Here is a 248,139-nt window from a genome sequence, read left to right as displayed (position 1 = left end):
TTTATAAAAAAATTTAATTGTTTCGAGATTAGTTTCTACTGTATTAAGTTCGAGTTTTTTTCGGCGTTTTTTATTTGGTCTCAAGCCCTGAGCCGTTCGTTGCCATGTCAGACGGCTTGTTCTGTCCGAAGATTGGCTTAAGTACGTGTAATAAAAGTAAAAACAACAAATAACAACATAACCGAATTTCATGAATGGACAACAATGTTTTGACTGAAGTTCACTTTCACTTGCTGCGCGTTGTTGTTTAAATGTTTTTTAATTTGCAGTTTTATAACATTTATGCTTATGTTTGGGCGCAAACGCTGACTTAAAACACTAACAAAAAAATAAAGAGAAAAAACAACACTGAATGCTTCACCTTTGCTACAAGTTGTAGTTCGTTTTTTGGGGCGTTTGTTTGTAGCTAATATCTTGTTATTGTTGCTATGACTGTTGTGTTTGCGGTTGTTGTTGGCAAAAACACTTGCACTTTTTCAGCAGCCTGAGACTGTCAAGCGACGCGGTTTGATTAACGTCATTGACGCAAGCGAAGCGGCTTTTATACCACTTGATCAACAGCCAGTCTGCCAGGAGTGCAGATCCAACTGCAACTGCAGCTGGAGCTGGAGCAGAAGAGAGTGTGGAAATGAAGTTGGAGAGAGAGACAGCAATTTTCCTCAATTGCCATTAAAAGCGGTTAAACCAAAGCATGCCACAAGTTGCAGGCAATGCTGTTAGCTACTTACTTACGACTCTTCAACAATGCGCCAAGCTTTGCGTGTCTTTCTTCTGTCGATGGTGTGGAAATCAAAACATTTGCAACGTTGCACATTCTGTGCACATTGTTGCATGTGCATCATTATTAATATTGGACATGTTTCAAGTTCAAGTTTACAGCGACAATCACGCAGCTACCTGGCCATTATCTTGACATTTCAATACCCTATCTTGTAATTGTACCATCAATAAAAAATGACAAGCCTAAATTCATTCATTTGTTATTTGTGTTAAATTGTTACCATGTCGCATTTTTGATAGGGTATCACTTGGCTTATACTCCCCAAATGTTTATTATCATGTTGTTGGTTTTTTGGTTCCGTCTTCCGAATAGACGGTGAGGTAGCACCGCCACGGCCAACAATTAGGCGCTTGCAACGGATGTCTTCCGCATTGCCACACGGCCATGATACTGTTGAACGGGTTTCTTTGTGCCTGCTTTGGCAGTTGGCTAAAAGCATCACAACAACAAATATGCTTTCCCAAGTTGAATCATTTGCTGTTTGTTGCAAAAATAAATTAAATCATATCGGCAAATTGTAATTCTTATCTTGATTAAATATTCTGGAAAAAATAAAAATCCATTTAAATATTTTAACACATGTATTTCGAAGATTGTGCTTGAAAATCAGGAAAGATATTAATTTTATTCATTAAAGATATCTAGATTTTATAGAGATACAAAAAAATCATTTTGGGTGTTCACTTCACAGTCGCAGCATGGCAGCGGGCATTACTGAAATCGTGAGCATACCTTTACATTTCAGTCCTCCCCAGGAATTTTTATTTCAGTGTTATTATTTGGTTTGAAAATGTTTTACAAAAGTTGCCGATTCAAATCTGGAATCTCTCTTAATGATTTCTATTTTTTTTTTCGATGCGTCATTAAGAATTTATATATTTATAAAATATGAAAATGTTTGTGGTTTCGACTTGCAAAAAATCTTTCGGATTGCATTGTATAATTTTCCTACAATCAAACAAATGCTTCTGTGCCGTGACGTCACTAAACAAGTTTTGTCAAAACTGTTACACTAAAATATGTCAAAAATTCTAACTTTCGATTGAAACTATTGACTTTTAATCGTGTCTTTTATCATCTTTACATGGGCATATGTACCTGACTTTTCGTAGTCAAGGATCTGGGTCTAGCACCCTGGCAGGAAATTTTTCAATACAAGTTGTTGTCTGCCACATGTGCTCACTGCCATGCTGTCAAGTGAAAACCCTAATTGCACTTTGACCTTGCTTTACTTTTCAAACTATTAATATATAATTAGGCCAGCTGTGTAAATATTTCACTTAGGAATTCTCAATTCGAAGATTAATTACAATCTTAGTTAAAGAGACTTTGTACAAAATATAAGTTTTTTGATATCAAAAAGAGCATTATAAATATACTGCCATGTTGTCTAGTTTTTATTGCATCTAGAAACACAGTCATTTTAACATTTTGGAACACGTTTTTCTTTAGAAGCGTTAATCTTCAAAATAACATGCAGTCGAACCTGATTTTAAATTTTCTGATAACTAAATCAGCTTTGTAACTTTAATTAGTTAACTTCGCCATGAACCGATGAACAAAAATGTAAAAAATTTAAAAATTAAATATATTTGAGGCTCAGTTTATTAAAAATTATTACATTATTACAATTTGTCCAAATGGTATTCCATCACGAAGCGAATGCACTGCCATACGTGTACATATTTGTTTTGAAGACAAAATTTGAATAAGTAACCAAAAGAGATGACGAATTAAACTAAGGAAATGTTGTATGGCCTCTCTCTTAGATTTTGCTCCAGTGTGCAATGGTTGATTGATTGAAAAGATGTTTGTTAAATTTGCAGCAATATCCGGGACGTTTTCCAGTTGTCCAGTTGTCATCCAGTGTCCAGTGTCCAGTCTTCAGTCTGCTGCCCTCAGCTAGTAAAGCTCACTTGACTTTCCTCGAGCCGTGGGGAGTTACTGTTCTGTAGCTCCTCCGATCCGAAAGCCAATTGGCAAATATTTTGTCTTACTGAACGTGTGACATTTTGCTGCCAACTGATAAAGCTAAGTTGCAATTTACTTGGCAATGCGGTGGCCCAAAGTGTGAACCAGAGCAGACAGCAGCCAATAATGCTGGTGGTTATACCCAACATCCAATACTCCCAGGAAGCAAAGGTGCGAGCGTCGGTGACCAGATGCTGCAGTATTCCAACGATGGCACAGTGACACAACGACTCGATGCGACACCACAACTTGGTCAGCATCAGATCCAGCGTTATGCAGCAAACAGCCATCTCCATTGTCAGGCGGAACAATGCCGAACAGTTGCGGCACCACTGCGGAAATACGTGCACCGCCTGCAACACGGCCCCGATGCAGGCAACGAACAGCCAACTGCCCAATAAAGGGGCCGGTGAGCAACGGGCCAACAGAAAGTAGTAGGAGACACCCATCACCGAGTGAAACAATATGGCCATGCCCAGAGCTGAGATCGATAGGCGTTCCATCTTCCTTGTATTTCGCCCCTGTTTCTGTCTCTCTATTTCCCTGCGTATGTTTGGAGTCTGCTGGATTTGGTTAGCTGTGCATTTCAGTTTGAATTTTGATCGAATTTTGGAGTATGTTAAAAAAAACACGAATGTGGCATTTATAAAATGTATTAGTTTTACTGGCTTTAAATTCAAGGCTAAGTTGATTGCACTGTTTTCCCCATTTTTCTCGTAGTGAACATGGATGTGACCCGATCACTTTAATAACTCGCCGGTTCACTTTCATTTTTTATTGCAAAAGCTTTTCAATCTGCAGCTTTCAACGAATCAAAAGCTGTCTGTAAAGCTTAATACAGCATCTAGTTATTGCATACATTGTGGCGCAACGTTTTTTTAAAAAGCATAACAATTATACACCCAGTCCCGGTATTCAAAGGGTATAACGTAAAAGATTGCATTGCTACAAATAACACTAGGCAACACTTTTTTCTTCTGAACCGATCCATACACACTTTTTTTTATACATTTCGGTCCACATATGACGAAAAACATATTTGTTTTATTTTTCTTAGCTGTTTTTAGAGCTGCGCATATATTTGTAATATTTTTTTTAAAAGCTTTACATTTTCTTAAGGCTTATGAATTTATCTACAATTCATTTATATTTAGTATTAAATTTCAAACAGAAGTATTAGAGCAATCAGTTTTTAAATTAAGAAATTTATGAGCGTGCTCGACTGTAGCCGCAACTCACCGCGAGCGAAGCGATCAATGGGCGGAGCCCCTTGTTCAAACTGAATCTTCATGAAGAACCTTTAGATTCATCAAATTTATAGAGATACAGACTTCATCTTAAAAAAGTATTCAAAACAAATCTTACCTTAACCCTTTTCTAAGTCTTTTACCTTTGACAATAACTCACAGACTATATTCTGTTGCACCTGGCAGGAAGCCAGTCATAAATCCGCTTCAGCAACATAATATTGTTGGTCAAATTAAATTTCCCTCCAGCCGTTTTGAGTGCAACTCGGCAGCTGCCAAGTAATTCGTCAAGATGATTTGTACTCATCTCCACGTGCTTTTGCCATCCAGTTTACTGAGTGTCTGTCTGTCTGTTGGTCTGCCTGTCTGTCAGTTTTTCTGGGCTGGAGCTTTTATTGGCGTGGGAGTTGGTTTCAGATCTTTGGGCGCCTTTTATGTCAACTGCATTCTTCGCTGATGTTGCTTGTAGTGCGCGTCTTTTTTTCTTTCTTTGGCTTAAACCACTTAATGGGGTTTTTTCTTTAGGGATTTGGCGGATTTCGGAGGTGAGATGGGTGAGGGGCAAGACGCTCTTTACGCACAGTTTTCCTGCAGTTTCCATTCACAACGACTTGCAATTCATCAAATCTCGTTAGCCTCGGCTTTTATAGAAAATCTGCAGTTGCTTTTGCTTTTATTTTCGGTCTTTTCCTTTTTGGCTTGCACTTCATTCGAGTGAAAAGGTGCCACGCCCAGTTAGAACTCACACTGGGGGCGGTGTCAGTTGCACATGAATGCCTTTTAAAGCTTAAGAGAGTCTTTTAAGGTCTTCCTTTTCACAACACGCACACATACACGTACATACATGTTTATGTATGTACATATATTTGAGAAATGCATCTGAAGCTTTTTAAGTGCAACTTGCAACAGGCTGTATGAGCAGGTAAATTGCAACAACTAAATTGGCGCTCAACTTTTCACAACAATGCCGCTTTAGAACTTATTCTTAGCAAATCCCTTTATGAATAATGAATGCCAGGACCAATGCAAGTAGACAGATGACTCGTATTCCCACATATGCATAGTGGTCAATTCTGCTTATCTGGCACGCAATAATTGCAAAATTAAAAATTGAAATTTTGTTGGTATTTATTATTTTTGTGCAAGCTAACACCCCACCAATATTTATTCCAGTGCTCAAATATTTTTCCGATCGATAGTTAAGCAGTCGTGAGCGTGCAAAACTTACGATAGTTTTTTGCCCATACTTGAATTTATTTTCGATCATTTATAGCCTAATGTAGTCAAAATGTGTAAGACAACAGCAAATTAATTTCCTGTGAACTTGGTAAGGATATCTAAAAAAAATACAACAAATTTTCATACTAAAGGTCATGCCGCTTTACAAGGAAGTCATAAAAATCAAGAAAAACATGCATAGATATAAAATTTTATTATTTCTCCATAGATTTTTGCGGATTTGCGAGCAAAGCGAGCAGGGGCGGAGCCCCCTAGTTAGTTATATATAGGTTGCCAGATTGACAGAATCGACCACTGTGAAAGGGAATATTTGTATTCCCTGCAGTGACTTACACTGCCCTATAGTACGGCAGACCGACGCTGTATCAACGTTTCGTCGACGTTATTGAGACTGTCGCCGACGCATGCTTATTTTCCTCACAATGTGTTCAAATGACGTATTTTGCAAGGTGATGTCCGCTCAATTCGTTACCGAACTTCCAGGCACGATAGGTCGCCGGAATGCCATGCAGGGAAGGGACATAAGCGACGTATGTTCGCCCCATTGCCAAGCACAGAGCGATCTTATTGACGCTGCACAGTGGGACAATCTCTGATTTTGCTGTACAAAAATCATATCTTTTGAACCAAAAAAGATATTTTAAAAATTTAAAAAGCATTTAATAAAGAAGAGCTTTAATATGAGAGTTTTTACTGCGTAATAGGCCCACTGGTTGATTCAGGGCTTTCGGTCAAAGTTGAAAAATATTTTTAGTGTATATTTTACATGTTAAATTAAAAAAAAAATTATTTATTTTTTGTTCGAAATATAAATTTCAATCATTTTAATTCTTTAAACAGCACTGTTTAATAAATAAAAAAGTTTTATTACGCTTATTTAAAAAAAAATTTTTTTGTTTTTTTGATAAATCTTGTATGATGCCTGGCATAGCGAAAACGTATGAAATTGCACTGCGCTCTTCTTCTTCCATCACAATTTTTATGCGAGGTTGCGTCAGTTTTTGCACTTAAAAATAAAAGGCGCAAATCGGCGCAAACAAAACTGGAAAATATAGTTAGAGAATTGATTTCCAAAGCGTCCTGAAGTAGTGGGATGGCGTCCAAAAGTGTCCAATTTTTTTTATCTTCCATCATGCGTCGCGACGCATCACCGTACAAGTGACAACGCTGGGTTGACGAAAATACATTGACTGCACCAGCTTTCCTAAGGGTGACACCAGGCACTTTACAATACATAAACATGAAACTTGATGCCCAATGATTTCTTTGAATTAGATATGAATGCATTTGGAAATCGATAGATAATAAAATCTATTGAAAGAAAAACGAGTATCATTTGAACAACTTTGAATTATTTATCGACAAAATTATTAAACTGGGTCAATAAGTATTTAGTATATAATGTGCTAACAATTTTCAATGTGCCGTCAACTAAATGTCGACCGTGTTTAATGTCTACACGTCGACAATGCTTAAAATCATTAAGTGATAGAAATGAATATATTTGAATGTAAAATCAATTACAGCTTTTGGAATTTATATTTATTAACAAAATGGCTTAAAGTTTGTTTTTAAAGCAAATATTTTATTTTTTATTCAAAATCATCACAATGATAGGTGTTCCAGAAATGTATACATTTTATAATACGAAACTAATGTTAAACAAAGTTTTATCAAAATACTTTTGCTACACATTAAATTGATATATCTTTTGCTTTAATTAACATCAGTACGAAATAAAAAAAATAATATTATGGCAAATCTTTTGATTTTAATTATAACAATATGTTTCCTGGGCTCTGCGAAATAAGGCCCCAAATTAGTATACAGGAAACAACAATAACGATTTTTAATAAATTTGGGGTGTTATATCCTTGGTCGGGGCCTTATTTCCTAATGAATGTTGGAATCTTATTACATTCAGAAGAAAAAATATCAAAAGACGCCAAATCAAATATTTGGGGCCTTTTTTCACTTTTATTAGAAAATAGAATATAATAAAAAATGTTTAAAGGACATAACTTTTAACACAAAATAGTATAAAATCGCCTTATCAAGTTTAATTTTTCTTAATGTTTTAGATAGTTTATTTTACTAAAAATCCAAAAAAAAAAATCTTTATAGCATGAAACTTGTTAAAAGTTCCATGCAAGTCTTCTTTTCATTCGAATTTCATAACGATATAACATCGCAAATTGGGGGCCTTATTCCATTTTATCGTATTGGGCCTTACTTTATTTTTTCCTTCGGGGCCTTATTTCCTGATGCTGTCATTTTCGAAACTATTTCTACTATCAGGAATATGTAAAAGAAATAGTATATTATGCCGACTAATAAATTAACAGTTGTATTTATTTGTTTATTAAGTGACAACTAAGAACAGTTGGCTTAAGTCAAACTAAAATAAAAAAAAATACAACATTATTAAAAAATTATAATTTTAAAAATAAAACTTAAACTATAAAGTTTAATTTAATATATATATGAAATAGGTGCACTCGTATACGGGTGTGTTAATTTTGTGTACTGATTTCAACCGTTACCAGTTTCCAACATCTAGTCAGCAGATGAACAGCTCATTTCAGTAAAAGGCAAGCATTGCGCTCCCCGAAAATGCATTCAATTAACAATTTTCCTGACTGCGAGTGGTAGAAAAGTTTTCCGCACTGCGTGTATGGTGTTTTGCAGCAGGCTTTTAATCAAAAACTTGCACCCAAGTGGCAGACAAGTTTTTGGCCAAGTTTGCCAGCCAACACTGCCTAGCAAGCTGGGCTAACTTCCAAATTTGTGACGTCGACAAAAGTCAAATCGTGCTGGAGCTCTTTCATGCTGGCAGCAATCAGTCTCAAGTCCAAATAGAGGAAGAACTCACTTTTCATATTTTTCCTAACGAACTGTCATCGCTCTTACAATCTATCTCTCGCTCTGTCTTTCTCTCTCATTTTCTAAGTTACAGACTCAAGGACCCATCATAATTAAATCAAAATCTTAAGCTAGATTTTTTAGCAAACCTATTTTTTTATTAAAAAATTTAAGAAGGTATTTAACATGTTGTTTCAACATCATTTTTTATAAAAACTTCAACTGCTATTAAAATAAGTTGAAGGGTGGCATTTTTAATAATGAAAGATCTTAAAACTTTAAAGGTCGATATGGAAACAGCATAGAAAAATCATGTTTAAAAGAATACGATTTTGCGTTATATATTTATGTATATAAGTTTTGTTATAGAATAAAAAATAGTTGCCTGTCTTTCTAATTTCTGCGAGGACTCTGAAACCTTCGTGGCAAAAGTGTATAAAGAGAAAGAAGCCTAAGCCAATGCTATGAAGTGAATGCAGTAAATTGCCATGCTGCAAATTCAAAGCATGCCACAAGCCCAACCTCTTGCTACCTTTTACGCCCGCATGCAGCAAAGTTGGCCCTTAAACTCAGCTAGACAACCAGAAGGATGTAGGCAAGTAAGAGGATGGCAGAGAATAAAGAGTGCAGCGTTTCTCCTCACTCACTGTTTACCTAACGCAGTCGACGGCAACGTCCGTGCCATTTAGCAAAAGTAATTAAGCGTCGATGCGTTTCATTTGTGTTACTTTTCTGGGCAATTAAGGCAAAAAGTTTGCAGTTTTACAGTGCGGCGTAAAATTTTCATAGTTAATTGTAGCCCCTACTGTTGCCCATAAGCTCCGACAGACGACAGACGACTGAGAACTGAGAACTGAGTCTTGGGCGTGGCAATGGGCCACGTCAATCGTCTGGCACAAAAAAAGTTTATCTACTCTCTGGCAACTTGAAATTGTAGTTATTGTTGTTGTTGCTGTTGCGTGCACTTTGCATGAGTCTAAAATCGATTGTGGCTGTTGCTAATGGGAAGCTGCTGCTCATCAGCAGCAACAAGTGTACCCTTTCCCTATCACTGTGCCTCCTGGTGCTTACGGTCTTGCAACTTATCTAAAACACCGACTGCCAAAGTTTACAATCCTACTAAACATCTCATTGGCTTGAAGAAATTAATTATATAACTTTTATTTATTTATTTTCTAATCGTTGATACAAGTAAGTTTATAATTAAATTGTACTATTTTTTAAAAGATAATAAATTAAAGTTGTCGCCTCATAATTGAGATAGTATGTTGCTGATTCATTACAAACCTCAAATTGTCGAAACGAAGAGCTAAAAGATGTACTAGCCGGCATAACAAGATCAATTTTTACAAATATCTTAAGATATTTATTGTATACCCTGTGCCCATTAAAAAGGGGTAAATAAGGGTATAATGTGTTTGGCAAAATGTATGTAACAGGCAGAAGTAGGCGTGGCGGACCCCAAAATGTGTATATATTTTAGATCAGGATCAACAGCCGAGTCGATTTGTCCATGTCCGTCTGTTTGAAAGCGTCGTTCTCAGAGATTATTACACTGAAAAAAAGACCTAGTTCTAAAATCAAGAGCATTCATCTTAAATATTTTGTTCTTAAAGTAAGATTATTTTAAGACCAAATTACTAAAACTAAGATTATTAATGAAAAAATCTTAAAATCTTAATAGAAGATTAAAAATCTTAAATTGTTAGGAAATATAAATAGGTACTATTTCGAATCAATCAAATGATGGCGCCGTGGCGCTCTGGTTAGAGAGGCCGCTTCAGTTGTGAAGCAGTAGGCACCGGCTCGAAACCCACTAGTAACAAGTTAAAATAACATTTTAAAAATTACTACTGCAAAATAAAATGTAAATAAATCAAAATTAAAAAATAAAACAAATTATAAATTAAAAAAATTATTTATATTATTTTTTAATTTTAATTTTAAGAACATTTATTCTTAAAATAAGAACTTTGTATTTTTTAAAATGTTCTTAAAATCAAGATGTGTTCTCTTAATCTAAGAATTTTATGTTCTCGACGCATTTTTTAGACCAAAAATCTTAGTTTTGAGACCAAAATCTTGATATTAGAACATGTTTTTTATCAGTGTAGAGCTAGAGACTTAAAGCTTGGTAAGTATGTTCCTGGATTCCTTTAGATCGGACCTCTATATCATATAGCTGTCATAGAACGATAGAAATATGTATTTATTCACTTAACAGGTAATACCTTCCAAACCCCTCAACCAAAAATAATGTTTCATATACAAAAAAACGCGAAATTGTACGTATTACAACATATTAACAACATTTAACAAAAATCGTTAGAGCCGTTTTGTCAGAAATCACCAAAATGTAAGCTAAAAAACTTTATTTCACCTGTAAAATGTTACCTGAGTACTTTAGAAATAAAGTCTAAAGGTACGCATAAGAGCCCTCAATCACACCTTTTCAATGATATATAGAACATATCGGTAGCTTTTACGGTTTGAAATCTGTTGAGGTTTCAATTTTAGCGGGACTTAGCGTTTTCCCGCTAAACTAGCGGTTTTTTCAAAAAGTCGTAGAGCAAACATTTCTAAATTTTCGAAAAGGAATAAATCCCCATCATTACATTTTAGCTTCTTTAGCGCTTTGATGCAAACAGACAAACAGACAAACAAAGAAACTAACTTTTCATTTCATTTTGAGAAGTCCACTAAAATTTTCAAATTTATTTATCTTTTGAACCAGTTATCGGATTTGGGTGATTGAGGTATCAATCGACGCGTATTTTTAAGTAGAATTTTTAAAAAATAAAAAATTTTACCAAAAAGCCCCAACGGCCCCATAAGCTGCAATTATCAAAATTTTTCCCCTCCCACTTACACCCCCGTATCTCATGACCCAGGTTGGTTAGAAAAAGTTTTAGTCATTTTGTAAGTTAGAACTAAACCTGTCGATCGGTATATAACTCGATCTGATCGGACAGTCGTAGCAAATTTTCCTTAGCTGTATATATAGTTAGTCGCCTTTTGCACCCTTCGTGCTGCTTTCGTCACTAACGCGAACTGCCGTCCGCAGTGATAGCTGTCATAGGACCGATCGGTCAAAAATCAACTTTTAGTATGAAAAGGTTTTTTGTTTTCGAAATATCTTAACCAAACTGTTAGAATACGCCTTTAAGTATGTTTTGTACATTTTGACCAAATTTGGTTTAATTCGGTTCCATATATCATATAGCTGCCATTGGAACAATTGGTCGAAAATCAAGCTCAGTACAGAGTACCTGGGCGCAGGGTATCCTGCTGTCGACCGTGCTCAACTGTAGCCGCACCAAACCGCGAGCGAAGCAATCATGGGGCGGAGCCCCCTTATTTTTCTTTAAAGCTGCACGAATTTCGCGTTCGCGATTCTGGATTCAGTCCATACACGAAATGTTTTTATATAATATAGCTGATAAGTATAACTTTGGAAGAATTATGTAACTCCTTTTATTAATATGAAACCAATCGTATACAAAGAGTTATGATCTCTTAGTGACATTTTGAGTTTCTAATTAATATAAGATTTTGAACAAGTATTGACAAAAACTCGATCGAGGCCGCTCCTAGTGTATCCTGATAGCTAGGCCAGAATTACCAGTGGTCGTTTTCAAGCGCTAGCAATGAGAAATGAAAGAATTACCGTAAGTCGGGTTCAGTTCAAGACTCGTTTCTTTATTGACTCACATCTGCCTATATAGCCGAAATGAGAATCATATTATTTTGTGACAACATTTACAATACTAAAGTTGTCCTTTTTTATATTAATGCTAAACAATGTTTCTTATTCTAGTGCAATATTATCCTCAGTTTTTGATTGAAAATATTTGGGTTTTTTACAGTATGTTTTGGGCTAGCAACTAGACGATCCCACCAATCGTATGTGTTGGCGTAGGACTCGCATATCCTTTTACTTTTGTGGCTGACTTTTTTCTATATTTAGCTCATGTGTTATATGACCACATGCAAAGAATATTCTACTCATTTCTTAGCGGAGGTTGTTCTTAATATTCTGAGATTACTCGCAAGATAAATTATATGTTGATTTTTAAACGTTTTGCGGCGGGGAGTATTATTGATTCTAAGGCCGCACGAATTTATAAGTTTATGTTTATTTATAAACAGATATATTGTCAGAAAATTGTCACAAAAAAAGAGAAAACTTAAAAATTTCAAATTTGAATTATCATTTATAATTCGATTTAATGATTGGTTGATAGCAAGAGCAAACAGCTGAGAAGGTATTTTTTGTTTGTACATATACACATATATAAAAATAGGCTGCTCTTCAGATTACGACCATATCAAAAAATAATTAAATATGATGAGCGATTACCACTGAAATGACACTTGAAATACGAGTACTCATATCTGCAGCTATTATCATTTATCATCCGAAGGTCAGTGGTCTCGCTGGACTTGAGAGACTTTTCAGACCTCAACAACCAAGCATATAATAAAGAGTTCTGTTCTGGATTTCACTTTCGATTTTATATCAACAAAGAATATATATAAATATAATTAATTTTTGTAGTATAAATAACGATAAATTACTTTTCTTTTGATGATCCAAAGAGTATGATATAAATATCAGGGACTGTAATCATTTTAAGTTTTATTATTAAACTCAAGATATAATCATTATTGATCATATTTGAGCAAAAAAAATAAAAACTATTAGATAATAATTATTTCCAGAGTATTATTTTTTTGATCAAAAATAAAACTTGAGTTGATAATTAAACTATTTATAAGGAATATGGATTAAATGTAAATAATCCTAGTCAAAAAAAACTCAATAAACAATGATTATTTTCTTAGTTTTGTTTGTTTGCTCAAAAATAATAAATATTTTACGAGTAAAATTATAAAATTATAAGTTAAAATTTTGTTATATTTTTCTTTTGAAGTTACTAGAAGTGAATGATAGTTTCAATTCAAAAAAAAAAAAACAAAATAATTGTCATTTACTGTCTCTGATAAATATGATTGTGGTTTTTACTTTAAAGTGATATTATGAACAGGTTACTGATACTGTTATAATACGATACAGTTACTAAGATATATAGCTTAATATGTTGAAAAAGAAGTATATGAGCACTCAAGCCATTACCGCACCATGAAGTGATTTTTGCGTCTTTGCTTCACCTCACTTAACTTGACCATAGCTGGACCATGTCAGCCGGTGGCGACAACATCATCATCCTTAGCTGCAACAACGGTGGAAGCTACAACAATCTACCAACACGCATTTTCGACCCTCGGACTCTCCGTAGTCCTGTAACTGGCAGCGCAATGTGCAAAAAATGTTTCTCATTAAAAAGTTGTTTCACAATTTTATTATCCTCTCGTTGGCATCCTTTGCACCGCCCTCAGCTCCGTGGTTGTCCTGCAGGTGTGCAGACTCATTGTCACAAGCTTTGGTGACAATGTCAATAAAGCAAACTTCGGACCAGCAAAACACTCAAGCCCCAAGCCAGAATCCAAAACCCAACGCGCACTCAAGCTAATGCCCCAGCCAACCCAACAGCAGCAACAACATCAAATTATTTTTAAATTACTTGCAGAAATAGGGCAGCGCAAAGTTATAATAATATAAAATACAACAGTCTAAAGAGTACGTCATATTAAGGTAGATAAGGTAAACGAATCGGAAATACCCTGTACGCAAACTAAAGCTTTTAGTTCTCTCACTTTTACTTTCATATCGAATCAATTATATATTTAATATAATATTTTCAGACACTCATTATGACCTCAATAAATGTCTCTAATAAGTTAACTATACTATATTAATGACTGCATTTTATCAGTGATATAGCTGCGAGCATATTATTATAAGTATGTTTACCGGGTACTACTCTGATTCGGGCTGATTAAACCAAATGGAACTTTTATAGTTTTAGGACGCAATTTTTACAGAGATTAGGTTTTAAAATTCTGCTTTGTTGGCACGGGTGAGTCAAAACAAAGGGTAAAGTTTAAATATAAAGACTGGGTGCTAAAAAAGGTGTTAGAAATGGCAGAGTAAAAGTGATGAAGAGAGATACAGAAAATTAGTGGAAAGTGGTACAATCTTATCTATAGATTGTATAGACATTTACTAAATATTTAAGCTTATCAATCGGCTTTATCGTTGCTAAAGTTTCAGTTTATTAGAGTAAATGATTTGAATTATTACTTTTTAATTGATGGCAATAAATCAAGCACTATAGTTGGTATAACATGTTCGCTTTTCACTTGCACCAAAAGGTTGTAATAACAATTCTAACAAAGAACACTTCAAAGCTCCAAAGCTCAACTGCAAGCTATTAATAGTAGCGTAAACAACAATACTTGTTTCACATAAATTTTAAAAGCAATGGCATGTCCAGAGTGCTCTGACCATGCCCACAGTACTCATACATAACTTATCTATTAATTAGAACAAAAAACAATTAGCCATTTCTCAGGCTACTTATTAAAAATGGGGTAGCTGCATTTCCACAGCTAGCTCAGATTATACATAAATGTTTCGACACCTTATTTCAAATATTTATTTATTTTATTTTTTATTTATTTATTTATTTATTTATGCACGACTAAAAGCAGTCGGCAAACAAAAAATTACCAAGTATAAAAATTAAGTTAAAGATTAAAAATACAAATATAATTAAAAATAAATTATGAACTGTAACGAGAAAAAAATATAGTTATATCTGGGGTAAGGAAAATTATAAATGATCCAACATTTGTTGCTAGGATTGGGGAAAACCCAGAAAAACCCAATCAGATCAATTAAGATTAGTATTGTTAATAGTATAGAAATATGGTTTCAATACTCTATTTTGATTGATTATCTCTATATTTTATGACAGACTTTTATAGAAACTCTTGATCATATTGACATATTATTGTATGGAAAATATACAAATGATTGATTATGTATCTTTTTAATAAATGTAGGGAATACAATATAAATATGCTGTATTTAGCAGGGAAAAAATTATTATAATCGATCGATTTGATAAAAGTCTTTCTACAATTCATTACATGTTGTGAAACGCTGGGCTGTAATAGATAACAAAATTTCCCGGTACACGTGCTTATTGTTTTACCCCGACTTTCAACTTAGCGAATAATTTTTATATTTAAATGGCATATTTTTTGGTATATGTAACTATAAATTTGATAAGCATAATATAAGACAAGCAACGCGAAATTTTTATTTTGTTTAAATGATCGTTTAAGTGATAATGCCAATGATTAAAACGAAACTTAATCAAAAAAAAATTTACTTTATATACCATACACATGTGACGAGTGTAACAAATTGAATCTGACGCCCGTTTTAACGAAGATATGAAGGTATTCTGATTGGAATATGCGCTGCCGACTACACTTAGAAAAACTGGGGTACATAAGAACCTAATAAAATATATAACTCTTTTATTACATTATCAAACTAAAGAACATTTTTTCAATTTCTAAATAAAGTCATACATAGCTATGGTTCTCAAAAGATTATGTCTTAGTCACAGTACATCATAACCTTTCACGTCACCTGGAAACGGTACAAATTGGGCAATATATAGACAAAACAACTGTCCACAAAATTAGACATTTTCTTTAAGCAATCCATTGACATATAGCTTTATGTAAGAAGAAGTTCCCCTTATCGATAATCTATCACATAGCGTTATTAAATTATTGTAGGAAGTAAATCTTCTTTATCTGATAGTTTATCTAGCTCATTGGATTTATTGGCCCCATTAATAAGTCGTTCATAAAAAGATAAGAAAACTTGAGCTCATTGATATTGATTCGAATGTATGCTTATTATTGTCAAAGCTCTGAACGTTTTTATTCTGAAAAAAGATAATTATAATTGTAGTTTTAATGATAAATCTATATAAATAAAAGATAAATCCTTAGTACTTTTTATCAAATATGTCTTAAATTTGTTCAAATGAAAGTATTTAGTTTTTGAACTTAAAATATAATAAAATAAAGCAATTAATTATATAAAAAAAACAACTTGTAATAAAATTTTTTTAAGAAAGATCTGGGTAGATCACTGAGTTGACCTATTAAACTATTCGTAACAAATCTACAACGATACAACGACATGTGAATACCTCAAAATGTGTTATTATGATATTGAATTATGCATATGATATTGTGCAATTGTATTTTTCTTTAAATTTTTCATTTCGAAATTTTAACTTAATTTAAAAAAATTTCCTTAATACTATGTTATAAACCTTAGTACATATAAAAATTTATCCGTGGATTTTATGGTCAAAAATGCCAAAAGGATCTTCACAATTCTATATTGTTCTCTACACACATTGATCCTTTTGCAATATTTGTTTTTTTGAGTGTAAATGATTTCTGGGCGAACAGTCTAATTAGCCAACTAATGAACGACAACATCAATACAGCTGATAAAAGTTCGGGCCACATACGTATGTGGTACGAGTAGACGGTGCGGCGAGGGCAAAGCTTTGTGCCACCATTGATATATACACTCACATAAATATATGTATGCACGTATGTTCATACATGTGTGCGTAGATAAGACATACGAATCCCAGCTCGTCGGTTCCTAGCAGCATGATTGGAGCGATTAGTTCGGTCGCAATGTCAACGAGAGGTAGAGGTAACTTCGTCAAGCTAACGTTACTGGCATTGCTAGTGACGTTTGCGTTCTTGTTGCTGTTCAGTTCTTTGCACAGTTCGGACTTGGAACTCCAAGAGTTGAACTTAAAGGATGCAAGGCAGCGGCAGATGGAGGAACAGGAGTTGGAACAACCGAGGACTGAAAATGACACACCAACACAGGTGGGGAAGGCGACACCGCCACCAGTGCGAACAGTGGAGGAGCCAGTTGATGAGGAGCTGGTGATGCAGTTAGAAAACGAACTACCCGAGGTGGATTATGGCTTTTGGTATCGTTATGCTAAGCCAGGAAAGTATGCCATGAACAACAATTGTGCTCGATATCCCGATCCATTGGACCTGCAACTTCACAATATTTACTGGCAGACGTTCAACAATGCCAACGTTACATTTCGACTGTATTCCGCCTACGTGGATATGCGTACGGGCATCAAGTCGAGGGGCGTGGTGCGTATTCTGGCCACAGCCAATCAAATTGGCGTGGCATTTCCGGTCACCCACTGTCACTTGTGGTATGCGGGTCATAACAAGCCAATTACGGTACAGATTAGCAACTTTGTGAGTGTATGGATCAAAAGCTGGGGCTACAAGCCACTGCTGAGCTATCCCCACTTATTGAGTTGCCCTGTACCCGATGCTCTGCCTCCAAATGTCATCCTGAAAACACCGAGCACCATCTCTCTGGTGAGCAGCCCTTGTGAGCATGCCACAAATTCACTGCGCATTCACTACGAACAGCCCAATAACACGATCAGTACAAGCTCCCAACTCCACGCTTTGAATGCAACGTCGAGACGTCAGCTTAGCTTTGGTGTTTGCGTTAAGGGATTCGATTTCCCTTACATTGATCTATCGGCACGCCTTATCGAGTGGTTCGAGCTGCAGCGTCTGCTAGGCGCATCGCGCATTTATGCCTACATGTACGATGTGCATCCGGCGGTGCAGCGTGTTCTGGATTATTATCAGCGCACTGGTTACCTGGAATTGCGCCCCTTGACCATGGCCAATGGCATGCCCAGGCTACGACAGTATCAGCACATGCTGATCCAGCAAAGGCGACTGATTAAGCGACTCAACGAGCTGATACCCTATAATGATTGCTTCTATCGAAACATGTATCGGCATGACTATCTCCTTAATGCGGACATCGATGAGGTGATAATGCCACTCGGCGCTTTACGCACCTGGCAGGAAATCCTTGACACAGATCAGGCGTTGACCTTGAAGAATTGTCCCAATGGATTCGTCTCACTGTGCTTTATAAACACCTACTTCACCAAGGTGGTGCCAGAGGCCCTCAACCACGAGCAGCTGGAGGCAGATGAGCTTTATGTCCTGCAGCACACGATGCGGCATCAGAACTACTCGCTGCCCAATCGTGCAACAAAGTGTTTTCACAACACTCGCTACTCGGAGACGCTGCATAACCACTTCACTTTAAAGTGGCTAAAAGGTGGCTGCCAACCCCGCACCATAGACGTCAAGTTCGCCCAAATGCAACACTATCGCGAGCCGGATAACAAATATAATCATTCCGAGTTGGTTGAGGATCGCAACGCCTGGAAGTATGCCCCAGAGTTGCGAGCGGCTGTGGAGCAGGTTTGGATGCATCTCGATGATGTGCAGGGCCAAAATGTGGATACAGAGGATCAGGGAATGCTTGAGGAGTTGCAGGATCACGAGTCAGATCTGGAACAAGCACAGGAGCAACTACAAATGCTGCAGCAGGCGCAGGTGTCAAAAACGTAGAAATAATTAGTAAATAAATCACCTTTTTTTTTTGTTATTGTACAAACATTATTTATTTATATGGTAAGTATTTGTAAGAAATATTAGTAAAATTAATATTTAAATTAATTATTATTAATTTTTATATTTAGAAATAGGACTTATCTTTATCCTTGATAAACTCAAACAACTAATAACGACATACAAATATAGTTTTTTTTTTGCATAGCTTATATATAAATGAGCCCCAGTGCATTTTAATCATATGTTTGGAAAATATACCTTACAGTGAGTCCTATCACTGCTGAAGGTAGTGTGCGCTAGTGACGAAAGCAGCACGAAGGGTGCGAAAGGCGACTAGCAATATATACAGCCAATATAATAATAATTGGTAAATTTATTTATTATTTTTAAAAATTCTAATCGAAAATTCGCGTCGATTAATACCTCGATCACCCGAATCCGACAACTAGTTCAAAAGATAATTAAATTTGAAATTTTAAGTCGACTCAAAATGAAATGATCAGGGGTGCCACAGAATACGAAACCAACCGAAAATCTCCCAAATTTCCATAAATTTTTGGAAGATTTTCGGTTAGTTTCGTTCTCTGTGGATAAGTCGGTTTGTTTGTTATTTTGTTTGTTTAATTGGATAAAATCGCTAAAAAAAAAAAAAAGCTTAGATTGATGATGGGGATTTATTTCACTTCGAAATTCTAGAAAAGTTTGTTCTACGACTTTTTGAAAAAAGCCGCTAGCTTAGCGGAGCACGCTAACCATATGAGCTACAGATATGTCCAATTTATCTTTGGAAAGCTAAGACTGAGGGCTTTATGCGTACCCAAAGTGCTCTGGTAAAATTTTACAGGTGAAAAAAGGTTTTTGTTCTCGCATTTTGGCGATATTAGAAATATTGACATTTAACATCTTTATCAAACTTTAATATGTTAAAGTCAGTGAAATTCCGCGTTTTTTGATATATCACACATATCTGTAAAAATTCGCATTCTCAAAATATTAACAAATAAGTGTATATATACATACAGTTGACAGCAGCAATAACGTGACATAGCAGCAAGCCTATGTAGCAGACAGGTTTTGCGCTGCAAAAATAACCAGTGCTGCCAGACAGTTTAATTTTGATTTTTTTATAAATTCGCGCTTAAACTAGTTTAAATGAATTAAATTAGTTGTGCCATTCGGCAACGCTTATTAAATTTATGTGTTCTTTTATTATTAAAGAAACAAATTTTTATTAAATGTAAAAGAAATTCAACAAATAAATTTACGTATTTTACTAACTGTCTGCATTAATGATAAAGTTACAATGTCAAAAGCAATTGCAATAATTTCTAACATCCCAGAAAAAAAAAAGTTATATTAAACTTTATTTTGATCGTCACAAAATTTGATATCTGAAATTTTGGGGTTGGAATATGCTTTCGTCACTAGACTTTTACCTCGTGTACAAGTTTTTTTTTTGTGCGATACACTATACTATATATAATTACAGAATGGTGGGAATGGTCATTTCGATAATGTGTGAGACCGTGCATTTTGATAACATTATTTAGCCACATCTGGTGTTTGCTTACATTTTGTGGTGATTTTAATATGGAGAATGTTAAAACTTTCTAGCATTTCAAGAGTGGATAATTTAATAACTATATTTTTAATGCAGAATAATTAGAAAGGGCTGTGATAATTAAAGTTAATGCACGAAAATAGTTTAAAAACAAGCAGATAATAAAGGAGCTGTTAATGTGTAAAATTGCTGCTTAAGCATTATAAACAAATAGTTTCACTCTAATTATACTATTCTGCAACCAAACTATTAATAAAAAGTCTAAGAAAATCTGTCTTCACACTTTCATTTGTCAATTTGTGTTTGCCCGTCATTCTTTTAAATTCTCGAAATCAAAATCAAATCAGTGTGCAAAAAGGGTCGTTCCTGAAACTGATTCAGATTTGATTTTGATTTGGTTTATGAAAATCAGAATTGAAATGAATTGAAATGTTTGCTTAAACTTGACATGAAGTTAAGTTTTTGTGTAATAATTAATTTGAATACACTTTACCAAATTACGGTATATCGCTAGTCAAATATTCTGCTACAAATTATTTTAAGTGCACAACTACCTATTATATATTTTTAAACGGCACTTCTGAAATAAATATTTGGCATTTAAACTGTCAATTTTGGAAGATAGAAGGCTGCTTTTGAAGAAAACCATTAACAATAATTGCATTAATTTATGTAAAAGTGAAATGTGTGATTTTAAATTGGCAAATTTGCATTTGAATACAAAAAGTATCAGGTTTCATGTCAAGGATACCTGCTGAATGCCCCCAATGCTAAAGCTTCCATTTTATCTTTACAGCTTTACATTTATCTTTATATCATATTTATCTTTAACCATATTTATAACATTAAAATTTGCGAATGGGATGCAAATTAGGAATGTTTTCAAAATTTTAATTTTTCTTTACTTATCGGATCTATTTATTTATTGCAGCAGAAAGACACAGATATAGCAATTCAGGGTAACAAACAACAACAAAAGCAGTTTTCATTTATCTGCTTCAACAAGTATTTTTGTGTTTTTCCATTGTTCTTTTCACTGATGACTTCATAAAAACATGCTACTAAATTCTACCTATACAAATTTCGTATCTGAGCAGTTTGATTACTGTATATATTGGGAATGAAATAGATACCCTGTAGTGACAGCATAATGCGACTGGGTATATTGCTGTGCAGATAATGTTAAATACATTTCTGTTCATAATATATAAAATACATTTTTGTCTCAAAATTCAATTTTCTAAAGCTTTTATGTGTACCTTATCAGGCGTGTTCCAGAAATCTCTTGAGATTTTGAATATAAATGTTTTTAAAAACAATAGTTTGAAATGTTGGTGTCCCTTAAATGTCAGAGATTTAATCTTTTCGAACATATTTTTTTGTATCTTAAATCAATTTTAAAGATATTTTAATTCAATTTAATTTTGTCAAATCTCTCAAATTTCTTTTGGACATTTGAAAACAATGGTTGTTTGATTTCAGGAACACCAACAATTGCTTTTAGGTTGCTTTGGCACTGTTAGAGATTTGTAGAACACACCTGTATGTATTTCAACAAGTTTTTGCAGCTGGAATTTGGTATTCAGCATAAAAGTATGCAATGATTTTGTATAAGTTATGACTCAATGGCCCATGTCTTATTACTGGGCCGCCTTATCTGTTGTCATTCACACATGTCGAACCCGACATACATAAATATAATATTGCTTCACACAAATAGACTGAATCATTGTCGGACCTCGCTGGGAATTTTGGACTTTCGTATTCAATAAAGAAGAAATTGGAGAAAACGAATGAGATAAGAAACAACTAAGCCAAGTGACTATACATATACGAGTATGGCGAATTTATAGAAATGTGACGTTTATGTGTTTTAGATCTCTGGACAAATAAAAAAAGTATGATTAAGTCTTCTATCACAGAATTAGCTTAATCAGCAGTAACAGTATTTGAGATATGGTGTCAGCTTGAAGAAAAACTTTTTAACACATTTGTATTGTAATCATTTGTTTATTATTAGCAATAAATAGAGTAGTCATTAAATTACAAAGTACCGCACATATTTCAACAAAAAAAAAAAAGTACACATACACACTTAACATATATATATGCAGGAAATGTTATCACTACTTCAGTTATCGCAGAAAAAAAAAATATATAAAATAAAAAAACCGAAAATTAAAATGGAAATACGTATGTAACATATAATGCAAGTAAGGAATACTTTAGACATTTCAATCATTGTAGCCAACGAATTTATGAGTATGATTTGCCTAATATTTTAGGATGTAGGCGCCCAGGGAGAGTGCCAAGGTGCCAGTGAGTGTTGTGACCAGTGTTGAGGCGCCACCGCGGGTGCTGTTACCCCTGTCGGCGAGCAGAATGGGACGCTCGTTGGCACGGGCATCCATCCAGGCCTGGCAGTCGGTCTCGTTCTTCACAAAGCGGAAGATCGACTGGACGATGTTGGCGGGCGTGACGTCAGAGCATTGCTCCAAATGGTGCACCACACAGCCCTCAAAGCTTTGCAGATCGACGCAGTGTGTGGGCGAGAAGAGGAATTCGGGGCGGCTCAAGAAATCAGAAAACTCGCCATCCTTGGGTAAATACTGATTGAATGATTTGTTGAAACAATGACTGATGCTCTCCCTGTTGGCCTTCAGGCACTCGGGTCCCTTTTCGGCAACAAAAAGCACCAGCTGATCTCCGCCACGGGAGCAGGCGAATCCAAGCAGCGAGGCAGCCAGGCGCATCATGGTGGCCTGTTGACGCTGCTCTTCAGCTGTCAGACAGGGCTTCACCTTGTTTTTAAATGCCTGCAAGCAATCCTCCGCCTCGGGAGCACGCTTGCAGTACTTGTGGAATACGATGTCGAGTTCATTATTGGCTCGAGCGACATCTATTTCAGCCTGCAAAGACGTCGTATTGGTAAATTCACTCAGACAGGAGCCCAACGTTACGGCAGCCTTCTCAATATCCTTGTATAGCGTTGAATTATCAGATCCCGTCACCTTCTTGCATTTCTCCCGATACACACGCTTAATATCATCTGTAAAACGGAGACCCAATCAGTATTTTATCGATGATTATGTCATAGCATGGTCCTTTCCAAAACTTACCCATGCTCACGTTTGTGTTGCGAAGCTCTGGGGGCAAAAACTGAGCCGAAGCACTGTCCAGCTGACTGGCGCTGAACTGGGGCGGACTGGCAGGGCTGGCACGCACTTCCAGCAGTAAGGCGGCCAGGGCTGCCAACAGGCATACAGCCAGCAAAGCGTATTTGTTCATTATGGCCTCTATGGAGAATCGAGACGAATCCAATCGAATCAAGTCGAGTCGAGTATGCGATCAGTTAAAATATTAATTCTTTATTTTTCTATCTATTTGCGGCTTCCGTGCCCGTTCAGCGCGCGTTGCTGCGATTGAATGAGCGAATGAGCAGCCAGCAAGTGCGACATGACAGTACAGCGCCGCACAGTGGTGCACATTATATGAAAACTGGATTCCAACTAGCAGATTGACAATGTTATCAGGTCATAGACGAATGCTGCTTATCAGAAAGGGAGCAGGCATTAATTTGATAATATTGTATATATGTAAATAGAAGCATGTATTTTTATTGTTTTAAAGTTAATTTGCTGATCGATTGTGTGCATAAAAATGTAATGTCAGTAAACTGTAAATCGAAAATAACACTAGGCAACAGCCAAAAAATTACAAGAACCAAGTAATTAAAAGCACACTTTCCTATTGAACAAATTTAATTTTTGTTTAATATAATAAAAAAAGTATTTTAATGCTTAACTTCACTTAACTTAATTTTTAATCGACTTAAATAGCTAACGTTTAGATTTTTGTGGAATTTGAAATTAATTATGTTTTTGTAGATAGTCAAACAAAGAAGAAGTGGAGATCAAAGTTGCACTATGATATTAAAGGTCTGACAATGTGAGATATATAAAATGTTTTTCTGAAATCAGATATTTTATAACTTAAATGTAAAGTTAAATTAAAAATATGTAGTTTATGATATATTTCAAATCTGATGATTACTTATACAATATTTTATGAAACATATTATACAAATTTAGAAATATATTGAATTTAAAAAATATATTTTATCAACCAAAAAAAAAAAGTTTGATTATTTAAATTAAACTTCTCATATTTATAATTCAGATTGTGTAAATAAATTTAACTTTTTAGTAAAGTATGTACTTGATTTGCAGATATGCCACAAAGTGGGTAACACTCGAGATAAAGTCGATGTTCAACCACTGTGCGTCATCGGTGGATCGGTGGATCGGTGGGGCAATCCGCACACCTTTATAGTCATTGGCGGTGTGGCTTCATTAACGTGGATCCCATATGGGTTGCAAGTGTGCAAAGGGCAGGAATTGTCTTGCTGCTTGGAAAATTAATGATTTACAGCAAGAACTCGATCAATTCAGTACCCGTATTTAAAATGTACTCATGTACGAGTAGAAAGATATTCGTACTCGTGCGATCGTTGCTGGATTTCGATAACGATATGAGTACGTGTACATAATGTACAAGTTATGCTATCCACATACATATACACGTACGTTCGTACATTGTTCGCCAATCTTATCTGAATGTGCCTTAAATGTTTATTTATACGCTTATTGCACTATCGATGTATTTGTCCGTCCGATTAGTAACAGTGTCACCAGAGTCGGAATGCTTTAAAACTGATAACAGCCAAAAGTATAAAATAAAAAAAAATGACAACAATAACAACAAAGACATGAGGAGGTACAACAAAAAACCTCGTCACCAACGGCCTCGATTCGATTGCAACGTTTGCGGAATTTGCATTTATGAGTATTTTCAAGAGCAACTCGGATCGCTTAACGGTAATGTGGATCACCTGCTCCACGGCTTCGTTATAACTTTTGTAAATGTTATTTTTATACACTGATAGAAAAAACTTAAAGTGAAAACCATTATAACCATATTTGATTTTATTATTTTAGATTTAACAACAAAACGTATTAAAATGAAATAAAATAAACTTTAATTTAACTCAAAACACAATAAAAAATTAAATACAAAAAATAAAAAAACAGTAAAAAACAAAGTTAAAATAAAAAATAAATTAAAAAACAAAAAAACTAAATAAAATAATATAAACAAAATAAATAAAGCAAATTATATTTTAAATTTTTTTATCACTACAAATGCTAAATTAGTTTAATAATGTCATGTTTGTTTTTTAAATATTATAATACTCAAATTAAATATGATATATATTTAAATTGAATATATTCATATTTATTTTGATTTAAAGTGCTTACACTTTAAATTTACTTAATCCGTATTTAACGCTAAATCAAAGAGCGAAATAGTTAAATGAATGTGGAAATATTAAAATTTCACAGCATTTTTCTATCAGTGTATATATTTTCATATGATATATCATATGAGCATAGCCCATGTAGCTTATAAACATATATGTGGATATATACAACATAAGTATTTTAAAGTACAACTTGTAATACAACCGTCAAGAGCTATAAAAAAAGCAAATGGGAGTACAAAGTGTAGTGTTGAATGATCACATGTTTGTATAAATTATGAATCATTTTACACTTTTTGCTGAAACATAATTTAAAACCTGTTAAGTCATAAATGATAAACACACGGTGGATCAAAATCGACTTAAGATGATTATTCAGTTTACAGCAACTATTATTCGACATGTTTATAATCATAATTAAGCAAGTTTGCTTCCTTCTTTTTTTATAATTAGTAATAAAAGATGAACTTTATTGATTACCAAAAATAACATAGTGAAATTGATAAGAAATTTGTTGTGTAATAAGTCGATAAATTAGTAATTGCGATTAAGAAGCGCAGAGACAATATCACCAGTTTAATACTAATAACAATTATGATCTATAATAATTATGATCTTTAAGATCAATATAAAGTGATGCATAATAAATTAACATTAACCCAATAACCAAGAGATAAATGTTAGGCACTTAGTCGCTTGAGCTTTAATTAGTCTAGCGTGTATTATTCTTTTAATTAAGCAGTCTCTTAGTACCTAATAAGCGACATGCATGATATTAAGGGGAACAAAGGCATAACACAGCTGAATTCAAAGCTCAAGTTTTTGTCATGAAACCAGTTGATAGCGACAAAACAAAAGCGAACGACATTCAGCATTTTATTTGGATTCAAAGTTCACATACAGCCGAAACGCTCGCTACGTAATGACTGCGATAAGCTTTTATTGCTCAATTGCTTTATATGAATGAAAAAAATTTATAACCGACAAACAGTAAGCTAGAGAGGCTACAGACAAAGTAATGCAGAAAATCTTTGCTCTACCTTAGTGAAATTGATATGTATGTGTGCATTGTAAATTCAAATAAAAAGTCATATAAAACAAATATAATTTTTTTTTAACTTTATGTTGAGAAATACATTTAAATATTTGAATTTTAACGCATATTTTCTGCTGTTTATTTTTTGTCATTAATTCTGCTCTTGCATATTACGCAGTAGAGTCCTTACTTACAAAATGGCATACTAAGACTTTTTCTAACTCACCTGGGTCATGAGATTAGGTGTAAGTGGGAGGGGCAAAATTTAAATGATTGCATCTAATAGGGACGTTGGGACCTTTTTTTGTAAATTTTTGTATTTTTTTTAATTTTTATTAAAAATACGCGTCGATTGATACCTCGACCACCCAAATCCAACAACTAGTTCAAAAGATAATAAAATTTGAAATTTTTAGTGGACTTCTCAAAATGCGATGAAAAGTCAGTTTGTTTGTTTGTCTGTTTGTATTAAAGCGCTAAAAAAAGCTTGGATCTAATAATGGGGATTTATTCCCCTTCAAAAATCTAGAAATGTTTGCTCCACGACTTTTTGAAACACCGCTAGTTTAGCGGGAAATCGCTAAATCCCGATAAAATTGACAACAGTTTCCAAATTATAGAAGCTACAGGTATGTTCTATATATCATTAGAAAGGTGTGTTTGAGGGCGTACCGGCTTACCTTTGAGTTTTTTTTTCTAAAGTATTTAGGTAACATTTTACAGGTGAAATAAGGTTTTTTGGCTTACATTTAGGCGATTTCTGACAAAACGGCTCACACAATTTTTATTAAATTTGAAATTGTGTAATAGAATGTTGTTTTACTAATAGAATGCATTAAAGTTAGACTTTGTTGTTGTTTGGCGTCAATCCAGCTTCAGCGGCTTTGCAATGAACAATCCACATCTTTCTATTTATCTGCTCCTGTACCAGGAGAGCAGCTGACTGGTTCTACTTGAAACCTAAAAGCACATAAGGGAGCTTGTGATACAACCGGTAATATGTTACATTGGCTAGTTATGAACTGTTTAAATAATCCCCAACTTGGATTTCTAGGTGGAAATACTTTATTATTAGTCATTAGAAATGCATAAAATCTCATTCTCCCACTCACCATCTATCGCCTTCTATGCCTCTGTATCTGTCTCTGTCTGTGGTTGCCTGCACACATAATAAACTCAAAGCATACTTTTAGGGGCAACTAAAACGGAAGCAAGCAGCAAACGGAAATGCCAGAAGCACATACTGTGTGTGTTATATGTGCGAATATATTGCGTATACGCCGCGTGCTGGTCCACTTAAGGGGCAACAACTGAGGCAAAACAAATGCAGCAAGTGAACTGCACACGAGTACTCATTTGTATGCTTTGGCTAATTGTGAGTCTGGCTCTGGCTCAGGTGTGCCAGCAGATGATTGTTGGATGTTATGTATATATATTTGTAAAATCTCATATCTGTTTGTACATCAAAGCAATGCGAAGCTCTCGTCAAAGCCTTAGCAACCTCATGAGCTTAGTCAACAACTTTAGTATGCCAATTAAGCTGGCAAATATATTTAACAAGTTAATGAATTATAAACATTCACAGTGAGGAGTGCAGTATTAAATCTACGAGTAATATATATTAAAGAAATATAATAATAATAATCATGATAGGGTAAATGGGGCAAGGACCAACGTGTGCTGTTTGCAATGCCTGTTTGTTGCGTGGGGCGTGGGGCGTGGCCATGGCTGTTGCTGCAACATGCTATGCTTTTAAATGAAATTAAGCTAATTTAGGAAACAGCCAACGTGTCGTCGTCCCCTTCCTTGTCGGAGACTTGTCGACGTACTCGTCCTGGCTGTAGTTTAATTCAATGCAGGGCCACCGCACACATCACGACCTCATATAAAACGATGTGTGCGCGTGTGTGTGTGTGTGTGTGAGTCCCTGTTAGCTATTTGGAGCACATGCTACCTGTCTGTGTCCGTGTCCGTGTCCGTGCGTTCGTTTATTCGATTTGTCCGGATGGCGGGCGAGTGTGTTGTCTGGTGTCCTGCTCCTGTGTATTGTAATTTATTATCCTGCATGGCAAAAGGGATTTTCATCAATTAATCATGCTGACGATTCTCTTGCAGTTGGACAACCAGAACAACACGCTGCTGGCCCACACTTAATCGGCCTTGCCACACACACACACATACACACACACACACGCACCGTCGCTGAGAGTGAAGCCCAGGATCAGCTCAAAATCAAGTTAAAGTTTAGCTTTGAGCTCATATTCTATAGAACTTGTATAGATGCTCCGATTTTCGAATTAGTCATACTAAAATATTTAACCCGGAGAACTGAACATAGCTGAATTTGCCGCATCAGTCGCCAGATTTTAAGGATTTATCTCTAGTAACTGTGACACGCTTGAGAAAAGAGTTGCAAGAGTTTATTTAAAAGATATCAATCATGGCTCGAAGTGAGCTCGAAATCAGTCCAGACATTCCGATATGGATTTTCAGCACCATCCAGGATCTCGTCGGGATTGGCAAAGTACCAACATAAGCGGCATCCTACGAACCGTTTCCTTCCTATGCCAATGCCCATTGGCCTTGGCCTTTGTGAGGTTACTCTGAGCAGTGGCCCCAACATCAAGTGCGGGTATTAAAGTGATTTATGGAGTGGCCGGTCCATTGCCAAAGAGACCTCGGCGCACAGCCATGTATGTAATTTGTGAGCAAAACTATTTGAAGTTGTTTTTGTTATTGCTGCTGACGGAGTCGGCTTTAAGTGCATTCAGTATATAGTATATACATATACATATATGGGCAATTTTCTGAGCGATTTCATCAATTATTTAAAGGCAAATTAGTTCTGGGTGCTCTAAGCTAATGACTGGCAAAAGCATCAAAACAAAAGTTAAGGAAATTTTTCGTTTAGTTTATTATGCAAAATTTAATTTGAATAAACAAGCAATCAATTCCTGCCATAACAGTGCACTTCGAGGAGAACACGAGCATGTTTATAATACTAGCTCGACATTAAATAGTAATAGTCTATGCCAGGATTAATTGACCTGACCCAAAGAGAAATTTGGTGAAACAAATTTTCAGCTTGCTTTTTGAATTCAGTCAAGCACTTTAATTTTACCAATTTTAATATATATAATCATTGAAAGAAAATGGTTTTTAATTAGTTAACTATCTATGATAGCCATAAGTCAGCAAATGCACATGTAGCCTTATTACCTAACAGCAAAGAACATTTCGCATCGTTATAAAAGTCAATTTAAGGCTTAACCCAAATAGCAATTTAATGAAAATCAATGTCAACATTTGGTATCTAAATAAATGCAGCTAAATAAAAGGAGTCAACTGCATTGACAAATCGATATCCAAATACAAATACTTGAATGCGTATAGAGCTTTGATTGACATTGTGCAAATAGATTGCAATGTCATAAAAAAAATATACAAAAGAATAAAGTGAATACTACACAACATTTTACCTAATCAACGCATACTCTTATCAAAAGAAGTCCAGAGTAAAGAGAATTAAAAAAAAATCATCAAATGAAAATCCAATTTTTTGTGACCTGCAGTCGGGGTCCAAGGAATATTTGTACTAAGGGAATACTTGTGTCAAAGGAAATATTTGTATTGAACGTATATTTAATATTGGGCATCACTCTTGCCATTTTCTGCAGTTCACTCTCGCACTAGATTTTACAAATAATTGACTTAGATTTGAAATGGAGATTGAAATATATCGAAAATAAATTAAACTTTCAGGCATACAGCTTTCAACTGCCCACATTTAACCCAATGAAGTACGAGTACATTTACTGAATATAATAACTTTTTTTTGAGATGTCAATTTCAAAAAAATAAATTTTCGGCCAATCTGCTAAAGACACAAATTAAGTAAGTTATCTTTCAACCCAATTTCCGTTCAAGAGGGTAGAAGAACAATAAAGGCTCCTGCAATTATTTTCCGACTTTTTTTGTCCAGCTTATGTTCCTATATCATTGATCTTATAAACTGAGTTTGAATACTTATCAGATAGGGTAAGCGGTAATAAAATATTGCACTGACATTTAATCCCCCATTTTATGCAGATTTCTTAATTCTAATGGTTTGTGCTGTGCTTTGTTTGATTATCAGTTAGTCAACCAGCTTAAAGAGTTATAATGAAGAGTCTAGATTCTAGACTCTAGAAGGAATCAACCGCTGGTGTTTTATGGAGTTGAATTGGTCTGCAGCTGCCTGGAGCACTTTAGATGAAGTTTGCCTGTAATACGATCCTAGGTAAATGTATAAATTGCGTTTAGCATTAGATAATCTTTAAATAAAAGTTTCCAAGTGGAGTTGTGGTTGCCGTCTTACAGGGTTTCTCTTCTGCATTTTAACCAGTTGCGTAGCTTATTTAAGCCATAAATTTGTACTTGCTACTTCATGATGCTCTTCTTGCCGACAATGTTGTTGCTATTTATACCCGTTACTTAAAAAAATAAGTAAAAGGGTATATTGTGTTCTTTGGAATGTATGTAACAGGGAGAAGTAGGCATCTCCGACCCTATAAAGTGTATATATTCTTGATCAGCATCAACGGCCGAGTCGATATAGCCATGTCCGTCTGTCCGTTTGTCTGTCTGTTCGTCTGTGTGAGATAGAGTAACCAAATTTGTGGCACACAGATTTTTAAAGACCCCACGCAGGTCAACCACCACAATCAACGGTTTTTAAGATAATACGATTTTATGGTAGCTATTAATATTATCTATTATCTCACTTAATCGCATAAAGATCGGACAGTTAGAACGGCAGTAATAGCTATCCAAGTTAATCAGGTGTGGTCCAGAAATCTCTAGAGATTTTTAAGAGAAATATTTTTGAAATCAACCGTTCGAAATGTTGGTTTTCCCAAAATGTCAGAGATTTAATATTTTCGAACAACATTTTTGGGATTTTCATTTAATTTAAAGATATTTTAATTCAATTTACTAAATGTTTAATTTTTTAAATCTCTCAAATTTTTTGTAGACATTTGAAAGCAATGGTTTATTTTTTTCAGGAACAGCAACAATTGCTTTTGGGTTGCTTTAGCTCTGTTTTAAATTTGAATAATAATTAATTTAATTCAATCACCCAAAAGTATGCAGTAGTTTTTATAAGTTAATAATTTTAATCAGGTGTGCACTATGGTCCGGATGCCAAATTTTTTGGAATAAAGTCATTATTTTAAGTTGTTCAAATTATCGACTTTTTGATGGCGATGCATTCAAAATACTTCCAACTCAAATGTTGCATATCCATATGCATATCCAGTTTTCACATTTTCAAACACTATTAAGCAAACAGCTGTGAAACAGAGTTGCTTTCAACAGAGAGCACATGAAACTATTATTTAAATTTTTAAGGTTACATTTAATTACTTTACAGCCCTAATTCAATAACTTTTGTAACAAAATTAATCGTGGATTATATTCATTGTGGCTTGTACTTTGTTATTATATATCCGCGTTGTTGAAAATCAACGTGCAATGTATTGTTTTTTGTAATTTAAAAACTTGCATCCTTAAAAAATTTCTTGATTAAATTTTATCTTTGGAAAGAGGTAACTACTTTTGCTAACATATGCTAGCCATGCGACTATATGCATTTTGTAGAGAAATCTATTCTGAATTTGTACTATTAAGCTGAAGTTGCGCATTTCTCTAAATTTCACTATATTGGCGAAAATTACAAAAACTTGTGTTTACGTATTGAATAAATGTTAAATCTTTACAATCGACAAAAAAATATAAATTTTCTTGTTACATACAAAAAGTCAGATCACGACCTATTTTTATAATTTGAACAATATGATATTATAAATGATAGTATTCCGATATTGATATATGTTAGCCAGAATGTGAGGAGCCTAATATCACATATATACGTTCAGTTTGGTCAGATAGTTCGGAAAAAGCATGGTTTTTGTACAAAAAGTGAATATTCTACCGATAATTCCTATTATTTCTATATGATATAGTTGTCCGATTTGGATCAAATTTTACCAACACGTTTTGGGTAGGCATAGTAACACGCCTAAGAAAAACAAAAAAATTTGCATATCGCAGGCGCTCTTGACTTATTAATTTATTCCAAAAAAATCGTCATCCGGACCATAGTGGTGTGCTCTACAAATTAATAACAGCACTAAAGCAACCCAAAATCAATTGTTGGTGTTCCTGGAAAAAAGAAACCATTGCTTTCAAATGTGTAATAAAAAAGTTGAGAGATTTGACAAAATTAAAAATTTATTAAATTGAATTAGAAGAACACCGACTTTTCGAACTGTTGCTTTCAAAAGCAATTCTCATCAAAAACTCTGGAGATTTCTGGAACACACCTGAATAACATTTCTTTTCAAATTTTCTAGAGATTTCTGGAACACACCTGTATAAATAACTTGTAAATATATAAAAAAAAAAAGAACGTACCGGGTATTCTATGGTCGGGATCTCGACTATAGCTTTTCCGACTTGTTTTGTTTGTTGTTGTGGCTTGTTACAACTAAGTATATAACTAGAGCTAGTCTGGGTTGTGATGTAATGTGACACCAGCTGCTTAATGTTTTGGTTAAAAGCATTTTAAGTAAAAATGCAACACATACACACACGCATCTGTAGAGAAGAAATAATGTAGCTGGGATGGAATGGAAACACCTCCGCGTTGCACGTTGCCATTTTGAAATAGCTGTTGTCGCTGCCTCCATTGCACGACGAGCACAATAACTCAGCGCCTTTTACTGGCCGCAAGTACAAGGCACTGGAGCACAGGCAGCAAACTCATCAGTACACAGCAACATATACTCGTACTAGCATACACACATACACTCACACACACATATACACATGTATATGCTGGCAATTTGCTTAAGCGAAAGGTTGCAACATATGAGCCAAAGAACGATGCAACAAGCAGCAACAGCAAAGGATGCGAGACTTGCCCAAAAAGCAGAAAACACAGCAACGAATCCCACAGTGGGATGAATTGCACATGTTAGCGCTCAAAAAATATCTTCAATTTGTAAGTTACATCAAAGAAGCAACAAATGAGAACTGTTGGATACGGATAAAGGATAAAGTTTCTTAATAATAATATGAAATAAAATAGAATATTACTTTTTCATCTTTTCATCTCGTCACATTTTTCACCTTTAAATAACACTAGGCAAGAGCCAAAAAATTACAAGAACCAAACCTACTTTATTGGATAGATTTGGGGTCCCAAACGACGAAAAACATTTTTTTTTATGGTGAGATTTTTTTTTATAATTTTTCAAAAATCTGGCTGTTTTGATTACTTTTTTTCAGAGGTGCATTTGTACATTTGTCATTATTACTTGAGAATGCCAAAATCGATTTATCAAAGCTTTACTTTTTCTGAAAGCTAATGAATATATCTATATTTCATTTATACACAGTCTTAGACTTAAACCAGTAGTTTAAGAGATATCAATTTTTGAATTGAGAAAATTATTAATTTTTTTAGCATTTTTTTTAAGCTTTTTTCACTTTAAAATTCGAGGAAAAGTCGAGTTATATTTTATTTACTATTTTATTTGCATAGCTGCATTAATAACGCGTCGTTTTAGATATAATTCATTAAAATCTATGGAGAGACGACGATATAATATTATTTTGTGTCCAGGCATGTTTTTGTCGATTTTTTTGACTTCCTTGTGGAGCTGCATGACATTTAGTATAAAATTTGTTTGTGTATTTTGAGATATCCTAACCAAACTCACACAATATCAATTTGTTGTTATTTTACACATTATAACCAAAGTTGGTTCAAATCGGTTAACTATATCATATAGATGCCATAGGAACGATCGGTCAAAAATTAAGTTTTAGTATGAAAATTTTTTTTGTTTTTTGAGATATTTTAACTAAACTGACAGAATATTCATTTAAGATGGTCTTTTGCATCCTTACCGAAATTGGTTCAAGTCGGTTCACTATATCATATAGCTGCCATAGGACGGATCGGTTCAACTTGTTCGACTTTTCCTCGAATTTCAAAGTGAAAAAAGCCAAAAAAAAAAAAAGCTTAGAAAAAATCATAATTTTCTTAATAAAAGAATTGATATCTCTTAAAATACTGGCTTAGATCTTAAACTTTTTATCAATGAATTGTAGATATATTTATAAGCTTTCAGAGAAAGTAAAGCGTTGGAAAGTTGGTTTTGGCATTCTCGAGTAATGATGACAAATGTGGGCGCACCTTTGAAAAAAATATTAAAAAAAAGCGAAATTTTAAAAAATTCTAAAAAAAAATCTCATTATAAAAAAAATGTTTTTCGTCGTTTGTGGCACAATATCTATAAAAAAAAAAAGTGGGTTTGGTTCTTGTAATAGCCAAAAAGCTACATTTTTGTTGGCTATTGTTATTTGCTAATATATTTGTAGTAGACGTTTGAATAGACAAACTAGTCTAAAACTTTAAAATAGTTGTACTCGTTAGTACACAGAAAAAAAAATCCGGTATTGCGGATTCTATAAAAATACAAAATACTTAAATCAAGCACAATTTTTCTCAACAATATTTTCATTTTCGAGGTTCTGTAAGATTTGTTTTAATTTAGGCTTTCTTGACTTTTTCAATGTTGACATTTAAATATCGTTGCCATTTTATCTACTTATAATCTTCATTTAACAATAATATCCTGAATACATACTTCAAAAAGAAGTGCTAAAATCAAGAAATTTAAACTTAATATTTAGAATAATTTTTTTTTCTGTGTAGGATCTCTTGAAGGAAAAGAATCTGATTATTGACCGGTAATGCGTAATTTTAAAATTGGCTAACAAGTAATGAGTAATATGATGTTAATCTACTTTGTCCCACTGTGCCTAGTAGGATTGGTGAAAGTCTGGGTGAGATGCAGCGACTGTATAACATCATCATTCATTTGCGCTCAGGTGCGTTTTTGTGCGCTCTTTTGGGGAACACATGCACAATCACACACAAAGATACCAAAGAATACGGCTTCTCTCCTATACCTCTAAGTTGAGTTTGCGTTTGGTTTCTGGTGTCTGTGGTTTTTTTTCTTTTTTTTCTAATTCCCCATCTCTAGCGACTTCCATGTGAGATGAATAAAAAGGCCTACCTCAAAAATATTTTGCAATACTTTTGACACTACATTTTGCTAGCGAAATAATATTTTGTTCGGCAATGTTAATAAATATTTCGAATTTAATACCAGTAATAGCGAAATCTATAGACTTTTAGAAATAAGTCAAGGATATGATATTATTTAAAAAAATAATTAAAATTTTATTATTGGTGAGGTAGTTATATCATATAATTTATTGGACGTTTGAGAAATATGTAAGTTCTTAATTAGGAACATATAATCATATACATTTAAAATAATCAGTTATTATTGACCGAGTTAACGATCTCAGCAACTACTGCAACATGTCTTTTCTATCATCTATGAGATAAGAATATCACATAGTTTATTAATATATGTTTTCTATTGAAAGACAACTAACTAAATTAAAAAAAAAAAGTACGAAAACTGCAATTCGATAATTGAAACATAAATGAAACGTAAGTGATACAAGAGCATAGTGTTTAGCCGATATTTTCGAATGGGATGAATAAGGATCTTTATCTCGTTTGTGCAGAAAGACCGACGGATATGATTATATGAATTCAGTTCAGCATTAATATAGTATATAATATCGCATAGCATTTTGAGGATGTGATACTTCAACACTTCGTGACACGTATGTAAAAAAAAAAAACTAAAAACTACTTAACTCTTGCTTCAAATGTCTTCAGATAGTTGAGTTAGACTAATTATTTGTAATGGATATAGCTTTGCGAAGTTGTTGCTCATCGTTATGAATGCGTCGCTCTTCGGCAGCCTCCACATCATGGATGTTGGGAAGAAAGCCAAGTTTCTTGTATTTACCGTAGACCCTTTGTTGAAGCTTGGGCTGGAAACGCCAGATGCTATCATCGATGATTGGATTTATCAGACGGGTCTTGTTGTCGGGTTCACGATAATGTTGCAGTTGGGCAAACTCAATTGGCACAGATTTGGCGGCACATTCGCCAGTCTCGGCACGATGAAGTGGAAAGTGATTATGCAGTCCGACTGCATATTTTGTGGAGTGCAAACACTTGGTGGCAGAATAGCGATCACAGTGTTCAGCCACACGTTCCACATGCTGCAACATGTAGTAGAAACTGGGCAGCTGCTTGTAGACCTTGGGTCGCTCTACGTAGCGGGGAAAGTAGACGTTCCTAAAGCAGAAGCTTACCCAGTCCTTGCATTTGGATGAGTCTCTCTCGTAGTCGGGTACACGATGGGCCAATTTGATCAGATCATTCCAGTTGGTGACATTTCCCAGCGGCATGATGACCTCGTCGATATCAAAGACTCCAATATAGTCGTATTTATACATATTACGATAATAGCAGTCATTATAGGGTATCATCTCATTCAATATGCGATTGAAGCCATCGGCATCCAATGCATAGTGATGAAAATGACGCGGTGAGTGCGGCTCTCCGCGACCCAAGGACATGGGACGCACCTCCACAAAGCCAGGACTGGAAATCTTATAATCATCCAGCACACGTGTCATATTTGCATGCATCTGAGCATCGTAGAAGACGACTTTGTCTACTCCAAGCAGTCGCAATAGCTCAAGCCATTCAATCAATCGCCAGGACATGTCAATGTAGGGAAAATCCATCGCTTTTAAACAGACCATAAAACGAAGAGGTTTTTCCTGCTTCGAGTCCTTCTTTGCCATTTTCGGCGATTGCTTTCCCGGCGGACTCTTGACCATTTCAGTAGTGCCTTTTGCTGTAGGGCTTTCCTCGTCTAATTCGTGGACGACTCGCAACAGATTCTTGGCCCGATCGCAACGATCTGCAACGAGAGAAACCATCTCGGGCACTTCCTGAGTACCATTTGATTTTGCCAATGGGCAGCTGATAAGCGTTGGGTAGTAACGTCTTGATGCACCGCCCCAGATCCAAACGATCTTGTGATCTGTGGCTTCAACAATTACAGGATCAGGACGATTCTTATACCACAGCTGGCAATACGTCACTGGATACTTGAGTTCATTTTCTTTCCCATAATGATTTGTCATGCTTAGCAATCGCACTAACGGAGTTTTGGGAACCGCCTTTCGGTCATCATAGTATGCGCCAAAGAAATAAAAGGTAAAGTTGACATTGTGGAGAACCTGCCAGTATTCATTGTGATACTCAATGTTCATAAAGTCGGGAGCCACGGCGCAATTTGTTTTTGTAAGATATCGGGGTCTTCGCAACAGCTCCTCAAGCGGAAACGATGGCATCTCTTCCCGTATTAGTTTTAGGCGCTCCTCCAAACTGGGAGCTAATGGGGGAGATGAATGAAAAAAGTGTCGGGATATATAAATATTAGAGCTATAAGTACCTTCGCGTCTATCGATCAGCAGATCATTTATAAGCACAGCACGACGACCGTGACTATGACTTCTCCATTGTATGTCAGACGTGTTGAGACAAAGAAGCACTAAAAGAATGAACACTTTCACGAAGATAATAACAAATAGTATCTTTGAGAGACGCGTGTGTTTTCCCAACATTTTTAAAATTGTACTTCAAGAATGATTGGTCCGGCTGCAACGATCAACGATCAACGCTCGATGTTTGACTTCTGACAACTAATTTTAAATTAAAGTCAACAGCTCCATTCTGCTCTCTGTTTACCATCCAATCCATAGCACAACTCCGAACCTCGACGTCGACGACGACGTCGACTTCGACGTCAACATAGGCAGAGACTTCTTAGCGCAATATTTGATAAAAATGTTTTTCAGTTGGGATAGTGTACTTACATTAACGAGGGTCGGCTGATAAGTCAATAATCTAAGTAGAAAAATTCTACTTTTTGGAATGAAAATAAATTTACTTTTGAACGTTATCTCCTTTTAGAGCTAAACACTTTATCCAATGGCCCTCCAACTTTCTTGTGCCATCCAAATAACAAGATTGGTCGAGGTCCTTAAAGTAGGCATTAGATTCACAAAAGTACCTTAAGTCTCTTACCGCCGAGTCATTTTATTTTCTTCATTTGCGGAACCAATTAGTATCCCAATACTTATAGTATGAATACTTTACAGTATCAGCAATTTCTTGCTAGTCGATCACCAATTTCCAATTTTTGGATTTTATCTAATTTTTCATCCAAAAAATATTCAAATGTATTTCATACTTGGTTTCGACATTACAAAATCGACATAATTATTATCCAATTAAATTTTTTGCTTATCTTATTATCTTATCTTATTATTTATGTTTCAAAAGTTAATATACAAAATTAGACACTTTTACGAACTTGCTAAAGATAAAAATCAAGCTGTCAAAACTGTTATTAAATTAACAGAGTGACGTTATCTTTTATAGACCAATAACTGATCAGCCCATCCTCGTATGATTATAGTTCCAGTTAACAAATGTCTCTGCGATCGTACATTAATAATTTCATTAAATTTGATAAAACGTCAGTTTGCACATAAAGCACAACAACAATTTAATTTTTTATCAATGAAGTTTTTAATGGTTTACTACAACAACACTAATAAAGATTTCACAACAGAAGTACATATCTAATTCAAAGGTAAAAATTAGGTAAGAAACTGTACACTGAAAAAAAAGACCAACTTCTAAAATCAAGAACATTCATCTTAAATATTTTGTTTTTAAAATAAGATGATTTTAAAACCAAATTACTAAATATAAGATTATTAATCTAAGAAATCTTAAAATCTTTATATAACAATAAAAATCTTAAATTTTTAATAGAGTATAAGTAGGTACTATTTCGTATCGAGCAATTGGTGGCCCCGTGGCGTTCTGGTTTGAGAGACCGCTTCAGATGTGAAGCAGTAGGCGGCGGTTCGAATCCCACTCGTAACAAATTAAAATAACATTTACAAAATTACTAAAACAGAACAAAATGCAAGCTAATAAAAATTTAAAAGTAAAAAGAATTATTTTAATTTTAAGAACACTTAATCCTCAAATAAGAACTTGGTCTTATTTAAAATGTTCTTAAAATCAAGATGTGTTCTCTTTATTTAAGAATTTTATGTTCTCGACGCATTTTTTAGACCAAAAATCTTAGTTCTGAGACCAAATCATGATTTTAGAACATTTTTTAGCAGTGTAGTAACAAAAATATTGACTTTTTTCATCAGCTTTGAAGGCCTTTAAAAAATGCACACTATTAATTATTCAAATCATATTACGTAGTCTTGGAAAGCTTTACAACTGGCTGGAAAAGAGTCAGAGATTGTTTAAAATATATTCAGGAACGTTTAATCACTAATTTTATGGCCACACATTTTACGGGCAAAGCTTAGATTTTGAGCATATATATCATATTTTTAAAACATTCACGAAAATAATTTACTAAACACCTTTGAATTTACAGATATGAATATAAGTATATAGATCTGTATGTACCTAAACCAATATTTTATAAAAACGGTTTCTGGCCTATTATATTGTCTATTATTTCTAAAACTTCAAAAACCCTATGTATCTCATTACTTATTATCTTTTCTCTGAGCCAAATTTTTTTTCATCAAACACTTGAATAAACAGAAAAACGAGTTATTACCACGTTACGGTATTAACAGTTGTCGAATTGTCTCTTTTAGCAACAGCAACAACAAGTATATATGTCAATACGCGGCGAGGTGGCTGATAGCTTATCAGACATTTTATATTGAGTTTATAAACGAAAACAGAAATCGGTTGCTTATTCTGCTTAGATGATAACCCACTTGACAACTTATCAGATTGCTTAAAGATGACTAACCTCATTAGCTGCTCAGATATAGTAAATTTAATAGAACTCGTTCAAACTTAAGATTCTACAAAAATGGGCTTAGTAAAATTTCTAAAATGTATTTGAAAATAAATTTAGATTTATGTATTTATTAATATTATTATACTTTTTTTATTATATCTTTTATTTTTGTAAGAATATGTATTTGGAAACAGCACACATGTTTTAAACTCACTCAATCCAAAGTATTTAATATACGTTTCATACGTACGCTAAAATAACAAAAATTGTTGCACTTCTAATTAATTGCATTGCATAAATAACAAAATCAACGCCCAAAATGGACTTATAACAATAAAAATAAGTCACAAAATGTTGAACTAGCCAAAAGCAAATACACGTTAAATAAGTTAGCGTGGTCCACATGCAATCAGCATTTACTATACTCTATACATAAAGCTACTTATAAAAAATATTTTATCTAATCATGTACACGTACATAGTATGTAAATATATAATGAAATAACTCTAGCATTTATATCAACAGAAGAACGAAGAACTCAATCGATGTTTATTCATATCTAAGCTTATTTCAAAGGACTCCTTTTAGCAGTTTTTTATTAAATTACAACTTAGTTAATAGCTGAGTATAATCATAGCATTTTATACCCATCCCATAATTACAGTGTATGAGATATCGGAGCCAACGAGCGAACTTCATTGGATATTACACTTGAGAGCACACGAGTGTATTTTAATTAAATGTTCAACTGTAATCCCATGGGGGGAACTATGGGAAAACTATGGAAAATATTTGTTCAGCAAGCGGCAGTTGCAAGTTGTACTCGTAGTTGGCACATCAAAAAGCAGATAAAAACAACAAAATAAAAACAGAACCAAAAAATTAGACAAGCTCAAACCGAACTGATGCAAAAATGGAAACGGAAACGAAAACGATACGCAGCGGCAAAACAACAACAATAACTGGAACAACAGACTGCGGCTGTCAGCAGAAACGTCTTAGCCATGGCCGATATTGAAATATTTGCAACCGTCGCGATGTCCTATGCCATGTCCCCTTTCCCTTCCAGATCTAGGTGATGAGTCTCTCTCTCTCTCTCTCGCGTTACAGTCCAATAAAATGGAACATCACAGAATAAAACACATAACAAAACACAACAAAACTAAATTACAGAATACAAAAACAAAACAACGCAACATGAGCTTGCCATGTTTTTTGTTAATTAAAATTGGCACAGCAGCCACATCATCAACAACAACAACAACAATAACAACAATAACATTTTCTGCATTTTCATCAACAACATAGATAAGGTGATTTGGGGGAAATGCTAAAAAATGTGAAACACATTTCAAAGTAGTTTGAAGACAGGTCAGGATTTAAATATTACAAGTACTTTTATGGGATTTAGCTTTGGATTTGAATTCGAATTTGAATATATTATTTCGGCAGTCCATTTGGATTACATGTCAACGATTTGTATTTAATAATGTTTTCAATAAACAAAAAATAAAATAGAATTTCCAACCAAATACTTACTATTACAAATAATTTCAAATAAATAAATGAACGAGTTTGCAGCATTTTAGAATCGATATTGATTTTATAACATGTAATATCATCATAACATATTAATACATTTATTTGCATATTTGTATAAGACATAGTGATGTAAGGGCACCAATTAGTCGGTTTTTGCACAAAAAATATACATATGTATATATCTTAATATACATTATTACACATCACTGGTATGTAGTGCAATTTATTGATAGTTATCGATAAAGTAATCTCGATGTAAATTCAAACAGCACATACATTTTAAAACCAAAGACGACACATCGGAAAACTTAACACCGAGTTAAAATCGCCCTTCCAAAAATCAATGCATCCCTCGTCCTTTATTTTTCATAGCGCTTTGAAGTATGCAACAGCAACAACATCAAAAGTCTACAGTATTTGTTGACAGAATCTGCAGCAGCGACAGTGTGAATTAGCAGCTGTAGGAAATATCGTAACAGAAACAACAGCAGTATCAGATGCAGCACCAACAGCAAGTTCAGCAATAGCAGCAAATACAGCAACAGTATCGTCAGTAAGTTCAGCGTTATCCATGTATAGTAGCAGCAACTGTAATAGCATTAACATTTACAGCGTTAAGGGCAACATATTGTATATGCGGCATTAGCACTCACAAAAGCAAAAGGAGCAGCAGCTACATCAGAATTAACAAGATTAAGAATTATCTGCAGTAACAACAGCAACAGCAACTGTTGTAAAAGTAAGTAGGAGCAACAGCAGCTCTAGTAGAAGCAATAACAGCATTATTAGTTGCAAGTAGCACCAGCAATATTTAATACATTAGTCCCAACAACAGCAACAGTGAAAGCAGTGGCAACAACAGCTAGTTCAGCCGGAGCAACAGTCTCAGCTTTAGCAGCAGCAACAACAATAGCTGCAACATCGACAGTAGCAGCAACTCCTCACAAGTATCAACAAACACAGCAATTGTAGACTGTTGGCGTTATGGCAATTTGCATGCCGGCAACAATAATGTCAATAATGACAATAAAAAACATTTACTTTGTAGTGGTAAAAAGTTCTAAATCACATTTAGACAGTATAGCTAATGACAACATTCCTTACTTTAAGACAGACTTACAAAAATTTGAGTTTTATCATGAGTTAACGTGGATCTTCAACCAAATACAAAAATAGTTATAATAATTAAGAGTTCTATGTTTATTTTTGGAATAAATTTAGCAACTATATGAATATGTGCTATTTATATGAACACGCGTCTTTCTCTGTATTTCAATTTTTGGTTTTACTTTTTAAGCTAAAAGACTTTTTTAGTATTTAAATGGCAGCAGGCAATCGAAATGGGAGTGGGAATGGCAATGGCAATGGCATCGTCCATTCAGAAAGCGATTTATGTGCTGCCAATAAATTTACTCAACACTTTGGCCCCAACTAATACAATATTTACATCAAATTGTTGTAGTACATGGCGTGGGCGGATGTCCAAATAAAAAATGGCGGTGCGTATATTATCCAGTTGAGTTTTGCCTTTACCCGAAACCAAAGAAAAGCAGCAGCATCCAGTCAAGCCAAGGGTACCCCGGCTGCTTTAGCTTTTTCAGGTCTTGCCGTTCCCCCTCACTTCCCTAAGACTGTCATTTAAGTTAAAAGCGCATTTGTAAGTGCGCTCTGACTGTGCAAAGTAAAGTGTGTATGTACGCTTGTATATATATGTGCGCTTAAAGCTGAATCTGTTGATGGGAATTGAGAATTGGGAATGGGATGCTCGGATAACGGGTGTGGGGCGGTGGCTTTGGCCTGGCAGCCAATTTCAATCCCAGCGCGTTTTTTAAAAGCAAATCTGGCACAAGCTGCGCACTTCTTTGAGCATTTTATGTCTGTTGTGCAATGTTTCAGCATTATTCTTGGCCCCTGGCACTTTATGATGGCGTTAAGTGTTAAACGTTGCCAGATCAGTTCGGACAGTCAAAAGTGATGACATTTATTATACAGCAAAGTATTCTAGCTAAACTTGTAAATAATACATGAAATTTGTCTAACTAGTTCGCACATGTAATCAACTATAAAAAATAATATCAAAAACATACTTTTAGGGGCGTATAATAAATTATTTGTACATATTTATAACAAAATGGAAAATCTCGGAAAATGCTTTTGAGGTTAACTTTTTTAATTTTGATACCAATAAAAAGATATTTGATTACCATTAGAAAATTCAAGAAAAAAACTATCAAAACGTTCTCTTTTATATAAATACAAAAATTAAAATAAAAATAAATTATTTTCATTGAAATAATTTTTTAATTTAGTATAAGAACAATTAAACCATCAGTGGTGTTCCAAAAATATAAACCATCCGATAACAAACCAAAAATTTATGGATTTTTCAACACACATATATAACCAGCATTGCGCTGATAAGTATACGATACAAATTACAATAAATTGATTTTTAAAATTAATTGACTTCAAGCTATTAAAAAAAACATACAGCATACTGACAGGAGCATTTGAAAATTAAATTTATTTGTTGAAGAAAATTTTATTTCTGTGCAGCACTCAAAAACATGCAACATCCACTTATTTGAAATTGGAAACCAAACTTTTTGAATGGTGAGAAGTACGCAACTTTCGATTCTAATCCTGATAAGAACTTGAACAAACAAGGTGTATTTCGCTTCATTCTCGGTAATGCCTTTTGGGCATGGCATTGGTTTAAGTTAATGCATGCACTCAGCTTGTGACTAATTGGAATCTCAATTTTGAATTTCGCAGCTCAGGATCTGGTTTCCATTTGGCCTTTGCACAAATATTTGCCAGCCATGTCTTACGATTTTGTTGGCATACTTTGGACTTGACATTTTTTATACATCCTTCTGTTGGCCGGCTTTCCATTTCCCCGCTGCGCCCAATAACCCCATTTAAACTTATGACAGCCTGAGCCAAATGAAAGTTTACTCTTTTGCTTTGGCTCAATAACACTCGACATAAGCAAACAAAAATGTTGCCATTAGTTAAAGTTGGCTTACTTTTTCCCATCCACTTCCACTTCTACTAACACTTCTATTTTCCCATTCTGTTGCTTCCACTTCCGTTTCGTCGAGCTCCTTTTTAGGGCCAACCGAAATGCCATAATAAGTTTGGAGCACAACTTTGCACAGTTTTTGAAGTGCAGCTAATAAGAAATGCGTGAAGTGTTGCTCCAGCGTGTCGGCCGAGTGTATTTCGAGTAGTGTGTGGGTGCTTTACGTTTGCAAGTGTGTGTGTTGTGTGTGTGTGTGTCGGGTTTGTGAGTAAGTAAATATTTATTTTAAAACTCGTCAAGTTTTTGCGTGCGATTGGAATTGAAAGTGGGCTTTGGGTATACGATTCCTGCAGGAGTCCAAATCTATATTCAACACTACACACAATTTACATCATAGGTCGGTGTGCAGGTTCAAACTGTTTATACCCCCCTAGAATTGCCTTGCTTAATTTTAAATCCAAGATATTTTGAATTCATATTTACATTGAATTCATATTAATATTTGAAAAAAAAAAACTATAGTTATTTCATAAATTGCAGGGTGTTTCGTAGTCTTGTACTCTCAACAACAGTCTTTCCACTTGTTAGACTTACTATTTTTCTTAGTAATTCTCAAAAGTCAATTGGAGAAGAAAATACTGTTTTTCACCTGCACACTTAAGTGTGTGTTCTTTTTTTCTCCTTCTCTCTTTCTCTCAATGGAAAGATATAATTAGTTGAACAAGTTTTAAATGAGTTGTACGTATCAATCAGTGTAAAAGATTGTTGCACTTTGTGAGCACTTTTAAAGGCAAAAAGCGTTCGATAAAAATGCAGTCAACTTTTTGCACATTTTATTTGATAACTGCTTCTTCTTTCGTATAGGTAATAAACAATGTTCTGCTTATATTTAATAGGTAAGAGTACCTCTCAAGAAAAAATGCACTTTAATTCAGGGATTCTGTTTTTTTTTTTTTTTTTGTGGAAATGAAAGTCATTTATACGAAAGTTATAGATAAACTTCTTCAAACTGCTGATATAAAATATGTGTACGTATTTCATTCAATCTAATCAGTTCCAAATAATCAAAAAAAAACAACTCAAGTAGTTTATTATTTGTGTTACACTTTGTCTAGTTTATGTTTAATGGAAATAAACTGTCACATTGTTTTCAAGAGGTACAATTAAGACAAACGAGGATACTTGTGAGTCTGGTGACCATCCTTCGATACGTACATAATATCGACATACTCTCGGACGATGTGCCCGCACATGTGAACAGGGCCGCTGCCTCTAATCAGGCTGAATGTCACATTTGATTCGTAGAACTCGAGATCGGGAATTGCCATGCGTTGCTCGCCAGCCTTAAGCACGGCAATTGGAATCTTCACTAAATCTCTTGAACTCATAACCTCGACCACATTGTACTCGTCGTTTTTTGCGTCGGCGTCCAGCAGAATCTGCTTGATGACGAGCTTATTACAGCGGAAGTCATCTTCCTTGATCAGGTCCCAGGTGGCGCAGGTATTGGTATCACTCAAAGTACAACCGAAAAATATTTGATCATTGGCTTCCATTATCAAAAAAAAATGTTCTTCCTCAATGTTTCGGAAACGTGCTTTTCTTAGGAACCCTTTAATGTATTTGTGTTAAGAGTGACCATATCGAGATATGGCCTTTCCATTTTTGCAGTACTTTTTTAAGTGCTGTAAAATGCATTTTAGCTTTCAACTCAACGAAAATTTTAGGGGCCACTTTCTCAGTGTTTCCTTAAATTTTATAAAATACATAGTTGACAAAAAATTTTATACATTATATGCCAAAATATCTGTGATAGATATTAAATGTTTATTAAAATATTGGTATCAGTTCTTCAATACGCTATGCTTTATTTTTGAATAAAAATGCATAAGCATTACATTCAAAAACATTCTTTTATATATATATGAACATTTTAGATTGTTTCATAATTTAATCGTATTGCGGAGCCTTATGTAAATTATTTGTTTATAAAATCAAACGAACAAAGTTAACGATATAGCTCATTCGTTCATTTTACTAACTCCATTACCTGAACTTATTCTGAGCGAAGCGACAGCTCTATTTTCAAGCGTTGCCATATAGATATTTAATTAAAGGTCGCAACTCTGCCATTAATTCGAAATCCCTGTTGCGACAACTGACAAATTCACAATTAAATATGATAGAATCAACACTTTTGTATAGGTGAAAGTAATGCATTTAGTGTGATTTTTTTATAATTTGACCTGGAAGATGGCGTTTGTTTGTTTATCAAGCATGCGTTGTCTAAAAATTCAGTCATATAGTTTGCTTTCTAGAACAGAAATAACATCGTTTGCATGTTGTGATAATCCTAAAATCAAAAGCAACAAATTTGTATTTGGAGCAAAGTACAGAGGAACACAAAAACGGCAATTGAGATCAAGTGAATCGCATGCAAAAAAGGCAAGTCAATTAGCTCCCTAAACATTTTCTACTGTCGATAATTATTGGTCCTTTGAAATTAGTTCAGCGTGAGAGTGCAATATGAACCCATCGAACTTTTACAAAATGAAGAATTTTGCCAATCCGAAGACCATGTTCAAGTCGTGCTCCAACAACGATGAATTCTCAACGACACCAGTGCAAAGCGGTTCGCCCACAAAGAAGTCCAATAAGACGGGCTCAAGTGGCATCCGCAGTGGCAGCAGTAGCAGTGGCAGCTATAAGAGTGTCATGAATGCACAATGTTGCAGCGGTGGCAGCTGCGTTTGTTCACCAATATCGACGCCACGTTCAGATTTAAGTGGTTGCACCACAGATGGGGCATATTTGACGCCAATGGTGGCTAGCGATAGTACGGCCTCGGATACGGTTAGCTGTGAGGTGAAAGGCAGTGAAATTGAGCAACAGATACCAACGGAGCCGCATCATCCATTAAACAGCGAATGGACACTTTGGTATTTAGAGACTGATCGCAGCAAGAGCTGGGAGGAGATGCTCCACGAGGTGGCCAGTTTCAATACGGTCGAAAACTTTTGGAGCCTTATCAATCACATTAAAACGCCATCGGAGATCAAAATGGGCAGCGATTATTGTCTGTTCAAGAAAGGCATACGACCCATGTGGGAGGATGAGGCAAATGTGAAAGGAGGTCGCTGGGTGATTACCCTCAATAAAAGCAACAAAAATGATTTGGATAATTTCTGGCTGGATACGATGTTAGTTCTCATCGGCGAGAGCTGCGATTATTCGCATGAATTGTGCGGCGCTGTTGTCAACATTCGCGTCAAGAACAATAAGATCTCAATATGGACAGCAAATGGGAGCAATGAGGCAGCCGCTCTTGAGATCGGTGGCAAGCTGCGTGATGGACTCCGTATGGAGAGCGCTTATGTTCTACAGTATCAATTACACAAGGATACCATGGCCAAGCAGGGGTCGTTGGTCAAGACCATCTACACGCGTTAAAAGTGCGACGAATAACCATCCACAATATCCAATAACACCTCCACAATAACACATTCCACCCACCAATAACACCTCTCACATTCCTAAAAAAAAAACACATAAAATTAAATTCAATTGAATTGAATCAAATTAATGATACACAACAAAACACACACACAATCCTCACACACACTCATACACTCGCGTATATCTATATGTATATCTATATATATGCATATGTATATATAATATATATGTATATATGTTTAGTCCGATTTTGGATATCAGTCCTGTCGCAAAACATGCACTATCAAGTAACATCATCAAAAGCAGCGAATGCAAATTTTTATCACACTGAAGTAAAAAGTAACACCGACAACCTCTGACGCAAAGGCTGATCCCATTGACGCCAAACAAATTCTTAGTCTAAAATTAGAAGCCGAGTAGTTCCGAGTTTTACATTCAAATTATTTAGTTCATATTCTATGGAATAAAACCAAAATTGTTAATTAACATATAAATTAATTGTCAGTCATAATAAATCTGTATTGTGAAGCCTCATTATGTACATACATAAATAGTGAATATATAGTGTCAATATAATCAATCATATAATACAATATGTTCAAAATACGCGACTTGAGTTTCTCCTAATATGTAGACAATTTTTCTCTGAGTTAAGAAAATACTAAAACATTTTTAAGGAAAAAATCTCTAAATTTGAAAATTTCATTTCGATCTGATAATAGACCCCAGAATTGTTGAGCAGAGGGAAACTTATGGAGGGAAGCTGGAATGTCTTTTATTATATTGTACAAACATCATATTGAATAGATAATAATCACAACAGTTTTCCATAACACTGAGTGTGTATAGGTTGTATTTATATATTTATAATTTAATTTAATAATTTTAATATTTATTTCTTATTTCTTCCTAGTACAACAAGGATTTTCTTAACTAAATGCAATAGTCTCTAATGGTGCTTCACGTATACAAAGTCTTAAAACTATATTTGTAATTTATAGTATTTATCTCTATTCGATTATTATTTTAATATTTAGTTTTTATAACTAGTTAAGTTTGCTTTATTTTATTTGGGTTTCTAAAATTTCATTTTAATCAATTTAATACTAATTTTGTAGTAGGACTTTTTAAAATGTTCTGCTCCAATAATGTATTAATGCTGAAACAATGAAATAGTGTTCCAACATAAAATTTAGCTGAGCTATATCGTCGAGAACAGCATACATGCAGGAGCAATCCGGACGTGATGTACGAGAACTGTTTTTAAGTGGTGAGTTGGCTAACTTCAGAACTAAGTAGATAAAGAAAACCAATCGAAGGATATAAGAGAAACTTTCGATTACAACAGTCCAGATTATAGGGTATCTCCAGGTATTTTTGTCAAATACATAAAATGTAGATTAGTGAACCGAGCTCATCTGACTCCTTGATTGGCATATACGAGCGTATTCAATGAAAAGAAGCCTGTTTTTGTTATTGTTGTTCTTATTGTTGCGTTGTTTGTTTTTGTTTTTATTTTTGCAGCTGCTTGTTTGAGGGCATTCAAAGTGCTCCATTGGCTATTGACTGTTTTTGGGGCCACAAACGTTGGTTCGACTTATTTGGCGCACAAAACTTGGCTCCGCTCAATCGTTTGATTTATTGACGTTTATTGGCAGTTGGCATTTTATTGTGACTATTTGTGCGGCTGACGCTGGACTCGATGCGAGAGAGGAAAGCCTTCAGATCAGGTGGTTTCCGTCGTATGGTTTCTTACGTTGACCCTCTCCTCCAATTACCACATTTCATTGTTGTCGCTGGAACAGACCACTGGTCACCCACAAGCCGTTGACCACTTTACCTCCATTTGATTGGGTTGTTTTTAATGTTTGTAATTTTTTTTTTTTGTTCTCTTAACTGAATGTCCATAATACATAATTCAAGCGTCATTGTCGTTAGCTTTGGGTCCTGTCACCTGTCCAATTCATTCAGCTACCTTGGACTTTATTCAACAGTTACAAAACTGTTTCCATACTCAAAAATACAAAAAATAACCATTATAAATTTGCAGCTGTTAAAAGCTTTTTAATGCGAGCAGTTTTAATAATCTAATCAAGCATTTGTGTTCTTTCAAAGTGTCTTCAGACACATTTTCTATCGACCTGTGGGCTTTCTCCAAAAAGCACATCATGGTCAAAGGTCAAGGCACAAATTTGTATGTGTGCACGTATGTGTGTCGCTACTTAGTTTGGGGCAGCTCCCAAAGTATGTGGCATTGATTTATGACATTTAATTTCATTTTATTGCATTCGCGGGGGGTGGCAGTAAATTAGTTGTAATTGCGTTCCCATCCATAAAGGAAAACCTGCCTGAGCATTGATTAAAACACTTTAATCGATTAGCCATTTTTATGGTCCCAAGGCCGATAAAACCAATTTTATTACGTATGCTCAGGTTTTCATAACTCACAAAAAAAGTTCGTATTACTCACTTTGACAGATTTATTTGTGTATAAAGTTTCGTGATTGGAATATTTAAATAAACTGAAGCTTATATGGAAAATTTCGTAATAAACGCATAATCAGCATGCCGGTTATTTCAAGAAACATTACTAAAACAATTTTTTTATGTTTTAGTGACTAATCATGTTATCTTTATATTATAAAATTTTTTAAATATATAACTGTGATATCATACCAGCATATTAGTTCCATACGCAAATATCAGTTTTTCAATTTCATTCATTATAAAATAGCTTTTTTCTAAAAATTGTATTATGACCGAAAAAGTCTTACAAGAATTACGCAATTTATATATAAGCTAGAATCATATTTTTTTCCAGTGTTCAATTAGAGTTGAAAATCCTACTCCTAATTTCAACTGCTTGAGAGAAACAAATATTTATTTGAGAAGTGTAATTTATCGCACTGAATATGTTTTTTTTTTTTTTTTCTAATATACGAGTATAGCTTCGCGTACAAAAATCTGCATACCTATGGGTACTCGTGTGTGAAACAGCGGCATCAACTGAAGCTCAAACGATGCCCATTTTAGCTTTGTGAAAAATCGGAAAATATGCAAAACAGTAGCACACACAGTAGGAGCACACTCAGTAGGAGAGCGAGATAGAGAGGGAAAAGAGTCGGGAGAGTGAAAAAAAAGATAAGCAAACCACGCATTTCAACAATTGACAGTAGCTACCGGCTCTACCTTCTTTAAAAATGGAGAAAAGCAAATTTACCCTTAAGCTGCCAACTACACCCCAGACATTGAGTGAACGGGTCAGAAACTGACGACGGGCCCCACAGGTGGCATTTGTGTTGTAAAACGTCGATTTACATGCGTGTTATATATGAGATGGGCGGACGAGGTGTGTGCTAAAGTGGGCTGGGTTCGCTTGCAAGTAAGGTGGCATGTATTTCAATTTATTTATTTTTATTTGCGTATGCAAAATAGTCGGCTTGATTTTGGTTCATACACATACGAGCGAGTAAGTCAGAAAGTGTGGAAAAGAGCGACAGACACGTGCGTGTTCATCTAACATTGAGGTCTAAAGTTTGAGATCTTAAGGTCTACAAGCGAGCATACTTCTTAAAGCCACAATAAAATACCAAAAGAACTATCTTTGAGATGTTAAATATAAGATATAAATTCGAAAATAAGTCTTATATTGAAACAGAAGAGAATAACTCACAATGGAAAAACTATTTTCAGGATATCTAATTTTTTTAATTTTAAATTTGATGATTTAACGTATAATAACAAAAATCAGGAAATAATACCGGAACCGTTAACCGAAACTAACCGTTACATTTTCAGTACCGGAACCGTACCCAAAACCGAAAAATTTTGACTTGTTAAGATGATAGGTCATAAGTTGGACCAACTTTCTTCGTAACATTGTTTAAACTGGATCGATTTTCAAACGAACCTTCATTTTGGTCTAGGTTGGCTTCTTAATTAATTCTGCATTCATATTTAAAAAATATGGTTAAAAAAATATCCCCTCTAGATCTAGGTTTCGATTTTAATGCAAAGACTCAGAGCTTCGAGAAATGTAAATCTCAAGTTTTCGCATTTAATCAATTCCTTATATCGTAATTAGTATAAAACAACACTTTAAATATGATTCTGAGCTTTTTCATTTAAATGTAATAAAATATGCCAGGTCAAGGGTTTAAACTTGCATAACTTTGTCAAAATTGAACAGATTTTTTTATTTTTTGATCCTGGGTTTACCTTTAAATTCATTCTGCATTCAAATTTATACAAAGGGAATTCCGTTGTTTTTTTCGACCATTAAAAATTTGTATCTAAAGTTAAACTTTTAATCAACTTTATATGCCATTATTAGTACAAAACAACACTACCAAAAAAAAAAAAACCGAAATAGAACCTTTACCGAAATAGTTGTTTCGGAACTGAAATCGGAAAAAATATTTGTTTCGGTTTGATTCCGTGATAAAATTAATACAAATATTATTGAGAATATTGATCATATCAATATCAATAATAAATAAAAAAATTTCTTGGTTAAATATAGCTTTTCAAAAGTTTTGTTTACCAAATCAATTGAGCGGCACAAACGTTGCACAATTCAATTTTCGTTCTCTCTCTCACTCATACACTTTATCTCTCACTCTCCCAGTGGGAATAAGTTTTCTTTCGAAAAGTGCATTTTGCATTTGTGTTCTGTGCTATTTTTCAATATTTGCATTTTGAACTCAATCAATTTCAATGCACAACGCACACGTTGCAGGTTGTAGGTTGCACGTACATAGGTAGCACGCTGCTTGTGGCACACATTGAACTCTGGGGACGGAACACGGTGCGAGTGTGAAGTGAATGAAAAGCAAAGCAACTCATTTAATTAATGCAGCGAGGAATTAGTTGAAACATTTTGCCAAACATTTATTGCCGCCTGTTTGCTCGCATTTCATGGAAATTCACAAAATTTGTGCACCAAATTGGACAACCGACCGTTGACCGACGCGTTGACCTCGTTTGCTGATTGACATATCGTGCCAATGGTCAAAGTGGTCAAAATTCAGCCCCCAGCTGGAGTCTTAACGCCACATTGCATATTGCACATAGCACATTGAACTTTGACTAGGCGAAGCGAACGGTCAATGCTCAACGGTTACAGGCCAGCAGTCATCGGGTCACCAATGGCCAAAAAGGTAATCACACCAACGCCAGATTGACAAGCATGTCATTACATATTTAAGATACTGGCTCCAACATGAGCGGCAACAAGCTTAGGCCTACTTCAATGGATGTCATAACAACAACCTGGTCCAATCTCCATGCATTAACAAGCTGTGTGTTTTGGGCAACACCGCATAATTAGGTGCACCGACCCTAGAACTGCAGCTATTTCAATATTGCATTTCATGTATGACATGTGTGGCAGCTGGTTACTAAGCTCAAGTGGTTGCTCTAAGGACTGACCTACTCCTTCCTTCACTGCACTCCAATCTTCTGTGTACGCATACTTTACAAAGGTGGTTTAGTAGTTTTGAGAAGCATTTCGACGCAGAACAGAAATTGGGGCCAATCAATAGGTTCCACATTTCATCGATAGCAGCATTAATTCTATCGATCGTTTTTTCAGTGAGGAAAATCACTTTTCACCTTTAACATGAACACAAAATTAAGGACCGCAAACAAGAGTTTTGAAAGCAAATTTTTCTTAAATAAATCAATGTAACGATAATACCAAAATTCCTATTTTAGTCTCGCAAAAACTTGCGTTTTCCATTTATATATAATAATATAAATATAATATTTAGCTCTTAATAAAAAAATTATAGTTAAAAAAAAGTAAGTGTTATTTTATGTTTTAAAATAAAAATCAAAAACAGCTCTTGCTTTTATTTTTATTGAAAAAAATAAGAAATAAGTGTTATTTCGTGTTGTTGAAATAAATATTATTCTTTGTCATTTTTAAATTAAAACTTATAAAATGAGCTCAACAAAACTAAAATTTATTGCAATCTTTATATATTTTTTCTGGTGTTTCTCTACAACAGATGGATCAATTTAAATTTCTAACAACCGTAGACATTTAGTATTTTTACTGTTTACTAGTGAGTCAAGTGAGCGACTAGATATGATATCAATGGGTTTTCAAGATACTTGGCTCCTTTCATTCTCAAATGGAACAGCCAACAATTCAATTACTGCTTTCCTTTCAACACACCTGTTTATAAAGCAATCAATAAGCTTTAATTCGTTTTTGAAGCCAGCATTATGCGTATTTTGTACAAAAGGACAACGTCAACTCAGAGGACTCTGGCTTAGGAAAATAGTCAAAGCAGCAATTGTGTACCTGAATTGAGAAGCAGCCCAGTTGACCAATTGGCTAGCCAGCTGCAGTTCTGTTTTCCGTATTACAGAGAGTTGGCTGGCATTGCTGATACGGCGATTACGTTATGCCAATAAACGTTGCTGCATGCCACAAAAGAGGCAGACCAAAAACCATTTTGCAAATTAACATCAACAGATCCTGGCTCATAGAGAGAGAGAGCGAGAGAGAGAAAGAGAGAGAGTGAGTTGGTCAATGAGTTGGCTGCCAAGCAACCGCAACATGAAAATCCGCTGCCAATTGAAAAGAGTTGGCCAATAAATCGAATGGCGTCAGTTTTGGATGACCCCAAAAAAAGTGCACTCGATACCGCCGCCTTCCAACTGCTGTTGGTTCCACACACAGACTTCATTAAGGGCAAATTAAATGGATTGTTTTGTTGTGATCAAGATAACTAAGCCGACGTGAGGCATTCACGTTTATTCCATGTCCATGTCCAAGTCCATGTCTAACTCTAGTTGATGCTGATGTCCTGCCCTGTACTTTTCTGTCCTTTCCTCTGCTATCAGCTTTTGCGTTTGCCTTCGCAAAGTGCACTGGCAAATGTTGACATTTATTGTTGTTGCTTTTGCTGCTGCTTTAATGCGCTTTCCCTTGTTCTTGGCCATCTTATACCCAATCTTATTCCGGAGTTCGTATGCTATGTCTTCGTTTTCGTATCGTCTTCGTCTTCGTCTTCCTCTGTGGCGCATTTGTGCTCTGGATTTTGTTTTTATTGTGATTATTTTAACTACCAAGGCAAAGGCAAATACACAGCACAAGGATCCCGCCGAAGGACGACAGAATAAGATGGGTTGGGGCAAGGATTGAGCAAAGTGTGGCAAGTGGCGCAGCATAAAATGCAATTTTCACATGCCTGACAGCGGCAACTGGCGAACGGGGAGGAAGACTTTTTTTTTTTTTGGATGGAGGGCAAATGAATTTGGCGTCGGGACAGCAAAAATAACAACAACGACACCAGCAGGAAGAACTGAAAGCCAGTAAAGTGAAATGCAATAAAACAAAAAAGGAGGAGAAAAAACTGGATTGGGAGGGGTAGTGGGTGTGGGGGGAGGGGGGTGGGGGACAACAACTGTGACTGCGACTGCGACTGCAACTGCGACAGTCTTGTCTTTTGGCTGCGATGCTGCGAGCTCTGAGCTGGAAACTGAAGCTGCAGCTGTGACAACGCCGTTGCCTGTCAAGCGTTTGCCTCGACCCAAGACCTTTGGACTACGCTGCTAGCACACGAGAGACAGAGCTAACGCCATTGCATTTACAGTGCAATGATTCAAATTGTCGCCTTGGATTATGGATTTATTACGCGTCTCGTTTTTAGTAAGCTCCAAGCGACTGCAATTGTGCATGCTGCTTGCAATTACTATCAATGTAGCAACCAGGCTGACGACGACATATCACCCCAACCCCAACCCCACCCCACCCACCTCCTTTTCACTTCTATCATCATCTCTTTTTAGCCCCCTAGACACAGCTCTAACAATGTGCTCGACTGACTCTCCCCGAGTAACCCATAAAAACATTTATATCGAATTCGAAAATGTGTCACTAATTCGCGTTGACAATTTTTTGGGTCTTTCTATGTGTGTGTGTGTGTGTGTGTGTGTGTGTGTGTGTGTGTGTGTGTGTGTGTGTGTGTGTGTGTGTGTGTGTGTGTTGTGTGTGTTTTATACTGTTGGCGTCTGCTTCTGTATGTGACATCTTGAATAGAAATGGAGCTACTCAAAGAACTTATGAATGCACTCAATGAAACTGGATAACTTTTAAAGCATTCAAGCATTCGAAATGCTTAAATGTCTATTAAATGGCAAAGTTTTAACTATTATAATAATAATTTTTGTATAATTGGTAACATTTAAGTAATACTTTTACGCTCCTTTGATTTAATTCAGTACGAGGCTCATTATCATTATCACTTTGAAGTTGCAAAAACAACGTAAAGAGTTCAGCGAGTTCTGTGAATGAAGTGTAATTGCTGAGTTTTAAGGGTTTAAAAAAGCCAATAAGCGGATCTTAAAAGCCTAAACAGGTAGATAGATTATTTCAAAAAACACCTTTAAACCAGAAAATAAAATTTCTGTTTGTTTTTACCCCCTAATTGTTATTGTTGTTATAATAACATTAAAATTTGTACAGGGTATCTAACACACAAAATTTACAATTTCGAAGAGTGTCAAAATAAGCAAGCCCAACTACAGTTAGCAAATACAGGGTATGAATGGCTTATTTTGTAAAATAGAAAAAAATTAAATGAATAATAAATGAAATATAAATATAAAAGTACAATAACAAACAAATTCTATTTACAGCGTATTACGGAATTCATATTTGTTAAATTCACAAATAAAATAGAGCCTACCCAGTCATATAAAGCACAATTACAGGGTAACGGCATCCGACTAGTTTTGTCTAAACCACATTGGCAAAACTCAATTTTTCATGGAAGCCTTGTCAAAGACCATTTGCCTATTTTGTTGTATTTTTAATGATTATTAATTTTTTTGTCAAAGAATCTAAAATAATAAAAACGAGCCTCAAAAATGCTGAGGGCCAGCGTTTAGTCAAGGTTTAAATAAAAAAATATACTCATATATGCACGTACATATATGTAATTATATAAATAGTTATACAATATATTTATTTATTTATAATAATACATAGTACTTGTAAGATTGTGCTTAGTCAGCGAGAATTGCGAAAGAGCTCATACAATAGTCGACCCTTCGCCTGGGCGGCGAGGGGGAAAGTGACAAGGTGGCTTTTTTTGTGGCGGTGGCAAAGGTTGCAAACAGCCAAGTGAGTGAGTAGTAGTTCATATTGGGCAAACTCATGGGCCATGCATCATGCCACATGCCGCATGCCGCATGTTTCGAACTCGTGCCAAGGCCCAACAACACAACAACACACAACACACAGCACACAATACAACACAACATAAAATGCCCAAATGCGGCGACGACGACGAAAACATTTAAACATAGCGCATTTGAAAGCTTTTCGTAATTATTATTATGTATTGTGCATTATTTTTGTACAAGTGTAATTGTTGTCAACGCAAAAAAAACAAAAGCACAAACATTGTGCAATAATCTGTATGTTGCAGCTTGCTGTTGTTGTTGTTGTTGCGTTTAAATTGCCGTTTACAACGCTGACATTTCAAATTTAGACGTCGCCTGACTGTTGACCGCACATTAAAAAGCGCTGTTTGTGTGCCACGGCAAGTAAGTGCCCCACCTCATCCCAACACCTCCTTTTCCCCTTTCCCATCCGTCTCAAGACATTTACCTCTCCCCTGTCATTCCAGTGGCAAATACCCCGCAGTCTGCAGCCCACAATTCACTCAATCTTTTTTTTTTTGCTACATTTTGTTTATTTTGTTAATTGTCATTGTGGTCGTGGTCGTCTTCCTCTCCCTCGCTCTCTCTATCTTTTTTTCTTATATCTCCATCTGTCTCAGTCTCTGCCATTTGTTGGCGCACATAAAATTATGTAAAAATATTAGAAGAATTTCCGTTTCGTAAAAACGTGTTAAAAATGTTTAGAGCCTTGCAACAACAACAACAACAAAAAGCAACACAGGCCAGTTGCCTGTCATCGGGGGCAAGCATCGGGGGCAAGGCTTGCCTGCAATTCGACCTGCACGAAGATGCAGCAGCCACAACAATCATGTTGGAGGCGTCACAGATTAATTAACGTCTCTGCGATAAAGCACGTTACAGTCAAAGCCGTTCGCTATCGCAGTCCCCGTCGTAGTCGGCTGCACCAACAACAACAGCAGCACCACCATCACCACCACCACCACCATCACCACCACCACCGCAGCCACAAGCTACTTCCATGGCCATGATAACCACTTTATTGCAGCTGGAACTGGCGCATTTTGTCTACCTCGAAAACTTAGGAAATACATTTTTCAGCGACCCCATGAACAGTGGCTCAGATTTGCAAATTGCCTTTCAATAATGGTAAACAAGCTCGTCTTGAAAAAACTTGGACAACTAGTCAACAAAATCAATTAGTAGGTGAGTTAAAATTCCATTTCATTACTCTTTAAAGCGCTAAGAGACAGATGATAGAGAAGTAAATTTCAACAGATTGTACAAGTCAGAATCTATAAACATTTTGCTAACAGACCTGATTTCCAATTATAAATAAACATACAAAAAATAAGGCATTAATTTCATACTTTACTATCTATTCTTTTTTGCAGTTTGACTTTGAAACAGCTGAAAGATTAAAATAAAATAATTATTTTATCTTAAATTCTTAAATATTTATTTAATGAACCGATTTTATGGGCTTAAAAAAGAAACTACTTGACAAACCTTACCTAACTAATACTATATATAGTTTAAAACACCCTTTTTCTAAAATAAGAGGTTTAAAGGCTTGTTTATAATCCCTCACTACATAATTTCAATAATATATAATGATAATAGTTTTACTTAATTAATAGTATATCGATAGCATAAATTAAATAATTACGAAATGAAATGCATGCAATAATCAGCCTCTTTGTTTTTGGGGTCAGTGGTCAGTCTAACTCCCCAACTCTCTTTTTCGCTCTCACTCCATTCTTTTCTCGCCCTTTCGTTGTCAGAGATGGACGGGTGATGATAAATGAAAGCAATATCCATGTCATGCTCAAATTTCTTAAGCTCGAAATTCATCCTCCTCGGTTAAATCGCAGCGCGTGCTGATTTATCTAACATATCGCAAACGGAGACAGGGACAAGGATATTGGCCAAGCAGGAGAGCGCTATGATTCTCGACTCTTGGCTGAGAAATGACGTCTAGACACTTTTCGTTTTCGACCCCAAAACAATGGGCGGCAAAGAGTTCGCATTAAAGTGGAGCCATTGCATGAGTTTTTTAAATGCTATGTCTGCCTTTACTCACTCACTTTACAGCTGTCCATTCTTCCTTTTGTTATTTAATTTTTCTTTTACTTTTTTGGGGATTTTTTTTAATGGTATTTCGCTTAATTTTCGTTGGTCTCTGCTCGTTTTCGCTGGCTCCTTGTGCGCTTTATTTTTCAGTCCAGCTAACTAAATACCTGTATAAATATTTTATTACGCAAATGAAACAAGCATTGTTTGCATTTTATTTATGTGTGTGTGTATCTGTGTGTGTGTGTGTGTGTATGTGTGTTTTGTGTACTAGAACTTCGCCACATCCTGCAGAAGGATGTCTTCTGCCAACGTCCAACTACATCCAAGTTTTGCTTCTGGCTCTGTTTCTGCTTCTGGCCAAATGAAATGGCCGCATTAAGGTGACGGCGCGCGGCGTTGCCAACTGCCATAGCAAAAAAAAAAAAACAGAAAAAAAGAAGTAGCCGATGGCAGCACGTGCCGTATCCTGAGCAACATTCATTTGCATGCTGCCTGCAAATGAATGTGAACCGGGAATGGGGTCGCCTTGACCACAGGACACAGAGCAGTCACAGGAAGCACAAGTAGAATATCAGAGGCGAACCGAGCACTCATCCCACAATGCACCAATTGAAGAGAAGCAGCTCTTGTTATACCCTTGCAAGGGGAATTGTAATTTTGTCAAGAAATGTGTAACTCATTAAAGGAGGTCCGTTAGACCCCCATAATATAACTCCATGTACAAATTTTTGAGATGCACTATTTTACTTCCTCAAGTGGTTTCCAATTTTTCTTTATATTCTTAGGTTTTTCAATGTCTAGTTAATGGGTGAAATGTATAGACTTTAATGTCAAATTTAAAAATATCTCTTTGTCAACATTTAAGGAGACATTGAAAAACCGGCCCTTAGACTATTAAATTATTTTATTAAAACGCTACAAACTATTAGATTCGTGATAAATTATGGTTCACAACTTTGAACACCTTTATCTCCGAGACTATAAGAGTTGTAGCAACCAAATTTGGTGACCTATATTAAATTTATTTGTAAATTTGGCCACGTCCGCCCACGTAAAAGATATGAAATCGAATGATAAGAGCAATTTTAAAGCTACAACCTTGTGCTGAAAATCGAAAACGATTAATAAACAGAGAAGATATTTGAGGAAATATGAGACATGGAGGGCATATAATCACTTGGATCTCAGAGACTGTAAGAGCTAGACTGCTATGTTGTGCACGCAGATCAAGTTTGGTTTAAATAAGCAATCAAGATAATGATTCAAAAAAGTATAAAATTTTTATCAGGGAGCATGTTTTCTGGTGAATGCGCCCATTACCGATCCTGGAGATTCGGACGTCATTCGTTCTCTGCCAGACAATTAAATGAGTACATTTTTCTTTTTGAAAACTACAATCAATTTTTAAATAAAAAAAAGCTTTGTATAAAAGACTTTTATAAAAAGTAAAAAAAAATTAAAAAAAAACATATGATAAGTTTTATTACAAAAATTACATCATAACCATTATTTTAAATTTTTATTATTTTACTTACAAAATTAAGTATTTTTGAGCAAAAAAATAACACTCAAGGAATAATTATTATTTTTAACAAAAAAAAAACTCAAAAAATAATGATTACTTCTTTAAACTTTTTTTTTATCAAAAATAAAACTGAAGTTGTAGTTTTGACTTCTCTAATATCAACTGGTTAAAGTTCCTGTAACGCAAGTCAGTGATTCAATATCGTAAATTTAAAGATCATGCTGAAATTGCATAGATTACCTTTAATGAAAAATATTGGTACATCGTGAAATATGTTTTAAAGTTACTAAAAGTGAATATTTTAAATTAAAAAAAAAAAAAAAAAAAAATCACAATTTACCCTCCCTTATTTAAAATATTTTTTTTAAGTAAACATAAGGGATATCCTTTTAAAAAGTTTTTCATTCTCGATTAATTTTTTAAGACGCAACGCCTAAATTTAACTGTATTTCCTTAGACGAAAACAAAAATAGTTTTTAAAGTAGTTATTTGTAAGTGAATGCACTCAAAGTGAATTCCCTGTGTTGTAAAGGAAACATGTAAATACCAAGCGGTAAGTGGAAAAATGAAAACGAATAAATAAAATTGCACTGAAAACTTATTCGCTGTCTTGCGATTGAATGGGAGCAGAATAAAATAAAATGTGTATATATTGAAAATAATGTATTATATCTTATATGAAAAGCAAATATTTTTTAAGTAATCTACCTGAAACAGAGTAGAACTCTATATTCCAGTTTTTGTCATAGAATGTAATTATCTTAATGTATTTAAGTATCCCACATGCGTTGTAAGTAAATGTTGAGTAAACATTTGAATATTAAATAAATTATTGCAAGTTTGCAAATCGTGATTCATTGCGGCTCTCAGATTAAACGAAGCAAGCACATGGATCAATTCACTTAATTTGGGTTGCGTCTACAGAAAGACAAATCGGTCCACTGTAATTACCTGAAGTGGCCATTGTCTAAATTAATGTGTTAATTGTTAAATGGCAGTACAAAGGGTAAAGTATGAACCGAAGATAGAGAGGAGTACGTGAAAGATAAAGAGAGAAACAGAGAATGCTAATGAAGATTACGTCAAGTTAGTTAAACCACAATCTATAAGTGATTGTGCCACATTTCAATATTCAATTTTAAGTCATTAACACAACAAATTTTGAGGTATTTGTTACAACATGGAAAAGAGTAAGTAATATTTTTTTTATCTTGAACAAATCAGTACTTGTGGCTAATTCGTTGCTTACAATATTAGAAGGACACTTTCATCTATTCGCAGCATTGTCTGAACGCGATGTCAGTGATTTCAATCAGTTGATGGAATGGATCAAGACATCCGCGACGAGTCCGCGCTACACTCGACTGCAGAATTTGGGCAATGGTGTGGTCTTTTGTCGTTTGATGGCCAAAATCTGTCCGGGCTCATTGGCCAGCGTTCTGATCATTAATCGGCCAGCAAACGATAACGATTCCTTACATAACTATATGCTATTGGAGGCAGCATTTGGCAAGGCCCACTTGCCCTGGACTTTTGATTCACGGAAACTGATAGCTAGCAACACTTTCGAGCTGCTTAAGTTGGCCAAAACCCTGACCCATTTTCGTGACGTTTGCAAAAATCGGTTGCAGTATCAGCAGAGGAAATTAACGCCGCGAGCAAATACTTATCGCCCTTCCCGTTGTCCAGCTGGGGAGTTGGATATGCCACAACATTTGACCGAGTCGCAACAGCCCTCCGTTGTGTCCATTAAGGAGCACTTGGAGGCAGTGCAGCAACAGCTTCTCACAAGCCAAGACAAGCCACAGTCAGCTGCTGGCCATGTGGAGTCGCAGCTGAAACAGCAAATTCAAGCACTTTTTAACAGTCAACAGGTCGCTGTGGCAGCTTTCATAGCCAAGAAGGAGCCTCTTGCCACTGCTCCTGCCACCAAGGAGGCAACCATCGTATTGTGTCTGTGCAGCAACTGTGTAAACAAAAGGAAGAACTTGGCCATCATAGACACCAATTGTAAGTTCAACCTCATCATGAAAGCTGAAATTTGATATGAATTGCAATTAATGAGACTATTCTCTTTTCAGAAATCAACAAAAACTAACGAAATAATCTAATTGAAACTAGAAATGAAATAAAATCAATATTTAGTCAGCTAAGGATTTAATATTTTTGTATCTTTATTAAGCAAATTGTATGTACTTATCTTTATAAACAAAAAAGTTGTACGTTAAAGCAATATTTAATCCACTTAGTAAACCAAATTGGACGGTTATAATTTTTTATTTACGTGTAGAAGAACTCCATGTAAGTAAAAAAAAATATTGGAAAGTATTTGATAAATGAAAATATCAACATTAGTTGTTTTTGTTGCTTTCTCTTGTGTGCAAGGAGAACTTAGGCAAAACGCAAACTATGTTCCCTTGAGATCGCATATCAATCAAGAGAACTTAAATAAATAGCATTCTGACAAGATTATTTATTTACTCGGTTAACATTACAAGTAGGCATTTTTTTTTTAATTAAAACATTTCAGAACCAAAAATGTTTTCAGCACTATTTTTGTATTATTTAAAAGTATGTAGATTCGGAATATTTGTATTCACTTCTACAAGATAGTCATTAGGCATAATTTAATTTATTAATTTATTTTTATTTTATAATTATTTATTTATTTTTGTTTATGATATCTTAATCAATTCACCAATCTTATATTACTTTTTATTCTTTTATTAGCCCGGATATCTGAAAATTTGCAGTATATACCAGAGCTCCACTCTGCTCTTGAATCTATACATCTTCCTAATTTGTATTTGCATTACAAATCTTAAACAGCAACAAAGTGTTGTAGATTTTCACAGCACAGACTCAAGACGAGAGTAGATTTTGGTCACTGGGTAATCTTGTTATGTCTAGTACCTGCAGCTTTAGAAGAGGAACAGCAAAAGCATTGCGATATCTGTGACAGAAGCATTTGAAAGCAATCAACGTACATAGAAATAGAACAGAGAAAAAACATTTACATAATATTGCGCATACGTCGCTTGTGACAGTTGACCATCCATTTTGAACGAATGTTCCTGTCAGTGTCGTTCTTTGCTCTTTGTTTGCTTAGCAAATAATGAAAAGCGTCCGAATCGAGTGGATGAGGGAACTTGAGCACGCTTGTGTGCGACTATGGTAATGCGAATGTTAAGCTGGCAGCTGAGAGCCGGACAGAAAGCGTTTTCTTTGGGCTTTGCACTCAGCTTTGGCTGGCTTAACAATCAAACAGCGAATTGCCATTGAAATTAGGCTAATGAAATGCTTGTTAACTGAAAGTGACAACTTGGATGTTGCCAAACCAAACATGCCAATTAAATTGGTCGACGACAATCTGAAACGACATCAAATAGAAAAATTCTTAGCTAAGGAACAAATAAATTGAATATAGATTACGTCGCAAGCAAGTCACAACTTTAATTAAACTCTGTCGAGTATTTTAGGCAAAATAATCATAGCAAAACCACATAACGATGCACCCATCTATTAAATATAGTGAACTGCATTTATACATTTTATTGAACTTTTTATAAGTTGTTATTAAAGGCAGCGAGAGGTGATGTTTGGATTCCCTGTTCCGTATATATTATCAACATCCTCTAGGACGAAATAGCCGTGAATGATTATGGGGCCGCTGCCTTCAATCAAAGTAATTGTCACCTCTGATTCTGAGAACTCCAGATGTAGGTTTTTGATGCGATTCTCGTCGGCTTTAAGAGCGGCAATTGGTAGCCCACCGTATTCCGCAGTTTCGAGCTCGACCACATTGTACTCATCGTCGTTTGCGCCAGCGCCCAAAACAATTTGCGTGATGACGAGCATACGACAGTCCCTCTCTTCAGATAAATTCCAGTAGGCGATGGTTCTCCCCGGTCTTCTTAAAGTTGTGCTGAAGAATATTTTATTTTCGTTGTCGGCCATTACAAATCAATTAATTAAAAATGTTAAAAAAAAAAAAATTAAATGGATATCACGCTTTCCGCTTTAATGTGTTAAGAGTGACCATATCAAGATCAAGTTATTCCACGTTTTGGTATTTATTTAGGTGTTGTAAAACGTGTTAAAGCTTTCAACTTAACGAAAGTTATTGGGAATCGGTAGTTTCAACCAGTGTGATATATGTTATTCCGATGTATGAAATTTGAAGATAATGAAAGGCTCACATTGGTCACAGAGTGTGTTCACAGCGATAACCAGCAGAAATTTCGGTGTCACAGAAATGAAAATACACCAGTGTCGTTTGGAGTCACATAATTTTTGTGGCAGAAGTAGTTTAAAAAACCGAGCATTATAACAAGTGCACTCTCTGCTGCTGATAAATATAAATATATTATATGATCTTATATTACCTGAAAAACGTATTTTGCTTTAAACAAAATTTTTACTCCTTATTTATTCTCAATAAGTGATTTATACATCACCAATTTGATAATTAGATACCGACTCAACGAAAAGTAAACAGGACTCGCTAGAACAAAGTGAACACAGAAGATTAAACAATTCATTTAAGGAATTTAAGGAAAATATTTTATTATTTAATGCCCTGAATGGAGTTCCATTTCATGTATTAACGAAATTCAAAAACAGCGCTGCCAGATCTGAATGACTTGTAAAATGTGGCAGCTCTGCTTTATTAAATTGATTTGTCGAATGTTCGGAACAAGAGCTTGGCTCGGAAGAAGCACACTATTGACAACAAAAGAGTCAGACTTGGAGATACTAGCCCAAGGTGTTATTAATTAAGGTGACGGTTTCGTTGACAGCGAGGTAGTTAAACTGTCAAAAGTGCTTTCTCGGCTCTCAGAGAGAGAGGCTCCGAAACGAAAATTTGCTTTCGAACTGTCAAAATAGGTACCTCAAATAGAGCAACTGTATCGAAGACGTCACCTTAAAAAAGTGCACCTTGTACTTAACTTGTGTAAGCATTGGGTGCGTTCACAAGGTACGTTTGCACCCTGATCATTTTTGTGATACCTCTGATACTTCTGGTGAACGGGACTAAAACACAATATTTGGTATCATGATACCTGAGCATGTATCGTAAAAAAAAGTCTGCTACTTGTGCTACTCATGATGAAACTATGGCCCAGACTAAAAGACTTTTACCGAATATATTATATGTAGTATTTATTATGTACATAGATATGTGTATGGTAGTTCTTTCAGTATTTCAATGTTTGTTATTTAAGTGTTTCATTGCGGTTAGCATAATTATTGTTTATTATTTGGCTTTTAATGTCGATGTGCTTGTTTATTTACTAATTTGACAGTCAAACTAAATGACTTTACAGTTTATTTATTTGTACTTGGCTTTTTATGTTTGTGCAATATGTATTTTTATTAATTTATTTTTACAATATTATTTAACGTTAATGATGGAACCCCTTGGGTCATGGAAACTTGCAAAGAAACTAACAAAAAAAAATAAGAAAAAAAAAACGGTTTTATGAGCTTAGGAGAAATAATGTGTTAATTGATGGGGACAACTCAAGTCGAGTGGCAACATTCATCAGCCTGAGGGGGCAGCATCATTGATATGCCACTACTCAAGGACGGTAAGGGGAGGGGAAGCCCAGCATATTTGGCCAGCCTTAATGACTGCCAACAACAACAACAACAACAACATCATCATCGACAATAACAACGACAACAGCTTATGCAGTGTGTGCAACTCTTGGCCATTAGCAGCATGCCCCAAGAGCCATGCAAGGCGAATGCATTTTCCAACTCATTTAATGCGTTTGATCGTCCTGACTGGTCGACTTGCCGACTTGGCATCATGACTTTCATGTTGTTGCTCCTTGCCAGACTATTTTGGCCATTTTGCTACTGCCATTGCCATTGCCATTGCCACTGCTATGACCATGGACATTGCCATTGCAATTTTCCAACAATTTAATTTTCATATTTTTCATTCTCTTTGCACGCTTTTCCGGTGTCCAAAATTTATGCGCGCTTTGCTTGATTTTTCATGAATTTTGATCACCTAGCGAAGAGTCTTAATGCTCCCAGTCGGCCACTGAACTGAACTGAACTCAATTGGATGGACGAACGGGGACGAAGTCGGAGACTGGAATCTCTCTCTATCTCTCTTTAAATGGATTCAACATATGTATGTGCATAAATTTCACACGTGGCACGCCTGCCGCGCCAGTCCTTCATGCATTTTACATGCACAAAAGGATTTCCAGCTCAGCCATGGAGCCAGACCAAGAATGCTCCAATACCCACCCAGTCTTTTCTTTTTTCTCCCATTTTCATTTGATCATTTTTTTTTTTGTTTTTGCATTGCATTGCAACAATTCTGTGGCCGAAGATGTCGAACTGCCTGACGGCAATTCGCAACTGGAAAACTGATGCAGCTTGTTTGTTAATACGACAACATTTAATTTTTAATCGCTGCATCCGACTCACAATTGCAGTAGACGTAGTTAAAGTTGAAATTGGGAATGGAAATGAAGATGATGTTGGGAATGGTTAGCGATGGTGGCATCGCAGATTGTAACTCAATGCGTTGCATATGTATGTATAGTATGTTTAATGAAGAGCGTTGCACGCACGACTTGCCACTGCCACTGCCACAGCCTGCTCAATCCAATTCTTCTCTTCACCGTCCTCCGGTGCAACTGCCACATCGACAGATAGTCTGAGAAGTTCAGCAACATGCAATTCATGTATTCACTGCAGCAAATTTGTGAAATAACAGTTTAGAATATCAAGAAATTTATATCATTTTATTACAGAAATTGGTTTCTTATTTATTTATATTAATATGATCTGCGTTTTCAGATTAAATTTTAATTATTGATTGTAGTTTAATAAGAAATTGAAAGTTTCTCAGAGAGTCAGTGCAATAAAAATGCAATAATTGTTTATTTCCAGCAAACTACAGCAGATCATAGTCATTTCTCGCAGTGTATATTGTTAAGCAGCCCTTGTCATTGCTTTGCACTGAATGAATCTCTCTGCAGGCTCGCTCGCATATGCATTTAAGGCTATAGGCGGTAACTGCTATAAATGTACTTGTGCTCATACATACATATCAAATCCATATGTATCTGCATATATGTTACATACTATATGTACCCTGCAGTACTAAATGTCCCTTTGCTTGATTGTCCCTAACGTTGTCCATGATGTTGTTGTCATTTCTTGACGTTTTCTTGTTAGTTTTGTAATAATTCTGATAATTCTTCTTTCGCACTTTAAAATTTAAGTCAATTGGTACATTATTGTTAGGCGAGAAATTTTAGGCCGAGTGGCATAATGGTTAGAGTCGCCGACTTGCCACAAGCAGACCTATTCAGTTTGGGTTTCCGGGTTCGAGTCCCGCCCGCTCTGAACAGTCTGAATAAAAAAAATTAAATAAATATACGCCCGTCGTCAAAGTATAATACATGTAGTTTCAAGTTCTAAAATACAAATCAAGAAAGCGAAATAAACAATATAAAAAAAGCAAAAAGTTTTAAATATTTTTTTTTACTTTAATGCTTAGGGATTTCTCGGCAGAGTTCCACGAGGAGTCCCTAAAGTTTTATGTGAGGAAAACCTTAGAGAAACCATAGGGAGGTTTCTCCTGTCCTCACAATGTTAAAGTCCACAACGTTTTCATACAATGTCCTCAAGGTTTCGCTATCGATTAGTGACAAATCCACACGGATTCCACAACTTTTCCTCGAAGCCTGGAACTGCTGGGTACTGTCAGATAGACGTGTCGGTGTGCATGTGTGTGCCGCTGAAGCTGCTCGACGCTTGTTTCTGACTCTGCGGCAAGTTATTATAACAGTTCATTGATTTTAAATTTTCAATGCATTTCATTGCGAGCATTTTCATTGTTTGCACTTTTCTTTTTTTGTTGCTGCTTCTGCATCCCCCCGTTGCAGAAACTTTCCATCTGAGTCGAAACGGTGAAAATTGTCCAGCTCTTTATGCCGCTGTCGAGTCGCGCAACTTGGCGGCAACTGCCACAAATTTCCACACTGCGAATTTACTCGTATGCATAAATTCATGGGTAGTTTATTTTGGGTAGAACAAAATTAAAAAGTACAAAAAAAAAATAATAAATAAATGAAAAACGAAACAAAAAAAATGGAAATTAAAAAAAAAAATGTTAAATGTACAAAAAAAAAAAAAAAACAAGGAACATATAAAATGTAAATGATTTCGTTTGTGCGTGGTATTTTCGGTTGGCAGTTTAAACTTTTCATTGGACAGGAAAAAGGCAGTCGGATTGTCCTTGCTGATTGACTGCGGCTTAATGTACTCCAACCAGAATTTACATATCTCTTAACTTAAGGCTAACCGGCTTAAAGTTCTACATAAATTTAGGAATATCTATATTATTTACTGTTTAAGAGCTGTTTAACATAATATACAAATTTGCAGTACTGCATGATGTTATGTCAAATGACTTCAAAAGTCCCCTTTCTTGCCCTTAGAGATCTCTAAAGTGTACAGTTTGATATTTAATTTAAAATTCCAATAAGAAAAATATGTAGAGTAAAAAAGGAAAAAATTGGGAAGAATTCAATAGTACTATATGTGTTATATTTTTGAAGTATTTCAGAAACTTAAGCAAAATATTAATCAGATATCTAATGACAAAATAAACTGAAATTTTTGTAAATCTAAAATCGAGCAATTTTTGTCTTTCCAATTTTTTATTTGTGAATCAAAATTTGCACTTCAGATAGAAGATATAAATTTTTCATTGGATTGTGTAACTGACAAATTCAGATCAAGATTCATAGATTCTATCTGTCTACTTTCAAATGATATATTTTGTCACATTGATATTCTTTGAGAGCGAAAGATAGTTTGTAAGCCATCAGTCACAACTAATAGACCAACAGTCTTCGGAATGTAATGTAGAGGTAACTTTCTGTAGCCACATGTCACCCACATTGCAACAATGTGTCGCAGGTTTGTTTGGCTAGACTTATGTCATGCGTATGGCAAAAGCGAATATCGAAATGCCACACGCCTATATCATTTATTATATATAGACAGCTTGTTATTTATTTAACATCAATTTGACTTCCGCTCCAAACGCGACAAGAGCAATAACAAAATGTCATCTCATTGTGACACATTTGGAGCGACACTTTTGTAAAGCGGCTTTTGTAAGTGGCCCTAGCTGCCTCTCTTTGTTAACCTCTTCTGCGGCTTGGCTAACGTCTTGTAATTGGTCATGGCTAATTAGTAGCACTTTCCCGGGAACTATCGCAATTGTGGTGGCCATGACTTTGTTTTCTATTTCTGGCCACTTTCAAATTGAGCCTCAACACAAAAGGCCAACAGCAAACTGTTGCCAGACAGCCAGCCAGACCACATTCAGTGTTACCAACTTTTTTCAAGAAAAAAAATCTGTTTTTGACGGGAAACAAGTCGAAAAAAAGCTGAAATTTCAAATGAAAAGGCGAGTACTCAGAAAATGTTTGTCTTCGCTAGCGAAAAACTCCCAATCATTTGCTGAGGCCTAGAGAAAAAAATTGGAATAGTAACTCTTTTGCGTCAGTTGCGCGCTTTGCTTAAATTAAAAAACACACAGCTGATAAGAACACATTGAGAAGGCATGGGGAATGAAAAATGTGGGATATTAAATGTTTAGTAACTCAATATATATATTTTGTAGATTTCTCTATTTAAAACAAAAATTTACATATTTAGGGTCCACAGATGGTTTCAGTTGTATCCTACATTGTAGCTTTTTTTATACATGTTGAATAGCTCCAAATATATTTGTTTATCTTTTTTAAATTAATTGCGGCTATTTTAGTCATAAGAAGATTGGAAATTTCATTATTCATCTTTTGGGCAGCCTAGTAAAAATCAGCTGTTTTATTAACAGTGCAAGCCCCTAGATCTGGCAACTCTGAACTTTATTTCTGAGGACTGCTCAGCTAAGCCGCTGCTGAATTTTCTACTATCTAATTCCGACACCGTTTTTTATGCCCTGAGCCCATTGAAAATGGTCAAAAAAGGGTATATTGTGTTTGGCAAAATGTGTGTAACAGGCAGAAGGGGGCGTGGCAGACCCCCCAAAGTATATATATTCTTGATCAGGATCAACAGTCGAGCGATTGAGCCATGTCCGTCTGTCTGTCCGGCCGTCTGTCTGTTTGATCGCGTCGATTTCATGGACCATAGGGGCTAGAGACTTAAAACTTGGTATGTAGGTTCCTGGATACCATAGGCAGATCAAGTTTGTTTTTTATGTGTGGATCGGACCACTATATCATATAGCCGCCATATGAACGATACATCGAAAATGAAGTTTGAGTATGAAAAAATTTATTGTTCGCTGAGATATTAGAACCAAACTGATAGAATATGTATCCTGACCAAATTTAGTTAAAATCTGTTAACTATATCCTATAGCTGCTATAGGAACGATGCATCGAAAATGAAGTTTGTTTCGTTCTCGTCTTTATGTTTAAAAGCGGGTAAATATCTAGGCCTCACCATCTGTCAGTCTAACTTAATGAATTGTAATACAAAATGTTAGAGTATTTATGAACTAGCCATTTCATAGTCCGCTACCTCGAGGATACGTTTTGTAATTTGTTGACTCTTTTCAAACTGCATTTTATTATGCTATTATATAACAAACATCTATACATTTTGGGAATTTATTTAATGGGTATTAAACTTGATTGCTCTGCACTCTCTTTGAGCAACACCTTCGACTTCGCAGCGCGTCAAAGGTAAAAGTCAATGAGATGGGTAGCTGATGGAACCAGTGAGCATTTGTTGTTGGAATTTTGCTCCTAATTTTTAATTATGTGCATTTTAAAGAACGTTTGTCCCTTCTGTCCTTTTGACCCTATTCAATGACTCCCGTTGAGGCGCTGAACCATTAAATAAGGTAAAGCGCCCCCTGAGGTAACAATATATTTACAACTAAGGGTTGTTTTCTGTCTTACTCGGCCACCATAAGGTGCGTCATTAATTAAGAGGACAGTGCAAGTTGCCAGTTGGTAATGCGCTTGCTACATCTGCCCCCACAGTATTGGTATTTTGCCCCATGATGTCATCAAATTAGAGCGTCTATCGCATCCATTTCAATTTGCAGCGCCATTCGATACGCTTCGCTGTTGCAGTTGCAACTGGTGCTGCAGTTGCAACAGTCTGTGCTTTTGCAATACAATTTTGGGGCATTGCCTGTGGGCTCTCCTTTGAAAAACGCGACAACCCTGCGCGCCATCCAATAACAAAGCAACAAAACGGCAAACCGACAATCAACATTTAAATGATGATACCATTTCGACCGGCGGGAAGCTTAACTTCACACAGAGGTGAGACTCACAGGCAAACTCGACCCCAGTCAACTCGACCTAAGGCTGAGTCTGGCGGCGGCGTCAATTACATTTTGGTTGCGTTGTGAAATGTTCGATTTGGTAACTAAATTGACGGCCTGGCCCCAGGTGTTGCCACCAGGAACTACCTTTTCACACAATGCCCAATACCAACATTGATTTAGTGATTACAACGCGCTTGTAACGCCAACGCCAACTAAAATTGCCGAGACAAATATTTGACTACTTACTTGAAAAAGGTTTGGCTTTAAGAAAACTATCTATATAATATTATTAAATAAATAAATATCTTAAAAATTGTAATATCTTTTATTAAATAGTTTACAGGCTGAAAAAATTAGTGTAAACTGAGTAAAATATATTTCCACGATCACTCACATTTGCCACATTTGCTCACATTTGAATGTGTCAGATTGATAAAAAATGTTCCATTCACCCGAAATCAATCAGCAGCTCGATTTCTGTGCAAAAATTATAAAAAGCTGAAAATAAGTATATTTTAATTTTTATTTTGCAATTATAATTCGCGCAAACTTATATTTATTGAACAAAACAGCTGGTTAAAGTGTTAATTGCTTTTTTTCCTCGATTTTATCGATAAACATCGCGTGTTCGATAAAAAATACTGATATTCGCCGGGGTGAGTGGCAAATAATATTAACATTCATTATGAATGAGCCAAAATTATCATTCGGATTTTGTACTGAAACGAAGTCCACATTCGGCCCGAATGATGAAAATGGAGTCGAATGTGCCAAATGTGCTGTCGTGGAAATAGGCTATAAGATAACAAAATATTTATTTATTTGATCAAAAAAAGCAGAAAGAACTAGAAGGGCAAACTATGAATCAAATGACACTCAGCTTAAAAATCGGTTCAGTTTCGACAAAGCTATTAATGCTTAAAGTTGGTCCTACCTTTTTCCAATTTGAATTTTAGAATTAAATTTAAAGCGTTGTTTTATACCAGGGACCATAACAGTTATAATTTTTAAAATAAAAATTATAAAATAACAATTATATAATATTAATTTCAATATTTATTTTAAAAATTAAAAAAAATTATAAATTTAAATTTTTAATTTAAAAATTAAAAAAATTTATTAATTAAAATTTTTATTATAAAAATCAAAAATAAAAATTGAATAAAAATGGAATGTAAATATCCTTTGAACCAACAGGTGTATTTCTAAAATCTAGCTATATTTATGATGTTTGGCTCAATACTTTTCATATGATACATTACACGACCCTAAAAAACGGATATTAAGGATGTTTAAGGTATTAATATTTACACTGGAATTCAATTCTTTAATTTTTATAATAGAAATTGACAAATAAATTTTATTTTTGATTTTTATGTTAAAAATTGAAATTAATAATTATTTTTAGATTAAAAATTTAAATTAATAATTATTTTTAATTTTGTATAATAAAAATTAAAAATAATATTTATCATTCAATTTGTTTATAAAAAGTTTTATGTTGTCAATTTTTTAAAATTCATAACTATTTTTTACAGTCCCTGTTTTATACTAAAAACCATAAACGGATTTGATTGAGTGAAAACTTGAGATTTACAACTTTTAATTTTTCAAATTTACATTAATATCCAAGCCTACGTCTCAAGGGTAAATATTTGCTTAAACAAATTAATTAAACATGAGCGCAGAATGAATTTGAAGGCCAAACTATGATCAAAATGACATTACGTCTGATCGGTTCAGTTTTGACAAAGCTATGAATGTTTTAAGTTGGTCCGACTTTTCACCTAGCTACTATAGCAATCAAAAGTTCAGGTATTGCTTTCGAAATTGTTTCCTGACTAAAATCAATGAATTTATTTTTCTGTATTAAACATACGATAAGAATCTCACACGTAATTTTTGATATAAATAAGTCACCAATTAAAAGCTTTTCCATTAATATACTTTAGCCCATCAACAAGTTTCCATCAGCAATAACCACAACAGCAACGACAGTTAGTCGCAACTTTAAGAGCTCCATACAACAATTTGTGGCACCTACTCGAACTCTGGTCGATGTGTAGCTGCTACAGCCACGATGCCAGTTGCCAGTTGCCAGTTGTTAGCTGCCTCGTTGTTGCCCTCTTTAGTGACGACCTTAAGCCACATAACTCCAACAGCTTGTTGTCTGCTTGTTGTTGGCAGCTTGCTCATCGTTTTTGCTTGGTCCTCATCTCATCGTCATCGTTGCCATTTCGTCCAAGAGCATTCATAATGCATGAGAAGTGCCGCTGCCTTCTACAGCTGTCCTTCCGCTTGCCTTCTGTATTCCTCACTACTCTCTCTTTCTCTCTCTCTCATTCTTTGTGGTTTTCATCCTCCTTTTGCTGCTACTGCTATTTGCTGCGATTCACAATAATTCAACTTTTGCCATCGACAAGTTCCATGCATAAAAAACTAAGCGTTCCATCATTTAAAAGCAACGTTCCCGCCACGCCTCCGCCTCCTCCTCCGCATAAGTTGCCTCCCAAAACTAGCAAAAGGTGCAACTTCAGTTGTTGTTGCTGTTGTTGTTGTTGTTGTTGACCGCTTTCACATTTTCCGCATTTCCACAGTGCCCACGCTTATCCAATGCCAACACGCCCACAGCAAAAAGAACGCCCCAATAATATTTTTTGAATGCAATTGTTGTTGTTGTTGTTGTTGCTGTTGCTGTTGTTGCTGTGGTTGCTGTTGTTGTAGTGTTAGCTACTTTTTCGGTTGTTGTCGGTACGAGGTACGCAAAAGTTGCTGCTGGCGTTTTTCAACCTACAACCTCACCGTCTCCTTCTCTGCCTTTTGACCCCTCTTGGCCATTGCTCCCCGCTCTCTGGCCCATAACTGCTGTCTAACGGAATCTGTGTGTATCAGTGCACAGGATTTATGTGTTTATATTGCGAGTTTGAAGTTAGTTTGGCAGTCCGCGCAATTCTAGGGCAGCAGTTGTTGATGTTGTAGTTGTCGACCGTTCAAGTCGAGGATGAGTGAGAGAGAGAGAGAGAGCTGGAGACAGAGAGGGAGCGTGTTCCTTATAGAATGGGTCTGCGGTTACACAACTGCCGGCCCAGCGCATAAATTGCAACCATGTTTATGTATCGCATTGCAAAAAGTGTTGCAACAACAACAACAACAACAATACACAACATAAAAAAGAAATACGAATTTGGTGGCACAGACAAGTTGCCAGCTTTTGGCTCAAAGAGAAAGAGAGGGAGAGAGATGGATCAAGGGGGAGAATGGGTTCAAGAAAAATTGGTATCCAAACGGGAGTGAATCTGATTGTTTGGGTTATTCTCATTTTTGCGTTTGCCATTGAATTGCTCAGATTGAATGCTGCGGGCTGTCTGTCCACCAGGATGAGCACTCGACCAGTTGCTCAGCTTTACAACAATCCCTCCCTTCGTGGTCTCCTCTCTCCCTTTGACAAGCATTCCGATTGTGCATGTAGGGTATTGATTTGTTGTTGATGGAGCGCGCATAGGGACATCAATTCTATGTAGTGCATCTGAATGCTTTGATTTGTTCGATTCCTTCAGCTGCAATCGGATGACAACTGCAAGTTGACCTCAACATACCTGTTAGCTTAGGTATTATACCGTATAATAGCTGATAAGTAACCGATTTATGTATAATAGTTAGTTTCAATTTAATAAGCATTCATTTTAATTACACCTTAAAGAGTAATAATATTTTTTTAAGCTAACTTTTATTTTAAAATTTAATATCGATCTTATCGAATTTAACAACTAATTTTTCTGTGTACCGATACCGATAATACCTGTATTCCGAAACCCAAACCAAAAACAGTTTCGAAAGTGATATTCAAAGATTTTGGATAGCCCATAACCAAACACTAATTGAAGCCGATATTTGCTTCAGTTTGATACCCTGATTTTAACAATTCCAGGCGTGTTGCCACTAAAATAATTTAACAAAGAATTAATTTTTTAAGTTCCCAGAAGTCGATCATTACACGAACCTTTATAATTGTCTACCTTTTGAACAAGTAAAAAAAGCAGGGACCGTATTTATTATAAGTTTTATTCTAAAAATCACGTTTTAATGATTACACTAGGCAACAAACTTTGACTTTTTTCTTCTGAATTGAACAAAACCGACTATTTTGGATAGAATTTTTTAATTTTTTTTTCGAGCCGATCAAAAGCGTTACTTTTCCTAAAAGCTAATGAATATATCTGTAATTTATCCACAAACAGTCTAAAATTTAAGCCAGTAGCTTAAGAGCTATTGATTTTTGAATTAAGAAAATGTTGTTTTTCTTAAGCTTTTTTACTTTAAAATTCAAGGAAAGCTCGAAAAAAATTCTGAGCTTCGGTTTAAATATTTGTTTGCAAAGCTGCATTAATTAAGCGTCGTTTTAGATATGATTTGAACTAAATTTGGTAGGAATTCATAACAAACTACCAGATATATAACCTGCGCGATTGGTTGATGTATCTTAAGAAGTAACACAACTTTTCATGTTCTATTAAAAAAAATGATTAAATTTCAAATAAGTTTTCTATCTTTAAGTTTAATTTAGCTCGAGTTTAGAAAATTAAACAATTTTTTTAATTATATAATTTATTATAATTATTTCTTTAGCATGGGCTTTTGCACCCCGTAATCTTCAATGCCAAACTTATTTCCTCCGTTTTTTGTCAGACTATTTCAATGCCAGAAGTTAGGCAGAACTCGAAGGGAGGGTCAACTAAGTCTATGAAAGACTTAAATTTCAATGGAATTTATATTTTAAGCATCTAGAAGTCTTGTTCTGACCTATTTTTAAGATGCTCTTAAAAGTTCTCTTCCTTGAATTTATGGTACAAATATTTTTTTAAAACGGTTTTCAAATTCATCAAATATAAATGCGGAAGTTACTTTGTAAATACAATAATTTAAATTAGTTAAAAGCACTTAATTGATATATTAATGGTTTCTTAAACAACAATAAAACAGATGTTTTTTAAAAAAGTCCATTGACTAGAACAAATGAAAATGTAAAATTGTATTTTAAAAGCAACAAAATCCCCATTCATTTAAGGGGCAAACAATCAGAGCAAGCAAAGTAATGCGCGATCACACATATTCACATAAATATATTATTGTATATATACTACCTATATACATGTTTGTGTGTATGTGTTTCATATATTATCGAACAAACATTTATGCATATGAAAAATTGCGTTGGAAAATTTTTAGCATATTGCATTGCTTCCAGCAGCGGCAGCTTATTCCGCTATAAAAACACATGGCACATAAATCTTGCAGCAGCATCTCGCTCCCCTTCATCATCTGCCCCACACTTGAGCCCCTCCATGTGTATATGCACAACCCTTGGCCACCTGGCAAGTGCCTCCACCTTGTCGAGACGAGGTGCTAATGTCAGCCATTGCCGCCGGAAGTGGCTGCGAAATGTGCGAGCTGCGAGATCCGTGTGCTGTTCAATTTTAAATGTAATTTCAACCACTTCAACTCCCTCGCCTCCCTCTCCATTTCCCACTATACTACATCATTCTCTGCTGCTGCAAAATAAAAATAAAAATAAAAAAATCCCCCATCGCAAACTCCTTTTTATTGGCACGATATTGAAAATTATGCGAACGCGCGTGTTTGGCTAAAGCGATTTATGCACTTCACTTGCCTTGCACTGCGAGCAACTATCTAGGCAGCTTCTGGCAGGAAAAGGGTGAAGAAGTGTTAGGTGGGGGTTCCCCCTTTTGTTGGGTAATCGTGCAACAAGAAATTCTGATTGCCATGTAAACCATCATCAAATTTCTGATTTCAACTTATGTAGTGCCACATTTGCTTCACATTTGCTACAACCACAAAAATTGCACACAAATTTAAAAAAAAATTACAAAAATAAACAGAAACTCAAAACAATGTTGCAGCACGTTTGAAGTTTGGTACTCATAAATTCAGTTGCCAACTCTTTTTGCCACTTATCGAACAATTTTGAATTCAAATTCAATTCAAATTTTTGCTTTCTAACTGTTTTAGGTGAATCGATGTCAAATTTCAATTATATATTTGAGAATTGTGTATGTTTTAAATTTTACATCTGTTTTTTATTTTTATTTTTTATAAAGGTTTCTAATAAGCTTGACTAGTAAGTTTATTATTCTATGCTAAACTATTACAAAAATTTTACTTACCTTTGCCCTAAATTGCAAATTGTAAAGATTGCAAAAGAATAAATAATAAGTTATTAATATTATTATTTATTTATTGGCTTGCCAGTGCTTTATGTATAGCGAGTGCTTCAAATTATAATAAAATGCGAATAAACCCCGTTCACTAAGTTTCTTATTTCTATATTCTAGTATCTATTTAATAATTTATTAATTAGTAAATAAATTTAACATTATTTTACTTTTGAATAATACTAAATTTAATCAATTATTTAGGTTGGTAAGCTTACCCGTTTAATGTGTTACACTTACTATTTTTTTTTTTTTAAATTGACTTCTACAGCCGAACTGCGTTTACATAAAAAAATTATTGATTAACAATGTGAGATTTACAAATGGTCGATTAAAACATCTAATGATTTTGTTTTAACACCGTAGCACCGAAAATATCATCACATCACAGTCGAAAAGTTAATACCGATCGTCTTTCGATCGATCAGCAAATAATCGCTGAAGCTTAACAATGTGTTGTTTACACTCTGGACCAATTATCGATCAGCTTGTCATGATCGCAAATCGATTGACTTCGTGCTTTATTCATTTGCCGTTGTGGATGATACCTTTGAGCTGCGGAGCAATACAGTGTTGCAGCAACGCCAATGTTGTGCCCCCATTATGTGTTGCAGTTGCAATTGGTGGCAACACTTTGGGCAAACGTGCTCGCAATTAAGCCAAATTCCTAGACAAAATGCCTCGAGTGCTTGAACGCGGCCGAAAAGGGCCAAAGCAACAACAGCTTGCAACACATCTGCCCCCGAAGTCGCAGCGGTTGACTTCAAGGTCTGCGTCTGTCATTACGAACTGGAGATCATCAAGCCCTCCACAAATGAATGTTTAACGAGTGGGACAAATGACAACACAACGAAACGAAACCAAACCAAACCAAACCAAAGCAGACCAGACAGTCTGTCTGACATCTAAGTCAGTTAGTCGGTCAAAAAGTCAACGCTGCAACCGAAAAGTGCATGAAAATTGAAGTTATTTAATAGTCCGACAATTGCAACAGCGCCTTGAGGCATCCACGATCATCAGTTGAAAGCAGGTTCATATGGGTACTCACATTTTGTTCAACTAATTGTCGGCACCTTGTTTCAACAGCTCCAACAGCTTTGGCCTGATTAATCCAACAACAATGCACCTTCAATTTGACAGATCATTGAGGAAGTAGTGCTCAATTATGATGCTTTATGTTGCTTCCATTTTTGAGTTTTTTATATTTTATAATTTTTTTGAACTGTAATGGCTTTTGTGAAGCACACATTTCCCAATGCATTCGACCATCAATAAAGCCGACGAACACTCGTTCAAGATTCAAGATTGGGAGAAAATGATTTAGTTAAAAACTGATTGAGCACAGCAAATTTATGATTGCCATTGTTTCAGGTTCACATTATTCTTAAGGTGAGCAATTGGAAAAATTTAGAACGCAACACAAAATTATTGGTTAAGTAAAAAGTTTTTAAATAAAGCAACTTTATTAGAATATCAATGTAATAATTCTATATTAAAACAAACTTAATCAAAATTGAGCGTTAAATTTTGAGCTTTATATTAGGAGTTAATTTTAAAAAACTTTATGAAAGTTTAAACTTGTTTCCTTTTTTTATAGAGTGCTCTAATATAAATTGGGTACTTCAAGCTGGAAGCCTCAGTAGCCATGGCTCTAAAACCCTCGTTGACTTGTATTTTGTAAAAGCAAGTCAACTTTCTCAAACAAATTGGGTACTTTAACGATATATTTTAGTCGTGTTTGTCCATTCTAATGCAGAGTCAATGTAACATAAATAGTTTTAATTTAACAAATATATCCTGAATACATTCTTTCAAAATACATGCCAAAATCAGGAAACTTTTACTGGAATATTAAAATGATTTAAGCACTGGAAAGTTAAGCTAATTCTATTCATACGTCCACAATTTGATTGAAATGGAAATTTTATAATCACAGGGCCAATATTTAAGACTTTTTGTAATACTGGAAAAAGAGAAATAAATTTAATGTTGACTTGTACTTTTTGCACTCGGCGACTTTTGTGTTAAAGTTTTCTTTTGATACTCTTCGGTTTAGTCTGTTATTTTTGGTTGTATTTTCTATTTTAGTGTTTTTGTATTTTTGTATTTTTTTTTTTTTTTTGGTTTACTTTTTCCTTGGCACTGTATCATTTTTTCTAGATTTCTGCACTGGAAGAAGAGAGTAAAAAAGTTTCTTTGGCAAAGTTTATGTGCCACTTGCAAAGATTTACTGGCTAAACTTTTGCATTTTGCATACATAGGACCGGCTATACATAGATATACAATCGTCTGTTTGTCTCACTGTGTGTCTGTTTGTCCTTTCGCCTTGTAATATTTCTCTCTTTTTCTTAGTCTCCTTCACACTTTATTTTTTCTTGGTTGTTGTTCGTGTTTCTTTCGTTTGCTGACACAAAATTCAAGTTGCGAGTAGTCTGCACATAGCTGTCACATAAGGTGCAAAACGAAGTTGAAGCTCGAGCTGCAAAACTTTTGCAGACAATTCAAATCATGCGTGTCCTGTTTCGGCAACAGACACAACGTTGCCTCGTGAATAATGCATGTGCGTCAAGTCCTTGGCACAGGAAGCAGCTAGCACTGATTTGGACACTTGATTAGGCAGGCGAGAAATTCACCGTCTGACTGTGAGGTAGGAGAATTAGACAGACAGACTGAGAGATAAAGAGAAAGAGCGAAAGAAACCAACTGACATTTAACAGGACAGCAGCAGTCCAGGGAAGCTTTTACGTGCTTTTAGTTGATATGTAGCTGGACTAATCGAATAGCAATCCAACTTAATTAACTTAAAGTTACAGAATCTGCGAATGCATATAATTTAAACATAAAAAAAATAAGAAAACTTGAGGAATTTCTGCGTTGATCAATTTATAAAGTTGCATTTAAGACAAGTGTAGAACTATTTTGTTTTTAGAGCTACTTTGTATTGGTTTTTTATTTTGATCATTGCTCATTGATAAGATTATTCTTCACGATCTTGACGGCTTATTTTTAACCCGAATAGCCCTGAGCAACTTTTTTTCGAGTTTCTTAATGAAACTTTTAGGACTGATAAATTTGAGGTCACTGAATCCGAAAAAAACATTATTTTTGTTCGTCCTTGTCAGGATAATAGACAGGACCATTTTTTTCGGTTGTTACCATATGGTAACGCTAGTACCAACAGGGTACTGGTGTTTTCAATACTACAAATTACAAATATTTGAGAAAAAGTCTAATGAACAAAGCTTTATCCAGCAGGGGGGCTTCTCCTTGGTATATCTGACCAAATTTGGTTCAAATCGGCGCACCATATCAGATAGCTGTCATAGGAACAATCGGGGTCAAATTTAACTTTAGTATAAAAAACTTTTTTGTTTTCTGAGATATGTATCTCAACCAAACTCAGAATATGCATATAAGTTGGTTCTGTACATCCTGACCAAATTTGGTTCAAATCGGTTTACTTTATCATATAGCTGACATAGGAACAATCATATTTTATGAACAAAACAGTACCAGAACGCGAGTAAAATGTGTGGTAAAAACCTGTACCCTGTCGGTACTAGCGTTGACATATGGTAACAGAAAAAAGAAAAACGTAAATTTACCAAGAAAAAGTGTTCTTTATCCCCAATTTTTTTCATAATTAAAAAGATAAATCTTTTTCCTTTCTAATGATGTGTGCATTGCATATAGTTCAGTACTAAAGCTAGTTAAACGTTTTAAATTTACTTGCGACGAATTGACAAATGCCGTTTTTTTGCACTGCAGAATATAGAGAGCAAGTTAATGCGCATTTTTCGATTAGCTAGCTTCAAGAGATTGTTTCAATCAACTTTTTATCAGTTAGAGACAACAATTTACTCTTAGAATATCATATTTAAGTTAATCTAATGTTAATAAGTTGTCTAACAACAAATTTTTAGTAAATGCGTATCGCTTGTTACCAATGGCGCTTGTTCAATATGGTGCCAAATTATTATTTTCAGATTTAGTTAACTAGCCATTACAACTCTAATTTAACCCGAATCGCTAGGGCTATTCGGGTGAAATTTTAAGTGGACTTCTTAAAATAAAATGAAAAGTCAGTTTGTTTGTTTGTTTCTCTGCATGTTTGCATCAAAGCGCTAAAAAACCTTTGATGTGATGGGGATTTATTCCTTTTCGAAAATCTAGAAATATATTTTTTTTCGACTTTTGGAAATAGCCGCTAGTTTAGCGGGAAAACGCTAAGTCCCGCCAAATTCTTTGGAAAGTCTAAAGTCTAAGCCTATCTAAAGTACTCAGGTTACATTTTACAGGTGAAGTAAGGTTTTTTATTTTACAATTTTAGCGATTTTTGAAAAATTTACAAATGACATCTTTACATGTATCATGACATCACACATATCTGTTAAACTTCGTTTCGGAAAGATATTACCCATTAAGTGTTTATATACATAAATATTACTAAGAGTTCAAAGATGACAGCAGCAATAAAGTGTCATATAAGCAAACCAACGTAGCAGATAGCTCTTGCTCTGCAAAAATAACCAGTGCTGCTAGAAAATTTTGTTTTGCGTTGCAGAAATAGTTAGTGTTGCCAGACAGTTTAGGTTTGCCGCTTTTTAAATTTGGACTTAAACTAGTTTACCAAAACTGATAAAATTACCGTTTAAACTGATAAAATATGCATTTATTTTGGTATTTTATATTTTGACCAAAGTTGGTTCAAATCGGACCCCTATACCATATAGCTGTCATAGAACCGATCGGGTGAAAGTCAAGTCTTAGTATGAAAAACTTTTTTGTTTTATGAGATATTAATACCAAACTTATAGAATATGCATTTAAGCTAGTCTTATACATCCTTAGCGAAGTTGGTTCAAATCGAACCACTATATCATGTAACTGTAACTGTAACTGTAATTGGTTTACTATATCATATAGATGCCATTGAAACAAGTAGTCTAAAATGTAATACAGCGCATTGCAAGCGCGTCAAGTGAGCAGAATATTTTTGAATTTTTAGCAGTTTTTGCTTTTTCCATAGTAAGTATGGGGTCTCCCACAGTCGAGCAGAGGGCGGAGCTCCCTAGTTCTCTTTATTATTAAAGTAAACAAATTTTTTTTTTAAATATGAAATAAATTCAACAAATAAATTTACATATTTTTCTATCGGTCTGCATTAATGATAAAGTAAAGATAATAAAAGCAATTGCAAAAATTTCTGATATCACACAAAAAAAAACCTCTACACGAGGTAAAAGTCTAGTGACGAAAGCATATTTCAGCCCCAAAATTTCTGATATCCAATTTTGTGACGAACAAAATAAAGTTCAATATAAAAATGTTAATAAAAATATAATTGAATACAAAATAAACACGAAAATTGGCATTCGGCACTGCGCAAAAAGAAATTTTTATGTTCGTGTTAGCTCACTGTTTTTGTGCACAGTGCAGAATGCCAGTTTTCGTGTATATTTTGTATGAATGAAAAACTTTTTTGTTTTATGAGATATCGTAGTAGTAGTCGAAACAGTAATTCAGCGCTCTGCAAGGGCGTTAAGTACGAAAAATATTTTTGAATTTTAAGCAGTCTTTGCTTTTTCCATAGTAAGTACGGGGTCTCCGACAGTCGAGTGTGCTCGCTGCAGCACTGCGAACTAAGCGAGCCGGGGGTTGGCGAGCGAACCGAACACGGGGCGGAGCCCCCTAGTTTTTACTATGCGATTTTTCTCCGGGTGTGAGAATACGGCTTTATCATCTTGAGCTTTATTGAATTTGTAAAATTTGGTTTAAAAGCTTTAGCTCAGTTGCGTTCTTGTGAAAGATAGACAAACTTGCTCCTCAGCTGACATATACAAATTTTAAAGCAGCATATTCTACAGCTTTGAAGCTTGAGCTCAGATCAATGAGAGCCCTATACAGAAGGCCTTAAGGCAAACGTTGCGAAATATGTTTTGCTTGCACTCGATTGCAGTTTGCCATAACATTTTCCCATGTAAACTGTAAATTGTGAAGAAAAAACAGTAGAAAAAAAAACAAGTAGAAGAAAAAATTGGGGATAAACTGAAAAACTGGCAACGAATGCGAAAACATTTTTGTCAACTAAAAAAAGCGAAGGCGACAAACAACAAACAAAACTTTTACTTCAACTGTTTGCCAGAGAGTTACATTCGCAATAACAACAACAAAGGCCAAATCAACAACAACAGCAACACCAAAGCAAAAAGTTCATTTACGTAAATGTGAGCACTTTTTATTTTTTGTGTTTTTCTCTGTGTTTTTTTTTTTTGGTATTGTTTTTTGTTTTTCGGGAAGCGCTTTCGTATTGTGAGAAATTAATCAGCAAATGGATTTTCAATTTCCCCATTAACACTTCACGAGCAGAAGCCCGTTGCGGCATCTTCAACTTAAACTGCAGACAGAGCGCTTCTTCCCTTAACTCACTTACCTCCTCCATTTTTCCCTGCATCAAGGCATCTCGGCGCCAAGTTAACAGATGCCGCTTTACCCAGCACTTTTATCTCTCTCCGACATATAAATAGTTGCAATGGGATGGTCCAAAAAAATATACATGCAAACATACATACATGTTCATACATGTACTTCTGTAAGCCCAGGCAGAGGGAGTAACGGGGAGAGGGGGATTCGTGACAGCTTGCAAATCTTCTTGTCGCTGAGCATAGGAGCACTTCAAATATCTATAATTAAGTAATACCATTTTGAAAGAGGAGACGCTGTCTGTCGCTGGGGCCTAAGTACTCACTTGGGTGAATACGAGTAAATGTGTTTTGGGCCATGCCGAAATCAGGAAACAGGTTGCATCAGAAAACAGTCGCCAAACAGTAGTAGTTGGAGTTGCCGCATCACAGCCACTCCATCTTCAAGCTCTCAGCTACTGCTTCTGGCTACTGGATTTTCGGTCTTGGGTTTGGGTCAAAGTGTTTGCCTGTTGTGCTCATTGTATTGGCCACAAGGTGTTTGTCTGCCTCTCGTTGAGTTTTATTTTTATTTTTTTTTTTTTTTCGTTTTTTGCTTGGGTGTTAGTTGTTGGTTATGCAACAAGCATTGCGGATCATGGATGCCTTGCAACAAAATTATTGCATAACACTCACTATACATTATCGGCCTGGTGGACAGACAGAATACTCACAGTTTTCCTCTGAGAAGCTTTATAATCAAGCTAAATGCCTTGAAATATCCTAACCCTCTGCACTCAGAAAATTTATTTTCTATATTCAAAAAAATCGCCATAAAATTAGAGCCGCCCTACAATTGAGAAACATTTTCTAATTGTGAGAAATATTTTTCTTCAAAATAGAAAGCACCACTCTAAAATAAATGTTTTGGGGTTAATTTTTCTAAAAATTAAAAGCTTTCTAAAATTTAGGAAAATTACCTTTGATGAGATGCTCAAAAGTTTTTCTGTATTTTACAGTAGTCGCCTTTAAAAACGCACCAAAATATAAAGACTTCGAGACATGCAGTACGCTATTCTATTTACAATGAAAAGGTTTCTAAGTTGTGTTGTGTAGATTGTCATAAGTCCCGTGGCTCTGTTGTTAGAGACGCTAACCTGCCACATTTTCAGTCCGGAAAACTGGGTTCGAATCTCTGTACCAGAAGTCAATATACTACAAACACCAAAACTTCTACATACATTAAGACCAAGGCTGCAAGCCTCCAAAATTTTGTTAAAGGTTCGGTTTGGCGGTTCGAACCATAGAGGAATACATCGGTTTGGATCGAGAATTGGTTTATAAGCCCCCTAAACCCAAGGTTTGGGTTCGAACCGTGGTTCAATTTCAGACAAGAAAATATTTTTATTGTTATACATTTTTCTCTACATTTTGAATTTTTTTTTAAAGAAATCAAATTTTGATGATAATTTAAATATATTTTATGATTTAAATATGACTTATTTTAACCCGAAGTCTCAAATAATTGCTTAATATTAGAAAGCCATAAAATTTATGTACATATTTATTTTTTATTTTTATTTTAAATAGCGGTTCAGTTTAGGTTCGGGCTCGCAAAGTAAATAATTTCAAGGGTTCGGTTCAGAACCGGCTTGCAGCCTTGATAAAGACTCTTTAATTATTTTGAGATCAGACCTCTAGAGAACTTGTTGTAGACTAAGGTCTATTTGTGTTTTCTTAGTAATTAGGAGGTTTGGGGCTGACTGCATTACCATTGCCATTGATCCCACATAGTTTTACTTCTATCTATGCTCAAAATTTTATTTCCAGTTCCTCACTTATTGCTAAAAGTGATAGCTTATTTCACTAATTAACCATCTTAAGCTATACTTTCAGTCGAAAAACTTGAAGATGTTGACTAAAGAATTACTAATCAGTCTAACATTTTCTTAAGGCTTATTATTTTTAATTTAAATTGGACACAAAATTCATTTGTTCACAACACGGCAAGTAAATCGAAAGCTAATGTAGAAACGTAAAACTTATCTAAAAATATAACATATATAGATTACGAATAAACGGAAAATGCTTATCTTATCAAATTTCTAAAGAAAGATTGGGATGATGCTGATAAAAGTCTTCACTCGTTTCTGGGAGACTATATAAAGAATAGTAATAAGTAGTAATAACTAGTAGTACTTCATTAGATATGCTTATCAAATACTTAACAATGCTCAGCACAGCCTTACGCATATTAAGAGGTGCTAATACATATTATTATAAGTTGAGAGTTGCTTCATTTATTATCTTTTATTGAACTCATAAATCCATGAGATAGTTGTATCTGAATGGAAATCGCACAAAGCTGAGGCGCGGCCAATTTCAAGTAGCTGATAATCATTTTGGGTAAAATCGTAAATTTCATCACATCGTAATGCATTCTACAAGTGTTTAAGAAGTGGGGAAGTGCAAAGAAATGAACGACCCAATTCCAAAAAACAGTTGTCGCAACAGATCAGTTAGTGCATATATCACGGATGTAGAACGACTCGACTTGCCGACTCGGGGCCTTGGCTATCAGTGACATATCTGACACATGTATCAAGCACGTGACGTCGTTGTCTCTTACGTTGTTGTTGTTGCTGTCTTTTGTTCATTTGCTTGTTCGTCGCATTGCTCATACGCCGCATTGTCCAGTGGACACGTTTTTTGTTATCGTCGCCGCCGTTTGGCGCTCATAAAGTGTCGTGATATTCATAAAGATAAACTTGCCTAGTTGCCGTTTAAGCCCAAAACGTGCGTGCGTGCGTCTGCCACATTCACGCTAAGCCATCTTCTCCCTATCTTGCCCTCGTTCTCTTTAGGCGTCGTCGAATTCTCGTGTGATTTTTATCGTCCTTTTGATGCCGTGCACGGCGGGGCAATTAAAATGTCCATTAGGCTCTATTAAAATGCCATTGGTTATTGGCCTCCTTGAAGATATTTGCTTTGTTCGTCTACTTCGCTTTCCTCACTTTGTGGCAGCCTGTGTGGCCTTACACTGGAGCACACTTGATGCAATTATATGCGACCAACTTGCAACAAGCCGTGCAACAAACAACTCAATTATCATCAGAGCAACCATAATTTCGTGGTTAGACACAAGGAAACCTAATTGTCTTCCTTAAATTAGCTAAATTATGCGGTCCCTAAGAATGCCTTTCAAAAGGCGTGAAAAGGAATTGGAATAAAAATAAGTTCAAATAACAACATTGATGATTAGGATAGCCAAATCGTACACTGATAAAATAAATGTTCTGGTCTAAAAAATGCTGTGAGAACATAAAATTCTTAAATTAAGAGAACATACTTGATTTTAAAAACATTTTAAATAAGACCAAGTTCTTATTCAAAGAATAAATGTTCTTAAAATTAAAATCAAAAAATAAAATAAATAAAAGTTATTTTTTATATTTAAAATTGTTTATATTTTTAAGTTTTAATTTATTTATACTTTATTCTGTTTTAGTAATTTTTAAATGTTATTTTAATTTGCTACGAGTGGGATTCGAGCCACCGAATTGAAGATTTTTATTTTTATATTATTGTTTTAAGGTTTTTAGATTAATAGCCTTAGTTTTAGTAATTTGGTCCTAAAATAATCTTATTTTAAGAACAAAATATTTAAGATAAATGTTCTTGATTTTGGAAGTTGGTCTTTTTTTCAGTTTATGTTCTTTAAGAACAGTAAAATAGTTGATTTTTGAGTTGCATTTTCAAAAATAAAAATAATAATATAACAACATTTAAAAGAGACACATAGTATTATCCTAATATTGCAATCCTATCTTTAATTTATAAAAGGTCCAGGAGAGGAAAAGTAATGAGAATCGTTTAAGCATCAACAATAATATTAACTGGAATTCAATATGGGAAAAATCCCAATATTTTTGCAGAAACTCTAAATGCAAAGCTAGAAACTTGAAATTTGGCATGGTCCTAAGTTAGACTAATGTAGAATTTAAATTTAATTTTTTTTTAAATTGGACCCTCCCAATCCGACTATGAAGAAATGCAAAAACATTAGTTAGACTTAAGTGGACTTTAATATTTTTTTTTTTTGTTTTTTACTTGGATCTTATCTTCATCCCCTTCCTCTTCGATCAATACAAAAATTTCAATAAAAAAACTAACTAAATGTAAAGCTAAACACTTACCATTTTGGATATTTGTTAGTAAAACTAAACTATTTTTTTATTTTTTTTTTACCTTGTCTTCAGCCCCCTTCCATGCAAATGTTTAAAAGAAAACCGATTTTTTATCATAAATGTACATCTGCAACATGTGTTTTTTCACAAAAAGGGGCATAAAACGGGCAAACGTTATAAATGACATTTGATTCTAGATGGTTTAGTTAACCACCTTTTAACAAAACTCTTGTGATGCATTGTGATGTACAAAAGTAATACTTCACAGAACATGAAAAAAATTATTAGTTTTGAGCTAAAAATACACGTGAACAACACATTGCAGAATTGCACAATTAAACACAAATATTAAAAATTTCTTTTAACAACTTATTTAAAATACCTTGATTAACATTTTTCATATTAACACTTTTTGCCTATGTCAATAAAACAAACACATTAAGGGTAGTCCCGAAAAACCTAAGAAACATATTTTTGTTCTATCCTGAGTATTCAGATTTAGAATATCAAAAAATTTTCAAGATTCTTCACCACAAAAAATTTGAATCAAAGGCTAAATATCGGACTCTTTTCCCATAGTGGAATTGTTATAATTTTATCATATACATATTTGAATATGTCATTTAATAAATTCTGCATTGTATTCAAAGATATTGCAAATAAATTATTTTTTGAGTTATTGAGTTATTAATATTGATTTTAAAAATATTTTACAATAAGAATTTGTTTTCAAAATTTGAAATAAATTCTTATAAATTTATTAAGTTTTAAATAAAAAATTTTATTTTTAATTTATCTGAATCAAAAATAATAATTGTGAATTACTATAAAAATATAATATATTTATTAAATAAAATTTGTAAATTATTAATTGTATGTCATTTAAATTAAATTTGTAAAATATTAATTGTTAATCATTGATTATAAATTAATTAATTGGTTGAACTATATAATTACAGTTTTTCTTTTTTAACTGAAATTAAATATTTACATTTGTAAATTAGACGATCAATGGGGTGTTCAAAATGAAAGTGCATGGATATTGTGTTTTTCATAAAATTCTAAAATTATTAATTGATAGCTTATATAAACTTATAATTGAAATATTCATTAAATATAGTCAAAAGTTGCAGGAAAAAACTTGTATACATTATTTTGAATTAATTTTTTTAAGGCACAGATCGAGAACTGATTAATTCAGTCTGCAGTTTTCGCACTTTCACCCTCCCTCTCAATTTCATTTTCACTCTTTCTTTTCGATCTCCTTTGTTCCTCCTCTGTTCTTCCTTCTTGGCTGCTGCTTTATTTGTTGGCCGCCTGGCGAAACTTTTTAGCCAACTGACGACTTTCTGACATTTGTCGTCATCGTCGTATGGAGGAAGCCAGGCAGCCAAGAAACATCCTCATTTTCAACAACATAAACGTGGCCTTATTAAAAGTGCAAAAAACTTTTATCTTTCGTGCAGATTGTTGTTGTGTATGCGTGTGTGCGTGTAGCTGTAGCTGTAGCTGTAGGTGTATGTGTGTGGTGTGGTGTGGGCGTGGGCGTGGCTTTTGCCTTCGCTTCGCACTGCAATACACAAGTTGGGAAGCCCAAAACTAACCAAGAAATTATTATCAATGTACGCATAATTCATTAAAACGTGCAACTTTTTCCACCCACGGTGGTGGGCGGCGTAGGCGTGGCAGTGACAGACCGCTTGAGTTTTTGGCTGGCTGCTGCTTACTTGATGACAGCGACGGCGACAAGCGCTGATGATGATAATGTCAAAGTGCACTTTGTCATTATATCAGGAGGCAGAGGCACACACACACACCATTGCACATACACATGTACACACATATACGTATGTCTACACACACACATGCGGGCCGCAAGCGGAAGGAAGAAACTAACTAACTTTGTTAAAAGTGTGCTCTGTTTATGCATGTCTCACACTCTGCCCTCTCTCTCTCTTTCCCTGTCTGTCTCTCTCTTTTTCTCTCTCTCGCTCTTTCTCCCTGTCTCTATCTTTGCTGCTCACAAACAGTGCATGTGTGTGTGTGTGTGTGTGTCACTTGGTGTGCACTGCAATGAACTTATCGTCCAAGTTTTAAGCGTGAACTTTCTGCCATGCCAGCAGCCACGCCTCCACTTGAAGCTTTCTTCTCGTCTTGTCCCTCGCTCCCCAAAAACCTGGTGCTGTTGCACAGGAACCGCAGCCATTGCATTGAAAATTGGCTGCTTTCCTTTTAGCTTCCCCAAGACAACCCGCTTCTCACCCCTGCTGGATGCTCATCAAAGGCCGCCTGCAACGGCATCATAATTCGCTATTAGAAGTCACTTAAAAACTTTTGCAAGTTTTCCATGCAGCTGCCAACATCGTTGTCAGACCGCCTATTGCCACGCCTATGCCCGCACCCAGAGTCTACCTTTCTGGCAACCCTTCCTTCACACACACAAACACACACACACAAACACACACATACATGCATAAGAAGCCAGCAGACCGAAAAACTTTTAGCTTCGCTTTCGTTGCTTGAAAATTATATTAATTGCGCGGCATGCACTTTTTAATTGAATAATTGTAGGCATAATGGTGGGCGTGGCATAGATCTCAACTGCCCACCTCCCTCCCTGTTACCATCTTAGTCGGGGAGGGAGACAACACATGGCTCCACAGTCGCTGCAACCAGAACCCACCGCAACTATCTTCACATTTACATCATTACTTTATGTTGCAAAACTCAATTGTAATTAATTCTATCACAAATAAGGAAGTGCTGCAGTCGAGCATACTCGACTGTCGTAGACTCTGTACCTACTATGGAAAAAGAAAACGCTGGTCAAAATTAAATAATATTTAGGAGAAGCCTAGATCTTAATATATAAATCCACACAACTAAAGCCGATGAACACTCGGCCGTCAAATAGCAGTCTTGTTAACAAACCCGCAATTCAAGTCCTGCTTTAATTTCTGATTACTGCCCATTACCATTAAAAACAAGACAAAAATATGTCGTGACTATTCTATTTAAATCGGTTAAAAGGTGCTCTTTTCAAGTGCTGTGCTATATTTTCCACAGTTTAAAAACGAATCTAAAAGTATTAGGATCATTAATAGTTGGACTTTTTTAAAAAATCAAAAACATTACGAGGACGGCATAAGTCTTAATTCAACCAATGTATCAGGAGCGAAGACAAAGATCAGTACAAAGGGGCTATTAACGTGCGATCGCTTAGGAAAAAAAATTAATTTTATCAATAAAATATCAATATCTACAGCGCAGGCTTCTGGGCATTTATCACCAGCTCTTAAATCGTACTTAATCCATTCCCTGATGAAGTTTCTATTTCAACTACAGCACCAGCTCAACCAAAAAATACAGCTGCAGAGTGTTGTGCGTGTTTGTTTAAAATCGCTTTCTGCTTTATTTCTTAACGCTGTTATTGGTCCCAAAGGGCTTTACTTGATTTTGTACTAAGTGTGAACACTTCGCTGCCCGTTCAGACTTTGAATTTAAGTCATCTGGAAAAAAATCTTTAGCCGATAGGAAATATATAATATTTTTAGCAAACACACAAAACACAAGTTGATATCAACAATTCATAAAAACACTTTTGTTCGATAAAATTTTTGTACGGGTGAGACATATTCCGATAAGTTAACGAAATAAATGTATGCATATTGAGAAAGTAAATAAGGAATAAAATTTCTTCTCAAAAGTAACTTGCTCAGAAGCTAAATATATGTTTATTTTGAAAAATCTTTAAATTTGCTAAACCCTTTTACAAAAATTCATATGTTATATTATATTATAACAATTTTTTTTGTCGCAAACTAAGTAAACCCTTGTACTTTTTTTTAAGTACGGGGTCGAAATGCATTTAATTCTTGTAGTTTGTTTACTTCTTAAGTTAAAGAGTCAGAGAACATTAAGTATTAGTTCTATGTATGTAAAATAAAATTAAATATAAGTAAAATAAAAATAAATAAATAAAATATTCTAAAATCAAGATTTTCGCGTCGAGAACATACAATTCTTAAAGTAAGAAAACACATTTTGGCTTTAAGAACAATTTGAGTAAGACCAAGTTCTTATTTTACGAATAAATTTTCTTATTATAGTAATAAATGCTATTAAAATTAAAGTAAAAAAAAAATAAAAATGATTTTCAAATTTATAAAATTTTATTGCTTTTTAATTTTGTGTTATTCACATTTTATTTTATCTTTGTAATTTGATAAATGTTATTTAATCTTGTTGCGAGTGGAACTCGAACCGTCGCCTGCTGTTTTCAACTGAAGCGGCGTCTCTAACCAGAGCGTAACGGGTCCACAAATGTCCAAACAGTTGTTAAAAATTTTTTTTAATTAGTGGGGGTTTCTAGGGGCCCGAAGCCCCTATGTGCCCATAACTGCTTGGTGTTCTTCTAAATGTTATAAATAATACCGCAGGAATTGCTTATTTATATAAGCTTCAAGCAATTGTTAAATAGTTTTATTAACGAATTAATTTGCTGAATTTCATGTATCAGACACACACTCACTCACACAGAGTCATAGCCTTGATATGGAATATTGCGCATACGCCGCGTGTGCCGATTAAATTCGATTTGCCATCGCATTTCAATTTAATTAATCTGCAGTAGAGGCTTCAGCGGCTTCTGTTGTCGCTTAACGTTTGCCACCGTTGCTGCTGCTTCTGCAGTGGCTCGATAAGTGAGCCGGCTCTCCAAAGTATGCAATGAGTATTATTAAATGCATATATAATTGCATTTTCAACGCGCACAAACAAAGGCCAACCCCAACGATGTCTCCAGCTTTGTACACAGCACGCCTCAGCTCAATTCTCTGCGGAGCTGAAATCATCATTAAAGTAATTATAGCTGTCAACGCGACTATGGAAATGGAAGGATGAAACATTTATCCAGGAGGCAGCATGTGCACGGACTCATAAAGGTAAAAACTGCCAGGTCCGGCTGGGGTTCATTGATTCATTCAGCTGCCAGGACACGCCCTCTGGCCAATCGCCAACATACAGTTTTGTCCTCCTTGTTATTCTTCCTCTTAACAAATCTTTAGAAAACTTATCGATTGCCCATCAACTTAGCAATTAAAGACTTATGAACAATTAAGTGGGCTACACTTAAAAGTATTGGACCAGCAGATAGCCTGTAAATTATAGGAAAGTTGCAGAACATTATTCAATTTAGTGATGTACATACATACTAGACGTTTACGCCGCCGCCGTCGATTTTTGCATTTTCTGACGCAGTGGCGGCGTCCGGCATGCAAAAAATTATTAACATTTTGAAATATATCACATATAGTGACCAAATAGCCATTTTAAATAATTGATCGTTGAGATTGTCTTATTCTTCCTAAGTCGCTTCTCTAGAACATTTAACTGCTATATTGTTGTTTACTAGACTTGTCCTGACATTGTTCACTGTGGTCAACATGTTCACTTGCTTTGTTGTTTTTTTTTTTTTTCTTTGTGTCAACTCACTCAGTTTGTTCACTTGTTCACTACAGCAAATTAAAAATTCTTTGAACAACAAGAAGGTACAAAAGTAAATTAAGTAATTTAATTTTATTTTTCTATTTCCGTAATTTCCCGTATTTTCTTTTTGTTGATATTGTAAATATGAAAATTAACAAGTGAACAAAAATGAGTAAGTGGCTAAGATATCTCATTTGATTTTTGACTAATCGTTCTTATGGCAGCTATATAATATAGTGAACCGATTTGAACAAAATTTGCACAGGGTTTATGCAACTAACTTAAATGCATTATCTGTCAGATTGGTTGTGATATCTCTAAACACATTAAAGTTTTTCGTACTAAAACGTGATTTTCGACCGATCGTTCCTATTGCCACTATATGATGTAGTGGGCCGATTTGAACCAACTTGGTCCAGGATGTATAAGACCAACTTAAATACAAAGTGTATCAGTTTGGTTAAGATATCTCAAAAAAAATGTTTCTTACTACTTGATTTTTAGCCGATTGTTCCAATGTGAGCTGTATGATATAGTGGTAAGATCCAATGAAAAAAAAACTTGATTTGCCTGCAATGTAGGGGAGCCTACATACCAAGCACTTTTTTTTCAAATAAACAAACTTAACTTAACTTAAGCGGGGTCTAAAAACGATTAGAAATAGAAATACCATCAGTAGTGGGTTAACACAAGTTTAACAACATGTTCTTGTAAGTAGTTAACCCATTGGTTTTTGCTTGTTTCTTGTTTTCTTTTCGCTGCTTTCTTTCATTTCCATACGCTGTTGGCAACGAAAGCAAAAGCTTAACTTCAATACAAGATTCAGGTGGAAATCAAAGTCGAACCTAATTTTAACACATCTTAACGAACCTTTCTCCCTCCTCCCCATACACTCTAACACTCTTTGCTGTGCTTCGCCTTGGCTTTCATGATCATTTCTCTCTCTCTCTCTCTTTCTCTCTGTGTCCTTGTGGTGCTTTGGCACTGCTTCGCCTTGCAGAACTTAAATAAAGTTGCAATCATCAGCGAGTTTGGCCCCAAAATCCTCAACTATAACCGACCTAGGTAACACCAATTCCTCTCTCTCTTTCTCTCTGTCCCTCTCTTGCTTCTCACACTGCTGTCGAGGAGGCATAAGAACTTGGCGCTCTGAATGATTAACGTGATTTGCTGATGAGTTTTGTTGCTGGCTCAAAGTTTCTTCTTTCCCCTGCGCTACTTCTGCTCCATCTGCTTCTTCTTGTTGTGCTTACTCTTCAACGCTTCTTTGGCCTGTCGACTTGTTGTTTGTTGTTGTTGCTGCTTTTAATAACTCTGGTAAGCGTAGCATGACGCACTGTGTCCCAGCGTTGTCGTTCTTGACTTTTAATTGAAACTTTTGCCGTTCCACAAGCGTTCCGCCAAAGCGGCGCGGCGGCATAAGCACGTGATAAAAGAGAGAGAGAGAGAGAGAGAGAGAGAGAAGGAAGAGAGTGAGACAGAGACAAAAGCAGAGACAGACAAATATAACTGCGTTTCCTCTCTCTATACATAGGTGTACCAAGAGTTGGGGGGAATGAATTTCTAGACTGCATCCAAATGCTTTTGATGTTAATGAGACGACAAACAGTGCGTCAAGAAATTGTTTTGACAACAACAACAATTTCAAATATTTTATTTTGAAAAAAAAAAAACAAGAAAAATTCTTTTGTTTAATAATTTTTTAAGATGGCAGTTCGCGCTAGTGACGAAAGCAGCACTAGCAATTTATACAGCTAATATGGAAAATTTGCTACGACTTTCCGAACAGACCGATTTATACACTGATCGAAAGGTTTAGTCCTAACTAACATAATAGCATACTAAAACGTTTGCTAACTCACCTGTTTCATAAGATAAGGGGATGTAAATGGGAGGAAAAAAATTTAAATGATCCCAGCTAATGGGGCTAATCATGATCACCCAAATCTGACAAGTAGTTCAAAAGATGCTTAAATTTGAAGTTTTTAGTGGACTTCTTAAAATGCAATGAAAAGTCAGTTTGTTTATCTGTTTGCTTGTGTGTTTGCATCAAGGCGCTAAAGAAGCTTAGATATAATGATGGGGATTTATTTCTTTTCGAAAATCTAGAAATTTTTGTTCTACGACTTTTTGAAAAAACCTAGTTTAGCAGGAAAACGCTAAATCCCAACTGTTTCCAAACCATAGAAGCTATTGGTATATATTTATATACAGATATGTTCCATATATTATTGGAAAGGTGTATTCGAGGGCTTTTAGGAGAGGACCTTTAAACTTTTTTTTTTACGTACTCAGGTTAGATTTTACAGGTGAAATAAGGTTTATTAGCTTACCTTTTGGCGATTTCTGACAAAACGGCTCTAAAGATTTTTAGTATGTTGTAGTATGTATAAGGGACTTGGAAGATATTACCTGTTGACTGAATATACACATTTTTCTATCGGTCGAAAATCACGTATTAGTACGAAAAACTTTTAAGTTTTATGAGATATCTCAGCCAAACTGATACAATAAGAAAAAATAGAAAATTGGCATTCGGCACTGCGCAAAAAGTAATTTTTATGTACAAGGAAGCTCACACTTTTTGCGCACAGTGTACAATGTCAATTTTCGTGTTTTTTTTTTATTATTAATTTATATTTTTATTTAAAACTTTTATATTAAACTGAATTTTGTTCGTCACAAAATTGGATATCAGAAATTTTGGGGCTAGAAATTTCTTTCGTCACTAGACTATTATCTCTTGTAGAGGTTTTTTTTGTGAGATAAGTTTTTCTTTTATCTTAGATTGATTTTGAAACATTAAACAAATAATAAAAATATTTACTATATACTTTTATTTTTTTTAAATATATTATGATTACCTAAGCTTCTCAAAAAAGTTAGGCATCTCTTAATAAATAATTTTATGGCATTAAAAAAATGGAGGAAAACTATGGGCCAAATAAGATAATTTATTTCTAAAAAATTGAGTAAATCCTGAAATGTCTACTAAACTTACTTACTAACTTTCTTACTTTCCTACATACGTGTGCAGATCAAGTTACAAAAAAAATTGTATTTTGTCATAACAATTACATGACTTACTGTGTGTCTCTGTATGCCTCTGTGTATGTGTATATGCATGGACAACATGTATCTGGGTGGAGTGGGGGGAAAATTTGCCAAATTGTGTTAGGCGAAAGCTTTGGTTAACTGTATTTAAAGCTTTGATGGATGAGTGTTGATTGACTGTTGAATTTGACAACGAATTGCACTTAAAATGTTGCGTTGCCTGCTGCGCCAATGATGGTCATATGTATTGCTGCATGTCAAATAAATGTCCAGGCAGACAAGTTGGTTCACTTTTTAGCGGAAACTAAAGCTCAAGTTCAATTTGAGTTGATAATAAAAATAAATAAATAAGTAAACAAATTGAAGCGCAAGTCAAATAACTAAAATGAAACCAACAAAATATAAACTAAAATTCGACATTGAATGTTGGGCCGTAGTCAAGGTCAGCAAATAGTAAATAGTAGTAGTACCAATAATAACAACAAAAACAATGGCAGTGGCAGCAGGTGCGTTGTCCGGCATATTTAAATGCATTAGACAGCACTATCAGCAGCAACAACAACAACAATAACAACGACAACTTCAACTATTAATTACACATTTTTAAGGCGACTCCCGCTGCTCGCTCCCCCTTCCCTCCTGCAAATGGCTATTCAAATGCTCAAAGTCAAGTGCAAAAAAAAATAGTTAAGCGACATCGACTCATTAAAATGCTGAGTAAACGCGCTTCGCACCGCTCAACGCGCCCCAAGCTGATCATTAATACACACGCACACACATACACACACAAACATTCAAGCATAAGATCGGTACTGACATCTTAGCTATTTTATAACTGAACCTAGCGTTTTCGTAAAAAGAGCTAAAAAGTCACAAGAAAAAATGATCGGGAATTTGAAAGTCTTATATATAGGAGATTTGAATCTAAGAACAGGATAAACTTTTATTTTAAATGTGTATCATAATCATGCATTTGATATCTTAAATGTGACTAAATTAAGTTTAAAATTTTATTTTTTTTAAATATCGAATTAAATAATATTAGAAAGTCTAATCTACCAAATATTAAAATAAGAATATAAATAAAAACAATGTGAATGGGCATACCAAAATATTAAGGAATAGGAAAAAAAACTATTCTAAAATACAATTAAACATTATAAAAATACTAATATACATTTTTGGTATACATCATATTTTAATTTTTAACTACAATTACATATATAATCAGCATTTTCTTAATATTATTCAAAGCTTTTAAGCAATTTCTAGCTTATTTAATCAAACTCAAGTTGGCTATTTTAGCCTCCGAATTAGTGACAACACTGCATAAGACCTTTCGACATATTGCCATCTCGCTTGCACACGGCTGAGACAAGCGCCGGCGCACCTGCGGCACTTTGCACTGCAATCATTATAAATATAGTTTGGTTCCAAAGTTTACCCAAAATTCATTAGTCTAGGCACAATATTTAATTTAGCATAAATTACTAAATTTATTAAGTTGTAATACCTACATATTTACCTTTGCATGCACACACGCATTCATACAAATTACACACACTATTTATAATACATACAAGTATGCAGTACACACAACATGCTTACATGGTTATGTTAAGCCAATGGCTGTAAACACCTGTTACTTTACAGGTCAAACATGTTTCATGTTCGACAAGAAGCATCGTCATGCGCGCATGCGTGATACAATGATTTAAGTATCGTACAGTGGTACACTACGCTACATTTGCTAGCTTCATTTTTACAACAGTCTTATAGCCTATTTCTACGACAGCACATTTGGCACATTCGAAGCCATTTTCATCATTCGGCCCGAATGTGGACTTCATTTCAGTTCAAAATTCGAACTATCATTTTGGCTCGCCCCGGCGAATTTCAGTATTTTTTTTTATCGATCACGCGATGCTTATCGATAAACTCTTGAAAAAAGCAAATAGATTAGCAAAAAATTTGAGCGAATTATAATTGCAAAATAAAAATGAAAATATACTTATTTTAAGCTTTTTATAATTTTTGCACAGAAATCGAACTGCTGATTTATATAGGGTGAATGGAATATGTTTTAACATTTAATCGTGGAAATCCAGAAATCTGACATATTCAAATGTGGCAAATGTGAGTGGTCGTAAAAATAGCCTATTATAAATCGTTACAGGTAGCAAGTACAATATCATGAAAATAACTGATGAAATAATATTGGCTTATCTAAATTTTTTGCACTCTGTATATTGGTATTTTCATATTTTATCATTACAATTTTAATTAACTTCCCAGTTACAAACGCTTTGCAACCTTATCCACTGTTTTGTTCACACAAATCATTAGTTCATGTGCACTTAAAGTCCACTGTACAAACGGCGCCAGCAACATGTTGCGACAACAGAGCTGTTATGTGCGTCTGTTAACTCAACAGCGCGTCGTTAACGTAGCGACTGTCTGTTAAACCGCGACGTTAGTCTTTTGCCGGCATTCAAATCGAACGCGCGTGTTTACGTCCGTCGCTGCCGTATTTAGGATTATTGTAAATGTTTCGCAGTTTGCGTAAATATAAACTTGGTTAGTTTTGCGCGCGTGATTTGATTCTTGGTGTGCATGTAAATAATAATTGTTGCTGTTAATTGCTGGTTATTCTGCATTCATTAAGAGCGTTATAATAAAGGCTTAACAATATTTGTCGTCCGACCAACAACAAAAACCAGGACAAAAAGCAACATAATCATTTTTTTTAATGTTTTTTCTCCCATTGTTTTTTTTTTTGGGCAATCAAATGTCAGTGCATTAAATATAATTCAAGTGCAATTGTTGCTGTTTTTTGCTACACGTGAAGTGCTACACACGCACATACATATATACAAAACTTACATATGCGTGTATGTAAAGTTGTAAATTGTGTGTAAAGGAAAACCCAAAGGCAAAGCAACGAGCAATAACAAAATTTTTGATATACAAGCAAAATAAGAAAACAAAAAAAATAAAAAGAAAAAATATACCAAGTTGAAAGAAATTTAAAACCGGATTCAATACAACAACAACAACAACAACAACAAAAACAACAGCAGCCAAAGAAACAACAAATTTCTCGCTGCGGCTACGCACACAGCAGCGACGCCGACGCCAACGTTAACATCTATCCTCAACGACAGCATCCCGCGGCAGCTGCTCAGCCGATTGTGTTATAGTTGTTGTTGCTATTGCTATTGCTGCTGCTGCTGTTAGACGGCAGCAGAGCAGAGCAGGCGCAACAGGAGCGATCGCTGTGCAAGTATAAGAAAAAGTGGAAGGAGAAGCAGAAGAAGAAGAAGCAAAAGCAATAGCAAGCAGACATCGCTAAAAGGTGAGTGCAAATGTTTTTGTTGTCTTGCTGTGGTTCTGGTTCTCCGTTAGTTTTTAGTGTGTGGGCAGCAGGAAACCAATCGATGTCAGCGCAAGCAGTAAAAGAGGATAAAATGGGAAATGGAAAACGTATTTGATTCTGTTGAATGAAAATAGAGGAGACGCTAACAATTGCCAATAGCAAATTGAGAATGTTTTATAATTTCTGCGATTCCCTTTGGCATGTAAACAGATCAGTGAGAGAGAACGGAGAAAAAAAACCAAATGTTTTATGCATCTTTCTATGTATGTATGCGTGTACATCTTAACATTTGTATGCTTGTATTTCTGTTGAGTTGTCGGCGAATTCGACGGCTTTTAGGAACAGTATTTTAGAAACAGTGATGCGAGCCTGTAAAATAGGAATTGTGCGATAAAAGAAAACAGTAGCAAGAATAATAAATTAAAATCAAATTGAAAATAAAGTGGATATTGTAATAAATGAATATGGGCAGTTCCCCAGAAATGTCAGCTGCAGCCAAAACCGTAAAATTGACCTTAAAGTCACATCTTGTGAAATTTTCTTGCAGAAAAATGTTCAAGTTACTTGTTTAAACATTTTACACATAAATAAGTTCATTAGTTTGAGCATACCGACTGCATCTGTGAATAAATTAAGTTATTCCATATTTTTGCCTGTTTTGCCAAAAGTTGACTTCCAAAATGGAGTTTTTGTATTATAATGATTTTTTGACGATATCTTTCATTTAAGAACAAAAAACTAATGAAAATGCAAAGAAAACACTTCAATTCTAGTTATGTAAATGTAATTCATACGAAGTAAACAAACAACATAAAAAACATGATGGAACAAAATGTCGCATGCGACATGCCGCGTGCGACAGTGATTCAAATTAAATTAAAAAAAAAAAACTACTTAATATTTTTAAATTAAACAAAAAACATTATTGAGAAATATCAATACATAACATTTGAAAATTAATTGCATCAAAATATTCGTTCACGTTTCGCTGAAATCAGTATTTGAACTGGTCGCCAAAAAAACAACTTCTGTTTCAGTCGCGTGCGATTGCCTTGGATTCAAAAAATTTTTTTAAAACGAACAATTGCCCCAAATCCACCTTAGCATCAATATTAGTGCTAATCAAGACCTATAAGTTTCGCCTTATGTCACAATAAAATAATGTTTTGGAATATGTTTTTTTCACCTTGACTGCGTACGAATGTCGCATTCGACATTAGAGAATTACCCATATATTAATTTTAATAGAGTCACCATAAGCTACAGTTAGTCAAGTATATCAGCTGTCAAAAGAATCACATATATATTTGTTTTTATTTTTAAAAATTGTTAAGGCCAATGCATTTATTTATATGTTTGAAACTTGTTCTTAAAACCGAAAGCAAGTACATATATGTACACATAAGATAAAATAAGATTAAAATGAACAACCAAAAATTTGTGATTTTTTGCTAAATGAAATATATGATTTTGGTATTTTGTTAATTGTTTTGATGTATTGAAATTTAAATAGCAATACTTTGTGAGACTTGAGTACAGTCAAAAAGTCTAGCATTTTATCCGTCAAATTCCATAACTTTTTTTTTTGTATTTTTTAGAAAGCAAAACTGTTTATCCTATGAAAATCTTTTGCGCAAAAAAAAAGTGTGAAACAGAAAAAGTGTGGCCCAGTATGCCACTGGCCTCACCTTTCATTCAAAATTGTAAATCAATGTAAATATCGGTCAACATGTTTATGGTCAAAGCATATTGACAGGTGTCTGACTGACCGGCGCCATAAAAACCGCTGACATAATGAGCTAAAAAGCTGAACAAACAGTGCAATATGCAAGAAGACACATGGAAATAACCATAGCTCTTAGAAATGTGCATAGATTTCATGTGTTGGCATTGCACTCGTTACACACTTTGTTACCTTTTTTTCCCCAATACCCTGTTGACACGAATTGCTTAAAATATGGCATATGTAAGACTTAACATGTTGAAAAAAATTTCTCAACCTTTTACGAACAAAGATATTACCTATATTTATTATCTTATTATTATTATCTTCGTTACAAGACGTTTTAAATAAAATAACATCTGTTCGCTCTTTATTGATTGATTGAAGTATAGTTGGTCTACAAAATGCATTTTTTTTTTTTAAATATATTTAATCTTAACTAACCAGTTATATTTTGTCACAAATGTATTTGTTGCATGAAAAACATTAACTTAATTATTATTAAAATATCTAGAGATTTTATGAAAATGCCTGATAGTATGTTATATAGTTTCTATAACTTAGAAAGAAAGGTATTACTCGAAATAAAATTAAATTAATATAATAATATATGCTATAGAAAGGGTAGTTAAAATTCAACACGCCAAAGCTGGCATTTCTTGCTTGACTTATTGCTTTGGTTTGGTTTTATTTAAGTGGATTTTTTTTTGCTTTGTGACGATATTATGAGTTAGGGGGTTAGGTCCACATTTATGAGTTGCTGTTATTATTGTTGGTGTTGGAATGTAACACTTAACGACTTTGCGTTAATTTCATCCGAAAAATATTGGATCACCGAAAAGCTAAACATTTTATTCATATGCTCCATATGATAGAGAAGAGAAGATGGTCTCAATGAGTTTAAAGAGAGTGTTGCGAAAATACGAAAAATTCGCCGGCGTGAGAGTATCTCATAGAAGCGCTAATTAAATTAGCACCCTGGAAAAGGGAAAGGGAGCTGAACAGCAGTCAACACTAAATTGGATTAATGCAGATATAAAGAGAGCAAAGACAAGAGGAACGTAAAGAGCGAGAGAGAGGGAGAACGAGAAAGAGAGAATTGAAAGACTGTAATAGCTTTTTGGTAGCACATTTGTGATACAAATGTCGAGCATTGTTAACAATAAATTCCAATAAATACTTATATACATTTAATTCTCGGTTAAGTGGTGCTATCCCCATCTCGCTTGCACTTGTGGCACCCTGTTGCAGAGGGAAGGAGGGAAGTAAGCGCCGGCGTCAGAGTGGACATTCCATAATCGAAATACAAATAATTGCTAACAAAGTTGTTTTCATTTCTTTTGCCGCATTTGTGTTTGTTATTGTTCATTTGTTTTGTCCCTTTTGCTTTGCTTGTCTTTTACGGGTCGCGTTATCAATATTGTGATTAGAACTTTTTACTTTCGCTCTTTGAAATGGAAATGTCTTAATTTTCGAATCGAATAAGATGAGAAAAAAAATAAAAACAATTGTGGAAAGTATTGGAAGTATTCTTTTTCCTTATGGGGAGCTTTAAAACTTGAGCTTAGTATCGAGTCTGAATGTTAAATATGATTTATAATATTCCAAAATACTATAAATTTATAGATGTTTGTCAGTATATTCTCATTAATTTTGTGGATAAATTACCAGAATGTGGAGTGATTAAGTTAATATGTTATTGGCTATAACATTGATTATCGAGTATTTATCGATACACATGCTAATCAAATTGATTGGACAAATGAATGTTTTAATTTTATTTGTTTTACGACCTGAAGGCTATCGACAATCAACATTGACGATGTTCTACGATAATGTTGATAATTTGTCGGTTTTTGTGCGCATTATTCACGAGTAACTCGTTTGCCAAGTCATCCGCTTAATTGTGTCCAAAATTTGATAATAAAAAAGATGGCAAGTAATGGTTACCACAAACTGCAGATTGTGTGATATAATTTCGCAAGTCGTACGATTAGAAGGTACGCGTCCATATCGGCGGGGACTTATATGCATGCTTCATTGAACTATTGTTTCGCTTTCAACACTCTTAATTTGATTTGCAAAAAGAAAGTGAAAATCTTACATTGCAAAATCATGCAAACCAAACCCCAACACAACAACAACAACAGCAACCACACAAGCATCATTAACAACATGGTTCACTCCCTCGCGCCATGTTAACTAATTAAAAAACTGGCAAAAAAAAAAAAGAAATGCGGTTGATGTGTTTTTGAGCATATTTCTGTCTAGCTGATTAATGTCTTTATGGTTAGCCAAGTTATTGGATTCGTTTATATACATATTATAATTGTCTTAGATTCGATAGTTTGGCAACAGCAGCAACAGCTGTCGATACGAGTATAATGAGTATTCATTTGCTTTATCTCTCTTGATATCCAATCCACATCACAAACACACACACACACTCACCCACTTCAATACGCCCTTTTAAAATGTTGAACAGTTCGTGATTTTTATTCAATTTGTTGCATTTCGACTAACGAATTGAAATCGAACCATATTCATATTCGTAAATGATATTACATTTTTTTTTTGGCTACAATTTCGCAAAGTTTTTTGTTTGTAATTGAAGGCGCTTCCATTTGAGACCCGGAAACAATAAAGAGACCTCATCGAATCATCGACTCTTTGTTTGCTTATTAATGCTTATTAATGAATCTTTCAGCTTTCTGAAAATTGAAACTGAACTACATTCAAAAATATTTCATAGGCTTCTCAAGACATTAATATGGATATTGAAACTATTTTTTTTGATTCATTCGTTATCGCATTCGAAGTTAATCAATAATGTTTGTTTAATTGATTAATTACAAGAACTAATAGATAAAGGATGTTCACGCAGATAACACAATTTATGAATGAGAACAGTACAATATACATTTATGTCAATTGGTCGAACCCCCTCTCTTAGGCCAGTCTTCTCAACTCTTTTGTAATCGTGTGAGCTTCACGCGCAGTTCTAATTCCCAGACCCAAAAAAAAAAAACCGAACCAAGAAGAAACGACTTGGCAACCGCAAAACCGAATTACAAGCAAGAATAAAAACTTAAAAAAAAAGACATTTTCGTTAGCTGATTTATTGTAAAATGTGCCTATTATCATTTTGGTTGTTTCATTTTCTTAGTGCATTTTCAATTGTCTGCCATTGCATGGTTTTTCCTTTAGTTTTTGGCTCGAATAATTTTATATTTAGCTGCTGGCTTCTTGGGGTCTTTTGGTCTTTTTGCTCGCGCTTCTCTCACGAAGCTCACGAAACGCATTCGCTGAAACACTATAAAAACTAAGAAAAAAAAAATATATAATAAAGAAAAACCGTTGAAATGAATGCATGGGGTTTCGTGTGGCACGATGTGAGAAGTGGAAGTGGAATGCAGAGCTGCGGGGCGCGTTTATATATAGAATTGGCGATTTTCTATCCATTCTCTTCAATTGCAAACAGTAAAGCAGCCAAAGATACCTCCTAGCGATATCTGTAAATAAACTAACATTCGAAACTTTTAAAACACTTAAAGATTTTTTTAAACACAATAGGATATAATAACTATCCAAAAGTTAATTATTTTTTTTCTCTTTAAAAAAAATTGGAAGATTCAAGTATAAATCTTAAAAAAATTTGACATGGTAATTGTAAAGTGTTACGATCTTCAGCTAAGCTCCGGATTTTTGTACAAATACGAATTTTTCTATACTTTTCCAAAGGGGATATTTTGAGAATTATATTTTTAAATCCTGTTGAGGATTGACCTTTTTATGCAACTTTTATATCGTGGTATAAAACGTTCATCTTAGACACAGAACATTAATAATATTAGGTGAGCAAATAAGTTCCCGCTGTTTTTATACCTATTATTGAAAAAAGAAGTAAGATTGTATATTGTGTTCGTTGGAATGTATGAAATTCAAATTGGAACTTAACAAATATTTCCAAACTTTTATTAAAAAGATACGAAATTTGATCCAATTGCTTTATTAACAAAATAAAAAAATATTCTTATTCCATGATTTAATGCCGAATTCTGTGCTTTTTGCTGAAGCCCAGAATAAGAATATTTAAAAATTTTTTTAATAAAGCAATTGGTTCAAAAGATATTCAACAAAACTTTTTTTTATTTTCATTTAAAAGTTATTAAATCTTATTTGTGACTTTTAAAATAAAAATAAAAAATAACTCTGATATTAAATGTTTATTGGAAAAATTAAGAATAAGTGTTATTTTTAAAATTTGAATAAAAAATTTTATTTAATTATTATTTTGCACTTTTTAAATAAAAATCAAAAATAAGAACTAAAAATGATTTTTTTTTATCGGAAATTTAAGTTTTTAGCTTATAACGACAAAAATAAGAAATTTCGGTGTATTGCATGTTATCCTAACATATTTCTATCATATTGATTTATTTTCGTCAAAATTTGCTACGGTCCCTGTTTTAAAGTACTTATATATATATTAAAATCATTAGCGGGTATCCTATTGTCGGGATCTCGACTATAACCTTTCCCACTTGTTGTTTTTACAAAAATGTAACTTTATTATAAAAAAAATGGTTAACAAGGATTCAATCAAAGTATTGCCCATGGCTACCCACAACTTTTTCCTATCTTTGTGGGAGAGCTCGTATACCTTGACGGTAAAAGTCTTCGTCCTTTGAGGCTATTCACGAATCAAGCCATTTTTGATGTCCTCATATGAATGAAACTGCTGAACACCCAGGCCATGTGCCATAGAACGGAACAAGTAATAATCGGACGGCGCAATATCTAGAGAATATGGCGGGTGGGGAAGGACTTTCCTTTTGAGCGTTCCCAAATAGGTTTTAACAGGCTTGGCAACGTGAGGCCGAGCATTGTCATGCAGTAAAAACACTTTATCGTGCCTCTGCTCGAATTGTAGCCGTTTTTCGCGCAGTGCTCGGCTCAACCGCATCAATTAAGTTCGATACCGTTCCCCAGTGATGGTTTCGCTTGGGTTCAACAGCTCTTAATAAATAACACCAAACTGGTCGCACCGTGAATATTCGGCCGAGCCGACGACGTAGAAGCATGACTGGGTAGTGCCCAAGATTCTTTTCTTTTCCTTTTAATGTATTCAGTTTTCTTCAGCCGTCACAATACGATGAAGAAAACCCTTCCTTTAGCTGCTGTTTTCTTCGAATAAAATAAAAAAATCAACGCTCCCCGCACGTTTGCTTGGTACAAAATTAGACATTTTCACACAACCAGAATAAAAGCAAAAATTAAAACACGTATGTGTCAAAGCGGTTTGTTTACCATATGTACAAGCTTGGTTCATGAACTTTAGAATATGTCAAAATCGATCAGCTGTTACTGCTAGAGCCGTTTATTGACAAACAGCGAGAACTTATTTGCGCACCTTATATATAATCTTAATTTTAATTGATAAATTACAATTGTTTCGGTATTTTGAATAAAGATAAAAAATTGTTTCAGAAAAAAATTATAAAAATACTGTTCAAATGCATTTTTACGCATATAGGAACTAAGAGCTGAATAAACTATTAAAAATAAATCACATTTATAAATAAAAAAATCTAAAGCCAATTTTCCGTTGAGGTACATTAACAGCTATCGATAAGTTATCGACAGTGCAACAGTGTTTATTGAAATGGCTGTCTGATGGGGAATGAGGGGAGGAGGGGTTTAAAAACAAGTTTCGAGTGCATCCTTCGAAATGCCTCCTTGCAGCATTTTGCAAAAGTTTTTCCCCACACATGTCGCCAACTCTTTCGATGCGTTTTCAACTTGTTGTTATATGTCTGCTGCTCTTCCCCTTTTTCGTTCCATATGTCAACCCTTTGCAGAGTTGGACAACATGTGTGTGTGTGTGTGTGTGCCGTACATTTGTCGTAGTCGCAGTCCGAGTTGCGAGTTGCAAGTGCGACTCGTTTTTTATTTGTGTAATTAAAATAATAATAATGCGGCGTCGTCGGCGGCTGTGGCAGCGTCTGCACGTGTGCGTCTCGAGTGGGCGTGGCAACCAAATAAGTGGAGTACGGAAGAGTGAGCGGAAGGGGGGCGGCGTAAGCAAAGTGGTAGGTGGTGGAGCTCTCTTGCTGTGGTTGGAGGTGTGAACAATTTGGTGGCACATGTGTGCCTGCAATTGTTGTTGTTCTTGTTGTTGTTTGCTGTTGTTGGGATTGTTTTTGCTTTGTTTGTTTGTTGCATTTGACTTTTCTTGTGCTGTTCTTTGGCGTTTGTTCTACTTGCCCGTTGTTTTTGTTGTTAACATTTGGGGTGCATACACAATGCGACTTTAAGGTGTGCAAGTGTGTTTGTATGTGTGTGTGTGTATGTGTGTTTTTGTATGTTTATTTTTTGTGTTGGTTCTTGATTTGGGGCTCGTCGTGCGCAGTTCGACAGTTAAATTGAAATTGTAATATTGAAATTCATTTGAAAACCTTAAAGACCTTTTATTTGGGTTCACAAAGCAAAAGAAAATGATCTTTTATTATGGGAATTAAGCAGTACAAAAAGTAGCATTAAATTATAAAAGTATTAAGCTACTGAAGAGCTGATTTTGAAAACTATTAGGAGTATCCCAGAACCACAATTTATTTATAAAATTTTGTTAAATTACAAACACATCAATATTGTCATAAAATCGGTTACAAAATAGTGCTGTTAACCTTTTTTATTACATTTTATTTAGGCATGTTCCACAAATCTCTAACAGTACAATTTTATAAACTGAATAATTATACATTAAATGATGTTATTTATTGTTAATTTATTTATTTGGCTTCCTAGCACTACAAGAAAAACTTATAAAAACTTATAAACTAAAAATTTAAATTTAAATGTACACATAATTTTAAATTTTGTAATTTGAATAAATTATTATTATTATAATTATGATTATAATTATATATTAATTTCTATAAAATATACCAATAATTATGAATTTTTATTAATAATATATAAATATATTTACTTCTTGTGACTTTGTTAATTATAATCTAAACTTTAATAGTCACTCTTTTATTAGTATATTAGAAACATTTTCAAGCTACGTTTTGAACCCATAGGGTATGTACTTGCTAATACTCGCTAGCTGTGATAAATTCGATAATCTCAAGCCTCTCTACAGAATGGGAGCATCCATTCTGCTAAAAAATCAAGAAAGTATTTGAACTTCTGCATGAATTTAGTCGCTTTCTTTGTGCCACAGATTTGCCCGTTAGACGAGGTGCAACAAGTGATTGGCACTTGAGATTTGACCAAAATGTTGCAGCAGCTGTTAACTAGCCCAAGAATCTGAGCGCATGACAAGTTGGGCACCTAGGAAAAGTGAATATGATGGATCGATGGCAAACCGGCAACCAAAGCTGCAACAAGCTGCTCAAGCCAAAAGCAGTTAAAGAAGCAACCAAGAAACAAAAAAAAAAAAAAAAAAAAATAAAGAAAAAAAAAATATGCAAAGACAACCGGTTTCTAGACGTTAGCTGTTGTTTGTTGTGCTTGTTGTTGTTTTTGTTGCTGCTGATGTTGTGTATGCCTTAAACAAATTCCTGCAGCAGCTAAACAGAAAATGAAGAAAGAAAAACCCAATTCGGGGCTAGACGAAGTTGCGAGGCGGGTGGCAAAGGCAACGGCAACGGGAGTGGGAACGGGAGCGGCATTTAACCAGCAAACATACAACGTGCAACAACAGCAACAACAAGAAGAGATAGCAGACAACGCATGTTTTGGCCCAAAGACAAACGCAACAACAACACCGTCATGTGATGTTGAACGAGTTATGTGCAGCCTGAGGCTTCATCATCATCAACATCATCATTATCATTGTCAGTCCTCCTTAGTGAATGTCTGTGTGTGTGTATATATATATATATATGTGTGATGTTAATGAGGAGCACTCTTGAATTAATTCAACCTTGTTGTTGCTGTTGTATAGCTGCCGGGCCATGTTGCATGTAGCACATGCAACGAATGCCACAAAGAGAGTATGAGAGCGTGCAAGTGAAATGGAGAGAGCTAGAGAGAGAGAGAGAGACAGCAGGGCAAAGAAAGCTTAAACAGCAACTGCTTGAAATAATAATGTTGATATAAGAGCTTGCTGCGTTCAAATTAAATTTTCCAAAACAATCGCAGCGGAAGGCTAAAAATCTTTTCTCTGACATTTTTCAGGGTCAACCAAGAAAATCTTGATGCATCACCAAAAATACGAAGAAAGCTAACCACAATTCTAGAGAAGCAAGAAAAATTGGTTATCTTCTTCGAAGATTTGATACTCTTGCAAAGCTCTGTAATCAATTTTCAACTATTAGTCCTATTTGGGTTTTCACAACGTAAAAGTCAATACAAAATATACAATTTGCAAATTTAGCTGACATATATTATGAAACAACAAAAATATTTTTAAAGAACCTTAACTTTTGACCGATCACTCCTATGACAGCATATGATCAAGTGCCAGAATTTCCACCAAATGTTTTAGATAGTACAAAATACAAAATCTGTAAAAATAATTGCCACATCTAAATGTACATCTGATGTACATACGTACATGACTATATCATCTCAATTGCACAATTCGGGGTAAAATAATAATAATACCCTCTGCAAGGGTATAAAATAAAAAGTATTAACAACAGTGGTAAGCCCCTCTCTTTATCCCTCTCTCTGCCTCATTGTCACTCAGTCAATCCATGGGAGTTGCAGCCACATGTTCTTTGTATCAAGAACAGCTTTGGTACAACAGACCCGTTTTGCAGTCTCGACTCCAGTCTCAGTCTTCTTCTCAGTCCATGCAACATCACTTGCCATTCCCCTTTGCTCCTTCTCTACTCGCTTGCGGTTCGTTCTGCCTGCGCATGAGTGGCCGACTGACTGCCTAGGGCGACCCAGGCGAGCTCGTTCCTCACACTCACTACATGTGTGCGAGTGTGTATATAAGTATATATACATATATGTAGAACAGGTACCCATCGAGTGTTGCATGTTTGCTGTTGTTGTGGTTGCGCATTGGCGGTTGGCGGGAGGATTTCCACTCTCAGTTGTTGTTCCTTTTCTGTTGTTGTCGGCGGTTTCTTTTCCTGTTTGGTTCCTGTCGTGATGCTACAGCCCCCTCTCGCTCTCGCTCTCTCTGTCTCTTTTTCTTTGCGCCTGTCTCTGTGTGTTGCATAGGTTTTGTGGTTGCATGTCAGAGCACTAAGAGCTGCCTGAAACAAAGTTCTGCAACAGCATTTATTTGCTGCATTGTTTCGAGATGCTGTCCATGTCAGCTAAATGGATTAACTGCAAATGAAACTGAATTTGGAAATGATCTAATCCTCACTTAAATAGATGTTTCTATAAATGTTAGAGGAAAACTTCGGCTAAAAGTACTCAAACTAATGGATATTTTGCAAGGGAAAAAATATTCCAAACTATAGTTATGTTACTTAGTTTAAATATAATAATTTTCTACTTTTTTTAGTATCTTTATTGTAGTTGGCTTTGACAGGTGTGCAAGTTTAAAATGTCGATTTTTTGTATGAAAAAGAATCGCTTATTCCAGAAAAACTATAGAAAATTTGTCCCATCGATAAGAACAAATGACGATCGGTAAGCGCCAGGTCTGGTGAATATAGCTGGTGAGGTAGGAGCTCCCAACCAAGCGATGAAATTGTTTCCTTGACCACTTTAGCAGTAGTCTTGTTCACAAGTCTTGACAGTTGAAAAAAGATCGCCGTAAGTCAACATAAGAATTCGATAACTTTTCAATGCTTTTTTCTTTTGTTATAAAAATTAAATCATAATTTCCCGCAAAAGCTCTTAATTTGGCTGAAAGTTTTTCCAATATTTTCTTGAATGGAAATGAATTTGAGTAGACTTGAACATTATTTTATTGGCTATAATATTCTATGAAATAAATTTCGATTCATTAGTTAAAAACTAGTCGTAAAAGCTATAGTCGAGATCCCGAGCATAGGAAACCTGTTACTTATTTCAATATGTATAAAAGTACTTTAATGAAATTACTTGTATTACATTGAAAACATTAATTCGCCATAACTGTCGTTCTACTTGTCCAATCTTGCAGCGATTTAGTGGGATAATAACATAGATTGATTGCCATAAAAACCGAATTATCTTAAAAACTGTGAGTGTGGTGGTTTTCCGCGATTTGCGGTGGCGGAGGGGAGCGTGTCAAGAATTTAAAACAAACTTGACCTGCTTTAACTCCATTGAGATCTGCGCGCCAAATGTGGTATCTCCATCTCTTATAGTCTCTGAGATCTAGGCGCTCACACAATATACCCTTTTACTTATTCTTTAAGCAACGGGTATAATGAAATTTATCTAGTTTTCTAAACTTGTTCTATTTCTATATTTACTCTGCGTGCAGTACTTTGATTGTAAAGTGTATCTATAGGATTTATTTGATTATTTCTTTTTGAAATTGAAAGCTTATTGACTGAATGCTTGACTGAAGCATTCAGTGCATCCATCGCTCCTATATACGGTAACGGAAACATTGTGTTGATCATTTTGTTATGTCGTCTTTCAATCCTTTAAAATGCTTTTGTGCCTTCTGGCTACACTTTAAAGCTGTTGCAATACTTCCATCTAGCCAAGCACTCATCTCAATGCTGGCCACGCCCCTGGGCAAAAAAAAAAACCAAAAAGAACAACACAAAAATAAAGGAACGAGACGAGGGAGAGTGGGGAAAAAACCGTTTTTAAAGGCAAATTGCCAAAAAGCTTTTTGCGACGCGCTTTTTTTGTTGTTGTTGCTGTTGCTAGAGTTGTTGCTGGTGCAGCAGTCGATTCAAGTGCAGCAGCAACAGCAGCAGCTTCATGCCTGTCAATGCGACACGTCTCTGCCGTGACCCCTCCCCCTCTCCACTTGAGCCACCCACCCGTTTATGCAAATGCACGTGAAAATATTCAAAATATTTCAATTTTTTTTTCTTTGCGCCTCGCTTCGTTGTTGCTTTCAATTTCATGCCACACTTTGTGGCGGGGGCGAAGAGACCAAAGTGAGACTCTGGAGAACGAGACAACAGCTTCCAGCTATGCGATGCCGCCTAACTGCGCGCTGCACCCCATCACTCCCCTCTCCACTGCACACCACTTCACACTACTCCACTCCCTTGACAATTCATCCCCCTCCAATTCATCGCTACCGACATATTTCGATTATTGCGCATACTTTCGCCACGTCGCTTATTTTGTGTTTTGTTTTGGGCTCAAAATTTGTCAACGCCTGAAAAATGCAGTCGGAGCACAAGAGGAGCGGCCGCCGTGGCTCCTACAATGGCACCTAGTGCCATCTTTCTCTACTATGCATCGCAAAAATATAATTGAAGAGAGAAAGATAACCTTCGATCAGCCGAAAATTTAATACACTAGCTACATACATACTACATACATATCATTCCTATGACAGAAATGTGATCAAGTTTAGTCGGGATATATATATTATATATATATATAAACAATTTGAGAGATTCGTAAAAATGAAATTTTCATACTAAAGGTTGACCTTTCGATCGATTGTTTTTATTGCAGCTATGTGATATCCTAATCTGATCCGTTTGGTACCGAAATATAAACTACCAGCAGCTTATTGAAGCACTTGCATCAATTATGATCCAGATAGTTTTAAAACTGATCAAGAATCTATATTCATTACAGATTTCGTGATAAAATTATAATACCCTTAACAAGCGTATACAAAATCTGAAAAAGAAAGAAGCAGATTATATTGACAACGTTAACGTCAACGGCAACGCCAACGCCGTCGTCAACGTCAACGTCAGCGTCAGCGTCGCCGCTCCTCGTCGTGGTTGCTGCGGGGTTTTGTTTATGGTTTGCCGTATGCATACGGCAAGAGTGGAGAAACTGAACAGAGGTGGGAAAGTGCAGGGAATGGAGGTTACTTCACTGGAAGACCGAGGCTCTGTCTGGGCGGCCTTTTGTGCAATGAAGCAAAACGGTTGACGCTTTTTGTTCGCCTCTTTGCGAGCTGCTTCGTTTGTTTCTTCTTTGAAACTGCAAATCCATGCGAATGCTCCCCCGCTCCCCCATATCCCCTCTAACTCCTCACGTGGGCGGCGGTTGCATAGTCACTGCACCCATGCGGTGCACAAAGTCGCTTCTTTCTCCCTCTCCCTCTCTGTCTCTTTCTCTTCCCTTCTTTTCTTTCTTACATTCGCTTACTGACTTCGCCTTTATGAAGTTTCATTCAGTTGACTTATTTACTCGTCTTTGGGCTTTGTTCACATCTTTTGTGTGAGTGAAAAATTCATAGCCATCGATTAATGGTTACAAAATGCAATGAGTTTTATGTTTCCTTTCAAAAAATTCAAGTGAAAACGTTTTCAGACACCAAGTGCTCAATAAATACTATACGTGCACTTTATAAAGCTGTGACATTCCTAAAGTTGAACTGCAATCGTCACATTACCAAAACATTACCTTTTGAGTTACACATACTAAATAAACTTTTTAATTTTGAAGCCTTTTAACGAAAGTAGATTTATATTATTTTTGATATTATAAAACGAAGTGCAGATCAGACAATCTTTAATCAGCGATCACATAATATTACTGTCAAAAGCTCTCACTTTGCGACATTGTTTAGCTAGGTCTACATATAACGAGTAAGTGGTGTGGAGAGGTGGGCCTCAATCTTAACCCCTCCAAAACAGTCATCGTTCCCTTCACTAGAAGATACAAGTTGCAGAAAATGAGGCAAATAAGGCTTTTAAATAGCATTATAGAAACAAGTAAGGAGGCTAAATACCTAGGAGTAATTTTTGACAATAAACTAAACTTCGGCTCACATGTTAAGAATGCGATTGCAAAGTGCACTAGAGCACTCTACACATGTTGCAGCACAGCCGGAAAATCATGGGGCACATCACCGAAGATAATTAGATGGCTATACCTTATGGTAGTCAGGCCAATGCTCACATACGGAGCAATATGTTGACTTAATTTCAGTACAAAATCCGAATGATAATTTTGGGTCATTCATAATGAATGTTAAGATTTTTTGCAATTCGCCCCGGCGAATTTCAGTATTTTTTGTTATCAAACATGCGATGTTTATCGATAAACTCGGAAAAAAAAAAGAAAATTTAACCTTAACCAGCTGTTTTGTTTAATTTATATATCAAAATAAATATTGAAATGTTGTTATTGTCAGCTTTTTATAATTTTTGCACAGAAACCGAACAGCTGATTTGTATTGCGTGAATGGCAAATGTCTTCAGTTTCACATTTGGTCGTGGAAAGCCAAAAATGTGCCACATTCAAATGTGAGAAAATGTGGCAAATGTGAGTGGTCGTGGAGATATCCTATTACACAGTCGCATTGGGCGGAGACCACGGGTCTCAGACAAGCCAAACACCTCCTAGGCAACTACAACCTAAGGATTTAAACAAGTAATCTCACTGGGGAAGAATAGACTCAGGATACTCACCGGTCGACTGACAGGGCATTGTAGACTGAGAAGTCACCTATCTAAACTAGAAATTGTAAGCAGTGGAATCTGCCGTTTCTGCGACTTCGAGGAGTAATCCTTAATGCATATTCTGGCAGAATGCACTGCTCTAGTTAGACGTACATGTAGTTCACTTGGGAAATATGTCCTACCAGCGGCGGACAGGGAATAGGGTTGATGGAAGAGCTATAGGCTCAGAAGGGGGCACAAGAGATCCAAGTGATCGCAAAGCAGGTATCCCCACCTTAATAGTAATAATAAGTGTGCCTCTAAAAGTAGTTTTTTTTTATGAAAGATCACTCAAAATTAGTTCCCGTATAGAGTTCCCTTATAGAGTAATTAAAATCTTATCTTTTCGATCTGCAACATAAATAAAATTACACTTGAGTGCATCTTAAAATATATAAGCTGTACGATCACTGCGGGCATTATCGCATTGCCCAACACAGACAAATTGGAGAGCATTCAAAATGTTAAATCAATCAGTAGATCAAGATTCATATCATGTCGCATTTCGTAGGAATTGACCTACAATTTACATACACAATTGCCCAATTACAGACACTGATATTGCACAAAAGTATTAGCCAAGCCACCCAAAATATGTAAGTTTTGTTATTGGGTTATTTTGTATTTTATTTTTTTGGATTAATTAACGCACGATCCAAGGCCTGAAGAGTCTGAATTTCATGTTTTTGAGCAACAGCCCAAAACGGAATAAAACAAATAGAAAACGTATCTGTAGCTAAAACGTTGTATCTTTATCTGTATCTATGTATATTTAACCAATTATAAGGCAAACGCACTCGTAAGTATATCACCGAAAGCGTTTTCATTGTCTTTTTTGGGTGCTTGCATCCAGCAGATACATGTTTGTCTGTATACGCAGAGATACATATTTACAAGTTGAGCATTGCACAAGCGGCTGCTTCTTCAACATGATCATCATGATGATGTTGCTGTTGCTGATGATGACGATCATGACTATCTAGTTCATTTTCTTCGACAATATTTCGCAGTCATAAAAGAAACTTTTACTTTTCGTTGCAAATAATGCAAAATAATTGGAGGAGCAGACAATGCAGAGTTGTGGCTATTGTTGTTGTTGTTGTTAACTGTTGTGTTACCATTGTTGTTGGCACGACCCAAAACGTTTAATTTGTGGGCAAAAATAACAACAACAAATACAACGATAGCCAACTGCAATTGCCAATTCGATTTTTGCAACCGCAACGATCCCCCGCCCAAATCCCTTCTCTATACCCTTAATCCCCCCCACCCCGCTATCCAGTCAAAAGCTACACAATCCTAAGAGCCGCTCATTGGCCTGGGCAGGCATTTAGACAACAATACCCCAACCCAACGAACTAGCAGATGAAGACGAAGCAACTCGTTGCATTTTGCTTGCAGCACGTTGCTCGTCTACCGTCTACTTGCGGCACTCCTCTTGCTTGGCTCTGACTCTGCCGCTCGTTTCGGGGGCCCAGGTTGCAACTTAACGCTCCTGCCGGCGAAATGTCAAAGTGACAAGCTTTTTATTTGCACAATAACTACACCACTAGGGGCCTGCGGTGGGGGTGGCTCAGTGCCACAGAGGTGGGCCACATAAATGGCAGGGCCACCACACAATCTTCGGCAATAGTTTGAGCTACTACGTAATTTGCAGAGGCGGCAACCTTGCCGATTCAGGAAACTAATCGAAAACAATTATCGATGTGTGGGAAAACAATGCAAATCGATCAACTTTTTAGTCCCAATTACCAGTTGTTGGGCTTTGACTACAGATGCCCCACAAACTTTGTCAATTATGCAGCTGCAAACTGAACACAAAAATTATCTTAAGTATTTGATATTGGATGCATGCCAAGTTAACGATGAGCTGTAATTAAATAGGTCTTGTTAAACTATATTTATAAACAAATATAAACTGTTTAAAATATATAACTCTTTAAATTGTTTATAATTAATTAATAGGTTGTACATTATTAGTCCTGTTATTGTAAGAAAATGTAACTTTTAATATTAATGGATTTCCATGCTTAGATTGAACTTAAGCATTAATATGATATAATTGTACACCATAATATGTATATGTGTATTTTTAAAAGTAGTGTTATTTATTTTTGGTTTCTAGATTAATGAAGATGAATGTTACAAAAAAACTACTTTCAAATTAAGCTTATTAATTTGTAATGTTAAACGCAATAAATCTCTCAAAACACTCGGCACCTTTTGCATACGCTTGCAGACAATAAATTTTTGTATTGGTAGATGTTTATAGAATAAGTATTTATATAATAGAAATGATCGTATGTAGCATATCAAATGGACTTGTTTTATAATCGATAACTTTTGGCTATTGGTTAACTTATATTAAATATATGGTTTTAAAAAAGTTGTACGCTTTAAGCTTCGATTAAATCTTGTGCTGCCGTTACGCCATTTCGTTGAGCTCAGCCGCCGCCCACTGCTTGGGGCACAAAACCGAAATATTTTTACTGCACAACAGCTAAGCGGCTTATCAGCAAAGGCGGCAGCAACAGAGGCAGCAACTGAGGCAACATAGAGCGTTTTCAACGGCGCGACGTTAAACGCAATTGCAGCCAAAAGGCAAACAAAGCGAGCCAAGCGAACAGACCAACTGACCAATGGCCAGCAAAAGAACGATATAACAACAATTACAAAAACAACAAAAAGAAGAAAAAACAAGTGGGAAAGGCTATAGTCGAGATCCCGACCATATGATACCCCTTACTTATTTCAATATATGTAAAAGTACTTTATACAAATTACTACCTAATAGATAATATTAATATATAACGTTATTTACCATAAGAACTGTGTTATCTTAAAAACTGTGGGTGTGGTGGTTTTTCGCGATTTTCGGGGGAAACAAACTGCGTGGGGTATATAGAAATCTGTGTGCCAAATTTGGTTACTCTACCTCCCATAGTCTCTAAAAACCTTTTGTTCATACTGACAGACAGACGGACATGGCTATATTGATTGATTGATTCTGATTCTATTGATTCTGATCAAGAATATTTATACTTTATAGGTCGGATATGCCTCCTGCTCCCTTTTACATACATTTCAACGAACACGATATACCCTTTTACTTATTTTTTAAGTAACGAGTAAAAAATGTAATTTCGGAAAACCGAGGACTTAATGCCCTTTTTTCGACTGATCATTCTAATGACAGCTGTATGATATAGTGTCTTGATTCTTACTAAATTGGTTCAAAATGTGAAAGAAAATAGTAAATACATATAGCATATAGCATGATATACGTGTATGTATCTCAATAAACAACAAAGGTTTTCATACAACGTTAACTTGTTACCGATCAATTTTATTTATAATTTATATATAGAACGATTTTAATCAAAATTATTCAGGATATACTTATAGAATCATACTAAATACACAGTTTACTTGTTTGATTGAGATATATTAAGAAACGACAAAGTTTTTCAAAGTAAATGTTATATTTTGACCGATCGTTCCTATGACAGATATGTGTTATAGTAATCCGATCCCGATAAAAAACTAAAAGACAAACAGACAAATCTAAAGCAGCTCAGCTACTAAATATATGTACTTAAGGGGGTCTACCCCGCCGTTTTTAATGCGTTACAGATTTTGTAACAAAATGATAATACCCCCTCCAAGGGTATCAAAAGTATAACAACAGGAACAAGTAGAATCAGCAATAAGAAGGAATAGACGGACTGAACAGAAAAAGGCGGGCTTTAACATTAATTTAACATTTTGTATATGGCAGCACACAAAGAGACCAGTGACAGTTTCTCTCCCTCTCTTTTTCTGCCTATGGCTCTCTCCTCTCCCTACCTAGCTGCTGCGTGTAGCTACAAGATGTTTGTTTGCCCTGCTTATGAATAATTTGCATAGGACGTTTGTCAACGGCAACGCAGCAAAGCTAAAGTCTTAAAAACTGAAACTGTAGCTGAGGCCCATTTCCCCATTTTCCATATTTTTATTTGCTGTCGCACTCCCTTCTCTCTCTCTCTCTCTCTCTCTCTCTCTCTCTCTATTTCTCTCTATTTCTCTTTCTCTAGGGCTACAATTATATTCAGCTGCGGCTGCGTTTTGTGGCTGAAAATGTAGCCTTTTTGTTGTGTGGAATTGGGATTGGGACTCGGATTTTGGTTTTGATAAATCGCTTTGAAATTTATTTTAGACCCGCTCCAAAGTTGACTGACTGACTATGAGAGAGTCAGAGTGTCAGAGCCGTTTTGCACCAGACAATGCAAAAACTGGACTAAACCGGACTGTGGACTACGGATTGTGCTGTGGGCTGAACGATTCTATCAAGTGTCTAGCTGGTCATTTGTCTGGCTAACAGTTCTAGGCCACGCCCAAAAGCTCGACAAATGTTGCCATGTCAACCGGTTCAAAATCAGGTTGAGCACACCTCTCCCTCCTCCTTCTTAAATCGCCTTATCCCGGGCAACTTTGACATGGTTAGCTTTTCACTTGGCTATGCTTTTCAGATTGGTTTTTTTATCTATTCATTTTTTTTTTTTTTTTGACAAGGGCAACAGGGTTGCCAAATAATTTGTTTACAATTATACACGTTGAGCGGGTAAAGGGATTATGGGATTTTTGAAGGCTTTTGCAATGGATTGCCGACCATTGAGCAGCCCATAAATAATTCGGCAGTCCGCAACGATGTCTTCAATAACAGTTACATAATGATTTAAACGGCAGAAACCCTAACGAGGGCCCCCCGTCTTATTGGCACATCAACTAAATCGCCTACGCATGCTGCATGACAACAGATACAATATCTCAAAGATATTATGCTTAGCCCCTATCAAAAAATACAAGAGAAACAGCAGAAGGAAAAAGGTCCAAGACAATTTATAACAATTCCTTTTCATTTACATGGACATAGACATGGCCACGCCCACTGTCTCCCTGCTCGTATAATGCTTCGATATTTGCCCTATTGAATACTTTATAAACGATTTTGACAATAATAAATGTAAAGGCGGTCAGTAGGGGCAATAACAAATTTACTAAATATGTATTACATACTCATATTATTATTTTTATTAAATATAATTTTATTATTGAAAATGTAAAAGTAAATAAAGAATACTTAAAACTGATTGCAACAAAAACAAAATCCCAACCCCAACACCATCCCCAACCTAAACTCAAACCCGAATCCCACACCCAAAACTCAAGGCCATCTATTGCCTTTTATGTGACCCTCATTCGATGTCCGATGGACCAGAAAGAGAAAAGAACGACTACGACTCTAGGAGTCAAGAAGATAAACAGCCTTTGATTGTGTTTTGCTCTCGCTTTTACCCATATTCCCTTGAAAATTGGTAAGAAGAGTTTGATATCTTTCTTAAAATCAGTGCGGACGGCAGTTTACGCTAGTGACGAAAGCAGCACAAAGGGTTCGAAAGGCGACTAGCAATATATGCAGCTAATTTGGAAAATTTGCTACGACTGTCCGATTAGATCAAGTTATATACCGATCGAAAGGTTTAGCCCTAACTAACAAAATGTTAAAACTTTTGCTAACTCACCTGGCTCATGTGATAAGGGGGTGTAAGTGGGAGGGGCAAAATTTAAATGATTGCAGCTAATGGGACCGTTAGACCTTTTAGTTATATATATATATTTTTTTAATTCTTATCAAAAATACGCGTTGGTTGATACTTCGATCATCAAAATCCGACAATAACTCGTGGGTTCTTCCAAAAGTCGTAAAACAAACATTTCTAGATTTTCGAAGAGGAATAAATCCTCATCGTAAAATCTAAGCTTTTTTTTTTAAGCGATTTGATACAAACAAACAAACAAGCAAACTGACTTTTCATTTCATTTTGAGAAGTTCACTAAAATTTTCAAAAAAAAATCGGTTAAAATCGGTTCACAATATCTTATAGCTGGCTTGGGAACGATCGGTCGAAAATCAAGATAAAGTACGACAAACTTTTTTATATTTTGATCAATCTCAAACTGACAGAATATGCATTAAACCCTATTAAGTATATATATTCTTGATCAGCATCAATAGCCGAGTCGATATAGCAATGTTCGTCTGTCCCTCTTTTTTTTGTCCGTCTGTATGAGCGCCTAGATCTAAGAGACTATAAGAGCTAGAAACACCAAACTTGGTATGTAGGTACCTCTATATTGCAAGCAGATCAAGTTTGTTTCAAAATTCGGCCAGGCCCCCTTTATCGCCCACAAATCGAAAAAAAATTCATATCCAAATTATAAGAACAATTTAAAAGCTAATGACACGAAATTTGTTATGTAGATTCCTCTATATTGCAGGCAGATCAAGTTTGTTCCTTTTTTGTTTCGGACCACTATATCATATAGCGCCCATAGGAACAATCGGTCGAAAATCAAGTTTTAGGATTAAAAACTGTTTTTTTTAATGAGATATCGTAACCAAACTGATACAATCAGCATATTATATATCCTGTTCAAAGTTGGTTCAAATCGGACCACTATATCATATAGCTGTCATAGGGCCGATCGGTCCAATATTAAGTCATAGTATGAAAATCTTTTTCCATTATTAGTTTTTGCCATAGTAAGTACGGGGTCTCCGACAGTCGAGTATGCTCGACTGTTGCACCGGCCAACTAGTTAAGTTTGGAGTAAGCATATTATTATTATTCTTTTTAAGTATCAAAATCAGAATCATATAAAATTCCAAAATATTTAATATATAAATTTAAAACAATGTATATGAACTAAAAAAACAAATTACATTCTGATTCTCGGAGTCTCGGGTGCTCTCACTTGTCGGATTGTTATGTCTTCGTTATCGTTGTTGCTTGTTAGGTCTAAGGGTATATTTTAAATGGGGTGAAAGGGAGTACCATTGGAATCACCCTTGTTGTTATGTAATTGCATAAGTGTAAGCGGTAAACAGAACTTGGTATTCCTCAGCTCACTTGCACGAGAGTGTAATGTTATAAGAATTGTGTTCGATAAATTTAAATTGGTCTTCTTTCAAAAGAAAAAACAAATCCAATGTAATTAATTAATGTTAATTGCAGCATTGATTCAATGCGGCTTTTTTTTGAGGGTATTGGCTATCTCAAATCTCTTGTCGAATACAATTGAAAGCATGTTCAAAATGCAATGAATTTTAATTTCTTAACTTACATACATATGTATATATAAAGTATATTTATTAAACCCATTATTCAACGGTAGTCATTAGTTGCATTTTATTATTGTTGTTGTTGTTTGCTTTTAGCGGTTTACATTTAAAAAGCTACTGCTTTTGTTGTGGTTGTGTTAGTCGTTCACAAAATGCCGCCTAATCAATTTGTAGCGCCATCTCTTCAACCTGATCCCATTAATATGCCTCGCTGCACTACATACAACTTTAGCTCTCCACTCCTTCCCTTATCAACCTCCCGCAGCGTTTATCATGCCCATGAAGCCCGACCGACGGACCGACCGACTGACCGACCGATTGCCTGGCTGCAGTTTTAATTAAGTGTTTAATTAATAATGATGGTTCTGGGTTCATCGACGTCGATTGTCGATTGCTGTGTGTCTGTCTGTCTGGCCAGGCCACGTGATGTGGGCACCCTGGACAGCCAAACAAAATGCCAATGAGTTTTGCATATGTGATTGCAATGCGATTAACATATGCTTTTCGGTATAACCAAATTTCAAAGGTGTCCATTTAATTGATAGAATCACTTAAAACTAGCTCCGAGAGCAACTTGATATTAAGCTATAAATGTGACAAAAGCTGATGCAGTGGCAACTGAGACGAAGAACTAAAGATAAAAGATGAAAATATGAGAAATATGTAGTAGAAATGCAAAAGAATCCCCGAAACTATCAGAGTGATATTGCAGCTACTGGGAACTTTTTGTTGTTTGGACGTTGAACATTCTAAACGAACGAATATCGCGAGCAGATTAATATTAAATAAAAACTAACATTCAAAACTTAAAAACAAACAGGCGCATACAGGCAGATATAGATAAACAGGGACACAAAATAGACAAACAAGCATACAGAATATATAGACAGAGATAGACACAATGGCAAGGACAGACCATGGCAGACACGGCAGGCATACAGGACAGATAGACAAAGGTAGACATGGACAAGAGCAGACGGTGACAGACAGTGAGACATAGTTGAACACGGACAGACAATACAACACAGAGACTGAAATGTTAAACAGGAAAGCATATAGAACAGGCAGGCGGAAATAGATATAGACGAGGACCAAACAAAGATTACGTATTCAAATATACACTCCTGCTCAAAATTATACGACACCTCGAAAATTTTAGTTTTGACCCTCGCAGAAGAAGGGGAAAGCATAGTTAAACAAAATAAACTATGGAGACTAATAGCAAAAAGACTTCTGCACAAAAGCTGCTGTTCTTATCTCTAATTGCATCTTTCGTTTTCAAGTAACGGTTAAAAAAGCACAAAAGGTCTATTTTAGGCTTGCTTGCAATTGTATCAAAATTATACGACACATTTCAATTTTCTTTATTTAGTTAGAGTTTTATTTATTATTTTATATTAATATTAATACATAACTAATAATTAATAATTAATAGAGCCGCCTTGAGCTTTTGCCACCTCAAAAAGTCTTTTAGGCATTGAATTAATTAAATTCTTTAGGATGTTATGGTCTAAAAGAGACCATTGCTTTAAAATTTCGTTTTCAGATTGTCAACGGTATCAAATTTTTATTTTTCTCATAGACTCGCCTGGCTAAGATGCCCCAAATGTTTTCTATTGGGTTTAAGTCCGGGGAGCAAGCGGCCAGTCAACACATTAACAGATTGCCTATTAAAAAAGCGCTGCGTCTCTTGGCTCCGATGTATAGGTGCATTATCTTGCATATAAACAAAATCTCTTTCTCCATTTTCTTCCAAAATGGTAGAAGACGATCTTCAATACCTTGATATAATCCTTGCTTTTCATTCTTGAGCTTATGAAGCAGAGGTCAAGCGCTCCAGACTTGTGGAATGCTCCCCAAACCATGGCGGATCCGCCTCCGAAATTGCGTTTGGAAAACATCAGAGGTTCCTTGCGCAGATCTCGCCAATAGTGACGAAAACCATCTGGGCCGTCCAGATTAAATTTTTTTTCATCAGAAAAAATTATCTAAACAAAAACTGTTGCCAAAGTCTTGTAATAAAAATGAAATTAAACTAACATACCGAGGCCCAGTTTCTCTCCAAGTTATTTTCTACAAATTGAAGACGAGCTATTTTATGGTAAGGTTTAAGGAACGGAGCCTTTTTTAAAACACCTCTAACAATAGTTTCGGAGGATTGCAGAGTCCGCCAAACCGTCATCCGTGACACACGCTTACTGCAACATGCAGTATGTGTAGAGCAAGACTCAAAAGAATTGCTTGCTCTCTTTATTATGCGACGTTTATCGCGGTCATCCAACTTTGGTTTTCTCCCAGAGCTTCGGTTGATACCATATTTTTTCGGATCTTTCAAAAAATTGGAAATTACACATCGGGTTCGACCTACTTTTCGGGATATTTGGCTTATATTAAACCCGGCTTCATTGTAGGCTCTTATTCGCCCCATTTCTTCATCGTTCAACAACGTTCCACGCGGCATTTTATTCAAAATGCATCTAATATTAAAAAGAAATATAAAAAAAATGTATCTGCACAAAACTTTTCTCTCTAGCCGCAATAATTGAAATGTGTCGTATAATTTTGATACAATTGCAAGCAAGCCTAAAATAGACCTTTTGTGCTTTTTTAACCGTTACTTGAAAACGAAAGATGCAATTAGAGATAAGAACAGCAGCTTTTGTGCAGAAGTCTTTTTGCTATTAGTCTCCATAGTTTATTTTGTTTAACTATGCTTTCCCCTTCTTCTGCGAGGGTCAAAACTAAAATTTTCGAGGTGTCGTATAATTTTGAGCAGGAGTGTATATTAAAATTACAAAAAATTGTCTATACATCTACAAGAACTATTGATAATGAATGAAAAGTTATTATAATTATCGCATAAGATGCGGAAAGAATTGTGGATAGCATAGTTAGTATGATGGGTTTGCAGAGAAAGAGGAAGAAAGTTTCAAGTAGTTCTGATCGGAACAACGAAACTAATCTGGCTTATCAATTCAGAAGAATCGATTTCGCCGTTAATAAGTTTGTGTAAGAATACTACACCGAGCATGATTCTACGATCAGAAAGAGGAGGCAGGTTAATCAGTTTAAGTCTATCACAATAAGGAGGAAGACGAGCGTTAGGATTCCAGCTAAAACCCCTGAGGGCATGGAGCAAAAATTGTGTTTGTACAGATTCTATTCAGTGCTGATGAATCTTGTATTGAGGACACCAAACACAAGACCCATACTCCAGAATAGGACGAACAAGTAAAGTATAGAGTATTTTGGAAATATAGGGATCGTCAAATTAAAACTACAAATCACATAGCTAGTTGAAATTCTTTAGATACTACTAATGTTTAAAAAAAATAACATTAGTGCCTTTAGAGTTTAACTTTATATTTTTAAAGACATTTTAAAAGCAAATAAATATTGGCTTAGGTTTAATTATGAAATAAAAAGTGATTAAAACTTGTAACTTGAAACCAAGATCTAGACTGAAAGCATTTTTTCAATAGAATGTATTAAATTTGAATGCAGAATGAATTTGGAGACCAACCCATGATCAAAATGACATTTCGCTTTAAAATCGGTTGATTTTTGATAATTTGAGACTATGGTCTGTCAAGAACAAAGTAGTATTGAGAAATATGGTTTCTTAATAATATCTTATATTATTCAATGTTGATAAAAGTCTTTATCTACTTATCAGATTTCTGACTACTTTTTATATAATTTTTATTAATATATTTTTATATATATTATTATATATATTATTATTAATATATTTTTTTTTCATCTAAAATTGCACTTAAACTTGAAATTGATCCTTCTTAAGCTATTGTTTAAACCTAATATTAGTAAACATTGTGGATAGATTGCAATGCTACTTTTAATATATAATGGGTAACACATTTTTCAAGTATTAGACTTTTTATTAAGTATAAGAACAATATAATAGAAATAATAATAGAATAGTCTATCCAGCGTAAGAAAATTGTAAATTAAATAAATAATAATAGAAAATTCTTATTTTACAACATTTCTTAATTAATTAATGGAAATTTTGTGGTGGTTTAGTGCGAATTTAAGCAGATTGTCGAGATAAAGCTAGACCGAAAATCTGTAAAACAGTGAATCACATTAAAGGGGCTCTTTCACCTCATTGCTTTTGTGCTGTTTGTAGCAGCTGCCACACAACCTTGCCACATATACTCGTATGCGACTTAATTTTGCAGCTGCATTAAAAACAAATGCAATTTTCACTTTTTATATGGCTCAGTGGCTCCATTGGCTGACTGACTGCCTGACAGACTGGGCCAGCTTTTAGTTATACGTGTGTGTGTGAGTGTGTGTTGTTTGTTTGTTTGTTTGCTTATCTGTTTGTTGGCGTTGTTTGCTTTCTGTGCGCGCACGCTCTGTTCGCAAACATTGCGCATACGCCGCGTTGGCAAAAGTAAAATTAAGAAGAAGTCTGCGTGCTTTGCGTGTGTTCGTGTGCTCGTGTGTGTGTAAAAATTGTGAAAAGCGTATTTGGAGCAGAAAATGTAATGTGTCTGTGCACCGCCAATGCACTCCTTTCTACCCACTTCCACTCCCATCCCCACTCCTCGCTTACTAATTTTTTTCTTTCGAGCCGCATTCGTTATTTATGTGCATGAAATTTCATTTCATTCGTTTGCTTCTTTTTTCTTTTATGTTCAAATACTTTTTGCAATTTGCAAAATCTTTCGCACATCTTCCACATGATGCATAGAAATACGTTTCACATTCCTTTCAAAACATGTAGGCCCTGTTCTAGTTCCTATTCTACAGTCCCTAGTCATCTGCGATCTCATCCCATCATTTAGGTTGATTAGATTGTTGCTACTCAAGTACTTGCCTTACGTTATGCAAATAGATAAGATTGTATATGTACAAAAAAAAAAGAGCCAAGGTCATTCGTTAGTACACACCTTTACGTGTTTTTGATGTTGATCACTGATTCTTTTTATCGGATGTACGAGTATTTTTACTTTTTTTTTTTAAACAAGATGTTTAAGATAAGATCGCCATAAATAACGGAACAACTTCTTGTGGAAAATAACCCAAGAAGATTAGCGACTCTTGTTATGCCATTAATCAGTATTACGATAGTAAAAAAAACTCGACAAATATGACTCAGAAACTGTTGATCATGTTACGTATTTAAGACGTAAAAGTACTGCTTGACCAGAAACTCGAATGATAAAAGGTTACTGTATAAAAACATTGACTAGAATTTTATATAAAAGTAAATCAACAGAATTGGCTGCTTTAGCTAGAATAAAAAATGCCTGACTATCTATTTGAAAGGTATTCAAACTATTGCTAGACTACTTCTATAACAATTTTGTCGGCTCGAGTAGTCGTTAGTCGATATTTTAGACTTTTTTTTCTCATTAAATAACAGGGTATGTATTAATTTAATGGATCGGTTTCTTAGAGTCTTAGAGTTAAGATTAATAATTCGGTTTATTCCTTGAACCCGCCAACTATAACATTCGAGTAAAATGAGTTTTATTGAGATATGCTAACCATTTGTTGGGGTTAGTCAGTGTTCGTCTGATTAGTATCTCATTGAAGGCTGACAATAATCGTAAAGCAAGCTCTCGCCATAAATATAATTATCGTTTGCTTTGTTTATTTATTTTTAAAAATGAGTTATTTACATATCTAACCGAAATAAAAAAATCATTTGTCTTTTGTTTTTTACAGATCGTTAAGCGAAATCTTGACAATATTTACGGAGTCATATATAACACAAGCACTAACAATAGCAATATTAGTAGCAACAATAACAACCAACAGCCAACAACAACAGCGACAGAAGTTAACGAGTTGCAGACGTGGCTAATTGCAAGTAAGTCGTCAAATGTAATTTCTTTATAAAAGTACATTGTTATATATGCATATATGAATATATAAATATGTATATCTGTATATCTGTGTCTGTGTGTGTGTATATACATATATATATAGATAGACAGCAACGGCCAGCAGGGAGTTTGGATTGGAAGAAAGACAGCAAAAGGAAAATGGGCAAGACCGAGTTGTGGAGCGGCAGCTGGGGGCGTCGTGAAAATTTTTGCCTTCGCCAACACTTCATGTAAATCGCATAACACGACAGCCAAGGCGATGGCGACAGCTTGCTTGACTAGCTCAAAGTCCAACAACAACAACAAGAGTAACTGCAACAGCAGCAGCAGCAAGTAGTCTAACTTGTCAGATCGCGTGCCAAGAAATAATAATGAAGAAAAATCGTGTTACTTAGGCCTGGGCCGAGCCAACAACACCAACGGCAACAGCCTCAGCACTTTATGCCTAATAATCATAACAATAACAACAGCGGCAACAACAAAAGCAACAACAATAGCAGCAACTACAGCAATTTCTGCGACAACTACAACCTCCTTTAACTTCTGTACATCCCATCCACCGCCTCCCCTCTTGGATTTTGATGTTATATGTTTTAATTTTTCAGTTTTTTTTGTGTCATGCGCCTGCGTGCCGTCTAATTGGCGTACACTGAGAAATTCACTTGAATCACCCACTTGAAGGCAGTTGCGACTACGACGATGACTTGAAATTACAGCGCTTGACATTGCTCAGTTTGCACTGCATCCGTTCATTCGTCATGCCAATGAACTGGCTAATTACTCGACGCTATTGACTATTGACTAAACGCTAGACCAAGGAATAATAAAATCTGGTTTGACGTTTGAATATACAGTTTGACGTATTCACATATACTCATCCAAAAAAGAAGGAGCGCATAAGATCAAGATTAAAAGAGACAAATCGAGAGCTTAATCGTTTTACTTTTACTATTTTTCGCTTGCTCTCTCGAGAGCTTTAGAATTGCAGCCGTAACGATTTACTGGCTGCGAGATATTAATATAAATTATAATAAGACTCTGTTTACCCTTTTACTTTTTCTTTCTTTTTCTGTTATATATTATATTAAGATGACCGCAAGTTTTTCTCTTTAAAGAATATAAATTTGGATTACTTTTTTGTATATTGCACTAAAGTTCAAGAACCACAAGGTTATGTAGAGTAATCAAAATTTGTGTAATAAAATTAGTTAATATCTAATGATAAGAAACCGCGTTTTAACTGGAACTTTCTTCACCAAAACCAAAATGTACATATATTTACTCGTAATAATTGCGTTTACCTTCATTTAAATGTGCGTGACTGCAATTGTGAGAATATGAAAAGCACGCGGTGCATTAATTAAGCATTACATTAATACGGATAAGTGATTCATTTTTTATATAAAGAATATATCAGGGGGTATAAAATAGATAAAGATATTGCTTTGAAAGTACGAGTACTTAATTGCATTTATTAAAAGCTTATTTAATTCTAGGGTCTAGATTGTAAATCAGTAATAATATGCGCTTAAATTTAAAGATAACAAATTGAAAAGGTTTATTTAAGTTTATTTAGCATCCTAAAGGTTAATATCTTACATAACTTTTTGTTTTTTTTTTTTATCAGTTTTTTTTTTTATATACGGCATCATACAAACATCATTATCTTATCTTTAATAATGCACAGAATAATTTGTTTCGTTCGACTTACAAAATATATATTCTATCTATTAATTCAAAATTCTTTTATGTTTACAGGGTAAATGAAATGATAATTTATTCCCAACTGATCTGCTTGACTTTGACTGTTAAAATACGTTTAATTTTTTGTAATTGACTTGTTTTTTTGCATTGTTAATTAGTTTGCCAATCCGATTTAAGCTAAAAATCAATGAAACACCTTTAACTATGTAGGTAAAATACTAAATATTATAGTCTTAGTATCTTAGACGGAAGACATAAAACATTGCAGACGCCACAAACAAATGATTGATATATACATGTATAATTCGACGTACGTTTTCGCGCATACAAATCCCAAACCGAATCCGAAACGTAACCGCAACAACGGTAACAGAGACACTAAGCTTAAGCCCCCCTTTCAGCTCTTGGAGCTCATCAGACATAGCGGGGAGACCGCATTTCCCCTATTTAGAAAACTATATACGAGTTCTTATTGCCACCTCATACTTGTGATACAACAACGGCGCAGCACCTGTGCTGCTTATTGAAGAGGGCTCACTTTACTCTCTGCCCTGCTTCGTTGCCAGTCAACCAAAAAGCCATTCACAAAACCCCAAAAACAACTTGCAACAAAACGAGGAGCTGCCGAGTCGCGTGTCCCGCAGACAACATGCTAATTAAAAGCTACTTTTGCCAGCCGCATTAATATACACAAACAAAACACCGCAAAATTCATGTGTTGTTGTCGTTGTTGTCGTTGTTGTTGTTGTTGGTGCTATTGTTGGTGTTGTGTCTGCATTGCCAGCGGATTAATGAACATTTACGAGGCGGCACAGGAGGACAAATGAGTGCTGTGCCTCTGGATTCAATCCAATCGACTCTGTTGTCCTTGCTGTTCTCGTTGACGTCGTTGAATGACAACGATTTGCATTTGTTTAATTTGAAATGTGTACAAATACACTGGTAGAAAACACTCTGAAATTATAGTTTAACATCCCTTCGCTTGCAAAGGGCATTTTTATTTCAAAGACCCCATAAATTATCGATATAGCCCTGTATTAATTGGCCTTGTCGGTGGAAAATAAAATGCTGTTTTTTTAGATATTTTTTAATATTTTATATTTAATTTAAGTAAAATATGTTAAACCATATTTTAATCAATCATGTCGTATTCGATTTACTAAAACCTGAGGTCACCGAACTTTTCACACCGATTGAGTTTGATTTTATTCGGGAAACCTGCAGTTTTTATACCCTGAGCCCATTGAAAATGGGCAAAAAAGGGTATAATGTGTTTGGCAGAATGTATGTAACAGGCAGAAGGAGGGGTGGCAGACCCCATAAAGTATATATATTCTTGATCAGGATCAACAGCCGAGTCGATCTAGCCCTGTCCGTCTGTCTGTCCGTCTGTCCGTCTGTCCGTCTGTCCGTCTGTCTGTCCGTCTGTTTGAACGCGTCGATCTCAGAGACTGTAAGTGCTAGAGACTTCAAATTTGGAATGCAGGTTTGTGAATACCATACGCAGGTCAAGTTTGTTTCCAATTTTTGATGCCACGCCCCCTTCGCCCACAAATTGAAAAAAAAACGATTTACAGGCGCAATTTTTGACATAGCACTCCCTAACTGAACAATCAGTTGAGAAGTATGCGTATTAAACGACCCTGAAAATTTCAAAGCGATTGACCCATAAATAAAGAAGTTATTTCGTAATTTAGATTTAGTTAAATAATTACATTTGGATGGCAAATCAAACGTGCGAGCGAGACAGCATGTTCACGTTTGTATGCAAGGCGCGCACAAACACAGTAAGAAATAGTACCAATTTTCTTTTGGGCTTCGATTTCAAGTACTATATGACCTAGAGACTTCAAATTTGTTATGTAGGTTCCTGGATACCATACGCAGGTCAAGTTTGTTTCCAATTTTAGGTGCCACGCCCCCTTCGCCCACAAATTGCACAAAACGATTTACAGGCGCAATTTTTGACAAAGCACTCCCTAATTGAACAATCAGTTGAGAAGTATGCGTATTAAACGACCCTGAAAATTTAAAAGCGATTGACCCATAAATAAAGAAGTTATTTCGGAATTTAGATTTAGTTGAATAATTACATTTGGATGGCAAATCAAACGTGCGAGCGAGACAGCATGTTCACGTTTGTATGCAAGGCGCGCACAAAGACAGAACGAATTAGTACCAATTTTTTTTTGGTACCAAATAAGAATTAAGCGATAAGCAAAAATATTATCGATATCATGTAATGAAAATGTTAATGTATAATTTATGTATATACAAATATACAATTTGATTAAAATATAATTGTGTTAATATATAAATATGTATTTTTGCATGGCAAAAATCAGCAGAAGCTGATAGCTATGTATGTATGAAATTGCATGAGAGAAATAGCGATCATTATGCAGCACTACTCTTGCATCTTTGCCGAGCACTGAAAGCTGCAAAATAATAATTTTAGTTATTAATATTTTCGATTCCTTACACATATATATAATAAGTATCTGCTTATTATCGTTGTAAAAAAAAACTTAGCATTATCCGCTTTAAGAATCTCATAAAATTAGATATTGCCTTTTATTTCAAATTTCGCGCGCACTGCAGCAGCCTTTGGCAGGCTTGAATTTGTTGCGTAAGAGGGAGAGAGTGAGAGAGGAAAATGGGTGCTGCCAGATTGCAGGCTGAGCAAAGTTGTAGTTTGTGGCTACTCTTGACACACGCTACATCGATTGCAAGCGATTACGATTACGACTTCGATTTACCAATTTATCAATTTCTAATTAATTTTAAACAAGTTTATTATATTAAAGTTTATTATATTAAACTTATTTAAAATTAATTAGAAATTGATAAATTGGTAAATCGCAAGTCGTAATCGTAATCGAGTGATGTATTAGTTCAGTGAGGCATTAATAACGTAGTCTGCAGTGATAAGCACAGTGACTTCAGAAAACCGAAAGTTGTTCATAGTTTCGCGTGTGTAATTTTGATACCCTGAGCCAATTGAAAATGGGCAACAATCAACTTTTATAAAAGAGTACATGGGCTCAGGGTATCCTACTGTCGAGCGTGCTCGACTGTAGCCGCACCTCACCGCGAGCGAAGCGAGCCGGGGGTAGGCGAGCGAAGCGAGCAGGGGGCGGAGCCCCCTTGTTTTTCTGTGTACTTAGGCATACAAACGTGTAGGTATGTATTAATGGTAGAGGAGGGAGAGTTGCAGAGTTGTAATTTCTGTCTGGGGCCCCTTAACCGCAAACAGCAGGAGAACTCGTGGTGCATGGGCGGGGGCGGAGCGGGGGTCTGGGCCCAACACAAGCCTGGCTGGGGCGTCATTAAAAATGTCTTGATAGGTTTGTGGCTTTGATTTCCATGTTGTTGTTGTTGTTTTTGTTGATGATGATGTTGTTGTCATCCAGACGTAACGGGGCATCGACAACTGCTTTGCCAAGGATAAAGCTGAGCATAAAGGACGGCTCTGTGTGTCTGTATTTGTGTGTGTGTGTGTGTCACTTTTTTCAATCATTTTCGAATTATAATATAGAAAATGGGAAAGCACAAAAAAAATTTTAAGTCCACATAAAACAGCTGTCAAGTTCTGATTTAATGCAGATCAGCAAGGACAACAATTTGGCACAGTGCATAAAGTGCTAAAGCCTAACATAGTTGCATATCCTTCTTTATCTTCGTCTCTCTCTTTCTTTCTCTCTTCATCTTCATCTCCATCTCATTCTTAACACTTGTGCAGTTGAAGTTTTTGACAGTCATAAATTTGCCTGCAACATGAATTCGACAGCAAAACTAAGAAGCAAAAGTGCCCTCAAAAAATTATAGTTTTCTGTTTTTATTCTTTTTTACTTTAGTTTATTTTATATTATTTTTGTGTTTTATTTTGCTTGTTTCGCGCATAACTTTTGCTCTCGATGTGACTATAACCTGAAGTTCAAAATCTGTTAAGCGGAATTGAAACTTACTGTGTGTGCACTTGCAACTTGCGTCACCGCTTCAATCGGTTCAGGACTTGCCTTTTCCACTTTCCCCATCCCTTTTCCTTCCTTATTTTTTCCTTCTTCGCAGTTCTTTAGTTTGTTGAATGGTTGCTTAGCTGGTCACTTTGTTGATTTAAAATGTAGTCAAAACATTGCAAAAGTTTTGTGTACGTTCAATAGAAGGTTAATTTATTAGCAGATTCTCTATACTTTTACCTAAAATAGCAGAAATTCAGATAACAAATGTATACAAGTAAGTTAGCATAACAACACAACATTTAGAAACAATTACAAATACATAAATGTTAATTTTATTGTAAAAGCCCGATTAGATAATATTACGACTACATATATAATAAAATGAATCCATAGTTTATCAATAAAGTTTTATTGTATTGTAAACAATTTTTTGGCGGAGACTTACAAAGGCTTTTATGACTAAATAGCACTCGACAATCATATTTAATTCAATGGCAACTAAATGTTGCTTACTTTTACCTGACTTCAGACGTAGTTGCTCTTTATGCACATGGTACGTATCATTTATTTAGGCGATGTTGCTGTTGGTTCGCTTCAAGTCGACTTTACTCTACTCGACTCCAACTCCTACTCCATCTTCAACTCCAACTCCAACTGCACTCTCGACAGTCGACTGTCGACTCCTTGGTGGGGCTTCCTTAATACGTTTAAAAATAAGTACACAAGGCGCTCCATGAATGGAAGGCTCAGTGATGTCGATGTCGACGACTTTGCTACTTCAGCGTACAATGTTCCCCAGCTAGTTCTTTTGGCTCCATTGTTGCTGTTGCTGCTGCAGCAATGGCATTGACTGCTTGAGTAATTGAAGCGCATCAGGATTGTCTGCACTGCGAGAAAGCAAGCAAGCAATGCAGACGATGTGCAGCAGAGCAGCAACAGTGTATTCTTATTTCCAGCAAGCAAACTTGAGGTTTCTGTAAATTAATGAGCTTGTTTTTGATTATTCCCATAGAGTCTGATTAAGTGGCAACATGTACTTTTAAATATCAAATTAATAACACACCGATGCGCATATGTGCGAGCTTTGAAAGCGCATTAGAGCTTTAGGTGTGACGAGCAACATAATGATATTGTGGCTCTTTTTCTGTCTGACTCTAACTTTTGTAAAAATACTTGATTATTCGAAAAGCTTTTATCCATTAGTGAGGACTTTATCAAGTTTGTTAGCTGTGCTTTAAAATGCGTAATACCCAATTATTGAAAATTCATTAAAACTTATAATTTAAATGCAAATTTCAGCTGATAACTTAACTAATTGACAAAGATAAGCGGCTAAGCATTCTTTCAACTTAATCAAGTGTGTTTGTAAAGCTCTAATGCACCTGCTCCAAATACAAAGAGAGAAAGAAATAAATATTCTCAATTTCATATCATCACTTAACTAACTGACTGACGGTTTCTTTTCCCCAATTTCCTCTCTTTCATAAGGTTGACCAAAAGTAGATGTTAAAGTTTACATCTATTGTCGCTGTTTATTCTTGGTACACATTCTTAGGTTAGTTTTCGATAGCTTTACTTAATTGAGTTCTTCGAAAATTACACCTGACAGACAAGAAAGCCCAACAATTCAGAATTGGACAGTCGGGCAACCCACATCGAATCAATATTTATTCATGCTTCAATGCAATAAAACTTTAGATACAAACGGTAAACAATAAATGCCACAGTGTGAAACACACAAATGCACGTGGCTGCCACTGCGGCTGTTGCTGTGGCTTGAACTCGACTCTCACTGGGACATTGGACGGACTGTGCACAACAACAATGGCACCGCAAAACGTTTAAATAATCAATGAGTGTTGTTTGTGAATGTGTGAGTAATGGTGTGACGTGTGTGTGCTTGTGTGTAAGGGGTATGAGGTGTTGTTGTTGTTGCCCAAAAACCGACACCGGCAACTGGACAGTTGAATCCTTCGTTGTCGGCTCGGTTGATTGGTCTCCACGTATAGGCGCTGTTCATTATTCATTTGTTATTATTTGCTTAGTGGCCAGTGTTGGCACATAAAGCTCCTCACTCACACACACACGCATACATATGTGAATACAAAACACATAGATCAACAACACACACACACACTCACACACACTCACACACACATAGAGGCACTCTTTGGTTTCATGACAAATCATCAAATTGACATTTAAAATGCTCATCAGCTCGACATTTCAACTTGCATTTGTAATGGATCCAAACTGAATCACAGTGAACTCAAACGAACTCAACCAAATTATTATATGTATGAAAAAATTTAAAAAAAAAAGGTAAAAAAAATTTTGTTTGATTTTTTTTTTTAACTTAAGAATATGATTTGATTATAATTTATTATTTTTTGATTTTTAATCAAGGTTGTGCAATATAAAAAGAGATGAAAATTAAAGCATCTATTTATTCCCAAATGGAAAAATACTTTAGTTTGAGGTGTAAAAAAATTTTAAGATATACATTGTATCAATGACTTTGTAATGTAGTGAAAGTGGGTTTCTGAAACTCAATTTGAGTACTTTTCCAGTTCGCATTGTTGTAGTAGCATTTGCAACTCACTTGCCCCATTCTTGGGGCAAACGTTATTCTTATTGTAACACTCTTTCTTTTAATGAGTATGTGAAAATTTTAAACTGCTAGACGATTTACGACGGCAAATCGAAAAAAATGTAATGTAATCTTTAAAGTTTAAACAACATTGTTGCAGTAATGCAGTTGCGCAAGAAAACAGTTTGCTTCATAATGTTGCACTCACGTATAGACCATCAAAATGCGTTGCCTACAATTCGGCGCAAAATTGAGAATTAAATATGGTTGCGACTGCAATCAAGGCTCAAAATGAAGGCCAAGGGCAATTGGTAGACCATCTTCCTCCTCTTGTTTGGTTGAAAGGTGTATAGTTGTCAGCTTTTGGATCGGTTTCAGTAGCTGCCACTGTGACTTGATTAAAATGATGATAAAATCTAATTGGAAAAGTTAAACTTAAGATGTCAACTTAATTTACATCCAACCCATCGCGGATATCTTTGGCATCTTGGTTATCGTCGTCATCTTCATCTGCTTTTGCTTGCGTCTTCTTCTTTTGTTTATGCTGTTGTTGTTATTGTCAGTTTCAGTTTCAGCTTTAGCTTCTGAATGTCTGTTGGCTGACAAACCCGTTCGACAGCCCGTTTGCCTTTTCACTTTCTTTTGCCTTCACGCAATGTTTTTTGCGCATTCTTTTGGCCTGTCTGTCTGTCAGTCTGTCTGTCCGTCCAACTGTCTGTCTGCCGGCGTCTGTCTTGCTGTCAGCACAAACATCCTAATTACCAAGTTTTTGCGCAAGTCTCAGCTCTCATCAGACCAAGACTGAGACTCAAACCCAGACCGAGATCCGATGGGGACGCCATTCATTGGGGGCATGGCTCGTTGGGTCAGTCGAGCGATATTCGCCCTACTTTACATGTTTTGATGTTATCGTCATCTTTGTTGTTGTTGTTGTTGTTGTTGTCGCTGTCGACTAATTACGTTTGTGCCCATGGACAAGCGTCACCTAATGACCCAAAGCTGCCAACAATGAGACAGAAAGCGACTGAAAGAGAGAGCCCAAGTTAGAAAAAGAAAACTTTTGCTCTACTGTGTTTTACGCACTTTTTGATGGCACCGTGCAACTTGCCCAAGTGCAAATGAGTTGTGCGTGCCCTGCCCCCCCCTACCCCCCGCCCTCCCATCTGCTGTTTGGCATGGTGGAAGGACGTATGAGTGTCATCATCCTGTCGCTGAAGAGGAGAATGCGAGGATTAAACCCAACCAAAGAGGTGGTAGGCAGGGTGGAGGGGGTGTTGCTCGCACGAACGCCTTTTGCTAAAGAAATTGTAACAAGGCCTGAAGTAGTTGGCTGACAACGTTACGATTCATCCTATAATAGTTGCTCTCATTGTTGTTATTTCTTTTTCTTAGTATTATTACTTTTTTTTTTGTTTTTTTTTTTTTTGTTTTTGCAGTTTCCGGCTAATAGCTTTGAAATGAGTTTCGCTTTTTGGACCCAGTTTGTTTGACTGTTGCTCAGTTGTCGTTGTCGTTTCTGTTGTTCTTGCTGTTGTCGTTGCCATCGTCTCATAATGCAAAGTTCATTAAAAAACTTGTGTGCCACAGACAACATTAGCGGTCACATAGTTTTAGTTTTTCTTCATTTTGATGGTCACATTGAGTCTATCTTTAAGTAGTATACTATATATCATTTACCGTGGGACAGTAGAGTTTTAGTTTCATTTCATTAGTTTCAAATGAGTTGAAACAAAAATTTGAGATGACCTCAAGTGTTTATTTCAAACATTATAGATTTAAATGTATTCAAACGAGGTGTTAAAAAATAAAAATATGTTAAGATTTAGAGCAAAAGGTCTAAATAAGTCTTAATCACCGTTCATTTTGAATAAACTCAATTGACAAACTTGTTACACGTAAAGCATCTGTTTGGTTGATTTTATTTTCTTAGCTTATACCTCTTTCCATAGTAAAACTATTTTATCGACTTCAAAGGAGATCGAACTTCCAGACTATTTACTTTTGAATGATCGCTCGGACAATAGCCTAATACGCGTAGATGGCCAATTTCCTGTCTGTCTTTATAGCCAATTTGTTGGAAGGATGAGTGAGTGATGCATTTCGATTTCTCTGGCCTGTGTGATCAGCTAACTAAATAAAACTAGAAAATGGGGAATGTAAAATGCAAATGTCGTTTACAGAGCACATTGCTCATACGCCATGTGAACGTCCAGCTGTGCTGTACTGTTCTGTTCTCTCTCGCCCGCTCTCCGACTCCCTCCTTGACTTTTTTTTGCTACGCTCTCATTCTTTATACTTTGCCCAGTCTTTGTTTTGCTGGACCTCCTGTTGTGCGGCTTTCTGGGTGCTGTTGGTTGCATCCTTTGGGCCAAGTCCATTTCCAAGCGTCGACCACTTTTCGTGGTCGTTTGAAGTTTTTATCCTTATTTATCTTCATAAAATATTCATGCACTCTGCTTTCGGCTGCTTTATATGCGACTATACGACTATATATGTATGTATTTGTGTGTATTTCTCTGTGTATGTGTAAAGCCACTTGATGTTCAGTACTCAGCACTCTCAGAGCACTTTCAGGTGCTCCGGTCAGTTGGGATTGGGTTCTTGGTTCTTCTGTCCGGGACACTCGACTGCTTTGCCAGCTTTTCAATTAAAAATTGTTTTTCACTACATTTGAGTTGATTGATTTTTAATTGATTGCAATTGAGTAAAAGCAGGTCGAGACAAAGAGTGCGAGCTCTTAAGCGTTGAACAGCTAAGAAAGCACACATACAATACACACAGAGAGCGAGAGAGACAGACTGAGAAACGGAAAACCTTTTAAGAGGAAACACAGCCAACGAATAAGTTTTTGCCGCAATGCTTATATATTATTGACGAAGCATCCATCTGGCAGGCAACGTGGCTCGCAATTCATCCCACTCCACCTCAACCTCCATCATCCGTTGCTATCTGCATTCCCCTTCTTTCGAGATCTCCCAATTTACATCGCATCTCCATATCTCTCCACTTATCTCAACAGAATGCAAATTGCATGGGTCACGTCTGCGGCTTTTGTGGCTCATAAATTCTTAACAAGGATTTTGGGCATTTAGGTAACAAAATAAAAAAAAAGTAAATAAATAAAAATAAAAATTTGAATAAAAAGAAACATTTTTAAATGAAAATTAAAACTAAAACGAAATGTTGTTAAGTGAATTTTAATTTGCCATAAACAAAGCCAGCATGTGTGTGTGTGTGTGTGTGTGTGATGGCGAGGGTGGAGTGTGAATGTGTTGAAGTTTTTAAAAGCTGAATGGGGCACCGGATGTGCACAAGGGTTGAAACAGCGACAAACTTGTTCAAAGTTCGTAAAAAAAAAAGACCAACTGAAAAACCAAAGCAACAGAAGCGGTAAGAGACTCAAAATAAGGGGCGCCAGTTTTTGTTTCTATCGAAAGGTGGAATTTAAAACCCTCTTTGCCCGTTTCGGTCGTGCAACCCTTTGTGATGAAATATTAGCAACAAGCTGGCGAAATTGAAGTTATACAAACAAAGTAATAACAGCCATCGGCTGCCGCAAAAGGCACAGCAGCTAAACATGGTTTAACCATGCGCTGACTGAACGGGCATCATCATTTACACAACGCCCGTTGCCTTAAGGGCTGCGACTTTGAGTCGGGAAGGTGTCAACTGCGTAAAAGCTACTTAACGAGCGCTCTCAACATTAGCTGGCATTGTAAATTTCAACATTAATAAGCTCGCATTCTCAAATGCACATTGTATCTATCACACAATATTGTGTCGCTTAACGTGGGTCATTGTCAGTTCAATGTCGATCAAAATCCAATTCAATTTCTTAAAGTGTATAAGTGTTATAACGATGCAAATTGCGTGAAGGGCTCAAAATGTTCTCCTTATGATTGAGAGCCGCTAGAAGCGCAGTAACATGAATAATGTCAGTCAACCAACTTAACCAAACCATCTTTATGATCTTTACAAAGTCATTTCAAAAGTCGAAATCTTGTTCATGAAACTATATGCTACTGTTATGCCAGAATTGCTATAAGCGTGATCTGTTGTGCTCTTAACTTCACACTTGACACTGTCCTTGCCTTTTTTTTCACCATTTTGCTTTTGGCATAAAACATTTGCATACATAATCGTAATCCCTTATCGTTTCTCTGACACATTTGCTTTGTCTCGGCCGTACTTCGTGTCGTATGAGTGATACGCAATATGAGTTCCACACTTGGCAACAACCTTAACGAACAGTGCGAGAAAAAAGCACCAACAACTACAACAAGTTGTGTGTGTGTGTGTGTGTGTGTGTTTTTGTCCTTGGCTATCCCTGTTACCTGAAATTTATGGTAAAGCTGTCAATATGTGTAAGTGTGAGTGAGTGCGTTGTGTGCGTATATTTCTGTGATTTTTTTTCCTTTTACAACTTGCTTGTCTGAATTATGAAAGTCGGGAGCAGCAGCTCCCCAGTGTGAGGGCTTTGGCAGATAAGTTAGGGGACACATGTTCCTGTCCCTGTTGCTGCTGTTCTCCTTGTTGCTGTTGTTGTTGTTGCTGTTAGAAAATTGTTTTTGAAATGGCTAACAAGCTATTAGCAAACAAACAAAGGGCTCTTCATGTTGATGACGATGAGTTTTTTGGGGTCTTGAGAGTGGCTCGGACTGGTGACTCGGTTACTCGTGTTCTACTGTATGCTGCCATTGACAGCTGTTGCATGCCACAATAACACCCTCCCCTTCCGCCTACACCTTCCATCATGCCGATAAACGACATTTAAGCGATGCAAAGGCTATGGAGGTGGAGCCTTCCATGAGCATCAATCAACTGCTATGAGAACAACAATTCATTATCAGCTTGACTGCTAGAAATCTTGTTGTTGCTTTTGTATTATTCTTAGTAGTATTGTTGTTTTAGTTACCGTGCCATGTCACACCTAGCCAATGATTTATGACTCAGCTGACGCTCGAGAAATCAAAAATGTGAGACGCCATTTAACTTGTTGTCTGCCTTCAGATTTATGTTGTAACCAACACCAACAACAAATGAAACGACAATCAAAAAAAAAAGAAAAAACTGTCAAAATATATCTAGCCACATGTTGCAACAAATTAAATTCATTTGCTCGAGAGCTGCCAGAAATCATAAATCATGATAAAAAGTCAATTCGTCCCTGCAGCTGTAAAGTAGGCAACGGTTATTACGTTTTACGTATACGCCGCGTTGTGTGACAGTTTAAAATATTGCGAATCGAATATCGTTGAAAAAAAATTGAATTTAAGTTGTAAAATTGAGCGAGTGGAAAAACAAAAGAAAAACCACACCAAAAAAAGAACGAAGCCGTAAGCACACATGGCAAACACGAAAATCAATTAATATTTTTAGCTGCTAATACAGACACGCACACATGCTGTTCTTATTTCTTTTACTCTCAAACAGCTCTCCTTTCTTCTATACTTGTCCTTTTTCCCCACTTTTACCCTCTCCGATTTTTCCCATTTTCTTCGACACAACAAAAATTTAATAAAAAGGCAAACAAGCATCGCATCAAGCGGCAAAAGCTAAGCTAAAACAATACACATAAGTTGTTCTAGTATGTGTGAAAAACACACATTTCTGTTTGTTCCTTTGTTATTCCTCTGTGTGTCCTCCCCCTACAAGAACCTCTCTGTTTTGCCCAAACCACTTACAGTTTATTAGCCAACTGCGTTTGCCTGCTTATTAAAAATCGCAAATGGTAAATGGCAAACTTCCCCTGGTCTGCTGCTGATTATGAGCTTATGAGTCAGAGTACAGAGCATTCAGCATCTCCACAGAGTCACACGCTCCCACACACCACACACATAAACATACACACACACACACACACACACACACATACCACACACACTGCTCGCTTATATGGCTTACCTTTCTGGGTGGCCGACAAAACAAATGACAACCCAAATTATTTTGACACCATTACCGAAAATGTTCTCACACACACACACACACACACACACACACTCAAGTGGCAAGCTAGACGCGAGGCGTGCCCAGAGGGAGGGCGGTGAAGGCGTGGCAGACATGGCAACATATTGTGCCATGTTCTATGCAACAAAAACAACAAAACAGACATAAATAGAGACAGCGGGACAGAGAGAGACAGAGAGAGAGAGAGAGGGAGATATACTGTGGAAAAGAGAGAAAAGACACTTGCAGACAAAACGGGAACTCGCACATGGAAATTGCTGGGGACGTTGGCGTTGCTTCTAAATATATCTGTCTGTCTCTCTGTGTTTGCCCGTCAGATTGTCCTTTTGTGGCTCCTGTGCGACCCAACCCACCCAGCCCCACCCCCTCCGTCCATTGTGCATCAGTCCACGTGAAAGTCTGGCCGTCTGGCCGTCTGTCCCTCCTTCCGTCCAGCTGTCTGGCCGACGTTGTACGTGCGTGGCGCGCGTTCTCCTGCAAATTGCCAGTTAAAATTTCTGACATGTCAGCAAACGGCGACGGAACAGGCAGCATCAATTCACCATGGGACCGAACCGACCAGCTGCAGGATTGTAGCAGGTTGTAGCTGAGGATTATGCATGAATACAGGCGGAATGACAAAATGGCATTCCAAATGCTTGAAAAATTCTGGAGAGCAGAAGTTAAATGTTATCGATCTTTGTTCATGAACTTTCCTTTAGTTGGCTATAAAATAATCGGCGATCGATGAAAAAATCGGCTCATAAACACATTCGATATGTATTGATCGCATTCGATATTTTTTCCTTCCCGCTTTGTACCCCACTAAAGTGGCGCAAATTCAATGGAGTAACTGTTCAGACCATTATAAAAGTGTACAAAATTGTAAATGTGGAAAACAGCAAGAAAAAGTGAATGATAATAAATAAATTTTTGTCAAAAGTCGATATAGGTAATTCTAAGCTTAGGCATTATTTTACAACGTGTAATTTTACGTAAAAAACGTAATTTCGCCATTAGGGGCAGTTCGCCAGCAGGAATAAATATAATTTAATAATATTAAGTTTAATCAATTATTTTAATTTTTCTTGTAATTATTTTATCACCGTTTCCTTTTTCTTTTAATCGGTCCACTATTAAAAACTATCGATGGCTCCGACTATCGATTTTTCTCCATCTCTATTCCCAATATGTGCACTAATTAAAAATATTATTGCAAAAAAGATAATCGATACTATATCCTAGATTATTTATGACTACACTACAAGTTCTTTCTGCAACTGATCTACTCCATTGTGCTATGTTTCGAATGATAGCTGCCTAGTTAAGTGGTATCTGGCAAGGGCTGCTGCAGTGACAGTGGCAGAGATAGAGAAAGCGACAGAGACAGTGGGTAATGCGGAGGCTGAGGTAGAGACTGAGGTAAAGGGCTGGCAGGAAATCAACAATGGCACGCTTTGTCATACGAAAAATGGGCGACATGCAGCTTGAGCAGCGGGAGGAAGACGACAATAGACAGAGAGAGAGAGAGAGAGAGAAAAAGAGAGAGGCGCAACATATTCAATAGATGTCCTTTGTAGGTCCTTTACCAAGCTACCTAGCTCTCCAACTGATGCCTGTTAACAGCGGCGGTGCAGGCATTGACAAGATTCTAATTGAAAGGCAGCTGACAGAGCTGCAACATTTTGTATAATATGCACATAGACCCGGATAAAGGTGTCGCCTGCACTCCGTCAATTCGTCGTCGTCGTTGTCGTTGTCGATGTCGATGTCGTTGACGTTGTCGTTCTCATCGTCGTCGCCGTTGTCGATGTCCTTGTTGTTGTCCTTGTTATCGTTGTGACAATGTTAGTTCAATATAACGTATAATTTTGACAAGTTCCCTCTCCTATAAACTCAGATTGCTCGTCATTGATGCCATTGTCGATGGGAGCTTGCAACGTTTGAATTGTCCAAGCAGTAACAACTTGCAAGTCAACTAATTGCACAGATGTGCTACCTTTAACACTGAAATATGTATTTGTATAAATTAAAACCTATAGTTATTAGTCAGAGGCAATACTTGTTATTTGACTGTCACTTTCAGTTCAGTTGTCTGTTTCGGATGTCATTGCTTAAGCAAGACGCGTTTTTCCTACATATTTTTATACCCTTTACTTATAAAATAAGTAAAAGGGTACACTGTGTTCGTGCAAATGTATGTATCAGGGAGAAGGAGGCATCTCCAACCCAATAAAGTATATATTTTCTTGATCAGCAACAACAGCCAAGTCAATATAGCTACGTTGGTGGTCCGACAAATAATGAGCCTTACAATGTTAAACAGTTTTACAATTTTTTATTTATTTTATTTTTCAACCTAGTCTTATTATAAGTCACCACACTTCTTCAAAAGACGCTCCCCTTCAAAAATAATTTGACGTCCCTAAAATAGTTGATTTCAAAGGCCATCACATTTAATGAGAATTTCTGTCCGTCAAGCGCAACTTTTAGTTTAGGATATAAAAAGAAGTCACTTGGGGTTAGGTCAAAAGAGTAAGGAGAGTTCCGAATCAGCTCGAAGCATTATTCATGAAATTTCGCCATTGCCTTTGTGATGGCTCATTTTCTTGGTGAAACAAAAATGTGAGCAAACGCGGCACTCATCTCGCCGACAGCTCTCTCAAGCCCAATATTGCGTGTAGGATATAACCCATGTCTAGCTAACTCGCGTACCATAAATCGGCAGTCTGATAATACGTGATCATAGCATTTTGTTACGATTTTGTCTGCTGTATCGGTTTGACGGACACTTGTAAGGTGTACGACAAAAACCGACGTACAACCACGTTTGAATTCATTAAACCAATTTTAGACAGTCGCAAACAAATTAGAAGAGTCACCGTATACAGCATCCAAACGCTCTTTGATTTAGCTGTGCGATTTCCTTTCAAAAACAAAAACGGATCACCGATCGATATTACTCTTTTTAAATTTTTTTTAAAATCCGCAAACATGTTTTCTTGCAAACGCTGTCAAAACCAAATTAAGAGTCCGAATCGGCTGAAATTTTGACAGTGCCCGTCTAAAAGAATAAACTACACGATAGTAAATGTCTCTTGCGATAATGGCGACCTTAGGGGAAAAGGTTCACTACTTGTCGGACTGCCCACGTATGTGTGTAATGGTTGCGGATACGGTATGTCCCAAAAATTTTATATACTCTATATAGATACAACAAATAAAGCAATAATTTCACACTATTATTTTTTTATTTTTGAGTTATTTTTTTTTAATTTGAGTTGCATTTTTTTCTCAGTTTAAGTAACGAGTATTTCTATGCGATTTGAGCTCTGCAACAACAACAGCAACTTTTAAATATTATCGATTGTAGACAATTACTTATGGTAATGTTGGGGTTCAATTCGATTTTGATTTGGTTTTGGTTCCGGCCTGGCCAAAAGGTAATTACATTTATAATTGTTGTCAACACGCCTGCGCACGACCTTCAGTTGGCTATAAATAATAATTGAAATTGAAAACTAAATGCTGTGCCATGTCATAAATTTGACTCTAAGCCGAAAACACACACAAGTGCGAAGATATGAGTGCGAGTCTGAGTACGAGTTCAAAATAGTCAATTCGTATTCGTAGCTGTACTACTTGTACTTGTATTCGTATTCAAGGGCACATTCGACAATACTTGAGGGTAAGAAAACGAAATTGGTAACGAAACTAAATGCGCTAAGGCCAAAACTGCATTCCAATGTGGGTAATTGTGAGGGTGAGGGTTAAATGCGAGGATGGCCATTGGATGACCCCTTTTCCGTCTTGTATAAATGTTGCTGCTACTCAAGTATGCAAAGCACAAAGCGCAACCAATAATAAAATAAAATAAATATAAACCAACGAATAAAAAACAAAAAAACGCGACTGAAAAATTGAATCGAAAAGTTGAAAAAAATCCAAATAACGCGATCAAATGTCATTGAATTGTCAGTCGGCCACGTTCAAGTGTGCTAGTTTATGTTGGGTTAGGCTCCATATACAATATGCACCTTCTTTGGTCAGGTCGGAATTTGAATTGAACTGGGATGTGGTGTGACCAAGAAATCATCTCTTAACTTTGCCGGGGCTACTTTCTGATAACTGACAACTGATATTCGATAAACGGCAATTGACAAGCGAACATTGAGAATCGGCAAATGGACGATTGAAGTGTCGTATATACAATATGAAGGCAGCTGTCAAATATTAGTCGAGATTGTGCGAGTGTGAGCAACCAGCTGTCACTTAAATCGGCTAGATAAGAGACAAGAGCCACTTGAACTGAAAGTGTATCCAATATAGAGAGATTGTATCTAATCCAAATGCTTCTTTCACTCGATATGCATATAAATAGGACAGATACAGATACATGCTGTCTATGCTAATTATTGTCATATTATGGTCATGTAAATACAATACATAACACAATATCAAGCATCAGCATGCGAAAGAGATGTTTATAGAGGGGGAAAAGCAAGAGTAAGAGGGAGAAGCCACCCTGATTATCCATAACAATTTCGCTGTCGCTTTGTTTTTATTGTTGGCTGTCACTGGGCGATTTGGCGCACATTGATAAATGATGCGCTAGAAAAGTCAACTAGACGCGTCTCAACTCGATTTGACTTGATTCAACACGACTAGACCCGACTCGTCCCGTCTCGCTTTGAGTCTCGTCCCTTACGCTAATTTTGTGTGACAAATATCTCCAGCTACATGTCAATTCTTATGGATTGTCCTGTGCTTCGAACTCCACTCAAGTGCCAGTACTTTGGGCCTGCTGCTGCTGTCTATTCAATTTGAGTGGCCCACTGGGGAGTCGCTGCCTTGATTGTGGCACTTACTGTGGCACGCACTTAATGTCAGCTTGACATGCAACTGTGGTATTTACTGGATTTACTTAGTTTTGCTACAGTCTCCTTCCCCCAATACTTGACAGCTTATGCAAATCTGTGGCAATCAACTCCCATACACATAAATACCTTAATCTACAAATATTTATATCGCGTATACATTTCATGATTAATGCTAATCTATTTTGTTTTTCGGTTTCTGTTTCCGTTTCTCTCCTTTGCAGGTCCCAATATTAATGGTAATTTCATGCTGTCATTGCGCAAAAATCAACACGGCACCAAAAGCGCCAGAAGAAAGCATAAAGGTAGGTAATTAAAAGTGTATTAGGTTTAGTTCTCGGCTCTAGTGATTCGAGTTACCACCAAAATTCTCATACTTGAAGTCTTAAAGAGGTGCGTGGGGATGTACAACGTACATACATAGCTGGAAATGAAGATGGGAATAAATGGCGTCTTCAGTGATGTTCTGTCCTTGGCGAAATGTTTGCCAATGAAAATAAATTGGCGAGACAAGTGAATAAAGCGAAGACGCAGGCAATTGAGAAGATGGTGGTGAAACTGGAGGGGAATAAAAGAAGGACAGCGACGGGGCGCCGTTGAGGCAGAACCAAAATTGAAAAGTTGTCTCCACCAAAAGAACCCAATCAGATCTTGAGCTAATGCTGTACTTTACACAAGATTTAATTGATATCCACTCTCATTTGCATACCAATGAGTTTTGCCAGCCTAAGCTAAGCCTGATTAAAAGGCTTTTCTTATAAAATAGAAAATAGCCTTAAAATTAATGTGAATCGCAGACACACACCCAAGGAATACATAACAAAGAGTTAATAACATTAAGGTTTAGTCTTAGTTGAAAAATTAAGTAATCAATTGAAACAGGGGCTATGAATTGTAATGTCAGAAATTATCAAATCTCTAGAGTATTCCTGAATTATAAATCACACAAAAAAAAAACCCTACACGAGGTAAAAGTCTAGTGTCGAAAGCATATTCCAAACCCAAAATTCTCATATCAAAATTTGTGACGAACAAAATAAAATCTATATATATATAAAATTCTTTGTCATGTATGTACATTCATGTATCACTGTACAGGCCAAACGGCTTAAGCTACAAGTTTGAAATTTTAAAAAACCACAGATATGACAAATTCATTGACGTTTAAGATGTCGTTTTTATAAATTCGCCCTGCAAGTGCGTGAAATTCGAGGTCAAAGTTCGCGTTTATTTTGATTTACATATAGCAGCGTTTGGTCAGCCAGCGAGCTTAGTACTTAGGTGGCGCAGAGGATTGTGTATAAGGTGTAAGGTTTTATTTTCATTTTTTAATTTCATTTTTTTAATATATTTTTTTATTAAAATTTTTTTTTTTTTAAATCAAAAATAAATTATTACAACATTTTGCATCTTTGTTGTTGTTTTTTTTGCTGCATTATCATTGTTATTCTTTTTGTTAATCTCGCACAAAATCTCAAAGGGCTGCACCATAAAATTTGTTTAACAGATGCCAAAGCTCGCAACGGAGCTCATCATCTATCGATACTATAAAAGTTTTAAGCTTTATAGCTTTCGCTGCGAAATTATATGATCCTAAATTTTATATCTTTCTTGGATCTTTCATTCAATTAGCTTGTTGAAGATCTTTCATATGATTAAAGAGCTTCTTTAGATAAACTTTTATTGAAATGCACCTTGATTTGGGAACCCGCTTTATGAGGTTAGCGGTTAGTTAGCTCGTGCTATTGCACACCTGCGTCTTATCTGATTTATCATGGAGTGAGTAGTGCCCATCGCCTGGCGCTAATTAATTAGCTTTATGCGCATAATTAAATGTTATTCGCAAAATAAAAATAAATAAATGTTTATTTGTTTTCGTCATGTTTGCACTTGCGTTTGCTTATCCCAAAGATACAAATATACTGCTGCCATTTTTTATACATTTTTGCCTGCCCATATAATAGCCAGCAATTACGTCTTCCATCCGGCTGCGTCTGCGTCTGCGTCTAGGTCTGGGTTTGGGTCTCTAAGTCTGACTTTGTTTGCTTGGGTGAGTTAGGCGGGCTGGCTGGCAAAGTCCACTTGCTTGTGAACATCATAATAACCACAAGCATCATCATCGTATTCATAATGATAATGATAGTTTGGATAAATGTAGTCATAGTTCGCAGTCGTCTGTCATCTGCCGGAAGTTTGGGGCATACGAAAAATATTTCAAGTAATTGATGCTCTGGCCCATTCAGCTTATTTTTGATTATTTGATTTTCATGGTAAGTTAGAGTTTTGTCGACTTTTTCATACTAAAGTAAAAAAAAAACTAGTCGGAATGGCTATAGTCGAGATCCCGACCATAATATACCCGTTACATATTTCAATATGTATAAAAATACTTGTACTATATTACCTTGAAATCATTAAATCGACATAACTGCCGTTCTACTTGTCCGATCTTGATGCGATTCAATGGGATAATATATAAAACTTATAGATAATTACCACAAAAATTATCTTAAAAACTGTAGGTGTGGTGGTTTTTCGCGCTTTGGGCGTGTCTTAAATTTGAAACAAACTTGATCTGCGTGGGGTATAGAGAAATCTGTGTGCCAAATTTGGTAACTCTACCTCTTTTAGTCTCTGAAATCCTTTTGTAAATTTGACCTGCTCCAATCTCTTATGGTCTCTGAGATCTAGGACTGACGGGCAGACACACATCGCTATATCGACTCGGCTGTTGATGCTGATCCAGAATATATATTCTTTATAGGGTCGAATTGCCCCCTTCTCCCTGTTACTATACATACATTCCAACGAACACAATGTACCCTTTTGCTTATTTTTTAAGTAACTGGTATGATTAGTAAAATTTCTAAGCAGTTGTTTTTTTTACCCATTGTCATAATATATTTTGTTTTCCGCAACTGTAGAAATTGTTTTAGCCCCATCATCGAATGGCCCACAAAAAGATTGATTATACTTTTGGTGGGATTACGCGATGTCAGCAGGAAATCAGGCAGAGTCTCTTGTCGTGGTCAGTTTTTATTTTAATTATCAACGAATCTTAAATATAATCGCATGATATCATCAATATTCGCATTAACATTACCATTACCATCATCACCGCCATCACAGTTATTATTATCATTCACCCAAAAAGATATAAATGAGAAAAAAAAAAAACAAACACACCATTGAGCATTTAACCAATCTATTAGCAGAATCAAAACTGAACCCACATCAATTATGCAGAGAGCCAATGACAGCGCATACACAAATACACACACACATACACACACACTCACACTCACACATTTCGAACGATTATTAACTTATTAATGTTTTTATTGTTTATTAAATACACAAATGAATAAATGACAACTTTAAATCTGTGCACGAGTGTGAGTTGTTATCTGTTTAATGCATAATTTTTATATACATATGTACAATGCACAAACATATAACTAGTGTTTTTTTTTACTTTTTTTTTTGCCATTTATTTATTTATATTCATTTATTTATGTTTTTTTTTATCATTGTATCGTTGATGGAGTTTATTTTTTCAATCGTTCGCTTTGTTAATTGCGTTAAGCCCAAGTCAATTATCAAATACACAAACCACAATGATGATCATTACCATCATCAGCATCGTAATGATTATAATGTTAAACAGTTGCCAGGTGGGTCGTACCACAGGAGGCGGAGAGGTCGTTGCCAGAGCCGACGGCTTGTTCAGATTTTTAATTATAATTTCATGACGTTAACGACTTGTGGGTTTTTTTTCTCTCTTTATAATAATTGTGCGATTGCTATTGTTTACTATTGTTGTCGTTGTTGTCGACGACGTTGACAAGGCGTCATTTTTTTCCAGTAGCTGACATCATAAGTTGACCAAAGAAAATTAATGTCTACATATGGACAGTTGCAAAACTTTTCATGCCAAGGAGATTCTGAGATTCTAAATGGAACGAATCAGCATATGATTAAGGTCGTCTAAGATATCATGAAAATATTATAAAGATGAGTCAAACGATAAATAAATCAAAGAGTCATAGAGTTTAGAATAGATCTGTGCAAATGAGTTTGAAAAACTAAATGGTTTCCCACAACTAATTTTTTCTCTTAGGCAGAATTGACAACACAAAAAGAAACTACTTTCAAAACTTGAACTACCCGGCTCTAACGTTGATTGAGCCCTGTATATAAAACAGATAGTGCGAGATAGATATAACTAGTGATGTAAGTCCAAACTTTAGATCGAGTTTTATATCGAAATGGCAAATCGCCAATAATAAGTATCGAGTTGTCGATATATCGGAAAATAGTAGATCGAGTTGCAAATATAGAGTTAAAAAAAAAAAAATTTGTAAATTTGAAAACGCAAATACATTCGTACTTTTATTAAAAATATTATTTTTCTTGTATCGTTTTAATGTTTTATTCATGCTTTGACAATTTGGTAGGTTATTTACTACGGAAGCTCAACAAAAATTGGACGACCAAACTCAACATTACAAATTAACTACGATGAACAATCCCAAGTGAGTTGTCGATTTTTAATGGAAATCGATTAAATCAACTCAATAGTCAAAAAAAATCGAGTTGAAGTACTTGATAATCGCTTCACTAAATATAACAGGGCAAATGCCTAATCTTGGTTAAGGACGCTAAGAAAATCAATCAAACAGCAAGTCAAGATAAAAATGAATGGAGAGAGGAGAAGAGAGAAACAGAGCCATATAGCTAAACATGATCATGGGCAACAACCTTAGCTTTAGTCACAAATCTTCGCCTCTAATTTTTTTTCGGTTAATTTTTATTTGTTGTGTGTTGAATTTGAAGTTTTTTGAACCCTAGAGAGACAAGCGGAAGTCAGAGCACTTATGACTCATTTGATGGATAGACAATCTCTAGATTAAGCAAGGCTGCCTTAGCTGCGGCTCCAAGAGTCACAAGCGTCTCCCAGCCTCACGAATAATGGATACAATTTACAAAAACCTCCAAAATTGTCTTGTGATGCTTTTTTCTTTCATTTTTTATACCCTGAGCCCATTGAAAATGGGCAAAAAAGGGTATAATGTGTTTGGCAGAATGTATGTAACAGGCAGAAGGAGGGGTGGCAGACCCCATAAAGTATATATATTCTTGATCAGGATCAACAGCCGAGTCGATCTAGCCCTGTCCGTCTGTCTGTCCGTCTGTCCGTCTGTCCGTCCGTCCGTCTGTCCGTCTGTCCGTCTGTTTGAACGCGTCGATCTCAGAGACTGTAAGTGCTAGAGACTTCAAATTTGGAATGCAGGTTTGTGAATACCATACGCAGGTCAAGTTTGTTTCCAATTTTTGATGCCACGCCCCCTTCGCCCACAAATTGAAAAAAAACGATTTACAGGCGCAATTTTTGACATAGCACTCCCTAACTGAACAATCAGTTGAGAAGTATGCGTATTAAACGACCCTGAAAATTTCAAATCGATTGACCCATAAATAAAGAAGTTATTTCGGAATTTAGATTTAGTTGAATAATTACATTTGGATGGCAAATCAAACGTGCGAGCGAGACAGCATGTTCACGTTTGTATGCAAGGCGCGCACAAAGACAGAACGAATTAGTACCAATTTTTTTTTGTTACCAAATAAGAATTAAGCGATAAGCAAAAATATTATCGATATCATGTAATGAAAATGTTAATGTATAATTTATGTATATACAAATATACAATTTGATTAAAATATAATTGTGTTAATATATAAATATGTATTTTTGCATGGCAAAAATCAGCAGAAGCTGATAGCTATGTATGTATGAAATTGCATGAGAGAAATAGCGATCATTTTGCAGCACTACTCTTGCATCTTTGCCGAGCACTGAAAGCTGCAAAATAATAATTTTAATTATTAATATTTTCGATTCCTTACACATATATATAATAAGTATCTGCTTATTATCGTTGTAAAAAAAAGCTTAGCATTTTCCGCTTTAAGAATCTCATAAAATTAGACATTGCCTTTTATTTCAAATTTCGCGCGCACTGCAGCAGCCTTTGGCAGGCTTGAATTTGTTGCGTAAGTGGGAGAGAGTGAGAGAGGAAAATGGGTGCTGCCAGATTGCAGGCTGAGCAAAGTTGTAGTTTGTGGCTACTCTTGACACACGCTACATCGATTGCAAGCGATTACGATTACGACTTGCGATTTACCAATTTATCAATTTCTAATTAATTTTAAACAAGTTTATTATATTAAAGTTTATTATATTAAACTTATTTAAAATTAATTATAAATTGATAAATTGGTAAATCGCAAGTCGTAATCGTAATCGAGTGATGTATTAGTTCAGTGAGGCATTAATAACGTAGTCTGCAGTGATAAGCACAGTGACTTCAGAAAACCGAAAGTTGTTCATAGTTTCGCGTGTGTAATTTTTGATACCCTGAGCCAATTGAAAATGGGCAACAATCAACTTTTATAAAAGAGTACATGGGCTCAGGGTATCCTACTGTCGAGCGTGCTCGACTGTAGCCGCACCTCACCGCGAGCGAAGCGAGCCGGGGGTAGGCGAGCGAAGCGAGCAGGGGGCGGAGCCCCCTTGTTTTTTTCTTTAATTTTTCATAATTTTTTTTCATTATAAGTTTTTATTATTTATCTTTTATCTGGTGTTTTTCAAGACAGACGACTTTAGAGATTTTTGTGTGCTTGCCCCTAGCTCATAATCAAAATATAGAAATACGTTTCAAAAGATGACAACACGAGTGTGTGTTTTTGTTGGAGAGGTGAGTGAGTTTCTGAGTGGTATATTTATATATATATTTATGTGTGTGTGTGTGTGTGTGTGTGGGCGTAATTTTCACCCACTTCAACACTTCATTTAATAAATGTTGTAAACACGCACGAATTGAATTATTTATGCTTAGTTGTCATAAATTCATTTGGCAGACAGACAGAGAGTCAAACAGACAGACCAATATCGACGTGAGGCCCACGCAATAGGGGCAACTGCTTAGGGTGCCACACGGGGCAGTGGTGTGGGTCGATGTGGAAGAACTGATCTGCCGCTTTCAACGTTCTAGACAGATGTGCGGCAATTAAGTGAGAGCCAAAGCGTTGACTGACAATCGCACTCCAATGTCAGAGGCGCCTATTTTTAAGTTAACATGATTTATGGCGGCAAGAAAAGTAAAGAAAGAGACAAAAAATTGCGTTGTAATTAGAAAAATGCATTGCATCTCTGCCACACAGTCAAAATGTTGGCAATTAAATTATGCCCTCTGCTTTTGCTGACCCATTTCCCAGGGGCAAATGCCCAAAATGGGCAGAAATGCTCAAGCAGACGTTAGGAAGACAATGATAAAGATGACGGAGAAGCAGGCAGAGTTGAAAAATTAGTGGAAGAAGTTGAAGAAGACAAACAGTGGCATTACTAAGGCACTAGGCTAAAAGGATGCCTCAAGAACACAAACAAAACGTCGCTGAAATTAAAATGAAAATGGAATTAAGCACACAAGTTTTTGCCTAAGTATGTAGTATACACATGCATAAGTATGTATGTATTCGTAGAACTTGTGGATATCTGTGTATGTATTTCTTTAGCTGGCACTGCCGCTGTGCTGCACTCGTAAGATACTTGCCACACATGCCCCAGACTAAGAGCGAAACGAAACGAAACAAAACGAAACGAAGCGCAAACAAAAAGTTCAAGTATCCTAACAGTGTCTTATGAGTGCTTTGTCTGATTGTGAGTGCATATGAGTGTGTGAATAAGTGTTTAAACAGTTACTCGACTTGCTTTTCTTGCAGTTGTTGCTGCTGTAGTTGTTGTTGTTAGTGTTAGTGTTAGTCTTGCTGCTGCCTATGTGAGACCGAATTCACTTGCATTCTCATTGAGCATTTGCCTGCCCATTCAGACAAAAGCACAAGTTAAGTCAACTCAACTAAACTGGGCCGTTTATCTACATAGAACAAACATAGATTGTTTTAATATATATATACATAAGAAAATCTCCTTAACGTGATTTGACTCCGTTTCTCCCTCGCATTTCCTCTATGCACTTCTGTTTTATTTAGTTGCTTAACTTAATTTGTTTACATTTTAAAATGGCCATCTTGGCATGAAAATATTTTCAGGAAACACAAGAAACTGTAGGAGATAGTATTGTAGTAGTATTTTTTATTGAAAAAAGAGAGTAAAAACTGTGAATAATTTTCAGCTGATCGTGCAGACAATTTGTAGTTATGTACATAATATAATAACTACAAATATAAATATAATAAGTTGTATATAATAAACTCTTTAAGCAAGTTAACTTAGAAATGAAAAGTTTTAGCAACAAAAAAAAAACTTTTTAATTTCTTTAGCGTTGGTTGGTCGATCCAAAGTACCTCCATTCTCTTTTCATTTTTTTCTCTCTTTATTTCTCATTTCTCGTATAAATTATATGTATGATTTAACAACATATTTATAATTTATCCAGCCTTATGTTAGATGTTTTAACACTGAGAGAAAAAACAAGAATTTTCGTACTTGAATCAAGAATTTCCGGTGTCAAAAGTCAGCTAAGCCCGAATATTCTAAATTTAAGAATTTCTAAAAAATCTTAATATCAAGAGCGTTCGGATGTTTCAGGATTGATTTAAGAATAGTATGGTCTCGATATAATCCCAAAATATTATACGTTTAAGAACATTTTGTACTTACTTTAAGCGCTTTTCAGACTTAAAACTTCAAAACGTACTAGACTTAAGTATATTTCATACTTAATTCAAGTCCTTTAAATTCTATACCTGACTGCAAAAACATCTTAAAATTTAACTACGAAAAAAGTATTATGAGCATTTTGCATCAAAATTAAATGATAAAATTATCCAAATCATAAATCATCATCAAAAGTATGTGCTTACTGAATACGGAAATTATCCTGTTATATAGCGTCCTCAACTACAGTCTTAATTTTTCAGTGACCGTCAAACAGCTCCTCATAGCAGTCAAGTGAAAAGTAAAGTAAGTACAGTCTGAAAGTACATACATACAAACAGTATACAATCATACACATTTTTAGTATGAAATGCTCTTTTTTTTCAGCATTATGATAAATATTCAGAATGACTCGCTCTCAAAATAAGTAAATTAATGACTTAATCGTTCTAAAAAATTTCTAGACCGAAACAGGATTTATTAAAGATATCTTATTTGTAGAATGAACCGAACTGCTTTTTTCTGAGTGTAAGAAACATAAAACATTCCTTAAGGCTAGCTTTTAGTCACTCTATCTGCTCTTTTTAGATCATAGTTTATAGTAAAAATATATATATATATATAATTATTGTTGTTCTCTTATTTTCTCTCACTCTCTGTCTTAATCTATCTTAAGTTAGATCACATATGTACATCCATTACAAGAAAAAACTAAAAACTTAAAATAGATTTACTCGAATTAATTTAAATTCATTATCAAAAATTTCAAATCGAAACTACATTTTTTCTTGAGTCGATTTCTCTCTCTCTCATAAGTAGACAGGCTGCTATAACAATTGGAGGGAGCTTTGAGCAATGACAGTGGCTTTGTTGCACCGCTAGAAAAGTCGAGACAAAGGCAATCAACAGGCAGACACTAGAAGCTGCCATTAGAAGCAGTAGCGAATTAATCTCTCAGTATGGCAACGTTTTGGGAATGAGGCCGCCGGAAAGCATATGGCATTGCTGCGTGCCGACAGGACTTTAATCATTGAAGGGGCGGCCAGACGAGCCGTCTTCGCACGTCACTCCGATCCACGGTCTCCGTTTGCTGCTCCCTTTTCCCCGTTCCGTTTTTTCCCAGATACCGCTTTTGTTACCGCTTCACATTTCGTCCGTCTGTCAGTCAACATGAATGTGTTTTGAATTATTGCGCTGTAAATTCAAAAAGGATGATGCGCCTGCCAGAAGAGAGCTCCTGGTAGTCGACTCAGCTCAACGTGGCCCTCGAAAAATGGCAAAACAAAAGGATATTGTGACAAGGATTTATTAGTATGTCCTCCGACAAGGCGCACATGGTGGTGTAGTCAGTCTCGTCCATTGTCTTGTCGCTGCCCGTTGTCACTTATGAATTTCAGGGTTGATTTGAGAACAAGCGTTTCTCTACATCTTTCTCTCTCTCTCTCTCTCTCTCTCTCGCTCTCTGTCTCTGTCTTTGTCCCGTTGTGGGGTCAGTCGAGTTGCCCACTCAAGTGTCAAAGCGCAGTTATTGCTCATTGCAACGCTCACAGCTTCCGGTACACGGACAACAGATCCTGCGTCCTTTCAACTTATCCCAACACAACTCGAGTCTCGTCTTGTTGCGCCTCAGCTGCGATTTATTGCGTTCAATCTGTTTTCGAAAATATGCTTAAATCTTTGTCCCCTTATTTACTCTTTGGTTCTTGCATTTTGGTTTAATTACATAGAAAATGTTCAAAAGAAATCCCTTGTGACAAATGTTTTGTTTCTGTTTTTATTTTTCTCTCTGTAATGGAAGACTAGTCCTGAAGGACTTTTGAGTTGAGTTCAGGTGGCAAGTGTAGCGCATCTAATTGTTGCTGGCAATTTTGCGATCAGCTTTAATGGATTCAGACAACTCTTTAGACAGAGAGGTTTAACCAACAAAAATGCCAGCTTCAAGAAGGCCAATTGAGGCACGCGAGCTGCGAGTTGCCCCCAACAAAAACATTTGACTAATTTATTTAATGGCCTGGTTATTACACGAACATGCCGCTGCCGCCTGGCATTGGGGATCCATCCCAAGCGAACCTGAAATCCAAGCCATTCGAAACCCAACCATACCAAGTTGAAAACCATCCCATCTTCACTTAGAAGCTGCCTGCATTTACCAGGCATTGAATAATGGCCAAATCTGCTGCAAAAGTTTTATTGCACTTGCCAAATTAATTTGCCACAAAGTAGAAGGCGCTAACCTTGTTCTTGTTGTTGTTATTTTTGTTGTTTGGCTGGCACTTCGCTAATGTGGACTACTTGGCAATGGCAATGGAAATGGAAATGAAAATGGCATGGCAAGGGAAATGGAAATGAGTATAAAGAGCAAAAATAACAACAACAACAACAAAACATGAAAATGGTAGATGAAATCTGTTTTTTAGGGTGTCGCAACTGTTGTTGGGATCTATGTGAACTTGAATGTAGAAAGTGAAAAGGGGGAAAGAAAGGAGACGAAGAAATGAATCTCCATCCGCTCTTAAATGTGCGTTCATTAATTTAATTTTCCATTATGCAGCGGCAAATGAAAAGTGTCATAAGACCATCGGGCCCCACAAAAGGAACCCATGATGACCATAAACAAAAGGCCACGAAAAAGGCGCTCAGAATACAGAAACAGAAAGCAGAAAACCCAAAACCAAAACGAAAATTAAAACGAAGACTGAAAGGCCTGAAAGGCAGCACCTTTTATTTTAATATTTGGTCATTAAAAACAGTTTCCACTCTCACTCAGCACAAGGCGATGAAAATGCCGAAAAAAGATCCGTATCTAAGCCCAATACCTCATACTACTTAAAATTAGAGCAGGTTAATAAGAGCATTCGTCTGTGAGTTACCCAGTTGGAAGGTATTAAGAATCTAAATGGATATTTCAATATTTAATATACATTTGAAATTAGGAAAAAAATAAAAAGGTTAATAATAGATCGATATATCAAATGCTGCTGTACTGATTTGAGTGTAATACTTAAAAGTATCGTAAATTGTTTTACTGCCCAAACGAGCACCAATATACCCATTTCAGTGCATTTATAGATAGGGGGTATAATGAATTTTTGATTTTGCCTTTGTACGAACACCTATTCGACGAGTTTTTGTTTTTATGATGACAGAGCAAAATGCTGAGAAAAATGCGTAAAGGAAAAACAAATCGTTGCACACGGCAGCACCAACAACAACAATAACAACAACTACAGTAATAACCTTTAACGCCCCAACAATTAAGGCTAAACGCTTTTATAACATCAATTTTGGGTCGGGGCAGTCGGAAACTTTGGTTTTGGTAGGGGGTAATCGACATGGGGCAGGGGGCTGATAGGGTGCAAGGAGGGATGGAAAGTCCTCAGATTAATGACACTGCGCGATTTTTACGATTGTTTCTGAAGCAGAGAGCTGCATTGGGTATGTTCGAGTATGATCGAACATGTGTGCAGAAAATTCAACCAAATCAACTCAACCACTCGGGCGCAGCGTGTTCGATCAGGTTCCGCGCGTCTCTGTTTACGATCGAGTATCGAGCGTGATTGTTTGTTTACGAACTACTCAACCGGATTGAGGTTCGTTTGTGACGAAACCCAAAGCCACGTTTTGGTTTGGGTATGCTTTGAACTTGGGTAGGTATGGGTATGGGTGTGAAAACATGTGTCGGTTTTGGGTATCTAAATGGGTATGGGTATGGGTATGCGAATGAGTGTCGGCGTTTGGGTATGCAATCAGGTATGGGTATGGGTATGAGCATGGGTATCGGTTTTGGGTATCTAAATGGGTATGGGTATGGGTATGAGCTTGAGTGCCTGTGCTTAACAAGAGTGCGACAGAGCGCGCAATAGCGAGCACGCGCGGCGTTTACTTTTACACTAAAATGTGTATGTGAAAGAAATAGTATGTATTGTACAGGTCTAAGAAAAGATAAAATTTTACTTTTGCTTGAATAAGTATAACTTTTAGGATTAGGTAAATAAAATTTACAACTATAGTTTCGTCAATAATTTTAAATAAACCTTAAAATTAACTTCTAGAAATAAGTTAATAATAATTAGTTTCCTTCGTTTAATTTACTTAAAAAATGCAGTCAGTAAAATACTTTAAGCATAAGTTCATTTTAAAAAAGCAAAAATAATATTTATTAATAATAACACGTTTTTTTTTTATTATTTTCAAAATAAAGCAATTCATATATTTTCAATTATTATTTCTTTGTCATAAATTTATTTTGCCATTCAATAATAATTTTTATACCAACTAACTAACAAGAGTACAAAAAAAAACATACGCGTATGTATTCGCTTGCAAGCCTGCATAACCAAACGCAGGCAACCATGCGCACGGCCATACTCATACCCATACCCATACCCATTTAGATACCCAAACCAATACCCATGCTCACACCCATACCCATACCTGATTGCATACCCAAAGCCGACACTCATTCGCATACCCATACCCATACCCATTTAGATACCCAAAACCGCTACCCTTGCTCATACCCATACCCAAACCTGATCGTTTGAACAAAATGAGTAAGCATCAAATCAAGTCAGCCTGCCGGTTCGGTCAATGCTCGTGGTTGAACAAAAACAAACAAACACAGACGGTCATGAACACAAACTGGCAATGTGTTCGAACTGAGCGAACGAACCGAGCGCTCAGTTCGAACGGTCCGCTCCTGTCGCTTAACCAAAGCAAAAAAATCATAACGGGTTCGAGTCAATGTTTGAGTATGATCGAACATTTCATACCCGTTGCAGTTCTCTGTTCTGAAGTTACAAAAGAAAAAAAGTTACGACGCAATTCTCTGTTTAATTTTTTTCCTTTTCTTTGGAGTTTTTTTTTTTGTTTTTTTGCTGGAAATTTATGAAATTTTACCTTTTGGCCAAGCAATTTGCTCCATTTACATTCTTTATTAGCCGATGCCAAGTTAGCGGGGCTAAAAAGTTTTTCTCTCTTTATTTTCTTTTGGTGTTTTGTTGCCCAAAGAATTTCATCATCGTATGCAAGCTACATAAAATCGCCATACAAAAGATTAAACCGACCAAAAGGTGGGGCATAACAAAGTTTTCATTCTTCTCAGGTAACTGGAGGGTGGGGGATGGAGGGGAGCATGGAGGGAGGGGTGTAGAGCGATGCTTGACTCAAGCTACAGTCAAAATGGAATATGGAAAATGGAAATGAAAACTTTGTCAATTTGTAGGTCATATAAATTCTGTAGCATACGGATAAGATCTGTCAATAGAGTCGCACCCGGGGACACAAAAGAATGAAAAGCGGAGTTGGGGCTGTTAAATTAATTTAGTATCTAGTGAAAGACAAAAGCTCTAACTTCAACTTGGTAAAAATTATGCTAATATGGGACAATAGAAATTTACAAATTAATTAAAGGAACAATAGAAAAGTAAATCTCCAATCCTTAAGTGTATTTAAAAGATTAAAGTTATTCAAAAACTTATTATTTGACTGATTATTCTCATGTTACCTTTATGAAATATAGATCCAATCTTATCTATAATATTATTGTAATTTGATTTTGAAACAGTTAACAAACTAGAATCTTATCATTATTTCAAGTAAGATACTGGAGAATAATTAGGAAAATAAAATATTCTTTTGTGGCATAAAATTTTACTAATTTTCGGAAGGAAACCGAAGCAAAAGAAAAGAATAACTGATTCTTTAGTTCTTGCCATTGAACCGAATCTTTTCCAAGACTGCTGATTGAAATGAAAAGAATTCTACAAATCTCCTGCAAAGGAAATCAGTTTTCCCTATTTTCTCTGCAATTTAATAAGAGAATATCTGATAATACTAGACTTTCGTTCTTATTCAGTACCGCATTTAACTTGTAGTCTCGCTGCCGCTTAAGGTATATATTGCTATTATGCTGGAAGATTTGCAGTGTCTGCCCTAACTCGAAACTGATTGCACTAGGGTTGCATTTTAAGCGGATACTAGAAATGCATATATATTTATTATGGCCAACACCAGGTCACATGCCCCGTTAGCAACATAGTCCCCCTCGACCCACCTTCCCATCAGCCCCTCGCACTCTCATTCTCGTTCCACCTACATGGAGAATTTAATAAATTCATCATCTTTCATTTACTTGCTGCATCCAAGTCAGTTACATTGCTGTCCCTTATAGAAAATAAAGATAGAGGAAGGAAAGAAGGCAAAATGGAGGAAAATTATATAAATGTATGTAGTATAAAGAAGGAAAATCATAAGAAGCAAAGAAATATCAAAAAAATAAGAAAAGAAAATCTCGCAGACAACGTGCACTAAAGATGCGAATACGAAGTCAAAAGTGTGGGGAATGGAGGAGGGGCTGTGTGGTTGTTGGGAGGCGTGGCAGCGATGTCGGCATCGGAGTTGCCCAAAAAAGCAAAAGCAAAATCGTGACTGTCATTTCAACGAAGCGAAGTTATTTTTCATGACAAAGCAGCCGAGGACTCTTCTCTCTTTTTCTCTCACTCTCTCTCTCTCTCTCTCTTCTACACTCTCGCACTGTCGACTCATTTTGCCAAACAGTCAGACAGTCAGACAGACAGACAGCCCAGAAAGCTAGCGGTAAAGAAGATAATGGCAACAGAGGACAGTAGCGGCGGGCACGATGTCGCGTGGGGTGGGGAAATAGGAAATGGGGGGTGGGAGTAATGCCAGGAGGAGAGTGATAGGTGCATACTGGCAAATGGCGGGTGAAAGAGTGCAAGAAAAAGATGGCAGGCTGAGGCATTCCAGCGCTAAAATACCTTTTACTGGCACATTACCAGCAACGCGTTACCCAATAGACCCACCAACTTCCCCTATCCCCTACCAAGCACCCTTAGACGAACCACTGAAAAAAAAACGAGAAGTTAACTCAACGAAACTGCAGCGCTGCTGACGTCGACGTCGCTGCGTTTTTCATGAAATTATTACGACTTTGGAAATGGGGTCGTACAAAATGTCGTTACGTTCCGTTCAGAGAGAGAGAGGGAGAACGAGAGCCAGAGAAAGCCTCCTGTTCTTCGTTCGTTTTAGTTTATTGTTGAAAATATCTTCATTGTATCTTCGAAAAATGTTTGGAAATTGGTTAAAGTTGAAGCCAAGCTCTTTCTCTCTCTTGCTGTCTCTCTCTCTATCTCTCACTCTCTCGCTCTCTCTCTGTGTGCGTGTGTGTTTGAGAGAGCTTTTAAATTCAAAAAGACATATCAATATGCAAGGCAATTTCCTGCTTAACTTATCCCAAACTGTCAACAGATCGGAGAGAGATACGAGACAGACTGATCGAGATGAATACTGAAGTAAGTGTGAGAGAGAGCGAAAGCGAGAGCGAGCTTGCAGAGTTAGCAACATTCTCAGGCATTTCTCAAATGTCTTAGTTCTGGAATTAAAGTAGAAGCTGACGTTGATGTTGGGACTGACCCACTAAAATTGAAACCAAAATTGAAAATAAAAATATTAAGAAAAAAACGTCACACGGACTGTCTGTCTAGTCACTGTCGAGATCTTTGTCACAAGCTCGTAAAGATCGCATTAAAATGCCATAAAAAGCGAGACATTACTTTTATTTTTAATAGTCTACCTGAGTATACCTATACTATGTACAGAAATATTTCCGTTTTATTTTTCACTTTTCGTTTGACTTTATTTGGTTTGTTTTTTTTCTTTTTGTCACTGTCTCGGCTTTCTCGCGTCTAGCTAATGAAGTTTTTGTCCATCATCAGCATCCAGCCGTATCGTCGTTATGACCATCATTATCATCAACATTGAGAATCTTATAAGCGTGAAATAATTGACATTTAAGCAAAGCGCACGCACATAGACAATGGAGAGACAAGGCAAGACCACAAACCGCTGGACAAGTCCATCCCATACCGACAATCATACACACACACACACATACACACTGCCCCCTCCCCCTCCCCATGCCACTGAAAACTGTTGAGCAGCTTCGCTTTGTGGGCCAACTTGGTCGCGATGGAGCCCAAGACCAAGACCAAGACGTAGACCAACGATAAGTCGAGAATCATGACAGATGACCGCACGTACTCACTACAGAGTAAATTTTACGTCTCACGAATGAAACGCAGTCGAAACTTGTATAAAAAATGTGGATATAAACTGAGCGATAGTGAGAGAGAAAGACAGGGGGAAGGGAAAAAGTCAGCAACTGAGATGGAGACAGACTGCGATTCTTTGTGGCTACGTTTCTGGGTCATGAACCAAAAATGTAAAATAATGAGTTGGTTTTATAAAAATGTCGTCGTGCCAGACCCATTCACTTCCTTCGCTTACCTATTTGTTGTTGTTGTTCTTGTTTGAATATATATTTTTTTGAGGTCTTGTCGATTTGCCAAACTGTTTTTTATTTATTTATTTTTTTTTTTGTTTTTTTTCTTGCTGGCATTCAAACTGCGAATGGCACCTGTGCGTGGGTGGATCGGGTGAATGGGGTAGATAGGCAACAGCATGGAGCATGAAACATCTGTCAATGCGACACGTGATGTGTTTGCAAAATTTTTGCACACCCGCAAATTGTCGTTTAAAGTGTGATAGTTGGGTGCCAAGGTAATCAGATTAGATGCACAAATGATAGAGCTGACTTTTACATAAAAAAAAAATTGGGGAATAAAATAAGAAATTACAGCTATTAGGCAACATTACTTATTTTCCAGATCATTTAAGATATGTGCATTCAAAGTTCTATTGGATTTTTTTCAAGTATTATGGGAAGAACATCACAACAGAAGTTGCGATGTGCAAATAATTTAAATAATAGGAGAAAACTGCTTAAAGACCCAGAGATCCAAGCAAACACCATTTTAAAAGACACTAAAAAAAAACAAAACATTTGAAGTGCAATGTTTTTAATTTATTTTCTATCCATCTACATATGTATATGATATATTATAATGCAAGTTTTCATAGACATATGCATATTTTGTTTCTCTAGCTATTTGCATAACAATTGCATTCTTTTGTAACTTACATACATGAATATGAATAAAGTATTATAATATCCCAAAGTCCTTTTCAAGTTCTTGAGCCTCATACATAACTCTCTTTTCTCTCTTCTCATTGCAGTCAACGACGCCATCAATGACCTCAACTAACTCGTAAATGGTAAGTGCGAAATTGTCTGTAAAATGCATTTTAAACTCACAATCAAAACCAGGGGGGATGGGCACACCACGCCTCCAAAATGTGTAGGTACGCACCCCCAGTAGCCCCTTTAGCTTCCGTAAAGAATAAACACCCTCATCGTGTGCTCGCCCTCGACCTTAACATCTATGGTACGAATGGTCACGCCCAACGCCTCGTAATGCGGCGCCAACTAAATTGCTTTGCAGCTCAATGTCGGGGCAGCTTTACCTATAAACCAAAATGAATGACTAAACGAGCTCCCATCCCATCCCTTCCCTTCCCTTCCCTTTCCTTCCCATCATCTCTCCGGTTGTGTGGGGAGAAGGCGGATAAGGGAGCAAGAGAGTGCAGTCAGCTTGCGACTGCAATATAAACGGCTGTGAATGCAAATAGATACGAAGCGATGCGATGAGAGAGCGTAGACAGATGTTACGATGCTGATGCTGAAGCTGATGCCGATGCGAGTATATGCAAAAATCTCATGCTGACTGCAACCTCGTCATCGTCATCAACAACACCAACACCAACAACACCAACAGCAGCAGCAACAGTCGCCGGAAAATGCAATCGCATCAGGCGGTCATATAATAGCAGGTCATATAATAGCAGGGTTAAGGGAAGGTCTCATAGCAGAACACAAGCCAGCAGACATCGCTGATGCTGCTGAAAAATGCTACATGGAACGCTGGCCATAGTCAACGTCATTATGATCATCATCAACATTATCATCATGATGTTCATGATCATAATCAACATGCGAAACTCTAAATGAAACATTTTGTTTTCCCCCATTAACTTTGACCAGGCGTTAAATCCTCACCCAAAGCACAGCGACAATCCCCCCCTGCTATTGGCCTGATTTTTTTTTATGAGAACTTTCTAACAGTGTTGCAACAGAGGCAGCGCCCTTTCGTGCTTATGTGATGAATCAATCCCTACCAATTGTAGCCTCATTTTGAGGTTTCCACTTCATTCAGCGTAACGGCGAGAGAGAAAGAGACAAAGCTGATTGGACATTGTAAGCAAAGTGCAACTGCTGTCACATTACGCCATCTGGCGGCAGCTAAATGAGTTAAACAGGCCCGATAACGGAAAGCATAGCAGCCAGTAGATGGTTGAGCAGTCAGAAGATTAACAAATTAACTCCACCCACTTTATATTGCGTGAAATAAAAGGTTGACACTAACACAATTATCAAAAGCCTAGATCAGCGCGAGGAACTCAGCTTTGTACTGTTTCAAATGAACTTTCAGCATGAGAAAAGCTCGTTAGCTTTAATTTTTATCATTTTTAAGTCAGTGTTAGTTGAGTCTGAAATAAAAACCTTTTAATCTTTAAAGCACTTTTTATACTGAAATTAAAATTACTTTGTATTGAAGTTTTTAATAGTTTTATGCATTTCACTTTTAATCTTAATGTCAGTTTTATTTTTAATTTTTTTTAAATTGATTTAAATTGTCAAAAGGTTAGTTTAAAAAAAAATAGTGCAAAGTTCCACTTATTTAAATTTTTTTGAAATATCTATTATTAAAAAGAAATTGAAATAAAGAAATTAGTGTCATATTGAAAAGAGTCTATCAGTTATATTTTAAGTGGACTATGAAAAAATAAGGCTTACAAAAATAGTTTAAAATTTTCTCTTATTAATCGTTTTCCTACAAAATATTATTTGTTTACAAGACACTTGGAGGTGAGCAATTAAATTCGGCATGCAGGCGTCAATTTTTCAAAATAAAAAACAATCTTCGAATTATTTTGAAGCAAGGGTGATTAAAAGAAATAGATAATATCATGTTTAAAGTAGCATTAATGAAACTGTATATTTGTTGACTACGGCCAAGTGTCTTCACAGTCGTCCTTCACTAACGTCTGCCGTGTACCGCTATTTCCCCAACCCGGACTGCAATTTGGTCACTGACGTTTTTGCTGTTGTTTTAGCCATATTTGCACAACACACATACCAGGGCCACGAACATCGAACGTCTACGTTTTTAATATGCAATAAGCTGTGTTGAATTTATTTACACAGCTTAACGAATTTCAATGATTTTTCATAACTTATTGGCGTACACATACATCCAGCCCCCAACTCCCAACCCCCAACCCCCAACTTCCCAATGACTTTCGACGCATTTTAAATCATGACATAAACAGTTTCGCACTTTGGCGCAAAAATAAAAACATCCCATGCAGCAGAGCGAGACATCCAAATAAGCCAAGTTACTAACCGAGCGATGCTATTGCCAACATGGCTCAAATGATTGTTTTGTGGTCAAGGCCATTCAAATGCAACCGAACGAACTCATTAAGAGATTCACATGAAATTCGACTAAATTTAATTTGATAACTCATATCTGACAACTGATATTTGATATCTGATACTTATGTATGGCAAGCAATTAACAATGCAGTCAAGCGACCACTTGAATCTAGAATAGATACAACCGAGTACAATTAAGCTTAAGGAAAAACAAAATTATCTAATCAGCTTTGCAGCACAAGTTTGGCCTTGCCCTCCCCGTTCCCCGTTCCCCTTCCCTTTTACCATCCCTATTCCCATCCCTAGATAAATATTGTCGCAAGCTGTCAACAACGAAGACGACAGCATTCATCGTTCACCGTTGGCCGTTTTATGTTCAAGTTATCAGAACGGTAGAAAGACACTTTGCTGTAAACCGAACTGTGCAATTATTTGCACAACTAATAATTCACTTTAGTGTTTCAGTCAGGGTAAATATTGGCAAAGCTCTGGGCACTGTCTCTCACTCTCTCTTTCTCCGTGCTCCTCTGTCTGTCTGTCTGTCTATTGGTAAGGATGGATGGCATCATGCAGCTGGCTGTCGCCAAAGCTTATCAGAGAGACAACAACGTAGCGTTCTGTAGTAAATAATTAGATGCACAACGTTCCCACTTTTTATACAATTTTTTTTTTTATGTGCATTTTAAATTGTCATTAACATGAGCTCGAAAAATTTAGCAATTCATAAAAAAAAAATCAAAATAGAAAAAAAAGTTTGGGAGTTGTGTCGAGGTTGAGATACTCTTTCGTTTTAAAAACTAAAACTAACAAAAAACACCCTTTTTTTTAAGACCTACATTTTTTATTGATAATTAAATGGGTTCGTCACTTTAATCAAAAATATATTCAAAATCTTTTATTTGTTACACAATTTGTAGTTAATTTTAGTACCCTCTGCAGGGTATAAAAACAATTTAAGATTCCCCCCTTGGGATGAAAATATCCAAACAATGCACAACATTTTTTTTTTCTGCCAGCTCACTGTTCACAGTTCACAGTACTCAGATCTCAGATCTTGGATCTTAGCATGCATGTCATGCATTGCATTTTGGTGAGTCTGAATGGTGGTAGCAGGGGGGTAGGGGAGGGGAGGTTGACGTCTTGGGTTGCCACTAAGACGTTTTTTATTGGGGTCTTCCCACATCTGCACGTGTCTTGCATATGCCGTCTAACACATTCTGTAGTTGTAAGTGTGTATGTTTGTGTATATGTTTCGGATTTAAAATGTCAACATCAATGCTGGCTAGAAGAACTCCATAAGCTGCTTATGTCTGTTCGCAGTTTGCCCATTTTGGAGCTGCGACGGCCTTGAGAAATTTTTTTGACTTGTTTATTGGTTTGGTTAAGCGTTCAATTTCTGACAATGAGCACAAATTGAACGAACACTGTATCCATTGATAGTAGGTTTCCCCTTGATGGTTTGCCGACATTTCAAGCTGACGTTGAGAACTGACTAAAAAATAAAATAATACATACTCAACAACTCGCTGCTTACTCATCATTCTGTTCAAAATAAGTTGTTCACAGCTCATTCATTTCAATTAAGCTTTGATTCATTTCAATTTCTACAATTTACTCATCCACAGAATGAACTAATTACTTAGCACTTCTATCAGTTTCAACAATAACCTGTATTAATTTTCTCATCCTGAGTTTAAAATAATTGCTAATCTATTTATTTCAATTAGTTCTTGTTTCAATTTCAATAAATATATTAAACTAACTAAAGTTCAGCTTAAGCATTTTAATCAGTTTTTGTTTCAATTTGCACAATCGTCTTTAATTCAATCTATTGATTTATTTGTCCTATCCTTCACATTTGTCGCAACGAAGCAGATCTTCAAAAGAAATCTGTGTTAACTGTTCCGCTTGATTGCCACTTTCAATCAGCGGTCTAAGACTCTTTCAATCAGTTTGAGAGCAGGCGTGGTTGCCGGTTTGCTCGTCATTCACCTTGGAAATCTTAAAATGCACATTGAAGCGGAAAAACCAGTAATTAAATGGCTTCACTTGCACGCTTTGTTTTTCTACTTCTTTTTTTCTCTCTCTCTCTCTCTCTCTCAATCTGTCTTTCTTACTTTTATTTTCGGCTAAGCACAAAAAACTGAAAATATGTATTAAAAAATAAAAATGCTGTTCGTTTTGTTGTTTTTTATGTCGCCAGACGATGGCCCCCAACACAACCAGACAATACTAACCCGTCCAATTTGTAATTGAAACTTTCATTTTCATTTTTTCCCACTTTTCGTTTTTGTTCACAATTTTTAAGCTGTAATGAAAAACCGGCGTCTACAGACTGAAGGACAGACAGACGGACAGACAGACGGACAACTGCTCAAGATCTGTGAATGTACATTTACTCGACTAGTTCAGTCAGTTAGCAGTTGACATTGTTAGCTGTGAACACGAAATTCCCCTCTCCGCTCTTAAAATCTATCGTCCAATGACGTTGAACAATTTTAAATACCCTGTTCGTATAATTAAGTGAAGGGAGTATAATTAGGCCAAGATACTCGTATCTTGGATAGATATTTGGTTTCCAGGCAAAGATATTTTTAGAAATTTTTAACATTTTCACAGATTAATTTCATTTTAATTTCAATTAAAAATTAATTTTTCCTTTAAGTATTTTACAAATTTCATAAGCTTGACACTTGAAATATAGAAGAAGAAATGAAATCCCTTGGAGTAGAGGATATTTGCTAGTCGTACAAGCCATCATTAATAATTTTACTTTTTTTTTTAGTTTTGCTACATTTTATTGACACGCGAATGTCAACAACGACAGGAGTAATAAAAGTAAAATGAACAAATTGCAATTATGTTGAAATTCAACAAAAGACAATGACTGCAATGGTAAAAGCTTTGTCACATCATCAAGTCTTTTTTGGAAATTGCAATTGTAATTGTAATTGCAATTGAAATTGAAACTGGTATTGAAGTGAAAATTGAGGATTGAAAAATGAAAATTTCCATGACATTTTTATGTAAAAAAAAAAACATAATTCGCATGTAAATTATACGTGAAGTGAATGTATGGAAATGATTTGCGATTTAAATAGAAAGCTGATGAATTAAGGATAAGAATTATAAATTGGCCAAACAAAAGCCAAAAGACAGAGATTGTGAAATTATAAATGCCTTTTATTTAAATAAATAAATTTCAAGTATTTCAATATCAAATTTCTGCATTTGATATTTGTTTGATATTGAAATAACAAATTGCTTGAAAGTTAATATTTTTGGCAATGCGATTAAATTGTGATTGCCCTCTACTTTTTTATGTAAGGAAATGAGTGTGGTATGAATTATGCTAAACTCAATGTCTCTTGCATGTTGTTGTTGTTGTTGCTGTTGTTTTTTCACCTGTTTTCTCTTTCCTATGTTTCTCTCACCTGCTGCCTCTTCCCTTGTGGCTCTTCAAGTGTCAAACGTTAAGACGAGTAAACAAATTGGCTTGAAATTTGATGAGTTTATGGCGCTTCCGTTGTGTTTCGCAAGGGTGCAAAACTTGTGGAACAACACAAAAGATTCCCTCCGTGAGGGAAGGGAGGAGAAGAGCTGCTGGTGGGGAAAGCGGTTGGGAACGGTGTCTAATGAATGACATGCCATCCTAATGAATGACAAGAGACAGCGTTGCCAGCTGCCAGTTGCCAGTTAGCGGCTGTTACCTGTGTGCAAATCAATGGCTCAACTTGAACAAATGATGAAATACGATATTTGGCCGCATGGCCAACACGGTAGTCGTTATTGTTGTTGCTGTTGTTGTTGTTGCTGTTAACGTTGTCGTTTTCGTTGGCTGTGGCAACGCAAATAGTCGAACCATAAAGTGCAGTTAGTGTAAATGAAACCCTCAGCTCCAAAACACAGCTAACGGGACCAATAGCAGCTCTTGGCCAGCAGGGAAACGGATTGAATTTACCATGGGAAGGAGGAGGAGGAGGAGGAGGAGGGGAGGAGTTAAAGGTCCGCTATACAGTGGACATGTCAACTTAAACTTGTCAGGTGACAGAAAGAAAATTAAGTACAATCAATAACGTATACGCCGCATAAGCCAACGAATGTCGAGCCATGGACAAGCTCAATGATAAAAAATTGCCCATAAATGAACAAAAAATAATTAAAAATGCATTTTTCATTAAGGCATTAAAATGCACAAACATACACAAACACAAGAGAAAGAGAGAGACAGAGAGATAGGGAGGGGAGGCAAACTCACACATACAAATTTATACGCAAACAATCAGACATTCACAGAGATACCGCCAGCCATTCATTTAATTCATTTATCTTGGGGGTTTGACCCCCGACCAGTTCATTGATTACGAGGACAACGCCTGCTGTCCAACACAGAGCGTATACATACAAAAGTATACAGGGTATACGGACAGGACATTATGCCCTGAAGCACTCTGGTCGCTTTTATGTCATTTGGAAATTATCATTAATGCCTGTTGTGCAGGGAGCAGGAAGAAAAGAAGGGCAGGCAAGAGCAGGGCACAGATATGACCACTTCATTTTGCAAACAAACAGCAACAACAATAACAACAACAAGCACAATAATAGCAGCTAGCAGCAAGTACCAACAACAACTGTTTGGACCGGTCGACTGTGCTAGACGCTTGCGGCGCGTGACGGTCATTGAAACAATGCGCGAATAAACGCGTGTAATTAAAACAATAAAAGGCACCAACAACTACAGCAACAACAACAACAATAACAAGCGAGAAAAATATAACAAAAAAAAAAAAACCAGTAAGATAGAGAGAGAAAAAACGGCAACAGCAAAATGTTCAGTTAAGTTTTAATTTTCACAAGTGTGAAAAATACTATTGAAAAGGCCGCACACAAAGCGCGCCTCGGCAACGAGCCATTTCCGCCCGGCAGCGATAAAAACAACTCTGAAAAACTATAAAAAAAAAAAAAACGAAAATGGAGAAACAACCCAGCGGCATGAAGAGAATTTTTCGCTCTTGTCGCGGACAGTTTGCCGAACTGATTGTGGACAGCATGTTAAATTATATGCTTGTCGACCCGTTCTTTTAATATGTACTTATATAGTAGACACATGACATATAGTAATGCGACTTTGAGGGGGCTTAAGAAATCTGACACAAATTCCTGCACACGATCAATTGCAGTTTCAATGCAGCAACACAACACAACACGACAAAGTTGTCAGCATCACCATCAGCGTGTTGAGAAAAGGAATTCAGGTAGAGTTTATAGCTGCAGTTTAACTAAAGGCAATACAATATGGAAGCTTTGGTACGTTTGAAGTTCTGTAATCTTAAAGCTGAAATGCAAATATAAACTACAATGGAATAGAAATTGAATAAGTAAACAAATTGTTTTAATTCTTTCTTTAAATTACAATTTTTGTTGTTGCATGTATTCAACAAAATAGAACAGATCTTTATAACTGACTGTTGACCTAATGAAATCCAATACGCAAAAAACAAATAAACCAATTTTGTGAAGTTTTGTTTTGCATTTAATTGGATTTCCCGAAAAATTTAAAAAAGCAGGAGCAGCTATTTTTATATTTAAATTAAATCTAGTATGATTTAACATAGCTGGTTTTCTTTTGATTTAACTTTGGTTCAATAAGTTATGCAAATTGTTAAAACACATGCTCGTAATTAACCAAATCGGAAATAAAACAAAACACAATAAAAAAAAAAAAAAGAAAAACAACTGTAAACTGTTAACATGACATCAATTAAATTAATAAAATAATAGTAAACGATCACTTCACATCAAATTGATGGCTAAATTAGTATAGCTTTGAGGAAAAACATTGCATTGAATTGAATTGAATTAAAGCCAAATAAAGCAAACATTACGTTAGCTGAAGCTGATTTACACTAATTTGAAATTGAATTGAATTGAATTGAATATATAGTACATTGAACATTGAATAACTTAACGAATACTAACCAAATAGTGGGGGTAAATTATATGATGCAGTTTGCGGCAAAACTCTATTGAGATTGGCAAAAGTGAATGGCTTGGCCAAATTCGCTGATTGTTTCTAAGCTACCAAATGAAAGTAAAATGAGAGCAAGCAACGCTTTTTTTTTTTTTTTTAATTTTATTATATTTTTGGCCATATTTGTTGGCGGATTTGCGAGTCATTTTAGCTGGCATCTTCGTGGTTCGCGTTCCGCATTGTTCCGCTTATGTAATAAGCTTCGATCCCAGTCCCAATCGCAATCCCGTGACAATGATGTGTCACATTTCGATTGTGACTCCGGTTGTGGCAGCGATTGTGGTATCCACTTCGACATTGTCTACGACTTTGTCGTAACTGTAACTGCAAATCGGAAATGAACAAACGGCAGAAATCAATTTTCATTTGCTTGACGAGCAGAAGCGATGACTGCAGTTGTTGTTGATGTTGTTGTTGTGGATGGTGTTGCTTGTGTTGTTTCTGATGTTGTTCAAGCAAAGTGAAGTAATCACAGTAAACAGTAAAGTAAATAAATAAACTGATGAGCGTCGCTCTTCTTGTTGTTGTTGTTGTTGATGAACGCAACAATAAAAATATACATTTATATAAAAAAAATTCAAGCTGAAGAAATGCCAATCATGCGCAATAATAACAACAACAACAAAAAGCAACAGAACCAAAGCAACAATAACAAAGCTGATGGCAGATGATGTTGATGATGATGATGATGACAGAAGGAGACGAGCAAAGATGAACGGAGATGAAACCAAAGATGTTCGAGGCAACATGTCGAAAATCAATTTAATGCAGTGCAATCAAAAGTTGAAATTGAACACTGTGCGGGCAGCTGAGTTGAAAATGCTGAGAATGCAACAACAACAAAAAAAAAAAAACAAATATGCAATAACAACAACAGTAACAGCATCTAGCAGTTTCTTTGATTAGTTGCAGAAATACAATGAAGACTGGGGCAGAAACAGCTGAGCAGAGCGGAACCGCAATTTTGATGACCCGACGTCAATATTGATTGTCAACGTACATAACTAATGAAATCACATTGTGATAATTAATAAATTTACCACTTTTTATTGCTTCCAATTAATGTATATTTCAATTTAAAAATTGATTCAATTAACACTATCAACATTAAAAAAAATTTGAGTTTCATTAAAATTCACATTTTGCATGGCATTCTCATGCATTTTATTCAGCGGCACAATTTCAATATTAATTGGTGATTTCAGCTCTTGGAATGTATTTAAATTGAATGTATGTGCTTCATTTAATCAAAGTAATGCTTTCAACTGATTTTTAAATTTAATCAGTTTCACGAGTTACATTTGGCAGTTGAATTCACAAATGTATATTGTTGACTTTGTACATTTCTTGGTAAAACTTTGAACAATTAGCAAGTGGTGTCAATCGATTCTTTTTGAAAGAAAAGTTCAACTTTTCAAAAAGTTACAAAATCCATGTTGTAGATTCATTATTTCTCTATTTAAAACAGTTGGTCTTAATGTGCACTTTTTTGAACTTTTTGAGAAAATTTATTTTTTTTGACACAACCTGAGCAGATTTTATGAAATTATTTAATAACTCGTAAGCTGCGCTTGATATTTTGATGCGGCTTTTTCTAGTGTTATGGATAACCCTAGAAGTATTTGGAAAAGTGGGTGTGGCACCAGTCCCGACCTAATTTTTAAATTTTTGATTATATTTTCTGTTGGTAACCGCATCAAAACATCATGCGTAATTTACGAATTTTTAATTAATGCCACAAAAACTGGTCAAACGCCTCATAGTGCAGTTGCCTTACAAACCCAAAATATTTTAACTTTAATCAAGTGCATAAAAATACAGTTTTGTTTGTTCGTTTTAATATGAGAGATATGCATATTGATTAACTTACAAGACATTACATTCTCCATTGGCCAAGCAAAATCTCTCATAGCTCTGGCGACCTTTCTTTCAGCCCAACGTCTGAGCCTGTGTGTGAGTGTGTGCCTGTTACAAATTTGCATAAGCACGCCATTATATGCGATTAACATAAGCATATATACGAGTCTCATACATGGTATATCCACATGGTTGACCGCACCAACGCCACCTTCACTTTCAACACACGTTGTTTTGTTTTTTTTCTTTTTTTTTTAAATGTGTCAACAATTTGTTGGCCGCGTTGCTGGACGTTGTTGGTTTAACAAACCGCAAAGAAAAAAAAATCTGAATATTTTCATCATTCAAGTGTGCATCTGAATTTCCGGCTATCTGAATGAATGCGATTCAAGTGGGAAGATTGGGAAATGCAAATGGCTGAGCGATTCCCACATTTTGCCACGCCTCAAGTGGCAGCTTATGCAATTTCTTCACTCATATGGCAACTAGTAAATCATATAAAACAAACAAAGAGACAAACAATTATATTCAATTAAATTAAATTGAATTGAGCTAAACTGAAACAGTTGAACAAGTTAAAGTCAATTGAACGTTGACTTTTGTGCGTGCGTCAAACTAATTACCAATAAAAACAACTATAGTAATAACTAAGTGACGAGGGCTTGGCTAGCTAATACCCTGTACTCCGATCAAAACTAAATTATATTGAAATGAAATGAATTTATGAAATTGCTACTTATAACAGCATTGTAAGTTCCCAAAACCTTTACGCCAACAGGGTATAAGCATAAAGCTTTCAGTTTTAGAATAGCATGATAAATGACATTAAAGTTACACGACCTTTTGGGGTCCATTGCGGCAGCTTCAGTTCCCGTTACATTTTATCCGATACAGCTTCGGTCTGGTTAACGTTGCGTATGAGTAATCGCTGAACGATTTCAGGAAATTGCCGTGCGGCATTTATTTATATTGTTGATGCAGATGCCGTTGTTGTTTTTGTTGTTGTTGTGTATTTTTGGTCAAATTAGCAATTAATCGAAATAAATTAACACATTTAAAGTTCGATCGGCTCAGTTCGAACCGTCAATGGAATGAGGACGGCGTTGATTACCCTCCCCGCTCCCTCACTCTCTGGCAACGGGGGCGAAATGTTAATAATATGCTAATGCCGCCCGCAGCTTCTGATGTATACAAACACCACGGTTTTCAAAAGTATCGCGAAATCATTTCGTCAACGAAAACAGGCTCGAAAACAAAACACAAAACAACAATCATCAAACGATATATGTAAATATAAAAGTTCCGAATTACTTGAACTGAAAAATGAGTCATGTGTCTGATGCTTGGATAGCTGTTAATCTGCTCAGGGAATTACGTATCGTTTTCATCATCATTAATCAGCCATAAGCGCGAGAAACTTATTTGTTCGATATTGATAGGCTGTTTGTTATTTAAATCGATATCAATACGCCATAAATCAAAAGGTATCACAGGATCTGATACAAAGGAAAGCAAAGAAACAATGCTTAAGAGTTCTGATATGATTCAAATTGATGAAAGTTCCAAAGATAAATATGTTTAAAATATTTGTATTAATAATTCACTGTCTAAAAATATTCTTTAATTAAAATAAAAGAAATCTAGCAGAAAACATTTAAAAACACGAATCTTAAATTTTAATCCTGAGTAACGACAATAATAAAAGCATAAATTAAGTGCAGTGTGATAATTATAATGTTGGTCATTATATAGAGAAAACAAATGTAAAGATTAATTATGTTGATACATTTGTTATAATATTATCCCAAATAAGAATCTTTAATCTTAATTGCATACAAGTCTGGAGAGAATATAGGTTTCAAAATCGAAGCTTTAATAAAAGTTTATTATAATCACAGTGCGTTAGCCAAATGAAATTATATTTTTAATAATAATAATAATATCTCGGTTCCGGTTGATAGCAGCATTGGAAGTATTCTGATTGTTTCGCAAAGTTAGTTGTTGCCTTGGTTCTATTTGGCATTTAAGCTGGTTGCATTTGCCGTTCGTTGCATTTGCCGTTTGTTGCATTTGCCGTTATTGGTTGAAGCAGTACAAGATTATTATTATATTGTCTACGTATTGGTGCATTGACCAACTGTACTCTGTTAATCTATGTGAGTAAGTGCTTCGTTGCCCCATTTAAGCATCTGTTTCAACGTCTTCAATCAATTGATTGATTGATTATGAAAGCACTGCACACAAAGCATAATAAATGATGATGAAGACCACGACGAAGGAGAGATGACGACAACGATAATGATCATTATGTTAATTATAATGTCTGATGATGATTATTATGATACTGACTGTTATGACTGTTACCATATTTATTTATTAATATTAAATAGCGGCAACTCTGACGGTCAAGCAAAACGCAAAAAACCCCAACAACAAATTGTTATTAATGTTTGCTTTAGTTTATTTATTTGCTCGATTCGCATGCTACAATATTTCTCTTCCTCTTGCTTTGCATTTGACTTTTTTTTGCATTGCACTCATCGGAAACGGCAATTTGAACTAGTGAATAATTTCAGCAGGTCACTGGGAATGAGAGTGTCTGTCTGTCTGTCTGTCTGTCTGTCTGTCTGTCTGTCTGTCTATCTGTTGGCCAAAACTGAGTTCGATATTGGAATTAAGTATTTAGTAATTAATTGTGCATGATATTCTACGGGATGCACGTGTCTGTTTACATCAAATATAACTATGTACAATGGAACCATAACAATTTCTGCTTGAATATCTGATAAATACGAGACGCCTTAGTTCCATCCCATTCTCAATGTAAACAATTGTATTTTGCACTAAAACTTACATGCGTATTTATTGTTCTATAGAATGTAAAGTATTCGTTCAATATTAGACATTATATCTTAGTATTTCAGTACAATTTTAAATTCTTTTCTATCTTCTATTATAGTCATATCGCGACTATTGGTGTCCCGATAGGCACGATATTAGCTGATCTTTATAAAAACTTAATAAACAATTACAAATTTTGAATTGCAAAGGTGAAACATATATTAGAAATTAATAATTATTTTTTTAATGAAAATACATTTCTGTATATTGCCTTGTGTTTATCTTTATCTTTATATTCTTTTCACGACACGCATTAGCTTCTATTTTATACTTAGATTTAATTTTATTAGATAGATATTCCCTGCTGTTCATTTCTAAATGTTTTTTGATCTAATTGCTTATTCTTAAAATCATTTTTTAGTTTAATTTTAATGTATGTTACTTAGTGTTTTTGCCGGCAGCTTTCAGTCGTGTATTAATAAACAAATAAATAAAATAAATAAATAAATTCAAATTAATTTTGTACTCTCTGTTCGTGTCACGACACGCGCACAGCACTATAATATCCATAAATCCAGTTGAGAGTATATTTGAACTGAATTAACTAAATGCAGTTTCACTAACAAAGTCGCCTTGTTATAGTTTCAATCTACATTTTTATAACGCTACATCAAGAGACCGGATTGAATCGTGCGTCGACGTCAAATATGCGCTGTTGACCGGCGTATCGGCCATGTGCCACTCGCTGGCTAACTCACTGTAAAACCGGCTTGACACGTTGCCAAAGTTGGTTGAGTTTTTTTCTTTCCATCTTTTTGTTTTTTGTTTTTTCAAATGCCAATGGCTGGCGCGTTTCGCAGGCGACTTTTACAGCGCGGCAATTGTTAAACTTGAACTTGCCAGGCGATGCGTAGCCACAGCTTCTGTAAATATATATGTGTGTGTGTGTGTGTGTGTGTGTTTGTGCGTGTGTATCAATTTGTGGTCAGGCCAAACAGTCAACGACAATCAGCTTCGGGGCGTGGACAAAAACCGGGATCATTTTGGTCTGCCCTGACCCATTGGCCAAATCTCTTGTATCTGCATATGTTGTAAGATTTGAGGTGGACAGGAAAATGGAGAGAGAGAGAGAGAGAGAGAGGAGGAGGATGCTGAAGTTGGAGTTGAAGCTGTTCTCAGGTGTCGTTTGCAGTTGCCAGTTTGCTAGTTGCTAGTTGCCAGTTACCAGTTGGTAACTCGTAGTTGGCCGGCTTGTGAAAGTTCAGTTGGAAAACTTTCAAGTGCAGCTGCAAAACTTGACATGCTCTGTGGATTTAAGCCAGGGCAGAAAGAAACTTCAAACAGATTCGTTAGATTTACTTGTCTGGCTTAGGGGTGCCGCCTTCATCTCATCTTTGTGGGAGAACAGGACAGAACAGCACAATTCAAGCAAATACTCGCACTCATACCATAAATGTTGACATTGAAGACATGGCATAGCTTCAAGGATAAGCTGCTCAGAAATTATTTGGTAATAAATGTCATCCACAGCAATTCAATTGACTTCCACGAATGGGAAGCCCTTATAATACTAAATCAAGTAACTTATTCTCAAAGAAAACTCTTTTATAGAACTAGTTAAACACGGCCTTTGACTGACGGTGGAATGAACTCGAACCTCTTTGGCCCCCTTGGAGAGAAGAGCGAAAGTTGATATACTCTTCATGCTTTTGTCAATTTTGTCAAAGCTGTCGCATAAATGTCAACGTTTTAGTGCCACGTAAATTTTTGCCATTTTTGGCATTTGCATGATCTCCACCACAAAATAAAAAAACCCGTTGACTAATAGACAAAAGATGGTTGCGACGTTGATCGATCCGCATGATGATCTTCACTTAGATGGCTAAAAGACTTTCTTCCCAGCAAAGCGTTGAATGACCGTACGATTGATACAATCAAACCGAACCGAACCAAACCAAACTAAATCGTACCAAAAGCTGAGCTCAACTCAGCTCTAAAATCTGAACTCAATTTGACTGACTGTCCAGTGATTAATTGCTTACACGATTTGGCTTGAAATGGAAACTAAACAAAAGACACCAACAATAACAAGTTATTTTGGCATTCCTTAAGAAATATCAATGGATTTTTGAGTTATACGCATGACTTTCATGTCTTTTATACGAAAAAGTATTTTTTTTTTCGCATTATTTCGCATTTTGTCTTATACAATTCAAAAAATACCAACAACAATTTAAGATGCAACCACTGCCAAATTCATCTCCCTATGTGGCATGTGTGGGCGTTTGTCATTGTTGCCACTTCCTCTTTGGCTGCCTCTGCCTCTACCCTTACTACGAGCCTCCCCTGTCAAAGCGAAAGCAGAGCTGAGCTATTAATATTCGTGATGAGCATTTTGCTAAATCTGTGACCGGTTAAGGCTTAAGAGCTTAAGAATTGGACTCTTTTCTATTCAATTGCCAGTTTGGTGTGCTTTCATCAATTAACTAATTGTATCAAAATTACTTTTACCAAATTCAGTAACATAATTACGTTTCAGTATTGAGTTAAACTAAATAAAAAAAAATACTTTCATAATCATCATTAAGGGGTCCATTACAGAATTAGTTTCGGAAAATGTGTAAATATTTACTTAATATAATTTTAAAGTAAGTAAACGGGTATATTGTGTTCGTTGGAATTTATGTAACAGGGAGAAGGAGGCATCTCCGACCCTATAAAGTATATGCTCAGCATCAACAGCTGAGCACCTAAATCTCAGAGACTATAAGAGATAGAGTAACCAAATTCGGCACACAGACTTTTATAGACCCCTTCCACACCCGCAAATCGCGAAAAAGCACCACACCCCCAGTTTTTTAAGATAATGCGCGTTTTATGGCAATTAAAGCTATCTATTACTATTATCTATTATCCCACTGAATCGCATTCTTTAAAGTACTTTTATTTATATTGAAATAAGTAACGGGTATCCTATGGTTGGGGTCTCGACTATAACCTTTCCGACTAGTTTAAACTTATTTTATTTATTATACCTCAAGAGACATTTCATTATCTAAAAATCACTTTAAAGTTTGTTTTGTCTTGCTGCTGCTGCCCGTCCTCTAGATTTCATTATGTTGTGTTTTCTCTGCCAAGTTCATGGCAGACATTAACAACAACTACAACAAAAACATAAACTGAAAAAAAAATATATAAAAAAATAAGGCACTTGGCAGAGGACTTGAAAAGCGAACGCCCTTCAATTTTTGCAACATTCTTTTTCGGATGCATTTGGCTGCACTCTAATTACATTTCAAGTGTGGCCATTGGCCAGACCCCGAGTAAGCAAACTTATCATCATCATTTCCCCCTCATCATCAACAGCAGCAACAGCAACAACATCTCCATCTTTATCATCATCATCATCATCATCATTATCGTCATCTACATGACGATGATTGCTGCATACTTGAGCAATACGAAAAAGGGGGCTAAACTCTTGACCAAAGTCTCTTGCCTGTGCGCTCAAGCATAAGACTATGTTTTCTAATTTGGCTTTAACCTTTGCCAAAGAGCAACTGCCATTATCCATAGGGCGCTTGGTAACCTGAGAGCTGAAAGCAAGCAAGAGAATACAAAAGAGAAAAATAAAAGATTGAAATGTTGATATAGACACGAAAAAAAGCCGAAAAGTTGAGGTAATTGAACCATACTACTTGTATAACCTTGACTTAACCATGGATTTTGAAACTCTGTGACGGTTGGATCGTCGCACTTCCTCTTTGCTCACCTTAATGGCGGGGCAGAGGGCAGCGGGGACAACAAACGACAGTCGTTGTCAGGTAGGCAATGACACGCCCACAATGTCGCAAAGGCAAATGAAAAATTCGCGCATCATTTGTCATGAATTCGATTTAAGTTTGTTCGCAATTGCAATTGCAATTGCACTTCTCATTCTCAGTCGCATTGCCGTTGATCCAACGAGCAACTTTTGCCTTGCCTCTGTGGCATCGATTTGGAGGACTCTCTCCGAGAAGGACAGCCATCAGTTGGCCAAAAGTGTGTATACCCTGAGTCCATTGAAAATGGCCAAAGATGGGTATTGTGGATTTGAGAAATAGAATGTAACAGACGGAAGTAGACCATAAAGTATACTATATATATATATATGTATATATTATGGATTAGTGTCAGAATTCGACTATCTGTAGTTTATAAGAGCTTAGACTTCAAATTTGATGGGTAACTTTCTGTATATGATATGCAGATTCAGATTACTTAAAATGTTTGAATTACAAATGCAATTAAATTTCTACAGTATTAAGTTTTGGTAGGTAAAATATATACTAAACTTCATTACAACAGTGAATATATCGACAGCTTATCAAATTTGGAAGATTTTTGAGAAAGGAAGAAAGAGAGAAATTTGACTACATAATTGTCTTTCTACAACTAAAATGTGTATCTTTTTTGTGTATTTTTGTGTGATAATCAAAAGTTAAGTTTTTCTCCAATACCTTCAACACATTTCGCTTCTACTTGTGTTTCCAGCTGACTTGACAAATATAAATTTACAATGAAAAGTAAAATAATTTAGCGAAACTTTAGCCGCGTGGGAAAAGGCTAAAAATGTGCATTAATAAATGTACATATGTATAAGTGAGTGCAAAAACAAACTAGTCGGAAAGGCTATAGTCGAGTTTCGGACCATAGGACACCCCTTACTTCAATCTATATAAAAGTACTTTAAAGAAAATACTTGTTTTGCTCTGAAAACTTTAATTCGCCATAACTGCCGTTCTACTTGTCCGATCTTAATGCGATGGGATAATAGATAATTCTAATAGACGTGGCTTACATTTGAAACAAACTTGATCTCCGTGGGGTATATAGAAATCTGTGTGTCAAATTTGGTTTCTCTATCTCTTATAGTCTCTGAGATCCCTTTGTTCATACAGACGGACAGACAGACAGACGGACAGACACACATGGCTATATCGACTCGGCTATTGATGCTGATCAAGAATATATATACTTTATAGGGTCAGAGATGCCTCCTTCTGCCTGTTACATACATTCCAACGAACACAATATACCCTTTTTTCCGTATTTAAGCAACTTGAATTATATGTTTATATATATTTGTTTTCAATGCATATTGCAAAGAACTCGGTTACTGAAAAGCTTTCGGCAATTTTAAATTGCCATTGAAATTGAAATCATTAAAATAATATGACTAGACGCCTAGTATCAATTGTTTAATAACAATGTGCAGCTTTAGGTACACTTAATTAAATAGAGTTTAACTTAATATCATCATTGTGAGTTGAATTTAACATAGGGTATGCATACTTGGAAGAGCAGATTTAAGAAGAACAGATTTAAGCTGAAGTTGGATCAACTTTTGGAAATGCTATTCGTCTCTTAAGGCCTATTTAGACTGAAAGCGAATCGAACGGAATGGGAAACTCTGTGTAAAAATACAGCGACATTTTTCTTTACGATTTGTCGTTTTAAATTTGGTTCAAACTTCATGCTACGTTTCGCATCGTAATCAATAACATGGCAATGTTATTGCAACGCTTCGCGCTGACATTTCGGAAATAGGTTTCAATCCCAGTTTCGTTTGTCAATAATGAAAAAAAAGAAGAAGTAAACAAAAATGAGCGCACCAAGAAATTTTGATAATTTTGGAAAAATGAAAAAATGAAAAAGGTGGGGCTAATAAACTAATTAATTAAATAAAGACAATATGCATGCAACTCTATGAAGTTACATACAGAAAAATAACAAGAACTCTTAACTGAACGGCTTCCTTCAATTTATCACAAAAAATCAGTGTTGCCAATTTTTTGAAAGAAAAAAAGCTGTTTTTGACGGGAAACAAGTCGGAAAACACTGAAATTTCAAATGAATAAGCTGAAAAAAAAAGCTGACACAAAAAATCGCGTTTATCATGTCGAGATTCATTGGCTATCTTAGTTTAGTTTCAACAACATTGACCGGGCTAATCTTTGCAGTAACACTGCATTTTCAATAACTGCAGAAAACTCATGTGTTGTCGGTTTCGTCCTTTCGTAGCCAGGCTTAGAATTCTTTGCTGTTTAGCCATACATCCCGGCATTTTTGCTTATACTCATTATAGAATCGTATGCACAAAATTGGCGTTGCAACACTTTGGAAAAACTTACTACTAGAAATGGTAATTTGCAAAACCAATAGAAATGGAAAGTGTCCACAAAAACCGCCAAACATTGCGTACAGCAGTGAAATTTACTTTGAACTGTCCTTTTTCCAGGCCTATAGTAAATTTCATGGGTGTACCTCTTTTGTGTACAGTTTCGTTGCATAATATGAAAACTCTATAGGTTATTTGCTTAGGAATTAGAGTAAGTGCTTATAAAAAATTAAATAAATCATCCATATTACTGGTATTTAATTATGTTAGCCTTGGAAATTTAACATTTTGTTTTTCGTTTTGCAAAAAAAGCGGGAAAAAAACAATATACTAGTGTATTTTAAAAAGCTAGAATTTCCGCAATTTGTTTTTTGAAAAAAGCCAGATTTGACGGGAAAAAGCTGAGTTGGCAACACTGCACAAAATTCAAATATCTGAAGTGTTTTTGCGCGATATTGCATCAATGTAAATTGTTAACAAAAAACACATTTGTTTTAATTGAAACGTTTTTACGTCGCTTGAGCTGCCTTTCAACTTGACATTAATCCGATTTGTCATTGTTGTTTTTGCAGTTGTTGTTGTTGTTGTTGTTGTTGTTGTGTATGCGGCAATAAATGCAAGAGCAAAGTCAATGACACCTTGGGCCATAAAACTTGTCAGTTCCTGTTTGACATTTTGGGCTAATAAAGTTGGTTTCACATAGCGTTCTCCAGCATTCTTCTCCCTCTGCCTCTGCCTCCGCCTGCATCCCCCGCTCCCGCTTCTGCTCCCTTGGGGGCAGCATGCAACGCCCGCTTAACCACTTGAGTGCATTGCACTTGACCGCATCATAAATTTAGCCAGTCATTGCGAGAGGCCGTTGCAGTTTAGTTGCCCCCGTTGCCTTGCCTCTTGCCACATTGCCTCTTGCTGTCAACTTTTAATTTGTTTTAAAAACTTTTTGATTGTTTCGCTGTTGTTGCCGTTGTTGTCGTTGTTGTTGGCATGCAAATGGGGCGCCATGGAGTCTTCTTGGTTCTCATCTTTGGTCTCCAGTCTCCAGTCTCCGGTCTGCGGTCCCTGCTCTGCTCTGCTCTGCTCTGGGCATTCATTTGCAGTTGCTTGATTAAATTGTCTTGGCCTCAGCTCAGTGGGGCTGTATTTAAAGTTTTTAATTTCGTTTTATTGACACTGCCTGGGCAGAAGACTGCCTCTTTGGCTCACTCGGTGACCTCACTCACTGTGGGCTGCCACAGGCTTAAAGCCTTGTCGCTGCCGCAACTTGTCGCCATTATTGTTGCCGTGCTGGCTCTTGGAGCAGCTACTGTTCTTGACAGTTGCCTGACCCACACAAAGCCAAACAATTTCCAGGCCAAGACCCAAGACCAAGACCCAATAGCAGCCAAAGTCAAAGGCATCTCAGCAGCTGCTGTCATTACGATTTGCCCCGCACTCATATCAAACGTAGCCCAAGACAAGAAAGTCCACATCTAAGACAAAGTCGAAGCTGAAACTGAAACTGAAGCTGAAACTGGAGTCGAGCTTCAAGCAAGTCGAAATCGAAAACGTTCCTTGATGCTGACATGAAAGACATTTGGCTTTGTGTTCACTTTTCTGTTCTTGGCACAGCTGTAAGCATATTTAATAGATTTAACCAAACTTGAAGCTTAATTACAATATATTATTATATTCAATAAATTTAACTTTAATTTAAATTTCGATTAGTCTTTTTGTAGTTTACTGCAAATAAATTAGATTGCAATTTATTTGAGTTCTTAGCAACGCAATATAGTTACATGTTAGTTATTAAATATTAAATTTTACACCGTTTTCAGTAGCCAATTAGCCGATCAGTTAAACTAACATAAGCATATAATATTATGAAATTAAATATTTTCAAAGAATTCTATTTTACATTTTATTGATTAATTCAATTGTTACTGAATGTGCAACTTAGCAAAGTCTAGCTTTAGTTAATAATTGGCATTAAAAATAAATGAAACTGCAGAGTCAAAGTTGAATTTGAAAACTTTCAACACGTCCACTAAAGTGGAAGTTAGCGAAGTTCTACTGTAGCTAAACTAGCTTTACATATTAACTTATGAAAATCATTTGATTGCCTTGCCGCACGTGGCAATGTTGCACCGTTATACCGTGGTCATTACAATTCACGGCAACAACAGCATCTGCATCGGCAGCAAGAAACTTGTGTCAGCGTGGCGGCAACAGTATGCGAATGTTGCTGACACAGCAAGTTGCATGTGAATGTTGCATACTCACATGGAGATACACACACACACACACACTTACTTTGACAGCCAACACGCGTCAGCTGACGTTGTTGCTGTTGCTACGTCTGATGTTGCTGCTGCTTCTGCTGTTGCTGTTGCCCCAACTAGTGAGTCAGCAACATGCGCGCGCGTTGGCATTCTAATTTATTTATGTTAATGCAATAAAAACACTCAATTTGCTGCACATTCGAAATGAATTCTTGTTTCTCTCGCTGTTACTGTTGCTGTTGTTGCACTCCGCATATTGGCGACGTTATCGCAACAGCAACAGCAGCAACAGCAGAAGCAACACAATAAAAAAACATAGCTAACCTTGTTATTGTTATTTAATTTCACTTTTTTGTTGGCATTGCTGATACTGGTTGCTGTCGTTGTTGTTGCTGTTACCGTTTTGCGTTGGCGTTTTTCGTGCTGGTTTTTTATTTGTTCTTGTTTTTGGCGTTGTTGTTGCTGCTGTTGCCGTTTTATGCTGGCCGCATGATTTACGGTGTTGGCGGCATTTTTTTTGCTGCTGCTGCTTTGCCTGTTGATGTAGCAGTTGCTGCTGCTGTTGCACCGTGGTTTGGCCAAGTGCTTGCGTCTGTTTGCCGGCTCGACATTTGGAGCAGTGCATTTGAAAGTTGTGGTAGGACAACAATGGGGCAGTGAAGGGTATTGCCAAATAGGTGGCAAGTGGCGACAGGCAGACAAAATAAATGGAAAAGCGAGTACCCAGGAACTGCAGGATAAATAGGACCATTTCAGCGACAACATACCTCGTAGGTAAATAGATACATATAGAGTTATAGCTATTAAAAAAATGTATTTACAGTATAAAATTAAACTAGAAATTTCAATTATAAAATAACAAGTAGAATTAAATTATGTAAATATTCCAATTGCAAAGAGCTACAAGGTTATAAATAAGGTTACAGATAGAAATATAGATATAAATGAGGCGAGAAGAGATCTACGCAAAAAGTCTATGAGAAGAACTTGGATATTTATTTCAATCAGATATGCAGCATTTGAAATTACCATTTGTTAGCTTTTGGTGCCACTGTGCACACCATTTTGCATAGGTCTAGTTAAATATATTTTTTTGTATATATTTTTTCTTTTTCTATATTTTTTTTTATTATTATTATGGCAATGCTGCTGTGGCTGCGCCCACTTTCGAAACCGCCGACGCCAAAAGCAACTCTGTGTGCGTCATTTGCATTTGTCATAGAAAAATGGTCGCCTGGCTCAACGTTGTTTTTCCTGATTGAGGGAGGAGTGAACGGAAGGGTATCTGTGGGTCGTTTGCTGCACTGCCAGCACGATTTACTTACTATTACTGTTCACTCTTCAATTTGAGCTTCAGTTTCAGCTCTTCAGGCTCAGCACCCGACCATAGAACTTGCGAATGTCTTTATTATTTGCACACTGAAAGTTTATAAACACGCCTATCCTTTTTGTGTCCATTTGATGTTGTTGTTGTTGTTGTTGTTGTTGGGGTGCACAGCTTTTTAATAAAGTCATTTTATTTACATTTGTGCTTTTGTCTTGTAATTTATTTACTTTTTTATGCTATTACGTACATTTTGTACGAGTAGCTTGCATATTTGTTTTTGCCGTCTGCTCCTGTTGGTGTTGTTGGTATTGCTATTGTAACTGTTGCTGTTGCTGCTGTTGCCTGTAGCCGAAAACATTTTAAATGCCATTTTAATTATATTTGCTCTTTTGTGCGTTGGCTGGGCGTAAATTCCACTTGGCTTTGGTCGCTCACTGTGCAAGTTTTTCAATTAAAATGAAATAAAGCGACATAAATCAAGTCTCTCTCACACACACACACACACACACACATGTGTACACAAATAGACGTCTGACAGCAGATACAACAACAACGAATATAAAAAAAAAAACTGTTTTTAAACTAACAGCAACCGCAAGTAACTTCATTTGGCTCGAGGCTAACTCTGCGTATGAGCAATGTGTCGAAAACTACAAGTAGAGCCTCCCCCATCCACCACAGTGAATACTCCCATTCTACATTCTGTGTAAAAATCTCAAGTTGACTGACATTTGCATGCAACTTGAACTGAAAAACCAAATGAAAATCGAAATGAAAAATAAAATGGAAATGGCAATGGCTAACATGGTATGTCTAGAAGAATAAAGTGAAGGGTCTGAGGTTGCAGCTGCACTGGCCACACACTCGCACATATGTATGTATACATTAATCAAAAAACCTAAATCATTCAACACAAGCAAAGGCAAGCCACAAGAAAAGGACAAGAGAGACAGATCAGGAGTGTGAAAGATAGAGACAGAGATTGAGAGGGCCTTGTCCAAAAATTCTAATTTATTTCAATTGTCCTATATGGAATATGGCAAAGCGGTAATGCCACAAGAACTGATATTTATATTTATAACAAATAGATCAATAAATAAATGTCAAAGCAAATCAACTCGAAATTAAATGAATAAGAGTTGAAGCGAAAGATGAATGTGAGAGAAGTTCGACTTGCAGTTTGGGTCAAGTAAACTCTTGGCTTACAGCTTCATTTTCTTCTTCAATCTGTCAATGTTGGCATCACCCAATAACCTATATATGTATGTATTTTATATGCTGCAAACGTTAAGGCCAGTTATTAACATTCGACGTTCGGCTCGTGCCATTTCTGATGACAAGCATTTATGTGGGCTTAACTCAAACTCAGGCCGCTCACTTCACGCGAGACAAACGACAACGAAAGCCACTCGAGCGTGGGGTAGGGGAACTGCTCCCCTCCTCTCCGCTTCTCCCCTTGTTGCCACTATCTCACCCTCCAGGTTGAAGCATGCCAGCAGTGCAGCAGTTATCAGCGTCAATTGCAATTGTTTTTAATAATTCACTTTCACTTTTGCGCCCGCAGCGCATGAAACCCCAAACCTACACTTCAAATACTCGCACACACACCCAAAAAACCTTGAACCGCATTTCTGTATTCTCACCTAGCAACCGGCAACTGGCAACTGGCAACAAGCGACAACATCAAAAGTACGAGTCTGTATACATGTAGAGCCCCGTCTGGGCGGATGTTTCCAGTTTAAGCTGTGGGCCTGGGATTTCGATTGGAATTGGGATTCGACTCGAGTCTGTGCCTAAGTCTTGGCCTCAGCCTGTTGCCACTTGACTTTAGTTTTTTTTTTTTGCATACAAACATAGCTAGAGAACAGAGAGTGTATACATAGGTGTGTGTACTGTGAGTCTCCCTTTATTTTTCAATTTTCTGCTTTTATTACTCGCAAGTAGTAGAGTACAAGGGTATATGTGTGTGAACATTTGGATTTCACTTAAAAAGTTTATTTTTTAATATTTGACCGGCAATTTATTAAATTACTGTATCTCAACGATTACCAGAACACAAGAAAATCGGAAAAATTCCACTTTTTTTTTGAGATATTCCAATTAATCTTTTCAATCATTCCATCTTATCAAAAACAGCTAAATTTATCATTAGTAGTGGCTGTTAAGAGTTTGTAATACACTCGAGCGCCTAAAAGTATGCAATAATTATAATTACACTAGAGTTATAAGAATTAAACCATCTTGAATTATTTAATATTAAAATTTAATAACGGGTATCTTATAGTCGGTAACATGGCTTTTGAGATTTTTTTTTTATCTCGTTGAACACTTGAGACAAGGCAAGCAAAGCTTCCCCAGCAGCCACCGCAAAGGGCAAATAAAATTAATGAGCTTAGAGGTAAACCAAAAGCCGAAAGCCGATTTTAGACTACATTTTTTTTTTTCTTTTTGTTTTGTTAAATTGTGCGTCGTTGTCTGGCGACTGCTTAAAGTCCGGAACAAAAGAGATTTTTGACTCTAACCACCTTTTTCCTCTTCTACTCTTTGCAGCAACTACAAGAGCACCAACTACAGCAATAACAATATCAATCTCAACGTGCAACAGCAACTGTCCTTGAGTCAGCAAATTGGCAACTCTGAGCGCAATTGTCTAGGTAAGTTAGGAGTATCAACTGCAACTAGAAGAAGAAACAAAATTTATCCAAGCAAGTTCCAACTTTATTAACTTTTTTAAATGTATAATAATTCTCTGGAATAATTATTAATAAGGTCAAATCAAAAAAGAATTCAAGCTAAGCGCATGTAAGAGCCGAAGATGTGCTAATAAACATGTTCTATAGTATAGCATATTTTTTTTATTCAATTAGCTCGACAAAATTCATAAAATAGTTATGAGATTAGTTGATCTTCTTTTTGAACATCGGAGGTTAATAGCTTAAAATGCAGTCTATTTTTATTTATTCCAGATTTGGGTGAAAATTCTATGTACATCTATTTTTTTCTTCAACATGATTTCCGTACTTTTACGTAACTTCAACAAAATATATGCAGATTAAAGTTAAAGGTTTTTTTTTTTTTTAATTTGATAAGCTGCTATCGAAGTCTTGATAATAACTTAAAGGCGTAAGTACGCTTTCCTTACTTTTGTCAAGTTTGTTAATGTATTTACTGTTTCTGTATTTAATTTGAAATCAAGGAATTTGGCTATTTTTCAAATATTCCCAATCCATTTTTATTTAATTTGCTTAGCTCTTTTTCACGTTGCGCCATTTTCAGATATTTTTTTCTTTATTGAAAATAAATTGTTGTTCTCTTTTTTCCCCCCGTTGTTGTTGCTGACCTCTTTGTTGTTGATGTTGTTGCTTGCCAGTTGTTGTTCAATAGACGTACACACACACACACTCGTATACATGTTAACTGCAGCCTATGTACTTATTATATTTTAACTTGTTCAATGTGCCGTGCCAATTGTTGTTGTTGGTTTTCTCTTATTTTTTGCCTTTGGTCATTTTTTTATTTTACTTGTAAAGTCAATGTTAAACGTGGCTCTATACCCGCTTTCCACTTCCCGCCCCGTCCACAATCCATTCTCCTTCGGGCCCAACGTAATTCTTGCTTATTTTGTTGTATTTTTGTATCAAGTGGCAGGCTCTGGAATGGCCAAAGGGCACAACAAACCACACGAATTCTCCCCCACAACCAACCATACGAACAACTACAAGAAGAACAAAAAGAAGAACAACATTAAGCGACTCGTTTTATCCTGCTGACTGAGCTTTAAGTTGAGATCCAGACCCTGGAGCAGGCTCTCTCCGGACTGCATTCCTCGCATGGAAACTGGCAACGGTGTCTGCCTGGCTTTGATTTTGATTTTGATTTCGTTGGCAAAGTTTAACCGGCCAAGAGATTTCTCTGGTCTGCTCGGCACGCTTTCGCATAATCGGGCGTATTATCTCTGGGCCTCACCTACCTCAGTTCATGCATCTAATTTATGTCCCAACCCACAATACATATCAAACCTGAAGCAGAAACAGAACCATAGCAAGTCCAGTGCCAGAAACCAAGGTAAAGATGGGAAAAAACACATACAGAAGAGAAATAGGAGCTGAAACTGAAAATGGAGCAGAAGCGCCGCCAAATGCTTTCATTTCATTAATTATGCAGCAAAAATCAACAAGAATTGGTATAGAAACCTCCAACAGAAAACTCCTTTCAATTCTCCACATAAACGAGAGATTGTGTATGCATGTGTGTGTGTGTGTGTGTACTTCCGTGCCCTGTAAACGGAAAGACACTTAAAGTGGGTATGCTAACAACTGATTATATTTTAGATTAATAAAGGGATTGCTAATAAATACAAATTAAGAATAATTCGTTTATATTCTTAAAAGGTGTTTTCAACTAAATTATTGTCTAGATGTTTCTTATATATGTACTTAATTATTATTTAATATAAAAGTAAAGCCAATAAGTCGAATTTTTTTTTTTGCAAAATTTACGGAAAGTGCTTGGTATTTAAGTATATTAAAATATAATGAACAATTTCTTGATTTTTTTTGTAATTAAGATTTACAATAGATTTAGATACTTCAAACAAATTTAAAACTGAGTACGTAGTATCTGCTAGTCAAGCCGTTTCGTTCAACTGCATTTTGGTCTGTTATGTTTGGTTTACAAATTTTATTTTTGGCTTGTTTTGTGTGTTGCGGCCACAAATCTGTTTATGTGCTACAGCAGCGCCCCTCGCTTGGATTAACCCTTCAGCTAGCCTCCTTCTTTAAGCTCCCCTCGTAGCCGTGCACCTAACCAACCCTCTTTCCATCTACTATAACCAGTAGAAGGCTGCCAGTTGCCACAGCGTACGTTTTGTGCATTTGACTTTTATATGAACTAATTCATGAAAAATGCATGCTGCTTGTCCCCCTCCCCAACCCCTTCGCATTCCCCATTCTCACCCCTCCCGTTGCACCCTAAGCTTGTCGCCTGCCAGTTGCCTGTTCCGCGTGCCCAACAAATGAAGAAAAACCGGCCACCATAAATCGTCGACGTCGACGTTGTCGTTGTCGTTGTCGTCTCCGAGTCCGAGTTCGAGTTGTCGACGACGCGACGTTGCTGCACTGCATCAAATATACGAATGTGACTGCCAATGTGAATGTGAATGTGAATGGCAAATGTTGTATGTTGTATGTTGAATGTTGTATGCGGAATGTGTGTATGTTGAATGTGGGTTCTGGCGCTTTACTCTGTGCATTTGGCTTTGTTCGTGTGGCAAATAATTAAATTAAGATTTTTATAGCTTAATTGGATGACTGTCGGGCGCCGAGCGTAGTAACCTGATGAATGACTGCTTGCCTTCCAGCCTGACTGGCGAACTGACAAACTGACAAACTGGCAAGCTGGCAACATGGCCAGTTACATTTGCAAACTTGCAACAGCAAGTGAAAGGCAACAAGTCTTGTCTAGCATTGGGGGAGGCAAATCAAATGGTCGTGGGGTTGGCCAGGTCTTGGCCTGAACTGGTCACTGGATAAACATTGTTGTTAGATGTGAGCATGAGGCACAAGACAAGCTTAAAGACCATAGGACTTCAAATTGAGACAAGCAACTACAAATTATTTCTATACATTTTATAGATGCATTGGTTTTATTCTGTTGCTAAATTAAATTAATTAAAAATAATTTAATAAATAAATTGATTTATAACTTAAAAAAAATCGAACATAAGATGTTGATGAATAGAATCATAGAATTAGTAGTTGCTACAACTTTATGTAGATAGTGTGAGCCTACAGTATTGATGTCAAACATTGGAAACTCCTTTAGATTTTTAATTGCGCAGTAAAACTTTACACAGCTTGTTGTCATTTTAGGCATAGATGCTTATCCTTTTTTTGGCATTTCCATTTGATGTGTAGCTCATTTCTTTATATTACTATTTTTAAAATTCAGCTTTTACATTCTGGCAACAGTGATTCGAACGACTTTTACAGTGTAGCAGACTGTCAAAAATTAGAAGTTTTTATAAGTTAAACGATGCTTGAATACTGGACAATTATATTCTTGTCTTTAAAAACTATTTGATCTATTTTGCAATCTTAAACTAAAATGCATGCTCGTTTTTCCTTCTGTCTCTTTATTGTCTCTGCTCTCTCTCTCTCGTGAGCTATTTCATGTGTTTTTTTATGCGCTTCTCATAGCAATTGCTCTTTCAGCTTTAATGTCAGCGGCTTGTGGCAAGTTGCAGTTGCTCTCTCTCAGTTGTTGTGCCTCTGGCCTCTCATGCGCTCTTACAGACTATGCATGCACTCAGCTAAGTAGTGCACATTGCTCGCTCATGTGCCACATTGCATTTGTTGCCCCAGGCCGTGGCATTTGTTGCTGCCGCTGCTGCTGTGGCGAATATTGTTGGTTTATTTATATTTTTTTCTTTTTTTGGGTTACCTGGCCAACAGCGACAACTGGCAACCATCAAATGACTGCGCTGCGCTGCAGCGCAATCTGCACAGAATCTAAGCTCACGACAACGACGAGCAACAATCCTTGAACTTTTCGCATTTCCAATATGCATACAGGCATGAAAATCCGTTAGGTCTGTGTTGTGAGACCCTGTACTTAAAAAAGTACTATGAGTCTATTAAGTTTAGAAGGAGGCGTGCAGGCAATAAAGTAAAGTTAGTAGAATAGATATATATTCTTGATCAGCTAGTCATCTAAACTAGATTTTATGGTATGTAGGTTACATTATACCTTAATCGAATCATGTTATACTTCGACTATTTCTTAAACTTTTGCCTCAATTGCTATATACTTTTGTCCGGATCTATTCTAGAAATTTTCTCACGATAGGATTATAAACTCGGAAGTTATTCGAGAAACCGAAACCCAAAATAAAATGACACAACCGACAGACTGCGTCAATTCACAAATATTTTTACCATAGTTTGTTCTCTTACACAATGAGTACAGGGTCTGGCACAGTCGAACTCGCTCAACAGTTGATTTTACTACTAGTTGTTGTTAGTGTTGTTGTAGTTTGCTGCCTTAGCGGCTTAGGACAGCTGTTTGTTGAGGGCCCAGGGTTGCATCTGCAGTTACCTTTCATTAACATGCACTGCGATGACGATGAGCACGTACTATAGACGAGGAGGGAGACGAGGACGAAGGTTTGTGACGGCCATCAAAAGCATAAATTCCACATGCAAATCGCTGAGCACAATGTGGGTGGGTTTGGGTGGTGTTGCCGGTGTTGCTGTGCTGTTTTGTGTCCAGTTGCCTTTTTTTTTTTGCTTTGCCTACATTTGGTTTTCTTTTCAGACCCTGTACTCATTTCCTTCTTTCTTTTTCAAAGTAAAAATTCTTACAAAGCAACAGCAGAGAAAGAAAAACCGCCGATGTCAAATAGCCAACTGTGCCGAAAGGCAAAAGCAACAGCAACAACAACAACAACAACAACAACAAAAACTAACAACCGACAACAACAACAACTAACGACGACTGCAGGCAAACAAAATGGCCACCCATGGTTTCGGACTATAAAATGTGCGTAGTTTATTATGCCCTGATGTTTAGTTGGTATACTCTGCAGTTTAAATATACAAGCTATAACTCAAGAGAATTGTTATAAACCTGTATCCCGCAAACTGAAAACATCAACAGCAACAAAGGTATTTATTCCTTGACTCTAAGTCAACTCACTTGCAAAAACCTTGCAGGAAAAAAACTACATTGAGTAGTTTCTTTTAAATACGTTATTTTTTATATTAGAGTATATATCTGTCATCTAACTTATACAAAAATTTGCACATCTTTTGTAGCTCTTTACCTACTTAAATAGCTGCAGGTGACAGCATCACACTTTTCATTTCAACGTCAACTTCTCTTATAGAGAAAAACAATTTGCGTATTCCGTAATAAATTGAAATCTAAACAATGTCGCATTTTCATGATCTCGAGTTTTCATTTCGTTCTCTGCAAGTATATTGATCCTCAACTCTAGGTTCTTAAAAGAATTTTTTACTTGACTTAAATATTTAAGACTTAAGATCTGCATATAATTAGTCTTAATTGAACACTTAAATCCCGAATATAATATTCTTAAAAAATACATGCTAAGAACAGGAGTCGAATATGTTATATTTTTAATAAAACTTTTCGCTTATGTGTTGAAACTTTAAGTTGTCTTGAGTTTTACGTAGCTCGTTAAAGTTGAAGGTTTCGATGCATTCATCTTCTGAGCTGAGCACATCTATTGACTTTTTGCCGCCACATTAAGCGATGAGCGAGAGAAGGATGTAGGAAGAAGGGGCATGCGGCAGGTTGTCTGTTATCAGAAATTGATGCGCCACAATTTTCTGGCTGTCTGCAATGAGCTGCTGCTGCAATTGTCTGTCTCTCTGACTGTCCGGACTACCGTCGTTGTCGTTGTCGTCAACGTCTTGACAATTTCGGCAATGTGCGTTGAAGCATAGTACGAAGCCACCGACGTTGACGTTGACGTCGACGTCGACGTTGGCGTCGTTGCAGCATCCTTGGCGCATTGCAATCAAAGTCAACGCAGTGACTGACAGCGGGACGAACTTACAGATACGCCGCTTTACGTTCTCTGTGCATGTCATTCAAATGCTGTTGACAACTCACAAGACTTCAACTCCCAAACCCAACCTCCCCGCCCCCATTCCCACGTTTGCCCTAGCTACAGTCTGTGTCTGTCTCTGATTCCGTTGCAACAACTGAGTGACTGCCGCTTTGGGAATGGCAACCAGCTTTTGACTGCTTCCTTATGTTGTTAGCAGAAACGTGACAAGAAAATCAAACACGCAAAAATCTGCGACTAAAACAACAACAACAACAACGTTCGACTGCTGCCTTGTGCCCATGATAACACTATCGTAGGACTTAGGGCACCACAGTCAACCGCATAGTCAACCACAAAATCAAAAAAAAAATAAGGCAGAATGTAAGGTTATCTTCGGCACTCAAGATTTGATACCCTTACCGATCCTGTATTCAATTTTTGAGTGATAAAATATTAATATTATCATGTTGCTCTGTTTTTTTATTATGACAGCAGAAAGATAAAACACTTCATTCATCATCTAAAAAACGTTTTTTCTTTGGCACATGATAAAAATTCAATTGTGATTAGTAAAAATAGTTCAATAGAAATCTGCATTATATTATATATTTATAAATACTGTTTAATATTAAAAGGGTATTATAATACTTAACGACAGATCCTAATAATTTACAACCATTGAAAATACATAAAAAACTAATTTTTTATATACTCCAAAGTAGAAAAATAATGTATCAATAATTTAATTTTAATAACTGTTTAACTGTTCCTAAGACATTCTTACATTTTTTTTATCAAGTTATTCTTTAAATTGAGAGAAAAACAGTGCGTTACACACTTCTTGACAAAGTGAAAACACCCTTTGCAAGGGTATCAGAAAGAGAGAAGAAGGAAACTGGAGACGACGAAGGCATTGGACGACATGTCTTGCAGTTAGTTAGCTGCATGTTTTTGTGGCATGCAACTCTAAAGCCAAAGCTAAACATTTCGTGTCGCATTTATAGACAACGTGCCGCTGTTTTTTGTTTCTCTTCTCTTCTCCTCTCTTCTCTTCTGCTGCATCCTGCCTTTAGCGTGGGCTAAACGTTGATTTGCTTTTTGCAAAATTGTTTCTCAATTCGTTGCCCAGCTCGTTTGCAAGCCAGCATATATAGTATGTATAAATGTGTGTGTGTGTGTGTATTATTGTGGTGTGCCATCTGTAAATTGCCATAATAAGTTGGCAGTCGCCGTTGCCAGATTCCAGGATGAGGCATGCAACAACTCTTGTGTGTGTGTGTGTGTGTGTGTATGTTTGTGTTGCAAATGCAGATGCAATTGCTGCTATTGCTGAGGCAGCTGATTGATGTGTTGAACTCCCCTTTCCCCCTACCATTCTTACCGTTAGCTGGCCTCAGTTTAGTCAGTGCAACGTAAGCATTTACGTAAGTGAAATACGTGACGTGAGGCGATGTTAGGTGTAACAATCAGCCGCAGACGATGTTCATAACTCAACAACTCAAGACAGGGACAATAATGTGGCAATAAATAACATAACGTAAGCAATTACGAATGCTTGTTACGTTTCAATTTATAGAGAACACGAAAATAAGTAAAGTAAAGAAGAATATACAACTTGACTCAAGAGAAGGAGAGTTATGCCATTTACAGTCGACGTAAGTCAGTTACGTTATTTCTGATTATTATGTGAACTTATAAGTAGCTGTAATATCAAGTGAGTGTAAAAGTAGTTACGTAACAATGGATAACAAGGAGAAATGTTAAGGAAACAAATTGAAAAATGAAGTTGTATTAATTAATAAATACTAATAAATTATAATTAAATTAGTGACATTTACCAAACTGTTCCGAAACGTAGGGCAAAATATAAGTTTATTGGCAAACACATAAGGAAACAACGTAGTCTGCGGTATTAGTCAATTTTGCATACAAAATGATAACATTCTACAATATTTTATTCAAACCATTAAATTTATTATTTTAATGGCGTAAATGTTAACAAATGAATGTTAAAGAAAATTTGTAGCTGACGAGAACGTAAGCGAATAAATGGATATGCAATAATCAAGATTCAAACACAATCGTTTTGAGGTCGTAAAGTGCGTGAATCTGGAATATATACCCGCGGTATATTTTATTATCTTGCGATTTTTGTTGTATTTCCATTTTGTGCCATTTCCTTAGCGTTATATTAACATTTTGATTGGCAAACATTTCCGTCGCATGTGCGTGAGACGCGGGATAGGTACAGATGCAGATACTCATACACAGATACAGATACAAATACACAGACTCAGATACAGATACTGATAGAAGACAACAAAAAGCCCGCGATTGCCTCGCCCAAACATTTGTATTAACGATATTTTCTGTGCGATGGCAGATCCTAGTAGAGGTGACGGTGAAGAGGGGAGAGGGAATGGCGAACGGAGGCAGTTTGCGCAATTTATATGGCGACTTTTTGTGCAGTTTTCAATTTGCATTTTTGGCCACCATCAACTGACGCCCGTTTCATGTCTTTTGACAATTTGCCGCATTGTTTGTTAATTGTTAAACATTTTAAATCACTGACAACGATTGCAGTTGCTGTTGTTGTTTGTTTTATTGCTGCTGCTTTTGAATTTATGAGATACTCGTATATGTGTACACGGTTACTTCTTCTTTTTTTCGTTTATTTTTCTTGTTAAACCATAATCGACGATGGGCTGATTATTCGACAATATTTTATGGCAGCATTTGAATTGAGATACACAATGCGAATATGTGTGGCATGTGGCATGTGGCATGTGGCAGCGACACGTGTAACACTTAAATATATATTTTTCAAAAGCAAGTACTGCAGCTTATAAAGCCTTCATTAATTTGAAAGCAAAGTTGTAATTGCATATTGTGAAGCAAAAATTGAAAATCGAATATCGCAAATCAAAATTGTTGTTGTCAAATTCAGAGTGGTAAAAGTATTTTTTTTTGTGCATGAATGTGCTTGTGTGAGTGCGTGTGTAATTGCATTATTTATAATTAAATTTACCAATGTGTAATGTATCCGACAGTCAGCAGCAGATAGATGTCAAGTCGAAAGATAAAGATACAAAATTTCATTTGACAAAAAGAAAAAAAGGAAAATCAACTTTGGCAACATAACGAAAAATCATTTGCTATCAATCGACAAGAAGCCGGAGGGGCAAATTGAGAAGAAAAAAAAGGGGGAGAGAGATGGAAAGACATAGAGAAAGATAGAGAGAGAGAGAGAGAAAGAGAGAGATGACTTAAGTTTAAAAACGAACTTCTCAAGACTTTGGCACGCACACGTACGCAAATAAAAGGATGTGATGCGAATTAAAAACTCAAGCAGCGGATACGGATACAGCTAGAGATACAGATACATTTACAGCTAGAGATATAGCTGCAAATATACATACAAGTGAATGGATAGATATGTATGTATGGATGTATGTGTGAGCATATGTTAAGCGCGTATGCTGTGCGTAGACGCATCCGCCAGATACTCGCAACAAACGGTGGCACGCACGCTACTTAAGTTCATTTGCGCCACTTTGCGCCTGTGCATTTTAAGTGTGTGTGACTTTTTTAATAAAACGTTTTCTCACTCCCTAGATGCGTCCCTTTCATCCCTCCCTTACCTTCATGGCTCCTTCTCGCCCCATCCAGCTTCAGTCAACTAGAAAGTTATGCGAAGTGTCAGATACAAATGTATCTGAAGTCGTTAAACGGCTGCAGAGTTTGTCCAACACATAACACAACACAACACAACACAAACGGTTCTCTGTGCTACTTCACCAATCCCCAATTCATTTCATTTCGCTTCTATTCTCTTTCTCTGTCTCTGTGTCTGTCACTGCTTTGGCCTTAGATTCTTTTGCTCGCATAGATGAATATGTAGATAAGTGAATAGATGAATGAATGATACACTCACATATTTAAGCGGTCATTGCTCATGTGGCTAAGACAATGGCTTGAAAGCTTATTGCATTTCTGCGAACGAAACCAAGTCGAAGAATTCCTCAACTCAATTCGCGGTTGAGCTCTTCGAGATCGCTGAGGATCGCATCGATAATAAATATTAACGACGATGGTAAGTTTGGGGGTATACTTTTGACGGTCTTATAAATCTTTTATGCGATTCGAGAAAGCTGCCATAAAAGCCAATCAGTGACAACAACGGCCACTAATGTGAGGCTGCTGTAAGTTAAGTTGCCGCAACGATGATCTATTAAACACTCAACTACCGAACATAAATGATTCAATCGAATGCCAAATGCGAATGCCAACTCACAATTTGTATATGCAAAGAATTTTAATTGGAACTTTATAAATGTATAAAAAAAATTTAATAAAAAAAACCCATCAAACGGGTTCGTCTTCCAGCATCGTCAGCTGTCCCTCATCAGTTGAATGTATTAATAAAAATTTGACAGCATTTAAATAAAGTAAGCCCACAATTACTTCATTATGACTGCGGAAGCAATAAAAATATAGCCGTATAGTGTTGTATAGCACATAAAATAAGCCTGCTTGAATCGATTTATTATTGACAGTTTCGTTTCTTTTCAACACTGAAAGGAATTATCTTTCATTATTTTCAAGGCCGTGCCTACGAGAGTTATCTGAGAATGTGAATACGTTTTACAAAACTAAAACTAAATACTCTAATTGCGTTTTTAATGAATGCTTAACAACACATTTTTCAACACTGCAGAGGAATTTCATGATCAAACTCGACTTGCAACTGGTGTCATTTGATGGATCTGTTGTGTGCACATGTGTTGCAAGTGCAAATATGAGAGTAGCAAGGCATAAATAAGTTTCACACGATCTGTGGCATCCACAACTGCAGCGAATTGATGCTGCAGCTCTTTTTGCAGCCATCCTTCATTCAGCCTCGAGCACATCTTTGTCTCAAAATAAACAATGAAACGCCTTTGTGCTGTTGCGGCTGTGTTGCAGCTGCAACAGATGTAGCCTGTGGCAGGTCTGAGACCCTTTAATACACTTGCAGGGGGTATTATACACTTTTTACGAAATGTGTAAAGCATTATTAGCTGATCTAAATTTACTATATTCACTATATTATATAGCTGTCACAGGTACGATCGGTCGATAATGAACTTTTTATTTGAGGTATTTTAGCAAACATCGCAAATTGTGTTATTTTTAACTGTCGTATATTTTCTGATCAAATTCGGTTACAAATCGATCAGTCGAAAATTAAATACAGGGTGTCAAATGTTCGGCGCTATTTTAGTATTTTTCGCTGCACTCTTCATCTGCGGCCCGGCGTGATAAGCTTTGATTATATGCCAGACAGCAACCGATCAGTTCCAATGCCAGTCGTCTGGATCTCTGAGTTGCAGCGCAAATTAAATGGGGAAAAAAAGATGGAAAGAAGCGCAAGCGAAAAAAAAAAAGAGAAAATTCTAAAAATATTTCTGCACAGACTGGTGGATGTGTAAAAGGAGTAAGCGAGACAGAGAGACAGAGAGATGAGGGTGGTGGGGAGTGTTGTGTTGCAATTTCAGCAATGGGAAACTTGTCGAGCTGTTTCCAAGAAATTCTTAGCAACAATGCTTTGTGACACGCATTTCCTGTACTCAGTGCAGTCGGTCTATAGAATAAGTATAGTATCTGCAAGATACACACTGCGAGAGCGATTGGGCGAGTGAGAGGGAAAGAGTTGAATAGAGACTCGTTTGGTGGCTTTTGCGCGTGCGCAACACACATTTCCGTTAGTTGAACAGTCGCAGTCGGAGTCACAAGTGGAGATCAATGGACGCCACGACTGCGCAGCAGCTGCTAATCGAATCTCAAAAGCAGACCGACCGCGAGCTGAGCATTCTTAATTGTTTAAACACTAACCCGGACAGTCCCCTCGATAGAACGCGTCTAGAAAATTGTAAAAGTCATTGACGCTCATTGACCCAATTTGAAAGGCGACTGTTCGTCCGTCCGTTTGTCCGTCTGTCCGTTTGTCCGTCTGTCCATCTAAATAGTTGAATAAGTAGTTGAATAGTTGGGCATCATTAAAATATATTTACGATTTGAGTTTTTGGGCGCGACACACATTGCGGAACACGCCACAAGCGATACACAGATCGAACCTGTTTCGCCTAGCAAATTAGCGACAACAACAACAACAACAAGTACAACACTTGCTGCTGTTTCAGCAAATGATTTTTTGTGGTAGCCAAAAGATAGAATGAAAAAAAAAATACATGGCATAACCGTAGCGAAGTGACCCAAATCAATAGCAGATACATAGAACTGTGCTTGAAATATCTAAAAGCTTGACGAGAAAGTCGAGTCCAGCTTTACCTTGTAAATGCTAATGCCTGACATGTTGTTCGATATGAATTTGGGTTAAGTGTACACAGACACACAACAGAGGCTCCCGGATTAATGATCGACATTTTTGGGTTTCGCCTTTCAACTGATCCAATTCTTAGAAAATAATCGTAAAATGTTTTTTTTTTTACAGTTCTAGAATTCGTTATATACAGGAGAGTGCTATATAATAACATTATTATCCAACTTTGACAATGCTTATATATTCAATCATATTTATAAAGAATATGTTTAAAATAAATTAAATATACGATTGTATCAAACAATTTTATCAATGCACCAAATTTATTATAGTTTGATTAGTATACCTTATACTTCAGTAACATCTTCTACAAATATAAATAAAGTAATATACTGATTTTGTTTTGTAGAAAATAAATGTGGAAATGAATATGTGCGTAGATTAAAACGTTACTTTGCTTAAATTGTGGAAAATGAGGAATGTATCTCCCCCATTTCTGGGTTTTTATGCAGAGGGTATGGCAACTGTTGACTTAAGTTTTGAATGCAGTTCAGATGAGTTGAGTGCAAATCATCAGAGATTTATAACAACTTCAGGCACAAATAAAAACACATACACACCAGCACACACACAAAAACAAACACACACGCTCTTCACACTGCCATAGATACGAATAGATAGTTTCTGCATATTTCACAAGTCCTGCAGAAAGCCAACTCAAAGGATGTGTGTGTGTGTGTGTGTGTGTGTGTGTGTGTGTGTGTGTGTGTGTGTGTGTGTGTGTGTGTGTGTGTGTTTGTTGCCAAAAATGTATCAAAAACAAAAAAGGTAAAAAATAAAGAATATAGAAATAAAAACAAAAAGAATATATATGAGAAGAGAGAAGCTTGTTGAAAGCATGTTGCAAAATATTTTGTATAATTTTCGCCAGCTCCGACTGTCTTTGTATGTGAGCTTGTGTGTGTGCGTGTGTGTGTGTGTATTTTGTGAGTTTGCTGGTAAAGTTTTTGCGGCACATGCAAATGAAATGGAAAACACTTGAGTAAAAACTGTAAGCTGCCGGGCTGCGACCTGGCTTAGGGACTGTTTTCAGTTTCTGTGTGACTGTGTGAGTTTTCGTATGTCTCTCTCTCTCTCTCTCTCTCTCTCTCTCTCTCTGTGTGTGTGTGCTTTACATTTGCTTGATTTCGGCTGTGTTGCAAATGTTGCACAAAGTTTTTGATTATGTAAAAATTGCATTAAAGCTGCGGGCGGTCGACACGGGGTGTGTAGTGAAGAAAGGGTCTTTAAAAGATTTTAAGTGCCTGCCGTTGCTTCTGCTGCTGCTGCCTTTGAAATGGCCAATCCCAGAGGCAGGCAATCATAGAAGCGTCTCAGGTGTGCCCAGAACTCTCGCCAGGGTATTGTCTATGGCACAGAGCTGCTTAAGCAGCAAGGCTAACAAACTGCTTAGTGGCCTAAAAGGGGCAAGGAGGGAGCAACGGCAGTAACCAAAGAAAATGAACCGGACATGCAAATACAGCCACAAACACACACATACACAGAACGAAAATATCATCCTGACTTTAGTATTTAAATGTTAAGCTAAAACTTAGCATTTACATAGACAAGCAGCCTTTAATATTATATTTAATTCACATAACCAATTCCTATAATATATATATGTGCAATATATTTACCGAAATCAATCAAGTAATTTGGATTCGGTTAAAGAAATTCCGCGATCATCGTACAACTTTTGGCATAGCTTTATTTCAAGTTGCTGGAATTTTTTGTTCAGTGTAGCTACATCAATTGAAAGTGCACAACAGACAGAGACAGAGAATGGGACAGACACCGAGTTAGACGAATGGAACGAGTCAAAAATGTCGCCCATTTGTCTGGAACTGTGGCAGCCTCCAATGTCCATTGTCGTCCATTTGCCACAGACACTGCCACTATGTGCAATTTGTAGACAAAATTGAGCTATGAATGGGACGCAGCTGCTGCTCCTAGGGATGTAAAAAACACACACGGATGCTCTCGATTATACTCGCAAATTTTATTTTTTTTTTAATTCCATGTTTAACTATAGCATCGGTCAGTTGAATGTATGATCAAAGAAAGAGTTTTTTATTGCAAATCATTTGGAAAATTAAGTGTAGATGATCAATTTTTGATTTAGCAAACAATCGAACTAAATAAGTGATCTACAATCAAGAACTTACTTAAATATTTACGTGTTTACTTTGCCATAAGAAACATTATTTTAATATTATAAAAACAGCGTAGTAAAAAAGAGTAAAGAAATAGATTTTAAAACATCAATGCATCGAGTCATGAAACACTGATTTATATTAAGAAAACATCGGTCTACATCGTCAACGATATTTTCACCCAAATGTGCATCCCTAACTGCTACTGTCGCTGGCCAAGGGGCACGCCTTTTGTTTATCGCTCGGCAAAAAGCGCCTCGAGGCAGGTCAGCAGTCGGCACACGCAATTGTGGACTCGAGGTTCCCCCCGCATGAAAACGAACGAGTGTAAAGCCCTTGCAGTGTCATAAATATTAGAGGTCCGCCATCATACATAACACCAACACCAACACCCAACACCATTACCAACTGTGACTGTGACGTCAACGTCAACGTCAACATCGTGCAGCAAGCACAAAGATACAAAGCGTAGATAGACAAACAGATTGTCGCCTAAAGTGTTGTGTCAGATGAAAAGATGGAGATGGAGATGGCAAAACGATGGAGCTACTGTATATTGCGTGCAACCAGACCACGATGATGTCAATGGAGGGGAGAGGGAGATCAGAGAAGCAGAGTAGAGAGCGGAGAAGGGAGACTTTGGGTAGCACAGGCAGTTGACCCTTGTAAATAAAATGTGCAGCTCAAAAAAATATTACTGATCAATGTTGTGTTTATCAATAAATTATCAAAAATGTTGAAAGTTGGTGTTTTTTAGACAATTAAGCGGCATGTTTGGCAGAGATTGATCAATGAACTTTTTGGATGTGTGACTAATCGAATCGATAACTAAATCAAGAAAATGCATATGTTGTTTAACAATCTTTTCAATGCCTATTGATGTTTTTTATTTTTAGCTAACCATTCATATATAAATTATAGTCATTCAAACTGTCTGACATGACTGAAGAACAATTTAAGCATTGATCGATAAACGATATCGATTTCAGCTATCTGTTTTTATTCATTTTCGTACCGACATATCGATTGTAGTATAAACTCGTTTCGCTCGCAGTGCTTTAGTCGAGCATACTCGACTGTCGGAGACCCGTACTTAAAGCTAAAACTGCTAAAAATTCTAAAATATTTTGCTCACTTGACGCCCTTGCAGAATGCTTTTTTACAGTTTCGACTACTAGTTTCAAAGGCAGCTATATGATTTAGTAAATCGATTCGAACTGGTTAGGATGTATAAAACCAACTTAAATGCATATTCTATAAATTTGGTTATGATGTCTCATAAAACAAAAAAGTTTTTTTTCATACTAAGGCTTGATTTTCGCCCGATCGGTTCTATGATATCAACTTTGGTCAGGATATAAAAAGCCAAGTTAGATACGTATTGTATCAGTTTGGTAAAGATATCTCATAAAACAAAAAGTTTTTCATACTAAAACTTGATTTCCGATCCAAAAAATAAACAAACTTGATCTGGCTGCACCATAGAGGAATCTACATACCACGTTTGGTGTCACTAGCTTTAAAATTGCTCTTATAATTTGGATATGCAATTTTCTATGTCGATTTTAAGGCGGTAAAGAGGGCGTAGCCAAATTTTGAAACTAGATATGCTTGCAATATACAGGAACCTACATACCAAGTTTGGTGTCTCTAGCTCTTATAGTCTCTGAGATCTTGGTGTTCATACAGACGGACAGACAGACAGACAGACGGACAGACAGACGGACATTGCTGTATCGACTCGGTTATTGATGCTGATCAAGATATATATATACTTTATAGGGTCTGCCACGCCTCCTTCTGCCTGTTAGGCAGACCCCTGTACTTTTTTAAGTACGGGGTCTAAAAAATATTTTAATGAATGGACTAGATATCTGCAAAAGTTAAGAATTTGTAGAATTGATCAGTAAAGAATATCGAATTTTATTGTATTTGTCGATTCACTTTGGCTACTAACTAATTGAATGCAACGATAAATGATGCTAATATTAGAAGTATTTCCATTGATGGTCTTGCAAAAGGCGTTCACATTTATCAGCATAACCTTTCGATGAACTGACGATAAGTTTACTGCGGTGGACCTGGACTCCCCCACTTATCGATTAGTCAACTGATTTACGAGCGTGTGTGCCTTGTAACCAAACAGTTTTACACACACACCCAAACACACAGAGGCAGGTTTAGATTGTTTTCCATTAGGCAAAAGGGCAGATGGACGACTGTCTGGCCTCAGAGGCTTCCCTTTGCTGTCTTTGCTGTGTGAGAAATATTACACGCAATTTTCAAGTTGACATTTTGCGTGTGGGTCTGGCTAAAAGACAGAGGGGAAACGGAAATGGCAGAGCGGTTGGCCGCCATATTAAAAATGAATGACGACATTTCATTAGCAAGGGGGTGTATAAAATGGGCAATGTCGATAAGAAATGCAAAGCAATTTGCCAACAATGAGGGTTAAATTTTAGTTGAATGTATCCTAAAAGTAGGCAACAGAGTTTAATGCATATAGTTGATTGTGATCTCTTTATTTTCCTTTGCAGAGCCAATCCAAACTAAGACAGAGAGAGACATAAGACAATTTGCAACAATGGCACACTCCAAAGTCATATTAAAGATACTTTTCTCGCTGTGCGTGTGGTCGTTTGTCATCATTGGACTATTTAAGATGCACGGCACAAATCTAGTGCCTCAGGACTATCACCAGGTGCCACAGGAGTATCAACAGTTGCCCATCAACGGACGCAGTTTGTTACAAAAAGATATGCTACGCTATGCGGAGACAACTTCAACTACAACTGATCATTTTGATCCCAGCGAGATACTTGTCGACAATCGCACAGGTAAGTGGGGCTTGAAGCTAAAGACCTGCACAAATCTATTCAAAACTTACTACACTACACAACGGGTACAGTAGGTTTTTGTAACCAAAAATACCCAAATTTAATTTAATTCTCAATATTATCGAACAGAACTAAATTCTTTTCTACCAGTGTACCTCGACCAAAAAAAAGGGGAAAAACATGATGAGCTCTGTGAGCTCCTGGTGTATACTAATTATGACATAAAAAGTTGATTAAATATTGAAGCTTGAGATTAAAAATGTTTAATTAAAAAAAAGGCAAGGAGAGACCGCTTGCATAAACTTTGACACAAAATGAATTTAGACATTAGGTTTAAAAATGACCTAACAACTTTACAAGTCAAAAGTTTTTTTCACTTTTCAATATAAAGATAAGTTACAGAAAATAATAAATAATTTTTGTATAAATTTACCAAAACCTTACCGGTACAAACGTTTCGGTATTCGTTTCTTAAAAAAGAATTTATTTAGGTTAAGGGACTGGTCGTAAAAATGAAAGGATTAGTTTCGGTTAACGATTTTGGTATCTTTTCCGGTATTATTCCCTGTTCTTATGCATTCACTTGAATTGAGTGCAGCCAAAAGTGTACTCCGTTTTGAATACATTCATGCCGGTCTCTACCTAAAACCTGCCAAATTTTGATTTAATTTTTTAATGGTTATCTTCTCAATGCAGCCATGGACGATGATCAGCTGGTGCGAGATGTGGAATCGAGAATACCATCGCTCCCAATTGCCTACTGGAGCAAGAACAAGAACTTTCTGCAGCAAAAGTCATCGACATGTGCCAAATATCCGTCCATCTTTGAGCTGGAGTTCAATAACATCTATTGGCAAACGCTGCGGACATCGAATGGAACATTTCAGCTTTTTGGCGCCTATTACGACATAAGACGCACATCGTTGTTGGGTCCGACGGTGCGAATTTTGGGCATGATCGATCGCATTGAGCCAAAGGTGAAAACGTACTGTCAGTTTTGGTTCGATGGCCAGAAGGAGCCGTTTATTGTGAAGACATTTGAGTACAAGTATATTTGGTACAACAAATGGGGCAACTACAAGCAGGGTATCTATCAGCCATATTTGATTGCCTGCCAGATACCGAAACCCTTTCACGGTGTTGTGCCCAGCTCAGTGTCCATGGTGGAGAAGGAATGTGATACGGCTACAAACAATTTACGCGTCATTTATAATCGACCACCGGATGATCAAAAGAAGGGATTTGCTGTCTGTGTCAAGGGATTGGACTTTCTCTATGATGATCTGAGCGTACGCTTAATCGAATGGATCGAGATGTTGAATATATTGGGCGCCGACAAGATTTATTTTTACAATCTGCAAGTGCATCCGAATATCACCAAAGTGCTCAGCCATTACGAGCAGGAGGGCAAAGTGCAGGTGATCCCATTGACGCTGCCTGGCGGGCAACCGAATGTTCCCGGCTTCCAGCATCTCTACTTGACAAAGAAGACCAATCACAAAAGGCAGAACGAGGTGATACCCTATAACGATTGCCTTTACAAGAATCTCTACCTGTATAACTACATTGCCCTGCTGGATATCGATGAAGTGATCATGCCCAAAGGCAACTCGGTCCTCTGGTCCGAGCTAATGGACAAGGTGCGTCCCGAATCGCTGAAAATTAAGCCGGACGGTTATCACAGCTATAACTTCCGCAATGTGTACTTCCTGGATGATCAACAGCATGAGCATGGCTGGCACAAGGATATACCCAAGTATATGCATATGTTGCAACATGTGCATCGCGCCAAGAACTACACAAAGCCCAATCAGTATGTCAAGTGTTTCCATGATCCGGAGCGTGTGCTCACGCTGCACAATCACTTTCCGCTAAGCTGTTTGGGCGGTGTTTGCAAATCGTATCCGGTGGATACACAGGATGCTCAGTTGCAGCATTATCGCGCCGATTGTGTGAAGACGCTGAAGAAGAGCTGCGAGGAGTATCGTGAGCATTCGGTCGAAGATAAGACAATATGGAAGTACAAGGATGAGCTAATAAGACGCACCATCAAGACCCTTGAGACGTTGGGCTTCTTCAGGCGCAGTGGCGGACCCGGTTTCACCGGCAGCAGCAGCGGCCTCGGCGGTGGCGCCACAACCCATTCGACGGAACGGTGATTTCCACTGCTCGGCAGCTGGGCATGGCCTTGGCTACCGTCTGCCCCATTTGTGGATCCAGCGGTGGCTGGCGGATTGGGCAACGAAGAGTTTTTTGTCTAGTGAGAAATGGATAGCGAGAGAGGGAGAGACACCGAGAGATAGACATAGCAACAGAGAAAGGAAGGGAGATCAATTTATATAGAGAGAAAGAGAGAAAGAGAGAGCTCCTTGCCGCATCGGAAACTGCAAATGAACTCTAATCATAAAAAACAAATAACCCGACCCCTCAGCAACCTTTCCTACCCAGCCACTCCCCCTTTGTCTAGAGCTCGATTTGTTCATTTTCTGTATTATAGAAAAGTGTTTTTTTTTTTTACCATAATGATAACAGTTATTAATATAATTTTTGATTTGTAGTATTCAGTATGCTGTAATATGTAATTCCCCACATATGTATATTTAAATAGTTTATTATTCTAAAGTTATTTTTCATTCTATCTTACCTTATGTCCTTATCAACTACTATACATAAATGCACACACACATGCACGTAACATATATATATATGTATAAATATATATATGCATATATACGCACTTTCGTATGGCTAGTGTATAAACAAGAATAACAAAGAACATAGAAAGCGAAAGAAAACACTTTTAAAATTGTGCCTTCAACTTTAAATTGTAGTGTTAGGGTTTTAAAGGCAGCGACTATCATCAAGGTGTCGGAAAAACTGCACTGAACTTAGCACTGTACTATACATATACATACAATCCCCACACACACACATACCCATACACACACACACACACACATACACAAATAACTAATCGTAATTTAAATGTATAAATCGATTATATACATATATTTGTATGTAAGTATTCACAAAAGACGTTGCAAATTTAAATGAAAAGCCGAAAAGAACAGACACACATGTAGACACAATTAAGATGAAGATAATGGAAAACCTATACTAAGTTCAAGACTGATGATGTTTATTATATAATAATTAGATACAATTGCAAAATCGTGTGAAATTGAAAGAAATTTCAAAAATTTAATTCAAATTGTGCGAAAGTCAAACAAATTTCAATTGATATTATCTATTAGTTAGTATTGTTGTGGACTGTGCACTGCAAGTAAACTAACAATAAAAAAAAACGAAAAAAATGATTAATAAAATGCCACTTATAACTGTACTTAGCTAACGAATATCATTAAATGCTAAGCAACAAAAGAATAAAAATTCTCAAAAAAAATATCTTGTATATAGTTAAATTGTTTAAAGACACAAACATTATTGTAATAATATATATGAATATGTTAAACAAAAAAAAAAAAAAAAAAAAAAGCAAAGCAAAACAAATACAAATGAAATAATAATAATATTGTAATAATAATCATCAAACTAAACAGTTACATCTGCAACATGTTGCAAGCTGCTCAATCCAACTAAGTTTTAATTATTAAAAGTTTCATCCTGTCTTTGGCTTTATACCTGCTTATTTCTATCCTATAAATTGTAAGTTTCATTCATGCCTAGTTCGTTTTGTGATTGGTTTTCCATTGTACATAAATTGAAGCATCTAGTAATCAAACATCATTTTTTTTTTTTATTCTATTGATTTTGTTTCCATATCGAACATATTATTATTATTTTAGCAGCTAAGTCACATTGTTGAAACAAAAAACAAAAGTTGTTTACATTTTGCATAAGCGTTGATTTGCATGGGATGATGTCTACCAGGTTGCAGATACTTAAACTATTGCACTAGATCACGTAAGATCTACCAGATCTACCAGAGAGATCTAACATTAAATTTAAATATAAGATAATATGTATGGATATATAGATATATGTATACTTATTAAAACACATATATAGATACATAAATGTATTAATGTTAGTTGATAATTATATGATTGAAACCGAACTTTTTTTTTTGCCTAGCTAATAACAATTGATATGAAAACAAGTGATTGAAAAATAAAAATTTTAAAAATTGTACACCGTCTTGGGAATTTATTAGAAAATTTTGTATTTTAACAGCTGATTGCGATGACGTATTTCCCTGTTGTATCTCACAGATATTTTAAAGATGATCATTAGTTGTAGTTTAACCAATGTTGCGATTAGTTTCTAACAGATACTTAAAAAAAAATAGCATTAAAGCTGTTAACCTTATTATTATCACTTTCGAGTCTTTCAAAACATTTCTGTCTTTCAACAGCCTTAAAGATCTAGCTATTAATATGTATACTATGAAAGGATTAAAGAACAATCCAAGCATTAGCAACCCAGCCCTCCGTTTCGTCTCACCCTAAGTAAAAGCTTACGCTACGCAAAGGAATATATTTAATCGCTGGTGTCGCATTCATTTAAGTAACCGGATAAGCTCTTTACAGTTACACAGATGGTCCTTTAGCTGTGCATTGACAGACTAATTGCCGCCGTTAGCTTATATCCAGCTGTAGGCCAGATGATTTCAGGTTTCAGCCAAGAGTACGTACTCTTGGCTCCATTTAAGATAGCTAAAATTCAGGCATGCAAACAAATACAGATACAGATACGCGAAAAGGACTGACAGACGCACTCTTGAATTGGGAAAGAACCCAAGCGTTTTCCAGTTGAATGGTTAGTTACCCAGGCACCTTGGCATAAACGTGGCATCCTTTTGCTTACACTTACAGCTCCGTCCAGCGTGGCAAGACGTGAGATATAAAACTTCTAAGAATGTAAACAACAAAGCATTTATTCTGGGGCATAAATGAATCCACTTACGCACAACTTGGCGAGGAACGCGCAGCCAAAGACGACACAGCAGCAACTGAAGCCCAGTTCTCTTAGTACTCTGGCCAAAGAGACCAACAACAAGGCATACCTTAAGCCACCATTGCACATATATACACAAACACAGGGAGAAAGTTGTGCACGTTAGGAAGCGTCGGAAGGAAGTCAAGTATAAAGAAAGTTACAGGGTATTTTTGAGGAGTGGGGGAGGGAGAAGATGTTGGGTGGCAACTGGCAACTGGCAACTGGAGCCAAAGAAATTTGTATAAACGCAACTTAAGTGAGCATTAAACACGCTCCACTGAAGGACTCCGGCTGGCAAGGAAGGTCCTTTTTGGAACGCAACGTTGGCGCTTAACTTGGTTAATAAACATTACCAACACCACAAAAACCATTTACGTGAACTATTAAAATTCCAGAGCATTTTAGTTGCCTTTGCCTTGTTTCACGATTATGTTTATTTATATGGGCGGGCACACACACACACACACACTGAGACTGAGAATTATGTCCGAGTCTCTGTCATAGAGACAAAGCCAACCCTTTCTTTTAGAGCTTGATTCGGTTTTGCATGTGCGTCAGTCGTTAAGTGAAATCTCATCGGTGCATGATGAGGCAGCTTTAAGTACGGGTAAACCTATATATCCTTCATATACTTTTATGAAAATATACCTATTAAGCTGCTCAGGACTTTGGGGAAGGGAGAGAGAGAATGCATTTCTATGGCTTTTGGGCCAATCTTCTCGTTTTCTTTCAGGTTATGGGCCATGATTTTGGCCTGATTTAATTTAGAAGTACCCTTGCTCTGTCTAGTTTAGTTATTCAACAGTTCGCATATAGCATATAGGAGAGTAACGGACACGATTGCTTTGCTTACGAACAATTTGAGTCCTACGAATGTCATGGATCGTGATAGTTTGTTTGTGATCGTTCGTTTTTTTGGAGACACTTCGGTGCCCAACCATTCAGGCACACAAAATGTTAACAAAAAAACTTAATAAATACACTACTTGTTACAAGTATTGCTTAAATTTTTTAAATTTGTGGAAAGTCTTACATGTATTGTCTGTTAGGGCCCGAATGGAGCAGACCAGAAATTTCCTACGGCGGATAAGTTTTCTAAGAAATAGTTGTCAAATTATTTTACTTCACTTTATGGCACCGTTTTTTATATGGAGTTTAGACCTAACAGAACGTTTTCCGGTTTACTCGATACCGGCCTTTTAACTATCCATTTTATCAGATAAGCCCAAAATACAAATGGTGCAAAAAACTATTAAATGAGTTTAGCATTAAATTACGTTTTTTTTTGTAGATACATCTTTTTCCAAATATATAAATCATAAGTTTTTGCTTGTTATCAATTTCCCCAAAATTTATATAAAAAACACTTGAAATGTTTTGGTTAATCATACCTAGAGGTTGGCACGGGCCGTGCCGGACGTCGTGGACCAATGGCCGTTTTAAAAAATCTTCGGTTCGGGCCTAAAAATCTCATTTCGGTCGGGCCGGGCCGGGCTCGTGCCTGATTTTAAAGCACGAAACACACAAGTCTTTGGATTTTTGTTCGACTGTTAAGTTCAAATATTGATAAAAAATTGTTTTTAATAAGAATTTGAAATAATTACATATATAAATATTAATCTTAATGTAATTTTTCACGTCTGGAAGTGTTTTAAACGAAGGAAGATCAAAATTGTTGGTTTGAAAAATTATTAAACACTATTTTATTGGCCGTGCTGGGCTCGGGCCGTGCAAAAAATGTGTCGTGCGGGCTCCTGCTCATTTTTATTTGTAAGCTTCGGGCTCGGGCCGTGTCAGGCCTGAAAAATGAGGCCCGCGCTTGCCTCTTGTCATACCCATACGCATTGACTTATACTTACATACTTTGAACTATACTCCTGTGGGGAAAAAGTACCGGGAAATTTAAATTAAAAAAATTTTGGGATTCCGATTGGAACACATGTTTGTACTTTTAGGTTGGCACTACTGTCATTAACTTCTGTGCAAAATAATACGTTAAAATATTCATTAGTGTTAAAGTTACGATTAGTTTTGTTCGACGCTAAATGTAGATTTAGCGATTTTGGTGCCAAAAACTCTCAATTTAATGGAAAAACAGCGCCACGTGGAAGTGCGTGAAAAAATGCTTTCTGACTATCAGGATAATATAAAACGCATTAATACGGGCGATGAGACTTGGATCTAAGCTTACGATATGGAAACTACCTATCAATCGAGCAAATATCGAGCTAAAAATGAGCCGAGACCGAAAAAATCGCGTTAAAGTCGCTCGAAAATCAAGGTCATGTTGACAGTTTTTTGCGATTATCGTGGTGTAGTTCATTATGAATTCCCTCCAACCGGCCAAACTGTCGACAAGGAATACTATTTGAGCGATATGCGTCGTTTGCGCGAAGCTAAGAGGTCAGAACTATTTGCTGACAAGTAATTATTCTTGGACCACGATAATGTGCCCTCTCATACTGCCCATGATCTTTGTGACCATTTGCCAAATACTCGGCGCATATTGTTCCGCAGCCAGCTAATTCGCCTGATTTACCTTCGTGTGACTTCTGGCTATTTTCTAAGCTCAAAAGACCACTCCGAGGACACCGTTTCGAGTCGATGGAGGAGATTCAACGTGAATCTTTTTGGTATGCATCGAGGATTGGAGAAAACGTTGGCATAAGTGCATAATGTAGGGAGGGGATTACTTTGAAGGGGATAAAATTATTTTGAAAAAATTAAAGAAACTTTTTGATTTATGAGCAAATTCCCGGTAATTTTTGCCCACAGTAGTAAGATACGAGTCATTCAATATAAATAAATATTATTGATATCCTTCAACTTAAAATTTCGCGTTTAGTGTCTTGCACTGCTTTAAATTGTATTACCATATTGCAACAAATATGTGCAATACACGGTTGTACTCTGCGGATAACGGGTATAGAAAGCGATATATTATTAATAATACAATTTAGGGCACTTCTCTTGGCAACTTTTGCTAAATGTGGCCAAAATGGTCTCACAAATGGAAATGCTGGCATACTAATTAAAAACTACTCGTATTTTATATTTAGCAACTCGTGTAGGATCGACGGTAGCTATTTATAATGCATGTGCATAAATCCAAAAATTAAGCGCTTTGGCTTAAAAACTGTGCAAAATTAAAATGTGCAATTACGATGAAATTTCCATATGTAGTCGCCATTCTGCTTCTGTGTGTATTTGAGTGTGTATGTACGGAATTATAGCCACAAACCCAGCGGGAAATTCTGTGAGAGTTTCAGATACATTAAAAAAGGCTTACTCAAAAATTTACTGCAATGCTTAATTTCTCAAAAATAAGATTTGTATATTATATTTAAATCTGAGTTTTAGTTTTGAAGAAGTAAGTACTATTTAAAAAAAAAACAAATATAACATTCAAATATTTTCCAGAGAATTCCTTGTTTTCCCATTGGGTTCACAAGTAATTAAAGTGAGCCAACCATTTTATGAAAGCTTTTAGCTTTTAGCCAAAAACCGTGGAGTTGGTGAGTTGATTGATTTGTCGGCTGTTCAATTGTCAGTCAATTACCAGCATCCATAAAAAGAATAGGAAATTGATAGAAAATACAAATCGAAATGAACTTTAGTCTATTAAACCGAAAACTTTAAAAGTCAAGATTATTAAAATCTAGTCTATAAACTCGACTATATTGATTTGTCACAGCCAATTTTCACATCATTATGTATTTTATATGCCTAATTCCACCTGAATTGGAGTGCAAAATATCAGCTTAATTGCGACTATGTATTTATATATATTCAAATGTCATCGTGCTGCAATGTTAGTTAGGTGACAAAACAATCAGCGCGTTTGTTAAAAAAACGAAACATTCAGCAAAACATTGGCATGTCGGTCATAAGGGTAAAAAGGGGCATGTAGATTCATATTACATAAGAGTGTGGAGCTTAATTTTTGGCTGCGTATTATGAGAGCTTGTAGTGTGTTTGTGCATGTGTATGTGTGTGTATGTGTGTGTATGTCTGACTAGCCAAACAGCAAATGCTAATTGCATGTAAGTGTTGACACATACATACACTGACAAAAAAAAATGTTCTGAAATTAAGATTTTGGTCTCAGAGCTAAGATTTTTGGTCTAAATAATGCATCGAGAACACAAAATTCTTAAATTAAGAGAGCGCATCTTGATTTGTAAAACATTTTCAATAAAACCAAGTTTTTATTTTAAGAATAAATGTTCTTAAAATTCAAACTAAAATATAAAAAAAAAAAAAAAATAATTTTTTATATTTTTAATTTTTTTTTTTTAATTTTCATTTACGTACATTTTGTTCTGTTTTAATAATTTAAAAAATGTTATTTTAATTTGTTACGAGTTGGATTCGAACCGCCGCCTACTGCCTCACACAACTGAAGCGGCTCCTCTAACCAAAACGCCACAGGGCCACCATTTGTTCGTTTCGATATAGTACCTATTTATACTTCCTAACAATTTAAGATTTTTATTCTTATATTAAGATTTTAAGATTTTTTAGATTAATAATTTAGTAATTTAGTAATTTGATCTTAACCCGAAACGTTCTGAGCAACTATTTTTCGTGTTTCTTCATAAAACTTTCCGGACAGATAAATTTGAGGTCGACGAATCTGAAAAAGACTTTCTTTTTGTTCATCCTTGTCAGGATAATCGACAGGACCATTTTTTCGGCTGTTACCATATGGTAACGCTGGGAATCACAGGGTACAGATTTTTTTACTTTTTACTTTACTTCCCAGCGTTACCATATGGTAACACGAAAATAATAAGCGTAAATTTACCGAAAAATAGTGTTTTTTTTCGAATTTTTTTATAGTTAAACGAAGCACTCATTTACCTTTCTAATGATGTGTGCATTGCCTATGGTTCAGTAGTAAAATTAGTTAAAAAATTTAAATTTACTTGCGACGAATTGCCAAAAGCCGTTTTTTTGCACTGCAGAATATAGGGAGCAACTTAAGGGATTTTTTCGATTATAAGAGAGAGATTGTTTCAATCAACTTTTATCAAATAGAGACAACAATTTACTCTTAGAACATCATATTAAAGTTAGTCTAATGTTGATATGTTGTCTGAAAATGAAATGTTTTTGATCTTAAAAGTTGTTTTTTTTTTTCAGTGTACACACACAAACATATATTTGTGTGTACACGGTGTTGAAGGCAATGTGCATGCAAGTTGCGGTCTCAAACGTGGTTCACAGCAGTTGGCTGCATTTCGTATGCCTCTCCGTCCATCTAAGTGGTAACCCAACACACACACACACACACACACCACATATGCAGACACAGTCATACAATATTATTGCTAGCAATCTAATTAACCGCACCGAGAGAAATGGGAGGAAAGAGAAATCAAACCGTCCATGCTCCTGCAACCTCTTGTGATCCCTAAATCGTGCTACCAATATTTGCCACTCATTTTGGCTACCGCATACGAGATAAGTAGCCCGCAATTGGCTGCTGTGTGTGGGGGCGTATCCACAACTCCTTTCCATACACACACATACACACACATACACACACAGATACACACATACACACACATACACACACAGATACACACAGGGTCACGCACACACTATGCTTAATTGAGAACGGAACTCAGCGCTAATTTAATTCGCTGTGCCAGCCTTTGTGCTCACAGGATACTCGGTACTTGGCACTCGGTCTTAGTGTCCATGCGACCAGAGATTGGCTGTTTAGTGGATTTAAAGAGCTCATCTTAACAGCAGGGTTAAAGTGCCAAGTGACACAGTTTTCCAGTTGGAGCTTAGCTCCCTTTTTGCTGCCATTTTGCTGCCATTTTGCTCCCCCAACCCCTCATCCACAATGCACATACATATTCCTGACACGAATACAAGGACTTCTACTGCTGCCAGGTCCTGCCGTCGATTAGTCAATTATAGACAAATGGCCGGGGAGTTGTGCGCGGCGCAATGTAAACAAGCCATCAATAGCATCGCAAAGGAGAGAGTACTATATTGTACAGCAGCTGAGAAACAGAGAAACGGAGAAATGGCGACACGGCGAAACAGAGAAGCGGTCAAAAAGACAAAGTGTGCGGGCAGAAAGGCTAAAAGGGAGCTGGCCAAGTGGATGTCGGTGTGGATGAGATAAAAGAATTATGCATAAGCAGCGGGGCACACACAAAAGGCAAGCGACCCAGGACGCAGGACACCCTGGGGCACAATGGAGGGCTGAAAACGGCAGAAAACGGAAACCACAAAACACGGGAAAAAAAATTTAAAAAGGAATACGGACAAAAAGTGCAGAAATAAACGAAATACAAACACAGCCACACTCACTAAACAAATGCTCTAACTTAACTGACGTTATCGTTCTATGGCTTTCAAGAGAATGGTAGAATATAAGTGCTTCCTCAATGTATCTTTACTTATGCCCTGTACTCACTGATGTACATTTATAGAATAAATCGGTGCTATCGATAAGTGTGTAACTTCCTGTCCTCATTGCATAGCATTTGCATTTCGCATTTAGTTTTGTTTACAAATCCTTTGACAACAGAAATTAAAATATTTTGATCAAATAAATTGAAGAATTTGGAGCTTATTTCGCTGCTTGAAGCAGAATTCTTTATGTTCAAAGGATTATCCTACACTTTCGGATTGAAAACCATGCAGAAAAACCATTGCGAAGCGTCTGAGAAAATATGTTTTAAAAGGGAACGGAATATTCAGGAGCAGTTTGTGATGCAATACGACCCTGGTGAAAAAGGACTCACTAATTTGATTTGCTCACATTGAATAAAGGAAACTGCATTAGAATCATCTGTGGAACAACGAATGACTGGAGACAAGGTGCAAGTGCTTCAAGAGCAACAGTCTGAGATTCTGATAATTCCAATAATGTTGAACACAACTTATTCTACTATTTATTAATTTGCATATTGATAAAGATTCAAAATATAAGCTATAACCATTACGTTTTGTATAATTTTTGTATCGTTTTGAATTTGGCGCCATTTATTTATTTTATTTGTGTGTAATCGATATCCTACAAAAATTCAAAATATCGATGAGTATCGCATAGTTTTATTGAAATGCTATTACATTTGCTCGAAATGTACTATTCGTCCACCACTAGCTCTCACACGAAATATATGGAAAGAAATGTAGTTTTTGCTCGAAAATGCTAAAATGCTAGAATGTAGTTTCAGTGAGGACAGGGCATTAGAGGGATGTAAGTACTTACCTCATGTAACCCAAAATCAACTTAATTCGTTTTCATTAGCTATTTGAACCTCCAGAATTGCATTTGTTAGTGTAAAGTCCAAGTCCCCGCTAATTGTAGAGTAATTTTGCTGGTACATAATACTGGCATCATCTTACTATGTCTAGCTTATATTAAATTTGTTTGTAACACTAATAATACAACTACAATTACTTTGTATTCCCAGCCAACTAGATTGAGACTAGACTCAGGAAGCGCCTCATTACTATTCACTTTAGTCCAGTAATGCTTTGTGTAGACATTTCAATTTAAGCAAATTCATTTTGAAACAAAATGTATCGTATTTTTTATATAAATTAATTAACAAATAGTAACATTTTAATTGGGTTCAAAGTCTGTGTTCAAAATCATAAATCGAAATCTACGGTCAGTTTCTAATTCAAAAACCTTGTCTAGAAATGCACTCGTGTATCTCATTAGTCAGTCAGAGAGCTGTGTTCTATATTGGCTGTCTAAAGGCTAACACACAGCTAAGGTGTGTGGTTCGGCTTATTCATGTGGTTGGCAGTGGCAATACCTTTAAAGAGATAGGCATACACAGATACAAAAGTATCTAGATACATTTACAACACAGTTGTCTTCCAAGTTTCCTTTGGTACAAAAGAAATCCCAAACGGATATTGAGAAAAACAGTTTGGTGTCGGCCATTTGTTTCGATCTGGACTAAGGGGAAACAAGGGGGCAAACAAGGTACACGGATGCAACTGGAATACTGTTGGGATTGGCATTGCGTGCTTAGCGTCAACGTTAAGAGATAAACAAAAGTTTGCAGCCATTGAATGTGGGACTAGGACAAGGACTAGGTGCTACACCATCTGAATGGGCCGGGATAGTCGAACAACAAAAAGATGCTGGAAGAATGCAAAAGTTTAAATTGTGTCTGTGCCGCTGGAACAAGGACAAGCTAGTCCAGTATGCTCCTATGTAAGCAAAAGCCAGAAGCCAGAAGCCAGCACTATATTGCCGCAATCATGCACCGTGGTATAAATTTGACTTTTGCCTCACACTTTATCACTTTTAAATTAATAAGTGCTTGCAATGCACTTACGAGTAATATGGCTAAAAGCTTTTCAGCTTTTGATTGATATAAAGTTAGTCAAGTGATTGCATTTTATATTGCAAAATAAGAGGACCTTATTTGGCTTTGTTTTTTTTTTTTTTGAGTTGCTTATTGTTCTTGTATAAACATGTTGCCCATATCAATTTATGAAACTATTAGACCTTTACACTTAATAGTCACTAGCGAAACTTCTTAGTCTAGAACTAATCTGAGCTTTAAATAAAGTGCATTTAAGTAGACCCATAATTCATAAAAAAAATGCATATAGAATTCAGTTATTTATCCATTTGTCTATACATTTGGCCCATGGTATGGGTCTGATAATCGCCCTAAACGTGCAGCAAGCCAGTCAGCCCGTCAGCCCGTCAGCCAGTCAGCCAGTCAGCCAGCCCACAATTGTTGGCATTGCCCGGCTCTGCTCATTTTGGGGCTGCAGCAACCACACGATTTCCGCTAAATGCCAACTAGAAAATGGATGCTGCCATTGGCAGCAGAGAGCAAGCAACGGCACCCCATCCACTCAGCATTTGGCCAGCATCCCATTTTGACTATTATTGTGCTAACGCTTGCTAACCAAGGCAACCCGCTCTACACTTTACGCTCTCCACTCTCCGCTCTCCACTCTTCACTCCACACTTCACACTCTCCACTCGCTACTCGCCAGTTCCCAGCTACTGTTTTTTTTGGGCTGGCATCAAAACAAACAAAAGCAAAATCTAGTTAATTGGGTAAAATGCTGTGCGGAAATTGAAAGCAAAAGCACAAACAGCGACAGACAGCGACTGTGAGGTGGTAGCAGCAGTAGCGCCACCAAATGTTGCAAGCAGTTGCATGTGCATCACCGTTTTGGAGCGGAAATGCCTCCTCCGATCGGCAACGCCTCTACCCCCCTGAAAATGCAATAAATATCTAAATTGCTGCATCGCATTCACAGTCCCAGTCGAATTCGAATTCGCATTCTCATTCGCATTTGCATTTGCATTTTGACTGTGGCCATGGCTATGGCTCTGGCTGTGCCATTGTTCATCGATTTATGCAAATTTCTACTCACATTTTATCAATAAACAATAATAAATTAAAATCAACAATCACTGGGCAAAACTGCTCGTTATGGGCCCAGGCGCCAAATTGAAAACGAAATTCATAAATGCCAATTGTCAACGGCCGGCCAAACTACCAACTACGAATTGCCAATTGCCAATAGCCAACCACCATCTGCCAAATGCCAAATACCAATGGTCAATGCCAAGAGACAGCTACCAATGGGAGGGATAGTCACTACGATTGCTCGACTTTGAGATACCCAGTAGATATAAGCAAAAAACTTTTCTTTTATATTATACATCTAAATAGTTACATTCAGCTGACAATCAAAAACAAATATTTTCTAAAGCTTAAATTGATTAGACAAATTCACCCCTAATGGAGGAAAAACATATAAATCGTAATACGTTATATTTTTAACTTAACTAAAACCTAAAAATTAAATAAATGCTTAAGATTAACTCACCCATGTTTACTTTACACAATAACTTCCTTTCGAGTAAAAAATTTGTGATTCCAAAATTTACGAATTGATTTGTTTGTTTTGTGTTTAAATCAATTTCGAACTCGTTGCTAAAACACTTATGATTCCAATTATTTTGAATTACAATAATTATTTATTCACCTGTGTTGAATATTACTGTGCAAACACTACAATATCTAGATATCCTAACTAGTGTATCATATTATATTATTACTATTGTAAAATTCACGCAAATGTTTCAATAACAATAACAAGATATATTACGGTATTTACGTTTAAAACTAAACATTTAAAAACAGACAACAATGCGCAAATGAAGACCAAAAGAAAATTTGTGATAGCCCAATGGAAATTTCAAATGTTTCATTTTGAACTAACACAAAAAAATGCATTTTTTAACAACAATAATAACAACTAAAATGGGATTAGATTTATTCAACAACGTATCATAAAAAGTAAACATTAAAGCGATAGTTAGTGCCTTGTTATAATCATAATAAGTGTGACATATTTATTTTGGGTGTTTTTGTTACATATGTGGAATGTCCTTTCAAAAGCATTTCACAAACAAATGTTAGTTTTTCATTTTATACAAGCAGAAATGCAAGCTCTTTGCATGACCTAAATCTGAAGTAATTAAATTATGAACATTCTTGTTAAATAAAACATAAAAGGGAAAAATATATAAAACTAGTTGGACGGAGCTACAATCGAGCATTCTCGACTGTCGAAGACCCCGTAATTACTATGGAAAAAGGTGAGACTGCTAAGTATTCAATAATATTCTGCTCACTTGGCGTCCTTGCAAGCGCTGTATTACATTGTCGACTACTTTTTTTAATGGCATCAACCGATTTGAACTGGTAAGGATGTATAAAACAAACTTAAAAGCATATTCTGTCAGTTTGTTTACGATATCTCATAAAATATTTTATCTTAAATATTTTGTTCTTAAAATTAGATTATTTTAAGACCAAATTACTAAAACTAAGATTATTAATCTAAAAAATCTTAAAATCTTAATGTAAGAATAAAAATCTTAAATTGTTAGGAAAGTATAAATAGGTACTATTTCGTATCAAACAAATGATGGCACCGTGGCGCTCTGGTTAGAGAGGCCGCTTCAGTTGTGAAGCAGTAGGCGGCGGTTCGAATCCCCCTCGTAACAAATTAAAATAACATTTATAAAATTACTAAAACAGAATAAAATATAAACAAATCAAAATTTAAAAATAAAAAAAAAATAAATATAAAAAATAATTTTCATTTATTTTATTTTTTGATTTTAATTTTAAGAACATTTATTCTTAAAATAAGAACTTGGTCTTACTTAAAATGTTCTTAAAATCAAGATGTGTTTTCTTAATTCAAGAATTTTATGTTCTCGACGCATTTTTTAGACCAAAAATCTTAGTTCTGAGACCAAAATCTTGATTTTAAAACATTTTTTTTATCAGTGTACCAAATTTGGTGTCACTAGCTTTTAAATTGCTCTTATAATTTGGATATGAAATTTTCTATGTCGATTTTTAGGCGTTATATCGACTCGGCTATTGATGCAGATCAATAATATATATACTTTATAGGGTCTGCCTTATTCGTTAAAACAGACAAAATAGACCCCTGTACTTTTTTTTAAGTACAGGGTCTAAAAATATCCATTGTTCAGAGTGCATTGCAAGAGCATAGCACTGTTATTTTTACGCAATTAATGCAAACGATTTAACATTTAACATAAGCTTTAAAAAACTATCAAAAAGTTGAACAATTGTAATGAAAAGTTTGTGTCACTGATGTTTCAGAATTCACGCTAGCAAACTGATTTTCTAAGTGTTAAGGAGCTTTCAAAGCTGCCCGAAAACAAGCTTGAAAGATCCATTCAGTGATAAACCATCAGCAATTACTATATAAAATCGATTTTCGATAGATATGGGGCCCCAAACGACGAAAAAAATTTATTTTTTGTTTTCTATAGCAGATTTTTTTTTTGGAATATTTAAAAGTTTGGCTTTTTTACTCGAGAATGGCATCACCGATTTTAAAATCTTAACTTTTCCTAAAAGCAATTGAATATATCTGTAGCTCATCCATACACAGTCTAAGATTTAAGCCAGCAGTTTGAGATGTATTCATTTTTTAATTATGAAAATTTTGTGTTTTTAAGCTTTTTTTTTAGCTTGTTTTACTTTAAAATTCAAGGAAAACTCGAAAAAGCTGCATTTATTGAGCGTCGTTTAAGATATGATTCACTTAAATCTATGGAGAAACGGCGATATAATAAAATTGTATATCTATGCATGTTTTTTTGATTTTAATGACTTACTTGTTGAGCGGCATGACCTTTAGTATGCAATTTTTTTTATGTTTTTTGAGATATCCAGCCATTGGGGCATCCTGGCAAAATTTTTTATTTTTAAAAATTTTTCTTATCAAAAATACGCGTCAATTGATACCTTTACACCAAATCCGACAACTGATTCAAATAATAATAAGTTTTTATATTTTTAGTGGTCTTTCCAAAGTGAATTGAAAAGCCAGTATGTTTGTCTGTTTGCATCAAGGCGCTAAAAATTCCTCTTCGAAAATCTAGAAATGTTTTTTCTACGACTTTTTGAAGAAACCGCTAGTTTCCAAACCAAAAATTATAATTATAATTATAATTGTATATAAAAATAGTTTGGCCATCGGCCCTGCTCAAGAAATCAACTTTTGGGTATAAAGAATACCGAACTATTGTTATTTATAGTCTATAATTATAATTTTCATTTAATTTATATATTAATTTGAATATCGTTCGTCACAAAATTGTAAATCAGAAATTTTGGGGCATGGAAAGACTTTCGTCACTAGACTTTTACCTCATAAGGAGTTCTTTAGAATACAACACAGGCTTAATTGGGAAGTACCACAATAAAAATTGTAGAGGATAAGCTACTGGTGAAATTGTAGGCAAGGTCGCTCAATGAAAAAACATTTTGAATGGCATGAAAAAGGTCATGAGGTCAGACAAGAATATCGCATAAATACTTAAAATCGAAAAGAGAATAAAATAAGAGTCGCAGGAATTCACCGAGAAGGAGGTGCTACCATTGCATGCTGAAATTCGGTTTTTGGTGTTGGTCGGTATCGAATTCGGTTTCGGTTTTTGGCCAGTTTTGCATACTTTTGTGCGGAGCACATGAAAAATTTGCATTTTCCATTTCACGTTCAGGCGTTCGAATCAAATGGAAAGCGCCACCCTTAGCCCCATATGACCAGTCAATGAATGAATAAATGAATGACTGAATGAGCAGCAGGGTCGGCAAACTACCAAAAAGATGAGGCTGAACGTAGTCTTGTGGTCCTGGGCTTAACGAAAAACAACAGCAACAAGCCGATGATTTATTACACTTTTGAAGTTATTGATATTTTATTTGTGTGCGATGAAGTAATTTAGTGGCACAGCAGACTGCAACTGAATCTGCAACTGCAACTGCAACGGCAACTGCAACCTGCCAGGAAGGCAGCCACAGAGGCTTCGCGAATGATTTATTCTGACAGTGGCAAGTTATGCACATCCATACATACTGTACATGTGCGCACTCTTACACACACACACACTCGTGCATATATGCACATACAACTCAAAGAAGAAGCAAAAGGAGTTATGCAGAGTCGTTGGATTAACTTGCTTATTTCTCGGCAATTCGAAATCAATTGATGCCAAACGAGGCGAGGTCAGTACATGGCAATTTTACATCTTCAATCTGAAATGCTCAATTTGCACACTTGAGAAATTTTACTATATTGAAGAATGTTCTGCAATCCAATTCCATTGAAATTTAAATACTAAAAACTGTATTACATTTTGTTTGAGTAACTTTTTATTTTAAGTTTACTTTGAAGTATAATACGAAATTAAAATTGATAATTTTTTGAAGCATAGAAAACTTTTGGGAGCCACAGAAAACTCAATACAACTATTGTTACAAAAAGTATGCTGTATATCATCTTTAATGTAACTGATAAGAATAAAAATTAAAAATTTTAAAAATAAGAGACTAACTATTCAAGCTAAGAAAAAGTATGCATTCATATCCTTTACCAATATGTAAGATACTACATAAGTGTCTTCTAATAAGTTTGCTACACAGAGGAAAATAATCCGTACTAAAATTAAATTTGAATGAACTCGAATTAAGTATTTTCAATACTTAAAGTTTACACTTGATATAAGTACGAAAGACTGAAAATAAGTTTAAAAATTCTTTAACCAAGTACAAACCTTCTTCATATAAGAACAAAGAATCTTGAATCAAGTAAAACTCTTAAATTATTAAAAATGAGTATGAAAATTCTTAATATAAGATCGGGGCTCCGGCTCGACACACAGATCAAGTTCGTCAAATCTTGAATTGAGTTTATTAATTTTAACATGATTTTTGTGTTCTCTTGCTTAGAATTCTCAACTGGTTCTAGCTTGCCAGCAATGAAGAGTAGTTTTTCGGACACTCAGAACTTCAGACTATGACAGAATATTTTCTGTTATTAGTCTTCACTTGCTTTCACACTAACTGAAAGCTTAAAACACCCACGCTTATTATTTAGATAATTTAATCAGGTAGCGTGAGGTAATACCTATTTCAAGAAAATTTCATACATACATATCAATCAAGTGTACACGACTTTGATTCAAGCTTGCAGTATACTTAAATCAAGTATTATATTCAAATTTGAACATATTTTGTTACTCAGTTTCAGAATTAAAAGGAAGTGAATCAAGATTGAACAGTATTCAAATCAAGTACGACTTAAAGTTATTTTAAGAATTAAAGTACTTAAATTTCGTTCTTAAAATATCGAACTTGAATTCAGATTGAAATCCTTGACCTCAGTATTTTTATTCTTAGTGAGAAATCAAGTTCGAAATGTGGCGTTTTAAGTACGAAATACTTGTTTTTTTCCCTCTGTGTATGTATTACATGATTGAGAAGAGTTGATGAGAAAGTGAAAGTCCGAATTGGTAAAATGTAGATCCACTGAGAGACTTAGCTCAATAGAATCAAATAATACATGGTTATTCGGACTTAGCTAATTGGTAAAGTGCAGGATGAATAAGTTAGATAATAATATCCTTTACTTAAGCCTACTTTTTGGGGCAACTGTAAACTAGATAAAAGTGCGACATACAGATTTAGGGAGGCGTTGATCAGATAGTAAAATTCTAACTGAGAGTAGTCATGATATCATGAGAGTACACTCAGAAAAAAGCAGTTCTACAAAAAAGATTTCTTAAATTAATCCGGTTTCGGTCTATAAATTTTTTAGAACGATTCATACTCTAATTTTCTTACTTTAAGAGCGATTCATTCTTAAAGCATAAATAGCCGTTGAAAATTAATTAACCTTGATTGACAAATATTATATTAAGTACAATATGACTTGAATCAAGATCTTTAATTCTGTTGTCAGCCCTCACTTACTTTTGATGATGATTTATGATTTTGATCATTTTATCATTTTATTTTATTGCAAAATGCTCATAATACCTCTGCGTATTTTTAATTTAAGATGTTTTTGCACATCGAAATATATTTAAGTCAAAAACATTTTGAAGTTATAAGTCTGAAAAGAGCTTAAAGTAAGTACAAAATGTTGCCAAACTTCTAATATTTTGGGATTGTATCGAGACCATAATATTCTTAGATCAATCCTGAAACGTTCTTGACTTATTCGAACACTCCTGATATCAAGAATTTTAAGAAATTCTTTAATTTAGAATTTCGTTCTTGAATCACAAATATACGGGCTTGGCTGACTTTTGACACCGGAAATTCATGACTCAAGTACGAAAATTTTTGATTTTTCTTTGAGTGTGGTCTTCACTTTTGATGTCCTGTACTTATACCAAAATTCGAATCGAGTTAGCCTTTCAATTAAATAGTAAGTAAGATAGAAAACTGATAAGTAGGCTGTGTTGCATTAGAGAAGCTATTCGTATCATTTCATTTTGAGTAACACACAGTTTTGGTAACAATTTCGATAGAATAGAACAAAATCTCAGAAAATACAAGTTTATATTAACGCCGTTCAAAAATAGCGAAATGTCCTTTTGTAACAGAACACTTCCACGTCTGGTGCGCAATGCTCACAAACTAATGAGATTCAAGTCGGACTATTCAAAGACCATTTGCAATCTGAAGATCAACAAGGAGACCAAAGTGTTGGTTCAAGGATTCACTGGCAAACAGGCCACCTTTCACTCCGACGAAGCTATTAAGTACGGCACTAATATTGTAGGGGGTGTATCGCCAAATAAGGGCGGTACCAAGCATCTGGACAGGCCCGTTTTCAAGGATGTGAAGGAAGCCGTCAAGGAACTGAAGCCGGATGCAACAGTTATCTTTATACCGCCACCAAATGCCGCCGAGGGAATTTGTGCCGCTATTGAGAACGAGATCGGTCTGATAGTTGCAATCACTGAAGGTATTCCTCAAGCGGACATGGTGCGGATTATGCAAATGCTCAAGAGCCAGGAGAAGAGTCGTCTTTTGGGTCCCAATTGTCCCGGCATTATATCGCCAGATCAGTGCAAAATCGGGATTATGCCTGGACATATCCATAAACGCGGCATGGTGGGCATTGTTTCCCGATCCGGCACTCTCACCTACGAGGCAGTGCATCAGACCACAGGTGTGGGATTGGGCCAGACTTTGTGCATCGGCTGCGGCGGGGATCCCTTTAATGGCACCAACTTTATCGATGGTCTCAAGATCTTTCTCGGCGACAAGGAGACCAAGGGTATTATACTAATTGGCGAGATTGGCGGCTCCGCTGAGGAGGATGCTGCCGAATATCTCAAAAAAGAGAATACGGGCTGTGAATCAAAACCTGTGGTTGCCTTTATTGCCGGCCAGACGGCTCCACCTGGTCGTCGTATGGGACATGCCGGTGCTATAATCTCCGGCGGTAAAGGTGCCGCTCAGGACAAGGTCAAGGCGCTGCAGGATGCGGGTGTCCTGATTGCTATGAATCCTTGCCACATGGGCAAGATTCTCCATCAGGAAATGGTCAAGCGTAAGATAGTGAAGTGAATAATCCGACTTGTCATCAAAAATCAAGGGGCAGATTATACATATTCCTCTAAAGGTTCCATCAAGATTCACGTTTCAGATCTGTATTGTTGCATACGGCAATTAATTATTTACACGTTACGTTTTCGAGCGGTCTTCTCCAAATTGGTTTCTTCTACAAATATTCAAATTTGATAAATAACAAAATGCTCAATTTAAACCGCAAAAAAAATGAATTGATTTATTTGTAGTTATGTTTTTATTAGTTATCATTCACTCTTCCTTATACTGTAACTTCGACTCCTCACTTCAATTAACTCTTTTCTCAACCTTTTCTTTAAATCTTTCTTAAATGCTTTCCTTCATGTTTTTCTTTCGGATCTTTCTTCGACAGGAACAGGTGCTCTTGAAGGTCCTTATAAAGTTTTACATGGCCTCTTATTTGAAAAAATCCTATCCAATTCCTATCATTTCGGACATCTACTCAGAAAAAATAGAGTCATTTTTAAGCACAAGTTTTAAAATCCTAATTTAAGCATTGTCACCAAATGATAATTTTTAATTTTTTGGCCTTTAATATGATTCTGCATAAAAATTAGAAAATTCAATATTTTTTAGCTTAAAACTAGTCGGAAAGGCTATAGTCGAGATCCCGACCATAGGATACCCGTTACTTACTTCAATATATATAAAAGTACTTTAAAGAAAATACTTGTTTTGCTCTGAAAACTTGAATTCGCCATAACGTCCGTTCTACTTTTCCGATCTTGATGCGATTCAGTGGGATAATAGATGATACTAATATATAACGTTAATTATCACAAAAAATGTATTATCTTAAAAACTGTGGGTGTGGTGGTGTTTCGCGATTTGCGGGGGCGGAGGGGGGCGTGGCATAAATTTGAAACAAACTTGATCTGCGTGGGTTATATAGAAGTCAGAGAGTGGAAGTTTGGTATTTGTATCTCTTATAGTCTCTGAGATCCTTTTGTTCATACGGACGGACAGACGGACGGACGGACAGACGGACAGACGGATATTACGGCTATATACTTTATAGAGTCGGAGATGCCTGCTTCTCCCTGTTACATACATTCCAACGAACACAATATACTTATTTTTTAAATAACGGGTATAAAAATCTTATCTGTGAAAACTCGGAATATATATAACTCGATGTAGATTTGCTGATAGATCGACAGCTCGATTTTTTTTTTTCGATTTTTAGGTTCGATTCACAGTTAAGACTTACATGTCTAGATTTAAACAATCGATAAGCAAACCCACAATTACGTTTAGCAACACTGACTTGCCGACTTCGATTGGAGCTCCCTACCCAACCTCCCAATTGTCTTTCACTTTGAAGGGGGGGAGGGGGGAGGGGAAGGGTGGCAACAATTAGATGACTTTCATTTGCTTTTACGCCAAGATCAATCAACTTGCAGTGTTGTTTCTAAGCCAAAAAGCTATTTTGTTACGTTACTCTGTTTGTTTGTTGTGCTCGGAGCTTGTGGGGGTGTTAGTGTTGCACTGTTACGTTGTTTGTTTACCCTGCTGCGGTTCTGGCTGACAATGGTGCCACAGCTAGTGTTGCCAGTGTTGCCACCGCTGCCAGTGCTGGATGGCATGTCGTGCTACCATTTTACCGTGTTTTGCCTGACTGCTGGCTATAAACTAATTACCGCACATTTTTTGCTTTGATTTGTTGTTTGTTGTTGTTTGTTGATGTTGCTGGGGTGTTACTTTCCTGTTGTCTGCCAACAATTACGTTGATAATTGACGTTGGCGGGCGGCAACACGCGGCGTATGCGCAACATTTGCCTGCTTGCAATCCTGGCAGTTGCTACCTGACTATCTACCTACTTGACAAATATTTAAATCATTTGCTGTCAAGCCAAAGTCAGGTGTTTGTGCAACTGTCTCTCTCTTTCTCTCTCTGTCTCTCTCTTTCTGCGCATAATTTAACGAAAAGCAATTCAAAATCAGCCCAGCAAAGTCAGCAGCAGCATCACAAAGTGAAGCCAAGTGCAGCCAGGCTTCAACAACTGCTAAATGCCAGCAGCCATGTAGCAGCCACGCCCCCAAGAGTGAGACAACCGAGACTTGCCCATTCTCAAGTGCCACACACACACACACACACACACACAGACATACACTCACACTCACCAACATAACAAAAAGCTCTTCAGTTTGCTTCTGCTCATCTCAAAGTCTCCGTTTCAATTTATCTCCCATACCCCTTCAATCTCCATATCTCTCTCTTTCAATCTATCTCTCTCTTTTTATTGCCATCTCCCTCTGTCTATATCTCTGGCTTTAAAGTATTTGCCTGGTTCCTTTGCCAGCTGCTTAGGTGTCAACGCTGCACTTGAGCTACGTGTATTTTTGTGAGTTATTTCTTTTCAAGCTATTTGCCAAATGCCACAGCACACAGAAAGAGAGTGAAGGAAAAGAGACAGTCAGTCAGACAGTTAGACAAGCGTGGATTTGCCAGCAAGTGGCGCACTTCTCTGGCCAAGTTTGCAGCACAAATGCATTTTCCTTATTAAAAACCCATGTGTATGTATTTGTGTGTGTGTGTGTGTGTGTGTTTGTACTTGCGTCCTGTTGTGTGTGTACATAATATATATGTACGAATGTGCGTATATGAAAAGCGGAACTCTTCATTTTTCATTTGAATAGTCGAAACTCAAATGCTAACTGAGGACAATGAAGGACATTTGCTTTTGGCCCTTCTTTCTCTTCTCCTTCCACCTCCAGCTCCACCTCCAGCTCCCCCTTCCTTTCGCAATTATTCCGCCAGATAATGCCGTTCAAGTACTGCCAATAGCCCGATGAGGTGAGGGAGCGTGACAAACCCAACGACCGCAGCAACAGTGAAAACCAATTAAAATAAGACAAAGTCTCAAAAAAAATGAAAAAATTGAAAGTGTTCATCGCATTCGTGGGGACAAAGAAATACCAACGACATCAACGAATTGTTCATCTTCTTCTTGCCCCTGTAATCGATTTGATTTTTTGGTATTACAGAAACTCAAACGGCTGCACAGTAGGTCGGCTAAGTGCTACTTCTGGTATTTGAGGTTGCAATCGTTCATTAACTTGGTCTTGATACTCGTACTTGATTAAATGCCAAAAGAATCGAACAGAACTGAACTGAACTGATAAAGCGTTTTTTTAAAATGAAATATGAAACTATGAGATCAAGGGACAAGTTATGTTAGAAGGGGAGAAATCCAAAACATCATTGTGTTAATAATTATATCAAATTACTTATTTAGACTAAGTGTGTAACGTTTAGACGAAAACAGTTGAATGTAGAAAACCAAAGTTTAAATAGTTACCTTTTAAAACAGTATGTGAATTGAATACAAAAATTCTTATTTTTAATCAAGCAATGAAATTTAAAAATTTAAAAATAATAAAAAACATAACTCAGTCTAGTAAGCGGCTATTGCTTGTTTTATTTGTTTCCTAAAATACTTAATCAAATTTCCATTGGTTTTAAAAATGTAAAAATTCTGCATAATTTGCTAAGTTTCTCAAATGGAGTAAATAGACCAACATTCTAGTTTTAATTGAAGGAAACGAATTTCATAACATTATTAATACATAATTTCACATTTTACCCGTATTTCTGTTTGTATATAATAAACTTAAATGCACAAATGCTGGTTACACTTACTTTTAACCTTTGTTAAATAAAATTGTTATATTGTAAGCTAATTTGTTGCTGCCAAGTACAAAAAAAAATGATTACAGAAATTACAGATTTATGTAAATGACTATTAAAATAATACTATATTTAATTGTTTATATGGCTCTATCTGCTATAAATTGTCCCAATACATATGTATGCTGCTATTGGCTAATATCTAAGTAATATTCGAGCATATTTCCTCTCTAGCTTGGAGGTATTTACCATATATGCTGTGCTTGGTCTTTGGACTTTGCATTGATCCACAAGAGGAGGCAGTCAGCCACAATTTGGCAACCATTTATTAGACCACCACACATCAAACAAATTGAAAAACTATGCCTTCCAGCCAAACTAACTGTCAACACTTAGGACAAGACCACAGAGCATTCCTCCTAGCCAGGCATTGAAAAATACAAAGATGGGGAGAGGTGCAGGGTTGTCAAATGCAACGCAAAAACAAAACCCAGAAATGTTGCATTTAATTGCAACTATTGGAAAGTTTTACCGCTTTTTCTTCCTGCTCGATTTTAGTATAACAATTGCAACCATATTTTTGTTCGGAAACCAAATTTGGTTTATTTTCTTGTTAAATTCTGGTAGCACATTGTCGACGGAAAGAAACGGGGCATTGTGACAGGGTGGCAACAATAGAGAGCAGGCCACTTGCAGCAAATGAAAGTAGAACAAGAATCGATACCCTGTAGCATGACTGAAAGGATTGTAAATAAAGCTCAAGTAATCGATAGTACAATGTTTGACTTTTCACAGAGCACAATCTATTGCTTTTCGCGTTTCGTTTACAGCTACCTTTAAAATAAGTATAATAATATTTCTTAAAATTAATTTGGTTTAAACTATTGGAAACAGACTTACAACTTATTTTTTCAATTTCTCTTTTCGCCGAGCATCATTTTAAATCGATCAAATGTAACCAAATTCTATGTTAAATATTTATTTATTATTGGGCCTGCAAATAGCAACTTTGTTTGGAGTATAAGATAAGCTTAAGCGGGCTCAAGGATATTAAAAGGATATCATACTCAACTAGTCAAAACGATTTTGTCAACTTATGCACAACATGCTACCATGGAGAGGTTGGAAGCGCTCTTGGCCTAATTTTTTGGCTCAATTTGACCCAGACTCTTAAAATAGACAAAGCCAGCCAATCACAGGTCCATTTGCTCTACGTTTATTTTGTATTCCATTTTTGCTACAAATGCAACCAAATGAAATGCTACACGTTTCACGTGTCCCCACACACACATACACATACACACACACACACGGACAGAGAGTGTAAACTTCTGTCGCCCGACTTTGTCTCGATTTCCATACACACAAATTGAATAGATTGAATCGAGGGGGGTGCTTGGGAGCTGGGGGTGTTGACGGGTTTTGCAGCTGTCACTGAATCGACAATTATGACAATTGAGATTTTATCTGTTCAGGTATCGATTGAAAATGATAACCAATGTTTTCAATGATTACTAATGATTTCGAATGTTATGCAATAAACTTTACCACAATTTACATCTCATTGTGTTGGACATGCAAGTATTTTGGTTTGAATATTCGATTGGTGCATTGAATGCTTTATGATTTAATTGCCCACAACACCCACACATACACACACACACAATGACACACCGATTGACACTTGACATGTGAAATTGAAATTCCAGGAGAATTTAAGAAAATCTTACACTTTGTGTCAGACATCAATGGGGCAAAAGTCGATCCGGCAATAGTAAACAAATGCTTAAAATATGTGTTTTGAAGCAGACACACTCTTAGTTTCTATAACTATTCCCTCTCTGCTTTTTTACCTCTTCTTTCTCCTCTAGATTCTTATCCTTTCAACTGAATGTCAGCTGCAAACTATGCAAATTTACCAGCACATGGTTAAAAGCTGTCAACTTTTATGCTTAGCGCGCAAATAATTAGAAAAGTTCGTTGACTGCTGACCAAAAAGCCACAAAAACAACAACGACAACAACACTAATAACAAGCACATACACAAGAACAACAATAACAGCAACAACAGCCAGCAGCATTGCATCATGTGAGAGAGGAATTCAATTAAATATGCAAAAATAAATCTAATATTTAAAAAAAAAAAAAAAAAACATTAATACGAGCTAAATAAATCAGAACGTTCAACTAAGTAATACCCTGTAATTTTAAAAAATAACACAATTTAAAATATCATACTATTGTGTCGTTAATAATTTAATATTTTGACGATCACTTTAAGAATGTAATAATTCCTTTAAAGTAAATGATAAAAGTTACGAACTCCCATTTTAAAATATAAAGATAAATTTTTAAAAATTATTCAAAATCAAGTATAGCTTTCGGAAGAACTTTAGGTTTCTTGAGTTGTGCTGACAGAAATATAATATATGATTTGTAACTTTTTTTTCTACTTTTCTATACCCCTTCAAACTATTATAAGAGTATAGGGTATAAAAGGAAAAATTAAACATCGCGCGTTTTAATTGTTTGCAGGGTTGTTGGGGATTGGATTAGGGACGCTTGCGGCGGCGAACTTCACTGTCGCAATTAATAAAGTTTGCCTCGAACAAAAAACCACTGAAACTATAAAATATTTTAAAAAAGAGATACAGCCAAAACATCGACAACAAAAACAACAGTATGGCGATTCAGTTGAACATTTTTGCAATTTGTGGTAAAATGGCTGACATTGCGTATACGTCGCATGTTACAGTTAACCAGTTCATAGTCAGCTCGTCAAATGTCTATGCATAATTAGACAAGCAGTATAGGAACACAATTAAGGCAATTAATTTATATGTATTTATGCATACTATATTACTAATATTTTAAAATAGTAAATAGGATATATGCTAGTCGAATACGCGCACTCTTATTTATTTGAGGACCCATCTGTGTGTCAAATTGACATGCCGCAGTTTTAAAATGCAGTTTTAATAAAATTTAAAGCAACTAGTTAAAAGCAAATGACACAAGCTTTATGAAGAAGTTAAATTTGATTTGGTTAAGCCTAGAAATTGCAAAGAAGTTTCAAGAGGAATTGTACGACGGCATTTAATCTATAAACAAAAAGTCACTTAATACAAAGCAACTATCCCCACATAATCTGAGCAATAAAAATCGGTTAATTGACCTTTGCTTATTAACCATATACACGTAAAGTGCAATCTTAGCTGATTTCCATGGACAGAACAATTCTCAGTTTGCTCTAGAAAGTATGCTATAATTATTGCACCTTTTAAATGAGTAAAAGTAAGTATACTTTAACAAACAACGAACTAAGTACATAATACAAAAAAATACGAATAAATAGCTACAAATAAAATGTCCTCTGCTATAGTAATTAATTTGTGAATAACAATTAACGCTAATTAATTATAATTAAGCCATGTGGCATCGAATATGTATGTGCAATTACTATGCTAAAATTGCTTTTTTGCTGCCGTATATTATGAATAACTTGGCCAATATAGGGTTTTTATTTGTAAGGCATAATGTGGTCAAAAAGAAAACGATGACTTTGTTTTTGGAATTAAATCTACATACGGGGATGCTTAAACAATTTCACACTTGGATATACACACATTTAGTACCTATATATGTGCTTCAACTGACCAATGCGTATGCATTTTTTTTGCACGCGAAATAAAAGAAAGAAGAACTGGAAAAGTTGCAAAGTGCATTGGTTACTGTGGCAATAACACTCAGACTTTGTGGCATGCTGAGACTTTGCGGTTTTTATGCTCCACTAAAAACCGCTATCCAAATGCCGGGTGTGCATCTGTCAGTGTGTGTGTGTGAGTGTGTGAGTGCGCGAGTGTGCGAGTGTGCGAGTGTGTGACGCCGTTGAGGTGTTTGGGCAAAAGTTTTGTCGACATCTTAATTTCTCACTTGTAAATTGAGCTGCGCCAGCAACCGCAAATTAGACCCCAAAGTGTACGTACTTTGTGGATGCCAAATAAAGCCGCACACACACACACACACACACACACACATACACACACAGAAGCACGCTGGTGAACCCACACAAATGTACATACTTACATACATCCTATGTGAGCATACATACACAGACATTCATGCGTAAAACCAGCATGCACACGCATGTCGTTTCACACAGACACACACACACACACACAGGCACACATGTTTCCAAAGTGTAACAAAGTTGAAGTGTGCGACGTGCAGCGAGAGACGCTCGATAAGTCGAGGCAAGGGACACGTGATACGAGCATCAACGGACCAAGACCCACCAGCGATTCTTTTACATCAGCGAAGTGACCAAACGGAGAGAGCCGATAACAACATTGATTGAAATTGAAGCTCGAATGTTGCTTTTCGTTCTTCTTCTTGCGCTGTACGATGTTGCTTTTCTCTTCGATGATATCATATTCTTTTACGTATTGAGATTTGATGGGAACGGTTAAAGTAGCTAACAAACCGAAACCAATCGTTATACAGAAACCACCGAGATCAATCTATAATTACAACAACATGTCTTGATACACACTGCACTATTGTCTATTTTAAAAGCTAGAGACTTTAAAGAATTTAAAGCAATCTTTATTACCTTATACACACCTTGATCTATGTTCTGCATATTAATTATTAGTCAAATAGACAGAATTTTACAAATGGCTAATATTCAAACATTCGTTAAATTTTCAAGCAAAATTATGCAAAAAATAACTTTGGGGTTAGTCAAAAAATCTCCCATAGTGCACTGGGCACCAGATGAGACACAACACCTTAAAAAATGATTTTGTGCTAAGACTTTAATTATAGTAAATAAAGAAAATTATATATTATTAACTCTTTTTCTTTTCTGTATTGCCATTTAATTGACGACGATTAAAATAATACCCAGTGTAATAAGTCTATTGAAAGAACACAGAAGAATAGTCATTTATTCGGATATACCTCGGAATAACTGATAACTATAAGAACTGCGATTCTTATGTCACTTTTAAATGAATCTCATCTCTCAGAAGTCTTTAATCATTCATACATTTCAGTTTAATTGTACTTCAATGTATACTTAATTCTTAATCAGGAATGAAAGTAACTGATAACTTATCACTTTGTCAAGAGGTTGCGTCTGTAGCTACTGTAGCGACTGTGTCTGGTAAAACCACAATCAGTTGTAAGCAACAGCAAATGATTCGATAACAATTAGACGCCGCAATTATCGTATATTTAGACGACATCAACAGACATTAGATTTGAAATAAAATAGAGATAACTTGGGTTAAGAAACTGTCAATTTGCTAGTGGCACATTTACTGAAATTTCCCAGCGGGCGGATCATACCCATCTTCTTTATCACAGACAAACACAAACACAAGCACACACACACACACACACACACACTCATATGCATAGATGTGCACACACACAGACGCAAACATTTTGTGGCAGTCTGTGCGCCGCGCTTTTCACACCGCACACGTAGACAAACATTTGCAAATGAGCGTTGAAGCGTGGGACAAGAGACGCCACAAACGCCGCAGACTCCTCAGGTGCCTCAGGTGCCATCAGTTAGGTCCCCAGTTGAAGGTCCTCCCCAGTCGCATGTCTCGCTCCCGTCATACTCCTTCGCACCTCACTGTTAGATGTGCACAATTAGAGTTAGATTGCAGCAGCTTTTGCAGCCAAATTGAAATATTTAATTAAATTTGGCAATGCAACATATGCGAGAGAATTACTTAGAGAACTTAGAATTTACACGTAGCTTGAAATGCCTACTACACATTTAAGAGCCTCGCATATGCAGTTTTTGTCCTTTCATCTCATTCTTTAGACACTTACTTTAAGTCTAAGCTTCTTTTTTTGTTGGCCCCCAAAACCCATGTAGAGCCAATAATTTGGCCAATGACGTGCAATTATTTGGCCAGCCAAGTTTTGAGACAACTCTGAAACCTTCCGCTCTACCCTCAACTCTCTCAGCTCTTCGGCTCGCGTGGCACGTACAAAGTTTGTCTACTCGGTGAATGTGGAATGCCAAGTTGAAGCTGAAGCTGAAGTTGAAGTTGCAGTTGCAACTGCAGCTGAAGTTTAAGGCAAAGTCGAATGATTCATGGCCGCTGCAATTTAGCTGCCAACTCGCGAAAAGTACCGGAAACGCATTCATTTTCCGCATTTTTCACATCAATAATAAAGTGCCAGCACCCGTTACGCGTTCTCCTTTATCCTTTATCCTTTACATCCTACCCACTGCCAATGGCCTCTTTCAACTTGCAACTGCCCCAAGTATTTACAGTGCTGCAATAGAAGTCCAAACAGTCTACAAGCCTAATTAAGTTTGTAACATTTATGACTTGTTAGCTTGGCTCCAAACAGTTGACTTACTAACTAACTAACTAAGTAACCAACTCAGCAACTAACTGAGGAAACAGCTGCAACTTGGCCCCGGAACTGTACTGATTGCGATTCCTGATTGCTGACACTCTCCCTGTCGCTCTCACTCTCCCCTTCTGCACTCACGCGATGAAATATGATGAATACTGGTAAAGAAAAACTCAAATCATTTGATTACCAATTGGGAATATCAATTCAAACAGTCAGTTAGCTCGTATTGTTGAAATGAAAAACAATTATTATTCATTACCGATGTCGTAACTGAAAGCGATATTCGTTGGGTACGAAATTGCAACAGACACAACTTCTGAAGTCATAAATTAAAGCAAAATTAACACATTTATTACTCTGTGTTGTTGTTCTTCTTTTTATATGTATTTTGCATATATTTTGTTATTGCAAAGTGGCTCGAGAATCGCCACTCTGAGCACTGCGTGTATTTTGTTATTGCAAGCAGGCGGCTTTGCTTCATGTATTTTGTGTTTGTACACTGATAAAAATAATGTTCTAAAATCAAGATTTGGTCTTAGAACTAAGATTTTTGGTCCAAAAAATGGGTCGAGAACATAAAATTCTTAAATTAAGAGAACACATCTTGATTCTGAATACATTTTAAATAAGACCGAGTACTTATTTTAAGAATAAATGTTTTTAAAATTAAAATAAAAAAAAAATAAAAAAAAATATTTTTTATATTTATAATTCTTTTTTTTTTAATTTTGATTTATTTATTTCTGTTTTTATTTTATTCTGTTTTAGCTTAAGCTATTTTATAAATGTTATTTTATTTTTTTACGAGTGGGTTTCAAACCGCCGCCTACTGCTTCACAACTGAAGCGGCCTCTCTAACCAGAGCAACACGGGTCCACCATTTATTTCATACCAAATAGTACCTATTTAAACTTTCCTAACAATTTAAAATTTTTATTCTTTTAAGATTTTTTAGATTAATAATCTAAGTTCTAGTAATTTGGTGTTAAGATAATCTTATTTTAAGAACAAAATATTTAAGATGAACGTTCTTGATCTTAGAAGTTGTGTTTTTTTTTCAGTGTAAGCTCGCTCGAGATCGGCACCTGTTCGTTCAAGTGCTTGTGCGCCACTTTCCAAAGCATAACTGTTTGAGCACTGCGAGCAGCATGAGCAAAGGCGTGCCCACCGCTGATTTAAAGTATTGCAATCTTAGATCTCTTAACTAATTCATCTGTCAACGAAAAACTTTTCAACTTGACCATTCCCTTGAATCTTTAATATGTTCATCTTTAATGGATAACTTCGTCATCGTTAACATTTGTTTTCACTTTAACTGACTTCACAACACTTTAATTTTATGATATCGCAATCACCTGTCCTCGAGAATTCATAAACACTCATCTAGTTGGATCTATAGCTTAATCATATAAACTAAATACTGTCCTCATTTATACCATTTGATCCCACTGCATTCCCTATCATCTCTTTCCCTTAGAACCATTCTTGGGAAATGAGAAAAAATGCGTACATAAACTCAACTAAGCTAAGTAAAAATCCATTCATTTCACGCATCGCCTGTTGCCCAATGCCCCCAAAGATGACATCGTCATCCGCATCCCCAGCTTCAACCGCAACCTCAATCGTTGTCATCGTCCTCAGCGTCCAGCGACGAGTATTGAACTTTTCCGTGCCGCAAGTCTTTTGTGTCCTGTCTGTGGAAACGATGACAGTTGCGCTTTTTCCCGCCGTCTCGCACTTTGTGCTGTTTCGCTTAGATTTATACGCAATTTTTTATGATTTACGAGTTGAGGCGAGGCAGAAGACCACAACAACGTCATTTGAGGTAATCTTGGCTTGGGTGCCAAATCAATTTGCTTGCCAGACAGACGACCAGGCCAGGCCAGGCCAGGCCAGGCCAGGCCCAAAACCGATACACAGCTCCCACTAAGCGACTCCTCGACCCCCTTCGCTTGACTAAACCTTTTCAACTTTCAAGCTGTCAGCAGCTGCAACAGAAGCAGAAGCAGAAGTAGAAGCAGAAGCAGAATCAGCAACAGCAACAGCAACAGCAGCAGCTGAAGGAGCTTCATACTTCATACCCAAAATCCAGTCTCATTGTTTTGCGACGCGAGTGCCTGATAAGGTACTGGCCCAGTCAGCAATCCAACGGCCGGACAGTTGGACCGTAGACGGCAGACGTTGGACGGTGGACGGTGGACGGTGGACGGACAACTGACCCGGCTGCTAACTGGCCGATAAGCACATTGCAATTTGCCTTGTGCTTCGTGCTTCGTGCCACATGCCACATGCCGCCCGTTGTGGCACTGCTGTTCATATTTCAGAGTCGTGTTTATGCAGCTTGAAACTTAACACTTTTGGGACTTTCAGCTTGCTGCCGGGCATTAAAAGCGAAGCCGTTAAGCGGCTTATGGACACATTGCGCATACGCCGCGTCGACTTTATTAAATATAATTATAAAATACCAACGAACTTAACTGCTATACGTTTTTTAAAACAAAAGGGCAGTTTTATAATTACCCACACTTAATAACTCAATATTTAATTTTCAAAATTAAATTTACGGAATTAAAACTTAACAAAATATTAGATTCTTTTTTGAAAGTCATAAAATTACATATGAAACAAAGTATATTTTAATTGAAGCACATAATGCTAATTTCAAATTAATCTGGAAATGAAATCATAATAAGGATCTGAGATGATTTTGAACTTTTAATCCTAAAAATATGCAAGCAAAAAGTTGTTTATTTTTGCAAGAATCTTAACCAAATTATGCTCAGAATCGGACTTAAAGTATTTCGGCATTAGAAATTATTTATCGAAAGAATTCTCAGATTAAAATTGTGTGTTTAAAATGTGTCACAAAATGAGATAAAATAAAATAAAACTTTGCTTGTATAAATCACTCAAAAAACCTCTATATGAGGTAAAAGTCTAGTGACGAAAGCATATTCCACCCCCAAAATATCTGATATTCAATTTTGTGAGGAACAAAATAAAGTTAAATATATAAATTTTAAATAAAAATATAAATGTATGCAAAATAAACACGAAAATAAAAATTTCGTCTGCCAATTTTCGTGTTACCTGAGTACTTTAGAAAAAAGTTGAAATGTACGCCTAAAAGCCCCTCAGAACATACCTATATCCGCTAAACTAGGTTTTTTCAAAAAATCGTAGAGCAAACATTTCTCGATTTTCGAAAAGAAAAAAATCCCCATCGTTATATCTAACTGACTTTTCATTTCATTTTAAGAAGTCCACTAAGAATTTTAAATCATTTAAATTTTTCCCCTCCCGACTACACCCCCTTATTTCATAAGCCAGGGGAGTAAGCAAAAGTTTTAGCACGCCATTTGTTAGTTGGGACTAAACCTTTTGATCGGTGTATAGCTCGGTCTGTTCGGAAAGTCGTAGCAAATTTTCCATATTAGCTGTATATATTGCTAGTCGCCTTTCGCACACTTCGTGCTGTTTTCGTCACTAGCGCGGACTGCCGTCCGCAGTGATGTTTAATTTCATAAAAATGTAGGTATGGTATTATATTCAAGAATAAATTTATGCACGCAAATTTGTTCACCTTTGATACAGTTTTTATAGTGAAAACTTCAAGAAATTGCTTGAATACCAAATTGTACATAAAAGTTGCAACTTGGATAATTTCAATGTTTATTAATTATTTTTGATAAAAAAAAAAAATATGAATATGTATGTGTGTATTTCTCTAGTGCGTGTGTACGTGCGCTGACTGCAACTAAGAGTATAGATTAAATCGCTTAAAACTAATTCGAGCGAAGCAGTAATGCTAGAGGCAGGAGGAGTGCCGCTGTTGTCGCTGAACTCCAACTGCAGGAAGCTGCGCCCGCTCTCAGACCGAGGGCCTCACTGTGATCTCTGATCTCGCGATTAATGGTCTGCTGGCAGTCGGACTGTCGGCGCACATAGCGGAACATGGACTCGACAATGTTGCTGGGCGTAATGTTGTCGCACGTCTCCAGGTGGCGCAACACACATGTCTCAAAGTCATGCAGCTCGACACACTGACGCGGTCCGAGCAGCAGATCGGGCAGAACCAGCTGCGAAACATTCAGCTGGCTGGGCAGATAGTGTCCAAAGGTATTCTGTAGGCAGGTGCTGACATTGCCCTTGTGCTGATCGAGGCACTCGGGTCCCTGTTCGGCAATGAAGAGTGCAATCTGATCGCCATTCTTGTAGCAGACAAAGTCTAGCAGTTTGCCCAAGATGCGCATCATCATGGAATTATGATTGCGCTCCTCCCGCGTCATGCAGGGCAAGAGCGCAGAATTGAACTCAGTCAGGCAGTTGGTCATATTAGGCAGACGCAGGCAGTATTTCTCAAAGACAACATCGAGATCACCCTTTGGCTTCGCCAGTTCCACTTCATCCATCACGGCTGAGATGTTGACCAGGTCACCAACGCACTTCACCAAATTTATTGATGCCTGCTCAATATTGCCACTCAACTTTGCCGCATCGACTTCGCCTTCAGGCAGCGCCGAATTCGCCTTCTGGCATTTTTGCTTCAACAGGCGTTGTAAGTCCGCATAGGTGATATTCGATTGGGCATAGCCCGCCGGCAGATAGTGTGCTCCCAGCACGTTCAGATCCTTAAAGTTTGCCACATCGTTTGGCAACGTGAGCTGACCTGCACTCAGGCAGCAACAGTAACCGAGCAGCGCGATTAAAAACGCGATCAGGCGATGTGATCCATTCAACGTTGTGTCCATGACTGCCAGCTGCCAGCTATGACGCGGAATTCGATGGGAATTCAATGGGAATTCGATGGGCACTCGATGGGCACTCGATGGGAACAGCTGCAGCTATCGCCGACAACGGCATGAGCACAGACATGGCCACATACTCTTATCTTATCAGCTGGCAGCGCAGTCAACGACAACGACACAGTTTATAGGGCGACCTAATGCGCGATTAACACTGCGGTCATTGTACGAGATTATCGCCGGTTTGTAGCTCCAAAACAGTGCCATATTCATAGTGTACTTAACTAAATATATACCAGTGTGTGTGTATCTATGTGTGTGATTGTGTTCCTATTTGTGTTTGTTTATAACAAACAGTTAATCAAACTACAATTTCAGAGACAACGAAGAGGGAATATTTGCTGAGAGTTCAGGCGGAGTCTGAAAAGGAGACTTGGACTCCGACTGAGGTTGACGGGGATTCTCGCATAAATCGCCAAGGCGGAAATAGTTGCAACATTTGGAAGAAATAGTCATAGTGGTAACATGTGGCAAAACTCAGAAATATTATCATTTCTGAATAAATACTTGTAAAGTAATCATTTCATTATGCCTCTCATGTAACATATAAATAAAAGCATAGAAATAAAAAAATATTATGTTTATAGTACAATTAAAATCTGTTATTAATCTATTTTACTTATTAAAATATAATAAACAAATTGCGATTTACATTTAAATTTGAAGCATCAATTTGCCAATGATTTGGTTTTTACTTTACTTATGTAGAATAAAATTTAAGCTATTGTTAATTAATACAAATTAATATTAAAATATATTGTAAGTTTACACTTAGCTTTAAAATTAGCTATAAGAAATATTTAAGTAGCAAAACATAATATATTTATTATCAAAGTAACTGATATTTAAATTTAATTGAGATATTGGAATATTTATAATTTAAAATCTGTATGACAAAGTAAATTGTTAAAGATTGGCATTTTAAAATTAAAGCAAATAAACTTAAGTATTATTTTTATATTTAATGAGATTTATACATTGAAGGTAGTCAAAATAAATTTTCATATTTATGCGCATTCTCTATAATTATACTTAAACAATTTCATAACTTTGCCTGAAATATTGCTGATAAGCTGATTGTTTATTGAACTTGTTCGTGTTGCATATTGACCCAAAAAATATATATAAGTGGAAATGTAGAATTGTAGATTCCATTAAAATATATGAAAGCATGCAGTTAAATACTATTCAAGTCCATTGGTTCACTCACAACGCAATCAACAAGCTGGTGACCTCTGACTATGAACTCGATTAAGCACAACGATAACAATCAATTTCCCGAGCTACCCTGAGATTATACATAAGTACATTAGCGTGGAGTGAAAATTACTTTTTTTTATTTTTGAAAACTCTGTATCATCAATGGATGATACGTTATATAAGCAATATCTGTAAAAAAAAAAAAATCAATTTTTTTTTAGGTCATCCTGAGGTAGCGCATCAACGATCTATTTTGGGGAATCGGTAAAAAATACGACATAACTGTGATGGATGGTTATTTAAAAAATAAATATTATTTTTGTTAGTTAGCCCTAATTGTTTTCTTTTCAAAACCATATCAACTGTTAAGATCGATGGAAAAACATCGGACTTATGCATTTTTTAAGACTACCAAAATTGGTAAGAAAAAAAAAAAAAAGTTAGTTACAATTTAGGCGGGCACGTTCTTTTGGAATGTGTACAATGTATGAAGAAGGCACGTGATTTTTGCTTAATGTTTTAAAGCATTTTTTATGTTGATTAATTTAATAATATGGTGTAAAAAGGTTGTGAAATGGCACTATAGTAGGTGCAAGCACTGGCCATAAAATTGAGGTATACGAGTACCTGTCAATAAATAATGAAGGAACCTCAGAAAAAGTTCGCACAAATGTAATCTTAAACACAGTTCAGTTTCCAAGTTCTTCCGAAAAAAAAAAACAATTTTTGCTTGATTTGCAACATTATCTTGGTAAATAGGTGCCCGACATAAGATTTTGGGAAGCTCATTCGTAATGTGTTGGAAGCTGCGATCATAAATCTATGGTTTCACGCTGAGCTTTTTAATGATCAATATAATTCAAAAGGCTCCCCATTTTTTATTGACATGTACTTGCATTCCTCAATTTTATGGCCGGTACTTTCTCCTACTATAGTGACAGGTCATTTCACAACCTTTTCACAACCATATTATTAAATTAATCAACCTAAAAAATGCATTAAAGCATTTGGCAAAAATCACGTGCCTTCTTCATACATTGCACACATTCCAAAAGAACGTGCCCGCCTCAATTGTAACTAATTTTTTTGTACCAATTTTGTTATTCTTAAAAAAGTATAAGTCCGATGTTTTTCCACCGATCTTGATATGGCTTTGGAAAGAAAACAGTTATGGGCTAACTAAGAAAAATAACATTTATT

At 36.1% G+C, this 248,139-nt stretch overlaps 11 protein-coding genes and 1 long non-coding RNA gene across 13 annotated transcripts; 5 read left to right on the top strand and 7 right to left on the bottom strand.

Moving 5' to 3' along the window:
• Positions 1-2,363: 2,363 nt before the first annotated feature.
• LOC117789613 lies at positions 2,364-3,384 on the bottom strand. Its single transcript, XM_034628662.1, has one exon. It carries the CDS (start codon positions 3,253-3,255, stop codon positions 2,680-2,682), a length of 576 nt encoding a protein of 191 aa, XP_034484553.1. The 5' UTR covers positions 3,256-3,384; the 3' UTR covers positions 2,364-2,679.
• Positions 3,385-16,740: 13,356 nt separating this feature from the next.
• Positions 16,741-18,541, top strand: LOC117784349. Its single transcript, XM_034622061.1, has one exon. The coding sequence runs from the start codon at positions 16,747-16,749 to the stop codon at positions 18,532-18,534; it is 1,788 nt and encodes a 595-aa protein (XP_034477952.1). The 5' UTR covers positions 16,741-16,746; the 3' UTR covers positions 18,535-18,541.
• A 3,547-nt stretch (positions 18,542-22,088) lies between these two features.
• Positions 22,089-23,534, bottom strand: LOC117793770 (27 kDa glycoprotein). Its single transcript, XM_034634161.1, has 2 exons — positions 23,218-23,534; positions 22,089-23,147 (listed from the first exon to the last, which is right to left on the bottom strand). The coding sequence occupies exons 1-2, from the start codon at positions 23,384-23,386 to the stop codon at positions 22,372-22,374; spliced, it is 945 nt and encodes a 314-aa protein (XP_034490052.1). The 5' UTR covers positions 23,387-23,534; the 3' UTR covers positions 22,089-22,371.
• Positions 23,535-36,279: 12,745 nt separating this feature from the next.
• LOC117793975 lies at positions 36,280-38,150 on the bottom strand. The gene is made up of 2 exons (XM_034634441.1): positions 37,905-38,150; positions 36,280-37,844 (listed from the first exon to the last, which is right to left on the bottom strand). The coding sequence occupies exons 1-2, from the start codon at positions 38,074-38,076 to the stop codon at positions 36,280-36,282; spliced, it is 1,737 nt and encodes a 578-aa protein (XP_034490332.1). The 5' UTR covers positions 38,077-38,150.
• A 7,820-nt stretch (positions 38,151-45,970) lies between these two features.
• Positions 45,971-46,582, bottom strand: LOC117793356 (nucleoplasmin-like protein). Its single transcript, XM_034633661.1, has one exon. It carries the CDS (start codon positions 46,429-46,431, stop codon positions 46,039-46,041), a length of 393 nt encoding a protein of 130 aa, XP_034489552.1. The 5' UTR covers positions 46,432-46,582; the 3' UTR covers positions 45,971-46,038.
• A 589-nt stretch (positions 46,583-47,171) lies between these two features.
• On the top strand, positions 47,172-48,357 carry LOC117786441 (eukaryotic translation initiation factor 4E1). Its single transcript, XM_034624707.1, has 2 exons — positions 47,172-47,320; positions 47,383-48,357. The coding sequence occupies exon 2, from the start codon at positions 47,402-47,404 to the stop codon at positions 48,323-48,325; it is 924 nt and encodes a 307-aa protein (XP_034480598.1). The 5' UTR covers positions 47,172-47,320; positions 47,383-47,401; the 3' UTR covers positions 48,326-48,357.
• A 13,872-nt stretch (positions 48,358-62,229) lies between these two features.
• Positions 62,230-63,252, top strand: LOC117792137. 2 transcript variants are annotated; one of them, XM_034632139.1, is made up of 3 exons: positions 62,230-62,281; positions 62,349-63,101; positions 63,173-63,252. In XM_034632139.1, coding segments are annotated over exons 1-3 (765 nt in total). In that variant the 5' UTR covers positions 62,230-62,271; the 3' UTR covers positions 63,175-63,252. The 2 variants fall into 2 exon arrangements, with proteins under 2 accessions (XP_034488030.1, XP_034488041.1); XM_034632150.1 differs by having other exon boundaries at positions 62,257-62,281; positions 62,373-63,101.
• A 1,357-nt stretch (positions 63,253-64,609) lies between these two features.
• Positions 64,610-65,048, bottom strand: LOC117793511 (nucleoplasmin-like protein). The gene has a single exon (XM_034633832.1). The coding sequence runs from the start codon at positions 65,046-65,048 to the stop codon at positions 64,668-64,670; it is 381 nt and encodes a 126-aa protein (XP_034489723.1). The 3' UTR covers positions 64,610-64,667.
• A 35,221-nt stretch (positions 65,049-100,269) lies between these two features.
• On the top strand, positions 100,270-212,396 carry LOC117780395. The gene is made up of 7 exons (XM_034616910.1): positions 100,270-101,143; positions 129,255-129,399; positions 148,719-148,799; positions 166,271-166,309; positions 191,615-191,718; positions 208,694-208,993; positions 209,690-212,396. The coding sequence occupies exons 6-7, from the start codon at positions 208,741-208,743 to the stop codon at positions 211,150-211,152; spliced, it is 1,716 nt and encodes a 571-aa protein (XP_034472801.1). The 5' UTR covers positions 100,270-101,143; positions 129,255-129,399; positions 148,719-148,799; positions 166,271-166,309; positions 191,615-191,718; positions 208,694-208,740; the 3' UTR covers positions 211,153-212,396.
• Positions 212,397-220,904: 8,508 nt separating this feature from the next.
• LOC117793618 lies at positions 220,905-221,338 on the bottom strand. Its single transcript, XR_004618291.1, has 2 exons — positions 221,193-221,338; positions 220,905-221,140 (listed from the first exon to the last, which is right to left on the bottom strand). It is a non-coding gene; the product is annotated as an uncharacterized LOC117793618 (long non-coding RNA).
• An 8,430-nt stretch (positions 221,339-229,768) lies between these two features.
• On the top strand, positions 229,769-231,103 carry LOC117784132 (succinate--CoA ligase [ADP/GDP-forming] subunit alpha, mitochondrial). The gene has a single exon (XM_034621789.1). The coding sequence runs from the start codon at positions 229,903-229,905 to the stop codon at positions 230,890-230,892; it is 990 nt and encodes a 329-aa protein (XP_034477680.1). The 5' UTR covers positions 229,769-229,902; the 3' UTR covers positions 230,893-231,103.
• Positions 231,104-244,557: 13,454 nt separating this feature from the next.
• Positions 244,558-245,722, bottom strand: LOC117783429 (27 kDa glycoprotein). Its single transcript, XM_034620835.1, has one exon. The coding sequence runs from the start codon at positions 245,683-245,685 to the stop codon at positions 244,720-244,722; it is 966 nt and encodes a 321-aa protein (XP_034476726.1). The 5' UTR covers positions 245,686-245,722; the 3' UTR covers positions 244,558-244,719.
• Positions 245,723-248,139: the final 2,417 nt, after the last annotated feature.

This window comes from Drosophila innubila, chromosome X, assembly GCF_004354385.1.
Source record: "Drosophila innubila isolate TH190305 chromosome X, UK_Dinn_1.0, whole genome shotgun sequence".
Classification (NCBI taxonomy): Eukaryota; Metazoa; Arthropoda; class Insecta; order Diptera; family Drosophilidae; genus Drosophila; species Drosophila innubila.
This window is presented reverse-complemented; position numbering and strand designations above follow the sequence as displayed.

Excerpts from the sequence above, each read along its gene's own strand:
- LOC117789613 (XM_034628662.1), bottom strand. The coding sequence starts at position 3,255 with ATGGAACGCCTATCGATCTCAGCTCTGGGCATGGCCATATTGTTTCAC.
- LOC117793511 (XM_034633832.1), bottom strand. The coding sequence starts at position 65,048 with ATGGCCGACAACGAAAATAAAATATTCTTCAGCACAACTTTAAGAAGA.
- LOC117786441 (XM_034624707.1), top strand. The coding sequence starts at position 47,402 with ATGAACCCATCGAACTTTTACAAAATGAAGAATTTTGCCAATCCGAAG.
- LOC117783429 (XM_034620835.1), bottom strand. The coding sequence starts at position 245,685 with ATGGACACAACGTTGAATGGATCACATCGCCTGATCGCGTTTTTAATC.
- LOC117780395 (XM_034616910.1), top strand. The coding sequence starts at position 208,741 with ATGGCACACTCCAAAGTCATATTAAAGATACTTTTCTCGCTGTGCGTG. Across the intron at positions 208,994-209,689 it reads ACTTGTCGACAATCGCACAG|CCATGGACGATGATCAGCTG; the intron begins GTAAGTGGGGCT and ends TTCTCAATGCAG.
- LOC117793356 (XM_034633661.1), bottom strand. The coding sequence starts at position 46,431 with ATGGAAGCCAATGATCAAATATTTTTCGGTTGTACTTTGAGTGATACC.
- LOC117793770 (XM_034634161.1), bottom strand. The coding sequence starts at position 23,386 with ATGAACAAATACGCTTTGCTGGCTGTATGCCTGTTGGCAGCCCTGGCC. Across the intron at positions 23,148-23,217 it reads CAACACAAACGTGAGCATGG|ATGATATTAAGCGTGTGTAT; the intron begins GTAAGTTTTGGA and ends TCCGTTTTACAG.
- LOC117784349 (XM_034622061.1), top strand. The coding sequence starts at position 16,747 with ATGTCAACGAGAGGTAGAGGTAACTTCGTCAAGCTAACGTTACTGGCA.
- LOC117793975 (XM_034634441.1), bottom strand. The coding sequence starts at position 38,076 with ATGTTGGGAAAACACACGCGTCTCTCAAAGATACTATTTGTTATTATC. Across the intron at positions 37,845-37,904 it reads GCTGATCGATAGACGCGAAG|CTCCCAGTTTGGAGGAGCGC; the intron begins GTACTTATAGCT and ends CTCCCCCATTAG.
- LOC117784132 (XM_034621789.1), top strand. The coding sequence starts at position 229,903 with ATGTCCTTTTGTAACAGAACACTTCCACGTCTGGTGCGCAATGCTCAC.